General features: G+C 45.0%; 1 protein-coding gene across 1 annotated transcript; it reads left to right on the top strand.

The window, feature by feature from the left end:
* The first annotated feature begins 92,222 nt into the window (after positions 1-92,222).
* On the top strand, positions 92,223-258,477 carry NCALD (neurocalcin delta). The gene is made up of 4 exons (XM_068237739.1): positions 92,223-92,645; positions 227,680-228,076; positions 251,300-251,405; positions 252,129-258,477. The coding sequence occupies exons 2-4, from the start codon at positions 227,699-227,701 to the stop codon at positions 252,224-252,226; spliced, it is 582 nt and encodes a 193-aa protein (XP_068093840.1). The 5' UTR covers positions 92,223-92,645; positions 227,680-227,698; the 3' UTR covers positions 252,227-258,477.
* Positions 258,478-288,358: the final 29,881 nt, after the last annotated feature.

Here is a 288,358-nt window from a genome sequence, read left to right as displayed (position 1 = left end):
CCGTGTCACACGGCCCAGTACACCGCTGCCTTAGATCACAGCGCTGTACAGGGTTATCAGACAGCGGTTTCGCCGTCTAACAGTCTCCTAGTGGTGATCGCCGCTGGGAGACTGATGATGGAGCAGAGCTCTGTCATTCAAGCGGGGATGCACAAGCATCAACGTGTGCAATCCCCTGCAAACTCCATCCCCAGGACCGCACGCCGATTGGCGTTAGGCGGTCCTGGGGCTGGCGCCGCGTCCACTCCAATTGGCATGGAGCGGTCTTTAAGTGGTTAAAATTTACTATGTGTTTTGGAATGAAAGGAGTGCTATATTTAACCTGAGTTTGTCGATAATAATATATATATATATATATATATATATATATATATATATATATATATATATATATATACACACATATACATACACATATATATATATATATATATATATATATATATATACACACATATACATATATATACAGGATCTTCTCAAAAAATTAGCATATTGTGATAAAGTTCATTATTTTTTGTAATGTACTGATAAACATTAGACTTTCATATATTTTAGATTCAAATACACACAACTGAATTAGTTCAAGCCTTTTATTGTTTTAATATTGATAATTTTGGCATACAGCTCATGAAAACCCCAAATTCCTATCTCAAAAAATTAACATATTTCATCCGACAAATAAAAGAAAAGTGTTTTTAAAACAAAAAAAGTCAACCTTCAAATAATTATGTTCAGTTATGCACTCAATACTTGGTCGGGAATCCTTTTGCAGAAATGACTGCTTCAATGCGGCGTGGCATGGAGGCAATCAACCTGTGGCACTGCTCAGGTGTTATGGAGGCCCAGGATGCTTCGATAGTGGCCTTAAGCTCATTCAGAGTGTTGGGTCTTGCGTCTCTCAACTTTCTCTTCACAATATCCCACAGATTCTCTATGGGGTTCAGGTCAGGAGAGTTGGCAGGCCAATTGAGCACAGTAATACCATGGTCAGTAAACCATTTACCAGTGGTTTTGGCACTGTGAGCAGGTGCCAGGTCGTGCTGAAAAATGAAATCTTCATCTCCATTAAGCTTTTCAGCAGATGGAAGCATGAAGTGCTCCAAAATCTCCTAATAGCTAGCTGCATTGACCCTGCCCTTGATAAAACATAGTGGACCAACACCAGCAGCTGACATGGCACCCCAGACCATCACTGACTGTGGGTACTTGACACTGGACTTCAGGCATTTTGGCATTTCCCTCTCCCCAGTCTTCCTCCAGACTCTGGCCCCTTGATTTCCGAATGACATGTAAAAGTTGCTTTCATCCGAAAAAAGTAGTTTGGACCACTGAGCAACAGTCCAGTGCTGCTTCTCTGTAGCCCAGGTCAGGCGCTTCTGCCCCTGTTTTTGGTTCAAAAGTGGGTTCATGCTTCCATCTGCTGAAAAGCTTTATGGAGATGAAGATTTCATTTTTCAGCACGACCTGGCACCTGCTCACAGTGCCAAAACCACTGGTAAATGGTTTACTGACCATGGTATTACTGTGCTCAATTGGCCTGCCAACTCTCCTGACCTGAACCCCATAGAGAATCTGTGGGATATTGTGAAGAGAAAGTTGAGAGACGCAAGACTCAACACTCTGGATGAGCTTAAGGCCACTATCGAAGCATCCTGGGCCTCCATAACACCTGATCAGTGCCACAGGCTGAATGCCTCCATGCCACGCCGCATTGAAGAAGTCATTTCTGCAAAAGGATTCCTGACCAAGTATTGAGTGCATAACTGAACATAATTATTTGAAGGTTGACTTTTTTTGTTTTAAAAACACTTTTCTTTTATTGGTCGGATGAAATATGCTAATTTTTTGAGATAGGACTTTTGGGTTTTCATGAGCTGTATGCCAAAATTATCAATATTAAAACAATAAAAGGCTTGAACTACTTCAGTTGTGTGTATTTGAATCTAAAATATATGAAAGTCTAATGTTTATCAGTACATTACAAAAAATAATGAACTTTATCACAATATGCTAATTTTTTGAGAAGATCCTGTATATATATATATATATATATATATATATACTGAGCATGTGCGCAGCCAGGGCAGTTAGGACAGCGGCCGGGCAGCAGGGACACAGGGCTGGACCTGACAGTTTGCTTTCTGTGGTTCACAGGGAAATAACAGCTTTTTCCAACTGCCAAGCAAGCAGCTTCCTGTGTGCATATACTTCAGACAGTGGTGGGGAACGAGCAAGCGGGACGCGTATGTGCGCGCATTGCGCGCGGGAGGAGGGGGGATAGCGGCTGTTACCTAGCACCCGTTTCTTTAATGGGCGGGCCTTTTTACTGGTATATATATATAATACTCTGTTATGTGACAGTTATCAGCAAAGTAAGAAGCCGATGCACTGAGGTCAGTCAGTATCATGAACGGAAATGTGGAAAGACACTACTGATGAATAACCACAGAGACATTTATTCAAGGAGGGTAACAATGCTCTATGGGGCTGATTCATGAAGCTTCATTGCTATAGCAGTGTGAGCTACATGATAGCAGTGCAAGCTAAATACAGGGCTGCAAGCTACACGCGGCCGTGCAGTGTAGCGTGCCTTAATAGTTACACACCCTGTTTACATAGTAACGAGCGCTCCTGGGTGCTGTGAAGTATCGTGACCATGATACTCTAGTGAAGTATCCACACCCAGGAGTGCACGTTGCTGCAGCCCTGTATTTAGCTCACGCTGCTGTCATGTAGCTCACGCTGCTATAGCAGCACAGCTTTGTGAATCAGCCCCTAGAGTACATTTAGAGAGGAGATTTAAAGAGAAACCGTAACCAAGGATTGAACTTCATCCCAATCCGTAGCCGATACCCCCTTTCCCATGAGAAATCTATTCCTTTTCTCAAACGGATCATCAGGGGGCACCGTATGGCTGATATTGTGGTGAAACCCCTCCCACAGTGTGATGTCAGAAGAATGGTTCTAACAGTTTCCTATCTGTGGACCTTACTGCATTGTGGGAAATAGCTGTTTCCAACTGCCAAAAACGCATCTACTGACATCACCTGCCAGCAGTAAAAATGTCACCATGTCATAAATGTCAGAATGTAAATCAGGGAGAGGAAAGATTTTACAACGGGCAAACACTGACTACATCATTTATATATAATTATTGTAAAAATGAAGCACTTTTTTTATTACATTATTTTCACCGGAGTTCCTTTTTATGCCTTTATAAACGTCAATTTCTGGATACGAAATCCTGCTCTTTGGGTAGGGTGCTCACACACAGCACAATTTATCCAGCTTACTGAGTGGGTGGGGCAGAGACCCAGCTCACTGTGCAAAAGTTGCTAAGCTCAGACATGGGTTTCCTAAACAGTAAATACTGAAGAAGGAGCAAATTATCTGCTAGCCTTTCAGTCGGGCTGGTTTTACACCTGCTCCACCCCCATCACATCGCACTGCACAAAATGTCATTCATATGACCCTGCGGCCAAAGTGCGCCAACATGGTCGTATGCATAATGCTGCCCCCTCACCCTCACGCCACTCGCCACCCATTGCCCAATGACATACTCCCTGCTGGACAGGAAGTATGTCACTGGGATTCCCAGGTTTCCCTGTCATATTTCCATCACCAACATGTTTACATTTCCAGCATTGCCCATTGATATACATTACTTCCGCCACCGCTGCGTCGAAGATAACACGCTATTGCTAACACGCTTTTGACCTTGCGGCCTAATGGAAATGCTAGGGCTCTTCTTCAAAAGAGAGATTTATTTTACATTAGGATTTGCTGCCTAGTAGCAGTTCAAGAATCACTAACGCAAAAATTGTAAAATTTAAAATACATGTAATTGCATACAATTAAGAAGTATGTTTCTTTCAAAGTAAAATGAGCCATAAATTACTTTTCTCCTATTTTGCTGTCACTTAGGCTCAACACACACCATACAATCTTGGTTGTACAGATTTACCAAATCTATGTAGTATAAGGGCCAACAGATTGAAAATACCTTGAATGATTGATTGGATAAGCTCTTATACTACATGAAAGTGGTAAGATTGAACAACTAAGATTGTATGGTGTGTGTTGAGCCTTAGAGTAGGTAGAACTGACAGGTTTTGGACTAGCCCATCTCTTCATAGGGGATTCTCAGGGTTTTCTTTATTTTCAAAAGCACTTAGTGAATGGCAGTTGCACTGTTCAACTGTCCACAAAAAAGTGTGCAGCAAGCAGGGGGGCTGGCCAGCATTATTGTATAAATCCTTTTCATGGAATGTCTTTATAAATAATAAAAGCCTTGCTGAGAATCCCCTGTGAAGAGATGGACTAGTCCAAAACCTGTCGGTTTTGTCAGATTTCCATTACCCACTGTAAGTGACAGCAAGATAGGAGAAAATTAATTTATGGCTCATTTTACTCTGGAAGAAATGTACTTCTTATTTGTATGTGTTTATATGCATTTCATATTTTAAGATTTTCGCAATAGTGGTCCTTTAAGTTGGTATAATAAAACCCCTGTCTGATGTTGGTCTTTAGGAGTCGTGGATCATGTTAGCAAGCTAAACAGATACAGCCCTGTACAAAAGTCGTAAACCAGGGTGGACAGTTGTGAAAAAAGGAAATTTGGACGGGAAGAACTTGGTAGAACAAAAGAAACCATTCCGATAGCAACCTAATCACCAGCTATGTTTATCTAGCAAATAGCGATGGTTTATTTTCCGATTTTTATTCCTTCCCATGTTATCTCACCAAACAGGAAACAAAGGAGACTGATTAGTCTTCAATCGAGAGGGAATTTAGCAAGCTTCTAATTAATGCAAAGTCCATTCACTGAAAGCATTTCCTGGCTGTAAAATATGACTGAAACCGTCAGCATCAGATCTCACAGTCCGGCAGTCTTTAATTTTCCACTTTCTCATTAAAGATGAGTGAAAGTGACGGATGTTGGCACACTTGCATTTTCTGCAAAAAAATAAAATATAATAATGCTTCTCTACTGATTCCCACTATGCAAAGCACATAAAGGCCTAGTGCACACCAAAAACCGCTAGCAGATCCGCAAAATGCTAGCAGATTTTGAAACGCTTTTTCTTATTTTTCTGCAGCGTTTCAGCTAGCGTTTTGCGGTTTTGTGTAGCGGTTTTGGTGTAGTAGATTTTATGTATTGTTACAGTAAAGCTGTTACTGAACAGCTACTGTAACAAAAAACGCCTGGCAAACCGCTCTGAAGTGCCGTTTTTCAGAGCGGTTTGCGTTTTTCCTATACTTAACATTGAGGCAGAAACGCATCCGCAATCCAAAATCTGCAGCAGCCCGGGAGTATGCGTTTCTGCAAAACGCCTCCCGCTCTGGTGTGCACCAGCCCATTGAAATACATTACCCTAGCAGATTGGCACCCGCAAGCGGATCGCAAACTGCAGCCGAACCGCTCTGGTGTGCACTAGGCCAGAGAGGTGATCATTATCGTAACAGATCCAACAAAGGCCTAGTGCACACCAAAAACCGCAAGCAGATCCACAAAACGCTAGCGTTTTTAGCTGCGTTTTTTGTTCTTAATTTGAAGCGTTTTGCTAGCGTTTTGCGGTTTTGTGCTGCAGTTTTTGGTACAGCAGATTACAGATATTGTTACAGTAAAGCTGTTACTGTTACTAAACAGCTTCTGTAACAAAAACGCCTGGCAAACCGCTCTGATGTAGCATTTTTTAGAGCGGTTTGCGTTTTTCCTATACTTTACAATGAGGCAGAAACACCTCCGCAATCCAAAATCTGCAGCAGCCCGGGAGTATGCGTTTCTGCAACACGCCTCCCGCTCTGGTGTGCACCAGCCCATTGAAATACATTACCCTAGCGTTTCCACATCCGCAATCGGATCTGAAAACGCGACCGAACCGCTCTGGTGTGCACTAGGCCAAAGAGCCAATGCAGCGACTGGTCGAGTGCCCCTAAGCCAGGCACACACCATGGCAATTTCCCATCAGATAGATGGGTTGAATAGATAATTTCCGACAGGTCCGATCTGATTTCCGATCGTTTTTCTGATATATTTGCATCAAAGTAATCTGTTGGAAATGATCTATCGACCCATCTATCTGATGGGAAATTGTATGGTGTGTACCAGGCATAAGGTCCAGGGGCCCTGGTGTGGTTGCAATCTCTGTATCCCCAAAAAATGACCATTCTCTGCTGAAGTGGGACACAGCCTTAAAAACAGCTAAAGTTATAGTAATGGTGCCCATATATGGTACAATTTTTCATTTTTTTTTAAATCAGATAATTTTCTTTGTTTATTCCATTAGATCGAAAACATGAACACTCGATTTGCCAGAAACTCTGGCAAAATAGATCGAAAAAGGGATAATCGTTGGGGTTTCTTGATCGAAAAAAAAAAAGAATTCCTTTCATCTTCCATTCGATTTGATCGTTTTGGTTGAATAAATGGGAAAAGCAAACGTTTTTATTGTACCGTGTATGGACACTATTAGACAGCAGCTTGAAGCGACAAAGCAGAAACAATAGGAAAGACCTTGTAATGCGTTCCCGGCAGTTTATCTATCCATTCCTCACCCAACAAGCTATGCCTACTACCCCACCACAACTATTGGCATGGCATCCCCTTTGCTCCCTCCCCCCCCCCCCCCCCACCCCTCTACACAACCAACTGAGGCAGAACATCCACAAGGCCACTTAGGAAAGCCCGGAGAGAGACCAGGGGTTTGGTTGATGCCGGCCCCCACGAAATCTCACCAAAAAAGCTATGTAGCCAACAGGGGTGCTCTGCAATTGCTATCTTGCCTAGAGCCCCATTTCTCTTTATTCCATCTATGCCCCCCAAACAAATATTAAAATATTGCCAGATCCCTCACTGCAGGTTTTACCAGGCCCCTCCTCCACCCACACCCACACAAGTATTGCCATGTCCTCCCACAAGAAGTATTTCCCCATAACAAGTATATTCAGGTGTATTTGTAACAAGCAAGCCCAGGGTATCAGGTCCTCCGATTATCAAATATTTGTAGTCCCCCAACAACAAGTGTTTCCCCCCTTCTGCTTTCCCATACAGAGACCTGGGACAGCCTTTCTGAACAGCTGAACTTACCTAACATCACTTCTGCACTGCCTCTCCTCCTATCTGCAGCTTTTCTTGCATCTCCAAGCGCATCTCCTAGTGGGCGTCATGCGACATCACATGCTGGTGATGGAAGATATATATGGACAGGAGTAAAGCCATGGGTGGACACAGATGGGAATAGTGGGAGTGCAGAAATGATGTTATGTAATCATGCCTATCCCAAAATGCTTCCATATGCTGCTCTACATGGGAATAGAGAGGGATCCATGCCAAAAGTCCCACCAAAAATTATGGAGTTGACACAAAGTTGGGTTTTAACCCCTGAAGGGCAGAAATCACATTATGCACAGCTCTGGGTGTCAGTGGGCTGTGGAGTGTCTCACACAGAGAAAGGCAATAGTACTATCAGAATACAGTGAAATAATAATGCACTGGAGTGGTTCTGTGCCTGCAACTTAATGAGGCAACAGCAGTAGTGTGCACAGAGCTCTGGGTGTCAATGGGCTGTGGAGTGTCACACACAGGAGACCGATGTGATAGTCCTCAAAAGAGCTGTTCGGGTTGCTTTCACAGCAAGTGAGGAACAAGATCACAGGCCTAGCTAATGCTTTCCCTGCCTATCTGCAGCAAGTCTGACTCTGCTTTCACTAACAGTCAGCGGCCAGCAAAGAATTGATCCAATATGGCCACCACAACTGCTTTTTTAAGGGGAATGGGGGGTCCAGGATGGGGTGGTAGCTGATTGGCTGCCATGAGCTTGATTCACTAACCGGCGCTAAGTGTTAGCGCCGGTGTGAAAAGCCCTTTTTGGCCGCTAGTGTGCGCAAACCTACTTTGCGCGCAGCCCCGTGCACTGCGTGCGCACAGTGCGGGTGCGCCGATATTAGTGCGCGGTGCGCCGATAACATTGCACCCGCTGGCCCTTAAAAGTCGCACCCGGTGCGACGAAAATGGAGCATCGGGTGCCCCTGAAGTGGCGCATCATAGCGCTGCTTAACGGGCACCCAATGCGCCATGTTCGTCGCACCGGGTGTGAATTTTAAGGACCAGCAGCGCGCACTATTACCCACGCTGCACGTGCAGTGAGCGGGATTGTTGCAAATGTGTGGGCGCAAACCACCTAACGCCATGGTTTGCGCACACTAACACTTAGGGCACACTAACCGGCTTAGCGCCAGTTAGTGAATCAGGCCTATGTGTCTGCTGACTGTGAGGGAAGGGGTCAAAGTTTAGCTCAATGATAATGTATAGGGGTCGAATCGAACACGCCAAATGTTCGCTGTTCGCCGCAAATGCGAACAGCGGACGTTCGCACAATACTGCTCGCCGGCGAACAGTTCGGGCCATCTCTATATGGGAATGATATATGCAGCAAGTTAAAGAGGAACCATAACAACAACAAGTAGAATGCAATAAATTATTTAGGATACCCACTTTCCAATTAAATATTGTGGTTTCAGCATCAGAAACACTTCCCAAAGCTATAAATTGCTGTATATTGGTATATGCCCTTGCCCTCCCAGTGATGTCACAGCCTAGGCTGTTCATAATGCAGAATTCTCCCCCTCAGAGCATTCTGGGAGGCCAGAGATCTTTCCTACTGGCTTTAGGACTGTCAGTAAACAAACATTTCACAGAGATCACCTGCCAGTACTAAAGATGTCACTACCTGTGATAAATTTCAGAACGTATGTTTGGGCTGGTGCACACTAGTGTTGGGCGAACAGTGTTCGCCACTGTTCGGGTTCTGCAGAACATCACCCTGTTCGTATGATGTTCGAGTTCGGCCGAACACCTGATGGTGTTCGGCCAAACCGTTCGGCCATATCACCGAACTAAGAGCGCATGGCCGAACGTTCCCCGAACGTTCGGCTAGCGCTGTGATTGGCCGAACGGGTCACGTGGTTCGGACCCGAACGCGCTCTGATTGGCCGAACGGGTCACGTGGTTCGGGTAAATAAATACCCGATCCATGTCATTTCTCCGCCATTTGTCTGTGGGTTTAGCTTTGGGTAGGCAGGCAGGGTAGTTCGCGCTCCAGCCACGCTAGCCAGGGTCCCCCCCAGTCATTGTGTCGCTGCTGGGAACAGTAGTACACCGCTCACCCACACTATATAGCATTGTGTTTACTGCCACTCTGTGTCTCTGCTGGGAACAGTAGTACACCGCTCACCCGCCACTGTATAGCATTGTGCTCTGTGTCGCTGCTGGGAATAGTAGTACACCGCTCACCCACCACTGTATAGCATTGTGTGTACTGCCACTCTGTGTCTCTGCTGGGAACAGTAGTACACCGCTCACCCACCACTGTATAGCATTGTGCTCTGTGTCATTGCTGGGAATAGTAGTACACCGCTCACCCACCACTGTATAGCATTGTGTTTACTGCCACTCTATGTCTCTGCTGGGAAAAGTAGTACACCGCTCACCCACCACTGTATAGCATTGTGCTCTGTGTCGCTGCTGGGAACAGTAGTACACCGCTCACCCACCACTGTATAGCATTGTGCTCTGTGTCGCTGCTGGGAACAGTAGTACACCGCTCACCCACCACTGTATAGCATTGTGCTCTGTGTCGCTGCTGGGAACAGTAGTACACCGCTCACCCACCACTGTATAGCATTGTGCTCTGTGTCGCTGCTGGGAACAGTAGTACACTGCTCACCCACCACTGTATAGCATTGTGCTCTGTGTCGCTGCTGGGAACAGTAGTACACCGCTCACCCACCACTGTATAGCATTGTGCTCTGTGTCGCTGCTGGGAACAGTAGTACACCGCTCACCCACCACTGTATAGCATTGTGCTCTGTGTCGCTGCTGGGAACAGTAGTACACCGCTCACCCACCACTGTATAGCATTGTGCTCTGTGTCGCTGCTGGGAACAGTAGTACACCGCTCACCCACCACTGTATAGCATTGTGCTCTGTGTCGCTGCTGGGAACAATAGTACACCGCTCACCCACCACTGTATAGCATTGTGCTCTGTGTCGCTGCTGGGAACAGTAGTACACCGCTCACCAACCACTGTATAGCATTGTGCTCTGTGTCGCTGCTGGGAACAGTAGTACACCGCTCACCCACCACTGTATAGCATTGTGCTCTGTGTCGCTGCTGGGAACAGTAGTACACCGCTCACCCACCACTGTATAGCATTGTGCTCTGTGTCGCTGCTGGGAACAGTAGTACACCGCTCACCCACCACTGTATAGCATTGTGCTCTGTGTCGCTGCTGGGAACAGTAGTACACCGCTCACCCACCACTGTATAGCATTGTGCTCTGTGTCGCTGCTGGGAACAGGAGTACACCGCTCACCCACCACTGTATAGCATTTGTCACGGACGGTTGCGGGGCCGCAGGCGCGTCCTGGAACCGCCCGTGAAGAAAAAGCAATCGCACTCGATTCCCTGCATCGATTGCGCTTCAAAACGGTACAATCTGGGTTGAGTGTGTAGGGACAGCTGAAGTCCTTTTCTTAGCAAAGAGAGCACCATCCTAAAGGCTGGGTGGCTCTTTTGATATGCTAATGAGCCTGAGCCTAATCTGCCCCAGAGAGTCCCTGGCTTCAAGCTGTGCTGATGGCCCATCCATCAGGTATAAGGTGACAAGCATCATGGCAGAAGCAATCTAGTTGGGCTAAAAGCCAGACCCACTGGCTCATTCCCAGCAGGGGAGGCGACACCTCGCTGGCTGCTCCAAACTTCAAAGAGCCTTTGCCTGGGAATAACCTGAGTCTCATAGCAAATCCATAACTTCCCAGATCTGTCATATTTCTGGGGTTCCTGAGATGGCAGCTTCGCCAAACGTGGGGGAAGTGTAGCATGAGCCCCGGTGCTGGTTCTGAGGAAGTTTCAGAACATTCTGAGGTAAGGACTGCCAGTTAGGCAGTTTGAAAGTGCCTGATGATACCACAGGGGTCCCACCCCTCATGTCTGGTGTCAGGGCGCTGGGTAAATCGAGACAGACCTGAAAATGTTAATAAATCTGCCCTGACCTGTACGGTTCTGTGAGATAGAGCCCATATATGGGTAGATATGATTTCTAGCCCCAGTACAAGGGGAGGGCTCATCTCATCTTCTAAGGGGGTGTATGGCTCCCCGCCCTCACTCCCTCCTACTGAAGCAGGGGCATAAGAATGGCAGAGGACCCAAACTCAGTGTCCTCCACACTGAAACATCTTGAACTCATGAGATGCCAGCTTGAGGATATGCTGGCATTCACCTGGTCTGAACTCTGAACTCAAATTGAAACCCAGAACTCTGTTTTCCCACGAAAAGGACAACTTTCCAGGAACTAAGTATTTTTCTCCCTTCTTTTATTTTTTATACTGGCTATTACTGTCTTAATAATTGTGATAATTAATAATTGTCTGTATATATTAATTATTTATATTGCGTGAATAAACGACTTTCTCCAAGTCATTCACTGTCTGCTACCCTGCTTATCAGCACACACAGAACTGATCCCGGGTCTCTGAAGATACGCTACTGTTTGTTTGTTGTTGGCTAGACAGAATAACGTGTGTTTAACCGTTTTATTCGCAGGATTAGTCAGTCAGTTAGTGGGCTCCACGGTCCCATGATAACCGCGGTGGTGGCAGTTTACTCTGAACCAGTAGGTGAAGTTGTAATCACCCGTGTCTCACAGGCTCCCTTCTGAGTTGTCCGCGGCCAATTCTTAACGGTTCCTGCGCATTGACTGCGACCAGAGTTCCCACGATCCGTGCGCTGGCACCGTTTAGAAGGCTAAGTGCGGTCAGCCACTAGGGTTCCTGTGACAGTGTTAGGCAGCGTTTGGGACCTGTGTTGTGCTGAAAGTATCTGCGATAGCGCTAGCGCTATCGAGAAACGAACTAATTCGTTGGTGTAGCTGGAAGGCAATATATTTTTTATATATACAGAGAGACTGTGTAGCCAGTACCCCTCCCCAAAAGTTTTATTTTATTTGGCGTGGAAATGTCCGGGAACTACAAGAAAATGTGCCTGGCGGACCTGCAAAATCTTTGCCAAGAGAGAGGCATTGATGTCGGCCGCAAGAAACAAGGGGACCTGGTAACGGAATTGTTTCAATGGGATACCCAGCAACTGCAGGAGCTGGATGTGTCTGCTGAGGTAGACGCTGACCCATCTGACTCAAGGCAAGGGGAACCAGAGACTGAGACTCCTGACCGTACAGAGGTTGTGCATCCTGAGGGCCCTGCATCAACAGTTACGCAGGAGAATGTCAGTGTGGACCCCAATCCCAGAGTTTCTGAAAGTAGTCGCCTGGAACCGGCCCGTACTGGACTGTCCGTTTGTACTGATCCGCTAATGCAGCAGGCATTACAAAAGCTGATGGACACTGACCTGGACAAGTACCTGCAGTACATGCGTGAGGAGCGCCAAATGCGGGAGGAACGGGAGCGGCAAGCCGCTGCTGCTGCAGCCGCAGAGGCGCGGGAGAAACGACAGCATGAGCTAAACATGGCAAAAGTGCAACAGGCCAGCCGGAGTTCACCGCCCAGCCTCCCTGCTGAAGGAGCTGCACCACCCGTAAGTGCAAAATTTAAATTTGCTAATATTGAAAAAGACACAGACATTGACTTGTTTTTGCGGTCTTTTGAAAAAGCATGCCGTCAGTATCGTCTGTCCCAAGACCAGTGGGCCAGACATCTGACACCTTTGCTGCGCTACAAAGCGCTTGTAGAGTTGGGCCGAACGGTTCGCCGGCGAACCTGGTTCGCGCGAACCTAGGTGGTTCGCGTGCGGGTACCGCACGCGAACTTTATTGCGGAAAAGTTCGCCCCATTGCGGTTCGCCCCATAATGCACTGAGGGTCAACTTTGACCCTCTACATCACAGTCAGCAGGCCCAGTGTAGCCAATTAGGCTACACTAGCCCCTGGAGCCCCACCCCCCCTTATATAGGCAGGCAGCGGCGGCCGTGGCCACTCGTGTGCCTGCATTAGTTAGAGTAGGGCGAGCTACTGCAGTCTCTCATAGGGAAAGATTAGTTAGCCTTAGCTTGTCCCTGGCTGCATACCTGTTCATTGATCCTGCCACTGCATACCTGTTCATTGATCCTGCCACTGCATACCTGTTCATTGATCCTGCCACTGCATACCTGTTCATTGATCCTGCCACTGCATACCTGTTCAGTGATCCTGCCACTGCATACCTGTTCATTGATCCTGCCACTGCATACCTGTTCATTGATCCTGCCACTGCATACCTGTTCATTGATCCTGCCACTGCATACCTGTTCATTGATCCTGCCACTGCATACCTGTTCATTGATCCTGCCACTGCATACCTGTTCAGTGATCCTGCCACTGCATACCTGTTCATTGATCCTGCCACTGCATACCTGTTCTGTGAACCCACCACTGCATACCTGTTCTGTTCAGTGGACCCGCCACTGTATACCTGTTTAGTGAACCCGCCACTGCATACCTGTTCTGTTCAGTGGACCCGCCACTGTATACCTGTTCAGTGGACCCGCCACTGCATACCTGTTCTGTTCAGTGAACCCGCCACTGCATACCTGTTCTGTTCAGTGGAGTTTGGTGTGTCAGTGTGAAGCAGTACCTTAATTACACTCCCTGATTGATGTATACACATGCAAGATGTTTTAAAGCACTTTAGGCCTGTCATTTAGCATTCAATGTGATTTCTGCCCTTAAAACGCTGCTTTGCGTCAAATCCAGATTTTTCCCGGTGACTTTTGGCGTGTATCCCACTCCGCCATGCCCCCCTCCAGGTGTTAGACCCCTTGAAACATCTTTTCCATCACTTTTGTGGCCAGCATAATTTTTTTTTTTTTTCAAAGTTCGCATCCCCATTGAAGTCTATTGCGGTTCGCGAACTTTAACGCGAACCGAACCTTCCGCGAAAGTTCGCGAACCCGGTTCGCGAACCTAAAATCGGAGGTTCGGCCCAACTCTAAGCGCTTGATGCCTTCGCAGAATTGCCTGCGGAGATGTATAATGATTATGCTGCTATAAAAGACGCTATCATTACTAAGTACCAGCTGACGCCAGAAGCCTATCGGAAAAAGTTCAGGGCCTGGCAGAAAAAGTCTTCTGATTCGTACCGAGATGTGGTCAGCAGCTTGCTCACCACACTCCGCCAGTGGACGCTAGGCCTCACCAAAGGGTCTTATGGCGTCCTGGAGGACTTGATAGTCCTGGAACAATTTCTGAACATTTGCCCTGCTGATGTACGCCAGTTTGTGCTAGAACGCAGGCCGGCTTCAGCAACTGTCGCTGCAGACCTTGCTGAGACTTTTGCAACTACCCGGGTGGTTGATACCCGCAGAACTGTCCCATCCAGCTGGAGAGGAGGTCAGCCCAATACCTCAGCAGACCCTCCTGCCCCTGTGAGCCGTCCGCCCCAGAGGCCACCCAGCGCAGCTGCTGCACCCAGGCCTGCAGCGCCTGGAGAGGTCACCTGTCACTACTGCCGCCAGCCCGGACACATGAAATTCGACTGTCCAGGGCGGAGACAGACACCACCAGCACCTGGATCATCTGCATCACCTGTACCTCACCCACAGCAGAGGCAACCCGCCAGCGAACCACAGCCTGGATCATCAGATTTTGTCCTGTTTGCCCGCGGAAAGGAAATCCGCGACCGAACCGACCAGCAGCAACTTGTTAGAGTGAACGGCAAAGTTGTCACCGGATTTCGAGACACCGGAGCTGACATCACGTTAGTTCACTCACATCTTGTGCCAAAGGAGAGCATCAGCTCCAGCCGATCCCTTGCCCTTACTGGAGTAGAGGGCACCCTTTTTCACATAGCCCACGCGACAGTGAAGCTGGATTGGGGAGTGGGAGGAATCCAAGAAAGGGTTGTTGGGGTTATGAAGGATCTCCCAGTCCCTGTGTTGCTGGGGACTGATTTGGGCAAGCTTGTGTCCTACTATGAACCTGCCACGACCGCCTTGTCGCTCACGGGAGGAGACGGACTCTCCGCCCACCACCAGGTACTTTATACACTTGGGGGAGCACCAGGGGGAGGCGGGTTGAATGTGCCCAGTTCAAGGGTACCAGGTTCAATAGTGCCTGCTTCAAAGGCACCTGAGTTTGATGTACAGACTGTTTGTTGTGATGATGCTGTAACTGTACCTGAGTTTACTGTACAACCTGTCTGTAATGAAAAAATGTCTATACCTGTCAATGTCATTACTGCATGCAATGATGATTTGAGTAATGTCCGTCTGTGCCATTCTGACAGTGTACCTGTGCTAGCAGTACCGCGCAGCTGCACTGCTCAGAACCCGAGCTCAGAACAGGTGGAGGGGGTTCCGGCCTCCTCCCCCTCCTCTGACCACAGGGATGAGACCTTTCAGCCGCTGGCCTCGTGTGACATGAGCCAGTTGGCTGAAACTGACAGCGCCGTATTCTCAGCCGCACTACAAAGTGACCCAAGCCTGAAGGTGCTCAGGCAGCAAGCCGCTGAGCCCCTCGCAGACGGGGCCGCTTTCAAGGTGTACTGGGAAGGTGGGAGACTGTACAGTGAGTCTGTACAGCCCCCTACAGGTAGATCCCACGCGAATACCAAATGGCTTGTGGTCCCGAGTGCGTTCAGGGGACATGTGCTGAAATCCGCACATGGTAATCCTCTGACAGGGCACTCAGGGGTCCGCAAGACACTTGCCGGTATTCGGAAACAGTTTTATTGGCCCCGGATGAACAGGGATGTAGCAAACTACTGCAGAGCATGTGCCGTCTGTCAGGAGCTGGGAAGGTCCAGGGATCCCCGCGGGGTTCCCTTAGGTCCACAGCCACTTAGCAGGGGAACCCCGCGTGGGCTGGCTGTTGACCTAACCAACCCACTGCCCGTTGTCAGCAGTCCCGGCAGACACCACGTCCGACTGCAGTGGCGCAAACGCCCTGTCCAGAACGGTCCATGTCGGGTCAACCCTGAGGGTAGCAGACCGCGCCCGGTCCAGGGGAACCGAGCCACAGGCTCCAATAGGTTTTCCCGCCGCACCGGCAACCCGAGACCCGTCAGCCAGGTTGGCCGACACGCAGCGGGCAGCCGACCCCAGAACGCCAACGGGGAACTAGATCAGATCTCGCAGATTAGCGGCAACGACACACATCTTGCTGATGAATGTCTATCTGCCTTCTCCCCAGGGAGGGCTGTCACGGACGGTTGCGGGGCCGCAGGCGCGTCCTGGAACCGCCCGTGAAGAAAAAGCAATCGCACTCGATTCCCTGCATCGATTGCGCTTCAAAACGGTACAATCTGGGTTGAGTGTGTAGGGACAGCTGAAGTCCTTTTCTTAGCAAAGAGAGCACCATCCTAAAGGCTGGGTGGCTCTTTTGATATGCTAATGAGCCTGAGCCTAATCTGCCCCAGAGAGTCCCTGGCTTCAAGCTGTGCTGATGGCCCATCCATCAGGTATAAGGTGACAAGCATCATGGCAGAAGCAATCTAGTTGGGCTAAAAGCCAGACCCACTGGCTCATTCCCAGCAGGGGAGGCGACACCTCGCTGGCTGCTCCAAACTTCAAAGAGCCTTTGCCTGGGAATAACCTGAGTCTCATAGCAAATCCATAACTTCCCAGATCTGTCATATTTCTGGGGTTCCTGAGATGGCAGCTTCGCCAAACGTGGGGGAAGTGTAGCATGAGCCCCGGTGCTGGTTCTGAGGAAGTTTCAGAACATTCTGAGGTAAGGACTGCCAGTTAGGCAGTTTGAAAGTGCCTGATGATACCACAGGGGTCCCACCCCTCATGTCTGGTGTCAGGGCGCTGGGTAAATCGAGACAGACCTGAAAATGTTAATAAATCTGACCCTGACCTGTACGGTTCTGTGAGATAGAGCCCATATATGGGTAGATATGATTTCTAGCCCCAGTACAAGGGGAGGGCTCATCTCATCTTCTAAGGGGGTGTATGGCTCCCCGCCCTCACTCCCTCCTACTGAAGCAGGGGCATAAGAATGGCAGAGGACCCAAACTCAGTGTCCTCCACACTGAAACATCTTGAACTCATGAGATGCCAGCTTGAGGATATGCTGGCATCCACCTGGTCTGAACTCTGAACTCAAATTGAAACCCAGAACTCTGTTTTCCCACGAAAAGGACAACTTTCCAGGAACTAAGTATTTTTCTCCCTTCTTTTATTTTTTATACTGGCTATTACTGTCTTAATAATTGTGATAATTAATAATTGTCTGTATATATTAATTATTTATATTGCGTGAATAAACGACTTTCTCCAAGTCATTCACTGTCTGCTACCCTGCTTATCAGCACACACAGAACTGATCCCGGGTCTCTGAAGATACGCTACTGTTTGTTTGTTGTTGGCTAGACAGAATAACGTGTGTTTAACCGTTTTATTCGCAGGATTAGTCAGTCAGTTAGTGGGCTCCACGGTCCCATGATAACCGCGGTGGTGGCAGTTTACTCTGAACCAGTAGGTGAAGTTGTAATCACCCGTGTCTCACAGGCTCCCTTCTGAGTTGTCCGCGGCCAATTCTTAACGGTTCCTGCGCATTGACTGCGACCAGAGTTCGCACGATCCGTGCGCTGGCACCGTTTAGAAGGCTAAGTGCGGTCAGCCACTAGGGTTCCTGTGACAGCATTGTGCTCTGTGTCGCTGCTGGGAACAGTAGTACACCGCTCACCCACCACTGTATAGCATTGTGCTCTGTGTCGCTGCTGGGAATAGTAGTACACCGCTCACTCACCACTGTATAGCATTGTGTTTACTGCCACTCTGTGTCTCTGCTGGGAACAGTAGTACACCGCTCACCCACCACTGTATAGCATTGTGCTCTGTGTCGCTGCTGGGAATAGTAGTACACCACTCACCCACCACTGTATAGCATTGTGTTTACTGCCACTCTGTGTCTCTGCTGGGAACAGTAGTACACCGCTCACCCACCACTGTATAGCATTGTGCTCTGTGTCGCTGCTGGGAACAGTAGTACACCGCTCACCCACCACTGTATAGCATTGTGCTCTGTGTCGCTGCTGGGAACAGTAGTACACCGCTCACCCACCACTGTATAGCATTGTGCTCTGTGTCGCTGCTGGGAACAGTAGTACACCGCTCACCCACCACTGTATAGCATTGTGCTCTGTGTCGCTGCTGGGAACAGTAGTACACCGCTCACCCACCACTGTATAGCATTGTGCTCTGTGTGCTGCTGGGAACAGTAGTACACCGCTCACTCACCACTGTATAGCATTGTGCTCTGTGTCGCTGCTGGGAACAGTAGTACACCGCTTACCCACCACTGTATAGCATTGTGCTCTGTGTCGCTGCTGGGAACAGTAGTACACCGCTCACCCACACTATATAGCATTGTGTTTACTGCCACCGCCCTCCTCCTGTTCCATCACGTGTGCTGCTGCTGGGTTAGCGTTACCGGTCCCTTTTCCTGGAACCTCTCATCTGTATTACATTTATGACTGCATGCCGACAAAAAGCAAATTGCTATCCGCACGCTTCTTGTCCGCATGCAAGGCCTGGGTTGTTGTGTCTCAAAGCGTGGCCTTCTCCTCCTGCGCCGCCCTCCTCCTGTTCCATCACGTGTGCTGCTGCTGGGTTAGCGTTACCGGTCCCTTTTCCTGGAACCTCTCATCTGTATTACATTTATGACTGCATGCTGACAAAAAGCAAATTGCTATCCGCACGCTTCTTGTCCTCATGCAAGGCCTGGGTTGTTGTGTCTCAAAGAGTGGCCTTCTCCTCCTGCGCCGCCCTCCTCCTGTTCCATCACGTGTGCTGCTGCTGGGTTAGCGTTACCGGTCCCTTTTCCTGGAACCTCTCATCTGTATTACATTTATGACTGCATGCCGACAAAAAGCAAATTGCTATCCGCACGCTTCTTGTCCGCATGCAAGGCCTGGGTTGTTGTGTCTCAAAGCAAGGCCTTCTCCTCCTGCGCCGCCCTCCTCCTGTTCCATCACGTGTGCTGCTGCTGGGTTAGCGTTACCGGTCCCTTTTCCTGGAACCTCTCATCTGTATTACATTTATGACTGCATGCCGACAAAAAGCAAATTGCTATCCGCACGCTTCTTGTCCGCATGCAAGGCCTGGGTTGTTGTTGGGTCTCAAAGCGTGGCCTTCTCCTCCTGCACCGCCCTCCTCCTGTTCCATCACGTGTGCTGCTGCTGGGTTAGCGTTACCGGTCCCTTTTCCTGGAACCTCTCATCTGTATTACATTTACTGCATGCCGACAAAAAGCATGTTACCTGTGCAAAGAAAACAGACATTTCCCGCATTTAAAAGACAGTTTTCCCTTTGAAACTTTAAAATCGATTTTCTCAAAAACTATAAGCTCTTTTTGCTATTTTTTTCCCTCTTGTACCCACTCCCAAGGTGCACATACCCTGTAAATTTGGGGTATGTAGCTTGTAAGGAGGCTTTACAAAGCACGAAAGTTCGGGTCCCCATTGACTTCCATTATGTTAGGAGTTCGGCTCGAACACCCGAACATCGCGGCCATGTTCGGCTTGTTCGGCCCGAACCCGAACATCTAGATGTTCGCCCAACACTAGTGCACATCAGAGCGGTTTGAGAGTGTTTTTTAAAACACTTGAAGGAGGAAAACCACTTGGCTAATGAAAGTGAATGGGATGGGTCACACCAGAGCGGTTCATTTTTTGCACAAGCGCAAACTTGGGGGCTGCAGCATTTTTTAGATTTCTGAGGCGTTTCTGCCTCAATGTTGGAGTATAGGAAAGTGGAAAACCGTTCTGAAAAATGCTAGATCACAGAGGTTTTCCAGGCGTTTTTGTTACAGAAGCTGTTCAGTAACAGCTTTACTGTAACAATATTTGAAATGTGCTACACAAAAACACTCCAAAAAACGCTTTAGCAAACATGCCTTGAATCGCTCTGAAATCTGCTTCAGGGCCCATTCACACTTGCTGATCGCAAAGCGCTAGCAATTTTGCTAGCATTTTGCTATGCCGTTTTTTTGGCGATTAACACCAAAAAAAAAAAAATCACCATTCACACCTGGCGATTTTTTAGCAATCGCGTTTTGCGCTTCTATAGCACTAAAACGCGATTGCCGGGAAATCACCTGAATATGCGTTTAGCGGTTTTTGGCGATTTGCAGGGATTAGCGCAAATCGCCCAAATGAGAATGGGCCCATAGACTTTTATTACCCTAGCGCTTTGAAAAGCGCTAGCGTTTCAGTGTTTTCCCAAAATCGCCAGCAAAACGCTCAAGTGTGAATGGGCCCTCAAAAACCTCTAGCGTTGCAGATCTGCAAGAGGGTTTTGGTGTGCACTGGGCCTCAGGGAGAGGAAAGGTTTTACAATGGGTAGACAATGACTAAATAATTTATAAATGAATATTGTAAAAAAAAAAAAAAAAATAAGCAATTGTATTTATTTTGTTATTATGTATTTATTATGTTATTTTGACTATAGTTTCTATTTAAGCATTGTATGAAAAAAGGAGCCGGGAAAAAAGGGCGCAGAGGATTACCAGTAGTAGAATATCGCGATAATTAGCTATATTCTACTGCTGGATTCCGATAGTAAAATATTGCTAATGTTTACCGATATTTTACTATGGTTAAACCTAACCATACTCTCACACAGAACCCTCCTCTACTGATGCCTTCCCTAAACCTTAACACCCCCTCTGCCGCAAAGCCGCAATAGGTGGCAAAGAAGGTAGATTTCGGCGGCCGGAGGCGCCGATTAGCGGCAGGCCAGGTAAATAGGAGTGCCCACTATGCAATTTGCATTTCTGCAAGCTCTAGTGCTCGCGATGCTATTGGGCGTCGAAATGACCTTGTCTGCCGCTAATCGGGCGTCAAAATTTACCTTCTTTGCCGCTAATAGTGGCCATTATAAAAGCAGCGGTTTGTGGCAAAGATGGTAAATTTTGGTGCCTTGAGACGCCTGATGGCGAGTCCCGCCATGCACCCAAATTTCAGTCCTTTGCTGCAAATTCTAGCTTTTATAATAGGGGCCTATGGCAGTGCCATTTTTACTCGATTTGATAACTAGGGTCTAAACTGACTCCCTTGTTTTTAAACTGAACCTAGGCACGAAAATACTTGAATTTCTTTGGAGTATAACGGGTATATTTCGCCATTCGGGAATGAAACAGGAACACAAGTGAAAGGGCACTTTTAGTTGCATAACTGACACGGTACTGTTTATTTCACCTTAACCTCGGGGAAGTGACTGTGTGATTCCAGCAACAGCAAGCAATAAACACTCTGGGAGATCAGCACTACAAACATTGCTGTACATAAACTGTGAGCGTCCTTGTGTGACTTCCCAAGCACAGGTCTCCCCAGTACATTTTGCGGATGCATTATGCATTGTACTTGCAGCTGACATTATTTCTACGGATGCAGCATAGCTTTCCGGAGATGTCAGAGGGCGCTGGAGCGGAATGTAGAATGCAAAATTGGGCAGCAACTGCATTAACCATGAATAATGTAGCGGCAGAGAGGGAGCCCTCCTAATGTGTTATAATGAACTTCTTTTTATAATTCTGCTTCATTTAGGGTTAACAATTACAGAAACTGTATTTAAAGTGATATTCCAATAAAAAAAGGCAATCCCTTATTTTAAATCCATTTATTACAAGGTATTTTGCAAACGATAACGTATACCTTGATTTTATTTGCAGTGATAGCCACATTCGAAGCTCAACCTTCCCTGTTACAAATGAGTATTGCATGTGTCTGTTTGCTGATTAGTGCGGCTGATATACCTCCACCGCTGCTATGCTTCCTGTAGTGTGCAGCTAATTACTAATGGGAAAAAAACAAGGAACACCAAGAGCCACAATAGTGTAATATCTACTGGTAAATGGTTACTAGATAGAGTAAATATTAAAACTCACAAACCAGGGTTACCATTAGGCAACCACTGTAAAGGCAGGTGGGGAGATTTTCCTGACCCCCTCAGGAATAAGAAGTCGCTCTCTGTAGATAAGAAAAAGGGGGTTCAACCCTCCACCCAGGGTGGACTCAATATTATGCAGGAGAACAGAGGCGCCAAAAGGCTAAAAATGCATATTTGGAGTTCATAAATATATCATACCTCCCAACTTTTTGAGATGAGAAAAAGGAACACTTAAGCCATGCCCCTGCCACACCCCTGGTCACGCCCCACCACGCATTTAGTCATGCATACCATAAAAATTTCATAAGAAAAATATGTTGTTTTATAATTCAAACCACACTGGTCCTTTCTATCCTGGTTCATTTTCCTTCATAGTAACATTTTAAAATTCGTAATATATCAATTTAAAGGATGGGAATAAAGTTTAGAGTCAATCAAACGCATTTTTAGTAAAGAAATATATATATTTACATAGAAAGAGGGACAAAGTCCTGAAAGAGGGACAAATGAGGAGGAAAGAGGGACAGAGGGACAGGGCTCCCAAAGAGGGACTGTCCCTCCGAGAAAGGGACAGTTGGGAGCTATGAATATTGACTGTCTTTACTACAGTCGTTGTGTGTCCACTTGGAGGAGGCAGGTCCACCACTACCTCCTCTATTTACCAAGAATTGAACCAAAGCGGTTGATACCCTGAACGTATAGATTATCTTTCCTTATCTGTCTTAAAGGGACCCTGAGCAGGGGCTGTGGGTATGCATACACTCACCGGCCCCTTTGGTAAGCTCTCCTCCTTCCCTGTCTCCTCGATATAAATTAAATTGGATGAGCGACTCTGTGTGTGTAGGCTTACAGGCATCATGCGCATCTGGGGGGGTCATTAGAGGAAGAAGAAGCTTGCGCATGCGCAGAGAGGAACCGCAGTCTTCCTGTTCTGGGTCACAGCATGACTTTCTATCAGAGTCGCCAATCCAATTTAATTTATAGCAGGCAGACCAGGAGGAGGAGAGCTCACCAAAGGGGCCGGTGAGTGTATCCTCATTACCAAATAGACGTGGGTATGCTTACATGTGGGCATGTCGCACTGTGCATGCACCGACTTGCCCCGACGGACCAAACTTACAGGGCTTCTACCGGCAGAAGGAGGAGGTGGAGGAGGACAGCGTGGGAGTGATTGCTGCGGAGGTGGCTGGAGGAAGCCCCAGGTATATATAAAACGTTTATCTTTAAAGGGAACCAGAGGCACCAGAAAAAAGAATTTATACATACCTGGGGCTTCCTCCAGCCCCATACGCACGGATCACTCCCACGCCGCCGTCCTCCGCTTCCTGTATCCGGCGGTCCTGGGTCCCGTAGTTTCGGCCAGTCGGCCAGTCTGCGGCAGCACGTGGCCAATCGTCCGCATCACAGGGGCTCCCGGCATACCCTTACGCGTGCGGCTGCATAGTGCGCAGCCGCAAGCGTACGGGTATGGAGGGAGCCCCTGTGCATGCGGATAATTGTCCGTGTCCGCCAGAAGTGATCCAGGAAGCGGAGGATGGCGGCGTGGGAGCGATGCAGGCTTATGGGGCTGGAAGAAGCTCCAGGTATGTATGAAATCTTATTTCTTTTTTTAACGCTGGCGTCTCTGGTTCCCTTTAATAATCCCAGGTTTCCTTTAAGGGCTTCGCCTTTGATATTGGAAAACCAGGGTTTGAATCCTGGCTAGAGTCAGTACCTATTCAGTAAGGAGTCCTTGGGCAAGACTTCCTAACACTGCAGGATGGCCCCTTGATTGCGCCCTTAGTGCAGCTCTTGAGCACTTTGAGTCCAAAAGATGAAAAGTTCTATACAAATGTTAGGATTATACAAATGTTAGGATTATTACATTTCAAGCGCTCATGCTTGTGATTGAAAACTTCTCAGGCACTTGTATTGCCCTGAAGAAGCGGTCCAACACCCGTGAAATGCATTGTCTATTGTGCATTAATAAATATACCTTTTCCATTAACCAATGGTTTGTCCTTCTGTGAAGGTAAGATATTACACTTCTCACCTATACAATTATATCACTAATGGCCTTCCCTACCATCAACACACTACATTACAAACCTACCTATGGGGAGGTAGTTTTATATATATATATATATATATATATATATATATATATATATATATATATATAACTGATAAGGAGAGAAAAATTGTGGGTTAATAAGTAAAGTGACAACATTCATGAAATATGTTCTGTGATTTGGCCCCATACAGAGGCAGGGGAACGTTGTGTTCACTTTAAAGAGAATCTGTATTGTTAAAATCGCACAAAAGTAAACATACCAGTGTGTTAGGGGACATCTCCTATTACCCTCTGTCACAATTTCACCGCTCCCCGCCGCATTTAAAGTAGTCAAAAACAGTTTTAAAAAGTTTGTTTATAAACAAACAAAATGGCCACCAAAACAGGAAGTAGGTTGATGTACAGCATGTCCACACATAGAAAATACATCCATACACAAGCAGGCTGTATACAGCCTTACTTCTGAATCTCAAGAGATCACTTGTGTGTGTTTACCTTCTGTCCCCAGCTTCTCTCATGCACTGAACATTACAGGCTTCCTGCAGACAGCTCTACCTATGTGGTTAATTCCTCAGTATGTGACAGACCAGCTCCTTTCACAGCCTCCAGAGGAGGATTTTTATCCAGCTCTCTTCTATCACTGATAAGATAGCAGAGAAGCTGCTGGCTTATGTAAATAAAACACACACTGGAGTGTGCATAGAGGAACAGTTCAACACTGAAGAACTTGGCAGCCTTCCAGACACAGGTCGACAAGTCTGACAGGGGAAAGATACATTGATTTATTACAGAGATGGTTATAGTAGAAAGAGCTACAGTAAGCCAGAACACATAAGAATAGGTTTAGGAACTTGTAGGATGGTAGAAAAAACGTTGTAATTTTTGTTACAGAGTCACTTTTAGAGTTGGGCCGAACCTCCGATTTTAGGTTCGCGAACCGGGTTCGCGAACTTTCGCGGAAGGTTCGGTTCGCGTTAAAGTTCGCGAACCGCAATAGACTTCAATGGGGATGCGAACTTTGAAAAAAAAAAAAAATTATGCTGGCCACAAAAGTGATGGAAAAGATGTTTCAAGGGGTCTAACACCTGGAGGGGGGCATGGCGGAGTGGGATACACGCCAAAAGTCACCGGGAAAAATCTGGATTTGACGCAAAGCAGCGTTTTAAGGGCAGAAATCACATTGAATGCTAAATGACAGGCCTAAAGTGCTTTAAAACATCTTGCATGTGTATACATCAATCAGGGAGTGTAATTAAGGTACTGCTTCACACTGACACACCAAACTCCACTGAACAGAACAGGTATGCAGTGGCGGGTTCACTGAACAGAACAGGTATGCAGTGGCGGGTCCACTGAACAGGTATACAGTGGCGGGTCCACTGAACAGAACAGGTATGCAGTGGCGGGTTCACTAAACAGGTATACAGTGGCGGGTCCACTGAACAGAACAGGTATGCAGTGGTGGGTTCACAGAACAGGTATGCAGTGGCAGGATCAATGAACAGGTATGCAGTGGCAGGATCACTGAACAGGTATGCAGTGGCAGGATCAATGAACAGGTATGCAGTGGCAGGATCAATGAACAGGTATGCAGTGGCAGGATCAATGAACAGGTATGCAGTGGCAGGATCAATGAACAGGTATGCAGCCAGGGACAAGCTAAGGCTAACTAATCTTTCCCTATGAGAGACTGCAGTAGCTCGCCCTACTCTAACTAATGCAGGCACACGAGTGGCCACGGCCGCCGCTGCCTGCCTATATAAGGGGGGGTGGGGCTCCAGGGGCTAGTGTAGCCTAATTGGCTACACTGGGCCTGCTGACTGTGATGTAGAGGGTCAAAGTTGACCCTCAGTGCATTATGGGGCGAACCGCAATGGGGCGAACTTTTCCGCAATAAAGTTCGCGTGCGGTACCCGCACGCGAACCACCTAGGTTCGCGCGAACCAGGTTCGCCGGCGAACCGTTCGGCCCAACTCTAGTCACTTTAAGAATAAACCATAACAGACAGCTCCTCTCCTGACTTGTATATAACTCACAGATTAAATTCCAGCATGGAAAGTATGTTATTAAAAAGAGGAAACAGACAAAAGGTTCCTCCTGGAAATATGAAATTAGCAGCACAATGCGCTCTATAAATATGCAGCTGTCTGCGGCTCACGGCTCAGTCAGAGTTATAAATCTGCATTAAGTGAGAAAGCACACTCAATGCATATTTATGTGAGATGGCAATAAATTATTTTCACGGTATACATGGCTAAATTTGGAGGAGGGGATCAAAGTTTTGAGTCAGCGCCAGACTCTGCAAGCTGATTGATGTTCTTTTATACTTTTTGAGAATGCCAGACTCAATCGCTTGCTGGGCTCTTGACGAGACACGGAACAGCTTGACCTGAAATAATACCCTGGACCTGTGGTATTTAGATATTTAGATACAGAGGCACCAAAATAGAATAAAATATGCTATAAACAGTTTAAAAAGGGAGGTAATGGTGGACTTACCTACCCAAACAGAAGTCTAGATTTAGCATAAATCACACTTTAATCAAAAAGCTCCAAAACAGGCAACGCGTTTCGCAGGTGTCAACACACTTCTTCAGGCAATAAAAGGAGCAACTTTGCTAATCTTTTAGCCCCCAAAAAGTGCCTTCCAGTAGCTCTAGTATGCGTACCTCCCAATTTTTTTAGATAAGAAAGCAGGACACTTTAAGACATGCCCCTGCCACACCTGTAACCACACCCCTCATCATGCATATCACAACCCCTCATCATGCATATCACAACCCCTCATCATGCATATCACAAGAGATCCAGAAGAAAAAGATGTTATTTTATCATTCAAACCACACTGGTCCTTTCTATGATCATTTGTTTTCCTTTATTTTAACGTTTGAAAATAAGAAATATATCAATTTAAATTATGGGAATTAAGTTTATAGTCAGTTAAGCACATTTTTCAGTAGAAAAATACATACATTTACACAGATCTGTACCTCAGTCTTGAAAGAGGGACAAAAGAGGAAGAAAGAGGGACAGAGGGATTTAGTTCCCAAAGAGGGACTGTCCCTACGAAAAAGGTGCAGTTGGGGGCTATGGGTATGAGTAAATGTACAGGAAAGCCCCTGGGCTAAAGAATACATACTTTAGTGGAGTAACTAACATTGGGCATTTTATGGTTATTGTTTTTTTCAACAGTATTTATTTTGATAAATGTTGTAATATACACTGTATGTATAAGCAAGTTATAATACAGCAGGGAATAAACCCCCACATCCCAATTTAACATAACGTATAAGTTTATTATAATATAAACAGGGCCGGTTCTACACTTTTTGCTGTAAGGATCTTGTGAGGATGCCCTTCCCCCCCAATTGGAATGATCACACAGCACCCGAGAATCTGCACCGCACGTTATAGCTGCAGTGAGCCCCCCAAAAACCCCCTCAGTATGGGTAGGTAGCCAGTTATAGGTGCCTCCAGTAGGTAGGTAGGTAAGTACAGTTGCCCTCAGTATAGGTTAGCCAGGTACAGTGGCCCACAGTATAGGTTGGCCAGCCACTCTGTCTACTTCCTGTTTCTGCCTGGTGCTGCCCCCAGACTTCTGCCGCCTGAGAAACTCACCTCACTTGGCATCATTGGTGGACCGGGCCTGAATATAAACTTATAAGCAAATCTGCCCCCTCCCCCCCCCCCCCCCCCAAAAAAGAAAAAGGAACGCCCTGGGTTAGGAACATAGATATTGACAAAAAGAACACAGAGAGCCAAATAGTGTAGTATGTTGAGGCGCAAAAAGGGGGGTTATGTGAAGACAGGTGAAATATACTCACAAACATGGGTTACCAATTAGGTAACCACTCTATAGGCAGGTGGGGAGATTAGACCTGACCCCACTCAGGTTAAGAAGTCGCTCTCTGTAGATTGAAAAGAAATGGGTCATATTCCTCCACCTAGGGTGGACTTAGCAATATACTGAAGGTTGGAACAGCGGCACCAATGCAGGATAAAATTAGTTAAAACCATTCAAAAGAGGAGGTGTAACGATCGAAGATGTTACCTCTGCGGCCACACCATCCCGGGTGTCGCTTCCCGACTCAGGGGGGACAGGAATCTCTCTTGCACAGCAGCTTAAATCCACACGCCTGCGCATGGAGCAAAAGGACCTTTATTGGCGGAGGAGACAGATCAGCTGACATTGTGGTCAGCTGACTTCCACCTGTCAATCTACCTTGCAGGCTGGCTCAGCCCCTCGGGCGGGGCTGCTTAAATCTGCTTTCAGTATTTAAACCAGGAATTGTTACTCTGTCCTTGTCTGTTGTCGTGAATGCTTGTGTGTCAGCACTCAGACCTTTAGATTAGGATTGCTATTGCTCTGTTATCTGTCAGATTAGTCCCAGGGGGTTGAGACCAAGGACCTCACCCCCAAGCTCAAGATTGTTGTCTCATTGCTCTGTTATACTTTAGACAGACTAGTCCCAGGGGGTTGAAACCAGGGACCTCACCCCCAAGCTTAGGATATTGCTACTCTGTTATTGCTATTTGCTTAGACTAGTTCCCGGGTGTTGACGCTACGGATTTCACACCCAGACTAGGTTATTGCTTCTGTATTGATCTCCTGTGTATGACTGTTAGCTATTACTCTGACCCTGATCCTGTCTTCTGTTCCTGTACTTTCGCCTATCTACCTACCTGTTGCTGAATCTCTGCTTGATTACTGACTATTCTCTTGCGTCACAATTCTGTACTGATACTTACCTCTCTGTTGCCGAACCCTGCCTGTCTGACCAATCTACTCGCCAGTGGGCCCTCGCCACTGGTGAGGTGTTAACTGCGCCAGCTCCGCTGGTTAAGCAGCTCTGCTAGGATATAGGTAGTCCTAATTACCTGCTCATTAGGTACCTGTTGTTTTAGTATTACTGTATCTCGTAGGCTGCAGTTTAGTATGACTCACCCGCACCTCGGGTGTTCATTTGCCTGCAGTGTAGTCTGAATCACCCGCTCCTCGAGAGATTCAGTTTCTTCAGTATTATTCCCCAGCTTGCTGGAGGTTGTACGTTAGTACACACGCAGTGTACTGTTTATACCTCACCAGCCCCTCTGGTGAGGTCTCTTTAAAGCATTATAGTGACGGTTACACCAATCACTACACACTCTGCTCTCAGTCTTGCTATACTGGCATTATTGGTGATTCTGCGGATCACACATAATCGGGTATAGCGTCTGCATCATTGGTGATTCCGCAGATCACCAATAATCAGACATCTGAGGCAGAGCTGGGACAAGGTCCTCCAGCACCCAAGGCTGAGACAGCAAAGTGCGCCCCTCCATCCCTCCCACCCCAGCTGTTACACACTGATTGCTATTAGACTAAGAGGCGCCACAGGGCCCACAACCTCCGCAACACCTTAATATCTAGTTATCTGGCTTGCAGTCACTGCCATGTAGCCCCTTTTCTTATTTCTTACTGCTTCAAACACAATTAGGATTGACAGCTGAATGAATTTTGCGCCCCCTCCTACACTGCGCCCTGAGGCTGGAGCCTCTCCAGCCTATGCCTCGGCCCGGCCCTGATCTGAGGTGTGGCACTCAATCGTCACAGGAGGTATGGTGGACTTACCTCTTCAAAGTAGACACAGATTCTGTTGATTAATAGTGAACAATAATTGTATTCAATTACAATGCAATGCGTTTTGCAGGTTCATTCCTGCTTCATTGGGCAATATTTTGAGCAAAAACTAGTACAGGTCAATGTGAGAGCCAAGCGCCTCTGTCAGTAATTGAGAGCCAACCATGTTCAGTAATTGAATTATTCATTCATACATACATACATTCCTCACACTGACCTCAGGCTTCTAATCTAGTTCACTCATACAATCCCTACACTTTCACTGGTATACAGACTCACAATCCTCTATGAAGGCACGCCCCTTCGCGCTCCTGTGGCCGAAGTTCTGCGCCTGTGCAGTACTACGGCCAGGAGTGCAGTGGGGGAGCGCGCACGGCCATACTGCGCCTGTGCGCCGAATTACCGGGCCTGATTGCGGAGGATCCTGGTGGTGGCGGACAACGGCGAGGAACGGATCAGCGCAAAGGGGGCTAGAGGAAGCCCCAGGTATGTATAAAACTTCTTTTACCCTTTGTCTCAGGTACACTTTAACTTATCTGTGTTGGTAATTTTTGTAAACAATAAATATAAAGCTATAATTAACAAATTTGTAATCCAACAATAATGCAAAACAATGAACCCGATCCACGAGGGTACTGATAAAGCCTGTGTTAGATGGTTGGGGCCATCATACTGTGTTGGATTGTGACGTCGCGCGTGTGCCCTTACTGGAAAACTACATGGGGCACGTGTGTATGGACATCAGAATGCTCCCGGAGCAGCAGAGGGACAAGCGCAGGCTGCAGTCAGGTAATGTGCACTGGGCACCGGGGGATATTTTTCATTGGGGGGACAGTGCTGGGGGTTTGTTCGTGTTCGTCGATCATCGTGAAATTGCACGCCGTTCCAGCCGCGCACACGATCGAGCAAGTCGGCCCAACATCTTGCAGCATGCATGATTGACAATGTGACCAATTTTCGACCTGAAATTGGTCGCATTGTCGGTCGAGCATGCACTTGGCGGCACCGTTTTTCATCCGATTCAATTATAATAATCAAATCGGATGGTCGATCAGCCACCAAGTCGCCTGATGTATGGCCACCTTAAGTCTTGTGGATCTTAGCAATAAGCGTATCCTTATAACGCAGCAAAAATTTCCATGTTTCTGCGGTCCCCCCAGTTGTATGGGGGCATTGGGAAGCCTCCCTGTGGCGCTCTTGGATAGTGCTATTGCAGCATGAACTAATTCCCGCAGGGCAACAGCTTTGCGGCATTGGTTTTTGACCCTGCATAAGTTGGCATGCGAAAGCGAATGTATATTTGCATGAGCATTGCCTCATGAATAGCCAATTAGGCCAAATTTGCTTAGCCAGTTATGTCAGGTGTTCACTTGGTGTTTAATGCACACATTCAATTCTCTGTGTAAAGATTTCCATGTACCTGCTATAAGGGAATTAACAGAGGTGACCCACCCATTTATTCAGAAATTATGTAAGTGAGGGTAAAGGCTTATTAAAAAGTCCAGCCTATTGCAAAGTGAAAAATAAAAAATAGAAGATAAATGAAAAAATGATTCACACACGTTAAGTAATTTGTTCATGTTCATTGATCCCCAGTAAGCCTGTCAGTCATCATCTTTACTACTGGCAGACATGAAAGAAACCAGACAGCACCAACTGCCATTTCTTTAAACGCACCTACTAACAATGTGATAGGCTGCAGGTTTGTGTGGGGGAGGTGCACTCTTCTCTAGCATCCATTTTGTAACGGGCTAAGTTAACAGTATATAACAATAACAATAATATTTCAATAGCACTTTTCTCCCATAGGACTCAAAGCGCTTAGGCTCTCTCAGATTCAGTAGTTGGTAGTAGGCTGAAGTATTCACACAACAAAAATTATATTTCTGCAAACGCCAAACTGAACAGGTGGGTTTTCAGTCAATATATACACAGAGGGAGATACGGCTTGCTTTGCAGTTGGAAGCAGATGTTATTTCCCACAATGCAACAAGGTTCACGGACAGGAGACTGTCAAGGCCATGGCTCTGACATCACACTGTGGGAGGGGTTTCCCCACAATATCAGCCATACAGAACACCCCTGATGATCTATTCGAGAAAAAGTAAAGATCTCTCGAGGGAAAGGGGTTATCAGCTACTGATTGGAATGAAGTTCAATCCTGGATTAAAGTTCCTTTTTAGTATAGTCATGTGGAAATAACTGGAAAAAAATGTATGCAATGATACAGATGTTGTAAATAAACTATTCTTTATTGATGAGCTGCTATTAAGCTTCGGAAATGACAGCCGTTGACACAAGCTACATTCCGGCCTTCAATTAAACTGAGCGCTGCCAGTTAAAAAGTTTCCACGTCAGCCGCTACGTGAACTGTTTGTTTATTTTGTACATTAAGCTGAAGCTTGAATCATTAACCTTGAGGAAATGGAAATGAAAACAGAGGAGAGATTAGGGAAGTGTAGAACAGCACCTCGGCATCCCTTCCTCGCAGGAATGTGCGATACGGCATTAGCAGCAGTGCGTCGTGCAGCTGGATTGGAGCAGCCAGCCACGGGGAATGCCATCTTAATGACTTGTTGTCATGACCACAGCTACTTGCTCAGCGCAGAAAAAAAAATGCTCTTGGGGAGAAAATTATTTCCTAATTAAACCTTTAAATATGCAGCATTTCTCCAGCGTTCGGCGACCTAGAAAGCTCTGGAGAACATCACTTTCAGATATTCAGGTCACCGGGGAGCTGGAGTAACATTCCAGCTAACACAAAACTGTATTATTGCATTCATCACTGTTTCTAGGCATAATTCAGGTTTGACTGATGTAAATCCGGGTTAAGGCTATTACTGGTGTACGGCGCTATTAAATGTATATTCAAACCTGTAAGTGATCATCTTTTCAAGGAATGAGAATCAGTCAGGAAATACCAGTCATATTACTGCCTTGCACCAGCTGATAAAGGTCAGATTTCTGCAGAAATCTGATCAGATATTAATTGAAATGTAACACTCAATGTACTTCAGAGCTATGTGGACATCGATCACACGCCACCCTTGCCCACTGCTCCTCACATCAATTAATAAAGGAACAGCCAGTGCTTACACATTAGCCCAGTTGACAAACAGATTCAGCTGATCTGACCAGCAATGCTCATTCTCCTCTCCCTAACACTAACCTCCTTTCTCCTCTGCCTATTGCCTAACACTAACCTCCACCTTTCCTCTGCCTCACACTAACCTACCCTTTCCAATGTAAAGGTGGCTTCTACTCAGAACACCATGACCATTAGTACAAATAACTTAGAAGTTATTTATTAAAAAAGCATTCTGACCACACTGTAAAAGAGGTTTATATTAGGAAGGCATTTTTAACTCTTTAAAAGATAATAAAGTTCTTAACTTAGGGAGCTCTCTACCGATAGAGGGATCTAGGGGGCTGTAGGGATCTGGAAAAAGGAGGCACATTCACCACGAAATAGAAACAGGGGTTCTAACTTGATATATGTAAGTACGTGTAAGTGGCATAATTCATTATATAGGGCACCCTGATCACCCATGCAAGTAGGGGCACACTGACCAGCAGTGAGGAAGAATCTGTTATTTTGTAGGAACGGCATCTTTGTGTTAAGGGCCCCATTCATTTCTTGTTATGACCCAACAGATATGTTATGTGACTACTTTGAATCCTGTGCCCTGACATCTTCTGCAACTTTGGTTTGCGTAGACCACCTCCATCTTCTGGTTTTAGAGGAATTAATGTGGTGATGTAGTTCAATTGCATTTGCTTTGTGTTATAATTTGACATTAGCACACTTGACATTTGTTTAAAGAAGCTTTCATAACAAGAGGGGAATATGTGGTGTTCATACTTCTGGCCTGTAGATGGCACTGTTCTATGTGTATTGCTGAATAACATTATCTGGACTGTTGTGGGTTGTTGGTTCCTGTTATGCTCTGGCTAGGAAGACGAGGCGAAGACACTGCTTATGTAGAGGGTTGGTGAATAAATTTCAATTATACTGCCTCTGTGACTACTGAACACAACAACATCATAACAGGGAAAGACACTAACTCAAACCCAGAAGGAAGAAGGCAGAGGAGGCAGCAAGTTCTGCATTAGAATACAAATATATCCAGTACTGCTCTTATTCAGCGATGGCAAACCACAGTTTTACTGAGAATTAAAGCAAACCTGAAGCGAAAAAAAACATATGATATAATGAATTGTGTGTTTAGTGTGGATAATGAATAGAACATTAGTAGCAAAAAAAGAAAAAAAGAAAAAAGGGTATCATTTTTTATTTTATTTTAAGTTGTATAGCTTTAATCTTTTTTATAACATTGCATCATTCTGTCACAGTTGTAGTTTTAAAACCACACTCTGTTTTTTAAACCTTATCTCAAGCTGGCTCACTGTTTCTTTCGCTGTTTGAAGGGAACCATAACTGTAATTAAAAAAAAAGGGTTTAACTTACCTGAGGCTTCTACCAGCCCCCTGCAGCCACCCTGTGCCTGCGCTGTCACAAAGCGTCCCTCCAGTCCCCCGCAGTGATCCTCCTCTGGGCTACTGCACATGCCGTGTGTCCTCAATCACACTCCTATCAACGGGACCGTTCTGCACATGTGCAGTAGAGATTTTTTTTGTACTGTGCATGTGCAGAACACTCCCGTCCATGGGAGTACGATTACGAGGCGCTCGGACCAGGGCCGCGCATCAGAATGAAAGTAAGGCGCTGCGATCGGTTTGGCATGGACACAGGGTGGCTACAGGAGGCTGGTAAAAGCCCCATGTAAGTTAACCTCCTTGCCGGTCTAAAAAATCCGGCAAGGAGGCAGCGCCGCACATTTTTTTAATTTTTTTTTTTTTAAATCATGTAGCGAGCCAAGGGCTCGCTACATGATAGCCGCTAAGCAGCGACATCCCCCCACCCACTCCGATCGCCTTCGGCGATCAGAGTATGCAGGAAATCCCGTTGAGAACGGGATTTCCTGCAGGGCTTCCCCGGTCGCCATGGCGACGGGGCGGGATGACGTCACCGACGTCATGGACGTCGGGACGTCATAGGGAATCCCGATCCGCCCCTCAACGCTGCCTGGCACTGATTGGCCAGGCAGCGCAGGGCTCTGGGGCGGGGGGGAGCGACTCGGCGCGGCGGATTGCGGCGGATCGGCGGCGAGCGGTGGCGATCGGAAGTTACAAGCAGCTAGCAAAGTGCTAGCTGCTTGTAACAAAAAAAAAATTATGCAAATCGGCCCAGCGGGGCCTGAGATATCCTCCTGCGCAGGTTACCCCGAGCTGAGCTCGGGATAACCGGCAAGGAGGTTAAACTCTTTTTTTTCTATTACAGTTAAGGTTCACTTTAAGTGCTTTAGAAAACAGTATTTGGCCCAGTATAGATATCAACTGAAGTTTTTTAAGTCTTCCTGTACTGGAAAACAATATGAGACTCTTTTCTTTGCTACTAATGTTCTTGTTCTTCGCTGTACTACACATTCAATTTATTATGTCACAAGTTTATTTTCGAGTCACATTTGCTTGATATTATTTGTTTTATTATAAATATGATATTCTTATTTTCAATTTTAAAAAGGGAGCCTTCAGCTTAAATCACATGACATTTTTCCCTTCTGCAATGCACGCAATTGCTTTGTCGCTGTTCTAGACTTGTTAGTTCGCCTGAGCAGCTAAATTGGTTGTTCTGTACACCCACTAGCCTTTATTGCAATAATCACACAGAGCTGATGTATTCCATTTGATACACTGCGGCTCTCACTTTCCCGGATACCTAGTATGTTCCTGAGGAGGAGAGGAGCGATCTAACCCAGAGCATCTGCTGCGTATATTATTATCATGCTAAAGACTGCAATTATAATGGATGTCACAGTCCATTTTTAAACTGAAAAAGTTTAGCAGAGTGCACATAGTGGGGAAGTGCGTACAGACGTATTAAAATGAAAGCAGACACGTAACAATAGCCCCCACAATGATGGGCGGGGGAGGCCTGGGGGCTATTGGTTCCCCCTTCTCCTCTCTGCCCCCTTGCAGAGTGCAGCGGAGTGATGTAAATAATATATTAACCTGCTCTTGTCATGTCAGGTCTCCCCTTGGCAGCAACTAGGTTTATACCAGGGTTAGGGAACCGATGGCTCGGGAAACAGATGTGGCTCTTTTGATGGCTACATCTGGCTCACATACAAATCAGTAGAGGTTGATTCACTAAGCTACACTGCTAAAGCAGCGCAGCTTAGTGTGGCACCGCAAGTAGCATTTTCAAAGTAGGCACGCTACTGCTGTAGCATGCACTACTAACTTACTCATGCTACCACAACACTAACAGCTGCTGCAATTGTCCCACTCTGGATCCTGTCAGGTCCAGTGACTTTTTAGGATGAGATTCCCGCACCTTTATTAGCCCAATAGGCTGCCTGTCACTTGACAGGCAGCCTATTGGTCCAAAGTGTGGGCATCTCATCCTACAAAGTGAATCAACGCCCAAGTCAGCTAGCTAATTGTACAAGCTGTTAGTCTGTATTTCTCCTGTCTGGCTCTCAGGGAAATTGCTGATGTTGCTGAAACCCAAGAGAAGCTGAGTCTAACACTTCCGCTGCCTGGAGGATCAACTGTATACACATCACCATGGCAACAGGGACGTGAGCCCTCTGCTTCACATACACACTGTCCAAGTTTGAAACACATTGTATCGCTCTCACGGAATTACATTTTAAAATATATGCCGTTTATGGATCTCTCAGACAAAAAGTTTCCTGACCCCTGGTCTATACTCTATATACTACCCGATAACATGCATCAGGAGCTGGGCATACAAGCAGAGCAAGTCACACCGGGAAGAAGAGGAGACCGGTCAGGATGAGGGCAGGTAAATATATTCACACAGCTCCACTGCGCTCTGCAAGAGGGAAGGGAGGAGGAGCAGGCCCCTATAACCCAGGTGGAGAAGGGGGCTGTTTGCTGCAGGGTCTCCACGGTGATAGTGTTTGGTGGAGGGTCTGGAGAGGCAGAGTTCCGTCCTTGACTTGAAGGAAGAAAACTCCTTTACTTTGACCTTGTAATACAGTGGTATTTAAAAATGTGTGAACCCTTTAAAAGTTTCTATATTTTCACATGACTGTGACCAAAAAATCATCTGATTTCCAACAACTCTTAAAAGTAGAGAAGACAAGCTAGTTAAATAAAAGAAAATGAAATGAGCAGAAGAGAAAATCCCACCCGCTGCCTCTCTTCTCTGCCACAAGGCACCAGGGATAGCTGTCCACTACAGCCAGGGAAATGTAAGTAGCAGAAATCCACTGCTGCACCCAGTAACCCTCCAGTCCCACCCACATGGCACCCTGTAACCTCCCCTATCTTCACCCATATAGCACCTAGTAAGTTGTAACTCCCTCCATTGCCCCACTGACATAGCACCTAGCACCTAGTACTTTACCCCTACCCACACGACCCCATACCTTCCATAGACTGCACCCACAAGGCATTCAGAACACTCATAGCCTGTACTCACATACCCAACACCCACATTGCACCCGATACCCAATAACCATCACCCAGCACCACATAACACCCAGCACTAGAGATGGCCCGAACGGTTCGCATTCGAATGTGAACACGCAAACTTCGGTGGTTCGCGATCGAACGCTAACTATATGCGAGTTTGACCCGCCCCCTATACTACATCATTAGGTTCAACTTTGACCCTCTACATCACAGTCAGCAGACACAGGGTAGCCAATCAGGCTACACTCCCTCCTGGAGCCCCCTCTCCCTTATAAAAGGCAGGCAGCGTCAGCCTTTTCACTCACTTGTGTGGTGTAAGGATCTGCTCTGTTGGCCTGCGCAAGCAGGCAGTTTTTTTGTCATTTCCAGGGCTGCATTCTGCAGGTCTCTGGAAAAGAGACCTTTTGTCAGCTTGCAGCTTGATGCAGTGGTAATTTGCATCCACTTGTTTTGCAAATTGACTTCTCTACTTCTCTGGAAGGGCTTCAGTATAAATGTCACTTCCTCCCAGAAGTCTTTGCTCGTCATAGTTTCTGCTTAGTCAGCAGGGCCGGCCCGCTCATGAGGCGGGGTGAAACTTTTGCCTCAGGCGGCAAATTTCCAGGGGCGGCATCCGCCCGTCCGTGCGGGGAGCCGGCCGCCGAGCTGGAGGGGTAGCTGGCAGGACGGGGGTATTGGGCCTAGCGGCGGGGAGGGGGGGTCGGACCCCCCCCCTCCCTCGCCTGGGTCCCCCGTCCTCCGCTCTCCTCCAGCCTTACATAGAAGCAGCCGCTATCTGTAAGAGGCACGGGCGGGGAGGACTCACCTCTTCCTCGATCCAGCGTGCGCTCCACTGACGTCACTTCCTGCAACGCTGCAGGAAGTGATGTCAGTGGAGCGCACGCTGGGAAGAGGTGAGTCCTCCCCGCCCGTGCGTCTTACAAAAAGCGGCTGCTTCTTCTATGTAAGGCTGGAGGGGAGCGCAGTTCGGGGGACCCAGGCAAGGGAGGGGGGGTATGACCCCCTCCCCGCCGCTAGGCCCAATACCCCCCGTCCTGCCAGCTACCCCTCCAGCTCGGCGGCCCCCCAGAGCGCCCCCCAGAGCGGTGGCGTCGGAAAAAAAATTTTTTGCCTCAGGCGGCAAAAAGTCTAGGGCCGGCCCTGTTAGTCAGACTGTATTGAGCCCAGCCTTTTGTGATCGGTTTGCAAGGTTTTTTGTTAGCTTATTCAGGAGTTGGTTTCTCAACTCCTGTCAGCTTGAACTCATCTTGCTATTTCATCTCTGCTGTTAGTTAGGGTGGTACGCTTTGTCGCTGTTGCGCTTAACGCACGTCGACCGTGCCTTGAATGGGTTTTGTCTCTGTTGCGCATAGCTAGTACGTTTGTTATTTTCACATTGTATTTGATGTGTTCTGTTTTCTTGTTCTCGTCTTAGTGCTGTGGTTGCATTAAGGCGATTCTCTGTCTATTGATGAAGTGAGCGTTCACTGCGGTTGTGTATCGCTACTTCGTCTCATGCTCTGTGAGCGCTCAGCTCTTCCGTCTGTCTGAAGTCTGCGAAGTGAGCGTGCCCTGCGCTTGTGTATCGCTACTTCGTCTCATGCTCTGTGAGCGCTCAGCTCTTCCGTCTGTCTGAAGTCTGCGAAGTGAGCGTGCACTGCGGATGTGCATCGCTACTTCGACCTCTGTACTTCTCTCTTCTTGTCTCACGTTTGGGATGAACGCCGTTGCATGGCTTGCAACTAGATTGGCAGACATTCCTTCAGTCTGTCTTAGTCTTGTCTGAAGTTTGCGAAGTGAGTCGTGCATCGCTACTTCGATTCCTGTTACCTCGGTCTCTGATCTTGTGTTGTGGATGGATGCCGTTGCATCGCTTGCAACTAGATTGGCAGACATCCATTCATTCTATGACTGTCCAGTCTGTTTCTATGCATTCGGCTCTAGTCTATCCTGTCTCAGTGCTGTGTTCACACTTGTGCATTATTTTTGTATTGTGCAGTCGCAGACTAGTGTCTCTGGATCGCACAGAGGAATCTCTCCTCTGTGCTCCACAGCGCCTTCTGCTGGCTGCTTTGTTTCCACCATTACTGGACCTCTTTTTTTTTGAACGTTTGTAGGAGATCTTCTCTGTGTCAGCGCACCTGCTGTGCGTTGACCGAGGAGATTATTCCACACTCGTTCCATGTGGCTGCAGTTAGAGAAGGGAGAGAACCTGCGGTAGACATAGGGAAAGCTTAGTTAGGCTCTTGTTAGGCTTGTTAGCTTGCTCTTGGCTGATACTTACTGCTAAAAAGCACCCCTCGACAGCTCTTTTGAGAGCTAATGTTGTTCTTGTGATACACACTTGTGTTGCATATACAGCCCTGTCAGTCAGTCCCCTTGGCCCCTTGGTAATTCCTACTGTGCCACTGCCAGGCCCAGCATATTCAGTTATTACCTGTGCTTGTGACAGCTGCACATTTGTAATACCAATCACTGCATACCTACCTGTTCAGTGCACCTACCTACGTGAGCGCACGCAGTGTTATATACCACCAGTCACTGCACCTGTTCACGGTACGTGTGTGTGTGACAGCTGCACATTTGTAATACCAATCACTGCCTACCTACCTGTTCAGTGCACCTACCTACGTGAGCGCACACTGGTCTTGATTCACTAACCGGCGCTAAGTGTTAGCGCCGGATTAAAAAAGAGAAACCTCCACGCACTAGATCCACGCTTTTGTATGCAGGTAAGCGAAGGGGGGGACTGGCGGCGCCTAATGCACGCCTGTATCATGCAGCTGCAGTGTTAACTCGGGTGGTAGACTGGTCTAGACATAAGGGTAATAAACAATGGGTGGAGATGGAGCAAGAGCTGGTGGCGTACCCTATTCAGTATACACCCTGGATTGGGAAATGTGCTAAGATAACCCACCCGGCAGGTACCCTGATAAACCAAACCTTGACTTTATTTGGTAAGTATAGGGAGCGGGGGGATATGTCTCCATGGCCAACCCCCATGATACCATTATTGGGGAACCCGGGGTTAATTGGTAGTATTACGAGCGAGGGATTCCCACGTTGGAAAAGCTGCGGGGAACTAAGAGCATTAAACTTGATCGAGGAGGGGAATTGGATTACCCTGCATCAGATTAGGGAAAAGGTGGGTAATCCTGGGTTGGATGAGTGGGGCCTTATTCGTTTTCGTCATTTCTTGGGGGCGGTGGGAAGCAAGAGAGAGCTCTCAAGGAAATTGACTGCATTTGAAGGATTGTGTAGAGGACAGGGGGCGATTAGGGGTACTCTTTCACGTATATATAATATTTTAAACGATGAAGTAGATCCAGCGGGATATATTAGGGCCAAGTGGGAGGGGGACCTGGGTAACACATTTACTGATGAGCAGTGGGGGAAAATCCTGCTGTTTGTTCATAAATCCTCAGTGGCATCCAAAACACAAGAGTCTAACTATAAGTTCTTTACGAGATGGTACTGGACCACAGACAGGTTAAACAAGGCCTTTCCGAACGCTTCACCCATGTGTTGGAGATGTAATAAAGAGCGAGGCACGATCCTACATGTGTTTTGGGGATGTGAGGGATTGGTAAAATTTTGGACAGATGTGAAATGCTATATACAGAAGATCTTGGGGTTTACTCCCCCAGATGACCCTGCATTCTTCTTGCTGCATGTAAATACGTGGAGCATCAAGAAATATAAAAATTCACTCTTGAGGCACCTCCTGAATGCCCTTAAGATCTTGATAACTAGGAGGTGGAAACAGGTTATCCCTCCACAGTGGCGTAGCTAAGGAGCTGTGGGCCCCGGTGCAAGTTTTACATGGGGCCCCCCCAAGCACCCTATACATAACAATTGATTTGGCGCACCAAAACCTGCCAAAGACAACCACAGAGTCAGAGTTGCAAGAAGGCGATAGGGAACAGTGTTTTAAGGATTACTACTATTCAAAGCATCTATAAAAGTGATTATTACCAGCACAGGACCAACACAGAGCTAATACTGTGATGAAGGGTGGACCCTTCGGGGCCCCTCTGGCCCAAGGGCCCCGATGCGGTCGCTACCTCTGCACCCCCTATTGCTACGCCCCTGTCCCTCCATCAATAGGGGATTGGATTAGAGAGATAGATGATATCATGAATATGGAAGATCTTATGCATATGGTGCAGAATAGATCGGATGTCTACTACAGTACATGGGCTAAATAGCTGAGGTTTAGATCCTCTGAGGAGTATGCACGGGCCCGAGATTTATAGGGTCACAGAGTGTTTGAGGGACAAGTGAGATTGATCCATTTGTCGATGGTGGCCCAGGCCTGGGATGTCCCGAGACAGTGGCATGAGGTTTCCCCCCTTTTTGGTGTGTGTGTGTGCGTGCGTGCGTGTGTGTGGTTTCTTTTATTTCATTTTTTAATTTATTTATTTTTTAATTTTTTTTTAATTTGTTTTATTTTTTTTTTGTTTGTTTTGTTTGCGTGTTTGTATGGATGGTTTGAAAGTTTAGATTGATGGGTTGGGGATCCTGACTCTCTCCCCTTAGTAACCTTGGTAAAAGGGGGAGGGACTCGGGAGACTAGTTCTGGGGGATGGAGTTTAATTTAATAGGTTACGCCTGAATAGTGGTTATGTGGACACGCCCCCTGAAGATGGAGGAATGGAGTATGTGTGGGGAGGGATTTTTTTTCCCTTTATTTCTTAGTATGGTATTTTTGCAAAATGGATTTAGGATGTGTTCGATATTATATTGAGTACATTATTTATTGTATTTGTATATTTGCTTGAAGGAAAATTTTTCTATAAATAAAGATTATTTAAAAAAAAAAAAAAAAGAGTTTTCCGGCGCTAAGCCGGTTAGTGTGCCTTATCTGAGGTTAGTGTGCCTTATCTGAGTTAGTGTGCCTTATCTGAACCTATGGCCCCTTAAGTAGCTTTGTGCACACTAAATAGCTTTGTGCACACTAAAAGATGCACAAAGCTACATCACACACTGCAGATAAGGCACACTAACCTCAGATAAGGCACACTAACTCAGATAAGGCGCACTAACTTCAGATAAGGCACACTAACCTCAGATAAGGTTAGCTCTGTAGTTTGTGCCCACTAAGTGATAAGGCACACTAACCAGCTTAGCGCCGGTTAGTGAATCAAGCCCACAGTGTTATATACCACCAGTCACTGCACCTGTTCACGGTACCTGTGTGTGTGTGTGTGACAGCTGCACATTTGTAATACCAGTGACTGCACCTGTTCACTGCACCTGTGTGACCACACGCTGTTTTACATACCAGTCTGTGCATACCTGTTAACTACACCTGTGTAACCGCACATTGTTGTACCAGCAGTCACTGCAACCTGTTCACTACACCTGTGTAAGCGCACATTGTTGTACCAGCAGTCACTGCAACCTGTTCACTGCACCTGTGTAACCGCACATTGTTGTACCAGCAGTCACTGCAACCTGTTCACTGCACCTGTGTAACCGCACATTGTTGTACCAGCAGTCACTGCAACCTTTTCACTGCACCTGTGTAACCATACATTGTATTAGTCAAGTCAGTGCATACCTTTCTCTTCATCCCCCCCCCAATATGGACAAAACAAGAGGCAGAGTCAGAGGCAGGCCACCTGGCAGGTCTGTTCGAGGTCACGCTGTTGTGATTTCATGCGGCCTTCGCCCAAAGTACAGTGTCCAAAAAGAAGGCATGTGCCATCAACCCCCAATATTGTCAGGACGTAGTTGACTATTTAACACAGAATACCTCATCTTCCTCAGCTTGCGCACGGAAGCGTGACATATCTTCCTCCTCCTGCTCTGATTCTGGCACCCCACTTAACACTCTGTCGGAAGCCATGACCAAAGTGCCATCATTCCAGGGCTCAGCGGTGTGGAACTTTTTTTGTGTGTCTGCCTCAGATGAGAGCAATGTCATCTGTACTCTCTGCCACCGAAAATTGAGCCGTGGAAAGACCAAGACCCGCATAGGGACAATTGCCTTACGAAGGCACATGATTACAAAGCACAAATTGCAATGGGATGACAACCTGAGGAAAAGCAGCACACAAAAGCAAAGCCACACAAAGCAGTGGAAGATACCAGGCCGCAATTATTTCTCAAAAACGTGTTACCTAAACTGTACAGTGATGTTGAAAGGCAAGTGGTGACATCTCTGGCACACAGCGTTGGGTCAAGGGTCCATCTGACCACAGATGCCTGGTCTGCAAAGCACGGTCAGGCCTGCCTGAAGACTAAGTCAGTCCCCACACACAGCATCTCTGCCTGCACGCCATGTGACTGCCTGCCCCAAGACTAAGTCGCTCCCCACACAGCATCTCTGCCCGCAGGCCGCTTGACTGCCTTCTCCGCCACCACCAACAGGGTCCAGGACTCCAGGCAGATTCCGGAATTTTTTTGCTAGCAGCAGCCGTTATAATCATTTTTCTGGTGCGTGTACATGCCTGCCAAATTTTTCTGGCTGCACTGCAGCTGCAACAACAAAACAAAAGGCATGTACATGTATCAATTCCCCTACGTGATCGCTACCTTGCTGCGGTGAAGGGGCTTGCGTATCCCAATGAAGCAATGACCGCCGGCTATATGAGTGTCTCGGGGGGGGGGGGGGGCACACCCAAAATAATAAGGTCGTAGCTTCATTGTGAACAGACCAAATTAGATCAGCTAGACAGTTACTGTTGTTCTGTCATTGAGCTATCTCAGCCCGGCGACCATATGGGCTTTAAAACCGCTATCGCCTGCACTCTCGCCATGGTGCGCACCAGTCCAGCACGGCAGTCACTACACAAACAGATGTTTGCGGTGCGTTACACAGTGAGTTTGGTCTGTCAGTGTGAAGTAGTACACTAATTACACTACCTGATTGATGTATACAAATGCAAGATGTTTTAAAGCACTTTAGGCCTCCAATTTAGCATGCAATGTGATTTCTGCCCTTAAAACGCTGCTGTGCGTCAAATCCCGATTTTTCCCGGGACTTTTGGCATGTATCCCACTCCGCCATGCAAAAACTCAGGTGTTAGACCCCTTGAAACAACTTTTCCATCACTTTTGTGGCCAGCATAAATGTTTGTAGTTTTCAAAGTTCGCCTCCCCATTGAAGTCTATTGCGGTTTGCGAAAGTTTGCGTGAACCAAACGTTTGCAGAAGTTCGCGTTCGAGGTTCGCGAACCAAAAATCGGAGGTTTGAGCCATCTCTACCCAGCACCCACTTAGGCCACACCCAGCACCCATGTGGCACCAAGTACCCCCTTAGCCTTCATATAGAACCAGCACCCAGTCAGGTGCATTGTCTGGGATGCCAATTGGGGTGAGGAAAGTTCTTACAATAAGCAAACACCTAATTTAAAAAGTAATATTGTAAAGTATTAGCAATTTTAATAATTTAGCTACATTCAGTAAAGCTCCTCTTAAAGTAAACCAAGCAGTATTTTCAGCCCCCAGGGCATCTCAATAGCATAGATGCATGCTAACAATGTGGCTCATTAGTAAAAAAAAAAATCAATTTGTAGTAGCAATGAGCAGATACAAGCATTCATCAGCCAGAGTTAGGAAACTGTACTTCAAACAGTTTAGAGAAGTCACACTTGATTACATTCACACCTTCCCCTGGATAAATAAGGGCAGAGAAAAGGGGGGGAGGGTTGTAGCTCCTACTGCTATTAGAAACCAGGAGAAACTGCAGAAAAAAAGCTGATTGGATCCCTTTAAACCATCATTTGGTTAAGAACATACTGTATACACAAAGTAAAGTAAAAAAAAAAATATACATCTCAGTAGAGCAACCCTGATGTGCTGAGGAGAAAAATGTATTAATACAGATAGTTAAATAGAGGCATCTAATTATGTAAGCAGCGAAATGAGGACCCTTATATAAATGTTACGCAATGAAGACTGCATCTTTGTAGGAACAGCCAGCATAGTTCGTATCATTAGACTGTGGAGTACATTAAAATTAAAATGACAGAGAATCAAAACAGCACATATTGCAACATGTGCCATAGGTGTGAAAACCTCAATAATGCTGAGCTAAAAATAAACAATTGATTTTTATGCAATATAATAAATTGCATTTATAAAGATTTTGTTCTCGCTCTCAGTATACAGTGTGTGTGTGTGTGTGTTAGTGTGTGTATATATATGTGTGTGTGTGTGTGTGTATATATGTGTGTGTGTGTGTGTGTGTGTATATATGTGTGTGTGTGTATATATGTGTGTGTGGTGTGTGTGTGTGTGTGTGTATATATGTGTGTGTGTGTGTGCGTGTGTGTCTGTGTGTGTGTATATATGTGTCTGTGTGTGTGTGTATATGTGTGTGTCTGTGTGTGTGTGTATATATGTGTGTGTGTGTGTGTGTGTGTGTCTGTGTATATATGTGTGTGTGTGTGTGTGTGTGTGTGTCTGTGTGTGTATATATGTGTCTGTGTGTGTGTGTATATGTGTGTGTCTGTGTGTGTGTGTATATGTGTGTGTGTGTGTGTGTGTGTGTATATATGTGTGTGTGTGTGTGTGTGTGTATGTGTGGTGTGTGTGTGTGTGCATATATGTGTGTGTGTGTGTGTGTCTGTGTGTATATATGTGTGCGTGTGTGTGTGTGTGGTGTTTGTGTCTGTGCGTGTGTGTATATATATATGTGTGTGTGTGTGTGTGTGTGTGCGTGTGTGTGTATGTGTGGTGTGTGTGTGGTGTGTGTGTGTGTGTGTGTGTGTGTGTGTGTGCGTGTTAAACACAATGATTTTGTTTATTTTTTTCTTAGTCTCTGCTATATATAGTGAAGTTAGTGTTTATGTATGAGTATCTATGATTATAGTTCTTAGTAAGTATGTGCATATGTCTTAACCAGAGACAACTGCAGGGGGCCCAGGGCTAAGCCTAAGAGGGGCCGCTGCTCTCATATCCGTCCCAAGGTTACCCTCCTATACTGCCCTGGGATGCCCTGCCCAGAGAAGCAAAGACCCTGCCCTACTGATTGAGGCATAACTAGAATTGACTGTCCCCCCAGCAATTGGTTCTGATCCAGTTCTATATCACAGCTGAAGAAGAAGCTTAACTACTTGTCGACCGCTCCACGCCATTGGCCGGCACGGCAGTCCCAGGACCGATCAGCACCAATTGGCGTGAAGTCCTGGGGCGGGGTTTTGCAGGAGATTGCGCGTGCCTATGCGATGACTGTTAGACGGCGAAACCAAGGAGGAGCGCTAGGAATAATAATAAAAAAAAAAAAAAATAGACACATTTATTATAAAAAAACCCACACAAATAAAACAAACAAAAAAAATACACAAACATGCCAGCAGGGACGGTGGCGTAGCTAAGGAGCTATGGGCCCTGGTGCGAGTTTCACATTGGGCCCCCCAAGCACTCTACACATAACAAATGATATGGTGCGTCAAAACTTGCAGAGGACAGCCACTATGTCAGAAGTGCAAGGCGGGGGTGGGGAACAGTTTGTTAATGATTACTACTATTCAAAGCACCTCTAGAAGTGATTATTACAAGCACAGGACCAATAAGGAGCTAAAATTATGGTTGAGGGAGGGCCCTATGGGGCCCCTCTGGCCCGAAGCGGTTGCAACCTCTGCAACCCCTATTGCTACGCCACTTGGCAGGGATCAGAGCCCACCAACAGTGCTTGCTGAAAAGAGGGGGAGAATCACTTGTGTGCTGAGTTGTATGGCCCTGCAGTGAGCCCTTAAAGCTGCAGTGTCCCGAATTGTAAAAAATAGCCTGGTCACTAGGGGGGTGTAAGCCTACAGTCCTTAAAGGGATACTGTAAGGGGGTTCCGGGGAAAATGAGTTGAAGTTACCCAGGGCTTCTAATGGTCCCCCACAGACATCCTATGCCCGCGCAGCCACTCACCGATGCTCCGGCCCCGCCTCTGGTTCACTTCTGGAATTTCAGACTTTAAAGTCTGAAAACCACTGCGTCTGCGTTGCCGTGTCCTCACTCCCGCTGATGGCACCAGGAGCGTAGTGCGCAGGGCCAGTATGGTCTGTGCCTGCACCGTGCGCTCTTGGTGACATCAGGGGAAGCGAGGACACGGCAATGCAGGCGCAGTGGTTTTCAGACTTTAAAGTCTGAAATTCCAGAAGTCAACCGGAGGCGGAGCCAGAGCATCGGTGAGTGGCTGCGCCAACACAGGATGTCTGCGGGGGACCATTAGATTCCCCAGGTAACTTCAACTCATTTTCCCCGTAACCCCCTACAGTATTCCTTTAAGTGGTTAAAGAGTACACGAGCCAAAGCTCGGGTACAAAATAAGATACGGTACTTACATAAAGAGGGTAAAGCCTCAGGATCCTATTGAGACCTCTATTGATGCTTCTCTCGTTGCTTGCTGAGCGCCCTCCTGGAAGATTAGCTCCGTGCTGCTGCGCATGCATGGGCAGGCTCGCACGGGTTTGGCATGGCCACGCTGCAGGAAGAGGAGCTGTGCAGCCCCGATGTGGAGGGGGGCCGCGATCAGCAAGGGGGGCATTGGACCACCAAGGGAAGCCTCAATAGGATCCTGAGGCTGCCCTCTCTTTAAGTTATTATCTTATTTTGAACCCAAGTTTTGGCTCAGGATCAATTTAGGCCGGTTTTATACTGAATATTGCCGGTAGCCGGGCAACCACCGCCAAAAACTGCCTTCCGGTATTCCCGCATTAGTAATCCTCGTCTGGGAGCTGGCCATGCGGGAAGCGACACTCACTTCCTGTGGCTGAAGTGATTACGTGCACGGAAATGTATTGCTAAATATGCTTCTGTGCATGCGTAAAACTTGCTACGGTCTTTTCAAAACACGCGCGTTTCCAAAGACTTACATGATTTTTTGGTCCGCCGCAGGACGCCACACGGTAATGTAGTTACGCAGTCGGGTTGGGTATGCAGCGAAAACGTCACTTCCATCACATCGCGCCTCACTGCGTCAGTATGAAAGGCCCCATAGACTAACATTTCTCTACCGGTAGGCTGTGGTAAAATGTCGCACCACGCCAGGGTGAAAGGGCCCTTAAAGTTTTGAAAGCTTGCAATAAAACTATGTACAGTTATTAAAGGTATTTCCTGAATCAACATTTGTCAGTTTCATGTTCACAGATTGGGCATAGTACTGTCTGTATACACATGCATATAAGCCGACCCGCGTATAAGCTGAGGTACCCACTTTTCCATCAGAAACCAGGAAAAAGTTGTTGACTCATGTATAAGCATCCTCCCCAGTATAACTCCCTCCACAGTAGCCAGATGTGCCCCCAGAACATTTCAGCCCCCCTCCCCATAGCCAAATGCAACCCAAGGATGATACAGCTGTGTCTCAAGACGCCACTAGATGTCATAGATATGAGACACAGTGATTGCCACACAGGAAGAATCCCCAATCATTGCACTGCTGATATGTTGCTTGCACACTCCCCTCCACAAACCAGGGGACACAGTCTTGAGCAGCGCACTCTAAACACCATGTTGCAGGGGATGGGGACCACAGACAAGGCAAGGAGCCAGCTGGAAATAGCAGGATCACTAATGCATGATCCTTATGCTCCTCTGTCAGTAACAAAATCTTCTCCACCATCTGTTCTGTTCCACTGACTCGCATATAAGCCAAGGGGGTAACTTTTCAGCACATTTTTCGTGGGGTTTTTTAGGCTTATACGCGAGTATATAAGGTAAGTACAATTTGGTTGATAAAGGGTGTTTCATTAAAGTTTTTTTTCACATTGTAACAGTTTCCTTTTCTTGTTTGTTTTTATGTTTGGTTTGAATCAAAACTTATTAGACTCACTTTCTTAAACACAGAAGTTTGCCTTCCTTCAATACCAAACTGGAGCATTTGTAGTTTGTTACCTACCATATAATTCCTACTTTGCCTGCACTAACCTGTTCTGCCTCAGCTGAGGCTCAATATATTTACATTGCCATACTGTTGTTAGCCATACTGAGCAAGAGTTTGGTTGCACTTAAAGGGACACTTAAGTCAAACAAAAAAAAAGAGTTTTACTCACCTAGGGCTTCCAATAGCCCCCTGCAGCTGTCCGGTGCCCTCGCCGTCTCCCTCCGATCCTCCTGGCCCCGCCGGCAGCCACTTCCTGTTTCGGTGACAGGAGCTGACAGGCTGGGGACGCGAGTGATTCTTCGCGTTCCCAGACACATTAGCACCCTCTATGCTGCTATATGGTATATGATATATGCTATAGCAGCATAGATGGCGCTATTGTGGCCAGGAACGCAAAGAATCACTCGCGTCCTCAGCCTGTCAGCTCCTGTCACCGAAACAGGAAGTGGCTGCCGGCGGGGCCAGGAGGATCGGAGGGAGACGGCGAGGGCACCGGACAGCTGCAGGGGGCTATTGGAAGCCCTAGGTGAGTAAAACTCATTTTTTTTGTTTGACTTAAGTGTCCCTTTAAAGAGAACCAGAGGTGGGTTCTAAGAACCCTAATAGCAGACAGAGGCTGGCTATGCATATAATTACCAGCCTCTGTTGCTATATATCATCCCTCCACGGTCCCCCTGCGCTCTGCTCTGCCCCCATAAAAGACAGCCGCGCTGTGGACACGCAGCGTGTCACAAGCCGACTGTTTACAATTGCCTATCAATCTCCGCCGCTCCCCTGCCTCCTCCATAGCTCCGGTCCCCTACCGCGTCCCTTCCCTCCCTGCTGATTGGAGGGAAGGGACACGGGCAGGGCCAGGAGTTATGGAGGAGGCGGGGGAGCGGCAGAGATTGATAGGCAATTGTAAACAGTCGGCTGGTGACATGCTGCGTGTCAACAGCGCGGCTGTGATTTATGGGGGGCAGAGCAGAGCGCAGGGGGACCGTGGAGGGACGATATATAGCAACAGAGGCTGGTGATTATATGCACAGGCAGCCTCTGTCTGCTATTAGGATTCTTAAAACCCACCTCTGGTTCTCTTTAAACTACATTGGATTTAAACATACATCTGCTCACAGGCTTCCTTGTTGTCTGTTACAGAGTACCCAGCAATCTCATGGTGAACCAGAACAAGGAATCAAACAAACCTCTTACTAAAATGTTACCGTATGCAAAACAAATGTTTGCCTTCTTAAAACAGAAGGTATTTGCAATAATTCAGCATGGAGTGAGCATTTGATGTCTCCCACGATGCATCACTGCTGAATATGCAAATCATCCTTTGTTGTCTGTTGAAAGTGAACTCGCCACTGTAACAATCATCTGATGTCTATGGGGAGCTCCAGACTAAATTACATTGTTTTCTGCTACCTTCACCTAGCTATTGATTCAGCTCATGTGTCCTACTATTCAATAACATTCAATAATAACCCATTACTGCTCCGAAGGGTTGTGTTGCCAGAGGCTGACAACGGACCTCTTTATGTCGGTCTCTATTAGACTTCAGAGATATCCTTTGTGGATATGTCACTGCTAGTACACGTCTCAGAGATACATGGCATTGGAAGACTATCTGTCAGAGCCAGTCACAACTCAGCCAGGAACTCAGTATTTCAGCTAACTGGCATATCATTCATAGCTCTTTACGGAACATAGTGATCTCTGCTAATTGTGTGCCTTTTGTATGACAATACAATACATACAATGATAGCGTTACTGGATGAAGCAAGGATTAATGCATTATAGAGAGAGGGCTTATTATTAAAAAGTAGAACACAGAATAATTATAGCAATAATGATTACCACTATGAGCACCATTTTTTCCTGCAGTTTCTCATAGCTATAGCAACTGCCATGCCCCACCCACCTTCTCTCTGCCCTTATATATCCAGGGGAAAGTGTGAAGATAGCATCTGTGATTTCTCTGAACTCTTTGAAAGGCCACCTTGCTAATGAAAGTTTTTATTTGCTCTCTGCCAAAGTGTGCAATGAAATAATTACTTCAGTCCTTATCTGCCTTAAATTTCTGTGGTCTGGCAGGCCATGCATTCCACATACATAGGGTAATAAAAGCCTCTACTAATTTTTTTTTTTAATTAAGGAGGCACATTGTTAGCATGCATTTTTAATGTGCTATTGAGAAGCCCTTGGTGCTAAAAATGATGCTCTGTTTCCTTTAAAACACATAGGGCTTGATGCACTTAAAGCTGGTAATTTTACCAGTACTTACACCAACAGAGTACCATGCATTGTGCAATCAGTGTAACACGCCTTACTGTAGCAATGCTTGCATTACCCATGTATCGCGGGTCGCACTGAATGTGCAATGCATAGTACTCTGCTGGCGTACGTACTAGTAAAATTGCCTTCCGTATCTTCATACAGCAATATTAGTGCATCAAGCCCATATAAGGGTGGAAGGAGGCCCTTTGGTGGGCGTGGTTTCAGGGTGGTCCGACTCCTGACTACTGTATCCACTAATGCTATGCCATTTGTTGCCACTTTAATGATAGCAAAGTGATTCTTTACCTTAGTTAACATTACATCTTGATATTTGTGAGCCAACCCTGGAGATGTTTGCACAGTGAGTCCTACCCTGGCATGAGGAAGATTTACTGTCATTGCTTTTCTCTGTTTACATGTAATGACCTTAGACGCAGTTGGCAGAAGTGTGTAACACCCTTTAGCCTTTCCTTCCACTTTTCCTTTACTGAAAACTCTGCATGCGATGGCGAGTTGCATCGTCTTTGACTTTTTGGGGGTGAAACTTGTTTGGAACCCCTACAAGGGATATCACTGTGTTCTTGCCTAAGTTCATTGTTGCTTATCTATACAAAACATTTTTTTTGAAGCTAATAATAGCAAAGTGGCGATGGGGCCCCGCATCAAAACTTTGATTTTGCTGTTCACACCCTTCCCTTGCCTCCCCCTAGTAACCCTCACTGCCTGGGTGCCCATCTTGCAGGGTCATAAAACAATTGTAGACATCATAATCTTCACCCCCATAACAAGTGTAGCCACAAAAACATCTGATCTGAAGGATGAACCCCTTTATCAGAGGGAGTGAAGTAGTATTTGGGGCCCCCTGGAGTCGCAGGGGCTGATCCGCTGTAGTGCTCCCTCTGTAGAATAGTGCCGATCATTTTCAGCTGATCAGCACTTTAAAGTGAACCTGAGCTCAGAACTTACTGCTCTAAAAGATAAGCAACAGCATAATAACCTTTAGGCCTCTTGCATACTGGCGCACTGTGTCACACCGATGTACAAATCTAGTGTAAAACCCACCTTAGAGAAAACCATTTCCTTGTTACAGCTTATAAAACTCCTACTGAGATGTGGGAGTGCTGGAGTGTAGTCACTTCCTGGTTTGCTGGTGGCACAGAAAGGGTTAACCTTCTGTGTTTACATCTTAGATCACAACTCGCTGGCATCTCAAATTACACTGGCTCATTACTTGCTGAGAAGGGCGAATTAAACAGGCTGTTCTCTATAAACACACACAGGGTGGACACAGGGCAGATTTCTCTGTGTTCTCCTTCTACCCTGTGCAAGAATTCAGGTCCACTTTAATTAAAGTCTAGTGATACAGAGTGCCATAACATTGAAGAAATAACATCACTTCTCTTGCTTTATTAACATACCACACAATGGGCTTGATTCACTAACTAAAGCGTGCTAACAGAGTTAGCACGCCTAAAAGCTTTGCACGTGCAAACTAGGGTGCTCAGTAGTTTGCACGGGCAAAGCTGTTACTGATCGCATGCTATTTGGTGCGCACGAAATGTCGCACCGGCGTGCGCAAAACGTCGCACCGTCCGCATGCAAAGTACGCTTATCAGGCTATTTTGCACGCGGACAGTGTGACGTTTCGCGCACACCGCTAAACGTTGCGCATGCAAACTTTTGCACGCATTTTAGTGCATGCAAAGGCACTTTGCATGAGCTAAGGGGCTTTTCACTGGCGTGCTAACACTTAGCACGCTTTAGTGCATTAAGCCCAATGTCCTTAAACCTCTTATATTCAGGAAGGATTAGCGCTCTCAATTTGCATTTCTAGAATTCAAGATTAATTTCCTGCTTAGGACGCTATCAGCATGGAGTGTCCTCCCATGGTTTCCTCCCCAACCCAAAAACATACCAGTACGCTAATTTGCTCCTCTCTGAACATTGGATGTAGACTTTGATAGTGATATTAATTTGTGAGCTCCTTTAAAGGACAGTTAGTTTAATTAATGATTTAGTATACTCTGTAGCACTGCACAGATAAATACACTACCTGCCCCCCTCCCCCCCCTCCCCAAAAAAAACCAAACAAAAACAAACCAAAAGTGTCACGCTCTAATATTTTGTTGGACCACCTTTAGCTATGATTACGGCATGTATTCACTGCAGCATCATTTCGGTAAGCTTCTGCAGTGTCACATTTATTTCTATCCACAGTTGCATTCGTTTTTTGCCAAGATTTTGCAGAGATAATGGGGGAGTCAGACTGCTACACAAATTCTTCTCCACCAAATCCCAAGATTGTCATCTGGGATAAGGTCTGGACTCTGTAGGGGCCAGTCCATTTGTGAAAACAAATAAATTCTAATGCTTCCTGAAGCACTATTTCACAATTTGAGCCTGATGAATCGTGACATTATCTTGGAATATGTCCGTGCCATCAGGTAAGAAGAAATCCTCTGATAAAATATCTTGGTTGTTCGGTGTGTTTAGGTAGTCAGCTGACATCATTCTTTAGGCACATAACGTTGCTGAACCTAGACCTAACCAACTGTAGCAGCATCCCCCCCCCCCCCCCCTAGCCTATTTGCTTTGTTATAAGACCACTGTCACGAAAAAATGTAAAACTTAAAATACATGTTAACACAAATAAGAAGTGCCTTTCTTCCAGAGTATACTGCGCCATAAATTACTTTTCTCCTATGTTGCCGTCACTTACAGTAGGTAATAGAAATCTGACAGGACCGACAGGTTTTGGGCTAGGTCATGGGGTATTCTCAGCATTGCTTTTATTTTTTATGAAGACAGCCCCTGCAAAAGATTTATACAAAGATGCTGGCCAGCCTCCCTGCACACTGTACACGTTTTTGGCAACTGCCCTTCACTAAATACTTTTGTAATTAAAGAAAACTCTGAGAAACCCCCCCCCCCCCCCCCAGTGGAGATGGAGTAATCCAAAACCTGTTGGTTCTGTCAGATTCCTGGTCTACTGCCTACTGTAAGTGACAGCAATATAGGAGAAAAGTAATTTATGGCTTATTTTACTGTGGAAGAAAAGTACTTCTACATGTTTTTAAAATTTTATGATTTTCAAGATAGTGGTCTTTTAAATCCAGGTGATGACCTTTTCTTGGACAGATAGTGTATGTTACGGACATGCATGTGATATGGACAAATAAGAGCAATACTGTATGGATGGATCAAAACATAGTTGTATAGCAGATCTTGTCCTAGATTCACAACAGGTTAGGAAATTTTACGTACGCACATAACATGCATAAATTGTACCTGCATTTATGTAAGGCAAGCAGTGTAGTGTGAATGGCCTAAATAGGGCAACTCGTGTTTAACTAACACCACGCATCATGTTGTGTACACATCATGCATTGCGCTATTTAGCCAACACATGATGCATTCCTTGTGTAAACCTTGGTGCCGGCATGGACAGATTGCTAAATGATGATCGTCGAACAAGCTCAAACACAGTTCCCATTCACCGACCTAAGCGCCTGTGATCAATGATCACCGGCATCAATGAGATACCGGTGGTCATTGAGTAAAGTGAAAGTAAAACATACACTCATTACTTCCTCTGTGTACACACAGTACACGGGAGGAATAAACGAGGGGGGGCATCTAGTGGCCAAATAGTAAATTACACCCTAATACATTAAATTCACCAAAAATACATAAATCCTCATTAAATGTAACCCTTTACCTCCCCCACTCTCCCATAGTTACCAAAATAAAACATTTGTATATAAAAAAACTGACATTAAAAAATACATAAATAGTTACCTTAGGGGCTCAACTTTTTTAATATGTAGGTCATGAGGGTATATTACTTTTATTTTTGCAAGTAAGGGCTTGTTGTAATTAGTGATGGACGCAAAACTGAAAAAATACAAATATTGTCTCCATACATTGTGCTAGGGACATCATTTAAAGGTTGTAATAACCGGGACAAATGGGCAAATAAAATGTGTGGCTTTTACCCAGAGTAGCACACTTTAATTTAAAACTATAATGGCCAAATATTAAGAAATAATATTTTTTTTTATTATTATTTCGGTTAAAATGCATTTGGAATAAAATAATTCTTAGCAAAATGTACCACCCAAAGAAAGCCTAATTAGTGGCAAAAAAAAAATCAAGATATAGATGATTTTGTTGTGATAAGTAGTGATTACGTTATTGGTAAATGCAAGGGAGGAGCACTGAAAGGATACAATTGCTCTGGTCCATAAGGGGAAAACTACCTTACAAGCTAAAATGTCCTCAGAGAGGAGCTTGCCTGAAAACATGCCTTAAACATAACGAAACATGGGGGTTGATCTACTAATTTACGTTATTGCTGTGTGCAGAGGGCACACAGCAATAATGTAATTTAGGCTAAGTGCACAACGCACTATAATGCTATTTACATCATATAAGCAACAAAAGTGTTCAACTCACATTATGCTACTTGCGGAAACACCAGTAATATTGCCGAGCACCATCGGAGCCAATTTTACCATAGGATAGTGAATCAGCCCCATGTATGCTATATAAATGCATAAAAATAATAAACACCCTCCAGTATTGATGTTTGCCATTCTTCTCGTATGGAAAGCCTCTCCATTTGCCTCTTTTTTATACAGTTTAGAGATGTCACCACTGACAGCTCCTCCATCCTCTCTCATTTACAGGGTGGGATTGTAGTGAAAGCTCTGTAACTGCTGCTGAGATTCCGAGGAGAACTGAGATAGCGAGGAATGGAGCGTCTCCATGACCCGGGCGCCACAAATTATTCTGGAAGAGTATGACTATATTGTCATTAGCATGTCATTAGCGTTTGAATAGGCGCCTCAATTCAGCCTGAATAGAATTTCATTTGCTTCTGAATACCATTTGGTCTTAAAGTGTTAGTGTACTTCTACTTAAAGTGACTCTCCGCTTTTACCGAAAATTGCTGCAAACATATTTTAATACTTCACATATTTTACTGCTTTGTAATTCAGTGTTATTAGTCTGTATGTATAAACGGCGCTACAGAAACAAAATAAATAAAAGTTCACTAAAGTCCACTTTCCCTTTAACAATTGGTGTCCTTGCGTGTCTGCGCTTCTTGCTGAGTGTAGCTGCACCCTTCTAGAAATGTCCAATATTGTAGAAAGCGCTCCACTTTACTTGATATAAAAATACTGGGGTGTCCCTATAGGGACTGCACTCACCCGTCCAATTTGACCACTGCGAGACTGGTCAAAATAAGCAGTAATGCCTTTCCCGTTCAGGCTCCTCCGCTGCTTGGCGCACACCACTGTAGGTAGAAGATCCGTCCTGGGTAGTTCCTCTTCGGGCTAATTGCCTTTCATTTACCTCATAGAGAATAAAGGCATCCCATAGCGTAACTCCGTAAAAACTGATAATAAGTTTATTCAAGCTTAAAATACTCACAAGAGTAGGTGAGGTTAACAGCCTTTAGAGTGTATAACGGGCTCTCCCCCGTGCCTCCCGGGTAAGGCCGACTTGGCGCCCCTGATGAGTCACTCGGAGTGACGAAACGCGTAGGGTGGAGCCGTAGGACAAACCAGGACAACTAGAAAGTGTGCAATATCACATGAGCGGCCAGCCAGATAGCGGAATAGCGGTGCCACCAAGTCGGCCTTACCCGGGAGGCACGGGGGAGAGCCCGTTATACACTCTAAAGGCTGTTAACCTCACCTACTCTTGTGAGTATTTTAAGCTTGAATAAACTTATTATCAGTTTTTACGGAGTTACGCTATGGGATGCCTTTATTCTCTATGAGGTAAATGAAAGGCAATTAGCCCGAAGAGGAACTACCCAGGACGGATCTTCTACCTACAGTGGTGTGCGCCAAGCAGCGGAGGAGCCTGAACGGGAAAGGCATTACTGCTTATTTTGACCAGTCTCGCAGTGGTCAAATTGGACGGGTGAGTGCAGTCCCTATAGGGACACCCCAGTATTTTTATATCAAGTAAAGTGGAGCGCTTTCTACAATATTGGACAATTCAGTGTTATTGAAAAGTATCTTTCCGTTTCAATTTTCAGCTAGCTATACATTTCCAAAACTTAAAGGGACCCTGAGCAGTCATTAAAAATGAAATTGTGACTTACCTGGGGCTTCCTCCAGCCCACCGTAGGCCGCAAGGTCCCCTGGCGTCCTCCAGGCTCCTCTCCCGGTCCAGCTGGTGTCTCCGTTATTGTATGACTTCGACCTGAAGTCATCAGGGCTGCTTCCTGCTTTGCCTATATGTGTCATCATGCCGACTGGCGTTGCATCATCACGCCAGTCGGCATGAGAGTCCTGCGCATGCGCGGTTCTCTTATATTGATATTTAATATTTTAAACAAGATTTAACCCTGTTCAAAGAAGCACAACTTATTTATATTAAACAATAAAGATGCTTTCAGAATTTGAAGTGACACTGAAGGGAAAAAATGTTTATGATACAATAAGTTGTATGTGTAGTACAGATAATTAAAAGAAGATTAGAAGCAAAGAAAAGAGTCTTATATTCAGGGGCGTTCCAAGGATCCTGAGAGATCCAGGGCACTTTTGGGCACACCACCCAAAAATGGGTGTGGCCACACACCAAAATGTGAGTGTGGTCATGGATGGAGCCAAATTTACCTGAACTTAACAGCAGTCTAAGTAGGCCTGGAGCTCTAGCTTCTGATTCCTTTTCAGACACTAAGGGCTGAAGCCCAGAAAATATCTGCAGAATCTGGAGACCAAGTGACTGGAAATGAGTACTGCCGCCTGTCTCTGCCTGGGGGGCATATGGGGCACTCCTGAAAAGATCCAGGGCATGTGCCACTGATCTTTGGGGCTAGCAACGCCCCTGCTCATATTCTTATTTTCAGTTCTATAGCTTTATTGTATAACACTGCATCTTTCTTTAATATTTGCAGTTTACAAATTACACTCCGGCCCATATGCAATTAACTTTTTCTTCCGAGTTTTTTCCTAGGAGATAATTTTTTATCTACAATTTACAATAACTTTTCAGGAGTTTGCAACTGAAAAAGTAACACAAAGTAGGTGGAAAAGTACTATCAATCTATGCAAAGCATTTTCTTACTTGCTGGTGATTTAAAAGGCATTTTATTGGCAAGTTTAAAAATATCACTTAGGAGAAAACTCTGGAGAAAAAGTGAATTGCATATGGGCCTCTGTATTTTAAAATATGGAGCAGAGCAGAGCTAATGACCCTTTAAACTTACCTGTAGTAAAACCGTAAACAAACAAGAAACAGTGAGAGACAGTTTGAGATAAGCCTAGATTGTAAGCCTTTGGCAGGGCCCTCTTCCCTTGTGTATCATACTTGACTGTGTGCCCTTTACCCAGAATTTGGAACTGGTAATTTTTTACCACTACCATTCCAGTTTATGATCTGGCATTGTACTATTATCTGCATTGTGTTGTGTATCTTATTGCTATTACCTGTATTGTTGTATCTATGGTCCGTTACCTGTATTGTTCTGTCAACCCTGTTATCATTGTCTGTAAGCCTATTTATTGTACAGCGCTGCGTAATATGTTGGCGCTATATAAATCTAATAAATAATAATAATAATAATAATAATAATAATAAAGTGCTTCTGAAAACAGCACTGTACCGCTTGGTTGGAGAGCTCAGAGAACCTTTTTTGCATAGATAACAACTGAAGTTTCTTAACTCTTCCTGTACTGGAAACAATATGAGACTCATATCTGATCTGTGCTACTAATGCCCAGTGCCAGATTTGTACTTTTTACCACCCTAGGCCTGTCACCAGCCACCCCCTTCGGTATAGGTAGCAAGATTACCCCTCCCCCTTCCTTCCAGTATTGGTAGCCAGATAGCCCCTCCCCCTTCTCTATAGTATAGGTAGCCTGATGACCCTCCAGTATAGGTAGGTAGCCAGATGACTCCCTTAATCCCTCCTTTCCCCACCCCCCTTCAGTACAGGTAGCCAGCTCACCTTCACACTGCAGCAGCCATCAGTTATCACTAATTTCTCCACTTGTCTACAGTGCAGGAGCTTCCTCTTCCTTCCTGTCTCCAATGCTGCCAAGTCCATAGCCACTGGACACAATGCAAATGTGCACAGAGAGCAAGATGGCTGCTGCACAGGCAGCTGGCAGCAGAGTACCTCGGTCAGGCACTCGCCTGATCTCCTTGCATTGCAGCATTTGCAAGCTTGCAAATTCTGCACCAGTTTAGTCTGCTGCTTTGGTGCCCTTGCTCCTGTGGTGCCCGAGGCCATGGCCTAGGTGGCCTTGGCCTAAATTCGGTCCTATTTCTTAGCTTACACATACAAATCATGATCTTATAAGTTTGTTTTCACTTCAGATTAACTTTAACAACTTTAATTTCTGGTTCAAACCTCTACATGAATTTGTAAACATCAATAAAAGCAATATCAAAATGTTCAGCCCATTTCTCAGAGTCCCAGATGATGAATTTATACAATATTTTCCCATATAAGCTTGCTAAGCGACTGGCCAGATGCTCTCCCTTTTTTTCCCTTCCAATTACTGTGGTTCCTGAACAGTGGAGAAAGGAACATATATCTACCGCCCAGTGGACTCCAAATGTAATCTTACAGTTTCTTCTTCCAGATGGCCCGTGGATTACTGGATTAGAGGTCTTTATGAATGACATAAGGAGCTGTAGCTCGAGCTAAGCTCCGAGATTGGGATGGGAATTCAACAATATAACCATTTATGCTCTGCTAAGGGAAACTGCTCGGTTATGGCTTTGGACTCCTGAAAAATAATTGAGTCTTTTCAGCACAGCAGTAAAGTAAAACCGACAACTTTACAACTATTTGTGCTGGAAACTGTAAGCACGTAAAATCGGGTGTTGAAGTTGATTATACGTCTTTACAGGCATTATGATCTGATTAATCCACTGCTGTCTATATTTCCACGGGTGATCAAGTTGGATATTCATGGCAGTAAAATGTGGCTTTTGATATGTTGCCTGTATTATACTTAGGAAAGTTAGAAGACGTCGCTAGTTCAATGGCAGCTCACAAAGTTATGAGATATGTTTGAAACGAAGTCACAGCTAAATAGCACCATTTTGGACATAAGCTCTTTCTCTGATGTGACTCTACAATTGTCCACAGTGGACAGTGGCTTAAAGCGGTATTGTCACCATAAAAATCAAATTTCAACAGCAACTGGTCTGAGTGTATTAAGTGATAAAGATGCCAATCCTGCATTCAAAACTTGCAAAACTTTTTTTGCTGTTATGATTTGGAGTTATCACATACTTTAGGAGCACTGGCCTTTTAGTAGTCAGTGCCAAACAGTTGCATGCTGGGGATTCTTTTTATCTATAATATATTCCTCCTCTTCCATTTATTTCCCTGCCTAGCCTATCTGAAACACGATCCCCTGCTCACTTGTGTTTACAAGCAAGGCTGAGGTGACTAAGCGATTGGAGGAAAAAAAAAAGACAGTTCCTAGTATACACCTCAGTGGGAGTGTCCGAAGACTCTGGGAAGAGGGCAGCTAATGAATACACAATGAGCAAGAGAAGGGAGGGGGAAACAAGAGTCAGGAAGGATATGATGTCAGTGTTAGCTTAGCAAGATGGCCACTGCCTAGAATAGGATTTTCTGCTTTTCCTTTATAAAATGCATATGAATCATTACGTGGATAGCACAGTACATCTGCTATGTAAGTAGAACTAGTATTTATCTACTTATATATGTGTTTTTTCTTTCTAGGTTAGCATGGGTGTCGCTTCTTCTTTAAAATCCAAGCAGATACTGGCAGCATAATTATTATAAATTTATACAAACCTACCACCCCACTGTGGGAGGGGTCTCACCACAATATCAGCCATACAGACGTCCCTGATGATCTATTTGAGAGAAGTTAAAGACTCCTCCTGGGAAAGGGGGTATCAGCTACTGATTGGGATGGAGTTCAATCCTTGGTTACAGTTCCTCTTTAAACTCTGTCCCATCACTCTGTTGCTGGCGGAGAGCCCAAACTGATGGCGGTCACCTGCCACTTTCTTGTAGTGTCGGTACAGGATCCTCAGCTACCATAGTGTAATTCCTTAGATGAGAGACAGAAAGGCCAGCTGCTATTAGTCAGTAGTCACATGCAGTGGATGCATTCCTTCTCAGTCATGTCCCGTTAATTGCTAAAACCTTGAAGACAGAGCAGCATTACAGTTCTGCTTTGCTGTATGAAAACTCATTTCAAATAATGATACTAGAAGTCATACATAACTTAAAGGGGATCTGAAGTGAAAATAATATAATGACTTGTATGTGTACCCCAGCTAAGAAATAGAACATTAGTAGCAATGAAAAGAGTCTCATATTGTTTCCAGTACTGGAACATGTAAGAAACTTCAGTTATTATCTATGCAAAAGAGCTGCTCTGATCTCTCTGACCCACTTGGGTCAAAGAAAGTGCTGTTTTCTGAAGCACTGTACATCAAAGATACAGTGAATGACAGCTTCAGATAAGGTTTTACTGCAGGGAAGTTCAAAGGGTCACTATCTCTGCTCTGTTTCATAGTTTAAAATACAAAGTGTAGATTGTAAACTGCAAATATTTCAGAATAATGCAATGATAGAGATATATATCTATATCTATATACAGTGGCTTGCAAAAGTATTCGGCCCCCTTGAAGTTTTCCACATTTTGTCACATTACTGCCACAAACATGAATCAATTTTATTGGAATTCCACATGCAAGACCAATACAAAGTGGTGTACATGTGAGAAGTGGAACAAAAATCATACATGATTCCAAACATTTTTTACAAATAAATAACTGCAAAGTGGGGTGTGCGTAATTATTCGGCCCCCTGAGTCAATACTTTGTAGAACCACCTTTTGCTGCAATTACAGCTGACAGTCTTTTAGGGTATGTCTCTACCAGCTTTGCACATCTAGAGACTGAAATCCTTGCCCATTCTTCTTTGCAAAACAGCTCCAGCTCAGTCAGATTAGATGGACAGCGTTTGTGAACAGCAGTTGTCAGATCTTGCCACAGATTCTCTATTGGATTTAGATCTGGACTTTGACTGGGCCATTCTAACACATGGATATGTTTTGCTTTTAAACCATTCCATTGTTATCCTGGCTTTAAGTTTAGGGCCGTTGTCCTGCTGGAAGGTGAACCTCCGCCCCAGTCTCAAGTCTTTTGCAGACTCCGAGAGGTTTTCTTCCAAGATTGCACTGTATTTGGCTCCACCCATCTTCCCATCAACTCTGACCAGCTTCCCTGTCCCTGCTGAAGAGATGCAACCCTGAGCATGATGCTGCCACCACCATATTTGACAGTGGGGATGGTGTGTTCAGATTGATGTTCAGTGTTAGTTTACCGTCACACATAGCGTTTTGCATTTTGTCCAAAAAGTTCCATTTGGTCTCATCTGACCAGAGCACCTTCTTCCACATGTTTGCTGTGTCCCCCACATGGCTTGTGGCAAACTGCAAATGGGACTTCTTATGCTTTTTTGTTAACAATGCCTTTCTTCTTGCCACTCTTCCATAAAGGCCAACTTTGTACAGTGCATGACTAATAGTTGTCCTATGGACACATTCCTCCACCAGAGCTGTAGACTTCTGCAGTTCGTCCAGAGTCACTATGGGCCTCTTGACTGCATTTCTGATCAGCGCTCTCCTTGTTCGGCCTGTGAGTTTAGGTGGATGGCCTTGTCTTGGTAGGTGTACAGTTGTGCCATACTCCTTCCATTTCTGAATGATCGCTTGAACAGCGCTCCGTGGGATGTTCAAGGCTTTGGAAATGTTTTTGCAGCCTAAGCCTGCTTTAAATGTCTCAATAGCTTTATCCCTGACCTGTCTTGTGTGTTCTTTGGACTTCATGGTGTTGTTGCTCCCAATATGCTCTTAGACAACCTCTGAGGCCGTCACAGAGCAGCTGTATTTGTACTGACACTAGATTACACACAGGTGCACTCTATTTAGTCATTAGCACTCATCATGCAATGTCTATAGGCAACTGACTGCACTCAGACCAAAGGGGACTGAATAATTACGCACACACCACTTTGCAGTTATTTATTTGTAAAAGGTTTTTGGAATCATGTATGATTTCCGTTCCACTTCTCACGTGTACGCCACTTTGTATTGGTCTTTCACTTGGATTACAATAAAATTGATGCATGTTTGTGGCAGTAATGTGACAAAATGTGGAAAACTTCAAGGGGGCCGAATACTTTTGCAAACCACTGTATATCTATCTATCTATCTACAACAACAACAAAAAGATATATAAAACTAAAAATAAAAATATGAGACTCTTTTCTTTGCTACTAATGTTCTAGTAATTATCCGTACCACACATACAATTCATTATATTATGTTTTTTTTTTCGATTCATTGTCACTTTAAAGAAAAACTCTGTCATTGGATTGAGAGCTGAATGAGAGCTGTAGTTTATAGTATTTTATTGCTCTGTAAAAGTTATTCATTGTAAAAGTTTTCGATATTTTTCAGTGTCTCTCTCCAACCCGCTTTCCGATTACTCTTTAGCTGCTTAAAGTACACCTGAATTGAGAGGGATATGGGGGCTGCTATATTTATTTCCTTTTAAACAATACCAGTTACCTGGCAGTCCTGTTGATCTCTTTGGCTGCAGTAGTGTCTGGATTACACACCTGAAACAAGCACATGGCCATTTTAGTCGGGCTTCAGTCAGAAACACCTGATCTGCATGCTTGTTCGGGGTCTATGGCCAGGAGTATTAATTAGAGAGGGAAGATCAGCAGAACAGACAGGCAATCTGCATTATTTAAAAGGAAATAAATATGTCAGCCTCCGTATTCCTTTCAGGTCAGGTGTTGTCATAGTTCTCACCATTGAATACCTGCTGGTGGCAACATTTTGGACTTTGCATGAACTTCCGCTGTCCACCAGCAGGTGTCTCTACTCTTGGTTGTAATTCTTCTTCAGTTCTTGCAGATGGAACTGTGGGGACATTATGAAGAGTCACATGACCGTTTTGCACTATTTAATACTACTTTTAGCAGAAGAACATTACTAGATCACTGTGTGCTGGTATCCTTGTGATTCTGGTCATCCTGTCTTGTTCCTTGAACCCTGATCCCTGCCGTAGTATCTGATTCCTTAATATCTGACCTCCTGCCTAGCTGACTAATCTCATTGCCTCGTAATCTCATTGTTTGGCTCGTACACATGTCTGATCAAAGGCTGATCGCTCCGGCGGATCGCTCAGAAACAGCCTTATCAGTCCACCGACAGACTGTACACACGCTGTACTGTCTGCTGAAAAACCGCCTAGTGGGAGGTGACGATGGACCCGTCGTTGCCTTTGATCAGACGTGTGTACGAGCCTTAACTGTGTACTCTGATATTTGATCTTGGCTTGTCTGACTGTTCTCCTGTGTGTCGATTTTGCTATTACTTTCCTGCACATATCGGGCTTGATTCACTAAACGGTGATAACTCAAATATCACACCTTATCAAAGATAACACACGTTATCAAAGTTAACACACCTTATCAGAGTAGCATAGCGAGCGCTACGAACCCGCAGGGGCTCAGGGTAGGACGAGTGTCATTGCCAATTAGCAGGCATAAGTTCGTAGCACTCCCTATGCTACTCTAATAACGTGTGATAACTTTGATGACGTGTGATAACTTTGATAAGGTGTGATATTTGAGTTGTCACGGTTTAGTGAATCAAGCCTATCGTGTGATCTGTGTTCCTGTGAGTTGCCATTGTATATATTGTATGATTCATGTCCTTGCATAATTGTTGATTTAGTTAGATAGTTAGAGTGGTTCTGTGTGTAGTGTGGGGTAGTGTGTGTCACAAATTGTTTGATTGCACGTGTATTGTAGTTGTATATGTGGTAATGCTACACCCTTATAAATAAACACGGTGCAGACCTCAGTATTTCCTGTGAACTTTTGTTCCTGTTTTGTCTTTTTTTTTTATACGTTTTATTAATAAAAATAGCAATGACAGTTTGTCGATAATTTCTGTATTTTTTGGGACTATAAGACTCACTTTTTCTCCCCCAAAAGTGGGGGAAAACAGTCTCTACATCTTATAGTCCAAATGCAGAGAGTTCCTGACTTGTGAACATCTACCGATACGAACCTCCAACACGCCGCAATGTCAGGGACTCCCTGTACTGTGCCCATGCAGAGGAGGACACAGGGGGATAAACGGAGGGCACAAGGGGGCACAAAGGTGCATAGAGGAGGACATCAAAGGGTATAGAGGAGGACACAAGGAGGACAGAGGTGGACACATAGGAGACACAAGGGGGACAGAGGAGGACACAGGGAGACAAGAGGTACAAGGGGGCAAGAGGTACAAAGGGGGCATAATTCACAAGATGCCCCTTCACCATTTTTTTCCCCTGGTTTTTGTCCTCTAAACCTAGGTGCGTCTTATGGCCAGGAACGTCTTATAGTCCGAAAAATACTGTATACACATCTATCTGAAAGTATTACAGAATCGTATCTAATAAAGTAGTCCAAGCTAACTAGATCACATTCTGTAACGATTGGCGTCAGCACGCAGAGAGAATCTGATTATTGGTGATCTGCAGTATCACCAAGAATGCAGATATATACCTGATTATTGATGATCTGCAGAATCACCGGTAATCAGATATATTGCTAACCTCTGGACACATATAGGTATGTGAGTGTTTGGTGTAACAGTAATACTTTGAGTAATGCACCTGCTGAGCAGGCGATATAGACAGTAAGGAGACACTGCTCTGGGAGCACAGGAACCTTCCAGCAGCCTGAGGCTCTCCAAGGGGAGGAGTCAGGCTGGAGACAGGAAGGGCCAGAGAGTGAGTGACACCTGAAGGTGGATGTCACTAACTGATCTGGAGACTATCTCTTAAGAGGAGAGATAGCTCTCGAGGTCGGGCACGCCTGGTCGGTAACACACTGACAGATAAAGTACAAAGACGGAAGGCTGATTCGGTATCCTAAGGTAAGCAGGGTCTGGCAACGGAATATCAGATATGCGAGGTACCGAATCAGAAGCCAGAGAAGTAGTCAGAAAAGCTATAAGTCATAACATATATCAAACAATGTCTATTCTGGGTGCGAGGTCCTTGGTCTCAGCACCCCGGAACTAGTCTGAAGTATACACAGATGGTAATACAATTCCCTAGACTGGGTGCGAGGTCCGTGGTCTCAGCACCCTGAGACTAGCTTGAAGTATAACACAGATGATAACACAGTTCCCTAAGCTGGGTGTGAGGTCCTTGGTCTCTACACCCTGGAACTAGCTTGAAGTATAACACAGATGATAACACAGTTCCCTAAGCTGGGTGTGAGGTCCTTGGTCTCTACACCCTGGAACTATCTAAAGCATAAACCGAATACAATTCAAATAATCTGGCTAAGTGTGGTCCACCTGGTTCAAACACACTGAAGGATCTGACTAGGTCTGAGTGCTTCCACGTAGTGATCGCAACGGAAGACAACTTGCAAGTGACCAGCAGGAACTATATATGGAGTAGTGCTCTCCAGCACCACCCCTAATTGCTCAACCAATAGTATCCTACTCTGGAGTCAGCTGATCGGCGTGGTCAGCTGACTCTTCCTGCTTAGTATAAGAGTTCTGCCTCTCAGCGAGCGCGCGTGTATTCCTAAGCCTATGTGCACTAACAGACTCAGCCACACCAGACACACGCTGCCGCGTGCAAACCGCCGCGCTGGACGCGGAACCAGCCGCCTTACTGTTGTTGCATGCGGCGGCTTTTTCGCGTTCTGCCCTGCTACCAGACACACGCTTCCGCGTGCAAACCGCGGCACTGGACGCGGAATCAGCCGCCTGCTCAGTAGCACATACGGCGGCTTTTCCGCAATCTCTCACACATTCTGAATCAAAAAGAAAAAATACAGCATATATTAAATACAAATTCATTATACAAAAGAATGAAATAGATTATCATATGCAATTTAGACACTAAGGGCCTGATTCACAAAGCGGTGCAAACACTTTGCACGCCTGTGAAAAGCCCTTTATCACGCCTAAACTTAGTTTAGGCGTGATCTGAAGGAATTCGCGCGAACTCCCGCACGCAAAGTTTTGTGTGCGCAGCACACCGCGCTACGCGCGCAGCGCACCGTGCTTCGCGTGAAGCGCCCATTAAACCCTATGGGACTTTGCGCGCGGGAGCTTCGCGCGAATTATAGCACAAAGCGGTGATAACTTTGCTAGTGCAAAGGTTATCACGCCTAAAGTCTTTTAGGCGTGATAACTGAGTTATCACCACTTTGTGAATCAGGCCCTAACTGTCATTATCCAATGATTGCAAAGAGGAGAAAGAAAAAAATTAACCGTTAACCCCCCAAAAAACCCATATCATCTATATAGCACATCTGCTGGACCACTCCAAAACAGGGCCAAGAAGAAGAGATCCACTATCCATATAAAACATTTAGAGTATACCACAAAATTAGTGAGGGCAAGTAATTAAACACTTATAAAGACACAGTTGTATCTTTGACGTCTAACCAACCCTGCCAAATTCTGGTATGCTTAGTGGGATAATTGCGATGAATACTATATAATAATTTGCAAGTGTCTCTGCATCCCATGTCCCTGTGTCAGTGCTTTTGTGCTACTGCACATGTGCCGCACTGACAGCTGTTGGGACAGGACGCGAGGACTTGTCAGGGGGCCGGGCGCGCGTGTGTGCGCTGACATGTGGTGACAGACCTAGAGCCCATTTTTAAATGGGCTTAGGTCGCCTAGTATACAATAATTGTTCAAAACCCACAGCTTCGTTAAAGGACTTATGAGCCCAAAAACTTTAAAAAAGTGAAGTACCTTAATCACGTTAAAATGCACGGAGGACGTCATCGCTACCTTCGTGCAGTTCCGCCGGGTCCCCGCAGTGTAATAGCCCCCTGTGCCGCTCCCGACTTCAGACGGGGTCGGGCTCTCCTTCCTCTCCTAATATGGCCGCCGGAGCTGGCCGCGGCTGCGCAGTCCGCATACACGTGAGTTCGGCTGCGCAGCTCTAGGGCCTCCCCCCATGATCCACGCTACTGTGTGTAGATCGGGGGGAGGCCCTAGAGTTGCGCAGCCGCACTCACGTTTATGCGGACTGCGCAGCCGCGGCCAGCTCCGGCGGCCATATTAGGAGAGGAAGGAGAGCCCGACCCCGTCTGTGAAGTCGGGAGCGGCACGGGGGGCTATTACACTGCGGGGACCCGGCGGAACTGCACGGAGGGCACGGATGGCGTCCTCCGTGCATTTAAACGTGATTAAGGTACTTCACTTTTTTTAAGTTTTTGGACTCGTAAGTCCTTTAACTAAATTGAGCCACATGGCAAATCCTGTTTTGTATTGATCCTTACAGGTGTGCTTTAAAGCAAACTTGAAGTAAAAATAAACATAAACAAATGGTCCAAATGACAGGATGGCAGAGGCAAGAGGATTATTATTATCACACCATCGAAATTATGTAATTTAAATATCCTTTTATTATAACAATATAAAAGAGGTTACAAAACATGATCATTTTAAAAGAATGTACAAATAATACTCCATCACAAATGTTGTAACGTGATACTGCAAAATGATATAGGATTGTACAATGCATACAAAAATGTAAGTGGTACTGTACTACTACTGTATGTAGCACAATGCACTGTAGATATAACAATGGTTATATAGTGATGTACAAACAAGTATTGCATGTAGTTTTTGCCACCTAGAGGATAAATTACCCTTTATAAGTACAAACATGAAATTAGAACTCTTGGAGCGCACAAAATTAAAATAAACTGATAGAATTAAACAAATATAGCACTGCGTAATATGTTGGCATTTTATAAATACAATAAATAAGTACAAATAAAAAAATATAGCCTTAAAAATAGGCACTTTCCTGAAATCTCATAGTCTTATTTCATAATTAAAGGTTAAAATCTGCTTTTTAAAGTTTTGACTGTCTCAGGTTAGATGGCAGTTTTTTAAATGTTATTCAGCTCCCATACAGAGAAATCTTGACCTATTGGTTACTATTTGTGGCTTCTGATGAAGCGGGGGATCCCGTGAAACGGGGGTCAGGCTGTAACCCTCACACGGCTAATTGTATGTGCTGACACCGGTGTCAATAAAAGCGCCGTCAGGTAGATTGGTGCCCTATCTACGCTACTCTTTGGATTTGAATCTTGACCTACTGAATTTGTTATTTCCGCCTTGCCATGCATGGTTTTACAGCCTCTAATTACTAATCTGTGGGAGATAAGCTACAGTCGGAGGGACTGCAATTCAAATGTTATTGAATTGAGAAAGTGTCATTTAGCGCTCCGGATTCGTATCCCTCCAGAGATGAAAAAATGCATGATTCCAAGTAGGAGAAACAAGGGGAGGAAAGACTCATCACTCTGTGCTTGATGGCAATATTATACAGCAGTCAGTGCCTACTCACCACACCACAATGCAGGCTCAGTGAAGAAAATATGGAAAAATAGGAGGCGCCCTTGTAATAGGTTATATCTTTGAGTTGCATAAATTTGTATCAAATGATTCTTGCCTACCTTATGTAAGGAGACTTCCACTTTTGTAAGGATATAAATATTTCATTCTAAGTAAGCACTTCAGACACCACGTTTCGCAGCTCAAACTGCTTCCTCAGGTCAATTAGGGTGCTATAATCAGATATGCAGAGCCTGGGTGCCAAGACTCAGTGAAGGTTCAGATGTGCTGACATGGAGTAGCAGAGGAAATCTCTAAAGGCACACATACAGTATAACATACAGAAGTCCAGGCACCAACCAAACAAAAGACTTTATTTTATCCAATATGCAATATAATGACAGCGCACAAGGATAACATAAGCTATTATGCAGGAAAATGGCAGTATTCTTCCACCAAGTAACTCCACAGCAGATTCCAGGTCCACATCCAAGAAGGCAACCTTCAGACTATTTTGAAGCAAGATACCACCACCTCACCCTCAACTACACTTACAGCTGACTACACCTATCCAGCAGCGTGCTCCATGTCCTCTGTCCATCTTCTCTGTCCATCTCCAGCCACTCCAAACAGAAGATTCTGCCTCTCTACACACTCATACCCCCCAACTTTTTGAGTTGAAATGGACCTAAACTCAGAATGTCCTCTCTGCTCTAAAAGATACACAACAGTATAATAACCTTTAACTACTAGCTGACCGCGTCACGCCGTTTGGACCGCCTAACGCTGATCGGCGTAAAGTCCTGGGGCTCTGTTTTGCAGGAGATCGCGCTCAGGCTGTGCGCGCATCTACTGCTTGGTGGGCGGAGCGGAGAATGTAAGACGCCATGTATTTACCCATACAGCACCCATACAGCACTGCGATCGACAGCAGCGCTGTACTGGGGACAGCCGTGTGACACGGCTGTCCCCCTGTGTCCCACAGGAGCGATCCGCAGTCAATCACTGTGATAGGCTGGCCAGGGGAGGGAGGGAGGGTAACAAAAAAATACATATACTGTATTTCTAAAAAAAAATACAATAAATATTTATTAAAAAAAACAAACAAACCTGGAGGTGATCAGACCTGGAGGAAAGGGGAGGAGGGGGGGAATCTCTTGTGTGCTGTGTTGTGCGGCCCTGCAGCTTGGCCTTAACGTTGCAGCGGCCTATTTTACAAAAAAAGGCCTGGTCTTTAGGGGGATTTAACACTGCGGTCCTCAAGTGCTTAAACAAAGAACGTTTCTTTGTTACAGCTGATACAAATCCTAAAATAAATCTCCACTGTTTCTACTTCCTGATTCATGGAAGCAGACATATTGTTTACAGCCTGTGCTTTCAAATGGGCTTATCTGCCATAGGCACTCATGTGACACAGGGGAAGATCAAATTACAACTAGTGATTAGACACAAATGAGGGGGAATTACAGGCTACATTCTCTAAATAAATACAGGGTGCATTTCTCTCTGTTTTCCTTTTGTCCAGTGCAGGAGTTCAGATGCACTTTAAGAAAGGACATTTTAAGACACGCCCCTGCTGCACCTCTAGCCATGCCTAGCCACACCCCTAGTCCTGCATATCACTAAGAATTCAAAAGCAAGAGATTTTTTTTATCATTCAAACCATGCTAGCCCTATCTATCATCATTAGTTTTATTTCATAACATTTAAAAGTAAGAAATATACTAATTTAAAGGATGAGAATTAACGGCTGATAACGGCTGAACGCGCCAGGAACTCACTGCTTTTGAACTACAAGACTTTTTTCCCCCACTTTTGGGCGAGAAAAAGTGTGTCATATAGTACAAAAAATACAGTATCTATCGAGCTGTCTATCTGCCCAAAAAACTGATGGTGTATTCCCAGCATTAGAGATTTTTCCTACCATAATAACACAAGAAAAAGTATGTTTTTCAAGAAAATCTAGACCAGCTTATCTCAATCAATAAATCAAATAAATACTGCTGGTAGGAGGACATTCTGACGATAGTTCCTGTGAAAACACATCATTCATTCATTGCATTAAATATCAAGGAATATCCGCCCTTGACCACCACTTAGAGTCTTGGACTGATTCAGTAATTTCATACTCAGAGTGTTACAAATAGGAGAAAATCTACCACCCATTACAGACTAATGACACCACAATGCAAACACAGAGTATATTGATGATAACTGTGATCTACGCCATGTGGGCTTTCAGGCGCCTCGCTCCGAGGATGTGGCTGAGGATGTGAGTTTGAATAGATAACCTGAGTGCTTTAATTACTTCTTGGTAGCCATAACAACCTGGACATCATTTCCAATCCAACGTACTGACATCGTAGACACAGCTTGCATTCATTATTGATTGGTGGGGTGGGAAAGCATTGAGAATGTCAGAAAAGTAAAATGAAGCGCATATAGATGACACGAGGCCCCAGGGTAAAATCTGAACAGGGGTGTTCTTTAAAACATATCTAAGACTTTCGCCCTTAGGCTGTCACTATTAAGGCAGCACTATAGCTACGATATTCGCTGATTGATTTTTTTTTTTTAACATTAAAGGGCACCTGTAGCATGTTCAACAACAAATTTGCTTTGTCCCACAATTTGCAGTAATGCAGAACTGGAAATTAAATAGTAATTTAACACACCTGATCGCCCATGAATTAGCTAACAGTCTGAAACCTCGCCTCCCTTGGCAAAATCGGCATGGTGGTTTTGCCTGGAGCCTTGCTGAACTAATACCAGCCCTGTAGCCCACAGCTATGTTGGACTAATAGGTGGGGTTTCAGATACTTAGGCGATTTACAGGTGAGAGTGTGAGTTAAATGACTTTTTAGTTGCCTTTTCTGCATTAATGTGAAACGAGGAACACAACGAAATTATATGTTCAGCACGCTACTGGTGCACTTAAAAGAGCACAATACATGCTTCAAGGAACTCCAACTGGTCAGAGTTATCTTAGCCAAGAAGCTAGCATGTGTACAGGTGTCCCGCAAGGTCTCTAAAGCCGCATCTACACGCGTAGATGCGGCGGCGATGCTCCTTATCAATAAGGATAAGATCCGACAGGACGGATCTCCGCACCGCCGATTCCCTGCTCGCTCCCCGCGAGGGGACAATGGCAGGGAATCGAGCGGAAGATAAGCGGCGCCGGCGGGGACGAGCGGGGAATCGAATCCGGCGCACACGCGGCGAGCGGGGACGCGGTGGGAATGCGCGGGGATGCAGAAGAGGCAATCCGGCGGCTAATCGAGCCGCCGGATCGCCGCCTCATCTACCCATGTAGATGAGGCTTTAAAGTTTCAGAACGCCTGATCTTCTAACAACAGCGAAGGCCGAGAGCATTGTTCCCCTTATCCTGTCAGTCGGAAGCCTCCCATCTCCATGGACACAGTACCCAGGCCTTGTCTCTACGCCCTGCCAGCCAGGTAACCACCAAAACAGGGCGTAGATTTCAATCACTTTGATCCTTAAAGAGGAACTCCAGTGAAAATAAGGTAATAAAAACAGTGCTTTATTTTTACAATAATTATGTATAAATGATTTAGTCAGTGTTTGCTCATTGTAAAATCTTTAGTCTCCCCGATTTACATTCTGACATTTATTACATGGTGAAATTTTTACTGTGGGCAGGTTATGTAGCTGCTGCTAGCTGTTTTGGCTGTTAGAGACAGCTGTAAACAGCTATTTCCTGTCTGTGAACCTTGTTACATTGTGGCAAACTGTCATAAGTACCACGGTCCTCAGAGCTTCTTGTGGGAGGGGTTTCACCACAATATCAGTCATACAGCGCCCCCTGATGGTCTGTTTGTGAAAAGCAATAGATTTCTCATGTAAAAGGGGGCATCAGCTACTGATTGGGATAAAGTTAAATTATTGGTTGGAGTTTCTCTTTAAGTAGTTAAACTTTGTCCAAATGTTTCTGGGTGAAACTGGGCTTTCATACACTAAGGCGCCAGCAAAGAACTCCCACCTCCTTGCGCAGTGCCACACTACAACAAACACATGCTGGGAGTATAATATCATTCATACTCCAGCCCTGGTTTATTTCAATGCCTCCTATGAGTTACCTCTCCACTTCTGAGCACAGTGATGACATGACCAGCTGGGAATTCCACCACACGAGAGCCAAGCGCAGCTCTTGCGTATGAAACCCTTCTGCCGAAAGTCTCAGCCTATTCGTATGGGGCTGACCCCGGAAAGCAGCTTAGATGACAGGACTGAGGCTAAGAGGTTATACCCACAAACACATACTACCCCTTAGAAAAAAGCGAGAGCGGAATGCCTTGGCCAAGCTTCCAGCAAAACTATGCAGCTATTTCAACTATTGATTTCAAAACAAGGTTTTAAGTGACACGTGCAAACAGGTTATATTTCACTTCTTTCAGCAAAGAAATAAACCCGTCTCATTGCTCATGATAATCTAATACAACCCTTTTCACTCGTAGATGGTAAAACTGAAGACCCCCGAGAACATGTGGCCACTGACATCTGTGCTTACAGCTGCTGCATGCAGTCACACTCATTGTCAAAGTCAAAATGGGCACCCTTCATATACAAATTTTAGGTGTACCACCATAATTTTTTGTACCATTATTATTATGCATTTTTATGGTTCTGACATTTTTTGAGAGGCGGCTCACTCCCCTCTCCAAGTGCCTCACTCCCTCCTTCCCTATGCAGAGTCCTGATGAGATTGTAAATGAGAGGTTACTCACCCTGCTCTCGGCATTCCAGTGACCAGATCTCCTTCCAGTCCGGGGTGCCTCTAGCTACTTAATACTGAGGGTAGCTCTAGCTACTTAATACTGAATGTACTTCTGGCTACCTAATACTTGGGGGCAACTCTAGCTACGTAATATTGAGGGTACGTCTGGCTACCTAATACTAAGGGGCACCTGTAGCTACCTACAACGGGCAAGGGAAGTAATGGAGTAGTGAAAGCTGGGCCAGCCGGAACGCTTGCAGTGCGGTTCAGCAGGGTTTGTAGGTTCATGAAGGGCAAAATGTAGGGTGTCAGGACATCTGTGGCTATAGGCTTCTGTGATGTAAATGGCCTGGGAACATTCCCTGTGACCACAGGGGACTCCACATCTGTGGGTGTGGGCTGGATGGGGGCCCAAACTACTGACCCTTTCTCCTTCAATACAGAGTTCCAGCCTCTAGAACACATTATTGTGGCCATAACTGGTTATGGATGGAGGGCCACACTTGTTACATGACCCCTGACAGATGTCCACCAGATTGTTGGGGTCACCAAAGATGAAGGGAGAAAGGGATGTGAATATTGGGAAGCTCTGTCAAAGTCTTCCCATGATTTGTAATTATGCCCCTGTCCCTGACTGTCTGACTAAAGAGCTTGCAGTCCACTACCACAGTCGTAAGTCGAATGTCCCTACTAGTCTAAAGCCAACTTTGGGCCAAGCATAAAATGACCTGTGGCCCTGACATATGAAGGTTGAAGATCAGTGAAGTACGTGTGTGATTCAGAACACTTCCCTAGATTTTTTATTTTTTAAAGTAGCTGCTATTAGGTGGCCTATATTACCAATACACACGTGTGTCACAGGGCTGAGGAGTCGGAGTCGAGCAATTTTTGTGTATGTGGAGTTGTAGGTTTCATAAATTGAGGAGACGGAGTTGGAGTCGGATGATTTTTGTACCCACTCCATAGCCCTGCAAGGGCTGTGGAATTGGAGTCGAGGAGTGGGAGCAATTTTTGTGTACCTGGGGCCATATGCAATTCACTTTTTCACCTGAGTTTTCTCCTATGAGTAAACATTTCATTTTTGATTTAAAACAATATTTTACCACTTTGCAATGGAAAAAGTATCAAAAGGTAGGGAAAAAGTACTGTCAAGACTATTTTGAGCATTTTCTTGCTTGCTGATGGTTTAAAAGTCATTTTATCAACAAGTTTCAAAATATTACCTAGGAGAAAACACAGGTGAAAAATGGAATTGCATATGGGCCCTGGAGGCATCACAGCTCTGGCTATAAGGTTAAGGAAACAAAAGCAAAAGCTGTAATTAAAATGTACATATTGTAGTTGGAAATTCTCTTATAATATATCTGGGTAGTGCTCAATTTTTTTCAAAAACATTCCTGGTGTACAGTAGGTGTACGTATGTTCACAACCATTATTTCACCTATGTTTTAGCATTCCTCACTATGATCTCTCATGACAAAAGGTGAGAGTTGTGATTTTTGGAGACACACTTTTTAAAAGAATTCAGTCCAGATATGCTGAATGACTTGGGTTGTCCAATACTCTCCAAGCTTTGCAAACAAGGCCAAAAGGCTTCTCTTCATGTGGGATAGATTAAAGAATACAGTATATATTTTAGACTGCTATGGCTGTGATACAGCAGATAAAGGGCCAACAGCTGACCACATATGATACAATGATGATCCTAATGGAAGATAGGCAAATGTGGGGTGTATTTATAAAAGAAGAGTTTCCCTACTTTTCTCTTCACTTCTGTTTTTTTTTATTCATTTTAAAAATTGATGAGTAATTTTTCCATATATTTTTTGTTTGTTTTCTAGTTGACGAGCTTTGACAAGAGTTGCCAACTGCCAAGCATAATTTCTGTATTTCTCCTAATATGACAAGAATCCTGTGTGAAGAGGTTTGACTGTTTAGATGTGGAAAGGGACCTTCCTGTTTTTGTTGTGAACAAACTGTTAACACTAGTGGCGAAATTAATTAATCAATAAAGAGGAGTGTGGAATACAATAAAAAATAAAAATGTGAAGTCCCCTTAGAGTTTCCAAAAACCCTTCTTCAGGAATGCAGTCTTGTGATTGGCAGGAAAATGGACCAGGGAGCATGTCACCCCATTTACCAGCACGCCAGCCACCCAGCTCACTTGGCTTTCAGCAATAATGGGTGTCACCTTAGGGGGGCAGCGTAGTAAGCACTTTTTCCAAATGTCGGGGCTAGGTTCACAGTTGGACATTGTGTTGTAAAGTTGCAACGCAACACAACAAAAAAGTGGTAATGCAGATGAACGCTGTGTTACCGTCTCATACTGTAGGTTGTCATGATCGGTGTCAGCACGCAGAGAGAATCTGATTATTGGCGATCTGCAGTATCACCAAGAATGCAGACGTATACCCGATTATTGATGATCTGCAGTATCATCGATAATCCGATATATTGCTAACCTCTGGACACCAGCAAAAGAACACAATATAGACAGTAATATATCTGATAGTGTGGAAATGTCCACCACACGGCAATTCCTCAGAGGTGTGGTTACCTCTGAAATGGGAACCCTGTGAGTGAGATCCTCTAACCAGGCAGAGTGAGGATCTCAACCCCCAGCAGTAATCGTCTGCTTGGGGCAGGCGTCTCGGAGAGGCAAGCCTCAGAGATAACCCTCCAGTGGGAGACGTTCCACTGAAGGGAGAAAAGTCAGACAGGCAAGGGTTCGGCAACAGAGATGACGGCAGCAGTACAGGAGCGAAAGGCAGAAGAGTAATCGGTAAACAGGCAGAGGTCGGCAACAAGGATCAGATAGGCAAAGGTATAGGATCAGCAAGAGATAGAGTAGTCAGGGATAGCAAGAGTCAAAACACAGATCAATATACAACAATATTCCTAAGCTAAGGTGTGAAATACTTACTATCAACACCAGGGAACTGCACTAAGGTCTGAGCGCTAACACTGAATGTATTCCCGACAGCAGACAGTGAGCAAATGACATCTGTGGGCTTAAATGCAGAAGCCCTGTTCCACCAGCCCGCCCAGGGGGCTGGAACCAAGGTCAGCCTGTGATTGGTTGGCTGAGGTCAGCTGATCACCGGATCAGCTGACCCGTCTACGGAGAAGGTAAATGTCCTGCCGCCTTGCGCGCGTGCGCATGACCCTCTGCCTCTGCCCATCAGTGAGGCCAGGTCCCCGGTCAGCGCACGCTCGCGCACGGAAGTCCACTAGCTGGATTGCGGGGCCCGCCGCCATATCGTCAGGCGCGGCGGCGTCTGCCCTGCTCTGTGCCGGCGGCTCCGTCTGCGAGTCGGAAGCCGCCGGCTGGAAAGCGGAGGCCGCCACCATGCTGCCCTGCGCGGCGGCGGCCCCGCTATTCCTTACATAGGTACAGTGAGGCATACAAGCAATGAAAAGTATGCTTCCCTGTACCTTTTAACATGTGCGTTTGGAGGTAATGCACTACAGCAGTGTGTTACCATAATGCTAGGTGAGTATGTAACTTTATACCCCCACAGGTCACAGGTATGCTGTAAAGCAAACCTGAAGCAATTTTTTAAAGAGAACCCGAGGTGGGGTTCTAAGAATGATATCCATACACAGAGGCTGGGTCTGCCTATACAGCCCAGCCTCTGTTGCTATGTAGTGTCCCCCCAGGCCCCCCTGCAGTCTGCTATCCCCCCATAAATCACAGCCGCGCTGTCCACACGCAGTGTCGCAGCAGGCTGCGTTTACCTATGTAGTGTCAATCTCGCCGCTCCCCCGCCTCCTGCATAGCTCCGGTCCCCGCCCACATCCCTTCCCTCCCCGCTGATTGGATATGCAGGAGGTAGGGGGAGCGGCGAGAGTGACACTACATAGGTAAACACAGCCTGTTGTGTGTCGACAGCGCGGCTGTAATTTATGGGGGCATAGCAGAGCGCAGGGGAGACCTGGGGGACACTACATAGCAACAGTGGCTGAGAAGTATAAGCAGACCCAGCCTCTGTGTGTGGATATCATTCTTAGAACCCCACCTCGGGTTCTCTTTAAAAAAAAACTAAAACTTAAGGAGGGGGAATGCTCTGGGTCCTATTGAGCCTTCCCATTCCTCTCACGGTCCCCTCATTCTAGCGTTCTCCCTCGTTGCCCGAGTGCTCCTGAAGATGTAAAACTTTATATTGCGCATGCACGAGTGCCCGAGGGAGTGCACTCACACATGCACAGTACAGAGCCGCCCGTTTTCTTCATCGGTCTAAGACTTCTAACGGGAGGGACAGCACTGGAATGAGGGGACCAGGGGAGGAACGGGAAGGCTATATAGGACCCAGAGCCTTCCCTCTCTTTAGATAGGTATCTGTTCTTTTATTTCAAAATCGCTTCAGGCTCCCTTTAATGTAGTTAAAATGTTTTAAAATGAAACCTAATCAATTATGCAATATTGTTGATAATTCAGTTACGCACTACTTGCCAGTTTAATTATACACTATATTACAACATACCTCTTAGTTTTACTCTGATTTAAAATAGTAACAAAATACCAGCATCATTGTTTATGCTTAGAAATGAATTATCATTAGTCTCAGTGCGTGCTGAAGAGCAGATAAAATCTGCAGAGGGGTGATAAGTGGTGGCGAAAAACATAAGTGAAACATGGTGAAAACCAGAAGCAGCATGGAACAATCCGGAAACTCAAATTTCAAGAAGGAACCAGCACATGCTACAGCTATCTTAGCAGATTAGCAGCATACACAAGTGAATGCTGGAGGTGGCATTAAAGGGGCTAAAATTAGTGATGTAAGTATGATGCATTAATGATCAGGGCTTAGATGTAAGACATTTTAAGCACACTTAAATATAAGTACACTGCACTGTAAGCTCAGTACAGATATGTACAGACTGTTGCCCTGTCTGGTCATTGTAACATTCAGATATCTATACAGCCCAACCCACATACCATCACTCACCCTGCCTGGGGGAGGAAAAGTGATCCTCCTGCTGAGATTTTGAGTTAATACGGCTTTCATGTTTCCAAAGCTGAAAGAAAACTAAACTTTCAGTGAAAGAGTAAAATATAAGTGTCAGGGGCGTAACTAAGCCCCATCGGGCCCCCCTGCAGAATTTCTGAGCGGGCCACAACCCCCCCCCCCCCCGGGGCCCGCTCGGAGCCGTTTTGTGAGGGGGTGGAGGGGACGCAGCGTGAGGAGAAAGCCATGGCCACATTCGGCGGGGAGGGGGGACATTCCCCCCCCCTCCCTCACCTCGGGGCTCTCCCCTCTGTGCTCCCCTCCACTTTAAATGAGAGTCCGGGCAGCAGACAGATACATACCTTCCGTGCACTCCAGCATGCGTTCCTCTCTCTAGTCTGACGCGACTTCCTGTTACACATGCTGTGTCCCCTCCAACCCCCACAAAACGTCCCCGAGCGGGCCCGGGCCCCCCTGCGGGAGCAGGGGCTGCAGGTCCTAATGTTACGCCAGTGATAAGTGTTACACTACCCCCCTTTTGTAATTTAATCTGATTAAAGAGGAAAGAACAGGGGGAAAAGGGGAAAGAAATAAAGCATTGCAAAGTGAAAAGAAAAAATAGACGAGAGATCAAGAAATGATTGATATTCGCCATGTAATTTGTTCATGCTGTTTTATCCACAATCAGGCTGCACGTCATCATCTTTACTACTGGCAGACAAGAAAAAAACTAGAGAGCACCAACTGCCATTATCTATAACCACACCCACTAACAATGCTATAGGCTAAAAGATTGATTTTTTTTATAGCTATACATATGCAGTGAGGGAAATACTGGTTGACTGGCAGTTGGAAACCACTGTTATTTCCCACAACGCAACAAGGATCACAGACAAGGAACTGTCAAGACCATGGTCCTGACATCACACTGTGGGAGGGGTTTCACTACAATATCAGCCATACAAACACCCCTGATGATCTATTTGTGAAAATGTAAAGATTGTTCGTGGGAATGGGGGTATCAGCTACTGATTGGGATGAAGTTCAATTCGTGATTACAGTTTCTCTTTAAAAATAGCCTGTTCTGCGGCGAGTTATGATTTTCCACACATGGCAGGTGATTTGAAACATGCTTAGTTGCAACCATGACAGCAGTGCACTGTTTAGTGATCTGCACACCTAAAACTTTTTACATGCTCCAAGCAGGTCGCCTGCTCACGCAACCAGTTACCACTTCCTGTTCAGGTGTTCGATCAGCTCAGCTAATTCACACATTGGGGATGCATCACAAAGCTTTTTCACCTGTTTTCATCTTATCTAGGTTACATTTTTAAGCTCCGAAAGATAAAAAAAAAAAATTAAGGTAAGAAAAGTAATATTGAAATGAAATTAATCAGGAACAACTTATTTTGATTATTTTGCTTGTACAGTATATGTGCTGAAAGGTTTTTATCATAGGTGAAATATAAGTCAATAGGGTTTGTGGTTTTAAATTTCTTTTTTGCAGCTTCCAGAATGCGGGTGATAGGTGAGTGGTTAGGGAGGGGACTATTGTGGGACCAGTGCCTGCACGGGGCAACCCTGCTAGCGACGTAATCGACAATTACGTCCGACCAAAGCCTCCCACCTGAATGCTGCTGAATTTATGCAATTCCTACTACATTTGATACGGCAGACAAAGGGTGTATATGTGTGGATCAATTTGGTCAAACACATTTGTACCCTCCTGTCTGACGGGAGTCCCTCTGTTGTGCGCTGTGCATTCCAACAGAACACACGGCTGCTGTCCGTGAATGAGTATGGCCGCACTGTCCAGGCGCAGAGCACACTGCATGGAGCGGAAAAAGCTGTTCAGCCGATCGGCTCCGAGCTACTGAGCAGCCACAAGGAGTCCTGCAACCAGTACAGTGCGGCTGCACTTCTATCCGCTCAACAAAGCCCTCGTCAAATGGGTTCCGGGGATCCCAGTGCTTCATCGGTGGAGGAAAGGGGGACGGGGGCGCCACTGGATTATCCAGAGGCATCCCTCTACTGAAGTAAGTACACATTGTGGGCAATTGTTTTCCATTTAGGTACACTTTAACTTTTGAGGCCTCTTTTACACTAGCAGGGTAAACCTGCGTTGCGGTACCCTATTTTGCGCTAGGGGCCACAAAAGCAATGAAAGTCTAGGCAGACTTCCACACTTCTTGACGACCCTTGCGGTGAACCAACGGCATAAAATACATTTCCAAGACTGTTTTAATTCCCACGAAAATGTAGTAATCTTGTGACAATCCATTACATATTTGTGAAGTTACACAGTCACATTCTTGCATAATAACGCATCATACTTACCATTATGTACAAAATTATTTTTCAATAGTTTGGACATTTACGGTTTTGCCTCATGATGGCGAACTGCGCTGCATCATTACTTCATCACTAGTCAGTAATATATTGTACGGAGTGCAGCAGTGCCAGGAGGTCATCCTATGAAGAAATGTAGATAAACTTAGGTGACAAGACAAGTCACAGAACATTTATAGCATGCTTTTCTCCTGGTGGACTCAAATTGCCAGAGCTGCAGCCACTATGACACGCTCTAAAAGCAGTAGCAGTGTTAGGGAGACCTGATGAAGGCGAGGATTCGCCGAAACGCGTTGTGACGCTGCCAGCACGCACCAAGTCCCCAGGGTCAGCCGCCTCCTGTCCTTTCCAACTGGACCACGATCTCCGCAGGCCACGGAGTACGTAGAAGGCGGCCCCCCTCCCAGGGATTCAGGAACAGGGCTTTGCCCTCATTTGATATGCTTATTTGCATCTGCTGTCTAGTAAGTGCAATTGTTTTATGCGCAATTTTATTCAAATGAATCAGTTTTACACTATGGAGCGCTCCTCCGCTTTTCCATTTTGCAGTGTTAGGGAGTCTTGCCCAAGGTCTCCTGAATAGGTGCAAGCGTTATCCATAACACAGATGTGGAAAGACTAGCGCATGTAACAAGACAGCTGAGCTGTTGAGAAACACGCCAGAAGTAAGTTCATGAAAAAGCTGGCTGTCTGCTTTGAAAACATTCAGCCATTGCATCATGGTCTGCTGCATGTGCAGAAAGAGGTTCTGAAAGCCAACTCGAACAAAAGGTGTATTGTTTCACTGGATGTGCCTTCCCTCACACTGCCAATGTTTTATCAGCCATGCATCAACAGGAAATAGAACTGCGTTACGTTTCAAGGAGACTAGGGGAATCCTCCATCTAGAAGCCAACCAAATCCGGGTGACTCTGCTTTATATCAAAGGCTACAGCCACATTAAACGTAATACATTGCTATTGACTACTGCAATTCCAACTTTTTAATTTGCACATGCTTGTTATTGGAAAAGTATAGCCTTTTCTTGGACAGTTTTCAGTTGTAAAGATGTGATTTTTTTCCCCAAGTGTACCTGAGACTGGAGGACAAGTTGCATTTTACTTACCTGTCAGCAGGTGAGTATGCCACTGTGCTGCCTGTGGGCAGCAAGGTGGCGTAGTGGTTAGCACTCTTGCCTTGTAGCGCTCTGTCCCCGCCTCCCCGGTTAGAATCCCAGCCAGGTCAACAACTGCAAGGAGTTTGTATGTTCTCCTCGTGTCTGTGTGGGGTTCCTATTGGAACTCCAATTTCCTCCAACATCCCAAAAACATACAGATAAGTTAATTGGCTTCCCTCTAAATTGGACCTAGATTATGATACATACACTACACTACACGATATAGACATATGACTATGGTAGGGATTAGATTGTGAGACTCTCTGAGGATAGTTAAGTGACAATATACTCAGTACAGCACTGCAGAAGATGATGGCACTATATAAATACTAAATAATAATAATAACAACAACCTGGTACTTCTTCCAATGCCCATAGCCTTACAGGACCCTTGGTTTCCTCACTACACTGTGCTGCTGTGCCTCTCCAAAAGTTCGCCAACTGGACCAGGTGCAGTGCGGGCTACTGCGGGCACAGGAGTGTGATCGAGAAGGCCGCACATGATGTGCAGTAGCCCACGACGAGAAGGAGGGGCGGAGTGGATCGGGAGGAAACTGAGGGAGCTGTAAGGCTATGGGAGGCTGGAAGGAGCCAGGTAAGTAAAATACAACTTTTCCCCCATTTCAGGTTTACTTTAACTTCTGTACCTCCCAAATATAACCTGTTTGTAAGTAGGGGACTGCTTGTATATAAAAAAGTGGCAAACTGTTCTCACTTATCTACTTTCCAAAGCTTGATCCCATTTCTGTAATCTACAATTGTAAAAGAAGTAGCGGACCGAACCTTGGGGAGACAAGTCTCATTTGCTAGCATCACAGACTTTTGAAGTGTTGTGTTCTCTGGATTTGATTGCATATACGTTTTCATATGCCTCTGAAGAAGCAGCTTCTATCTGCGAAACATGTCAGGTAATCTGTGAACTCTGCATATGGAGCTACATGTCCATGTTCATGTTGTATGAAACAGAAGAAATCTGTGATAAAATGAATGTGATGCATTTTTTACAGGGCTGTGGAGTCGGAGTTGGAGTCGAGGAGTCGGGGCAATTTTGGGCACCCGGAGTCGGAGTTGGAGTTTCAGAAACTGAGGAGTCGGAGTCAGATGATTTTTGTACAAAATCCACAGCCCTGTTAAGTATTAGACTAAGGAGTCGGAGTCGAGGAGTCAGAGTCTGAGCAATTTTGGGTACCCGGATTCGGAGTTGGAGTCATGGTTTCAGAAACTGAGGAGTCGGAGTTGGAGTCGGAAGATGTTTGTACCGACTCCACAGCCCTGATTATTTATACTTAATACGACTTTACATCTGCTGCATTTATACTCCTATATGGGATTGGGAATTGTTTAGCATTGTATAAATATATATATGAGGGGGAGGAGCTTATTGTAACATGGTCTGTGTTTTATGCAGGGCCGGTTCTAGACATTTTTCTGCCTGAGGCAAACCTGTGAAGATGCCCCTCCCAGTGCTGCTGCTGCCTGCAAGAATGGACAGGCAGCAGACAGTGCATGCACGGGCAGCCAGGACAAAAGAGTCACTCACCATCACACTGGCGGGGGCAGCGGTTCACCACCCATGACCATCCTGGCGGGTGGTGGCGGGCCGCGGCTCATCATCACTGCAGTCGGACGGTAATAGGCAGGGCTGGACAGGCAATGTGTCGCCCGCCGTCATAATGTGGGGAAGGGAGGCCCAAAGAAGCCGGCAGCCAGGGTGGTGCGCAGGGGCTAGGGGGTGTCAGTCTGGCCGATGATGTCCAGGCGGGTGGCGGTAAAGCGGGAGGCGGCAGAGGCCAGGCGCACTCACTTCCTCCTTCATAAATCATCAATTGATGGACACGATTAACAACTGGAGTTATATCCAGAAGAGGGGACTTCCATTTGGAAGCAAGGTATGAAAGGGCAACATTAGATAAGTGCTGAAATAAACGATGGGTAGGACGTCTCACTGAACTAGGCTTGTTACCCAAGAACAGTACTGAAGAATCTAAAGGTAGTGATTTCCATTGACCTGGGAAATCAGACCAGTTACCCCAGTCTAGAAACTTGAAACAACAGGACAACTCCACCACGTGAGCGAAAAGCTGATATTTATTTTTTGACAGACCTCAGCTTAGTAGATTAATTGCAGAAAAGTGAATAGGTCGATTAAATAAAAGTTGTTTAGATGAATCTTTAACAAGCTTAGTCTGCTTTTCTTTTTTTCATAAATTCGGAAAAACTTTATTGAGCTGACATTTCTTATCTTTTATTAACATTCCTGTATGGGGCTTGTCAGAACATTCTCCCTGCGGCAAATGTTCACCTTTTATTTTCTTCTCAAGCACTTTTCATTACTCCTTAGCGGAAATTGTCCTGTCTCAAAAGTCTAGGCTCTCTTTCCCCAAAGCTGAAAGCTCTTTGTCTCATTGTTTGGCAGGATAATGTTCTCCATAATCTGCACACGGGGCTCTGCTTGTTTCAATGCTCGGCCTCTCCGAAGGAATTTTGGAACAAACACAGGAAAACAAAGAACTTGCGAAAATGTTCCTTCGTTTTCAATGAAATTTCTGGAACGCTTACTGGCTACCTCTTGCCGCAGCAGCAATCCGCGGGGAAATCTCCACTGAGGACAATTACATAAGACGCTGATTATGTATTAACGTAACTTTTATAATGGATGATGGCTTTTATTCGTGTCTATTTTTGGAATGCATGGTTATTCCTTTTTATGTGTCGGGTCTAGTAGGAAACTTCATGTGAAGATGTAATGGAAAGTCTGCCAGCTTTGGCTCCAGCCTCCACCATGGCATAAAACTCAGTGGGGCATACCGTTACAGGGAAATTCCACTTGTGTCAGGACATTTTTTTTAATTTTAGAAAATGCCAAAAACGTGCCGGGTAGCTGCCCAAGTCATTCGGGGCCAGCAGCCTCAGGCCGCCCATGAGGTGGGGTGAGGCAGGTTCTTCAGGCGGCACTCTTGGGGGGGTGGACTGCCGAGCTGGAGGGAGTAGTAGCCAGGAAGGGGGGCAGTGGGAACAGTGTCAGGGAGGAAGGTCTGACCCTCCACCTCCCTCACCTGGGTCCCCCTTTCCGCTCTCTCCCACTATAGCTAATTGCGCAGCTGGCACACACGTCAGGCAGTGGGCAGGGGAGCATTTAGTCACCTCTTCCTTCCACGTTCCAGCGTGCATACCACCGTGCATACCACCGCTTGTCACTTCCTGCAATGCTGCCTTCTTGAGCGACATTGCAGGAAGTGACGAGAGGCAGTGCGCACGCTAGAACATGGAAGGAAGAGGTGAGTAATTGCTCCCCTGCCCGCTGCCTGATGTGTGTGCCTGCTGCACAATTAGCTGGAGGGGGAGAGTGGACTGTGGGACCCAGGTGAAGAAGGGGTCCGACCCCCCCTCCCCGCCGCTGTGCCCGCTGCCCCCCTTCCTGGCTGCTGCCCCCTCCAGGCTACCTGTGGACAATTATACTACTGGGAGGAGGGGGGGGCGGCATCCTCACAAGTTTGCCGCAGGTGGCAAAAAAGTCTAGAGCCGACAATGGGGGCCAGATTCCCTAAAGTTATTGTGGGCAGGGAGAGCATGACAATTTTACTGTTATTAGCAGAAGGGGAGCACTGGGAGTTAACCCAGTAGCGTCACGCCTGTCACCATGGTAATGCTCATTACCATAGCAACGCACATGCTAACCCGGTAATGTATTAATGGCTGGTGCTGCTCCTGCGCCTGTAATGGTAAAATTGCCAAGCACTCCCCGCGCACTGCAACTTTACCAGAATTATGTTCATCGGGCCCTTAATATTTTACTTGATTGGGTGTCTATAAACATGGGGCCGCCAGCAAAACTTTGCTGGGTCCCCCTAATGACACATCCCATTACTCCTGCACTCTTGGTGACCCCCATCTTCAGGGATCATATAACCCCCATTCATAACAAGTGTGGCCATCATGGTCCTCCATCCAGTGATCAGCCAAGAAGTATTTGTCAGAAATGTCTCTGAAATGTCTTCTGCACCTTCTACATGTACTCTTACCAAGGACTAGTTTTGATTGCTATTTAACAGCTACTCTGCAGCTATATCCTAAGTTTAGTTAAAATGCATCTCTGGTGTACATAAAAAATAAAACAGAAGTATGCTAATGCTTAACCACTCTACGACCGCCTAAAGCAGGATGGGGGCCGCAGAGTGGCTCTCTTGTTCCTCAGTCACACCAGGAGTGACCTTGCGAAAGCCAAGATTTGCAGGCAACGAGCACTTGCTCGAGCGTGCATTCCCTGCAGTAAACAGAGCGGGCCACTGCGATCAGCCTGCCAGCCGCAATCGGAGCAGGCAGGCTGAAATTAACAAAAAAACGGTGCATGAGCAGCACTGTACAGAGGACATACCTGTCACTTAACTGTCCCTACCAACGGCTCACAATCTAATCCCTAGCTGATGCCTATGGATGTGTAGTGTAAAGATTGCGGACTAGGGCCAATGTAAGGAGGGGAATAAAATAAATCATATATATATATATATATATATATATATATATATATATATATATATATATAATGTATCTTTTTTAATTAATAATAATTAAAAAAAATTAAATTGCAACAGCAATCAGAGACCACCAAAAGAAAGTTCTATTAGTGAAAAGGAGGCAAAATTAATTTGGGTGTTACGTTGTATGAGTGATCAGTAAAGTGAAGTGCTCAATTGCAAAAATGGCCTGGTCACTAGGCTCTGGAGCTCAAGTGGTTAAAAGTTAGACTGTCCCAAAACATTGTCTGTTTAACCTTCTTGTCGGTTATCCCGAGCTCAGCTCAGGGTAACCTGCGCAGAAGGATTTCTCCGGCCCTGCTGGACCGATTGTCAAAATGGTTTTTTTTCCTGCACGCAGCTAGCACTTTGCTAGCTGCGTGCATATTCCGATTGCTGTCGCTTGCCGCCGATTCGCCACTACCCGCCGCGCCGCCCCCCCCAGACCCCTTGCGCAGCCTGGCCAATCAGTGCCAGGTAGCGCTGAGGGGTGGATCAGGATTCCCTCTGACGTCATCCCGTCCGGTCGCCATGGCGACCGGGGAAGCCCAACAGGGATTTCCTGCTTACTCTGATCGCCAAAGGCGATCGGAGTGGGTAGGGGGATGCCGCTTGTCAGTAGCTATCATGTAGCGAGCCCTGGGCTCGCTACATGATTTAAAAAAATGTTTTTTTAAAAAAGTGCTGCACTGCCCCCTTGCCGCCAGAATTAGAACGGCAAGGGGGTTAATCACTCCAGTGCCCAGCGGCCAGCTACAGCGGCCGCTGGAAGTGAAACTGAGCCTCGGTGGGGGACCGGAGGATCGTTGAAGACCAGCATGGGCACAGGGCAGCTGCAGGGGGCTGGCAGAAGCCCTTAGGTAAAAGAAACAACTTTTTTTAAAGATGCTTCAGGTTTCCTTTAAGGATCAGAGACTGCTGGTACAAAAACAGGGCTTACCGAAATCACGTCGCACATTATTGTCACTCTCACCGTTCGCACCGCTCACCCATCACTGAAGCCCACTTGCTCTGCCGTTGCTATGACAGCAGAGCTCTGTGAGCTAGTCAGGAGCCGATTTCATTGGCTCCAGACCCTGTGATCACTGTGAGCCAATGCAAGTAGTGCATTACGCTACTTGCTCAACACATGTAACCTTAGTAAAGTTCGCGTTACCAATATACTGCAGGTTGAACAGATTGCACAAAACGTTGTACTCTGACGGTAGTATCTGTAAAATTGCCTTGTGCTGTCTGTGCACTGCGATATTACCAGCTTTTAGGGCCTCAGGGCAAATGTCAAAAGCAGTGACGTGACACTATGAGCTATGGACGTTACAGCAGTGTCCAGCTGTCAGAGTTTCCTTTAAGTAGACTGCCTGAGTGCGGGATGTCACCTTTTGCATGTGCACATGTGCTTTTTCACACAACAGGCCCATGCACCTGCCCCTAAGAGCCAAACACCAACACATCAAACATAGCTCCCAACTGTCCCTGTTTGGGAGCCCTGTCCCTCTTTCCTCATCATTTGTCCCTCTTTTAGGACTTTGTCCCTCTTTCTATGTAAATATATATATTTCTCTACTAAAATGTGTTTGATTGACTCAAAACTTTATTTCCATCCTTTAAATGTATATATTATTAATTTTAAAATGTGAATATGAAGGAAAATGAACCAGGATATAAAGGACCAGTGTGGTTTGTATTATAAAACAATTATACATATTTTTCTTATGAAATCTTTATGGTATGCGTGATTAGGGGTGCGATGGGGGCGTGATCAATGGGTGTAATAGGGGCGTGGCTTAAGTGTCCCTCTTTCTCATCTCAAAAAGTTGGGAGGTATGCATCAAATACAGCATCTGTTACCAATACAGTACATGAGCCAAAACACTCTGAAGCGAGTCTAAATTCTATCTAAATTTTTAACATGCAGTCATGTTAGGAACTATAACCCCTGCTAAACCGCCGCAATCCCGCAGCAAACGAGGGGTTTATGCCCCCCAAATCCCCCCTGCAAAAGCCACAACTTTCTTGGTCGTGGATTTTGCTGCTCATGGAGGCAGAGCTTTCAGCTGCAGCTCTGCCTCCATGCGCGTCAATTGCCGCACGGATCTCCGCCTCTCCCCGCCCCTCTCTGTGAAGTAAGATTGAGAGGGGCGGGGAGAGGCGGCGATCAGGGGGGATTGACATGCTAAGAGGCAGAGCGATAGCCATAAGCTCTGCCTCAAGCAGGAAGCACTCTACTGAGTTAGTAGAGGGGATTTGGGGGGTATAAACCCCTCGTTTTGCCGAAGGATAGTGGCGGTTTAGCAGGGGTTATAGTGCTTAACATGACTGCATGTTAAAAAAGTGGTGAATTTAGACTTGCTTCAGAGTCTGTTTAAGAAAACAATGCCCTGCAATGTGCACATAGGAACCCACATGTACCCCCGACACTGCTAAATATGTACTGTATGACACGGGGTGTGTGTAGGGGGTTCTGTAGCAGAATACAGCGTTATTATTCCCATTATTATTATCTAGTATTTATATAACGCTGTACAGAGTATATTGTCTTGTCATTTAACTGTCCCTGAGACAGGCTCACAATCTAATCCCTACCATAGTCCTATGTCTATGTATCTAGGCCCAATTTCGGGGGAAGCCAATTACATGATCTATATATACAGTTTAGATGACTAAAGAAAACCTGAGAGCATGAATAAGAAAGATTTGATACATACCTGGGGCTTCCTCCAGCCCCATGAGCACTGATACGTCCCTCGCTGTCCTCCCGGGTGGCTTTGTTCGGCCACATTCAGCCCCGTTCATCTGGCTCGGTCACACCAGTCGGGCTCTTCTGCGTATGCGCGGCCATCTTCATAACGAGCCCGAGTGTTCCCAAAATTGGACGGCTCCGTAGTACGCATGTGCAAGCACGCTCTCTCGGGCAGTTGCGTATGTACAGTACGGAGCTGCCCCTCTCAGGGAGCACCCAGGCCGGAGATTTAAATGGGGGAGGCAGCACTGGAATGAGGGGATCGTGAGGAAACGGGAAGGTTCAATAGGACCTGTTTAAAATAGGTGCCCACAGTATAGGTTAGCCAGGTCTGGTTGCCCCCAGTATAGTTAGCCAGCTATAGGTCCCCCCAGCACAGGTAGCCAGGCATAGTTGCCACCAGTATAGGTTAGATAGGTAGGTGATCCCAGTATAGGTTAGCTAGGTAGGTGCCTCCAGTATAGGGTAGCCTGTATAGTTGCCACCAGTATAGGTTAGATAGGTAGGTGCCTCCAATATAGGTAGTCAGTATAGTTGCCCCCAGTATAGGTTAGATAGGTAGGTGCCCCCAGTATAAGTTAGATAGGTAGGTGCCCAGAGTATAGGTTAGACAGGTAGGTGCCCCCAGTATAGGTTAGATAGGTAGGTGCCCCGAGTATAGGATAGATAGGTAGGTGCCCCCAGTATAGGATAGATAGGTAGGTGCCCCGAGTATAGGTTAGCTAGGTAGGTGCCCCGAGTATAGGTTAGCTAGGTAGGTGCCCAGAGTATATTTTAGCTAGGTCACAGGCTGCTCAATAGGACTTACTGTGCATGCACAGCACTGTATGTCCAGGTCAAAGGGCGCCAACCAGGATATACAGAACGGGAGGCACAGCGAGCAAACCATAGAAGACGATGGGCCACACAGGGGCAAACCCAGGATTTTCAATGGGGAATTCCTGAAAGGTCTCCCTCAGCCACGTACAATACAGTATAATAATATGGAAGGACATCAAGCTGGGTACACAGAATGCAATATCCCGTCCGGCCGACCAACAACTGGATTAATCAGGAGCAGTTTGGATACAGATAATAATGAGGACAGCCAACATTGCTAATGAAGGGGAAAGTAAAGCATTCAAACAGTAGGGCACAGGGCTGTGCTCATACCTGACTTAAGTTCCCAAGAGCTGTGCAGAACTCTGTACACACACTGCTGCTCCATGCTCTGTACACACACTACTGCACCATCCTCTGTACACACTGCTGCTCTTTGCTCTGTACACACACTGCTGCTCCATGCTCTGTACACATGCTGCTGCATCATCCTCTGTACACACGCTGCTGCTCCATGCTCTGTACACACACTGCTGCTCCATGCTCTGTACACACTGCTGCTCTTTGCTCTGTACACACACTGCTGCTCCATGGTCTGTGCACACGCTGCTGCTCCCTGCTCTGTACACACCCTGCTGCTCTATGCACTGTACACACGCTGCTGCTCCATCCAAAGTCAACTGTAGCAGGGAAAGAAAGGGGGCGGTGCTGTAAGCTGCAGGATACCTGCAGATATTCTGGTGTCTAAACTTGTGCCTGTCCCCAGACACTGCACTGGCCCTGGCCCGAGGGGGGATTCTGGGCAGCTGTAATCCCCCCCTGCGTTTGCCTATGCCACGGGAGGTGCGGTATGCCTATGCGAACCTCCACACACACACACACACACACACACACACACACACACACACACACACACACACACACACAGGGTGTCATTTTTAAATTTTAGTTAGAGCTAAGGTATCCTTAAGCACAGTTCAGGTGTGATTTAATAAAACAGCAGGGAAATATTTGCAGAAAAGGTTACAGATAATAAATGGGGTACTTGTGTTACCAATACCAAGGAGTACTTGGTAAGCAAATGTTTTACAAAAGGGTTCATACCAAAATAATATTGAGAACCACTGCTATACACACGTGACTGGCATTTATTATGCGTACCATTACAGGTTGAATGCCTCTCCCACTGACACTTGAGAGATTCCCGCCTTGCTGTGAATAGCAGCAGCCCTTCATGCAGGTCCCACACAGGCTCGTCCATGGGTGATTCTCTGCAGCATGCTCAGCTCTCCTCCTCCCCGATCCCCCAAACACGCCGCAGGACCCCCCATCCTTCTCTGTCATGCAAATGAGGCATTCTACAAGCCCCTCCCTCTCCTCCTCCCTCAGATCTCGGCATTCCAGCGTTTCCTGAAGAGAGGAGGCTGCGAGGCTCACAAATATTTGGGATTGTTAGAAAGTGAGGGGCAACAGGCGAGAGGCAGACCCCCCTCCCATCTGCCAAGCAGGAGGGGCGTCTGGGGCAGCCTCTAATGATTCTAATAGGCACACAGTATGACTGATGACCCTATTGAAATGGTTTTACAGCAGCCCCGGAGTTGCTACGACAACCAGTGCTCTCTTGGCTTTCATGTGGCCATGTGACAGCGAAGTTGACGTCAAGTAGAGGCAGAGCCTGTGGATTAAGCCACACACAGCCCAGAGGCTTGTGAATGTGCTGCATGGTGGAGCGCCCATCTCTCTCCTCTGCTGTCTACTGCTGCTGCTGCTTCTCACGGTCCGCAAAGAGCATGGACTACTAACTCCTCTCCCATTCAGCATCGTATCAGGTAAGCAGCTCCCCCCTTCTGCCCCTGGACCCCCCTCTTCTCTCCCTGGGGATCCCTGGCTTAACTCCTGATCCATATTCAAGCAAAGCAGAGCAAAGTTTGCAGTGTGGTCACATGGAAGCTCATCAGTGATCTCTGTGCAGCACACTGACGCATTGTAGCTCATCAGTGATCTGTGTGCAGCGCACTGACACATTGTAGTGAATCAGGATCTGTGTGCAGCATACTGTCAAATTGTAGTGCATCAGGACTGTGTGCAGCACATTAAAAAAATTGTAGCGCAGCAGTGATCTCTGTGCAGCTCACTGACACATGGTAGCGCAGCAGTGATCTCTGTGCAGCTCACTGACACATGGTAGCGCAGCAGTGATCTCTGTGCAACTCACTGACACATGGTAGCGCAGCAGTGATCTCTGTGCAACTCACTGACACATGGTAGCGCAGCAGTGATCTCTGTGCAGCTCACTGACACATGGTAGCGCAGCAGTGATCTCTGCAGCTCACTGACACATGGTAGGGCAGCAGTGATCTCTGTGCAGCTCACTGACACATGGTAGCGCAGCAGTGATCTCTGTGCAGCTCACTGACACATGGTAGCGCAGCAGTGATCTCTGTGCAGCTCACTGACACATGGTAGCGCAGCAGTGATCTCTGTGCAGCTCACTGACACATGGTAGCGCAGCAGTGATCTCTGTGCAGCTCACTGACACATGGTAGCGCAGCAGTGATCTCTGTGCAGCTCACTGACACATGGTAGCGCAGCAGTGATCTCTGTGCAGCTCACTGACACATGGTAGCGCAGCAGTGATCTCTGTGCAGCTCACTGACACATGGTAGCGCAGCAGTGATCTCTGTGCAGCTCACTGACACATGGTAGCGCAGCAGTGATCTCTGTGCAGCTCACTGACACATGGTAGCGCAGCAGTGATCTCTGTGCAGCTCACTGACACATGGTAGCGCAGCAGTGATCTCTGTGCAGCTCACTGACACATGGTAGCGCAGCAGTGATCTCTGTGCAGCTCACTGACACATGGTAGCGCAGCAGTGATCTCTGTGCAGCTCACTGACACATGGTAGCGCAGCAGTGATCTCTGTGCAGCTCACTGACACATGGTAGCGCAGCAGTGATCTCTGTGCAGCTCACTGACACATGGTAGCGCAGCAGTGATCTCTGTGCAGCTCACTGACACATGGTAGCGCAGCAGTGATCTCTGTGCAGCTCACTGACACATGGTAGCGCAGCAGTGATCTCTGTGCAGCTCACTGACACATGGTAGCGCAGCAGTGATCTCTGTGCAGCTCACTGACACATGGTAGCGCAGCAGTGATCTCTGTGCAGCTCACTGACACATGGTAGCGCAGCAGTGATCTCTGTGCAGCTCACTGACACATGGTAGCGCAGCAGTGATCTCTGTGCAGCTCACTGACACATGGTAGCGCAGCAGTGATCTCTGTGCAGCTCACTGACACATGGTAGCGCAGCAGTGATCTCTGTGCAGCTCACTGACACATGGTAGCGCAGCAGTGATCTCTGTGCAGCACACTGACACATGGTAGCGCAGCAGTGATCTCTGTGCAGCACACTGACACATTGTAGCGCAGCAGTGAAGCTCACCGACACATGGTAGCGCAGCAGTGATCTCTGTGCAGCTCACCGACACATGGTAGCGCATTAGTATTCTCTATGCAGCACACTGACACATTGGGCTCTATTCACAAAACCATGTGCGGTAACTCTTTTTTGGGTGAAAAATTACCTCCAGTTATAATTCACTAAAAATAGTGAAAAAAGTGAGTATTCACTAAAAATGTACCAAGTGTGATAAATGTTTGATAAAAGTGCGGTAAAACAGGTGATAAAACAGGTGATAAAACAGGTGATAAAACTGTCAGTAATAGGTACGGAAATAAAGCTTTTTTGACCACTGTAGGGCAGCCCATATACTTGCCACCCATTACACAGAGATGACCCAGGAAAGCCTGTCACGTTTAAAGTGGGACCTCAACTCTTGCACAGGACAGAAGGAAAACATATATAAATGCACCCTGTATGTATATAATTTAGCCTGTCCTTCCCCCTCATCTGTGAATAATCACAACTGTAATTTGACCTCTCAGCTTTGCCAGCTGGCTGCCTCAGCAGAGTAGCTAATGTGTAAACACAGGATGTTAACCCCATGTCTGCTTCCATGAAAGCAGGAAGTACATACACTGGAGATTGTTTGCTGGATTTGTATCAGCTGTAACAAAGAAATGTTTTTCTTTAAAGGTAATTATGCTGTTGCTTATCTTTTAGAGCAGAGAAGAATTTCCTCCTCGGCATCTATTAAATCATCTAAAAGACTGTACGAGGTCGGAAAGTGCGCCTTGAGATTAGACACACTCGTCTTTTCTGCCTTCTATGTAAAACTGACATAAACTCGAGCAAACAAAGCTCAATAGGCTCCATCCTGAAGGCCAAAAGCAGAGAAGTGATAATTATCACCTACCATTTGTAGGTGATAAAAACATCCTTAATTAACACCAACTTTTCAATTGAGAATCTCAAATTGGAGATAAATTTGAGGTAATTACCACACTTTTACCTCACTTTTACCGCATGAGGTAAAAAAAAATTGTGAATTTGAAAATGGAGATATTTTGGTCGGTGTTTATCACTACCTAATTTAACTCATGCGGTAACTCATTGAGAATAGAGCCCATTGTAGCGCAGCAGTGAAGCTCACTGACACATTGTAGCGCAGCAGTGAAGCTCACTGACACATTGTAGCGCATCAGTGAAGCTCACTGACACATTGTAGCGCATCAATGAAGCTCACTGACACATTGTAGCGCATCAATGAAGCTCACTGACACATTGTAGCGCATCAATGAAGCTCACTGACACATTGTAGCGCATCAGAGATCTCTGTAACTCACTAACACATTGTAGCGCAGCAGTGATCTCTGTGCAGCGCACTGACACATTGTAGCACATTACCCAAGGCTAAAGGAAGTGACTGAATTGCTTTTTCTTTTGCATATTGTTTCCTTTTTGTCCTCCTAGTATAAGCTGTTTGGAGGTGCAGCTATGGTTCTGTCAGATTATCTGGCCGCCTGTTGATTTTTTGCACAGAGTAACGAGGCGATGGATCTCGCCCCGTGGTTAACACTTTCTTCCCTCAGGTCCGGTGACCCATGCCTAACCTTTCTATGCTGCCTCCCGCCCCATGCCTAACCCTAACCTCACCCTTCTCCTGTGCTTAACACTGACGGCAACCCTTTCCTATCCTGTTACGCCCTCAACTCTCAAATCCCTACCACCTTTCTATACAATCATTTCTTGTCTGTAGTTTAGGGCTTGCCATACATGTATTGATATTCGCGGCTGATTTGATGGAAGCTGTTGCCCCAACATGCACAACTGTTGATCAGTGTTGGACAGTTTATCAATCAAAAGGGTGAACAAGCATTTTGGAGTATCTTTGTCAAAGGTTGGAGAGTAATCAACAGCTGCATAACATTGTACTGCATCAATCCGTACAATGATCATTCGTTTCTTGACTGGATTTCTCCTGAAGATCAAGTAAACACTAAAATCCATCACTATTCTCCGATTGGTTTTCAATCACGGAGTAGTCAAATGCTTTCTATATTGGGCCGATATTGACTCATGTATGGCAATAAGCAAGCACCTATACTACCGTCAACCCCCAGCTCTGCACCTAACCCTAATTCCTCACTCTCCACTGCCTTAAAGTGCCTATTTACAGTGGGATTTTTAGTGAATGGCCATATTTTGGATCCGATCATTCAGATCGAATTGTATGGCAACAAAGTAGCTCATTGGCCTCATCAATCCTAAACAATCGTATTAAGCCTGGTACACACTTTCAATTATGATTGGCCAATTGCTGACTAATAGCACATCCATGTAGTATGAGAGTTTACATACACAATCTGCTCATATTATTCAATATTTGTTGACCCTCCTACTCCGTGGAGTTGATGATAAAATTGGTCAGTGATTGGCCAATCTTAATTGAAAGTGTGTACCAGGGTTTAGTCATTGTTTTGGTTGATCAGCTTGGTGGATTTTTTTTTTATATACGACCATAATTAGATTCAAAGTTGTGAATAATTTGGATCTGTTCATATTGTGGACCTAATAATAAAGGACTTTCCATTGGATCTGAATGACTTGATCGAAAATAATAATCGGTCGCTGAAAATGGCACCGTTAACTGGCACTTTAAGATTTTGTGAAACCTTTTTCTACCTGTTACTCTGCCCATGCACAAGATCCCTAAAAACGATTCGTTGGAGGGCTGAGAAATATTGATCTAACTGAATTGCATTTTGAAATATTCACACGATTGTTGTATATGCCTTTGCGATCATTATAACATTGACAATTAGAGAAGATTGCATTTGATTGTATTTCTGTGTGGTCAGTGGCACACTGCCCTATCTCATAGTCTGTCATTAACCCTACCGCAGTACTTTCACCTAATTTTAACCGATAAACCTAACTGAACCCTTACAACCCCTCAGCTTGACATACCTGTCACCCTAGCAACCCATAATGATGGTTAGGTATTAGATCGCCTTATATACGGTAGATGGATATTTGTATGTTAGCTGTTTGTTTTTTACGATTTTTATTCTGGCTAATTTTTTGCAAGGTTAGCTGTCTGTATTGAGAGTTTTCTTTTATCTTGCCTCATTTCTTTTTACTGTCATTGCTATTAAACAAAGGCATTGCGTAAGAAAATATAGCAATTAAGTTGATCCAATCAGTAGTCGTCTTAAGCCTTGTACACACTTACAATTATGATTGGTCATGGTCAATCACTGACCAATTTTACCACCTCCATGTAGTATGAGTGTTGACAGATATGCTGCAGATTTTGGATTGCGGATGCGTTTCTGCCTCAATGTTAAGTATAGGAAAAACGCATACCGCTCTGAAAAACGGCACTTCAGAGCGGTTTTCCAGGCGTTTTTTGTTACAGTAGCTGTTCAGTAACAGCTTTACTGTAACAATACATGAAATCTACTACACCAAAAATGCTTCACAAAAACGCAAAATGCTAGCTGAAACGCTACAGGAAAAATAAGAAAAAGCGTTTCAAAATCTGCTAGCATTTTGCGGATCTGCTAGCGGTTTTTGGTGTGCACCAGGCCTTACAGAGTACTATGAGCAGCTTGTGTGCAGAAAGTCTGTACCAGGCTGAACTGTTGAGCAGAAAGCCGGTTGCTGCTGTTATTGCACTTTAGTACGCTATCTCTTGTCTCGCTGCATGGGATAGATGCACGTCCATGGATTGGGTTAGCCTAAAGCCTTGTACACTTTTTTTCAATAATGATTGACCAATATCAACATCTTCATGTAGTAGGAGGGTCAATAGATATTGAATACTATGTGCAGATTGTGTAGGGAAACCCTCATACTACATGAAGGTTGTAAAATGGGTCATGATTGACCAGTCATAATTGAAGGTGTGTAATAGGCCTTAAGGTGGCCATACATCAGGCGACTTGGCGGCAGATCGACCATCTGAGTAGATTATTATAATCGGAATTGGATGAAAATTGGGCATGCTCTTGACGGCACCAATCGACAATGTAACCAATTTCGGGCTGAAATTGATCGCATTAATCGGTCGGACTTGCTGCAAGATGATTGGGCCGACTTGCTTGAACATGTGTGGGGTGGTGACAGCGAGCGATATCAGGACGAGTGACGAACATGACAAGACCCCTGACGCTGTCCCGCCCCTAATGTGTAATGGACCCCCCTGGTACCCAGTGCACTATACATTTCCTGTCCGTGGCGGCCGCTTGTCCTCCGCTGGCCCCGGGCGCACTCCTCGCTCCATACACGCACCCAACATGGTTGCTGGAGTAACGAGGCATAGGCCTAAATGATAAATCGAATTTAAACCAAGATCACGATTTCCGCAATGACATCATTTCCGCATGAAGGATGCTTGAAGAAGCAGCTTCAAACTTCCCCCAAGTCCCGGCACGTGCGGTCTGCACATCGGCAGTGTTGGACATACCTTCCGACACGAGTCCAGCGCTGTCTGTCCTCTATTACCATCTGCCGACTCTTGTGCATGGCATACTTCCTGGTTCCTGTATGTCACATGATATACAGGAAGTATGCCGTGCATTCTAGCCTGCAGGAGGTGAAGTGGCTAGACAAGCATCACTGGACTTGTGATGGAAGGTATGTCCAGCACTGCAACAGCTTGGGGGACAGAGGGGGCTCAGAGAGAGGCACAAAGAGACACAAAGGGGGAACAGAGAGAGACTCAGAAGGGGTGCAGAGGAAGACCCGGAGGGGACAAAGAGAGACACAAAGGGGGCACAGAGAGAGAGAGACCCAGAGGGGGCACAAAGAGACAGGGGGACAGAGAGGCACAGAGGGGAAACAAAGCTTGATTTGAAGGAAATCATGAATTGAATCAAAATCGCGATTAAAATTTTTTTCCTAAAATCGTTCAGGCCTAACGGGGCGCATTTGTCACATCACACACACACACCTGTGTTTACGCTAGCAGCCACATGGGGGCGCGTGTATGGAGCATGGAGTGCGGCGGGGCCAGCGGAGGACAAGCGTAGGCCACCGACAGGTAATATATAGAGCACAGGGCACCAGGGGGGACGTCATTACACATTGGGGGTTGCAGTCCACAAGCCCGATTCTGGATCAGTTTCTGCATGATATTGATCAGGAATCAGCCTGCAGTGTATGGACAGCCGACAGATCGCTTTCTAATCAGATTTGATCAGACAGAGATTTGTCTTTTGGTTGCATCTGCCCATCATCGCCTGAGGTTTAGGCACCTTTAGTGTGTCGGAATTGTACTTCTTTCATATGTGCTAGATCTGCGTAAGCATGGTGTTTGGAGATCTGTATATCTGCTGCTACGATTGCAGATTTCCCCCTCAGTAAAATGCAGACTTGAGTTAGACTTGTGAAAAATGAAACAAAGTGAAAGTATTACAGGGTGCAATGTGGGCGGAATGTGATAGAGATATGATGCAATCTGGCGACGGAAATGTGTGCTTATTCTGGGCTGCAGCTGCATAGCTTATGTACTGTGCTTCAGCTGTTGCATGTCTTATGGGGGATAATGCTTACAGAGTGCTGTATTAAAGGGCATCGCCACCTTTTCTGTAAAAAAAATAAATTATATTTTATGGTGGAACAGTGAGATAATAAACTTTTTGATTGGCATTCTGTGTCTATTTTGTTGCCATGTGCCTGTACAGTCTCTTGAAGAGTCTGCTACACCCAGTGACAATTGGTCACGTTTTTGCTTCTTAACAAGGGGGCGTGTCTGTGGTTGCTTGACATTTCCTACTAATGTGTGTGTGTGGAATAAACACGAAGCACATTAATACAATGGGTGGTTTACAAAACTAGGAGGACTGTTGACTTTGTGTCAGGAAAAGTGCGCATCCACCTTTTTTAAGGTTCCACTCACATGGTTAAAATGTATCTGAGGTGACATGATGAGATAAACATGTGTTTTGTATACAGTGCAAAACCTTAATAACAAGGTGTGTGTGACTGTGTGTGTGTGTGTGACTGTGTGTGTGTCTGTGTGTGTGTTTTTCTCTTCTGCCTGAAAGGGTCAATTTTTAGGCATGGAAGTGGCAGCTTCTGTCTTGTCAGTAGCTTGGTGGGGAATATAGTAAACATCACTGATAAGCAAATTACAGCCATAAAAGTTTTTTTTTCTGGCAGAACACAACTTCTGAGAGCAGGGGAGGGATAGAAAAGGTCAATAGTTCATGTATTTTCACTTAGGGACACTTAATAGGCTGTCACTGAGCAGAGATAACAAAACGGTCAATCTACTTTGTAAATGTTTAAATATAACATAAAACCATGAGATATCTAAAGAAGTGTGTTTTAGGAGTAGGAGGATAAATTCAATGATGAATCTAATCAGTTTATTTTCACCTCAGGTTCACTTTTTAAAGAGGGTTTCTCACTGGAGATTCCTCCTGCATAGGTCTGCATTGTTTGGCTGGTGGCTCTGTGTGCCTTGTGGCAGCCAGGGCTGTGGAGTCAGTCAGAGCCATTTTGGGTACCTGGAGTCAGAGTTAGTAGTTTCATAAATTGAGCAGTCTGAGTTGGAGTCGGAGGATTTTTGTACCGACTCCACAGCCCTGGTGGCAGCCACAACTGTGTTTGGGTGTGACTGCTGCCATTGATTGTCTTTCAGTATGTCTTCCACCGCCTGTATGAATGGGAAAACCCGGTGTGAAAGATATGTATGTGCTGCCAGAACAAGCCACTTGAAAAATTGAATTCCAGTTAGCTGCTTGTTATTATGATCTCCTGCCTGCAATGATTTCTCAGTGAGACATAGCAGTCATGCAGTCAGATGAGGAAAAATTGCGTGCATGAAATAGTTACATAGTTACATAGTTACATAGTTATTTTGGTTGAAAAAAGATATACGTCCATCGAGTTCAACCAGTATATAGTACAACACCAGCCTGCTCCCTCACCTATCCCTGTTGATTCCAGAGGAAGGCAAAGTCCGACAGCTTTCGGAGGGGCACAGCAGCTGAATGCAGCAGATTGGGAAGGACTTGGAAGGACTACCGGTGTGTGTGTGTGTGTGTGGGGGGGGGGGGGGGGGGACCTGAAAGACTACTACTGGGTCACTTAAGGGAGTACTGTAGGGGGAGAAACGGTTGAACTTACCCGGGGCTTCTAATGGTCCCCCGCAGACATCCTGTGCCCACACAGCCACTCACAGATGCTCCGGCCCCGCCTCCGGTTCACTTCTGGAATTTCCGACTTTATTTAGAGTCGGAAATCCACTGCGCCTGCACGGCCACGCCCTCACTGATGTCATGTGTATTGTGCAGGCCCAGTACAGTCTGCGCCTGGGCAGTACGCTCCTGGTGACGTCAGCGTGAGCGAGGACACAGCCGTGCAGGTAGAATGGTTTTCTGACTTTAAAGTTGGAAATTCCAGAAGTGAACCGGAGGCGGGGCCGGAGCATCGGGAGTGGCTGTGCGGGCACAGGATGTCTACGGGGGACCATTAGAAGCCCTGGGTAAGTTCAACTCTTTTTTTTACCCCTACCACTAGGCCTGAAAGATAAATCGAATTTGAATCGAAATCGCGATCACCAAGATCACAATTTCAGAATCTTCAAAGCGGCGAATATCGCGATCACGTCATTTACACATGTGGAAGTTTGAAGAAGCGCCTTCAAACTTTCCCAAAGTCCCAGTGCGTGCGGCCCACAGCGTTGGACATACCTTCCATCCTCTATCGCGCTCTGCCGCCTCTTGTGCTTGGCAAAACGTTGGGTTCCTGTATGTCGCATGATATACAGGAAGTATGCCGTGCATTAGAGCCTGCAGGAGGCAAGGTGGATAGACGTGCATCGCTGGACTCGTGCTTGAAGCTATGTCCAGAACTGATGCAACTTGGGGGACAGAGGAGGCACAGAGAGAGACAGAGGGCGCACAAAGCAGAGTTGCCAACTCAACCCTTTAATTACTGACACATATGAATTATACAGGTTTTGTGGCTAGGTAGATGCAGTTAAGGCACTGAGTATGTGCAAATAACCGCAGAACCTGTATAACTTAGATGTGTCAGTAATTAAAGGGATGAGTTGGCAACACTGGCACAAAGAGGGACACAAGAGACACAGAGGGGGCACAGAGAGAAACAGAGTGGGCACAGAGACACAAAGGAGGCAAGAGAGAGACCCAGAGGAGGCATGAAGAGTCAAAGGGGGCACAAGAAAAGACAGGGGGACAGAGGGTGAACAAACAGGCACAAAGGGGGGAACAAAGATTGATTTGAAGGAAATCGTGAATCGAAATCGTAATTTTGGACAGAAATCGTTCCATTCAATTTTTTCCTAAAATCGTTCAGGCCTACCTACCACCCTACAGGACTCCTTTAAGCTTCCCTTTTAGTTTGAGTTAGGCCTGAACGATTTTAGGAAAAAATTTGAATTGAGCGATTTCTGTCCAAAATTGAGATTTCGATTCACGATTTTCTTCAAATCAAGCTTTGTGCCCCGTCTGTGCCTGTTTTTTGCCCCTCTGTCCCCCTGTCTCTCTTCCAACACGAGTCCATCTAACCACTTCGCCTCCTGCAGGCTCTAATGCACGGAATACTTCCTGTATGTCATGTGACATACAGGAACCCGGAGCTTTGACAAGCACAAGAGCTGGAGGACGGACAGCGTTGGACTCGTGCGGAAGGTATGTCCAATGCTGCGCCCGCAAGCGCCGGGACTTTGGGTAAGTTTGAAGCCGCTTCTTCTAACTTCCCCATGTGGAAATGACGTGATCACGATAATCGCCGCTTTGACGATTCCGAAATTGTGATCTTGGTGATCACAATTTCGGTTTAAATTCGATTTATCTTTCAGGCCTAGTTTGAGTACACTAACCCATTAAATGCAGATATATAAAGTAGTGTGAAGGGCGCTCGTGCGCAGCTATGATCAGTGCAGCCTGAGTGGGTGGAGCAGAAGCTTCCTCAGCTGCTGCTAGTTACTGGGTTCAGTGAACCTTATTAGAAACGCTTTTGTGGTGATGACTGGTGTTTCCATACACAGGGCAAAGCAGGTGAACGGTACCTGTGGAGAACATCTAATCACCTGTGTTCCAACACTCTCTACAGGACTTCTAATGGAGCCCATAGCTTGGCTTGTCTGTAGCAGCATTATGCAGGGCAGGGAGTGAATCTCAAAAACAAAAGGATGTAGATAATTGGCAGTACTGTACCACATTAGTTATTATTGTGTATTTAGATTCTGCTGACATCCTCTTCTGCGCTTTATAAAGTGTGTATATATAGTCATGTCTCTGTAACTGCCCCTGACTGGAGCTTGCAATTTAATCTCTGCCAAAATCATAGTCCAGGGCCATCATTAAAGGGAATCTGAAGTGAAAATAAACTTGTGAGATAACGAATTGTATGTGTAGTACAGCCTAGAAATAGAACATTAGTAGCAATGATAAGAGTGTCATATTGTCTCCAGTACAGGAAGAGTTAAAGGGGCACTACAGCGAAAAAACTGTAAAATTGAAAATATGTGCAAACATATACAAATAAGTACATTTTTTTTTTTCCATAGTAAAATGAGCGATAAATTACTTTTCAGTTACTCTTTAATGCCCATAAGGTTGCCTGCAGATCCCCTTGTGCGCAGCAGGCCTTAGCTGATGGGGATTATTATTGTTTTTTATGGTGTAGTTGTAATGAAAACAAGGACTGATTCCAGGGACAGATCTCCATTGCCAGGGATGTTTGGCAGCTATGCTGATCCACAGAGCGGCGGTGAAGCCTGCCAGTCTCCTAGAAAGATGTGATTTATGGATATTTTTACCCCTATAACTTCCTCTGTGCACACGCACTAAGCATACACATTGTTTATCTTTGCATCGCGGTGCCGCGGCCGGACTGCGCGGACGTAGGAAGTGTAAAATTAGAATACATCCGTTGGGAAGGAATTCAGGGTGAAACTTGGAGTGCCCTGTGAGCTAATACATTTTTAAGCTGTTTGGATTGTTTACAGTTATTGTAAGGGACTTCTGCTTTTTAAGGAACCTTTCACCCCGGTGTCTGCTCAGCCTGTCGGAGCCGGATCATTAGCGTCCCCTGTGTCACGCAAACGCAACTGATCACAGTAATAAGCTCACATGGCTCTATTGTGTGCCTCTGCTGGGAGAGCTCATTGATTGGCCTGTGTGTGATGCCTCCTATCGCAACGGGTACTGAGGGCACTGCGGAGCACTGATTAGCATGGAAAGAAATCATTATAGTATTGTAATGATGCCTAATAACTATTTCCCAGAATGCTTTAACGTGGCCACACATCTAGCGACTTGGCAGCCGATGGAACATCCAATTAGATAATTATCGAATTGGATAAAAATTGGTGCCGCCAAGTGCATGCACGATTGACCTGCTTGGCCCAAAATTGGTTGCATTGTCAGTCGGACATGCAGTAAGATGTCAGGCCGTGGTTGTCGATCGGGTGCACAGCGGTAATGTGAGCAATATTGGAAAGAGCGACAGACATGACAAAACCGCTGGCGCTGTTCCTCCAGTGTATAAATGTATATGCGCATTTATACATTACCTGTCCTGTGTCGCGTTGCTCGTCTGTCTTCCGAATCTACCGATGTTCTATTAGCAAAGTTCACGTTGCCGGTGCATAGCAAGCAGCGCGTGTGACATGCGCGCCACGCCGGTGGCGTGTATATCGCTATTGGTAGAGTGGCGGATTCCAAAGACAGATGGACACTAGACAGGTAATGTAAAAATGTACACTAGGGAGGCAGCGAGGATTTCGTGCTGAAATTAATCAGGAATCGGTCGCAGTGTTTGGATGGCCGACAGATCTTTCTCTAATAAGATTTGATCAGAGAGAGATTTGTCTCTTGGTCCAATCTGCCCATCATCACCTAAAGCCTCATCTACACGCGTAGATGAGGCTCTGATCCGGCTGCTCGATTAGCCGCTCGATCGCCTCTTCCGCATCCCCACGCGTCCCCCGGATTCGAGTCCCCGCCGGCGCCGCTTATCTTCCGCTTGATTCCCTGCCATTGTCCCCTCGCGGGGAACGAGCAGGGAATCGGCGGTAGCAAGATCCGACCTGTCGGATCTTATCAATCGAGCCGCATCAGCCGCTCGATTGATAAGGAACATCGGAGCCTCATCTACGCGTGTAGATGAGGCTTAATGTATGGCCACCTCTAAAGATTCTGTAGCCATGGGCCATATGCAATTCCTTTTTTCACCTGAGTTTGGGAGTTTGGGTGTTATTGCTCACTTCAGAAAACACACAGCAAGCAGACATTAGGCCATGATGCTGCTTGCCAGCTGTAAGGATGTTGTCACCTGTGATACATTTAAGAATGATGATCTGGGAAAGGAAAGATTTTACAATGGGCGAACACTGACTAAATCATTTCTAAAGTAATATAAGTAATGTTATTCATTAAGTGACATTACATCCAGTAAAGTTCCTCTTTAACCACTTCTGGACCGCGCTGATCGAAATCTACGCCCTGTTTTGCACCTGTTATCTCTGACAGGGCGTAGTTTTCAATTCTCCCAGTTGCACACTCTTGCTGATCGCCCCGCTCTCTTTTATAGGGACGGCAGAGCAAGCGGGCTACAGCGATGGGACATCAGTGTGAAAGGTGGTAGAGGCGGATCAGTGCGGCTTGACGTCGGTAAGCGCCATTTTTTTAAACCAGCAGTCTCTGGTCCTTTAACCTCCTTGCCGGTTATCCCGAGCTCAGCTCGGGGTAACTTGCGCAGGAGGATTTCTCAGGCCCCGCTGGGCCGATTTGCATAATTTTTTTTTTTCTTCACACGCAGCTAGCACTTTGCTAGCTGCGTGTAGTACGCGATCGTCGCCGCCGATTCGCCGCTACCCGCCGCGCCGAGCCGCCCCCCCCCCCGCCCCAGACCCCTGCGCAGCCTGGCCAATCAGTGCCAGGCAGCGCTAAGGGGAGGATCGGGGTTCCCTCTGACGTCACGACGTCTGTGACGTCATCCCGCCCGGTCGCCATGGCGACCGGGGAAGCCCTGCAGGAAATCCCGTTCTCAACGGGATTCCCTGCATACTCTGATCGCCGAAGGCGATCGGAGTGGGTGGGGGGATGCCGCCGCTTAGCGGCTATCATGTAGCGAGCCCTGGGCTCGCTACATGATTTAGAAAAAAAAAAAATTAAAAAAAAGTGCGGCGCTGCCTCCTTGCCGGATTTTTTAGACCGGCAAGGAGGTTAAAGAAAACCAGAGCTGTTCTAAATAAAACGTTTTATACATACCTGGTGCTTCCTCCAGCCCCATCCGCACGGATCGCTCCCACGCCGCAGTCCTCAGTCTTCTCGCAGCTCAGATACCAGGTCCCTGCACTTCCGTCAGTCGGAGCCAGTCTGACGTAAGTGAAGTGCGCTGTTTGCGTATCTCTTCAGCAGCAGCTGTTGGAGAGATATGTAGAGGGCGCACTTCTACTGCGCAGACTGGCCCGACTGAAGGAAATGACGGGACCCGGTATCGAAGCTGCGAGAAGACTGAGGACGGCGGCGTGGGAGCGATCCGTGCGGATGGAGCTGAAGGAAGCCCCAGGTATGTATAAAACGTTTTCTTTAAGGGGCCAGAGACGCTGGTACGGAAGGGGTTAAAAGACAACTAGCGAGAGGTATGTGGAGGCTGCCATGTTTATTTCCTTTTAAAGAGAATCTGTATTGTTAAAATCGCACAAAAGTAAACATACCAGTGCGTTAGGGGACATCTCCTATTACCCTCTGTCACAATTTCGCCGCTCCTCGCCGCATTAAAAGTGGTTAAAAACAGTTTTAAAAAGTTTGTTTATAAACAAACAAAATGGCCACCAAAACAGGAAGTAGGTTGATGTACAGTATGTCCACACATAGAAAATACATTCATACACAAGCGGGCTGTATACACCCTTCCTTTTGAATCTCAAGAGATCATTTGTGTTTCTTTTCCCCCTGCAGCTATCTTCCACTGAAGTGTCAGGCTGTTTCTTCCTGCAGAGTGCAGACAGCTCTGCCTGTATCTAATTCCTCAGTATGTGAAAGCCCAGCCAGCTCAGAGGAGGATTTATCCAGCTTGTAAAAGATAAGAGAGAAGCTGTCCTAATCTAAATAATACACAGGCAGTGTGCAGAGAGGGGCTTGGAGGGGGGAGATGCATCACAGAACCACAACACTGAAGAACTTGGCAGCCTTCCAGACACAGTCTGACAAGAGAGAGATAAGTTGATTTATTACAGAGTTGGTGATAGTAGAACATGCTGCAGTAAGCCAGAACACATTAGAATAGCTTTTGGAACTTGTAGGATGATAAAAAACAGGATGCAATTTTTGTTACAGAGTCTCCTTTAAGCAATACCAGTTGCCTGGCTGCTCTGCTGATCCTCTGCCTCTAATACATTTATCCATAGCTCCTGAACAAGCATGCAGCAGATCAGGTGTTTCTGACATTGTCAGAGCTGAGATTAGCTGCATGCTTGTTTCTGGTGTGATTCAGACACTTCTGAATCTAAATAGATCTGCAGGACTGCCAGGCAACTGGTATTGTTTAAAAGGGAATAAATATGGTAGCCTCCATATACTTCTCACTACAGTTGTCCTTTTTAAGGCCAATACAGGTAATTTTGTTGGAGGTGGTGGTTACAATGTACCTGTGTGCTATTTAGGGTGTAGATAAACCCACACAGACTCCAGGAAGAAAATATAAACTCCATGCAGATAGTGTCCTGGCCCATATTTGAACCAGGGGCCCAGTTCTACAAAGCGAGGGTGCTGTCCACTGTTCTACCATTCTTCTCTGTATTTGTTATCCATATGGCCAGGCTGAAGTCTCACATTTATTCTATCCTTATTTTTTGATCCTTGAAGTTTGAGTGCTCATGTTTTCTGCCTAACTCTAGTTTTAAAAACACACGATTGGTTCGCACGATGGCCAGGGGCCCCGGACCTCTCTCACTGGCCGGGGCCCCAAGGCCAATGCGCGATACCTGGAGGGGAGTGCAGGTGGGCCTGGACCTCTCACACCCAGGCTCTGGACCTCTCACATTCAGAAAACCCACCAGCACTGCCTCCATACTGAATGCTAAATTCGACACACACAAGCAATAGAACACAGCAATACATGCATGCAGCTACATTTGAGTCGTCAGCAGGTGCTCGTCAGCCAATCAGGATGCACTGTCATACACCCTTTACCTGCCATACCACATCTAGCAGCCATTAGCATTCAGGTGGGAGGCTTCAGTTGGACGCAAATCGCAAGATTGCGTCGCTAGCAGGACCGCCCCGTGCAGGCATCCCTCCCACAGGGGTCCCTCCCTAACCGCTCACCTGTCCGCCATGTCCTAGAGCCTACCACCTGAATGCTAATGGCTGCTAGATGTGGTATGGCAGGTAAAGGGTGTATGACAGTGCATCCTGATTGGCTGACGAGCACCTGCTGACGACTCAAATGTAGCTGCATGCATGTATTGCTGTGTTCTATTGCTTGTGTGTGTCGAATTTAACTCTAGTTTTAACCATGTAACCTTTTGCAACATCGGTATGTTGTTATCAGAGGTCTGGCCACAATAGGTGTGCCCATACACACCGTACCACATCCCCTGCACGTGAACCACATCTGACAGCAGACTCCTCTGTAAGGGCTCATTTCCACTATCGCGAATTCGCATGCGTTTTTCGCATGCAAATTCGCATAGCAATACAAGTGAATGGGACTGTTTCCACTTGTCAGGATTCCTTTGCGTTTTTCTGTGCAGAAAAAATTCGCATGGCAGAGCCATCAGAATTCGCATACCGCATACCGCTATGCGAATTGCATACAATGTATTTAATAGGAAATTCGCATGAGGTTTGGGTATGCGAATTTTCATGCGAATTCGCATAGAAACAATGGAAAAGCACACCAGCAGTGCCATGGTTAAATTCGCGTACATCGTCCATGCGAATTCGCGTACGAATTTGCATGAAAATTCGCGATTCGCACCGCACAAGTGGAAATGCAGCCTTAAGAAAATTTGCTAACTATCACTCTAAGTAGAATCACATGATCAGCTGTTAACAGAATTTGATCTCAGAAAGCATAACAGAATTTTATCCCAGAAAGCAGACATTGGGAGCTTCTGCGTGCAAGCTACACTGACAGAAAGCTGTGTGCTCAGAAAAATAGCAGTGCGATGCTTATAGATTAAACTGGATATTACATCATTATACAGTATGGTTATTTACAGTACTGTGATGAGATTTGGGAGTGTGATTTTTCACACAGGCGACATTACTTTGATACAAAGGCATGTGGGATAATTATAAAGGCAGTGAGATGGGAGAGCAGACAGGTTTACAATGGCATGTTGTGCCAGACTGTAATTCTGCTTTTACAAAAAGGGTGATTGGTCCAGGGATTTAAAGATTTGTGGTCTATCTTTCTTACGTGGCATTAGCTCTGCTCCTGGCTCTGCGGGGGTTAACGGAGTGCAATCAGCTGAGATAAATTTTTCCTGGCCAGTTTCCCCCTTTCCTTTTCTGAGATAAGCCGCCACTTGGTCCATTTCGGTCTCTTCCCGCTCAGCTAGGAATGCACATCGTCCACAAATCTGAGCATATGTCTTCCTAAAAAAGATCAGTCTATAAGCAGATTAACTTAGTTTTCATTCAGGCCATCAGAAGTCCGCTGATAACTGAGATATCGGACTTGGATGTGTTTAAAGAAAGCAGAAAATCTACACAAGCACTTCCTAAATTATTATTAATAATAATAATATTATTTTTTATAAAGCGCCAACATATTCCATGGCTTTGTACAAAGTAAGAAACAAACATTGGGTACATAATGATACAGACCATAGTGTACACCAATATACAAAATACAGAATCTGTACAAAATACAGAATTGGTAATTACAGTGAAATCCCACCTGTTCAGTTTGGCATTTGCAGAAATATAACTTTTGTTGTGTGAATACTTCATCCTACTACCAGCTACTGAATCTGAGAGAGCCTAAGCGCTTTGAGTCCTATGGGAGAAAAGCACTATAGATATGTTATTGTATTGTACAGTGCCAAAATTAATATGAATAAATGTGTAACAAATTCCAAGACATGGGGATGATCAATGATGAGATGCAAATACTTTTGAGTTTATGCAAATTTATGTACATTTTTTTTGTAAATATATGCAGCTTGAAATTGGACCAATCAGTTTAAACCTGGGTGAGACTTGATTGGTCCTTTTTTTTTCAAGCTGCATATATTTTCATAAACATTTGCATAAACTCTGAAGTATTTGCATATCATTAGAAGACACAAAAGGGTGAAAGAGCCCCGTCCTTGCAAGCTTTTATTATTATTATTGATTTATAAAGAGTCAACATATTCCATGGCTCTGTACAAAGTAAGAAACGAGCATGGGGTACATAATAATACAGACAATGGTGTACACCAATATAAAAAGACACATAATTAGTGACAAAATATACTAAAATGATGCAATTTACAGAATACAAAATACAGAATTGGTAATGACAGTGATAAAAGTAACATGATAAATAAAATGTATAATAATTTTCAAGACACAAAAGTGGGAGAGAGCCCTGCCCTTGCGAGCTTACAATCTAAAGGGAAATGGTGGGAAATACATAAGCATTGGACTGCAAAACCCAAAAACTTAGCAGAAAACCGTACTTGTGCACAAATGTACAGCTATCTATTTTCCCCCAAAGTGCATTTAAAGAGTGACTGTAACCCACCACTTAGGATGTGCAGACCCAGAGGCCTGGCCACGTCACCCTGGTGCACCTCCAATCCTCAATCTTCATGTTATCCCCTGTTAGGTGGTGGTGTGGCCTCTCATCATAGGGGATGTGAAAAGGTAGGGCATGGGTTTGTGTATGGCACACAGGTTTGCGATCTGCAGTCTTATGGAGCCGCTGAGCTGGAGGGGTTGGGGGGGGGGGGGGGGGGGGGGGGGGGGATGGTGACCTGTCAATATGGGGAAAGCGAAAAGGTAGTGAATGGGTATGTGTATGGTATACAAGTTTGTGGCTGGGAAAGATAGTGGGTGGGTTTGTGTGTGGTATGTAATGCGGGTTTGGGACATGGCCTCCTCTAAAATCTTATAGAGCTGTTTGGCTGAATTTCCACTACAAACGAGTGTTAGTTTTAATGCCGTGAATTAACACTTGCAAAAAACGCATGCATTTAAAATCTGTGGTCCGTTTCACAACTTTTAACTTTTTTTTATCAAATGCACTTAAAAAGCTGCATGCAGAAACTGGAGGGCTAATGGAAATACAGCCTTGGAGTAAATGTAATGCTGTACATACTACTGATAAAGTCAAGTGCTCATATCACCGCAAAAGATAGCTGATTCATTGGGATGAGTTTACGAATTTGGAACGGTGTTGCAAATGCTTTGGTCTGTGGCATATAACCAGAACCTTACATATGCGGGCCGTTGCAGGGGGGGTGAACTCACCGTTGCCTCTGCCTGTTGTGCTCCATGTCGCATCCCATCTCTCCAATACTTCCCCCTTCTGGCTGTTTAAGAGAAAGTAATAAGGCTGCTTTCACAGTGGAACGTTACAGGCGCTCTGTTACAGCAGCCAGTAACACAGCCCAACTCACAGCAATTAAAAATCAATGGGCTGTTCACAGTGCCCACGTTGCATAGGCGTTTAACGCTGCACGTTAAATGAAAGTGCAGCATGCTGTGCGTTATACTCCTATGTGGCTGCGTTAGACTGCTTGCACATGCTCAGAAATGTATGTCAGGAGAGGAGGAGGGGAGAGTCGCTATTGTGTCTAGCCACATGGCTAATTAATATTCACTGCACTGTAGTGTTGTCCAGATCATGAACGTTTCGGATCTTTTTTGTGAGTCGAATCATCCGGATCATCACAATGAAGGATTCAGTTCACAGTGGATGTCTGGAAGAAAAAGGAACTGCAGCTTCTGTGCACAAGCACAATCTTCCTGCTGCATCTCTCCCTCCCCCATTAGCACCCTCAATGTGCCCTCATTCTCCTGCACCTCTCACTCTGCTGCACCCCTGCTTCCCTAGTAAAATGATTCAAAGATTCGGTTCAAAGATCCGGATCTTTTCAATGATCCGATTCGAATCATCCGAATCATTGAAAAGATCCAGACTTCCCAGTATAGAATGTAAACTGTGCACCAAGAGCCGCATAACGCGGCTCAATCTGACGTCCAACTTCAACACCACCAGGCGTTGCGTTAGGGGCACGTTATGCGATCTTTACGTCCCCTAAAATGCAACGTCTTGGTGTGAAAGAGGCCTAAGAGAAATGGAACGTGATGTGGAGCACAGCGACAAGGGTGAGCTAACCCCCCTGCAGCAATCTTCATACAGAAAGGTCCTGGTTCTGTGCCAAAATGTTCGGAACGCTGTTCCAAATTTGAAAGCTCATCCCTATTCCCTACTAACACGCCCGCCCTTACCGAGAGTCTGTTGTTAAAAATCTTGCCTGCCTTCCTTGTCCTTACTGATGTGGTTTCCTTCCTTTCTCCTGTGATCACAATTGCATTTATGATTTTCTACATCACATTTCAGATTAGTAACGTAATAAGTGAAGGTTAAAAATAGAGCAGAGGTATAATGGAAATGTCAGTAAATTCACACGGACAGCGGTGGTTAGCTTAGATTAGCAGTCTCACCTTCCTGACCACGCAGCATTTGTACATAGTTGTGCAAAGCGGTTGTCAGGCATGGAAATGCAGACAGCACCTTCACCAAACCCCATACACCAAACTTAAAGCGGACCTGAACTCAGAGCTTCCTCTCTACTCCAAAAGATGAGCAACAGCGTAATAACCTTTTAAAGAAAAACATTTATTTGTTACAGCTGATATAAATCTGCAGTGTTTATACTTCCTGCTTTCATGGAAGCAGACATAGGATTAACCTCCTGTGTTTACAAATTAGATGCTCTGCCAGGGCAGCCAAGATTCCTGAGCTGAGAGATCAAAATACAATTGTGATTAGTCACAGATGAGGGGGAATTAGGCTAAACTCTCTTAATACACACAGGGTGCATTTCGCTGTTTTTCTTCTGTCCTGTGCTCTGAGGCCTCTTTCACAGTACGACGTTAAAGTCGCACATTAGAAAATGTTCCAACGCAGACTAACGCACAGCAATACTAAGTCTGTGCGACATTCCCAGTGCACACGTTGCGTTTGTGTGTAACGTGTAGTGTTATTAGAAAGTGCTGCATGCTGTGCACTTCTTGAGGTATTTCCTGCTCAAGTTAGTAATTGACCTTACTAGTCGGTAATTCTAATTTCCTGTGCGGTAATAGGTTTTGTGAATTGGCTTTTGGCAAGGTGGTCTGTAAAATCAGCTGTTTTCTGCATTACCGAATGCAGTAATGCTTAGGGAATTGAGGTCAATGGGCTTGATTCACTAAACCGTGATAACTCCTATCACGGCCGCGCTCGCGGTTTTTGAGTGCAAATATTCGCAATGGCGTGCAAAACCTAGTGCGGCCGTGATATGAGTTATCACGGTTTTGTGGATCAAGCCCAATATGCGCTGTTTTGTACTGAATTGAGCTGCACATAGGGAGGTCTATGCAGATAAGGTGTGTGTTGTCCATATTACATGTGCTGTTGGTGTTTGTGTGCCAGTGGGTCAGACCTTTATGTGCCGTGTTGTACTGACGTGAACCATAGATACTGTAGATGGATGGATGGATGTTGATTCACTAGCATAATAGCGAGAGTAACCTCCTGTTACTCGTGCTATTTAATCAGTCTGCATGCTACTCATGCCACTTGCCGCATGCTCCTCATACTCTTGTCACTTGACATCACTTGATAGGCAGCGTATTGGGCCAATCAAAGTGGGCGGATCATGTCCTTTTTTTTTTAAGAGACTGGAGCATAGCAGCATAGCATGACTGATTAAAGAGACTCTGTACTGTCTGATTTGTACAATAAAAAACATACCAATCGAGTCACTGTGATCTCCTGGATCCCTCTTTGCCGTTTCTGGCGCTCCCTGCTGCGATCCTGGCTTTTAATCACCAGTTTTAGGCAGTGTTTACAAACAAAAAAACATGGCCGCTAACCAGGAAGTGTGTGTGTGTGTGTGTGTGTGTGTGTGTGTGTGTGTGTGTATATATGTGTATATTATGTGTATATATGTGTATATATATATATATATATATATATATGTATATATGTATATATGTATATATGTATATATGTATATATGTATATATATATGTATATATATATATATATATATATGTATGTATATATATATATATATATATATATATGTATGTATATATATATATGTATGTATGTATGTATATATATATATATATATATATATATATATATATATATATATATATATATATATATATATATATATATATATATATATATATATATATATATATATATATATATAATGTTGCAGAATACTATAAGTTTTTATAACATAGTGAATTTTCTGCACTCCAGTCAGGGATTCTCATAGTTTCTCAGCATGGGCAGCTCCCTTCCCCCTCAGACAAGCTGAAATTGAGAGCAGAGACCTGTCTGTGACTAATAAACAAAGCGCGCACACACACACACAGCCTGCAGCGTGCATAACTTCTCCCTATCACAACAGAGGCAGGACATTCCTCTCTGGGTCGATAAAGCTTGACAAAGAAAAGATTAGACATATTACAGAGACAGTGCAACTAGAAAAGGCTGCAATAACCCAGACCACATTAGAACAGGTATAGGATAAAAGAAATAAGGCTGAAAATTTTGTTACGGAGTCTCTTTAAATAGCGCGAGTAACAGTAGGTTACTTGCGCTATCAACTCCTAGATAGATAGAACAAGCCCTTATCACTCACCTCCTCAGACAAGCATATAATCTGACCTAGTTACTCTCTTCACTCATCCACATCTGTTTCTTCTGTGCGGTCTGACTTGCTGCCTTACCTAGTTCTTCTACCCCCTCACCTTCTAGAACTTAAGCTCTCAAGGGCTGGGCCTCTCTCTGTATCATCTCTTGTTTTTGCTTTATATGTTTTGCTGCAACTTCTTCCATCCGTCACTGACACTTTTTTATGTATTCGTATTGCCCACGCCAGCCCCTTACTCTGTACAGCATGTCAAGAGATAATGGCACCATATAAAACAATAACATAAACACTCTCCTTTGAAGGGGATTGTGAAGGTTTCTGAAGGGCTTGAGGCTCTGTGGGCTCCACATCAAGACTGCATCGATCGGCAGGTCCTGCGGTGTTCTACTGAGAAGGTTGGGGGTGGCTGTTTTTCCTATTCACATAATGATATAACTACATGGGATGCACGGGATCAATAGAACATATCTTTCAGGCAGAGTTCAGTAGTGCTTGATTTATGATGGGACTTTGGTTGCTATATTTCTTTTTTTAGTTCCTCAGACACCAATGCTTGATCAAAGCTAGTGAAAGGTGTGAAATATGGTCTTTACAATTCTGACAGGAAGTTGTTTAGTGTTCGATAGGATATGTGGGGTTCTTGTTCCTGTCCTGCACACCTATGGCTCTGCTTACAATAGTTCCTGCAAAATTGGAACAATCCTCCTGCAAATAGTGCCAGGGTGTGCCAAACTACTTCTCAGTGCTATGGCTACGTTGCTGTGTGTGGGGTCTTATGTGTACATGTGTGTATGTGTTTGACCTCCCTATTGCCTCCTATGCACCTTGACTTCTGAATGTTACTGACCGCAAGGTGGATGTATACTTTTTGTGCCTCTAGGCCAAGTATGTTGTGGAGCCGTTTCATGTGCAAGCAGCGGCCCCTCTTATTCCATGTGTATCTTGCATTTATAGAAGCCCTTCATGAACAGCTCTATTGGACATCAGTTTCCCTTTTCCCATTTTCAGCCTCCTATTTCCTATGTAGCAACTCCTCTTTTGTGTTCAGGCGCCCCCCTGGGCTGCTGCCGCACAAGGCTTGGGCCTTTGTGGCCTTTCTAGAAATCCAGCCTTGACTGACCATCCCTGTTTGTCACCTGCCCCAAGCTCTGCTACATTTCTCGATCATCCAGGCCTATAGCCTGCCATGACCTCAGCTCCAAGTATGTCTTGCCTGTCTGCCCTGGCCTCAGCTACATCTCTGACTATGCACCTATCTACTCCTATCTTACTGTATAGATGTATTGTGGCTACCAGTAGAATGAACCTGGGATTTGCAACCCTGAAGTTACTGAGCAACAATGAGTCCAGGGACCATGTGGGGTTCTGGTATATCGTACCTTGTGTAGTGCTGTGTCTGGCCTTGTGGCTTGTGGGCAGGAGACTAGCTATGTGACCTTGTGCCCTTGAGACTGACAGTGTTACTAACCTCATACCTTTGAGAATGGCAGTGTGGTTGACCTCATGCCACAGTCTTGGCAGTGTGGATGACCTGGTGCACCCAAGAATGACAGTGTGGCTGACCTCCTGTCCATGAAAGGAGCAGTGTGACTGACCTCATGCCAGTATATTGGCAGTGTGTTTGACTTAGGTGAGACTAGCCGTGTGACTGACCTCATAGCTCCCAACTGTCCCTTTTTGGAGGAACAGTCCCTCTTTGGAAACCAAATCCCTCTGTCCCTCTTTCTTCCTCATTGGTCACGCTTTCAGGATTGATGTAAGATCTACATAAATATATATATTTTTCTACTAAAAAAATGTGTTGACTCAACTTTATTTCCATACTTTAAATTCATATTTCTTAATTTCAAATGTTAACGTGAAGAAAAACAACTGATGATAGAAAGGACCAGTGAGGATTGAAATTCTAAATGACATCCTTTTTTGCTTATACATTTTTTAGCGGTATCGGGGGCTAGGGGTGTGGTGGGGCGTGATTAGGGGTGTGACAGGGGTGTGTCTTAAAGTGTCCCTCTTCTAAAGCTCAAAAAGTTGGGAGGTATGCTGACTTCCTTCCCCTGAGACAATGTGACTGACCTTTTGCCACTGAGATTAGCAGTGTGACTAACCTCGTGGCCCTGAGGCTAGCAGCATGGTTAACCTCGTGTCCCTAATGGCCCACACTCACGGGCTACTTTTGTAGATTGTCGCTAGCACACGGGAGCGTGTGCGCGACAGCTCGTCGCCAGGTCCCTCCGCATACACACTGCGGAAGAGGGATTAGTGATGCGACGGAAGCTGTCGCCGACGTTCCTCCCTCCTCCCCCCCCCCCCCCCCCCCCTCCCCCGCCGGAAACTCAGTTCTCTGGTTATAAGGTTGCTGTCGCTAGTCCGCATACACACGCAGACTAGCGACAGTTGCGGCGGCAATTGCCTGGCGACAGGAGCGACTGTTTGGGGCGCGCACCCCATACTCACGGGCGACCTGTCGCCGCAACACGCGCGCCACGTGGTTGCGGCGACAATTGTAGCCCGTGAGTATGGGCCATTAGTCTAGTAGTATGACTGACCTGGTGCCCCTAAGATTAGCAGTGTGACTAACCTCGTGGCTCTGAGGCCGGCAGCGTGGTTGACCTGGTGCCCCTAAGTCTAGTAGTATGACTGACCTGGTGCCCCTAAGTCTAGTAGTATGACTGACCTGGTGCCCCTAAGACAACAGACTGGCTTTGTAGCCGGGCACTTTGTGAAGGTCTGAGGCAAACGGAAGGATGAAATGTTTCTTTGGGGAAAGCACAATGAGAAAGTTGTTGTGTAAGAGCCGTTGTAATATTTATAGTCCTGTCATTGATACTTCCTTGTTATTTGGAGCTGGGCTTTCCTCTAGTGTTTCTCCAACTTCAAAATAGATCCCCTCCTGTTTTGTAAACTTGAATGAACCTGCTAGTGAGACAGAACAACCAACCCATACTTGCTTAGCAGTCCCAGCCAGGTTAGGGGGAGTTAAAGCGGATCTGAACTCAGAACTTCCTCTCTGCTCTAAAAGATGCGCAACAGCATAATAACCTTTAAAGAAACAACATTTCTTTGTTACAGCTGATATATCCTGCAATAAATCTGCAATGTGTACTTCCTGCTTTAATAGAAGCAGGCATATTGTTAACATCCTGCGTTTACCAATTAGCTTCTCTGGCGTGCCAGTCAGCTGACACAGCTGAGGGATCAAATTACAACATGTGATTAGTCATAGATGAGGGGGAATTAGACAGGCTAAACTATCTAAATACATACAGTGTGCATTTCTCTGTTTTCCTTCTGTCCTGTGCAAGAGTTCAGGTGCACTTGAAGGCATTTACTGTAGAGCAGACAATAGCAAGCCATGATCAGGGCATTTATCTTTCTGACTAGTGATCGCTGTATAAAGTGTTATACTTGGCGCAGCTTAGCGAGCTGGTATTTCCAGTGTGGGGCAGGAAATCTCCTGCTGCATAAGCATACAATAGTGCTACCAGACTGCCAGTCCCAAATCCTCCTGACATTTGTCTCTAGAAGATGAAGATTGCAGGAACAGACCATGGAATCATTGTCTGAACAATGAGCCGGCAGACAATTTACTAATGTCAGTACAGTGCTTAAAGTGAACCTGAACTCTTGCACAGGCCACAAGGAAAGCACAGAGAAAGAAATCCACCCTGTTTGTGTTTAGAGAGAAGAGCCTGTCTAATCCCCCCCCCCCCCCTCATCTGCAAATAATCCCTAGTGTAGTTTGCAGGGCTGTGGAGTTGGAGTCGGGGCAATTTTGGGCACCCGGAGTCGGAGTTGGAGTCGTGGTTTCATAAACTGAGGAGTTGGAGTCAGAAGATTTTTGTCCCGACTCCACAGCCTGGTAGTTTGAGCTCTCAGCTGTGTCAGCTCAGAATTTTGGCACACAGCTTATATGTAAACACAGTAGGTTAACCCTTGCGCTGCTCCCATGAAAGCAGGAAGTAGACACACTGCAGATTTATAGCAGGAATTCAGTAAGCTGTAACAAAAAAATGTTTTTTCTTTACAGTTTATTATGCTGTTGCTTATCTTTTAGAGCAGAGAGGAAGTTCTGAGTTCAGGTCCGCTTTACAGCAAGCCCAAACTATGCTTCCTTTCACATGATCGCTCTCTGCCATGCTAGGTATATTCACTGTAAATGACAATTGCCATATGAACTACCTGGCCAAAGCTGCAGAATTTTCTGCCTTGCGGGGGCTGCTCCGAAACAGACTGCATGCATGTTAGGCTAATGTGGCTCTGTAAAATGTATTCGCTATAGGTTTACTATACACCAGCCGATCTGGATGTGCAGCCTTGATTTTCAGGGGCATAAAGAGATTATTTGCATAATTGGGATGCATCATGGGAAACCACAGCTGCTGAATTATTGCAAATGCCTTCAGTTTTAAAGAGAGTCTGAAGCGAGAATAAATCGCGCTTCAGACCTCATAAATAGCAGGGGCATGTGTGCCCCTGCTAAACTGCCGCTATCCCGCGGCTTAACGGGGGTCCCTGATCCCCCAAATCCTCTCAGGGGAGCGCTTCCTGGTTGGGGTAGGGAAACCGCCGCAGCCCTGCCCCACGCGCGTCTGTCAGCGCGTATCTCCGCCTCTCCCCCGCCCCTCTCTGTCTTCCTTCACTGAGAGGGGCGGGGGAGAGGCGGCGATGCGCCGCTGATAGACGCGACTGGAGGCAGGGCTGCAGCCGTTAGCCCTGCCTCCAGGAGCGACCAAGTCTGCGACCAAGTGTTGCAGTGGGAGGTTTGGGGGTGAAGGTACCCTCGTTTAGCGGCGGTTTAGCAGGGGCACACGTGCCCCTGCTAACTTTGAGCTCTGAAGCGAGATTTATTCTCGCTTCAGAGTCTCTTTAAAGTCAATGGGAACCGCTAGTTTACAAGAGAAACCGGATACTTACCTAAGGAGAGGGAAGGCTCTGGGTCCTAATGAGCCTTCCCTCTCCTCTCCCAGTGCCCGCAGTGCTGCGCTGTCCCCGGGAGCAGTATCTGACCAAATTGGTCAAATACTCCTCCTTCCGCCAGGCGAAGGTGACTTCAGAAAGTTTTTCTGGAGCGCCCTCTCTAGCGCACTTGCGTGTGAGCAGTATGGAGCCGCCTATCTCCGGGAGGACTCGGCTCCTGAAGACTTCTGAAGTCCCCTGTGGTGGGGGATTTAAACTGGGGAGCCAGCGCTGCACCAAGGGCACCAGGAGATGAGAGGGAAGGCTTTTCAACCTGTGGTACGCATATCACTGGTGGTACTTTGCTGTGTACACTCCGGGTTTTCCTGCCACTTTATTGCCTGCCTGCCTGCCTGCCACTTGTCCTGCTTCCACAAAGTTCACCTCCCCCTCGCTCGCTCCTGGCTATGCTGTCCTGCAGCCTACTTCAGACCTCGGTTCAGCAGTCAAGAGAGAGCCAGACGAACAATGCACACTGACAGCGTGTATACAGGAAGTGACATCCTGGCTCACTTCCTGTATTTGAAGTATACGTGCTGTCGCTGTGCACCATTCACCTGGCTGTCTCTTCACTGCGGCCAGGTTACCAATGATCTGAAGTATGCTGCGGGGCAGCACAGCGAAGAGTGAACTTTGGTGAGTCACTGTCCCGCTCTCTGGTGGTTGGGGGAGGCTCCCTATATTGAAGCAGGAGGGGGAAAGGAGGAACTTGAAAGGCTGCCTGTATTGGCAATCTACCTACAGATTGCCAATTATGGCAATGGAAACAGCCGAGCCTGAATGGGCCAATACTGTGCAGGCATGACGGTGGTACCGAACTACTATGCAGGCACACTGGTGGTACTTGAACATTTTTCAGGTGATAAAAGTGGTACAATTAAAAAAAAAAAAAAAAAAAAAAAGTTGAAAAGCTCTGCTCTATAGGACCCAGAGCCTTCCTCTCCTTAGGTAAGTATCTGGTATCTCTTTTTTTAAACTAGTGGTTCCCATTGACTTTGAGGCCTAGTGCACACCGAGCGGTTTTTGGAGCGATCCGCCGGCCGCATCTGCCTGTAAAAACGCTTGGCTAATGTATTGCAATGGGATGGTGCACACCGGCGGTTTGAGGTTTTTGCCAAGCCGCAAACGCGCCTCCTGCTGCTTGTTTGTGGTTTTTGGAAGCATTTCGTCCTCAATGTAAAGTATAGGAAAAACGTAAACCGCTCTGAAAAACGCTACTTCAGAGCAGTTTGCCAGGCGTTTTTGTTACAGAAGCTGTTCAGTAACAGCTTTTCCTGTAACAATATGTGTAATCTGCTACACAAAAACGCAACCAAAACCGCTAGGTGTGTTTAGAAAACCTCTCTAAACATACCTAGAATCCCTCTGAAATCAGCTCCCAAACCGCTAGCATATTGCGGATCTGCTAGCGGTTTTGGTGTGCACTGGGCCTAAGAAAGCAAAATTACATTTAGCTTTGTTTTTGAATAGAAATCTTTTTGGTCTCTTAGACCCTTATACTTCCCCAGTGGTTTTGGGTCACCATGAACTGCTTGGATTTTCCGGAGTTATGAGGGTGTTCCAGAATAGAATGATATGACTGTGTTTCAATAAATGTTGATTAATTTTTTTCCAAGAATAAATGTTTAATTTTTTTTGTTGGAAAAATAAGGCAAACCTTGAAATTTGCCATAACACATCTTTTGGAGTAAAAATTAATATACGACCCTGTCATATTTTCGGGGAAACACTGTATATTGGCCAACTACCTGGCATCGCGTCCCATTCTTTCAGTGGCTGTGCGTTCCTGATGTCAGAGGTACGCGGCGGTGATAATATAAACTCAACTGTGTACATTCTAGAATGTAAAGCCTGGTACACACCTTCAATTTTGATTGGCTAATCGCTGACCAATTTCACCACCTCCATGTAGTATGAGAGTTTACCTTCACAATCTGTTCTTAGTATTTAAAATCTGTTGACCCTCATATTACATGGAAGGGGTACAATTGGCCAATCAAAATGTAAGGTGTATACCAGGCTTTAGAATCCACAAAAACAACCATCTAGCACCTGCTTGTGTTTATCTCATGTGAGTGTGATACCTCTTTTCAATCTTCAGGGTGGCATGAAAAAGTAACCGGGTGGGGTGCAAGGGAAGAATGCAGGGCTTACAGCATAGGAGGAGGGGAGCTGATGACAGCCGGGTGTTCACCAAAATTAGCCGGGTGGAGCACCCAGCTAAAAGAGCCTAGAGAGAACACTGAATTACGTTATGATCATTGATGATGACAATAAAAGCATCAATCATTATGGAGGAAGAAAGGGAATTCTATTGCATTCAGTATTAGTACTGAGAGGCATTAGTCTTCCTGTGTCTAATATGAAACCTGGCCTCACCTGTTACTGTGTAAATTAGTGGTTTCCCAGCCTGTACGGCAGCTCAGGTGAGGTGTTGCCTCTGCTCAGCTGTTTACACTGCTTAACACTGTGACAATATTATGGTTTCTGCTTTTAGCACACAGGGCTGTGTGTCACAAACACTGCAGGTGTCTTGTCAATGTGTAGAATGGCCGGGGTGGAAAGGGGGGGGGGGGTGTGGATGGAGAATCACTTGTGTACATTGTTATAGGCTACTAATGTGGTACTTGTGTAAACATCTAAAGGCTGAGCATACCTGTTGGTTTATGGTGAGGGGAGCAGTGACTTAAAGAGGACCTGTAACAAGGATTGAAATTAATTTCAGTCAGTAGCTGATACCCCCTTTCCCATGAAAAATCTTTACCTTTTCTCGAATAGATCATCAGGGGGCTCTGTATGGCTGATATTGTGGCTAAACCCCTCCCACAGTGTGATGTCAAGACCCAGGTTCTGACAGTTTTCTGTCTGTGAGCCTTGTTGCATTGTGGGAAAAAACAGCTATTTCCAACTGCCAAGCAACCAGTATATTCCTCTGCACATATGTATTTCTATAAAAAACAACCTTTTAGCCTATCGAATTGTTAGTGGGTGTGGTTATAGATAATGGCAGTTGGTGTCTAGTTTTTTTTTTCTTAAGTCTGTCAGTAGTAAAGATGATTACATGCAGGCTGATTGTGGATCAAACAATATGAATAAATTACATGGCGGACATCAATCATTTCTTGATCTCACTTGTATTTTTTACTTCTCACTTTGCAATGTATTGATTAATGTTTTTCCCCTTTTTGCTAAAGGAATCTTTAACAATACAATAACATTTGTAGAGCGCTTTTCTTCCATAGGACACAAAGCGCACAAATACATCTCAGAGCAGTACAGGGTTGCAGGCTGGACGGTGTTACAGTGGAAATAGTCAGGTGTTCATAAATGCCAGACTAAACAAGTGGCTTTTCCGTTTGGACTTAATGCTTCCAGGGATGGAGCTGTCCTGATTGGGTATAGCAGGGCGTTCCAAAGTGTAGGGGCAGTATGACAGAAAGCTCTTTCTACAAAGATTTTGAGGTGGACTCTGGGGGTGACCAAGTTATTAGTTCCTCTTGATCTAACATTGCAGGAGGTGTGATGCAGTTGCAACAAGTCTTTCAGGTGTCCAGGGCTCAGATAGTGCAAGGATTTGAATGTCAATAATAGGCCTGAACGATTTTAGGAAAAAATTGAATTGAGCGATTTCTGTCTGAAATTGCGATTTCAATTCACAATTTACTTCAACTCAAGCTTTGTTCCCCCTTTGCCTGTTTGTTCCCTCTCTGTCCCCCTGTCTCTCTTTGTGCCCCCTTTGCCTCTTTATGCCTCCTCTGGGACTCTCTCTTGCCCCCTTTGTGTCTCTGTGCCCGCTCTGTTTCTCTCTGTGCCCTCTCTCTCTCTTTGTGCCCCCTTCGTGTCTCCTGTGTCTCTCTCTGTGCCCACTCTGTGTCTCTCTGCCTCCTCTGTCCCCCAAGCTGCATCAGTTCTGGACATAGCTTCAAGCATGAGTCCAGCGATGGCCATCTATTCACTTTACCTCCTGCAGGCTCTAATGCACGGAATACTTCCTGTATGTCATGTGACATACAGGAACCCGGAGTTTTGCCAAGCACAAGAGCTGGCAGACGGTGATGGAGGACGGACAGCATTGGACTTGTGCGGAAAGTATGTCCAACGCTGTGGTCCGCACGCACCGGGACTTTGGGGAAGTTTGAAGCCATTCTTTAAACTTCCCCATGTGGAAATGACAGGATTGCGATAATTGTCGCTTTGACGATTCCAAAATTGTGATCTTGGTGATCGCGATTTCGATTTATCTTTCAGGCCTAGTCAATAAGCAAATTTTAAACAGAATTCTCTATTTTATCAGTAGCCAGTGGAGTGAGCACAGGGTTGGTGTTATGTGGCAATGGTGGGGTTGGCTAGTTAACAGCCTTGCGGCGGCATTGTGTACTAATTGCAGGTGGTGCAGATCTTAGTTTGGAAGGCCTATATAGAGAACATTGCAATAATCCAGCCGTGATGTGATGAAGGCATGAACTAGGGTTGTAAGATCTGCTGGAGGTATATGAGGTGCTTAAAGGGGAACTGAAGAGAGAGGTATATGGAGGCTGCCATGTTTCCTTTTAAGCAATACCAGTTGCCTGGCAGCCCTGCTGATCCTCTGCCTCTAATACTATTAGCCACAGCCCCTGAACAAGCATATGCAGATCAGGTGTTTCAGACTTTAAAGTCAGATCTGACAAGACAAGCTGCATACTTGTTTCTGGTGTTATTCAGATACTACTGCAGAGAAATAGACCAGCAGGGCTGCCAGGCAACTGGTATTGATTAAAAGGAAATAAATATGGCAGCCTCCGTATACCTCTTACTTCAGTTCCCCTTTAATCCTTGCAATATTCCTTAGGTGAGAGAAGGAATGTTTAACAGCTGAGATTTGATTCCTGAACTATGGGTAAAAGAGAAAACTGCAATCGCCCAAGAAAAGCCTGTCTGATCGTAATTTCCCTGAGAAGGCTTGGTCAAGGGATGTGTTTGTGATCAGTGAAGGAGTGTAATATAGTTACACAGGGATTTCCCAGTTTGAGCAGGAATAATTGGTTGGGGCAATTATCAGCTGATACCTGTGGGTACCCTAAAACTGGTCATACACTGGTCAGTGTGGCCAACAGATTGATTATCTGATTGATTGAATCCCTCCACACACAGTACACAGAAAATCTGTGCGCCTTGTCTGTCTCCCCATGTATGTCCCCTCTCCCTGGGCTGTGCAGAGTATAGGCAGCAGAGCTTACACTCATCTGTCTGCCAGCATGTGTCTTCTCTCCACCGGTGGGTGCTTCTCTCTGTGTCTAATGGCCCATACGCATGGGCTACAATTGTCCATGGTCGCCCGTGAGTATGCGGCGTTGCACGGGCGCGCACCCCGAACTGTCGCCTGTCGTTGATGTCGCCAGGCGATTGAACTGCTCAATCGCCTGGCGACAGTCTCCGCCACAACTGTCGCTAGTCCGCGTGGGTACGCGGACTAGCGACAGCAACATACATAAAGGAATGCGGAGCTTCCGGCGGGGGGAGAAGGAACTTCGGCGACAGCTTCCGTCGCACCGCTGGTCCCTCTTCCGCGTGTGTACGTAGAAGAACCTGGCGAGGAGCTGTCGCCGGCCTGTTGCGCACACGCTCACGTATGCTGGTGACAGGCCAAAAGGTTGCCCGTGAGTATGGGCCATTACTCTAAGGCCTCTAGTGTTTGACCTCTAGCGTTTGTGACATGACTCAGGAAGTGAGGAGACTGGGAGGAGCACCTAGCAGTGGAGAGAATAAAAGCGCCTGTGGAAAGATAAGAGCAAGCGTCGCTGCATACACCGCACGTCGCTCATCGCAAAATTAAACGCCGCCAGCGACGTGCTGCTGACCCACCACCGATTGAGGCAAATCTTCCATTCAGCGTGATTGACCAAATTGATCAGTTTCAGATGAAAGTTGAAAGACCTGAAATCATTTGTGGTACTGATTTCTAGCAGATTGGATGGTTTGTAAAAAATAATACCTTTTAATGGCTAACTAATAGAATTAAATGATGCAAGCTTTCTGGGATCTAGTCCCCTTCTTCAGGCATATTTCCAGATGTAAGCTGAAGTAAAACACTGATGCAGATAAATGGTAAACACGAAGATGACAGTTGTGCTGGTTACTGTTTATCCGTTAGGTGTCAGATGATCAGCAGGCTGGAGCCAGTGAGTTAGTGCAACCATACATGAAATCCAGCAGGTTTCTGAAGATCATGAAGCCAAATCAATCATGATACATAAGGTGTCATGAATCCTGTTCCACAATTTAAACCTTCTGTTAATGTCTTGAACATTTTCATAAATTTGTACTCAGAAATTTTTCTTGATTGATCATTTTTGAAGTTACCCTTGAGAACAAGTACTTTTAGATCTTGCATGCTGTGTCCTGGTTCACAGAAGTGTTGGCCCACTGGTGTGTCCATTTTACCTTCATTGATTTTAAAGCAGTGATGGTTCATTCTTGTGCGCAGTTTTTGTCCTGTTTCTCCTATATAGATTCCTCTTGAGGGGCATTTCATGCAGCGTATCATGTATACAACATTGGATGACTCGCAGGAAAATTGGTCTGATATTTGATGATATTTCTGTGAGTTTGGTATTTGTATTTGGCTTTTGCTTAAGATATAAGGGCAGGTCTCACACCTTGTGTTATTGCAGGGTAATGTGCCTGGAGTCTCTGGTGTAGATAATGCACTTCTGATAATCATTTGTCTCAAATTGGGAGGTTGTCTGAAAGCAAGCAGTGGTAAATCAGGAAAAACATCCTTCAGGCGTTTGTCTTTATGGAGTATCGGTTGTAGGGCTTTCGATATCTTCCTCAGTGTCTTTAATTTTGGGTTGTAGGTTACCACAATTGGGATTCTGTCATTGGCTAACACGGTACTGAAACTTTTTTGCTACTAGCAGATTGGATGAAATGAGTTGTCTATTAGCAGTATTAAAGCAAAAGTGAAGCAAAAAATTACTTCTGATATAACGGATAACAAATAGAACATTAGTAGCAAGGATCAGAGTCTCATATTTTTATTTTCATTTATAGTTTTTTTTTTTTTTTTTTTTTTTTTTTTTATAACATTGCATCATACTGTCACAGTTGCAGTTTTAAAACCACACTCTGTATTTTAAGCTATAAAACAGAGCAGAGCTAATGACCCTTTAAACCTTCCTGCAGTAAAACCTTATCTCAAGCTGTCTCTCATGCTAGGTACACACCATACAATTTTGTGTTAGATAGATGCTTCGATAATTTCCGACATGTTTTCGATCATTTCTCTGATTGATTTCTCAAAGAAGTGAATGGAAATAGATAAGAAAAGATAACAGGATTGAATCGGAAATCAATCAGAAAACCGAATTGGAAAACCGATCAGATGGAAAATCGACAGCAACAACGCATCTTGTGTACCCAGCACCACTGTTTCTTGGCTGTTTAAGAGCTTCAGAAAACAGGACTGTATTCAACCCAGTGGTAGCTTTATTGCATAGATAGTGTTTTTTTTTTTAACTCTTCTTGTACAGGAAATCAGCATGACACTTTTTTTTTTCTTTGCTACTAATGTTTTATTTCTTGGCTGTACTCGGGGCCGGTCCGCCCATGAGGTGGGGTGAAACATTTGCCTCAGGCGGCACTTCTGTGGGGACGGCACCCGCCTGTCTGTGAGTGCGGGGGGCCAGCCGCCGAGCTTGAGGGGTAGCGGGCATGAGGGGGGTATTGGGCCTTGCGGCGGACTCCCTCGCCTGGGTCCCCTGATCTGCGCTCCCCCTCCAGCTTTAAAAAGTTAAGTTGCAGCCGCTACTAAGTAAGAGGCTCACCTTCCGCGTTCCAGCGCGCGTTGCACTACGTCACTTCCTGCAATGCCGCCCACTGTATTGTAAGTGGACGGCATTGCAGGAAGTGACGACAGTGGACCGCACGCTGGAACGCGGAAGGTGAGTTATCCCCGCCCAGTTATCCCCGCCCAAGCTGGAGGGGAAGCGCAGATCGGGGGACCCAGGCGAGGGTCGCCCCCCCCCCCCCCTTACCGCCGCTAAGCCCAAAACCCCTTCCTGCCCGCTACCCCTCCAGCTCGGCGGCCCCCCGCACCCACGGGGAGGGGGCTGGTGCAAAAAGTCTAGGGCCGGCCCTGGTTGTACTACATACCCAATTCATTATCTCATAAGTTTATTTTCACATCCAGTTTGCTTTAAAGCTAGCCAGATTAAAATTATGCTAGATAAGGTATATGATCAGTAATTTTCCCATATTCATCGTTCACCTGTTCTTCCACTTTGCATTATTGGATATTAGGCAAGATTATTGGATATTAGTCACGATTTCCACAGAAATCTTGTCTAATATGGATCTCTCAGTGGCTAGCTTTGTACGACCCAATGCAGTACAAAGCTGTGCAGATCACACATAGTGCTCCAGTCCTCAGCTTCTCCTTCGGTCTAGTTCTGGATATTAGATAGGTAACAAAACGCCAGCATACTGAAGAGAAATGTGTTAGATGCTATTTATCAGTCAGGTGTTTGGAGTCCAGCAGCCGCAAGTCAGTAAGTTCCAGTTAATTATGTTGAAGATGCTATGAAGCCTTCTGCATCCTTTAAACTTTTTATCAGTGTGTTAAAAGTGTTCTTGAACTTGGATTCAGAAAGTTTTTTACTTGTTGCTTCAATCTAATTAAGCACAAGAACTTTCCTATCTGGCCCGCTGTGCTCTTGTTCACAGAAGTGCTGCCCCACTGGGGTGTTGCTGGGATTCCCATTGATTTTGAAACTGTGAAGGTTAATTTGTCTGCATCACTGTCTTGTTCCTCCTGCATAGAATCCTCTGGAGAGGCACTTTGTGCAGAGTATCATAGAGTATCCTGTACCCAGCACTACAGGAATCAAAGCTAAATGTAAAATATGTATATATAATCAGTATCACACCTCTTACATTTTTTGTAAATATTGTATCATGTTTTCATGGGACAACACTGGAGATATGACACTTTCATACAATGTAAAGTAGTCAGTATACAGCTTGTATAAGGCCTCCTTCATATCATACGTGCTTCCGTGTGCATTTGGAAGCACGTATGATGTGGTGAAACGCAAGGACAGCAGAAGGGTATAGACAGCCCTTCTGCCGTTCACATCTACAGCGCTGCGCAGCAGTACGATGCGCTATTTATTTATTTATTGTATTTATAAAGCACCAACATATTACCCAGCGCTGGACATTAGTTTAGGTTACAGACAATATTTAGGGGTGGCATACAGCAATATGACTACATGAATACAAGAAAGACCAGATCACACAGCACAGTATGAGTACAAAGTAATGCTTAGTCAGTCACTGGAGGGGAGCATGGAGATTAGGCAAGTTAGGTTCACTCAAATGCATAGCATGGGAGCACAGTAATGGAGGTGCATGATCAGGTAGGACACAAAAGAGGACGACCCTGCCCAAAGGCTTACAATCTAGAGGGAGAGGTAGGGAAACGAGAGGTAGGGGACCAGAATTCAGCTGTGGGTTTAGAGCACTTGTGAGGGGTAGTAGGCCAGAGTGAAAAGGTGAGTTTTGAGGGCTTTCTTGAAGATGTTGAAGGAGGGGGCTGCCCTAATGGGTGGAGGTAGGGAGTTCCATAATGTTGGAGCAGCTCTTGAGAAGTCCTGGAGGCGTGCATGGGACTGGGTGATGCGGGGGGCGGTTAGGCGAAGTTCATTGGAAGAGCGGAGTGAGCGGCTAGGTATGTACCTCTGAGTAAGATCAGAAATGTAGGTTGTACAGGTTTTGTGGACAGATTTGTAGGTCAGACACAGTATCTTGAATCTGATTCAGGACTGGATAGGAAGCCAGTGGAGGGATTCAAGGAGGGGATCCGCCGTGGTGGAGCGATGGGAGCAGTGGATAATTCTGGCTGCTGCATTCATGATGGACTGCAGTGGGGCTGTTCGGGTCATAGGGAGACCAGACAGCAGGGCATTGCAGTAGTCAAGGCGGGAAATTTATGAGTGCATGGATGAGGAGTTTGGTGGTGGCAGAGGTCAGGGAAGGGTGAATCTTACAGATGTTACGAAGGTGGAGGTTGCAGGACTTTGTAAGGTTTTGGATGTGGGGAGTGAAGGAGAGTGCGGAGTCCAGGGTGACACCCAGACAGCGGGCTTGAGAGGTAGCGCTATGATGCGCTTGCGTACTGCTGCCTGCATTTTGCCCGCAAGCGCAGAGCTGATCCCATCGCTGTCAATGGATGGGATCAGCAGCGCAGATGGCGTGCGATTGTACATGTTGCATTCCGATCGCACGGCGATCTGCGTTGAAGAGATGTGAATGAGGCCTAAGGTTCCCTGCACACTGCATGCGATTCCGATTTTTCATCGGTTTTTACATCCGATTCTGATTTTTTTTTTGTTTTTGTTTTTTAATCATTACCGCATGCTGCGTTTTTCCTCCGTTTTTCTGGTTTTTGCATTCAGGGAAAATCGGAAACGGAATCGCAAAACGGATTTGCAGTGTGCAGGGAGTCTAACAGTGTATATTGGCTGTTCCATCAAACACACAGCCATTAATGTCTAAACTGCTGGCAACAAAAGTGAGTACACTTCTAGGGCCCCATACACACATCAGACTATAGTCTTTTGAAAATGAAAGATCACAGACCAATCTTACCACCCTTCATGTAGTATGAGAGCCATACCTACACAGTCTATTCTATGGAGCTGAACTCCACATCAGAAAAAAATCTTTGTAAGATGCTGCAAACACAGATGCTGTACAGACACAAAAGATCAGTATCTGCAAAAGATCTGTTCCTGCCAAAAATCCATTCCTGCAAATTGCAATGATAGTCTATGAGATCTGCAGATCATCATACACACATGATTTAACTGACATTTATCTGCAGATCAGATCCACCAGGATGGATTTTCAGATCTGCGGATGATTGCTTGATCTGCAGATGAATGTCAGTTAAATCATGTGTGTATGATGATCTGCAGATCTCATTGACTATCATTGCAATTTGCAGGAATGGATTTTTGGCAGGAACAGATCTTTTGCAGATACTGATCTTTTGTGTCTGTACAGCATCTGTGTGTGCAGCATCTTGCAAAGATTTTTTTCTGATGTGGAGTTCAGCTCCATAGAATAGACTGTGTAGAGTATGGCTCTCATACTACATGAAGGGTGGTAAGATTGGTCTGTGATCTTTCATTTTCAAAAGACTATGGTCTGATGTGTGTATGAGCCTTAAAGTGGACCCAAATTAAAAATACAAGATTTAAGAAATAAAATCTATTTTCTAAATTATAATAATAAATAGCAGCCTTTTTCAGCTGCATGATGACAAATATAAAATATTTTACATTTATTGGAGGAACCCCTCCCTTCCTTTCAAATTGCCGGGATTTTTCCGGCAAACTGGTGGAGTAGATGGTGTCTGGCAATGGAGGAATTGCTAATGGCTGCCCCCAGTATAATCCTAGCTATGAAAAGAGAAGGGTGAAAAGCATGCACTGAAATGATCATAGGTTTGAAGGAGTGTTTATTTATCTTTGTATGTGTCAGAGTGGTGCAACTAAATATTTTTAATTAAAAAAATGTTTGGTTTGGGTCCGCTTTAAAGAGAATCTGTATTGTTAAAATCGCTCAAAAGTAAACATACCAGTGCGTTAGGGGACATCTCCTATTACCCTCTGTCACAATTTCGCCGCTCCTCGCCGCATTAAAAGTGGTTAAAAACCGTTTTAAAAAGTTTGTTTGTAAACAAACAAAATGGCCACCAAAACAGGAAGTAGGTTGATGTACAGTATGTCCACACATAGAAAATACATCCATACACAAGCAGGCTGTATACAGCATTCCTTTTGAATCTCAAGAGATCATTTGTGTGTTTCTTTCCCCCATGCACTGAAGTGTCAGGCTGCTCTTTTCTTCTTGCAAACAGCTTTGCCCTTGTTTGTAATTCCTCAGTATGTGAAAGCCCAGCCAGCTCAGAGGAAGATTTATCCAGCTGATTAGAGCAGCTTCTCTCTTCTCTCTTATCTAAATAACCCACAGGCAGTGTGCATAGAGGGGCCAGAAAGGGTGAGTTCATAGCAGAACCACAACACTGAAGAACTTGGCAGCCTTCCAGACACAGGCCGACAAGTCTGACAGGGGAAAGATACATTGATTTATTACAGAGACTGTGATAGTTGAACGTGCTGCAGTAAGCCAGAACACATTAGAATAGCTTTTGGAACATGTAGGATGATAAAAAACAGGATGCAATTTTTGTTACGGAGTCTCTTTAAGTGAAGAATGCCAAATTCTGCCCAGTTACATTTTGTCCTGTTACTCATGGAGATCAGGCGTGTTAGATTAGGTGTCATCGCTCTCACATTCTCATACTGGTCACTGGAAGTTGAACATGGCACCTCATGAAGATTGCCAACACCCTAAGGCCTTGTTCACACTGCGTTCTGATCCCGTGTTCGACCGCGTTGGGCGCTTCTTCTTTTACGCGCTTTTTTTCCCCGAATCCCGGCAATTACTTGCGCTGCCTTTTTTTTGTTTGTTTTTGTAAAAGCGCTTTTCTAAGCGCTCTTGCAGAGTGATTGCGTTTTTTCACTTCCTGACGTCAGTCTTAAAAACGAGAACGCAGTCGCTGCACAGAGCGATAAGCGATATCTAATGCAGTTACTGCTGCACACCCGATCTAGCACTTATAACCAGAGATTTTCCAGCATGTCCAATCGATCCTTTTGACCGATTTTTCAGCTTGATATTGATCGAAACACCGATTAGGCAGACAAGTCGCGGCACCGATTTTCCTCCAAATCAGAACAACATTTTCTGATTTGGACTGCAAAACTGCCTGATGTATGGATGCCTTTAATGTAGGAAAAAAGCAAAAGATGCATTTTTTTTTCTTTCCAGACGTATCCTGAGTTGATTGTTGGTTTCGCCCTCAATGATCAGATACGCTTCTGCTTATCAGTAACCTTCTCTTGCTATAGATAGATTGAAGAGCTCATCCAATTAGTTTCAGCTCTTTCCTGTGTCCTCTTTAAGCAGAACTCCGGCTATAATGAGCTCTATTCCTATTCTGTGTAATGATTGCAGCCGTCCTGATTTCATGATCAGTTAAACTCTTACAGATGAATGGCACGGAGGCTGCTTCTTTCTTCTGCTTTTCTCACGTCGGCTTTTGGTGTCCCCCCTCAGCGCAGAGTGACACTGTCACAGGAAAGTGACAGAGCCGCAGGATTCTATTCTCCCAGGGATGCAGTCGGGTGTTAGATGTAAAAATAGGATGCCGAATGTGTGTGTGTTTATGATTAGCAAGCCTATTAGGAATGTAGGTTACCAGGAGTGGTTTTGGTGCTTTTTCTTTGTTCCCCGGGAGCTCGGCAGAGATTCACAGCTTTCTGCACATAATGGGCATATTAAAGAACCACTATGATAAAAAAAAAACATAACCTATAAAATACAAGGAGCTCCATAGCCCCCAAACATCATGGCAAAGCGAAGAAGTGTGACTGGAGCCCAGTCCACATAGAAATCGAAAAAGAGTGTCTGGCCCAGAATGCTTTGCTTATTTCTGAGCTTGTGTTAGCGATGGTCAAGTAGATGAAAATAACTTTGAGTTTATGCAGCTTGAAAATGAACCAATCTAATCCGGCTGAGGTTTAATTTGATTGGTTCATTTTCAAGCTGCATAAAAATTAGTATAAATTTGCATTAACTTGGGAGTTATTTGCATCTACTTGACCATCACTAGCTTGTGGTACTTTCAACCAGGGCTGTGGAGTCGGTACAAAAATCATCCAACTCAGACTCCAAGTACCCAAAATTACTCAGACTCCTCGACTCCGACTCCACAGCCCTGCCATCAACTTTGCAAAAAAAAGGCCCTCTACAGTGGCATCCAGACAAATGTGTCACTTTGCAGGTGTACAGGTTGCCCGGCAACAAGCTCCTTGTGAACCAGAACTGACACATCATTGCATTCCTATTGGTTCTCTAGATGTATTTCAGCTTTCAGGGACAAAAAAGTGATTTTCATATTCAGCAGTGATGCATTGTGGGCGACTTCATATACTCTCTCCAGGCTAAATATAATCGCAAATAACTTATTTTTTAAGAAGGCAAATTTCTGTTTTGCATAGCATTTTAGTAAGAGGGCTTTTTGTTCCTTTTTTTTTTAGCCCCTTACACACTCCTAGGAGTTCTGGGTCACCATGAGCTAGCTGGGTAGTCTGTAACTTTGGGCATTTCAAGTCCTACTCTATAGAGCCACATTAATCCATGCCATGCACTGATGAGGATCAACCAATCCAAAACAGTCTGTATGCATGTTGGATTATTGTGGCTCTGTACAATTAACAAGCTGACACATCATTGCATTCCAGCGGTTCTGGAGGTGTGTTTAGCTTTCAGGGACAACAATGGATGATTTGCTTATTCAGCAGTGATGCATTGTGGGAGACATCAAATGCTCACCCCAACCTGAATAATTGCAAATACCTTCTGTTTTTTAAGAAGGCAAATATCTGTTTTGCAGGTATGTGAACCACACAGATCTCCCATCACCTCTGGCCACAGTGCTATTTTGACGTGGGAGGTGCTCCTCCTTAAAAGGAGTCACACAATATTTTTTTTTTTTTTGTGTCATTTTGTATGAGCTTTAATACTTTTTCCTATTAAAGCATTTTATTTATTTACATTAGTATTTATATAGCACTGACATATTACGAAGCGCTGTACAGAGTATATTCTCTTGTCACTAACTGTCCCTCAGAGGGGCTCACAATGTATTGCATGCATCATAGTCTAGGGCCAATGTATGGGAAGCCAATTTATCTGTATGTTTTTGGATGTGGGAGGAAACCAGAGTGCCCAGAGTAAACCGACGCAGAAACGGGGAGAACATACAAACTGCTTGCAGATGTCGACCTGGCTGGGATTCAAACCGGGGGCCCAGTGCTGCATGGCGAGAGCGCTAACCACCACGCCACCGTGCTGCCCTATTTTACTACATCAAGCTATACATTTCATTTTGATAGTTAAAGCTCTAGTTCACCCTCCCCTTTTTTAGAATTTACAGAAATGCAGCTATAATAACATACATTTTAAATCCTATGGCAAAAGAGTTTCATTTTTACAGCATAACAATGAAACGCTGCTGATGTCAGTGGTGTCCAGGTCCACACTAGGAAGTGCTTGCAGCTTCCTCTTCCTCCTGTTCAGACTAATACCGGCCATATAGTGAGAGGTAGATCAGGTCATTCATTGTCTTCCTTACATAGATCATTTTCCTGTTCTACCATTTTCCATTATTAAATCGGACCTGAACTCAGAACTTCCTCTCTGCTCTCAAAGATATGCAACAGCATAATAACCTTTGAATAAAAACATTTCTTTGTTACAGTTGATACAAATTCTACTTCCTGCTTTCATGGAAGCAGGCATATTGTTAACATCCTGTGCTTTCAAATGAGCTTATCTGCCGTGGCAGTCAGCTGACACAGTGAAGAGATCGATTTACAACTTGTGATTAGTTACAGACAAGGCAGAATCAGACAGGCTAATCTCTCTAAATACATACATGATGCGTTTCCCGTGTGTTTTCCTTCTGTCCTGTGCAAGACTTCAGGTCCACTTTAAATATTAGACAAGATTTCACTGCAAACCTTGTGTAATATAATTTGCACTACCACCACTTACTTTGTGCTGCACAATGGGCTCGATTCCCAAACAGTGATAACCCAGTTAAAGACTTTAGGCGTGATAACCATTTTATCATGCCTAAACTCAGTTTAGGCGTAATAAGTTTAGATAAGTTTAGATCGCAAAGTCCCGCGCGCAAAGCAGCGCCATTAAACTGTATGCGACGTTTTGCGCACCAGACTTTGCTAGCGCAAAACTTTTGATCAGCTGTGCACTGCGGTGCTAACCCAGTTGGTGCTATACTTATCACGCCTAAACTTATCATGCCTAAACTGAGTTTAGGCGTGATAAGGGGCATTTCACCAGCGTGCTAACACTTTGCACCGCTTTGTGAATCGGGCCCATTGATTTTAAAGTACCACTACTGCAAAATCATTTTAAATTTAAAATGCGTGTACACATACTTATAGGACGTACATTTCTCCCAGAGTGCAATGCACTCTAAATTACTTTTCTCCTATATTTCAGTCAGTTACAGTAAAATCTTGACAGACCTGACAGATTTTGTACTAGTATATCTCCCCATGGAAGTTTATTAATATCGCCTTTATTCTGCATTGTAAAGCAGGGGTAGGGAACCTATGGCTCAGGAGCCAGAGGTGGCTCTTTTGATGGCTAAATCTGGCTTATAGTTAGGGGTTGATTCACTAAGCTACACTGCTCAAGAAGTGCAGCTTAGTGTTGCAGCGCAAGTAACATTTTCAATGTAGCCATGTTACTGCTGTAGCATGCACTACTAACTTACTTGCGCTCCCCAGCCAAAACAAACAGCTGCTCCAATTGTCCCACTCTAGAGCCTGTCAGGTCCAGTGACTTTTTAGAACAAGATCCCCTAACTTTGATTGGCCCAATAGGCTGCCTGTGCCTATCGGGCCAAAGTGCGGGGATCTCGTCCTACAAAGTGAATCAACTCCCAAGTCAGCTAGCCAATTGTACAAGCTGTTAGTCGATATTTCTCCTGTCTTGCTCTTGGGGAAATCGCTGATGTTGATTTAAACCCAAGAGAAGCTGAAGACGTGTCTGACACGTCCGCTGCTCGGCGTATCAACTGTGTACACATCATAATGGCAACAGGGACGCGAGCCCTCTGCGGCGCATACGAACTGGCCCAGATTGAAGCATATTGTATGGCTCTCCCAGAATTACATTTTAAAATATGTGGCGTTTATGGCTCTCTCAGCCAAAAAGATTCCTGACCCTCTCTGTATGGGATGTATACAAAGATGGTGGCCTGAGGTAATTTACCTCACATAAAATGTTTAACAAACAAGTCTTAAGGTGCCTATGCATCAGGTGACTTTGGCAGCCAATTGACCAACCAATTTGATTATTATCAAATTAGTTGACAATCAGTTCCACCAAGTGCAGGCCCGATCGACTATACGACCAATTTCGGGCCGAAATTGGACGCGTTATTCAATCACGCCTGGTGCAAGATGTCAGGCCGAAGTTGGTTGCTCAGTTGTACGGCTGATTTCGGAACGAGTGACGAAACCCCCGCCCGCTGTAATGTATAAATGTACCCCCCCATGTGTGCATTATACATTACCTGTCCTGTGTCAGCCTCCGCGTGGTGCCGGTAACCTCCGGGCGGCCTCCGTACACGCCACTTGCTCATAGCGTCCACCATCAGCGAGCGCATAGTGTCTGACGTGCAGACGCTATGCGCCAGTGGCGTGTATGGAGAGCTGCCCAGAGGTTATGGACAATGCATTGAAGGCTGACACAGGACAGGTAATGTATAAATGCACTCAGTGGGGGGCACATTTATACATTAGGAGGGCAGCAGCGTGACGGGCACAGCCAATTCCGTTAAGATTTGAAATCGGACAGGAATTGTCCTGCAGTATATGGGCAGCTTCGATGAACAGACAAATTTATCTCCAATTCGATTAGAGATAAATTTGTCTCTTTGTGGAATCTGCCCATAATCTCCTGTTGTATGGGCAACTTTATGGAATTGAGCCCAATGTTTGCCATTGATCCCAGCAATGTGAAGCTGAGCTTTGGGAACTGTGTGTTTCTCAACAAAAGCGTAATGTCCCTTTTACAGTGGGCTTATACAATTATGCCTCCTATTAATATTATTAGATATACATCTACTCAAGTAAAAGCGTTTTGCTGCTGTGTGGAAGGTCGGTGAAAGTGAGATACTACTTGCACTGTGTTAGATAATGCAGCCTAATTAATTCCACATCAAAGTTCCCAGCAGAGGCAGCGGCCATTGTTCAGCACAGGGCTTTCATGCTATTGAATGCTGCAGTCAGTAGAGATAGAAACATCACAGGGAATGTGGCTGCAGACCTCAGGGGCTCCCTGTGAATAGTGGAGGGTAATTGCTCTGATACAGTGCAGGCCATTGCTGGGCTAATTGTGTATTCCTAATATCTTGCTGCCAAGGGGAACGTCTTACCTATTCTGTGTGATGTATACATCAGGGCCCTTTCCCTGTGAAACGCAAAATCGCTTACAGCCTGCAGTGTGATTCTTCCAATGATTCTTCCAAATTAGGTGGACCTGAACTCTAGCACAGGACAGAAGGAAAACCTAGAGAAGTGCACCCTGTATGTATATAGAGAGTTTAGCCTCTCTAATTCTCCTCATCTGTGTCTAATCGCAACTTGTAATTTGATCTCTCCCCTGTGTCACCTGACTGCCACGGCTGCTAAGGCAGATAAGCTCATTTGAAAGCACAGGATGTTAACGATACGTCTGCTTCCATGAAAGCAGAAAGTAGACACACTGCAGATTTACTGTAGAATTTGTATCAGCTGTAACAAAGAAATGGTTTTCTTTTAACGGTTAATATGCTGTTGCTTATCTTCTAGAGCAGAGAGGAAGTTCTGAATTCAGGACCATTTTAACACACGTTTTTTTTTTCAATGCGAAAAGTTAAATTGCATAGCACTGTGTTTGGTATGAAGTTGTTTGGATTTTTTTGCATTCCCATTGACTTTTTTAGCCAGTTGCAATTGCACAAAAATGTCAGCATGTAATGCTTTTGGGGAGGAATTGAACAGCACATCCCAATTTTTTTTATTTTTACTTGCTGTCGACAAAACGCCTGTGTTCCTGAAAATCTGATGGGATTGCGCACAGTGGAAATGGTCCCTTGGGAGTTGTTCAGACATATGGGAGTATATTCAGTAAACTGCAGTAATCAGGATAGCGTGCCTTAAGTCTTATGCAGGACAAGTCGAGCATACGCCAATGTGGTAATTCATACACACGTTTAGTAGAGATGAATGCAAACAATGATAATATCGTGCGTAATGCATATGTAGTTTGTGTGTTACAGGTGCAAGCACACTTACCTGAGACATGGGTTACCGTATATACTTGTGTATAAGCCGAGGTAACCCCCTTTTCCCCCAGAAACCAGGAAAAAGCGATTGACTCGCATATAAGCTCCCTATCCAGTATAGTCTCCTCCACAGTAGCCTGATGTGCCCCCAGTACAAGTCAGCCCCTCTCTCCATAGCCAGATGTGCCCCAAGGATGATACATCTGTGTCTCAAGACGCCACTAGATGGCATCATAGATATTAGACACAGCGATTGCCACACAGGAAGAATCCCTGATCGTTGCACCGCTGACACGTTGCTTGCACGCTCCACTCCACAAGCCAGGGGACACAGGTAGTCTTGAGCAGTGCACTCTGCACACCATGTTGCATGGCATGGGGGGCACTGACACTGCAGGGAGTCAGCTAGCAAGAACAGGCTCACTAGTGCTAGATCCTTACTCATCGGCCAGTAACAAAACCTGCTCAACCATCCGGTCTGCTCCACTGACCCACATATAAGCCGAGGGGGTAACTTTTCAGCACATTTCTTGTGCTGAAAAATTAGGCTTATACACAAGGTATATAAGTTAATGTCAAAAGCTTTGTTCTCCTCACTCACCCCACCAGCCGCGTAACGCTCCTTGTGTGCTGCTACGTTGGCCCTTCTCCCCACTGCATAGTAACAGAGTGTGTTGCTTGCTTGGAGGCTAGCGGTGCTTCTGTACAGAGTCGGCCTGATTCCTCCCGGCCAACTTGCCTCGTATGTGTGTGAGAAGCTACTTCCTGTGAACTGCAGGTGCCACTCCCTCATGTAGACACATGATCTGTAATTCAGGTATGTATTATGGCATCTGTTGCTCCTCCTGCTTTGATTGTTACATGATCAATTTTGATAGACCTGCCCACTAGCTACTCTTAGGGGGAGGAGGAAATTTCTGCAGTGGAGTTTGGGAAACATGTTGGCGCTGGTGAAATAGATTTTGTGTCCACCATTCTGCAACAACATACTGTAATACACAGTATATATAAATATTAATATTAACTTGTCATCCTGATTGTTTTTGCAATTTGCCTTGATCAGTATTTTAGGTTTAGTACTCTGCTACACCCAGTAATAGTAATAAACTTTACAAGTACAGTCTACTTGTTGGGAAGATCCCTTTATGTAATAGCCTAGCCTATGTAATGACAATGACACAAAGGCTTGTGGATGACGATGGGAATGTGGAAACTCCCTTTTTTATAACCGTGTCATTTCTGCATTGTCGTCTGGAGAATTTACCTCCTTATTTCCCTTTTTATTGTCATGACAAAGAGCTTGGAGGGAAAGCCGTCACACTCCTGGCTGTCAGCGTTCTTCACGGTGCCTACGGCAACATGTAAATATGTGAATTTTCCAGAACAAAAAATAAAAAAACTTTCCACTTGCACTAAAGGGGTGACGACGCACGTCAAATGCAAATGTAGCGACATTCTGTGAGCTGCTGATAGTTTGCATGTTGTTTGCACAGGAATGTACATCTAATAGAGAGATTAATGTCATATTTGTAAGCTACTACAGGTAAATAAAATGCTGCTTTTAGGAAGTGTTTGGGAATTAACAGTGTTCTCCCCAGGCTCTTTTAGCCGGGTGCTGCACCCGGCTAGTTTTGGTGAGCATCCGGCTGTCATCGGCTCACCTCCTCCTATGCTGTAAGGAGAGTTGTGCACAGAAGCACTGGCCCTGCATTCTCTCATCTCGCCCTACCCGGCTACTTTTTCATGCCACCCGGCTACTATTTCATACCACCCGGCTGGAAAAAAATTCTGGGGAGAACACTGGATTAACATGAGCGGGCATTTGTAATGATTTATTGTTTTTGTTTTTCTTTTATTTAAAGAGACTCCGTAACAAAAATTGCATCCTGTTTTTTATCATCCTACAAGTTCCAAAAGCTATTCTAATGTGTTCTGGCTTACTGCAGCACTTTGTACTATCACAGTCTCTGTAATACATCAACTTGTCTCTCTCTTGTCAGACTTGTCAGACTTGTCAGCCTGTGTCTGGAAGGCTGCCAAGTTCTTCAGTGTTGTGGTTCTGCTATGAACTCCCCCTTCCAGGCCAATCTATGCACACTGCCTGTGTGTTATTTAGATTAGAGCAGCTTCTCTCTTATCTTTTACAAGCTGGAAAAATCGTCCTCTGAGCTGGCTGGGCTTTCACATAGTGAGGAATTACAGACAAGGGCAAAGCTGTTTGCAGGAAGAAAAGAGCAGCCTGACACTTCAGTGCATGAGAGATGCAGGGGGAAAGAAACACACAAATGATCTCTTGAGATTCAAAAGGAAGGCTGTATACAGCCTGCTTGTGTATGGATGTATTTTCTATGTGTGGACATACTGTACATCAACCTACTTCCTGTTTTGGTGGCCATTTTGTTTGTTTATAAACAAACTTTTTAAAACTGTTTTAACCACTTTTAATGCGGTGGGGAGCAGCGAAATTGTGACAGAGGGTAATTGGAGATGTCCCCTAACGCACTGGTATGTTTACTTTTGTGTGATTTTTAACAATACAGATTCTCTTTAAAGCACTAGGATTAGCCATACTATGCCAGGGAATAAAACACATATATAAGTAGATAAATACTTGATCTACTTACATAACACATGTATTGTACTGGCCATGCTTTGATTTCAGTGAATTTTATATAGTAAATGAAGAGAATTCTGTTCCTGGTGGGAACCATGTCTTTTGCCCACAGTTTGAGGCTAAATACTGATGTTGTTTCTTCCCTTAACTTTTTTTTTTTTTTTACTTTTTTTCCTCTAATCGCTGAGTCACCTCAGCCTTGCTTGTAAACACAACTGAGCAGAGGATCATGTTTCAGCTAGGCAGCTGGGCAGGGAAATAAAGGGAAGAGGAATATATTATAGATAAAAAGAACCCTCAGCATGCAACTGAATGGCAATGGCTATTAAAGGGCCAGTGCTCCTGTGTGATGACTCCAAACCATAACAGCAGAAAAAGTTTTGAAAGTAGGCTTAGCATCTTTATCACTTAATACACTCAGAGCAGTTGCAGTTGAAATTTGATTTTTATGGTGACATTCCCGCTTAACACACCTGGATCCACTGGGATATGTGCGGGTTCAGGATGGTATTTTTTTTCCCACCCAAACGAATTATGTAATTATGTAGTTTTAGTAACATAAAAAATAAAAACATTTTTAAAGGATACCTGATGCAAAGAAACTTAGAAAAAACAGGAGAGTTCTCCTCTCTAGCCTATCATAATGTAAAGCCCCCCGGGACCCTCTTACAGGTCACCAGAGTCAGGCTTTACTGAGCAGGCGCTGGCCGGGCTATACGTATCCTACAACACGTTGCCGAGAGCGCTCTGAGGATGCTTGTGATGTCATGCACATGATGTAGTGATGTCATACACAGAGCGCTCCCAACCACGGGCACGCACTGTAGGATGCGTGCAGCCCGGCCAGCGCCTGCACAGGAAAGCCCGACTCCGGTACTTCCCCCGTCTCTGCGCATCTGATATCCTTGAAAAAGCGTGTCCTTGATCTTGCGGCTCCACTAATCAGAATCAGAATTTATTTCGCCAAGTACAACGTGAGTTGTACCCGGCATTGATTTTGGCACATACAGGGTCGGTGATGGTACAGTAACATTTAGCATACAGTAGGTACAATAGCTATACAGTAGATACATACAGTTTCTGCCGATACATACAGTAGATCCCTTGTAGAAAGGTGGACCCAGGAGAAAGGACACACTATATATGGTTTTTGGAGGAAGCGGTTGGTGCGGACCACCTCTGCTGAGAATCTAACGTGTTTACAGCAGCCACCGATCCCTGTAAGTGAACCAGTGAGTGATCTGCCTGTCAGATTGTCACGGCCAAATTCTGGCTAAGTGCATTGATGTCCTACTGACCCCAGCTGCTCCATGCCTCTCCATAGTGTGCCATACTCTGCCTTCCTCCCCCTACATGGCAACCAAATGCACTGCTAGCCTACAGACCAGCGACGTATATGTACACGGTCCGTCACTAACTGTTTCCCATACTTTATAAGCCCCACACCTCACCCTACCCATATGTTGTCCAGGTACAAATGTTTTTTTTTTTTTTTTTTATAGATCTTTTGTAGGCTGTCAATAGCAGATCTTGTTTAGGTCTTTGCAGAAGCTCCTTGATAAGTCGATGTCCAATAACAAACCTGAAACTCTGTGATCAGTTCAAAGCAGTGGCGGCGCCAGGGGGGTGCTCAAGCACCCCCTAAATTTGTCCAAGCACCTCCTGGCGTGAACTGACTTCAGGCGTCTAAGAGACGCTGAGTCAGTTCACAGCGGCAGCCCGGAGCAGCAGGCAGGGCTACGGTAAGATGGCCGCCCGAAGCCCTGCTCTGCAGGCTTGGAGTCTGCAGTGCAGGGCTTCGGGCGGCCATTTTCCCGTAGCCCTGCTCGCCGGGTAATTCAGGCTGCTGCAGGAAGGGAGAGGATCGTGGGAGCTGAGCTGCGCGCCACAAGGAGGTCGGGAGAGGAGGAGGTCGGAACAGGAGGTCTTCTGACTAGGTGAGTAAATGGGGTTTTCTTTTTCAGGTGGTGCTGCTGATTGTGGTCAGAACTGCTGAGCATTGTGCATATTGGGGTCAGATCTGCTGAGTATTGTGCATATTGGGGTCAGATCTGCTGAGGATTTGGGTCATAGCTGACATATTGTGGTCATATCTGATAAGGATTGTGCATATTGGGGTCATATCTGATAACGGTTGTGCATATTGGGGTCATATCTGATAACGGTTGTGCATATTGGGGTCATATCTGATAACGGTTGTGCATATTGGGGTCATTGAACGTGTTTTTTGTTCAAATCTGCTCACATTACGTGTATTTTCTTGAGAAAACCTGCACAATTATGTGAATTTTCTGGGGAAAGGGTCACCAAAACTTGGGCCCTCTGTCTTTGCGTTGCACTTTTTAAAGGGAACCCGAGGTAAGAATAATATGGAGGCTGCCATATTTATCTCCTTTTAAGTAATACCAGCTGCCTGGCTGCCGTGTTGGTCCTCTGCCTCTAATTCTTTCAACCATAGACCCTGAACAAGCATGCAGCAGGTCAGGGGTTTCTGACAATATTGTCAGAACTGACAAGATTAGCTGCATGCTTGTTTCTGGTGTAATTCAGTTCACTACTGCAGCCAATAGATCAGCAGGGCTGCCAGGCAACTAGAATTGTTTAAAAGGAAATAAATATGGCAGCCACCATATCACTCTCACCCTGGGTTCACTCTAAATTACAGTTAGCCCCGCCCTCATCCGGTCATGACCACGCCGGTTGTAGCCACACCCATTTTTTTGCAGCGTCGTCAGCTCCCCCGGAAATTGGTCCAGCACCTGCATAGGACCCCCTAAAAAAAATTCCTGGAGCCACCACTGGTTCAAAGGGGTCGTTATTGGCAGATTGCTTCAGCTATTGTTCTAGCCGCTCACTCAGCTTCCGCATGCCGTTACTCCTGTGCTGCTCTGTCAGCCCTCTGTCACCCATGCATAGCACCAGGACATGTCACTAGGCTGTAGGCCTATCACTGCATCTGTACAGCCTCGAACCTCGGGTCACGAACCTCACCAGGCGACCTGCTTCATACGTGTACCGCGGCCCTAAGAAGTGGATGCTGTGCAACCTCCCTCTTGTATCCGAGGTTGCACAGCAGTAGAGTCATCTGACTAGATATTGTAGTAGAAGACCCGGTGAGACCTTCCTGAGGGCCAAGGTTGTATAAGCTCTGCTGGAAAGCGAGCAGCTATAACTTTTTGACCATGGCACAGTTGCAGTGTTCTCCAGTTGGCATTGGCACTGCAGTGTGTCAGAGTAGATGAAGATACTTCAGTGAGTAAATCCTTGCCTTGCTGGCTGAACACTGAAGTAGTCTCCTTGTGCTGCTAGTTATGCGACTTCTCTCCCTGCCAACATACACAGAGGATCTGTCAGGGCTTGGAGTGGCTGACCTCAGAAACATTCTAAGGAAGAGACGGATATCTTGAGAGCGGATTCAGTTTCCGCCAGGATAACCGCTACAGGGCCGTGCCGATGCTCAACCAGCCGAGGATAAGGAAGAGACATGATCATACATTCCGGATGCCAGTTTTTGCTGGGAGTTAAAGCGGATAAGTACTGTAAAGCTGCCTACAGACATCGGAGGGCAGTTGTAGAGGCCAACAGGTTCTGACCACCCTCAGAAGATCCTGAACACTAGCAGCTTGACTAACAACTTTAAGCTTGACTGAGATTTCCAGCTTATGCTGCAAGGAGGGCACATCTGAGTCAAGCGCAGATAGTACCAGCTTATAACAAGGGATTAAAGTGGCATAACACTCAGAATTCCCTCTTCCAGTAGATTAGCCACACCATTAGGACTTCTTCTAAGATCAAACTCCTATATTAACAAAAAGTGTCTGAAAGAGTTAATAGGTGTACATTAATTTTGCCTTGGAAACTTTATTAATTAAAGAGCCACTAAACCAACTTCTCTCCCCAGGATACAGGGAGTTTGCTTTTTGATATCTGTGCAGAAAATAAGGCTTATTTATAGCAGGGAGCTTCTGTGTGCAAGCTACACTGATAGAAAGCCATTTAGTCAGGAAAGTGATGGGAGGTTTGTGATTTTTACACAAAAGAAATTACCTCTGGCCAAAGCCAAGTAGAGTAACTGTGGGGCATTACAGATTTGGAGGGCAGGGACATAAATTCAGGTATGCAAATTACACTTCCTCTCTATTTTGACTTAGTGTTTCTCTCACTGATAGCTAATTACAAGCCATAGAACTCTTGTCTGGTAGAGAACAACATTTTGAGTGAATACAATAGATAAAAAAAAAAAAAAAAAAAGTCAGTTTGTAGATTGTGGCTCTGGAACACTAAATCACTGCATTATTTAGCTGAGAAATAAAAACATTAAACTATTTTTTTTTTTAGCTTAAAATTTGTTTTTCTTCTCAGTTTATTGTCTGCTTTAATAAATATGCAACCTGGAAATGAGCGTTAAAGATGACATCACTTTCTCACAATGCACCTAACAACTTAGGTTCCCTTTCTCAGTCAGAACCTGATGGAAGCAGTAGGGCTCCTTTTTCTACTAAGGAATCCCAATCATTCGAGATAAAATAGGTTTTTTGTTATGTATTTTGATGTGTCAGCTTGAACGCTGGATGACTACAGTATCTCTCCTCCCACTTTTTCCCTGCCTGAGTTTTATGTGGTCCACTGACACTACTACCACTATTTTCACTGACTAGTAATGAATGTAGTGCTCCTCTTGTCTGATGTTTGGCCCTTGTATAAGGAATGCATAGTAAGCAGGTGAGTGAATGATGAACACTGGCCTTAATGAAGAAAAGCAGAAGCATGCAAGGCCTGGATGTTTTTCAGGTCATACTCATTTTAGAAAACCACATCAAACCTAATAGAGCATTTCCTGTAACTGTATCTGGTGCTCAGCTCAAAGTGTGGTGCTTGCAGCTGCAGTCTTAGCATTGGCTTTTCTGTGCTCCCGGCCACATCTCTATGTACTGTTACAGGTACCACTGACAGCATTAAAATAATACTAAAACAAATGATTTACTGCTCAGTGAAAGGATAAGGGGTTTTTTATTGTTTCAAAAAAAAGCAAGCAATCGCGACAGCCACATGCAAAGGTCTATCAGAAATACTAAAAACACAAGGCCTAAAGCTAAAAACACAGGGCCTAAAGCTAAAGTGCCAAGTTGCATAAGAAAGCTAGCATGCTGCTCAGCATTAGATGCTAAGCCGACATCACATACACCACTACTAGCACGCAGCCACCACATTCACTCTCACGAGGCCATGAAGCTTAGGCAGGCAGAAACTTCAATGTTGCGTAAGCTCCTACTGTGCAGTGATCTTCAACCAATCAGCAAAACTGTAATTGCCCGTATAGCCTTTATCTTTATCACAGAGCAGGAAGAAAATGTAATCAAGAGAGATCTTACCAAGTCCATGGGATGGTAAACTCTGTGGGTACCCACTCCTGGCATCAGCAACAACGGCAATATTCCAGCTCTATGTACAGGCAAACAGAGGTGCCAAAATGATAAAAGTCGATAAAAAGTTTAAAAGTTGGGGGATTTCCCTCCTCCAAGTAGACACATCAAACTGGCTATGAAGGGAGCATAAAACTCATGTAGGTCTAGTACAAAGAAAAGCGTCTGTGTGCTACATGAGTTTTATGCTCCGTTCATAGTCTTAAGGTTGTGGGATATGCCTGCGAAGCGCGTTGCACTTTCTGGAGTGTGTGAATAAATATTTGGTTGTCTATTTGGAGGAGGGAAATCCACCTCGGCCTCCCTCGACTTATAAACTTTTTATGTACTTTTATCCTTTTGGTGCCTCTGTTTGCCTGTACATGTTCTAAGTCCATCCTTGGAGGGGTGGTGCTCCCCTTATTTCTGATCTACAGAGAGCGACTTCTTAATCCTGAGTGGAGACAGGTCTGATCTCCCCACCTGCCTACACAGTGGTTGCCTGGAAGGTAACCCTTGTTTGTGAGTATTAATATCATATACTTTGTGGCACACCCATATTACCAGTACATACTACACTATATTGGGCTCCCTGTGTCTCTTTCAATATTCCAGCTCTAGGTCAGCACTGCTTCAGCAATGGATCAGCATGTCTTGCCTGAACGCCAGCCTGGAGAGGCAGTGTGGTGTGGCACTCAGGCCCATCTACGCGTTTCCTGTCCTGATTGGACAATTCATCAGGGTGTGGTTAGCTCATTTCGTGTATTGTTGCCAACAACGCTATATCCAGGCTGGTAGCACCACTGTGTGTACTAAGTGGAAGCAAGCCTGTAGCCAAAACCTTTTAGTAAGGTAAATGCATGTACACATTAACTACCCTGTTACTTTCATCTCAAAAACATTTGCAGAATTCATCCCTTCCTGTTACAGGAGGCAACTAAAATGTGTGTACATGCTTCAATTATATCATACCTTGACTACTGTAATCCCTTACTCTGTGATCTACCAAAAAGCAGACCGGCACCTCTCCAGTCCCTACTGAACTCTGCTGCACCGTCTCATCCACCTCTCCCTCCGCTCCTCTGAGGCAGCCCCTCTCTGCCAATCTCTCCATTGGTTACCAACTACTCAAAGGATCCAATTTAAACTCCTCACACTATCACACAAAGTTCCACACGAGTTGTCACCTATATTTCCTCATTAATCTCCAGGCACCATCCCTCCCAAAACCTTTGTCCTTCCAGGAGACCCTCTTGTCCTCTAGGTTGGTCATCTCGTCTCACTCTCGCATCCAGGACTTCTCACGAGCATCAACTTTCCTTTGGAACTCACTCCCAAAGCCTGTCCATTATGTGTAGACCTTCAAACGTACTCTCAAAAAACAACTTTTTAGACAAGCCTATAATTTGGCAGGAATGATTCTTTTTCTTGCTTTAGGCTTTAAAAGCACATGAGAAAAATTCTACCGCTTTTAGAACCTAAAATCAGGAAAGAGTCATACCGCCAGTGAGGTTAAAGGGAACTTGAACTGAGAGGGATATGGTGGCTGCCATATTTATTTCCTTTTCAACAATACCAGTTGCCTGGCAGTCCTGCTGATCATCCCGGCATCAGTACTGTCTGATTCACACACCTGAAACGAGCATGCAGCTAATCCTGCCAGCTTTTTGTCAGAGCATCTGATCTGCATGCTTGTTCAGGGTCTATGGCCAAAAGTATTAGAGGCAGAGGATCAGCAGGATAGCCAGGCAATTTGTATTGTTTAACCACTTGCCGACCGCGCACTCATACCGCGCGTCGGCAAAGTGGCAGCTGCAGGACCAGCGACGCAGTTCTGCGTCGCCGGCTGCAGGCTAATTAATTAGGAAGCAGCCGCTCGCGCGAGCGGCTGCTTCCTGTCAATTCACGGCGGGGGGCTCCGTGAATAGCCTGCGGGCCGCCGATCGCGGCTCGCAGGCTAAATGTAAACACAAAAAATCTAGATAAAGTCGGCGCTGAAGGGGTTCACAAGACCTGACTAAGCTGCACGTTCCTAAGAGGGGATCCCAAAACCCTCAAAATGGGTTAGAAATAATTTAAGTTTGAAGGAACACGCGCTAAAAAACAATTGATACTTTTATTCAAAATCTAAAAATACATGATACGACCATAAATCCAACATCCATCCAGTCCACACACACCAATCTCCCCACAATCTCACCCAGAACCAGTTTTTATCAGACCCAAATATAAAAATAAAATAAATCGTAGAGCTGTGTAATCAATTGATTGATCAATCCTATATGGATATCAAAAAAAAGTTCTCTTTTTTTCTTTCAATTTTAGGCAGTGCAAGCATCCATTCAGACAGCCGTCCAAGAAATGGAGCGGTGTTTCCAGTCCTCACGAAAAACTTTTAGCTTAGCCAGAGTCTCTGTAACTGTAAATGCTCAATCCAAATAGACTTGGTTTCTCTTTGCGGATATCAATACACAAGGCATGCGATCGATCAAGTTCTGTTTGAAATATATCTGCACAATACGGGCAGGCTTTGCAACAAAATACCTTTTATGTAGCACGCTCGCTCTCTCTTCAGCTAATTTCCGTTAGCCTTCTCCTGAAGAAGGCTAACGGAAATTAGCTGAAACGCGTAGAGGTCATCCTTTAGGACTATATCCCGTTTTTTAAGCGTTTAGGAACTCAGCTGGCCGCGATAGCGCTTAGCGGCCATCTGAACAAAGCAAAGTTCCTATACCTTTTAGGTGACGTCACCACAAGTAACCGCTTCTAGCGGATTGGAAGAGAGAGCGAGCGTCACGCTGAACCTATCAGTAGGAAGTGACGTATGCGACCAACCAACGCCAGGAGCTGAACGGGGAAGAAGCTCTGAAGCACCCGGCGGCGTATACAACCCGTAAGACCGGGAGAGGAGAGTGCTACATAAAGGTATTTTGTTTAAAGCCTGCCCGTATTGTGTGGATATATATTTCAAACAGAACTTGATCGATCGCATGCCTTGTGTATTGATATCCGCAAAGAGAAACCAAGTCTATTTGGATTGAGCATTTACAGTTACAGAGACTCTGGCTAAGCTAAAAGTTTTTCGTGAGGACTGGAAACACCGCTCCATTTCTTGGACGGCTGTCTGAATTGATGCTTGCACTGCCTAAAATTGAAAGAAAAAAAGAGAACTTTTTTTTGATATCCTTATAGGACTGATCAATCAATTGATTACACAGCTCTGCGATTTATTTTATTTTTATATTTGGGTCTGATAGAAACTGGTTCTGGGTGAGATTGTGGGGAGATTGGTGTGTGTGGACTGGATGGATGTTGGATTTATGGTCGTATCATGTATTTTTAGATTTTGAATAAAAGTATCAATTGTTTTTTATCGCGTGTTCCTTCAAACTTAAATTAAATGTAAACACAAGCGGAAATTATCCGTTTTGTTTACATTGTACGGCGCTGATCGGTGATCCCCGGCCAATCAGCGGCCGGGGATCGCTTCCATGTGACGGGACGTCCTGTCACAGGCTGCACAGGACGGATAGCGTCCTGTGCAGCCCCGATCACCAGGGGGCCAGGTAGGAGAGGGGGAAGCAGAATTTCGCCGCGGAGGGGGGCTTTGAGGTGCCCCTCCCCCCCCCCCCCCCCCCCCGCCAGCCACACGCAGGCAGGAGAGATCGGACCCCCCCAGCACATCATCCCCCTAGTGGGGAAAAAAGGGGGGTGATCTGATCTCTCTGCCTGGTGTTTGATCTGTGCTGGGGGCTGTAGAGCCCACCCAGCACAGATCACAGAATTCAATGCTGGTCCTTAAAGGGAGGTAAAGGGTGGGTCCTCAAGTGGTTAAAAATTAAATGAAAATGCCAGCCTCAATATCCCTCTTCCTTCAGGTTCCATTTAAACTGACTGAATATACTTTGGACAGATACTTTAGGTAATCTCTCGTGTAACATAAAGGTGGTAATGAAACAATCTTGATTGTCTTAGTGGGCACCTTTAGAGCATCATTTCTTGTGAGGTGGATAAGACTTAAGCCCAGAGCCTCATGTGTGGAGAGTATTGGTGCTTGCTTTCCATAGCAACCAGTCCTATTCCTTGTTTCATTTGCAAATCAGCACTGCACAGTGACAGTTGGAAGCAGTACAAAGGATTAGGCGAATCAACAACGATTCTCACATAAACCGAGGGACACAAATACAGGATACAGAGCCAAAGATTTCTTGTTCCCTCATGAGAAAATGTAAACATGATTTAGAAAATCCACAGACCACAAATAATAAACACAGACAATATCTCCTCCTGCATTTTAAGATCATTTGGACGCTGGTTTAATTGATAAACGTTACACTACCCATGAATCACAAGTGTTCAAGGCCAGATTTATAATTTCTCTGCCTGCAGGCCTTCCTTTTTACTGCTCCTATTGCATGTGTGGCAGTCCCCCACCCATACCGTGTGAAGCCCCCTTTTCCATGTACAGCAGCCCCTTTATTTCACATACAGCTCCATTGGGCAGCAGTTTTCCATGTGTTGCACACCTCTTCTACAATATGCAGCAGCCCCTCCTCCCCCCATGTCTACCTGCCCCTTTGGACAGGAGCCACTTTAGGCCTAAGCCTGTGTGGCCTCTCCAGAAATCCCCTCATGTAAGTATTGTTGTAATTGGCCACATTGCTTGCAGATCTCTTACTATGTATGGGTAACCTAGCAACATTAAAATAATAATGTCTGGAAACGTAAACAGAATTTGTATTCAAAAGTACGTAATAGTTTATTTTTTTCTTTACAATATTCATAAATAATTTACTCAGTTTGCCCCTTGTAGAATCTTTTCTTTCCCTGATTTACTTTTCACAGATGGCAAAATCTTTGGTACTTGCAGATGATTGCTGTGGAATGTTTACGGAGAAAGAAAGATCTCTAGTCTCCCAGAATGCTCGGGAAGGAGGAGAATTCCACGTAATAGCCTAGGCTACTCCTCAGTGGGAGGGTGGGGCCTACATACCAATATACAGCAATGTAAAACTATAGGAAGTGTTTCTGATGCTGAAACCAGGATAATAGATAAAAGTAGGTATCCTGAATCATATACAGCATACTACTACATGTGGTTACAGTTCCTCTTTAACAATGCGGTTTTCTCCTGGTTTTTCCTCTTCAGTATCACACAATGGAGCCATCTGTGTGACTGACTGTGCTTTTATCTGTATGTAAGTCTATGATGGCCAAGCATAATACTGTAACTATGTAGCCTGTAATCCCTTTACCAAAATACAAGTGATGGAGAGGAATGCCTGGGAGGAGTGACTGCAAAGATAAGAGACACAAGAGGAAAACTTTCAGGTTTCGGTTGAGTTTTCTCCTTTTTTATGTCATGTCAAAAAGTATTAAAGAGGAACTTTAACTAAAGATTGAACTTCATCCCAATCCGTAGCTGATGCCCCCTTTTACATGAGAAATCTCTACCTTTTCTCAAACTGATCATCAGGGGGCGCTGTATGGCTAATATTGTGGTGAAACCCCTCCCACAGTGTGATGTCATGACCATGTTCCTGACAGTTTGCTGTCTGTGAACCTCATTGCATAGTGGGAAATAATGTGGGTTTTTTTTCCAACTGCCAAGCAAGCAGTATCTCCCTCTGTACATAGAACTCTCAGTAACGAACATTCCGTACAGATCACCTGGCAGAACTAAATATGTCACCACCAGGGATAACACGTTGGACTGTAAGTCAGTGAGTGGAAAGATTTTACAATGGCCAAACACTGACTAAATAATTTATAAATGAATATTGTTTGCTATAAGCAATTTTATTCATTGTTCTTTTCACTACAGGTCCTCTTTAATGCTGGGCTTACACGGCTCCATTTTGCCGCTCGATTCTCCCGCTTGATCGATTCCCCGCTCGATTATCTTGTCTACCGCTTGTTTTTCTTCTCTTTTTGCATTGTCTACAATGCAGAATCGAGTGTTGAAACGATCAGGCTGGAGATCGGACATGTTGGAAATGATCTATCGAGCCATCTAAATGGCTCAGAATCGAGCCGTGTATTCCCAGCATAAGAGTCATTTTCCTCTGAAAATCGTCATTGCAAAAGCACTTTGATGGGATAGCAATTTCTCCAAATTTTAGCGCTTGGTTTTCTATGGGGTTCCATGATAGTAGCAAAAAAGTTTCTCTACCGTGTTAGCCAAACAAATTATATAGCTAGAAAAAAAACGTTTTGTAAAATTAATACCTTTTTTTAATGGCTAACTGATAAAGTTAAAAAACCTTTGACTTTATCAGTTAGTCATTAAAGGTATTACTTTTACAAAACTTTGTTTTTTTTTCTACCAGCACTATGGCGTTTTATGCAATTTTTCTATGATTTCTATTTTTTTTAATATATGATTGTGTTTGCGTTTCCTTAGAAAAATAAAAAAAAATTCAAACATTGAAATTTTTTTGTGTGCGCCTGTTGACTTTAATCTAAAGACAATCGAAGAAAAAAATGCACCCGGGAAATTGTTACCTTTTTAAGGTTGTAATGAGTTTTCTGCAGCAAAATATCTATCTGAAATTTTGATCACATGACCAGAAGCCATAGAACACATTGACTGAATGTCAGGCTCAGTGGGTGGGACTGCTGATGTCTCAGATTGCATTATCCCCACTAGCAGCAAGGTGGAAGGCATAGACTGAATCTCTCTGCAGCCTGTAGTAGTTACTTGTGCCTGTTAAAAGTGCCTCATCATTACTGGCTGATGTTTGATTCTCCACTACTGAGGCAACAATCTAACTTTTGCATTTGTTTTTCCCTCAAAAGTTTGCTTTAAAAGCAAATGTCCCCAGCTGGAGTTTTTTGCGGCGGACACTCAGCCCCATTCACCTGTATTAAATGGGCACTCACCGCACAGAGGTTAGGAGGCAATGCCTATTACCGTGCATGTGTCTGCTGTCTGATAACCCTTAGGATCGGTTCACAGTAGACCCTGTGTTAGACTGATTACCAGATCGGATGACGGTGCTTTCCTATGGGGTTTTGGGAAACCGTGCTTTCCTATGGGTTATTGGTAGTCCGTTGCAATACTGCAACAGACATTCCCAAGCTGCTTAATCTCAATGGACAGCAGATGCTGAGTGAGATATAGTTGATACATGGCATGTTCCTGTCCCTCAAAGTGAGAACACCTCAGGGGCTCAAGGATAGTTTACTGCAGTGGCTGGATAGTGTACTGGTTAAGGGCTCTGCCTCTGACACGGGAGACCTGGGTTTGAATCTCTGTTTGACCTGAGTTTTGAATCTTGGGTTTGAATCTCGGCTCTGCCTGTTCAGTAAGACATCACCTATTCAGTGAGGAGACCTTGGGCAATAATCCCTAACACTGCTACTGCCCATAGAGCGCCCCCTAGTAGCTGCAGCTCTGGCGCTTTGAGTCTTCCAAGAGAAAAGTGTGATATAAATGTTCTGTGTTAGTGGAGCTCCAGCACAAGTATCGCATAATTGTTTAGCCCTGTGGAGTCGGAGTCGGGGCAATTTTGGGTACCTGGTTTCATAAACTGAGGAGTCCAGAGTCAGATGATTTTTATACCAAATCAACAGCTCTGCTAAATATTAGACTAAGGAGTTGAGGAGTCGGAGTCTGAGCCAGTTTGGGTACCTGGAGTCGGTGGTTTCATAAACTGAGTAAGAGTTGGAGTCCGATGATTTTTGTACCGACTCCACAGCCCTGGATTTGGTTAGCATTGGGGTTGGCACACTGTGCTGCAGCTTGGTCTGTCGTAGTCTGAACCTAGCCTTGTAGTGATGAATGGGAGTGGACACATGTAGTGCATGTTAAGTAAGTTTTCATGTTCTCCATTGCAGACTTGTGCAGAATCCTGCATCTGCCGGCTTCTCATTCCCCTCCCAATATTATTGCCTTAGGAAACACATAATGCACTTATAGATGTGTTTTACAAATCTTGGGCCACAATATGTTTCTTTACATACTGCTGTGACTGGATTGATGCAGCAGTGGATGTTCTAGGAACATTCAGGACAAACATGAGGTTGTCGACCTGTAGTAACACAGAAGGGTTAAGCATGCAGTTTATGGTATGATCCTGAATGGTAAGAGGTACTGGCACTTGTATGCAGTAGGGATATCCCTAGACTTAGTCTTACCGCTGCTAAGTCCTGTGTGTGTGTCGCGTGAGCTGGAATTACCATGGATAGTGTAGTCACTCATGTGGCTCCCTGAGGGGGGGATTAGTCAATCGCAGTCTGGCTTCCGTCCTTGTCATATTGTAGGGCACAGGCGGATTTGGTTCAAGAAATCCTACAGCTTTGTTGCAAGTCGCTTTTTTCTTACACGGTTTCCATTTATCTCTGTCAAGGAACTCTCCTCTTCCTTCTTGGAGAGATTCACACAAGCAGGTTTTCAAAATATATCAACCAGATCCAATAAAATCGTGTAAACCGGATTTGAAAGACTTCTATTTGTTAGTTTCAGGATTCAGTGCCTGGGAGGCATTATTGGATCTTGCTGTCACAGGGAAGGTTCCTCTTTGCCTCGGGTGATGTGATGGGTTCTGTAGGCTCAGGCTGGACTTGCACTGTGTGAGTTGTATAACACACGCATTATGGTGAATGTGAACCGCAGTGAAGACTGGACATAGACTTTAATCCAGGCCCCTTTCACGCTAGCGCGTTGTATTGGCCAATTTGGCAGCAGGTCAACGCTACGCTTATGTAAGTCTATGGGCATTTCCTACCTAGTGCGATGCATTCAGCCGGAAGGGCACGATTCAACACGAGAGCAACAGCCTGTTGTGGGGCAACTTGCGTGGCGATGTGTGGCGAACTGGAAGACATGTAAGTCTATGGCGATGCAGTTTTAAAAAAGAATCTTTGCATTACGGCGCACGTGCGTGGAAGCATTTTTTTTTCAAAACACTTCAACGTTATTCAAATCTCGGCCACAGGAAGAGACCACTGGAGAGCATCACTTCCTGCCTGGCCTGCAGCCAAAATGGAGATTACCACGCACTGCTGCAGTAATCTCCAAAGGCTTTTTTGGTGTTGCGGTGCGATCAGCCAATCACAACGCAGGTTATCGGTGTGAAGCCGGCCTCAGAGTCTGCGTGCAGCAAGTTAGTCAAATGTGATCAGATACAACACAGAAGTGTCACCAGCCCCATAGAATTGTATGGGGAGTCGACATGCATCTACAACGCAACGGACGTAGTGGGAAAGGGCCCTTAACCACCCTGGCGTTCTGATTAAATCGCCAGGGTGGCTGCGGGAGGGTTTTTTTTAAATTAAAAAAAAACTATTTCATGCAGCCAACTGAAAGTTGGCTGCATGAAAGCCCACTAGAGGGCGCTCCGGAGGCGATCTTCCGATCGCCTCCGGCGCCCAGAATAAACAAGGAAGGCCGCAATGAGCGGCCTTCCTTGTTTTGCTTAAATCGTCGCCATAGCGACGAGCGGAGTGACGTCATCGACGTCAGCCGACGTCCTGACGTCAGCCGCCTCCGATCCAGCCCTTAGCGCTGGCCGGAACTTTTTGTTCCGGCTACGCTGGGCTCAGGCGGCTGGGGGGACCCTCTTTCGCCGCTGCTCGCGGCGGATCGCCGCAGAGCGGCGGCGATCAGGCAGCACACGCGGCTGGCAAAGTGCCGGCTGCGTGTGCTGCACTTTATTTGACGAAAATCGGCCCAGCAGGGCCTGAGCGGCAGCCTCTGGCGGTGTTGGACGAGCTGAGCTCGTCCAGACCGCTCAGCAGGTTAAAGCAGTATAAAACCCTGACATAATATTCAATAAAAACATATTCCTACTTTTTATATGCCATACGGTTATCATATTTGCATTTGTGCATAAGTAGTATTATTCATTTAGAAATTACAAGTTCCCAAATGTACAGTTTTTTTGCTTTGAGAGCTGACTTTGCATTTAATTCAGAACTGGTTTTATTCATTATGTATTGAAGGTAGAAATGCTTTGAGTGTCTGTCTGTGTCCAGGCGCTTCTGCACAGTCAGAGAATGTGTCACATTCCTCACTTGATACAATTAAGTAAACACAAGATAACATTATCTAACCTTCGGATGCGTCCAGATTGCTCTGCACTGAACATTCAAGTCCTGTGTGTAACCCTTTGAATGCTGTTCTAGTAAAAAAAAAATCCTGGTTGTTTATAATATACTGTAAATATTTTTTGGAGCAAAGAAGAAATGCTGGGTTTCATTCCGCTTTAAGCAGGTAAACGTCACATTGAAATTGCGTTAATTTGTGAATTTTCAAATGCGTTTTTTTTCTGCCTGCATGGGCCTGTGTGCGAGTCACATGTGATGAAAGTATATGGAAATATAAATACTGATCCAATGTAAAAATGTCACACTATAAATCTATAAAGCTACAGCCAAAGTCCAGTTCTCAGCAAAAACTATTCAAAATACTATCCAATACTTCCAAAGCAGGTGTATATACGCCATCACCACACCGAAAAATGGAAACTCTCACCAGATCCTATAGACCCACATTATAACCTTATCTGTTCTGAGCCCTGTATAGACCTTATAATGTAGTTCTATAGCATACAAGTCAAACTCTGGCCCGCGGGCCAAACCTGGCCCTCAGAGCCATTAAATTTGGCCCTCAAGTGGTTTCCCCCACGTTGCATTATGTTTGGCCCACTCTAGACCACCAGGGAAGCTATATTGGAGGTGAAGCCCTAGAACACCAGGGAAGCAATATGGGGGAGGTAGGGGGAATGCTCGAAACACTAATGAACTGTGTAGGGGAGGGTGGGGGCCTCTAGACACCAGGGAACTGTATAGGGGTTGGAGGGGGGCCATAAGACACCTGGGACTTTTTCTAATGGAGGATGGTGGCCAGTAGAGGTTGAGGTTGGCCCGCAACTTGGTTCCAGTGTACAATTTTGTCCCACTTTGTCTGTTTGATCTGGGAAGAGTTTGCATTCACTATGCAAAAATGTACATGCAACTTTGAAGTTTATTGCATAAAATTTCATGTAAATTAACTTCATTGGTATACATGAAAAACTGAATACATAAAACATGCCCATCCTCTCCACAAAATGCAAAGATGAAACATTGCAGTGATAAGTATGAAGCTGCCTAAATAAACCCACTTGTGTATGTCTTTTTACCATTTTACAAAAGTGATTCCTTTTATAGGACATGCATGTTTCGTGAATTACTGCCTGGTGCAAATATGCCGTTCACATGCACTGGGCTGTTGTACCCAATGTGGTCATTGACGGTCATGAGCACTTCAGCTCCACTTTTCACCAATCAAAACGTCTTGCAGGGAACATGGGTGTTTGTGGGGTGTGTCTCTAAACCTACAGGGACATGGTTGCTTCAGATAAGTTATAGGAACAACACCCTCTTTATCATTTCTTTAAGGCTTAGTTTAGATACCCTTTGGAGCATGCAGACAGTTTCCCAGCCTCCTCTACATCTGCTCCCTTCCCTCTTGCAAAAATTAAATCACACATTTTTTTTTTCATTTGTTAAAATTATAAAATGGAATACAAAATAGAGGTTTGAGATGTAAATGAGGATCAGTCTAGAAACAGTATAAATGGGTGGCGTCACTCACAGGTGTTTCTTCCAGCGAGAGTACTATTGTTTGCATATTAATTTACTAGAACAGTGGTGAGCTGGCATAGAAAGGAACAGAACATGAGAAATAAAAATAGAATTCTCTTTGCTCAAGTTTAACTATCATTTTGACTTGAGTTCCAAGAGCCAGATTGACACTGCCCAGCGACACAGGTCATTTGGGTGTCGTGTAATTGGGCGCTACCGTAGACCACAATTTTTAATTGGAGCTATAGCGGCGAGTAGTGTATAATTTGGGTGCCAGACATAGGTAAAACTAATGAGCAGGAGGTGACTGTTGGTGTTAGGCATAGGGTAGGGTGAGGGTTTGTGTTTTGAGTAGGTCGGGAAAGGGTTAGTGTTATGCATTGGATAGGGGTAGAGTTAGTGTTTTGAGTAGGAAGGGGAAGGGTTAGAGTTAGGCATAGGGTGGGGAGGGTTTGTGTTTTGAGTAGGTCAGATAAGGGTTAGTGTTATGCATTGGGTAGAGGTAGAGTTAGTGTTTTGAGTAGGTTGGGGGAGGGTTAGTGTTAGGCACAGGGTCGGGGAAGGGTTAGTGTTAGGAGTAGGTGGCGGTGTAGAGTGAGAGTTGGGTTAGGTAAACTGTTAGTATAATATCGGTAGTATTGCATGTAATCTGCTAGCTGTTTCACCCAGTGCCCAAACTTCCAGGCACCCTTTTTAAATGTATGCCTGCCCAGACCCTGCAAGGGCAGATAAACTATCAAAGCAATGGTTAGATTTTTGTGTGGGGGAGGGGAAAAGGAGTCCCCATGTGAAGTAAGAAATCAAACAAGTGGTTTGGAAGTTGGTTGTATCAAAGGATGCAGAGAGTGCAGGCATGGCGAAATTAAAGAGTCAGGCCCTGTTTACAGTGGTCAATTGGGTTGCAGAATAATTCTGTATGTCAACTCACTGCCCATACAATTCTATGGGCCTGTTCACAGTAACGTATCGCGTTTAACTCCCTGCATGCAGGCTTTGTATTCAAGTCTATGGCCAGTCTCCGTTGCAGCTCAGTCATTATAACGTGAGCGTTATGCAACTGACCTCTGTGAACCCAGCCTAAAGAAAGAATAAATGGTATAGATTTCAGTCCAGTTTTTTGTGACCCAAGAGCATGATTACACAATCTTATCAAAGGTCACAAAACTGTGTAAGAATGTCCTGAGTCATTTCAAATGAGTATTTTGGATTTATATAGCGTCAGTTGCGACACCGAGTGTATATTTTGGGCGCCGGACATAGCTGAAGGAAAGAGGAGGGGATGATTAGTGTTAGGCGTCAGTTATGGGGAGAGTTAGAGTTAGGAGTTGGTAGGAGTAGGTTTTGGGTGGGAAGGAGGATGTGTAGTGATAGAGGTAGGTTAGGTAAAGCATTCATAGATTATCAGCAGTATCAGTATGTGAAATCCACAATAACGGGGCAATGAAGACCTCTCGTGACCACCACTGGTACGTGATCAGACTACAAGGTGTATCGTGGACTTCTAGGATGCTACATAGACCCTGATGGTGCAGATTACAGACAGCGAGGTGAGATTAGATAGACTCCCCGCAGGGAACGCACTGGGGTATGAATGATCTATTACACAGGAAATGAAATGGCGGCATATGACCTTTTCGGTTTATTAACACAGCTGTGCCTGTAGTCCGGATTTAACACTTTACAGTTTTTGGCACTTTGAATCTCCGTGACAACTAGGCCTGTGCAGAGCAGCAGGGAGGGGGTGCACCTGTTATAGGAAGTGGTATTTCTAAGATGGAGGTCTTTGGGTGATGGACATTGCACTCTCTGACCTCTGGATCATAGATTTTTTTTCCAGAGTGCTCCTATAACAGCGACAAACTTGGCTTCCCCTGACTTAGCTGTTAATTGATATTTACATTAAAAGCTTTGGAAGTGGGTACAGTCTGCTGGATACTGTGAGGAATGTGACAGGCAGGAAGGCCACAGACCCGCTTCTCTGTTCCGGCCAGCCTTGTTTGTCTCTACTTATAACAGACAATAGGAATTGATTTCTCTCTAGCTGGATCGCTCTGCTCTGTCAGGATTAGGGAAGTGGAGGAAGATTGTCCAAGATTCATTTCGCTGTATGATTGGGGGTTGCCATGGCGACTGTTGCAGGGATTCTGAACATTCTCGCTTCCAAAGCAGCGATGGGGTTAAACTGCCAGAGATTAAAGTCTCCTCGAGACGATGCAGAAGTAATGCAAGCTTGCTGGAGATTTTCTCTTGTTCCTCAAGCACAGTTTCATTCCATAACAATAAACGTGACCTTTGTTTAAAGTTCCAGGTGAACATTCAAAAACAAAATCGACGATTGTGTGTGTGTGTGTGATCAGACAAAACGTTAAAATCATCTACTTAATATTGTGCCACTGAAACAGCTCTGGCCCATTGAAGCACAGCTTCCACAAGACCTGCGATATTTGGCCCACAAGCATTAGCAGCAAGTCCTGTGAGTAGCAAAATGGGGCATATGTGGATCAGACGTGTTTATTATTTCAGAAGGCTCCACTGATGAACAATGCAGGTTGGATTAGACCAGAGCACAGTCTTTGCTCCCAACATGCATTGCACTGAACCTTGGTGGCCCAAGACCCTGTCGTTTGGTCACTTTTCTTTTCCTCCCTTGGATCACTTTTCTTTTCCTCTCTTGGATCACTTTTGGTGGGTATTTACCACTGTGTACTGAGTACACCTTACAAGTCCTGCCATTTTGCTGATGCACTTGTCTAGCCATCACAGTTTCACAGTTTGGCTTGTTTCAGAGTAGCTGTGATCCTAAGGACCCATTTCCATTTGATATATGCTGGCACTTGTGTAGATGGGAGTATGCCTTCACCCTTGCTGCGAATGGACCTCCGGAACATGTTATAGTGGCCCCGCTCCTAGCTATGTACAAATGTGGCCATACTCTGCATGAGTGGCTCTTTGCTACTGCACATGGGCAATGCTCGTGCATGAGAGAGTCATGGGCAGTGGTGGTAGGGGAAAGGAGGACATTGGGAATCTCTGGAACATGGCTGCGATCTTCCAGAGAGTCTTCAAGCAGTGGAATTAGGGGTGAGAACACTGGAAGGTTTTGGAGCATGGCTGCGAGTTTAGTGCCGATAGGGGCAAGGAGGACACTATGAGGGACATTTATCAAGAGTGTCTGAGACAAAATATTGGTAGGTTTTAAGAAATCCATGAACTGTCTCAGATATCTTAAGAAATAACTAGATAGTGCAGTTTCCTTCTAAAACTGTTGTGAAATAGAATTTGGGAAGGTCTCTCAGACAGTGCAGTGTGTGTGCGAGGAATTGCCATTTCTGAGGTAACCAATAATGCCAGCACTGAACAGCACAGAACAGCTTCACAGGACACCTGGCAGCAGGGGGAGGAGTGCCTCACAAATAATGTCTAGCCTGTACTGCTGCACTATCTGTAGAACTGCTATTAAGCTCTTCTTAATCTGCAGAAGTTTAGGAATGGATTTGCACTTTTCTTAACTGTAGTGGAGTTCAATTCACACTAACAAACGGTCACTATTAAGTAGGATTGAAGAATATTCTTATTATCGTGCAGAACTGTTCCCCTACTGGTTAGAACTGTTTAAGAAGAAAAAAACTGTTGGTAATGCTTTGATAAATCTGACCCTGTGAGTCTGGTGCATGGCTACAATCTTCCATAGAGACCTTAGCAGTGGCGTTGGGGGAGAGGAGGACACTGGAAGTTTCTGGAGCATGCCTACGAGCTTCCAGAGGGTCCTTAACAGTGGCATTAGGGACAAGGACACTAGGAATCTCTGGAGCATGGCTGCGAGCTTCCAGAGGGTCCTTAGCAGTAGGAGCAGGAGCAAGCGTCCATCTGGAGCATGGCTACGATCTTCCAGAGAGTCCTTAGTAGTGGAATTAGGGGCGAGGAGGACACCGGGAGTCTCTGAAGGATTCAGATGCTTCCCTCAAAGGCAAGACTCCCTAACGCAGGGTGGCCGTTTTTTTTTTTTTTTTTTTTTTTTTTTTTCCTTTTCGGTGCACCCTTAGTGGCTGCAGCTTTCAAGCTCTTTGAGTCCGACAGGAGAAAAACGCTCTGCAAATGTTAGCATTGTTATTATTACACAGGGCCGGCGCTACCATTAAGGCAAAGGAGGCAGCTGCACCAGGGCCCCAGAGCTTGTAGGGGCCCCCAGTGGCTACAAGAGGAAAAAAACATTTTTCAAATCGGCCTTATAGTTTTTGAGAAAATCGATTTTAAAGTTTCAAAGGAAAAAAAATACACATTTAAAAACCTGCCGACTTTAATGGTTAATAGCAAATCCACCTTAAATGCTAGAAACCCTAAATGTGCAGGATATGTTAAGGAGATCATTAGGAATAAGAGGAAAAAACTATTTTTCAAAAAGACCTTATAGTTTTTGAGAAAATCTATTTTAAAGTTTAGAAGGAAAAAAGTATACTTTTAAATGCGGTAAATGTCACTTTTAGTAGCAAAGCTAACGGTAGTGTAATTTTACATGCATCAAAAGAAAGAGCAATACATTTCCTGATGGGGTTTCCAGGGGGTCTATACGCAGCCGCAGCGCTTTGGCCAGGGATCGCTATACAGCCGCAATATGGCTGTATGAAGATCCCTGGCATTTTTTCCTATTTTCCCAATTTTTTTTTTTATGTTTAGAGTGTGGGAATTAAAAAAAAAAATTATGTGGGGTCCCCCTCCTGAAACTTTTTAACCCCTTGTCTCCCATGCAGGCTGGGATAGCCAGAATGTGGAGCTCCGACCGATTGGGACTTCACACCCTGACTATACCAGCTGAAACAAAGGTCCCCTAATTCCGATTTTTGTTCCGGGGTATATGTTGGGGGGGGGGGGGGGGGGCCCAGGTTTATTTTGCCCTGGGGCCCCATTGCTGCTTAAACCGGCCCTGTTATTACATGTACGGTATAGACTGTTTGCAGATAGATTACAGAAGGCCACATCTCAGGACCCCTCTGTAAGAATTGCAGTCTCTTTGCTACACTGTTGGCGCATCTGTCTTATTTCTCATCGGCTGAAAATATTCCTGTGCACATAATTGGAGGCAGAAAAGATGGCTCATTAGATTGCTTCCATATGTCCAACCACTCTCTTGTGTCTCCAGCTAACTTTAGACTAAGGAACCATCATTTTTCAGCTTTCAGATGTGAAAGTTTAATTACAGTTCATGTCCATACAGAACGTCTCTCGAAGAAGATAAGACTGTCCTTGTCCAGGTTGTGGCGCGTCGGGGACTGAGCTGTACACATCGGTGTCAGGAAATCATTACGATGTGACAGCTGGCTGAAATTATTGGAAAGGAACACTGGGGCTTAAGTTGGCAGAAGACAGGTGGACACATTCTAATAACCTCGGATGCTTGTACCCAGCAGTCGTTAAATGACAAAGGCATGAGTGATCACCACCCGTCAGCCAATCTATCATCTTGATAAGTATTGGTAAATCTCATTAGTGGTTGTATCCTTGAAGCAAGAGAGGAGGCGATTTTAGCTTTTTAATAGATTTCAAGAGACGGAATTGTCATTAACACGAGCTAATGATTGCGGTGTCCACCTTGCCCCTCAATCAAGCTTAGGAAAAAAGCTAATTAACCTTTTTGAAAAGACAAAAGGCCGTAAACTTTGCTTGCTGCAAAATGAGTTAAGTAAAAAGTTTTGATGATGTATATTTACATTTAAAGGATACATCTAAGGAGAATAGAAAACAAAAATTCACTTACCTGGGGCTTTTTCCAGCCCCTGGCAGCAGTCCTGTGCCCTCGCCGCAGCTCCAGTGGCTCCCGGTCTCCTCCACTGCAGATGCCGACCCCATCAGTTCGGCTTCCATGTCGGCTTCTTCTGCACTCCGTGCGGCGCACATGGTCGCGCTGACATCATCAGGACTGTACTGCACAGGACAGCTGCCAGGGGCTGGAGGAAGCCCCAGGTAAGTGGATTTTTGTTATTTATTCTTCTTGGATGTATCTTTTAAGGCAGAGTTCCCCAACTCTATCCTCAAGACCCACCACCAGTACCAGTACATGTTTTGCAGAAAACCACAAACATCCACAGGTGAGGTAATCAGAATCTCAGCAGAGCTGATTAACTGCCTCTTTGGATTTCCACAAAACATGCACTGTTGGTGGGCCTTGAGGCCCGGGTTTAGGAACACTGTTTTAAGGTGCCCATACATCTAGTGAAGATGGGTAGTTCGACCAAGAGACACATTTCTCTCTGATCGAATCTGATTAGAGAGAGATCTGTTTGCTGCCCGTACACCGCAGGCCTATTCCTGATCAATTTCAGCATGTAATCTCTTGAGCATCGGCCAAGCCTGTCTCATCCACTGCCCCCGGCACTGCCCCCCTAGTGTATAAATGTGCCCCCCATGTGTGCATTTATACATTACTTATCCTGTGTCGCCCACCTCGCAATGTCCATCCATCTTCGGAATCCCACTGCTCTATTACCGCTATCCCTGCCGCTGGCATTAAGCTTGTGTGTAACGTCACACCATGTGCTATACGCTGGTGGCGTGTATAGCGCTAATGGAGCAGCGGGATTTCAAAAATGGATGGGCATTGCGGGGTAAAGTATAGTTGTTTTGTTGTGTTCATTGCTCCTCCCGATATCGCTCGCCGATACCGCTGTTCACCCAATCCATCATGATGGTCCAACATTTTGCAGCATGTCCAATCGATACTTGCAACCGCATTGTTGATCGACCATGCTCTTTTCATCCGATTCAATAACAACATCCTAAAGCAAAGGCATCTTCCATGTTCCCTGTAGCTAGATATGGTCAATAGAAGTGGTGTAAGGCTTTGTTCACATCTGAAATCAAAATCACTGACGGCTGCGTTTTGCCATTTTGAGAGTGATTTCCCTCCCAGTGCTTACCTGCGCGCTACGATTTTGCGTAAAGCACTTTTCAAAGCGCTTTTGCAGAACGATTTCTTTTTTCACTTTCTGATGCAAGTCAGGAAGTGAACTCTTTGATCTGGAAAAGCATAAATACAATGGGCCTGATTCACAAAGCGGTGCTAACAGTTAGCACGCTGGTGAAAAGCCCTTTATCATGCCTAAACTCAGTTTAGGTGTGATAAGTTTAGGCATGATAAGTTTAGGCGTGATAACTATAGCACCAACTGGGTTAGCACCGCAGTGCACGGCTGATCAAAAGTTTTGCACTAGCAAAGTCTGGTGCACTTCGCATAGAATTTAATGGCGCTGCTTTGTGTGCGGGACTTTGCGCGCGATCTAAACTTATCTAAACTTATCACGCCTAAACTGGCTTTTTACCAGCGTGGTGCAATGGTTATCATGCCTAAAGTCTCTAACTGGGTTAACACCGCTTTGTGAATCGAGCCCAATGTATTTATTCTTAAAAGCGCGAACGCAGTCGCTGCAAAATCGACCTTGTGAGCGTTTTGCGTTTTTCCTATACCTTCCATTGCAGCAAAATTGCCCAAAAAATCATGCAGACAGCGCTTTGGTCAGCAGAAAGCTGATGAAATGCGCATATATGAACAGTCCCATAAGCATTGATTGCACAAGCGCTTTTAAAGAGAATCTGTATTGTTAAAATCGCACAAAAGTAAACATACCAGTGCGTTAGGGGACACTTCCTATTACCCTCTGTCACAATTTCGCTGCTCCCCGCCGCATTAAAAGTGGTTAAAAACAGTTTTAAAAAGTTTGTTTATAAACAAACAAAATGGCCACCAAAACAGGAAGTAGGTTGATGTACAGTATGTCCACACATAGAAAATACATCCATACACAAGCAGGCTGTATACACCCTTCCTTTTGAATCTCAAGAGATCATTTGTGTGTTTCTTTCCCCCTGCAGCTATCTTCCACTGAAGTGTAAGGCTGTTTCTTCCTGCAGAGTGCAGACAGCTCTGCCTGTATGTAATTCCTCAGTATGTGAAAGCCCAGCCAGCTCAGAGGAGGATTTATCCAGCTTGTAAAAGATAAGAGAGAAGAGAGAAGCTGTCCTAATCTAAATAATACACAGGCAGTGTGCAGAGAGGGGCCTGGAGGGGGGAGATGCATCACAGAACCACAACACTGAAGAACTTGGCAGCCTTCCAGACACAGGCTGACAAGTCTGACAAGAGAGAGATAAGTTGATTTATTACAGAGATGGTGATAGTAGAACATGCTGCAGTAAGCCAGAACACATTAGAATAGCTTTTGGAAGTTGTAGGATGATAAAAAACAGGATGCAATTTTTGTTACGGAGTCTCTTTAAGGTGATTTAAAAAATGGCGAAAACGCCCTAGGTGTAAACAAGGCCTAACCGTCGTTTTAGCTATAGGTGTTCTGTGTTTTCACAGCCCTTCGCCACAGACGTGTAAAGGCATTTTAGTAGAAAACTATTTTAGTTCAAAAATGTCTATATGTGTTTTTGCTTCTCAATATTGTTTCTCAATATTCCGTTGCCACTGACCTCTAGAAGGCATTTAGTACTAACGTTTGGGCTCAGTGCCAACTTTTTTTTTTTTTTTTTACTTTACTTGGTCTATGCAAATAATTCTGAGAGTATACAGACCCATGCAAATGTTACTGCAAATCTGTGCAGCCTGAAAATGGACCAGTGAAATGCTTTCACTGAAAGATCTGATTAGTCCATTTTACTATAGGTTTTAATACTAATTAGCATAATTCTCTATCATCATAATTAGCAAAATTCTCAATCATCTCAAATTTATTTGCACTTTAATGTCATCCCTAATCTTTAAGTGGACTTTGGTACATGTAGCATGGAGCAACACATTTCAAGCATAGGAGCAGGGATGAGCTCCGGATCAAATTCAGATGAAATCCTAATGAGTTTCATTCAGATTTCATCCTCGTGTGTGTGTGTGTGTGTGTGTGTGTGTGTGTGTGTGTGTGTGTGTGTGTGTGTGTGTGTGTGTGTGTGTGTGTGTGTGTGTGTGTGTGCAGGGCTGTGGAGTCGGGCAATTTTGGGTGCCTGGAGTCGGAGTCGGGAAAAAATGCACCGACTCCGACTCCTAATGAATTTGTAACTGTAATTAAAATAGAAAATATGATAAAATGTTCTATTTCTCAGATAATAGTCATTAAAAATAATGTGTATATATATATACAGTATATATACAGTAATAGCTATGCTTAGTCCACAAAAATGAAATAAACCAATCAAAATTAGTTACTTGTGCTGCTTCAATAAAGCAGTCCCCGTATTTTTAAGGTCAGATATACATATCTGATTGTGACTGTATATATGATTTGTACACAGGAATCTCTTATATATACTAAATAACATCTATGCTGTAAGAATAAAGCCTGATGTGTAGCTGTGTCACTAATAGAGATGGTCAACGAGATGGAAATAATTCTGCATTGATGCTGATTTATGCAAATGTATGCACTCCCTTTGCTGATGAAATCAAATAATTTGATATGTTATTAAAATTTGGTTTGGTGACTACAAATTAAAGGGTAACTGAGACGGATGAAAAGTAAAGTTTTATACATACCTGGGGCTTCCTCCAGCCCCCTTCAGGCTAATCAGTGCCTCGCTGTCCTCCACCACCCGGATCTTCTGCTATGAGTCCTGGTAATTCAGCCAGTCAGCGCTGTCCGGCCGCATGCCGCTCCCACAGCCAGGAACATTCTGCACCTGCGCAATAGTGCTGCACAGGTGTAGTATGCTCCTGGCGGCGGAGTGTGTGCATGCGCACTACGCCTGACTGGCTCAAGTACCTGGACTCATAGCAGAAGATCCAGGTGGTGGAGGAGGACAACGAGGGACTGATTATCCTGAAGGCGGCTGGAGGAAGCCCCAGGTATGTATAAAACTTTAATTTCATCTGTCTCAGGTTTACTTTGTTACACAGTAGTACTATACTCTACATATGCACTCCCCACAGAGCTACAGGGAATCCACTGAGAATGCTGTGCACATTGAACACAGAGGTGTTGTCTGTTTACAATCTCCTCATTCCCCTGCAGAGTACCTGCACATCATTCTTACATGTACCCACACTTACATTGCCTAGGGCCTGATAGATGTTCTTTGTTCCGGTTTGTACCTTTTACAAGTACTCTTACCAAGGACTAGTTTTAGTCTAAAGGGAATAAATATAGTAGTCTACATATCCTTCTCACTTCAGTTGTCTTGTAAAATTCCTAAGCGTTGGCAGTTAAGAGACAAATTTCATGTTACATACTTTTAATCAACAAAATTGTAATATGCAAATTAGAGGAGTCGGAGTCGGTGGAATCCTAAACTGAGGAGTCGGAGTCAGTGGATTTTTGGACCGACTCCACAGCCCTGTGTGTGTGTGTGTGTGGGGGGGGGGGGGGGGTAAAAACCCCTTCTTTAACCCGTCCCACGCTGCATTCCAAGCCGCGTCACGTGACTTCTACGCTTCCTCCTTCAAGGAGGAAGTGTTTGTAGTCACGTGACCGCAGCTTGGAACGCAGGTAAATCTGACAGAAAATCTTACAGAAAATTGTATGGCGTGTACTTGGCATTAGAGGCAGAATTATCGGTATATAATGTACTCATGTTGTGTCTTCTTTCTTAACAAGTTTTTGGTGGCAGCCAGAACAGACCATATGATCAGCACACTGAATATGAGCTGGCCTTTCTCTGAGTGGAAAGCAGGAGATGTTATCATTTGCTACAAGATAACATGTGATACAGATATAAATCTGGAAGGACTGTGTGTTACCAGCTGAGGTCATTAACAAGTTCACACTGTGCAGTGAGAGGGATTTACTGACATTCCTGGGCCAAAAGTTCTGTGGCGTTCCAGCTTTCTAGAGCAGCCTTTCCCGACCTTTGTACCCTGGAGGAACCCTAAAAATAACTTTTGGATCTCAAGGTACCCGGCAAAATTTTTTTTTTTTTTTTTATCTCAAGGAACCCCTGCATTTATTTTGCAAGAGGCATGGTCTTAAAAAGTAGTTGAGGCTGTTTTATTTTATTACCTCCTATTACACTGCCACTCATTTTACTGTCTCCTTATCCTAATACTTTTGATGTGCTCATTATTATTCTGACCCCCTATTTAGTGCTTATTTTTACAGGCATCCAAGAGAAATCGCCGCTGGGAGACTTGGGGGCAAGATACAGCCGGTATGGCTTATCCTGCTGCTGCACAAGTTCCAGCGGCGTTAATTACTGTTCCCCCTCCAGGTCCGCGTGGATAGTGGGGAATAATGTAATTCCCCATGTGGTACACTGAGAAGATAGAGGTGACACAGAGAGGGGGTATAGAAGGGGTGCAGGGGACAGAGATGGCACAGTGTTTAAGAATAAACCTACAGTCTCTATCCCGTTTGTTAACTCTGACATCCTCATTCTTGGTATAATGACCTCATTGCCTTCTATGTGACACCATCACATTTCTAGAAACTGCAGTCTTGTTACTGTTTGGTGTGTGTCTTGGGGGTCAGTGTCTAGAAGAGATTAGCTTAAAATTCAACTTTTTCCTTTTTCTCTACAAAAACAAAGGAAACAAAGTTAGTGGGGGTTGAACGGGAATTTTGCACAGAGCTAGTCATATTCAGAAATAATTGACAGCTTGGAAGAAAATCATTAGGTTTCCAGATTTACTTAGCCCTGTGCTGAGGTCTGTGTAAGCCCCACTAATTCCAGTTCATGTAGTGGGCGGGGCAGGGTACGCTCGCTAGTAAAATCGAATACACATTGGTGTATGTGATCCCTGCTGCCTAGGTGACACACTGTGCCCGTATAACTGTGGGGGTTACACTGGTGACTGCTCACAGCATTCCGTGCTATTTATAGCGTAAGCGAAGACACGAGGGGGGTTTCCAGTTTTATTTAAAGAATGCATTTGTGTCACAGGACCAGGGCAGGTGGAATGCAAAAAGAACTCAAGACACTCTGTAATTGCACTTCTATGATGAAAGGGATGGGGTTCTTTACAGTATAGTAGATTTTACGCCTTTTTGCTGCCATATAATGCAGCGTTGGAAACCCTACATGTGTCCGGAGATATGTGGCGCCTGAGCATGGCTGCGCTCTGATGTGACTCCATGTGGTGGCTACCTCTCCTGTGAGCAGCTGACAGGCAGCGAATTCAGGTGAAGGAGGCCTTATTCTGTTTTTGAGCTGCTGGTCGCCGACAGTGCGTACACACAAAAAAAAGAAGACAAACACTTATATAGCGCTTTTCTCCTGGCGGACTCAAAGCGCCAGAGCTGCAGCCACTAGGACACGCTCTATAGGCAGTAGCAGTGTTAGGGAGACTTGCCTAAGGTCTCCTGCTGAATAGGTGCTGGCTTACTGATCAGGCAGAGCCGAGAATCGAACCCTGGTCTCCTGTGTCAGAGGCAGAACCCTTAACCATTACACTTTCCAGCCACACGCACTACAGTCTGCTGAAAGTCCGCCCAGCGGGAGGGTCCAACGGACCCGTCATTGGCTTCTGTAGTATGTGTGTACGCACCTTTAAACTTCACACATTCCATTCCACAAGTCTTATCAGGTAGACCTATAGTTCAATTAGTCATGCAAACACTTTCACCCTCTCCTCCCAGAAAATTCTCACCTTCTCAAGTTTACTGTGCAGAGAAAACCTTGCTACCACTATGACCCACTGTTGTAAAATTACAACATAGAACTAACCAGCTCTAAATCTCCCAATATCAGTCTATTTGATGATGTCATTAAATCTGCATGATCTACACATATTAGAAAAAAATATTTCAAGCTTTTTATTTACTTCAGTCTTGCTGTATCCCGTCCAATACAACAAGATGATGTACTGCAAAGCAGGTCACAGGGTTGTATGACTTCATGGCCAAATAAACAGACCTATTTATACATTCAACCATCCAATAGTGTTGCAGAGCTAAACAATAGGACCTATTAGTAATGTACATGAGGTTTTAAAAATAAGATACTGGGGGAGGGTTTATTTTTGTAGCTTTAAATGTGATGTTGTAATATTACAACACTGGGGCCCATGTGCAATTCACCTTTTCACCTGAGTGATAATTTTAAACTTGTCAATAAAATGCTTTTTAAGCTACCAGAAAGCAAGAAAATACTCAAAATTATTTTGATAGTACTTTTTCACCAACTGTTTGGTACTTTTTTAGTTGAAAAGTGATGGAAAGTTATTTTAAACAGAAGATGAAAATTATCTCCTAGGAGAAAACTCAGGTGAAGAAGTGAATTGCATATGGGCCTGGGTCTCTGCGTGTTAAAGGGGGGGGGAGGCATGTATGGGAAGCAGTCCTCAAGCCCACCTCTCGTCCCGTTCTCCCCTGCCCCCTCCTTTTTCATGGGTGTAACTAAAGGGTAACAGCCCCTGTAGAATGGCCCAGAGCTGTAAGGGGGCTCCAACTACTACTTTACTACCTTCGATAAAGTGGTCCATCCAGATCGGGTGTTTTTTTTTGAAGCTACACATGTTATGGGAGTGAAGATGTGATGGCCAGACTTGTTTTATGACCCTCGCAAGATGGGACCCCAGGCTGTGAGGGTCACCAGGGGTAGGCAAGGGAAAAGGTGCATACATTAAGGGCCCCAACAAAGTTCTGCTAATTACGCAACTGCTTCTTTGTCACCTAAATGCTCCCCTGCAGCATCTCCATAGTCGGTGAGTCTGGATCCTCTCCTGGGATGAGATGATCCAGTAATCCAGATCTTTCTGGAGTATGGGCGTATTTATTAAATGTGTAGACAGCGCACCAGCTCAGAGGGTGGATAGTGTGCATAGGGAAACTTGCACAAGTCACGCAAGTTGGTCACATGATCAAACTGATCACATGCTTCGCCATGAGTTCCACCACACAAGAGCAACTCTTCTGATGTACTGACCTCTCTGGACTTCCTCACTGCTCTCCTCACCTCCACGCTGCTTCCCTATGGCCACAATACTGCTTGTGTACGTGAGCCAGCAGTGTGAGGTGTAACTATACAAGCTTGTATTATGCGCTGTTATCTTGTCACACTGGATGTTGAAATAGCTTTTTGTCTCGCTGTACTGTGTTCAGCCTTCTCCATGCTTCGTGCTTCGCTGCGCAAAGACAACCCCCAGCACTTAAGGGATTGAATGAAGGCCAATTATTCATTTATAGAGACGTTTAACAGGTGAAATCGCTTTGGAGCGCAAGTGCTGGAATGAATTTAATTAAAGGAAAACTCCTGACAAATTTTATAAAATACCCTTCAGTGCTTTTAGGGCTAAATGGCATGAGCACTTTTACTTTTTTCTTTTAACCTGTTGAGCGATTTAACCCATTAGCAGCTTCAATTTAATTATCTCGTTTGACCTCAGTCGGCAGAACTCATTGTGCTCTAAATTCTTGGAATGCTTTGAGCTCTCTCTGCTAGCAGAAAATATAGAAACTGAAAGCAGACATCCTCTGTTATTGTCTCACACTGCCCCCTAGTGACAAGTGTCCATAAATACTCATTACAGCAGTACTAATTAGAAGTAGGGAAATGTAACAAACAAGAATAAAAAAAAGTGCTAAAATAAATTGGCTCGAAGCACTTGCAAGCCTCTAAATTGGCTGATAAAGGGTTAAAGTGCATCGCAATCATCACAGTAATAAGGTGGATTGGCGGCAATACTATTCAGCTCTTACACTATTCAGAATTCAGCATCGTCCTCTTCCTCGTCTCAGGCTGGCCCTGGACATTCTCTGGGACAGTGCAAACCTTGCCCCTCCGCTCCTTTATCAGGTCCGCTACATGGGCACACACGCTATACAGAACGTGCCATTGCTTCCTATGCGAAATCGCGGCAAAAAATGCATGCGATTTCCCTATTAAATACATTGCCTGCGATTCACCTGCATTCCACACGCAATCGAATTCTGAGGGCTCTGCCGTGCAGAAAAATCCTGCACAGAAAACCGCTCAGAAAAACTGACAAGTGGAAACAGGCCCATCCACGTGTATTGGCTATGCGAATCCGCATGCGAATTCGCAATAGTGGAAACGGGCCCTAAAACTGCAATGTTAGGGGCACGTTATGTGACCTTAACGTCCCCTAAAACGCAAAGTCTTGGTGTGAAAGTAGCCTAAATGTACTCATCTTACAAGTAGAAAAAAAGGTTATTTTCTCCAGCACAGTGGATTTTATTACCTGTTACGTCTTTGCACAGTCACATTTTGTGGCTATTCAGGTTTCATAGAGCCGTAGAGGTGTTTAAAAGAACTTCTCTGAGGCCCTGTTCACAGTGGTCAGTTGCTTTGCAGAATAATTCTGGATGTCAGCTCAATGCCCATACTATTCTATGGGGCTGTTCACAGTGCTGCATTGTAACTGATCACATTATTCTAACTTGCTGCATGTGTCCTGTACCAATTTTCGGCTTTCATTGACTTATAGCCGACATTTGCATTATGCCTATGGGGGCCCCAAAATCATCCATTAGCTGCAGGGCGCCCAAATTTCATGATTTAGCAAAACCTGCTCGCTTGCCTAATTACCTGTTCTCACTATGAGCAGGTGATTCCTGCTAATTGCCAAAACGCAAGCACTTTTTAAAGCGCTAGCGCAATTATAACTATATGGCCGTGATCTCACTGCCGCGATTGCCGCTGATCGCAGGCGTTCTATGAATAGCGGCAATTGGGAAATGTGTTGCCTGCAGCATTTTGCTGCAATTCTTGAGCAATCGCAGTACAGTGCTTAAAACGAGCGCTGATTGCGATCGTCGGGCATCGTCGGGCATCGCGGGAGTGTTTCAGCACTAATCACTTACGCAAAATCACTTACGCAAAATGGTAGCATTAAGCGCTACCGTTTTGTGCTTTTAAGTGTAAATGGGCCCTAAAGGTGGCCATACACTTATAGATTTGCAGCAGATTCGACCATCAGATAGATTTCTGTCAGATGCCTGTCAAGTCGAATCTGACAGGAATCTGATGTGTGCCACACACCTGGAACAGATTTCCAATAGATTTCAGAATTAAATCTATTGGTTATCGATCTAAATGCATTATGGGACCATTAGATTGTAAGCCTTTGGCAGGGCCCTCTCCCCTTGTGTATCATACTTGACGGTGTGCACTTTACCCAGAATTATGGAACTTGTATTTTTACCACTAGCACTCCAGTGTATGATCTGGCATTGTATTACTGTATGCATTGTGTTGTGTATCCTATTGCTTGTTACCTGTGCTGTTGTATCTATTGTCTATTACCTGTATTGTGCTGTCACCTCTGTTATCATTGTCTGTAATCCTATTTATTCTACAGCGCTGCGTAATATGTTCGCGCTGTATAAATCCAATAAATAATAATAATAATTAGATCCAATGCAACTCTATGGGCCATTGATCTGTTGCCAGCAGCAGATCGATCTAGATTTTCCATCCTGTCAGATAAAACCGCAAATCGATCGATAGATTTGATAGAATTGATTTCTGATCGATCGATGGCTGAAATCGACCAGTGTATGGGTCCCTTGAGGCCCCATTTCATCTTAATTATTTTCTGCTGGTGGCATAGTATGCGCTTTGAGTCCTATGGGAGAAAAGCGCTTTACAAATGTTATTGTATTGTATAGGAAAAACAGATACTTCTGTGTTGTGGCCCTGCTGTTTGTGAAGTTGAAAGTAGGTAGAAGTGCCATATCTTATCTGCTAATGATAAACAAACACCTGCACAACACACTGCCAGACCTCAGGAGGAGAGGAGATGCTCCGCAGCACACTGCCAGACCTCAGGAGGAGAGGAGATGCTCCGCAGCACACTGCCAGACCTCAGGAGGAGAGGAGATGCTCCGCAGCACACTGCCAGACCTCAGGAGGAGAGGAGATGCTCCGCAGCACACTGCCAGACCTCAGGAGGAGAGGAGATGCTCCGCAGCACACTGCCAGACCTCAGGAGGAGCGGAGATGCTCGGCACATACAGACCTTACTAGACATTTACAGATCCATAGTCCCTCCTGGCTGTGTGCTGTGCCTGGGTTTGTTTATTCATCATTAGCAGATAACATGCTTGGCTTCCTCCCACTTCAACTTCACAAACCACAAGGCGAGAACACAGATATTATCAGCACAGTTCATAAAAAAATGTAATGGTATTTTAAATTATAATGGCTTTTCTTCGTATTACAATTCCCAGATTTACAAAATAAGGCATTAAAGCTCCATTGAAGGGACGTAAACTTGATATGTGTATGTATACTCTCCATCCCGCAGATCACAGTTCACCGCGGAGTGCTGTACAGACGTGTGCTGTTGCTGCAAAGCGGGAAAGTAGGAGGATGGACGGCACAGGATGTTGATGATCTGTTTTGTGCAAGAGTTCAGGCCCACTTACAGCCCCAAACTGTACAAGACAAATTTTATGAGGGGGATATGTGTCTATCAACAATATATAAAAGAAAACTTCTGGACAGTATGTCTTTTTCACTGGCCAATTGCGTTTCCCAATGCAGCTTGCTTCCTCTCCTCTCCTTTCAGTTGCCGTGTCTCTCGTTTCAGCTGGTGGGTAGGTCAAGTGTGATCATGTGATACTGAAACTAGGAAGAGCCATAGATTGCAGATAGATTTCCCAGCATCCCTGCATTATCATGGAAACTTAGGCCTAGTTTAAATTATAAATCGCTAGCCCAATTTCAAGTGCTAAGCGCTTTTGTGAGCGCTTTTGAAAGTGATTTTCCCTTCGCTTTCGTAGTGATTTACGCTTTGGTAAGCACTTTTTCTATGCTTGTCTTTTCTTCCTGACACATTGTATTTATTCTTGAAAGCACTGGGCTTTCTCTTTTCAAAGATTTCTCTTTTCAAAGCATTTTTCAAGCGCTTTGCGATATCCCTATACTTTGTATTGAAGTGCACACGCTCAGGAAATGGTGCAGGTGCTGCATTTGAGATTAGAAAGAAAGCTCATCGCTCATGTGAGAACACTCCCACAGAGCAACATAGCAGAAGCACTTTTAAAGCGTTTTTAAAAATTGCCAGCGCTTAAAAAAAAAAAAAGTGAAAACGCTCTTAGTATGAACAAGCCCTAAATGTTTACACGAGGAGGCAGAACTTGCAGTTCACACAAAGTAAAAAACTCGAGGTTGCTAAATCTTAAAGGGGAACTGAAGAGAGAGGTATATGGAGGCTGTCATGTTTATTTCTTTTTAATCAATACCAGTTGCCTGGCAGCCCTGCTGGTCTATTTCTCTGCAGTAGTATCTGAATAACACCAGAAACAAGCATGCAGCTAGTCTTGTCAGATCTGACTTTAACCACTTCACCACTGAGGGGTTTTACCTCCTGACCACCAGAGCAATTTTCACCTTTCAGCGCTCCTTCCATTCATTCGTCTATAACTTTATTATTACTTATCGCAATGAAATGAACTATATCTTGTTTTTTCCGCCACCAATTAGGCTTTCTTTAGGTGGGACATTATGCCAAGAATTATTTTATTCTAAATGTGTTTTAATGGGGAAAATAGGAAAAAATGTGGGAAAAAATTATTATTTTCAGTTTTCGGCCATTATAGTTTTTAAATAATGCTTGCTACTGTAATTAAAACCCATGAAATTTATTTGCCCATTATTCCCGATTATAAAACCGTTTAAATTATGTCCCTATCACAATGTTTGGCCCCAATATTTTATTTGGAAATAAAGGTGCATTTTTTTCAGTTTTGCGTCCATCCCTAATTACAAGCCCGTAGTTTATAAAGTAACAGTGTTATACCCTCTTGACATAAATATTTAAAAAGTTCAGTCCCTAAGGTAACTATTTATGTTTTTTTTTTTATTGTATATATTTATTTTTTTTCAAAATTTTAAAATTTATTTGTATGTGTAAAATGCATTAGGGTGTAGTTTACTATTTGGACACAAGATGGCCACAGTGAGTATGTTTACATGCGACCTGTAAGCGACCGGAAGGACGCTTACAGGAAGCAGTAGGAGGCTGGGAGACTCACAATGATCGCGCTGTTTCTGAAAGAAGCAGCAGATCATTGCGGGGGCTTAGATCAACGAACGGGAATGGATTTTCCCGTTCATTGATCTCCGGGCAAGCGGGCGGCGGCATGCACGAGCGGCGGTAGCGCGGACAGCGGCGGGAGCGCGGAAGGTACGGATTTCTCCGTCCCTGGGTTTTTTAGGAGGGAAAAAAGGGGCAGAGAAATTCGTACCGCCGGGGGTAAAGTGGTTAAAGTCTGAAACACCTGATCTGCTGCATGCTTGTTCAGGGGCTATGGCTAATAGTATTACAGGCAGAGGATCAGCAGGGCTGCCAGGCGACTGGCATTGCTTAAAGGGGAACTGAAGTAAGAGGTATACGGAGGCTGCCATATTTATTTCCTTTTAATCAATACCAGTTGCCTGGCAACCCTGCTGGTCTATTTATCTGCAGTAGTATCTGAATAACACCAGAAACAAGCATGCAGCTAGTCTTGTCAGATCTGACTTTTAAGTCTGAAACACCTGATCTGCTGCATGCTTGTTCAGGGGCTATGGCTAATAGTATTAGAGGCAAAGGATCAGCAGGGCTGCCAGGCAACTGGTATTGCTTAAAAGGAAATAAACATGGCAGCCTCCATGTCCTCTCTCTTCAGTTCCCCTTTAAAAGGAAATAAACATGACAGCCTCCATATACCTCTCTCTTCAGTTCCCCTTTAAAGCAAATCTGAAGGGAAAAAGAGTTAGATACTCGCCTAGACAGAGGGAAATCCTGTATTGCCTTCCCGGTCCTCTCTCTGTCCCCTCGTTCCACCACTGCCCCCCATTCAAAATTTGCACCAGGCTGTGTCTTTGGCCCTCCTCAGGAAGGCTTCGGAAATACTTGTACCCCAAAAGACTGACGCATCGGCACTGCACATGTGCAGACTCGTGTGCACAGTACAGATCCACTTGTCTTTGGAAGTACTCGAGGATGCAAGTACTTCTGAAGGCTACCTGAGGAGGGCCGAAGCGGTATTCGATCAAGCCAATCACAGGACTTCACTAGGGCCCATCGAAGGAATGAGGAGACAGAGAGAGACGCCCAGAAAGGCTCTATAGGTTCCAAAGCCTTCCTAGTCCTCTCTACGTCTCCTCGTTCTGCCGCTGTCCCCCATTCAGAGGCCCCCCCCATCTGTTTTTGTGACTTGGCAGCGCTTGCAGCTTTGGATAAGCCACCCTCGGTCTTCTAATCACATACGTCCAAAAACGGCAACGGGAAATTTGGGCGCAATGTAAAGCAGAAGAACTGCTCACCCTGCTCCTGCAAAAGTCACGGCAGCATTACTATATCCCCTCCAGGCCGCTATGGGCTCAAGGGAAAGATGTAATTCAGTTGTCAGCTGTAGCTGGCGGCCCACTTGCGCTGTTTGTCTAGTAATTTGGCCCCCCATCCTTTTGCCGACGACCAAATTATCCTCTGAGCGCAGCTATAGCCATAATTCACATTACAGCCTATGGTGGCGCCCCAATGTCTTGCGCCCTTTTTGCCTGACTCGCTCCCATCTCCCTGTCTCTACAGCAAGAACGCTCAACCACGTCTTCCGGCTTCTGAAGCCATCGGAGTAAGGAATGCCTCCAGGGTGAATAAGCCAAGTTTGCTGCATTCACCATCTTTCAGTTTCTATAAATACAGAATATATCTGAATGTTCATCTTGAGATTGTGAACACAATAAGAGGGCTGTTACATAGAAATGATCACATTCACATAGATAGCTGGGGGAAAAAAATGCAGTGTTTGTTTAATGCCGATGATGCTACAACAGTATTGACAGATCATGCAGAAGTTCCTGTTCATAGGGCGATAATGTTCCATGCCATGCTCTAGATGACGGGCGCATCACTGCAGACGAGCGATCACAAAGCACAGAGCCGCTGCACTGACAGAATCAGTTCATATTGCAATGCATAGTTAATGCACCGCTGGATGGCAGATCTACCAGCGCATCCACTGACCTCATTTCCACAAGCCGTAGGTGGACCGTTTAGAAAAGTTCAACTTCACAGCATTGTGTTATTCAGCAATCGTACATCGCTACTCTGACTTCACCGCAGCTTTTTGGCAACGTGGAATTAAAGCACAACCCCGCAAAGTGTCACTGATTTGGGCACTGAGTAAGAATATCATTAGTAGTTTATGCCTGTTATAGAGGAGCTTTTTGGCCTTCTAGAACAGGCGATCATCAACTGACAGTTGTTTTGGGACCTTGCAGGGGCATCCATCAAAAAAAGGCACATGGGAATTTGGACGCCAGGTAATCAGGATTGTAAAACATTGGTATGTAATACTGATATTCTACTTTTACAGGGTAAAATATCGGTATTCAATACAGATACTTTACTATGGCTAAACCTAAGCCTACTCTCACACAGAACTCTTAACCCCCCCCCCCCCCCCCGATGCTTAACCCTAAACCCCTTTCTCCCCCTTCCTAACTGTGCAGGGGGGGGTGGGTGTTAGGGTTAGGTGTCAATCACCCTGATGCCGAACCCCCCATGCACCCCCCCCCCCCCCCTGCACAAACACCCTAACTGATGCCTAATCTTTATCCAACTTCTCCCGTTAACCCCACTGCAAGTAAAAAAAAAAAACATAATTTCTCAGGCTCCACCATAGGCGCATATTGATATATCAGTATTGAGGCTTATTTGCCCATCAATCCCGATATTTCAAAAGGTGCCTATGGCGGCGCCGAAACTTCCGGTGCTAGCTGGTGGCGAAAATTGTCTGCTCGCTTGTTCACTTGCAGGATCCCCTTTGTCAAGGTGTCAAGACACAAGATTTTCTTCATAGGGGACAAGGGGACCCTGCAAAAATGCTGGAAATGATTGTCGGTTGACTCTGGAATGTAGTGTGCAGATCCTCCTCATTACCTTGGACCTCAGTAAATCGGGCCCCTTTCTTCATTGTGCTGGACGAACATGGAAGTCCTCAGTCTGAACGTTGAGCACGCTGGTATGCAAGGACGGCTGTAATGTTATGCACAACGTTATTTGCTCTTACGTCTGAACAGAGGGGTAGAATGAAGACAAATCCCATCGAGGCTCTCAGTCCGTGTCTGATCTATGGAGTGACATTGCCTTGTCATTTTCCTCCTCTACACTTTGAAGGCTATACAAAGCCCCTATCAAAGCCTTACTGGGGTGATGACAGAGAAGTGGGGAAAATGGCAGGAGCAGATGGGTAGTGACATTACGGGCTCTGGAAAATGACATCAGCAGAGGACTCTGCAGTCTTCTGGTAGCAGGCTGGCCTGTGATAGAATAACAGACCACACATAGCAGTCAGTCCTCACATAGTGAGAAATGCCATCAAATTAAGAGGGTGTTGTAAGAACTATACGGTTCCCTGCAAGTCAGTGCTTTTCAGAGATCCTTTGCTAAGTCCTCCTGTAGTTAACACATCGGATACCAGCAGGTCAGATTGCCGGAGGACTAAAAAGTAAGCCGGATTTCAGTTTTTTTTATGTTAACATGGTTATGTAGGTTTAGGGAACACGTGTCTGTCAAATTCAGCCTCTCGAGCCTCAATATACTTTGAAGTGAACCAAGCGCTATTTGTAGCACCCAGAGCATCTCAATAGCACATTAAAAAATGCTTGCCAACAATGTGGCTCATTATTAAAAGAAACCTTTAATTTTACCTCTTCTTTTTACATTTAAAAGTTTAGCAGAGGCCTTTATTGCCCTACTTCCGAGGCCTGCCTGACCACAGAAATTTCTGCCAGATAAGGACTGATGTAATTTATTTTATTTCACACATTAGCAGAGAGCAAATAAAAGCTTTCATCAGCAGGGGGGGTTGAGCGGTAGGACACTGTGCGTCAAAGATTTTAGAGAAGTCACAGCTTCACACCTTCCCCTGAGAAATAATGGGCAGCTAGAAGAGGATGGGGGGACATGGCAGCTCCTATAGCTATTAGAAACCAGGACAAACTGCAGATAAAAGTGGTGTTTGGTTCTCTTTTAATCCAGAGGCAGGAAAGGGAAACCATAAGACTGCAAATGGGGATCTCCTCCTCTCCCGCCTCTTCAATGATTTTCTCCAGTACAGTTTTAGAATTCACTCCCCTGACTGCTGTTTTAATCCACTTATTTTGGTGTTCCTGGGAGGAGAGGAGGTGAAGCTCGGCTCTCGTCATAAGGTTACCTTAAAACCTGCAGAGACTTCTGTTTGCCATCTTATAGCTCAGTGATCAAGGGACTGAAATGAGCCTCCTGCAGCTAAATATACTGACCTATAAGCAATTAATTTTGAGGGTCCTTTTACATTTGTGCAGAGCGATTTGGAACAATCACACGGCACCAAATTCGAAAAGTCACACCACGTGTTATAGCCGCAGTGCCACCCAAGAAGAAAATCCATGTAGCGTCCGCTGCACTTCCGAGGTTACTGCTGAAGTTTGCACGGTAACGCATTGCAGCTACAGCATTACCCGGAACACTTCCATTTCATCGCAGGCAATGTCATGTTCCATTGCCTGTAATGGCCATTGTGTAGAGCTGCAGTAGGAAAGAGAACCGCGATGCAGTGCAGTAAATGTAAAATTATCCTTAAAGAGGAACTTTAGAGAAAAGGGGAAAAAAGATAAATCCATACAATGCAAAGTAAGAAGTTAAAAACAGAAGAGAGATCAAGAAAGGATTGATATTTGCCATGTAATTAGTTCATATTGTTTGAACCACAATGAGCCTGTCTCATTGTGGATCAAACTTTACTGCTGGCAGACAAGAAAAAATAGACCGCACCAACTGCCATTATTCATAACCACACCCCCTAACAATGCGATAGGCTAAAAGGTTGTTTTTTATATAGATATTAGGTGACCTAAGCCCGTATAAAAACGGGCTCTAGGTCTGTCGCCGCCGCCACCGCAGCATTACAGCCCGCATGCGCCTGCCATGTGCGCGCACACGCCAGCCCATCCCATCCCCTGGCCCGTCCTGTCCCAATGACTGTCAGTGCAGGACATGCGCAGTAGCGCAAAAGCACTGACACAGGGACATGGGACGCAGAGACACCTGGATAATATTACATAGGATACATATGCACAGAGGGAAATACTGGTTGCTGGCAGTTGGAAACTGCTCTTTTTTCCCACAATGCAACAAGTTTCACAGACATGAAACGTTCAGGACCTAGGTCCTGACATCACACTGTGGGAGGGGTTTCACCACAATATCAGCCATACAGGCTCCCTTGATGATCTGTTCGAGAAAAGGTAAAGATTTCTTGTGGGAAAGTGGATATAAGCTAATGATTAGGATGAAGTTAAATTCATTTCCTCATTAAGAGTTTTCTCGTAGTAGATAATTTGTCATCTTCTCTTTATATTGCCTTTTAAGCTCTTTGCAATTGAAAAAAGTATCAAAACGCAGGTGAAAAAGTAACATCAAAATTATTTTGAGTATTTTCTTTTTTGTTGGGGGTTTAACCTCCCTCCTTCCTTCTGCTGGATTTCTGTGCAAAAAGTGGTTCAATAAATTTTCATGAGATATTTGACTGTAACTTGAGTCGAGCCAAAATGCATCAAGCAATGGTCTAGTATACATTTTGGGCATCGTAAAAGTTTCAAACACAAAATTATGTAAAAAAATAAATTTACTTTAATTTTTATTTTCTGCCAGGCCACAATTTCCCCACGCAGTTTTTCTCATGCAGTTTTTTATTTTAAAATTTGCGCTCGTGTGTGAATTATCACATGCAAATATCCAGAGTAAATTTTAAAGCGAAAGACACTTTTAAAAAAAAAAAAACCCTGCCTTAGAACTGCTGGATGGTTTCAGCTATTTTTCCCTGGATGAGTCAGGCTCATCAATACTATCAGGGAGTTTAAAATGTAATGTTAATCGTTGTGCAAGCATGATCAGTTTTTAGTTTGGGCCCGCTTTAAAAGATACCCGAAGTGACCTGTGACATGATGAGATAGACATGGGTATGTACAGTGCCTAGCACACAAATCACTAAGCTGAGTTCCTTTTTTTCTTTCTCTGCCTTAGAGTTAAATATCAGGTATGTAAGTGGCTGACTCAGTCCTGACCCTCACTGATAAGAAATTCCCCTTTTTATCTCTTTCTTGCTCTCAGAAGCAATTTCGTTAGTTGCTTTTTTTTAAACGATCGTCGTTTGAAATGATCAGGGAACGATCGTTTCAAACGACTATAGTCGCATGTGTGTACGCACCTTGAGTCAGGACGGAGTCAGCCACTTACATACCTGATATTTAACTCTTTCAGACAAAGAAAGAATAAAAGGAACTCAGCATAGTTATGTGTGCTAGGCATTGTACATACACATGTCTATCTCATCATGTCACTTTGGGTATCCTCTAAGAGAAAGCATAACACAGGTATTGTATGCAATAGTATTGGGATAATGATTTTGTGACCTAAAAAAAAAATCATGTAATAATAAGCTATTAAATTTCAGTCTGGCCGCATGAAATGCTGTATAGCCACATTACTTGGTGTGAATTTACGCTTTAAGAATGGCCTGTAAGCTGCGTGATTAATGAGTCATTTCAGAAGCCTCGCAGCTTGAATTTCACAATAACCATTCTCGTCCCGGCATCACGCTGAAACGCACGGCTACAATGCGGGCTGGAAAGAGTGTGCGCTTAGCCGGGATCATTTAAATGCTTAATGCAATTTTATAATTGTAGCAGCCTCTGGGCCAGCTTTATGCAATATTGAACTGGCGAAATGACATTACTGTGTTATGAGGTTGATGAGCAGATTGGATTATAGTTGCACTTGCGTACAAATTGGTCAAGGCTTGACAGTAAAACACAGGAACGCCTGGAGTGGAGCCGAGTGATTATAAGGAAAGGATGGGGCGCTTGTGCGTCTCGTACGACAGACATGCTTCTCATTAATTCTGTTCGTTTCAGTCTAAATGTGTCAAATTGGACTGTTACAAGCAAAGCTGCTGTGTTCATTGCTACTCCTGATTACAGCACACTGGCCCTAATCTACTGAGATTGGAGAAGATATGAGTGAGTGGCCCAGCAAACATGAATTGGATTGACTATCAGATTTAAAAAGGGTACTGTAACCAAGGATTAAACTTCATCTCAACCAGTAGCCGATATCGCCTTATCTATGAGAAATCTTTACCTCTTCTCAGACAGATCATCAGGAGGCTCTGTGTGGCTGATATTGTGTTGAAACTCCTCCCACAGTGCGATGTCTGCACCTAGCTACTGACATCACACTGTGGGAGCCTTGTTGCATTGTGGGAAATAACAGCTGTTTCCAACTGCCAAAAAAAAGCTGCATCTCCTTCCACAGACATCACCTGCCAGCAGTAAAAATGTCGCCATGTGATAAATCACAGAATGTAAATTAGGGAGAGGAATGATTTTACAATGGTTATTACTGACTAAATCATTTACAAATAATTATTGTAAAAATTGAGCACTTTTTTTCATTACATTATTTTCACTGCAGTTCCTCTTTAATGTTGCAATTTTTTTCATTTTGTTGGATAAATATTTTTGTTGACACTGTAACCATACACATATTACAACATTTGGTCGTATAAAGGCGTTACAACCAGTTCCATGCCATTTTGAAAAATAAACTGCTTAATAGTTGAGCTTAATAGTTAAAAGTTGAAATGAATTATATTGCTATTTTTTTAGTTGTCAGGAAACCTGCCACATCCTATATTGTTAAGCCACTGTTAGTAGTGACCAGTAATCGCCCAATTCTTTTTACGAATCCACTGTAACAACCAGAAGTGTCCAGTGGATGCATATATGTTGGATTTTAAATTTAAAGGATAAGCATAGTTATTTCTATGTATCTGTCTTCAAAGACCTGAACCTAATGGACTTTATTGAAAAAAATAAAAACCGCTTCTGATCTTCCAGCCACTAGAGGGAACTTTTCTGTTCATTAAGTTACTGTCTCTCATTCAAAATAATGGAAACCCAGTCTGTGCAACAGCAGATGAGCTCCCTTAGTGGCCACCTTAAAGTTGTCCTTATGTACAAAATATACAGTAATATCTTTGATATTAGACATTTTGTTGTTACATTTTACAGTGTTGTATAAACTGTTGTAAGTACCTTATATACTTGCGTATAAGCCTAATTTTGTATTGAGTAGTAGCGAAAAAGAGGGAAAACTTTACTTGTGTATAACGGCTCTAAAAGACAAATAACCTAACAAATTAACGCCAATAGCAGTAAACACTACTTCTGATGAAGAAAGTATCCGACTGTAAAAAAAAAAAAAAAAAAAAATTATATATATATATTGAGTAGTAGCGAAAAAGAGGGAAAACTTTACTTGTGTATAACGGCTCTAAAAGACAAATAACCTAACAAATTAACGCCAATAGCAGTAAACACTACTTCTGATGAAGAAAGTATCCGACTGTAAAAAAAAAAAAAAAAAAAAAAAAATTATATATATATATATATATATATATATATATATATATATATATATATATATATATATATATATATATATATATATATATATATATATATATATATATATATATATATATATATATATATATATATATATGTGTATATATATAATTTTTTTTTATTTTTTTATTTTTTTTTTTTTACAGTCGGATACTTTCTTCATCAGAAGTAGTGTTTACTGCTATTGGCGTTAATTTGTTAGGTTATTTGTCTTTTAGAGCCGTTATACACAAGTAAAGTTTTCCCTCTTTTTCGCTACTACTCAATACAAAATTAGGCTTATACGCAAGTATATAAGGTACTTACAACAGTTTATACAACACTGTAAAATGTAACAACAAAATGTCTAATATCAAAGATATTACTGTATATTTTGTACATAAGGACAACTTTAAGGTGGCCACTAATGATACAATTTGCTGAATGATCGTATACGAACGATTCTTTGTATGATCGAACGTAAATGATCGTTTGGGACCACTAATAGGCAAAAAAATCTCCTAACCATTCAAATCAAATTAATGAAATTGATCCAAACTTTGGTTTGATCCCATCCATCTGATTGGATTGGTTAGATTTATGTCCATTAGTGGCCCCAAGTGATCATTTATGATCGTTCATACAAAAAATAATTCGTAATTGATCGTTCAGCAAATTAGTGTCCACCTTTATGTGTATGAAACGTTGTAACTCCGAGTGGTTTGTTAGTTGGGGACTGCCTATCCTCAGAAACCAGTTATAATATCAGCTGCCCACATGTGGGGTCCTCACAAAGTATTTTCCCTTTGCCCAAAATGTAGAACATTCCATTACCTGCGAACATGCTTAGAAGCAGAACACAGTGTTTCTGGCTGCCCAATGGAATCTCCCTTCAGAGATTCTCTTTGATGTCACCGTTTCTCGTTCCCAGACAGCAGCTGTTTTGTACTTCACAAAGAAATCCCTTCTTTGTCTGCAGGGTATTTGTTGAAAAGGGTCCGTCTCCAAATGTTTAATGGGCAAAAAAAAGATCTTTCATAGCGTATTTATGGCTCCCTATTGCAGTCCTGTGTGCTACACAAACAATCTTACACAGCAAAAAGAGTGACCCAAAACGCTTCTCACCCGGCTACCTCTGTAACTCTCGAGTTATTGCCGACACCCGAATTACAGTTCCAAGCATATCTGATTGGCAATTGATTTTGTGCAGTTTATCACTAAAAAAGTATGATCAGACAAGTTGGACAATCTGTGTGATGAGCAGGGCCGAGCAGTGGGAGACAGAGCAGGAACATCCACCAGGAATCCGCTCCTATGCACAGTTGTGCTCAGTCCCCGGGAATCTTCAAAAGAAAAACCTGCAGACCATCCAAACTTACACCTTTAGGCTGTTTTCACAGTAAGACGTTACAGGCGCATGTTAGAGCATCTGTAACGCAGCCCAACTCACAGTAATGAAAGATCAATGGGCTGTTCACAGTGCCCACGTTGCGTTACATTGTAACGCTGCACGTCAAGTGAAAGTACTGCATGCAGTACGTTGTACACGGCTAAGCCGCGTTAGACTGTTTGCACATGCTCAGTAATGTTGTAGGAGGAGGGGAGAGTCCGCTATTGGTGCAAGCCACATGGCTAATTAATATTCACCGCACTGTGTGATGTGCAGTGCTTACTTCCTGGAGCGGCCGCTTTGTGCGGCGATTGGATGGCGGGACCACGTGATGCCTCATGCGTCAAAAAGTACGCATCACGGATGCATCAAGAGCCGCATAAGCGGTTTTAGATTTCGCACAAGCAATTTTTAAAATCGCAGGTGCTAAAAAAAATGCGCAAAACGCCCTAGGTGTGAACAAGCCCTTAGGGCTTTGTTCATATCATATATAGCCAGTGCTATCACAAGTGCTGAGCGATTTATTGAGTTTTCTTCTGCGCTTTTCTCATCGCTTTGTGCTTAGAAAAGCGCTTTTCTACGCACTTTTGGAAAGCGATTTGTTTTTCACTTACTGACGTCAGTCAGACGATGTATTTATTCATGAGAGTGCTGGGGAAATCGCTATACAAGAGTTTTGCGATTTCCCTGTACCTTCCATTGAGCCAAAACACCCAGAAAATGGTACAGGCAGCGCTTTGGTGAGCGGAACAGAATCGAACCGCTCAGATGTGAGCACTCTCATAGGGAATCATTGCACAAGCGCTTTTAGGGCAATTTCTGAAATTGCCAGCGCTTAAAAAAATCCCCAAAACGCCCTAGGTGTGAACCATCCCTAAATGGACAAAGAAACATTTAGTGTAGCCTCCTGTAGCTTCCAATATCAAGAAATGGACACCCTTTTGGCATAAACACATTCGCTTCTAGATGCAGTGCACAATGAGGGAGCAAGGCCTGCCACCTCCTAACTCAGGCACTCCCCTCAATCGCCCCTTCTAGTGCAGCTTTGCAGCAGCTTCACTGGTATATGCTTCACTCAATGTTACTACCAGGGCTTCACTTTAAGACCTTTCTAGGGAACTCAAACAAGAAACATGTGCAAAAGGTGGATCAGCGCAACACCAGGCCGCCTCCGAATGGCCTCCATCAGAGATGCGCTGAGCCCCCCCAGGAACTACAAACGCACCTTGAACCCAAACAGAAGCTCTGCATATACACCAAAAGCATGGCTGTTAAGTGGGAGCAGCTGACCAAAAACGAATTACATTAGTACATAGCAAGGAAATGAGCAGCGCTACTTAAAAACAGACTAGTGCCTACCTGCAAAAGAGTGCAAGCCCCACTTGTGGGGTCGAATACACACCGAGCATACACATGACCTGTCTACCACTAGAGGAGGATGTTGGTTTCCATTAACAGCTTGCATGCAACCTATTAAGTACTCGTCCCTCCCACTGCGAAGAAGTCAATCCTCCATGGGAGGGGCCTAACACTAACTAAATCCTAACCTATGTATATGCATAGCCTGGGTGCATTTTATTTGATTAGCCGCACCCAGGCTATGCATATACATAGGTTAGGATTTAGTTAGTGTTAGGCCCCTCCCATGGAGGATTGACTTCTTCGCAGTGGGAGGGACGAGTACTTAATAGGTTGCATGCAAGCTGTTAATGGAAACCAACATCCTCCTCTAGTGGTAGACAGGTCATGTGTATGCTCGGTGTGTATTCGACCCCACAAGTGGGGCTTGCACTCTTTTGCAGGTAGGCACTAGTCTGTTTTTAAGTAGCGCTGCTCATTTCCTTGCTATGTACTAAAGAAACAACATGTGCAAAACCACAAATTGAATTAAAAGGTTAAAATAATGCCCGTACATGAAACAAAAAATTCAATCAGAATTGAATATCACCTGGGTCGGGTGGATTGCATCATCCCGCATCACCTTCCCTCGTGTTTGGCTTGGTGTGTATGATCTTGGCTCAGGCATCCTAGGCAGGTGCTTGGGGCCTAGTGGGTGCCAAGAGGCCTGCCAGCCGCCTTCTTTGACCGCTTTCCACGTCAGCTTACCAAAAAAAAAACACATGGGGGCCCCAAACCTACTACCTTGCCTAGGGCCCCGTTACGTCTTAACCACTTCACTCCAAAGTGGTTTTTACCCTAAAGGGGCCCATACACCTAACGATTTTCCTGCCGATATACGGCCGATTCGGCTGTGAAATCGCCACACACGCCGCTGACAGAGCGATCGATTTCCGTCCGAAATCAATTGTTCCCGTCGATTCCGGACGATCCGTCCGTTCGGAAGATTTTTCTCGATCGCCGGCAGGTCGGGAGTGCGTCGATAGTGGCGTTCGAATGCCCGACGACCGACGCAATACAGCGGGTATACATTACCTGTCCCGGCCGGCGCGAATCCCCGCTGTCACTGCTGTCTTCTCCACTCTGGTCTGGTCCCCGGCATGCTTCACTTCTTCCTGCCCGGCAGGAAGTTTAAACAGTAGAGGGCGCTCTACTGTTTAAACTTCCTGCCGGGCAGGAAGCAGTGAAGCATGCTGGAGACCAGACCAGAGCGGAGAAGACAGTAGTGACAGCGGGACTCGCGCGGCGGAGCAGGTAATGGGGGGAGGGGGAGCGGTAGCGGCAGCACCATCACCACCACCACAGATTGTGAACGGTTTCAGGCTGAAATCGATTCACAATCTGTTTGCAGTAAAGGTGGCCATACTATCCCTCTCTGATCAGATTCGATCAGAGAGAGATCTATCTGTTGGTCGAATCTGATGGCAAATCAACCAGTGTATGGCTACCTTTACGGACAAGAGAGATTTTCACCTTTCACTGCTCATCCCTTTCATTTGCCAATAGCTTAATCACTACTAATCACAATGAAATAATCTATATCTTGTTTTTTTCACCAATTGGGCTTTTTGGGGTTGATATTTGTTTTTAGTAATTACTTTATTTTCTATGCATTTTTAAAGGGAAAAACAAGGAAAAAATGAAAAAATACACTATTTCTCCGATTTCATCCTCTATAATTTTAATATAAACGCTGCTACTGTACATAAAACCCACACATTTTATCTGCCTATTTGTCCTGGTTATCACAAGATTTGAATTATGTCCCTAGTGCAAAGTATGGTGACAATATAGTATTTGGAAATAAAGGTGTATCTTTTTTCTATGGTGTTCTTTGCACTGTTTGACTTATAAAAACGTCCTGGAGCCGTTAAGAGGCTCTAGCAGTCTGGTTGACATTAAATGGTTAAAGCAAACCTGAAGCGGAAAAAAAAACCTATATAATATCATGTATGTGTAGTAGGGATAAGGAATAGCACATTTAGAAGCAAAGAAAAGAGTCTAGTATTTTTATTTTCATTTATATACCTTTTTTGTTTTTAATGAGGTTTCATCATTCTGTCATATTTGCAGTTTACAAGCCACACTCTGTATTTTGAACTATAAAATAGAGCAGAGCTAATGACCCTTTGAACATTCTTGCAGTAAAACCTTATCTCAAGTTGTCACTGTTTCTTTGATGTATAAATGCTTCAGAAAACAGGACTGTCTTTGGCCCAAGATGGGTCCGAGAGCTCAGAGAAGCATAGATAACGGGAGTTTCTTAAAGAGACTCTGAAGTGAGTCAAAATCCATGTTTTTAACCCTCATAAACTCCTCATTTTGCTGCGGGGATGCGGCGGTTTATCACTAGCTATAGTGCTTTACATTAATAAAGGTAAATAAAAACATGGATTTTGACTTGCTTCAGTGTCTCTTTAACTCTTCCTGTACTGGAAACAATATGAGACTCTTTTGCTACTAATGTTCTATTTCTTAGCTGTACTACGCATACAATCCATTATCTCATAAGTTTATTTTCCCTTCAGGTTTGTTTTAATCCACTTCTGGTGGGAGATCAATAGCTCATAGCGTTGGACTGTATCGAGCACTACAAGGCTTGCGGTTCAATAAATGCCCCATACATGTATGCTGGAATCTAATGAAATTGAATTTGACAACTAGGGTAGGAATCAATCACTATCCAATCAAATTCTAATCGTATAGGGACCAATCAGCTTGGTGTATCGGGCAATAATTGACCCCTATATGGTTCGCTTTACAACAGGTCCTCGGCGTTCAGCTTTGATTGCTGTCTTTCTCCTCGCTATATGGGTCTGTATGGATGGATGCAATTAGCTGAAAATCTGCATTTTTGAAGGAGGCAGGGTCTATACTGCAGACTGAGGATTACCCTGATACAGACGTGTGACAGCTGTGCTGTGCATATTGTGGTTTCTGACAAGAACACTCGGGGCTTGATTCACTAAGATAAATAGCATGTCTTATCAGAATTAACACACCTTATCAGAGTAGCATAGCAAGCTCTACGAACTTATGGCTGCTTATTGGCAATGTCGAGAGCTCTATTCATCCTGCCCTGAGCCCCTGCGGGTCCAATGACTTTTAAAGGATATTATCCCTGCACTTTGATTGGCCCAATAGGCTGCCTGTCACTTGACAGGAAACTTGACAGGCAGCCTATTGGGCCAATCAAAGTGCGGAGATAATGTCCTTTTAAAGTGATTGGACCAGCAGGGGGTCAGGGCAGGATAAGTGGAGCTCCCGTCATTGCCAATTAGAAGGCATAAGTTCATAACGCTCGCTATGCTACTCTGATAAGGCGTGTTAACTCTGATAAGGCATGTTGTTTGTCTTACTGAATCAAGCCCTCGGAGTGGTAATCAGCGGAGAAGAATAACTGAGTTCTATGATCATCCCGTCTAATAAAAACTGCCAGGCTGAGATCACAGGTCTCTCGGGAGTCCATCGTTCCATTTTACATGACTGAACTAAGTGCAGAAAATGCGATTACCTTATACTGAGCATCGCTGCCAGTCGCTGCTTCTCCTTCTGCCGAAGTGTATATGCTATATATATAGGATATTGGCAGAGGTCTGCTCCTCCGCCGCTGCCGACACCGGCCATCCGGTTCCCTGCATGCTAGAAACACCGGTATAGCAATTTCAGGCACCCAAGAGCTACACCTGTTTGAATACCGTACTACTATTGATCTGAGGAAGCCACCTGTAGCGGCGAAACACGTTGTCTAGTGTTGCAATAAAGTCCTTTCTATTTTTGAGGTTTGAAGGGAGTCCCTATTGAAGGTAGGACCCGATGATACCTCTTGATTTCACGTTGGGCACCTCCTATCTACTGCATCACAGGCTAGAAATGGTTTGCAATAGACTAATGGGAATCGTCCCTCCCCAGGGAGGAGTCTCATTGGTTTACTCAGTAGTGGCCCATTGTTCAGGGAGGATTTCAATTGGTCTTTTGCAAACCATTTGTACCCCAATGGTTCTGATGAGGCCCTGGGATCAGTAAAAGGGCGTTTCTGGTGCAGAGACCCAGATGGATGGTGTTGGCTATGGCAGAGAAACATAGTGTTAGGTACTAAGTAGGTGGCGACGCAAAAACGGAGTGGTAAATCGAATGAAAATCTGTTGCCGGATGTAACAAACTTATCGGATTAAATTGAAACTGGATTAGTTTTTTATAGGATCAGTTTTCCATCCAGTAAAATGTGAACCCAGCCTAAATAGCATGTAGTGGGTGTCCACTTACTGGGCAGACCACATATTGGCTTCAATTCACCAGATGTTTCAGAACGGTCTACCGATCGTAAACATCAGAGTGCGGTAAATTAAATTTGATATTTTTTGCCAATGTTTTCTGGTGAATTCCAAACGGTTGGACGGTGGTCAAATTATTTGCGATGTTTGTGCGATTGAAATGCGGTGTTTGATCGGTATTGGTATAAATGGAATTCACTAAGGAAAAAAGGGGGTGTGACCATTCTTTATGTTACAGGTAGCTGGCGGTATGTGATTGATCACACAGCTGCAGGACTAGATGGAGCCCTTTGAGCTGAGTTTATTAGGGCTGGCAAGTATTTTAAGGAGAAGGAGGCGCTGGAGGAGGGTGTAGCCAGTTACTCCTTGAATTTATAGAGAAGGATCAATACTTGATGATTTCCCAGCAATGATCATCAAATTTAGTTTCTTTTTCTTTTTCTTTTTTTTTCTTTTTTTGTTTTTGTTTGTTTAATTGGCATTTAAATACTGTATGTAAGGACAGTTATCCGCCCTTTGGAGTTCTCCTTTATGCTAAACCTGTCCCTGTCTGCCACCTCACTTCCACCACCGCACGTCACACAGACACGCCCCACCATGGTACCTGGTGGACGGCCCGCGGCCAGGCAAAATTAATTGTTATAGGGTATTTGTTTGGGGGCCCCTATGGACTCTTAAACAGAAAAGGATCATGTGCAATGGGGCTCTAGGCAAGTACCCAGCCTTGATGGCCACCTGGCTTTTTTACAAAAAAAAAAAAAATTTGGTAGGGGCTAGTGTTAACCAGGCCCCTAGTCCCTCTTCAGGTCCTAGGCAACTGCCTAGGTTTGCCAGCTTTGCTCTGGGGTCAGAGGGCAATTGCTTTAATTATAGCACCAGCCCTGTTGGGGCGATATGGCCCACCTAATGTCACACAACTGTGCCAGCCCATTAACCCATTCTTGATTACCTGACGAGGAATAAATAATTAAAGGTTGTTTAGAATTTTGAATTGCCAGACTTGTTGATTAGACTTTTTTGATTAGAAATGGCCAATGAGATGCAAATAATCCCAGTTTGCATGCAAATTGTATGCCACTTAAAATGTACCTAGTCAAAATAAGCAGCAAGATTTGATTGGCCCAGTTACAAACTGTGTGGAATGTGCGTGAAATTAGCGCGCAAGACAGAACTGTTTGCATCTCATTGATCTTCTATGCTTTGTTTATTAAAGATTTCAGTTGTTGGAAAGAAAAAAAAAAACTTTATCGCTTGTCCAGTTCCATTACACAAGCGCGCCATTACCTCAGCACTGCTGGAGAGGCTGCCCATCAGACTGTGCACTGAGAAGGGCATTGTGCCGCCTGTCAGTCCAGGCAGAAAGCTGAGCTCTCCCTGTGGCAGCTGATGCCATTGTTTGTGTAATGTGGAAATCTTGCTGGATTTCCTGAGGAAGATTTCCTATTGCAGCGAATGACTCACCCTGCTTGAATATTTATACAGCCGAAAACAGTACAAAGCAGGAGCTGCTCTCTCTCCAGGCCTGATGGATGAAAGTTACAAAAAATACATTCATTTGCCTGGATGTAGCCGATGTGAAAAATAGATTGTTCCTAAAGGAGTATGCAAAGCTAAAGCTGGCCACACACATATAGAGTTCCAACCGAGGTTCAAAAACTATCGATTCTTTTCTGAAAAGCATCAATTCAGAAGGAATCGATTCCTACCAAACACTGCAATATCAATTTACAATAGATTCCAGCAGGGAATCTATTGGAAATCGATCGATCTGCAGATAGAGTTGCACTGTTAAATGCAGCGCAAAGCTATAGGCCAGTGATCTGCAAACTTGGCCTTCCAGCTGTTAAGGAACTACAAGTGCCACAATGCATTGCAGGAGTCTGACAGCCAAAGTCATGATTCATAAAGGCAAATGCATTGTGGGACTTGTAGTTCTTTAACAGCTGTAGAGCCAAGTTTGCAGATCACTACTATAGGCCATCGATCTGCCAGTGTTCTTGCCCCGCCCCCCGATTGTTTTATATTTTCAATCCGAACAGACTGGCGACAGACTGAGTGGCGCTTTTAAGCGCTGCTCTAGCTCTATGAAGACTTTCCAGAATTCACATCCGTCTGTATTACAAAATTGTTTTGGAAGTTTGCCCACATCAAGAAGTAAAATTCCATGGCTCCTCTTCCCACTCCTCCAGTTTATAGGGAGGGATTATGCTGGTGGGTAGGTTGGGAGTTGCATCGCAGTAGCGGGTGGCAACAGGGAGAGGTTACTGCAGTAGATCACATGCAGAGTAGGTGCTCTGGTGTGACCTATGGCAGCTAAAAATCTTGTCTAGAAACTTTCATCATGTGACCAAACGCAGCAGAGTACAGGTAGTCTGCTTCATGTTCTGTAGGTGGAGCTGTTGCTGCCTTAAAGAGGATCTGTACTAAGAAAAAACACCCTAGGGGGGTACTTGCTGTCACAGGTGCCCTCGTGGCTGACCGCACTTAGCCTTCTAAACGGTGCCAGCGCACAGATCGTGCAAACTCTGGTCGCAGTCAATGCGCAGGAACCGTTAAGAATTAGCCGCAGACAACTCAGAAGGGAGCCTGTGAGACACGGGTGATTACAACGTCACCTACTGGTTCAGAGTAAACTGCCACCACCGCGGTTACTATGGGACCGTGGGGCCCACTAACTGACTGACTAATCCTGCGAATAAAACGGTTAAACACACGATATTCTGTCTAGCTAACAACAAACAAACAGTAGCGTATCTTCAGAGACCCGGGATCATTTCTGTGTGTGCTGATAAGCAGGGTAGCGGAAAGTGAATGACTTGGAGAAAGTCGTTTATTCACGCAATATAAATAATTAATATATACAGACAATTATGAAAATCAACAATTATGAAAACAGTAATAGCCAGTATGAAAAATAAAAGAAGGGAGAAAATTACTTAGTTCCTGGAAAGATGTCCTTATTGTGGGAAGAATCATAAAGTCCTTGGTTTCAAAGTCCAGAGTTCAGACCAGGTGGATACCAGCATATCCTCAAGCTGGCATCTGATGAGTGCAAGATGGTTCAGTGTGGAGGACACAGCCCGCCTGCTGGCTCTGTGCTTTTGATGAAGCTGGTTTGGGGGTGTGGCAATGCCAGCCCCCTCTGAGCTACCAGCAAATGACAGTTCATTCCCTCTGAGAGATTTTAGAGCTAAACTTATGAATTGCTGTAACTCCTGAACCATACACGTTACATTTAGGGGGGTAACAGCTTCATACTTGGAGGAAAATACAGATTAATATGATACCTGACATGGCTAGTGCATCAGATCAGGGTCCTGAGTAGATTCATACCTGGGTGGTAGGGGCCCCGGGCCCCTCTCGACTGGTATCAAGAGATCCAGCATGACCCTACGGATCCAATGATACCGCTCTCATAACCACCCTATTTATTGTATTCTGTAAATGGGCAAAAGATTATATTGTACATTCATTTCTTCCTGCTAAGGCCGGAGTCAGCCTGACTGGAGTCCAGCTGTGTCTGCTTCTTGGCTATGAAAGGCCCTGTTGGCTCCTTCAATTAACATCTGAATGTGAAATCTGCTTAGACAACTGAGTTTACACCTCTGGCTTGATCAGCAGTCACAGGGCCAGTCTTCCTGCCAGCTGCTTGTCACCTTATACCTGATGGATGGGCCATCAGCACAGCTTGAAGCCAGGGACTCTCTGGGCCCAGGCTCATTAGCATATCAAAAGGGCCAACCAGCATTTGGAATGGTGCTCTCTTTGCTAAGAAAAGGACTGCAGACCTCCTACACAATAAATCCAGATTGTACCGATTTGAAGCGCAATCGACGCAGGAATCGAGTGCGATCGTTCTTTTCTTCACGGGCGATTCCAGGACGCGCCTGCGTCCCCGCAATCGTCCGTGACAGCCCCCCCCCCTTGTCCGTGGCTTAGCCACTCATCCGCAAGATGTGTGGCGGCGCCGCTAACCTGGCTGACGGGCCTCGAGTTGCCGGTACGGCGGGAAAACCTATTGGAGCCTGTGGCTCGGTTCCCCTGGACCGGTCGCGGTCGGCTACCCTCAGGGTTGACCCAACATGGACCGTTCTGGACAGGGCGTTTGCGCCACTGCAGTCGGACGTGGTGTCTGCCGGGACTGCGGACAACGGGCAGTGGGTTGGTTAGGTCAACAGCCAGCCCACGCAGGGTTCCCCTGCTGAGTGGCTGTGGACCTAAGGGAACCCCGCGGGAATCCCTGGACCTGCCCAGCTCCTGACAGACGGCACATGCCCTGCAGTAGTTTGCTACATCCCTGTTCATCCGGGGCCAATAAAACTGGTTCCGAATACCGGCGAGTGTCTTGCGGACCCCTGAGTGCCCTGTCAGAGGATTACCATGTGCGGATTTCAGCACATGTCCCCTGAACGCACTCGGGACCACAAGCCATTTGGTATTCGCGTGGGATCTACCTGTAGGGGGCTGTGCAGACTCACTGTACAGTCTCCCACCTTCCCAGTACACCTTGAAAGCGGCCCCGTCTGCGAGGGGCTCAGCGGCTTGCTGCATGAGCACCTCCAGGCTTGGGTCACTTTGTAGTGCGGCTGAGAATACGGCGCTGTCAGTTTCAGCCAACTGGCTCATGTCACACGAGGCCAGCGGCTGAAAGGTCTCATCCCTGCGGTCAGAGGAGGGGGAGGAGGCCGGAACCCCCTCCACCTGTTCTGAGCTCGGGTTCTGAGCAGTGCAGCTGCGCGGTATTGCTAGCACAGGTACACTGTCAGAATGGCACAGACGGACATTACTCGGATCATCATTGCATGCAGTAATGACATTGACAGGTATAGACATTTTTTCATTACAGACAGGTTGTACAGGAGACTCAGGTACAGTTACAGCATCATCACAACAGACAGTCTGTACCTCAAACTCAGGGGCCTTTGAAGCAGGCACTATTGAACCTGGTACCCTTGAACTGGGCACATTCAACCCACCTCCCCCTGGTGCTCCCCCAAGTGTATAAAGTACCTGGTGGTGGGTGGAGAGTCCGTCTCCTTCCGTGAGCGACAAGGCGGTCGTGGCAGGTTCATAGTAGGACACAAGCTTGCCCAAATCAGTCCCTAGCAACACAGGGACTGGGAGATCCTTCATAACCCCAACAGCCCTTTCGTGGACCCCTCCCACTCCCCAATCCAGCTTCACTCTGGCGTGGGCTATGTGGAAAAGGGTGCCCTCTACTCCAGTAAGGGCAAGGGATCGGCTGGAGCTGATGCTCTCCTTTGGCACAAGATGTGAGTGAACTAACGTGATGTCTGCTCCGGTGTCTCGAAATCCGGTGACAACTTTGCCGTTCACTCTAACAAGTTGCTGCTGGTCGGTTCGGTCGCGGATTTCCTGTCCGCGTGCAAACGGGACAAAATCCGATGATCCAGGCTGTGGTTCGCTGGCGGGTTGCCTCTGCTGTGGGTGAGGTGCAGGTGATGCAGATGATCCAGGTGCTGGTGGTGTCTGTCTCCGCTCCGGACAGTCGAATTTCATGTGTCCGGGCTGGCGGCAGTAGTGACAGGTGACCTCTCCAGGCGCTGCGGGCCTGGGTGCAGCAGCTGCGCTGGGTGGCCTCTGTGGCGGATGGCTCACAGGGGCAGGAGGGTCTGCCGAGGTATTGGGCTGACCTCCTCTCCAGCTGGATGGGACAGTTCTGCGTGTATCAGCCACCCGGGTAGTTGCAAAAGTCTCAGCAAGGTCTGCAGCGACAGTTGCTGAAGTCAGCTTGCGTTCTAACACAAATTGTCGTACATCAGCAGGGCAAATGTTCAGAAATTGCTCGAGGACTATCAAGTCCTCCAGGACGCCATAAGACCCTTTGGTGAGGCCTAGTGTCCACTGGCGGAGTGTGGTGAGCAAGCTGCTGGCCACATCTCGGTACGAATCAGAAGACTTTTTCTGCCAGGCCCTGAACTTCTTCCGATAGGCTTCTGGCGTCAGCTGGTACTTAGTAATGATAGCGTCTTTTATAGCAGCATAATCATTATCCTTCTCCGCAGGCAATTCTGCGAAGGCATCAAGCGCTTTGTAGCGCAGCAAAGGTGTCAGATGTCTGGCCCACTGGTCTTGGGACAGACGATACTGACGGCATGCTTTCTCAAAAGACCGCAAAAACAAGTCAATGTCAGTGTCTTTTTCGATAATAGCAAATTTAAATTTTGCACTTACTGGAGCGGCAGTCCCTTCAGCAGGGAGGCTGGGCGTTGAACTCCGGCTGGCTTGCTGCACTTTCGCCATGTTCAGCTCATGCTGTCGTCTCTCCCGCGCCTCTGCAGATTGGCGTTCCTCTCGCTTTTGCTCCGCCATGTACTGCAGGTACTTGTCCACATCAGTTTCCATCAGCTTTTGCAATGCCTGCTGCATTACTGGATCAACATAACTGGACAGTCCAGTACTGGCCGGTTCCAGGCGAGTACTTTCAGGGGTTCTGGGGTCGGGGATCACACTGACAGCCTCCTGCGTATCTGTTGCCGCATTGCCCGCGGGTTGCTCAACCTCGGTACGCACAGGATCTTCAGTCTCTGGTTCCCCTCGACTTGCGTTAGATGAGCCGGTGTCCTCCACAGTGGACACCTCCAGCGTCCGCAGATTCTGGCTATCCCATCGGTACAAGTCCGTTATCAGGTCCTGCTGTTTCTTGCCGCGGATGTCCATGCCTCTCGCCTCGCACAGACTCTGCAGGTCGGATAGGACCATGACCTTGTAATTCCCGGACATTTCCATGCCAAATAAAAGAAAACTTAGGGGAGGGGTACTGGTTACACAGTCTCTCTGTATATATGAAAAATATATTGCACTCAGTCACTACCAACGAATTAGTTCGTTTCTCGATAGGGCTAATTCGATAGCCCTACCTGAGATACTATCAGCACACACAGATCCCAAACGCTGCCGACCACTGTCACAGGTGCCCTCGTGGCTGACCGCACTTAGCCTTCTAAACGGTGCCAGCGCACAGATCGTGCAAACTCTGGTCGCAGTCAATGCGCAGGAACCGTTAAGAATTAGCCGCAGACAACTCAGAAGGGAGCCTGTGAGACACGGGTGATTACAACGTCACCTACTGGTTCAGAGTAAACTGCCACCACCGCGGTTACTATGGGACCGTGGGGCCCACTAACTGACTGACTAATCCTGCGAATAAAACGGTTAAACACACGATATTCTGTCTAGCTAACAACAAACAAACAGTAGCGTATCTTCAGAGACCCGGGATCATTTCTGTGTGTGCTGATAAGCAGGGTAGCGGAAAGTGAATGACTTGGAGAAAGTCGTTTATTCACGCAATATAAATAATTAATATATACAGACAATTATGAAAATCAACAATTATGAAAACAGTAATAGCCAGTATGAAAAATAAAAGAAGGGAGAAAATTACTTAGTTCCTGGAAAGATGTCCTTATTGTGGGAAGAATCATAAAGTCCTTGGTTTCAAAGTCCAGAGTTCAGACCAGGTGGATACCAGCATATCCTCAAGCTGGCATCTGATGAGTGCAAGATGGTTCAGTGTGGAGGACACAGCCCGCCTGCTGGCTCTGTGCTTTTGATGAAGCTGGTTTGGGGGTGTGGCAATGCCAGCCCCCTCTGAGCTACCAGCAAATGACAGTTCATTCCCTCTGAGAGATTTTAGAGCTAAACTTATGAATTGCTGTAACTCCTGAACCATACACGTTACATTTAGGGGGGTAACAGCTTCATACTTGGAGGAAAATACAGATTAATATGATACCTGACATGGCTAGTGCATCAGATCAGGGTCCTGAGTAGATTCATACCTGGGTGGTAGGGGCCCCGGGCCCCTCTCGACTGGTATCAAGAGATCCAGCATGACCCTACGGATCCAATGATACCGCTCTCATAACCACCCTATTTATTGTATTCTGTAAATGGGCAAAAGATTATATTGTACATTCATTTCTTCCTGCTAAGGCCGGAGTCAGCCTGACTGGAGTCCAGCTGTGTCTGCTTCTTGGCTATGAAAGGCCCTGTTGGCTCCTTCAATTAACATCTGAATGTGAAATCTGCTTAGACAACTGAGTTTACACCTCTGGCTTGATCAGCAGTCACAGGGCCAGTCTTCCTGCCAGCTGCTTGTCACCTTATACCTGATGGATGGGCCATCAGCACAGCTTGAAGCCAGGGACTCTCTGGGCCCAGGCTCATTAGCATATCAAAAGGGCCAACCAGCCTTTGGAATGGTGCCTTCTTTGCTAAGAAAAGGACTGCAGACCTCCTACACAATAAATCCAGATTGTACCGATTTGAAGCGCAATCGACGCAGGAATCGAGTGCGATCGTTCTTTTCTTCACGGGCGATTCCAGGACGCGCCTGCGTCCCCGCAATCGTCCGTGACACTTGCCTTGGGAGGGGGAGGCCTCTGAATCCTATCGAGTCTCCTCCTGTCCTCCTCCGTCCCACGGCGGCAACGATAGAGCTCCCCAAATAGCAGGGATGTAAATATTTACCTTCCCTGCTCCAGTGCAGGCACAGTAGCAGCTCTCGGCTCGGAAATAGGCGGAAATAGCCAACCTCTCTTGGGTCCGCTCTACTGCACAGGCGCAAGTCTCCGGCTATTTCAGTCTATTTCCGAGCGGAGAGCCGCAACAGCGCCCCCGCTAGAACAGGGGAAGGTAAATATTGCAGTCTGACAAATTGTCGACTGTGCTTTCCGTGGGCCAGAGCGAGACCGCCGTGGGATGGAGGACGACGTGGGAAGCCTCGATAGGCTCCAGAAGCTTCCCCCTCCCGAGGTGAGTACCCCCCAGGGGTGTTTGTTCTTAGTACAGAGACTCTTTAATTGCATCATCCTGCTGTCTGAGCCTGTAAGGGGTTGGGGCACAGACTGAATCTCTAGGAGAAGTTAGTAGCCGGTAGCAGTAGCAGTCTGTGAAGCAGGAAGTGTCTGGGCTTTAAAACTCTGACATCAGCTGGCCAAGCATCTTCTTTACAGGCACAATCAAGCCCTGCTTATGAGCGCCTTCGCAGATCTAGGAAAACATTTGTGTCGAAGGAGGACTTTATTAAATATATTTTTAGACTGGGTGAGTAACTTCCAAACCCCACAATTTGGACGGCGGTGTAATGTAACAGCGCAGCCTGCCAAAATCCTGCTTTTATTTTCAGCTTGTCTCAGCGACAGAGTCTGGGAGGGATTGCCAGCGTACCCTCTGTCAGCTGAACAGCAGGAGGATGGCTGGCTTGTGCCCGGTATTTATATACCGAAAGCCGATATGGGATGGGAATACGCCCTTAAACGCCGAATGCTAATGTCACTTGACGCGGCTTGTAAACACTTTGTCCCTGTTAAATGATAAATGGTATCCTGTTGTAAATTGAAAAGAATACGCTGCTTCCTTGAACGCTCATTGGGAAATTCTTATGGTACGTTACATAATTTTTGTTTTACTCATTTTTTACTTCTTCAAATATTACATGATGATGTTCAGTATTATTTTTAAACGATCTGGAATTAAGATCATTTTACAAATAATGCAATGAGTGTGGCAGACATAATATCACTAGGGGCCTATTTATAAAGAAGGGATAGATCAGTGCTTCAAGGGAACCTTGACTAACAAAACAAAAAGTTTCACTTACCTGGTGCAGGAAGCTTTTGCGGCCGTTAACCCTTACATTTTTACGAGTTAAAATGCGTAAATAACTTAAGCGTTGCACCTGTAATGCGTAAAAATGTACGTGTTAATGTCCGCTATGGCTTCCTGCAACAGTGGGAATGCGTGCAAAGGTACGCATGGTGGCCCGCCGACTCCGAGTCAGCAAACCGAAACTAGCTGGCGGCGGGGGACCGGAGGAGCCATGAGTGACTGCGAGGGCACAGGATAGCTGCAGGAGGCTGGTAGATGCCCTAGGTAAGTGAAACTACATTTTTTTGAGTTAAGGTTCCCTTTAAAGAACCACTATGGTGAAACATTTAAAATACATGCAACACATGCAAATAAGAATGTATGTTTCTTCTAGAGTAAAATGAGCTATAAATTACTTCTCTCCTATGTTCCTGTCACTTACAGTAGTTAGCAGGGGTATTCGTAGTATTTCATTTATTCTTTACAACAGCACTCCCTGGAAAGGATCTATACAAAAATGTAGGCCGCCCCTTACCTGTTTACATACTATTCTGGCAATTGGAATGAGCATCTGCTGTTTTAAGTGCTTTCGAAAATAAAGAAAACCTTGAGAATACCCCAGGAAGAGATGGGCTAGTCCAAAACCTTTCAGTTCTGTCATATTTCTACTACCTACTGTAAGTGACAGCAACATAGGAGAAAAGTAATTTAAAGTAAATTTTTCTCTGGGAGAAATGAACCTTTTATTTGTGTTTTTCATGGAATTTTTTTTTTAATTTTTCACAATAGTGGTCCTTATGGCCTGGAACCCACTGAAATCAGCAAACGCAAAACGCAACCGCTAGCGTTTTGTCTGAGCGGTTTGCAAGCGGATTCATGCGCGTTTTTGGTCGTGTTTTGCAACATTGTATTTTTTTGCCCAGCGGGTGCGTAGCGTTTTGCGTTTTTATCCTGATTGGTCCTGTGAATTATTTTTAATTTTGTTACAGTGTGCTGAACCGCAAAACGCTAGCAAAACCGCTCAGTTTAGGTTTCTGCTAGCGTTTTAATACTTTACATTGAAGTGCTAACGCTCCCAAAATACTGCAGGTCCTGCGTTAGCGTTTCTGGGAAACGAAAACGCTCCTGTGGAAGTTGCCCCATCCATTAACATTAGCCCAGCGTTTTGGCAAACGGCTAGCGTATCGCAGTGCTGCCAAAACGCTGCCAAAAGCGCTCCTGTGGGTTCCAGCCCTGAAAGATTGAACTTTAAGTTGAACTTTATTCCAATCAGTAGCTGATACCCCCTTTACCATGAGAAATCTTTACCTTTACTCGAATAGATTATCAGGCTGTATGGCTGATATTGTGGTGAAACCCCTCCCACAGTGTGATGTCATGACCAAAGTCCTGACAGTTTGCTGTCTGTGAGCCTTATTGCCTTGTGGGAAATAATGACTTTTTTTTCCAACTGCCAAGCAAGCAGTATCTCTCTTTCTGGGCATAGAACTCTCAGTAATGAACATTCCGTACAGATCACCTGCAGAACTAAAGATGTCACCACCAGTGACACATTTCAGAATGCAAATTAGGGAGAGGAAAGATTTTACAATGGCAAACACTGACTAAGTAGTCTATCAATGAATACTATAAACCATAATCAATTTTATTCTTTATTTTCACTACAGTGTTCTTCTTTAAGTTTAACTTCAAAGCATCGCAAAGTGCAGCATTTATTTGTTCAAGTATTTATATAGCACCAACATATTATGCAGCGCTGTACAGAGTATATTTTCTTGTAACTAACTGTCCCTTAGTGGGGCTCACAATCTAGTCCCTATCATAATCATATGTCAATATATGTATCGTGTAGTGTATGTATTGTAGGCTAGGGCCAATTTAGGGGTAAGCCAATTAACTTATCTGTGTGTTTTTTGGGATGTGGGAGGAAACCGGAGTGCCGCAGTCACGGGGAGAACATACAAACTCCTTGCAGATGTTGACCTGGCTGGGATTTGAACTGGGGACCCAGCGTTGCAAGGCGAGAGCACTGACCACTACGCCACCGTGCTGCCCATTGTTCTGTTTATAAGAAGCTTGCATAGTTTTGCAGTGTTTAACACAACTAGGAAGAACGGCAAAGGTCTGCTTCTGGCTGCCAGCAACCCATTGGCTTGAATGGGTCACATGGCATTAAAAACATAACTTGACCTGATTGACCAATAATAGAATGTGAGAATACCCCGCCCTTTCATTAAGAGGCTTCCTCCATTGGTGGCAGGTGATTGGCTGAGGATCATCTTCTGAGTGGGAGGTCACTGCCCATCACAACCTCCTCTGTGGTCCCATAAACTTGCCTTTGAGCTGGTGAAGCTATTCTTGTGGAGAGATGTGGTGTGCCTCATCAATTGCATTATTATAAATAGAATTCCCTCCTCTTGTATACCAGATTTCGAACATGCTTCACTCCTCTTCCGGAATGCCCTTCCACAACACCTCTGTCACTCTCCAACCTTTGAAATCTTTAAACGCTCCCCCAAAACCCACTTTTTCCGACAAGCATACTCTCTACCTTAGGCCATTCCCCCTTTGACCTACGGCCAATTTGCACTCCTACTAGATATCCTAAGAACACACTGCCTCGAAGTATGAATATTGTAAATGGTGTGTGTGGAAGACAGTGGAAATAATACCTGGTCTCTCAGAATAGTAAACAGCCTAGGCTGTGACATCACTGGGAGGGTGGCGCTACATACCAATATACAGCAATACAGTACATAGCTATAGGAAGGGTTTCTGATGGTGAAACCAGGATAATTAACCTAGAAGTGGGTATTCTGAATAATAATTACATTCTACCAGGGCTGTGAAGTGTACAAAAATCAACAAACTCCTCAGTTTATTAAACCTCTGACCCCTATGATGCCTCTTTAATGTTGCTAATTAAGCCACAACCTTATGCAAGTGCTGTACTACTGCCATCTACAGCTGTCTACAAACACTGCACTGAGAGTAAATAAACTAGGCCTAAAGCCTCTTGGGTTTGCAAATAACTAAGCACTTCAGTAGCTGAATACTTAGGAAGGACCACTTAGAACCACTATCGCAAAAATCGTAAAATGTAAAATACATGTAAATTGAAATAACTACATTTCTTCAAGGCCATAATTTACTTTTCTCCTATCTTGCTGTCACTTATAGTAGGTAGTAGAAATCTTACGGAACTGATAGGTTTTGGAGTAGCACATCTTCTCATAGGGGGGTTCTCCAGGTTTTCTTTATTTTCAAAAGCACTTAGCGAATGGTGCTTGCTACGTCTTACTGCCAAAAAGTTGTGAAGTCACCGTGCAGGCTGGCCAGCATCTTTGTATAAATTTGAGTGACCAGATTTTTGTGGGTCCAACCTGGGAGGGGGGGGGGGGGTGCGGGGAGGGGGACGTCGCGCGCGCCGCGCCAAAAAGTGGGGAGGACTGAGGAGCGCACAGCGATGAAGACCGGGGGGGAGCTGCGGCGCGCCGTGGCGAACAATGGGCGTGACCATGACATTGTATGGGCGGAGCTAACGTAATGATGTAACAGCGAGGCATAAGAAAGCAGTGTTTACGTCATGATGTGGACAAACGAGACTTTGCATCATGGGTGTGCAGAAACTGTGTGATGCTAATAGTATACCGTAACTACAAAGCAGCAAACCATAGCCATCTATGACCATTAAATAATAAATGCAGTAACAGTTACCCCGGACACCAGAAAAAAAAAGCAATGGACAACATGTCAGCACAAAATAAACGCAATGTGGGCAACATGTCAGTATAAAATAAATGCAATGCGGGCAACATGTCAGTACAAAATAAACGCAATGCGGGCAAACATGTCAGTACAAAATAAACGCAATGCGGGCAACATGTCAGTACAAAATAAACGCAATGCGGGCAAACATTTCACCAGAAAATTAATGCAATGCGGGCAAACCTTTCACCAGAAAATTACTGCAATGCGGGCAAACATTTCCCCAGAAAATTACTGCAATGCGGCCAAACATTTCACCAGAAAAGAAACGCAATGCGGCCAAACATTGCACCAGAAAAGAAACGCAATGCGGGCAAACATTTCACCAGAAAAGAAACGCAATGCGGGCAAACATTTCACCAGAAAAGAAACGCAATGCGGGCAAGCATTTCACCAGTAAAGAAACGCAATGCGGGCAAACATTTCACCAGAAAAGAAACGCAATGCGGGCAAACATTTCACTAGAAAGTAAACGCAATGCGGGCAACCATTTCCCCAGAAAAGAAACGCAATGCGGGCAAACATTTCACCTGGAAAAGAAAGCATTTACTCACCTGGCAGAAATCTCCGGCCTCTGCTCCCGGGACCACCTTCCTCCTGCTCATCTCCCGCTCCTACAGGGCTACGGCAAGATGGCGCCCGAAGCCCTGTACTGGAGACACAAATAGTCTCCAGTACAGGGCTTCGGCAACCATCTTGCCATAGCCCTGCTCACCTGCCGGTGTCGGAACAGACACCGGAAGAAGGAGGCTGGAGAGGGGCTGCGGGCAATGAACTGGCACGGCGTCTACAGACGCCGCTGCCAGTTCATGAGGATAGAGTGGCCAGAGTCCTGAGGCCGGGACGTCCCGCTGCTGAAAGCGGGACGTTTCCCGGGACCTCATGCACCCTGGGATAGCGGACCCCGAATCCGGGACGCGTCCCGGGCAATCCGGGACATCTGGTCACTCTCTATATAAATCCTTTTCAGTGAATGTCTTTATAAAGAATAAGAGCCTTGCTGAGAATCCCACATGGCTCAAAAGCCTAGCCTGTTCTTTCAGATTTCTACTACCTACTGTAAGTGACAGCAGTATAGGAGTAAAGTAGATGGTAGAAAGTGGTAGATACATAGGACTATAGTAGGATTAGATTCTGAGCTCCTCTGAGGACAGTCAGTAGAATGACTATAGACTCTGTAAAGTGCTGCAGAAGATGTCAGTGTTATATAAATATAGTAATTTGGTAGGACATTAGACTTTGACAGAATTAGATTGTGAGCTCCTCTGGGGACAGGACAGTCAGTGACATGACTATGTACTCTGTAAAGTGCTGCAGAAGATGTCAGTGATCTATAAATACATCATAATAATAATAATAATAATAATAATATGGTAGGACGTTAGGCTATGACTATGGTAGGATTAGATTGTGAGCTCCTCTGAGGGCAGTCAGTGACATGACTATGTATGCTGTAAAGTGCTGCAGAGGATGTCAGTGCTATATAAATACATAATAATATTATGGTAGGACATTACACTATGACCATGGAAGGGGTTAGATTGTGAGCTCCTCATAACATAGCCTATGTAAAGTACTGCAGAAGATGCCAGCATTATATAAAAGCATAACCATAATAACATGCCCAGATCCTGAATATTATTAGCATGCGCTCACTGATGGGTAAATAAAATATGGGTTCCCAGTGTGTAAACTTGCCACCTCCTTCTTCGCAGCTCTCTGCGCCGGCTCCATCTGTCACACCTCCCGGTAATACACTGCCTGTTACAGCAATAGTGATGAATTGTACCATGCTTGTGCCTGACAGCTCGGCTTGCCTCAGGATTCTCTGACTTCTCCTTATAAAGTGGCTGGGCAGCCTGTTCTTCCCAGTCTGTCTGCTCTTTCTTTTACCATAGGGGGAATAACATTGGCTAGGCTGTAAATAGTTTAATGCCATTTGTTTATAGAGATCACTTCCTGTGACCAGAGCATGCCTATAATGTAAACAAATCAATGATTTGCTTTTCTTGTTATACATGTTAACATAGCAAGCTTGTCTCTAGATGCCAAATTCCATGCTAAACCAATCCACCAAGGCACCCAGCCTTATGCCTGGTACAGACCATGCAATTTCCCGGCAGATAGACGGATTGAATAGATTATTTTTGAAATGTCCGAAATGACTTCCAATCGTTTTTCTGATCTATTTTACGATCTAATCAATAGGTCCGATCTGATTTCCAATCGTTTTTTCTCATCTATTTTGTTAACCTGCCTGGCGTTCTGATTTTTTTTTTTTTTTTGTTTTGCACATATTTTTTTTCTTTTTCATGTAGCTAGCCTAGCCATAGCTACATGATTCCCCCCTCCCTGCGCCATCCCTCCCACCCCTCCAATCGCCGCCGATGCAATGGCCCGTCCGGAAATCTCGTTCTGAACGGGATTTCCTGGAGGGCTTCCTCGTCGCCATGGCTACGCACGTCGTGACGTCACAGGGAGACCCGATCCACCCCTCAGCGCTGCCTGGCACTGATTGGCCAGGCAGCACACGGGGTCTCGCCTGGGGGGGCTCTGCATTGCGGCGGCGGCGATCGGGTAAGGCACACAGCAAGCAAAGTGCTTGCTGCGTGTTTAAAAAAAAAATATTCAAATCGGCCCAGTGGGGCCTGAGCGGTTACCTCCGGCGTCTCTGGACGAGCCTAGCTCGTCCAGAACGCTAGGGAGGTTAATTGGTTTGACCCTTCGATTTTGTAAATAATTCCAGTCGTCCATCTGATGGGAAATTGCTTGGTATGTACTAGGGATTAAGGTGATCTTATACTTTAAAGGAATACTGTAGGGGGGTCGTGGGAAAATGAGTTGAACTTACCCGGGGCTTCTAATGGTCCCCCGCAGACGTCCTGTGCCCGCGCAGCCACTCACCGGTGCTCTGGCCTGCCTCCGGTTCACTTCTGGAATTCCAGACTTTAAAGTCTGAAAACCACTGCGCCTGCATTGCCGTGTCCTCGCTCCCGCTGATGTCACCGGGAGAGTACTGCGCAGACCCAGTATGGTCTGTGCCTGAGCAATACACTAATGGTGATATCAGTGGGAGCGAGGACATGGTAACGCAGGTGCAATGGTTTTCAGACTTATAGTCTGAAATTCCAGAAGTAAACCGGAAGCGGGGACGGAGCATCGGTGAGTGGCTGCGCGGGCACAGGAGGTCTGCGGGGGGGCATTAAAGGCCCGGGTAAGTTAAACTCATTTTCCCCCGACACCCCCCCCCCCCCTCCCCTACAGTACTTTAAATGGTAGCGATAATTTAATTTTCACGCTCTTTAGTTTCCCACATTGGTATGTGCCTTGAAGGCTGACACACCTGTCTGATGGATCGTTTTGATTATGCAGCTGCCGCCGATCCCCGTATACAGCTGGTAAAGTCTTCGACAATCGTGTCAAAGACAGAGAGACAGGAAGAGGTTGAGCTCCTTTCTCTGCCCCACCCTTTTGCTCCCTATCTCCGCCTTCTCTCTTCTCCATGCTGGTCCCTTCATGTGCACTCCTGTGTGTGGCAAAAGTGCATGGGAGGATGCCTTGTCCTCTCCTATAACATACTGCAGGGAATAGATTATATGACAGGTAATGGGAAGGGTATAACCTGGACTGTCCTATACTCTCTCCCCTGCAGTGTGTTATAGGGGAGGGTGTGGCATGGACTGCTACTTGCCCTCATTTTTGCAAAACTGTAAGGGAAGGGGAGAGACCCAGCCTGCCACTTACCTTTTTTTGCCCCAGTATCCTGTGAGAGGGGGCATAGCCTGGACCACCAGGAGGGTGAGGGGACAAAGGTTCAATAGAATAACAATTACTGTAGTTCCACTTTAAAGTGTCCATAGGCATGATTCCCTGCTCAGCCAATTCATTGTGGTGGATTGCTAGAGAGGAGGCCAGCAGTTTAGGAAAAAGGTATTTACGGTGCATCATTTTACGCTGGGACAAATGTACACACATCTTACATATATGTGACAGGCTTTTCATCATAATGGGCCTTTAAAGCTATTTTTGGAACTGTTAAACAAGCCATCTGTTTCTACCAGTTCTCTTCTGTGTCTCATTCGCACAGCACGACTCAGTCAGCTGGTTGGAAGAAAAAAGCTTCAGAATATTTCATACTTCTCAGCTTAACATTTGAAGCAGAAAATTAATTTAAAACTTGTAAAGGGAACCTGAAGTGTAGAAGACACATGCTGAAGCAGAAGGGAGCCTCTGGATACCATAACTTTCCTGATCCTCGGTCTGTCCCGTTGTTCCTGTGCCTAGTTAAAGTTCTTCGACCTACAAGGTCAGATGGCTTTTTGATAGTTCTTGTGCAGCCTTCAGGAACTACTTGTGACCCTCAGCAGTTCCAAATAGAGGCCTGCATCGAGTCTGGTACACGCGGGTTACCCGAAATGTGGCAGTGTTTGTGGATGCTTACCTCAATGCTAGGAAGTCTCTGGATATCCCCTTCAAGCCCACTATTGTTGTCCAGGACCCTCTTCTACTGACTGTGTATGAGCGCATTCCGTCTAGGCATACAAGAGTTAGGTTCACGCTCGCACAGTAGAACAAATTATTCATATTCGTGGAGAAAGAAAGCTGTGCACAAGTGGCTTTGCTCTACTGGACATATCTGACCCTTACTCATGCTTGTTTAGTCGGGATGCGCTCATACACGGCAGGAGCATGCCCACAAGAAACACACTCTCGTCAAATATCTTCAGAGGTACCCAGCACTGGAATGGTGGGCTATAGGAGGACCAGGAGAGTCTCTGGACTGTTCATAGGCTTCCCACTGCTTAGGCAAGTATCATTTTTTTTTTTTAACTTTTATTTCACTTCAGGTAGCCTATAAGTTTGAAGCGTGATTTCACTTCAGTGTCTAATCCAGTACAATGTGATGAAATAATCTTTCAAAATAAAATTGATGTTTCAATAATTAGAACTGTTGTCAAAAATAACATCATACGTGGAAGATCCATGTAGGTGAGCAGTTTGCTTGTCACAGACTCACAGCCAGCCAGTGTGCCATTGTGTTGAGCTGCAGCATGTCATGTGAGAACGGTAACGAGTAAATTGTGAAGTGTTGTGCGATCATCCAAATTGGGGGTTGGGGGCGCATCCTCACAAGTTTACCTCAGGCAGTAAAAAGTCTAGAACCAGCCCTGGCTGGATGAGCTGGCTTTCCCGTGAATGTCTCCATGTTCATCCTCTGTGCTCTCTGCTCACCTGTCTGGGAGGTGGTGTGAGGAATGTGCTGAGCTGTGAGGCTGGTTAGCTCCTGAATTGCTGCGAATGATAGGAGACACCTGCTGGGATGTTATCCGAGAGGCGTCGCAGGAAATCAGATTGTCAGCATATGTTTTGGGAAGATTATTCCACGGCTTAAAGTGAGCTCGTCATAAACCTTCTCTGATGGCCATGAAACAGATAAGCGTTTCCGGCCACAGGCCAATTCATACACGGCGCAACATTGTCACTGATCAGGTCGCTGCCTAGACAGAAAGTCATCATTTTGAATCAAATGTATCTGTTTGTTAGAATTACACATTTTATACTTGGGGTATGTGTATAATACTCTAAGAAGCAGCCTGGTACTGCCTGGAGGAGAACTTTGTGTATAAAAGAATAAGCCAGATATAATTAATTTACTCCCCAGGGAAGAGGGGGAAGTATCCCTCCTGTGTGAGTCAGTCTACAGTGTGCGGGCAGCACAGTGGCGTGCTGCAAGGAGTTTGTATGTTCTCCCCGTGTCTGCGTGGGGTTCCTCTGGGCACTCCGGTTTCCTCCCACATTCCAAAAACATAGAGATATGTAGTTATTTGGCTTTCCCCTAAATTAGCCCTAGACTTCGATACATACATATGACTATGGTAGGGACTAGATTGAGCCCCTTTAAGAGACAGCTAAGTAACAAAACAATATATTCTCTGTACAATGCTGCGTAACATGACGGCGCTATATAAATACGAAATAATCTCAAATCAAAGCAACAGCTGTTTATTGAAGTTAAAGAAAACCTGAACTGAAAATTAAAAGTCAAAATAAGCATACACAAGTCATACTTTCCATTTAGTCTACTCCTCAGTGTCTTTCTCCTCTCCCGCGTCGTGTTTGTTCACTGTGATCAAGGGAATTTTCTTTCCTCCATTTTGAAAATGGCCATTACCCATAACAGCTTTCTGGTCGGCACACAGTTAAACTGTAACATCGCCCACTTGAGCCATAGGGAAACATGGACATTACCCGGTACATCCGTTTTCCTCTCAGCTATAACTGACAGCAACTGATATTTTACTGACAGCAACTGATATATTTCAGATCTGACAAAATATTGTGAGAACTGGAAGGGATTATTGTCAGAAGAAAATGGTGAGCTTCTGAGAGGAACTGATGGCAAGGTAACTATGTAATGTTCATTTGAAGTTACCTCATGTGTTTATTTCAAATATTTTTACTCAGTACAGGTTCTCTTTAAGAAGGTAATGGGTGTTTACTATGAGCCGGCAATCTGATACTGCATGTGGTAAATATGAATTATAGATCTGTTAAGAAAATATGAAGGAAAAAAATAAAAATTTTACAATGACTTCAGTTAACCCTCAGCACTATTCCTCTTACTGGGTTAATGCAGATAGGAAACGATGGGATTTAAGTGACCCGATACCCCCTCCCCCTCCCCTTCACATGCTTGTAGTTCAGAAAACATTGTCTTTCCATGACCCTAACGCAGAGTTTACTGTCCAGCAGTGCTTGGAGACAGATAATCTTCATGGACGTCACACGGATGTCAGTGACATTAGAGATACAGACCTTCTTCTTTCCTTCACAAGTGATATATAAACGACATACTTTTTTCTTTACAATAATGCGCTGTGGGAAAGACATCTGAATTGTCACAAATGTTGGCTAGTTAAAGCGGACCTGAACTCAGAATTTCCTCTCTGCTCTAAATGATACGCAGCAGCATAATAACCTTTACAGAAAAACATTTCTTTGTTACAGCTGATCGAAATCCTGCAATAAATCTCTAGTATTTCTACTTTCTGCTTTCATTTAAGCAGCCGTAGAGTTAACATCCTGTGCTTTCAAATGAGCTTATCTGCTGTAGCAGTCATGTGACACAAGGGATAGATCAAATTACAACTTGTGATAAGACACAAATGCGGGGAAATTAGCCTAAACTCACTAAATACATACAGGGTGCATTTCTCAATGTTTTCCTTCTGTCCTGTGCAAGAGTTCAGGTCCACTTTAAGGTTGTTTTGCCTGAATTAAACATTTCTAGATTTGTCAAGGCCTTGCATGCTGGTCATGCATGGCACCATAACCTAATCTGTATTACACATTATCACTTAATCACCCAGATCTTCAATTAAAAGACAAGACACTGAACATTTATGTCACACTTTTCTCCTGCTGGACTCAAAGAATTAGAGCTATGAACGCACTCCACGGGCACCAGGATCATTAGGGAGCCTTGCCCAAAGTCTGATTACTGTTTGGTTTGCAGCAGGATTTGATCCTGGTCAAAGGCTTAAATGCTACATCAAAAGCAGCCGCCTTACCAGTAACCTATCCAGCTGAGCTAAAAGATAAGTATGCTTCGATTATGGTGGAATCTTAAGGGGCCCATACACCTAACTATTTTCCTGCCGATATACAGCAGATTCGATCACTGTGATCGTTCTGTCAGAGTTTGTGCAACGATTTCACAGCAGATTCGATCGATTGTTCCCGTCGATCCGTCTGTGCGGAAGATTTTGCTCGATCGGCGGCGAGTCGGGAGTGCGTCGATAGCGGCGGTCGAATGCCGACGACCGATGCTAGCTGCAATACATTACCTGTTCCGCTGGCGCGTGTCCCCGCTCTCCCCGCTGTCTTCTCCGCGTTGGGCTCAGAGTCCGGCTGGCTTCACTGAACTTCCTGTCCTGGCAGGAAGTTTAAACAGTAGAGCGCCCTTTGTTCCCCGGACAGGAAGTTCAGTGAAGCCAGCCGGACTCGGAGCCCAGTGCGGAGAAGAAGACAGCAGAGACCGGGGGACTTGCGCCGGCGAAGCAGGTAATGTATAGCTGGGGGGGCCGCAGCAGCTTCACAGATGGTGAATCGATTTCATGCTGAAATTGATTCACAATCTGTTTGCAGTAAAGGAAGCCATACGATCCCTGTCTGATCAGATTCAATCAGAGAGGGATCTATCTGTTGGTCGAATCTAATGGCAAATCGACCAGTGTATGGCTGCCTTTATCACATCTCTCAGCTGTAGGTGGTAAAAGTGCATAATAGTGTGGTGCTCCCAGGGACCACCCCAAGAGGGCAGTGTTGCGAGAGAAGAGGATGGCTGTATTGAGCTGAATGAGAAGTCCTGTAATGTGATTTTGCCTCAGAATGTGTCGTTAACAGAGGATCATCATGATAACCTGGAAAAAGGGCATTTTCACAAAAAAATTATCAGTGACCATTTTTAACCACTTTACCCCCGCGCGTACGGATTTCTCCGCCCCTTTTTCCATCCTTTCACCCCCAGGGACGGAGAAATCCGTACTTTGCGCACTCCCGCCGCTGTCCGCGTTCCCGCTCGTAAACACGCCGCCCGCCGCTAGTAAACACGCCGCCGCCCGCTCGCCCAGAGATCAACGAACGGGAAAATCCATTCCCGTTCGTTGATCTAAGCCCCGCAATGACCTGCTGCCGCTCGGCTGAGCAGCGCGATCATTGTGAAAAAATAACAAAGTCCCAGCCTCTTTCTACTTCCTGCAAGAGTCCGGAAGGACGCTTGCAGGTAGCATGAAACAAATTGGTAATGTTGCCATCTTGTGGCCAAATAGTAAAACTACACCCTAACCATTTTCTACACACAAATAAACTTGTTTTACACAAAAAATTAACTCCTTACCTCCCACACTCCCCAATTTATTTTTTTTTGTAATTAAAAAAAAAATAAAAAATTTACAATAAAAAAAAAACCATAAATAGTTACCTTAGGGACTGAACTTTTTAAATATTTATGTCAAGAGGGTATAACACTGTTACTTTATAAACTATGGGCTTGTAATTAGGGATGGACGCAAAACTGAAAAAAATGCACCTTTATTTCCAACTAAAATATTGGCGGCAAACATTGTGATAGGGACATAATTTAAACGGTTTTATAACCGGGATAAATAGGCATATACATTTAATGGGTTTAAATTACAGTAGCATGCATTATTTAAAAACTATAAAGGGCGAAAACTGAAAAATAATAAATTTTTTCCTATTTTCCCATTAAAACACATTTAGAATAAAATTATTCTTGGCATAATGTCCCACCTAAAGAAAGCCTAATTGGTGGCGAAAAAAACAAGATATAGTTCATTTCATTGCGATAAGTAATGATAAAATTATAGACGAATGAATGGAAGGAGCGCTGAAAGGTGAAAATTGCTCTGGTGGTCAAGGGGTAAAACCCCTCAGTTGGGAAGTGGTTAAATAGCCTGTCTTTAACATGACCTATACATGCTTTGTTTAGGTTTATAGATTAGGTTCACAGGTTGCCATTAATTGTCAATTTTAATAATGAAAAATGTATGTTTACCTGGCTGAATACACAATAAACTATTTTAGGCATGTTTTACAGTAATTGTAGATTTTTATTTTTTTTCATAAAAGATTTATAAATCTACAAACGCACTGATGAAATCTGTCACCCAAACAATCACATGATCCACTTAAAGGATACATCTGAGGAAATTTAAAAAAAAAACGATCTACCTACCTGGGGCTTCCTCCAGCGCCTGGCAGCCGATCTGTCCCTCACTGCAGCTCCAATGGCCCGGGATCCCTCTATTGGAGATGCCGACCTCACCAGAACGGGATCTTCTGCAGCTGAGCAAGCGTATGGCGTGGAGTGTTCAGCGCAAGCGCAGTACTCTGGTGCCTGCGCAGAACACTCCAGGCCAGGTGATCGTGTGGCTGCACGTTTGCACAGGGGCAGAACATCCCAACCTGGCGAGGTCGGCATCTCCAAGGAAAATATTGAACCATTCAAAGCAAAAACAATGACCCTTTGAGCTTTCCTGCAGTAAAACCTCATCTCAAGCTCTCTCTGTTTCTTGGCTGTAACAGCGTAACTGTTGGGCATAAAATAAAAAATCAATTCTTTATTTTTATTTGGTAAACGAGTAATAAGGATGCTAACTGTAATAAATATGTGTTGGTTGCTATGGGCAACACTACACCTTTGTTCGGCACCCTATTACTGAAAGTGATAACTTGACACTCATCACAACAACAGCACCGGAGATAGAACTGCTTAAGCTGGCCATACACTGGCCCGATTTACAGCCGTTTCGACAGCAGATTCGATCACTGGGATCTAATCTGCTGCCAATCGTTGGCGCTACACGCCGAATTTCGATCCATTCCGTCCGATCGCGCCGTGCGGAAAATAACCGTCGATCGCCCGCGGGTAAAGAGCGCATCGCTAGCGGCGTTCGAGTGCCCGACGACCGACGCAATAGAGCCGCATACATTACCTGCTCCGCCGGCGCGACTGCCCCCGCTCGTCTCCGCTCTGGTCTCCGGCATGCCTTCACTTCTGCCCGGCAGGAAGTTTAAACAGTAGAGGGCGCTCTACTGTTTAAACTTCCTGCCGGGCAGGAAGAAGTAAAGCATGCTGGGGCCGGAGACCAGAGCGGAGACGGAGAAGAAGAGCGGAGAGAGACCCGGGAGTCGTGCCGGCGGAGCAGGTAATGTATGCGGGGGGGGGGGGGGGGCGCGGCGGCAGCGGCAGCAGCACCACCACCACAACAGATTGTGATCGGTTTCAGGCTGAAATGGGTTCACAATCTGTTTGCAGTAAAGGTAGCCATGCGATCCCTCTCTGATCAGATTCGATCAGATGGGGATCTGTCTGTTGGTCGAATCTGATGGCAAATCGACCAGTGTATGGCCACCTTTAGACGTCTTCACAGGTTCAGGAGTTTATTCAGAAAACAGATATACAGATGGGATCAGCAGCAATCTTATATCTTTATTACATGTTACCTCAGCAAAGCAATCGGTCTTTAGAATCTTATGCATTCCATGCAGACTTGGGCCATCCCTGGTGAATGGTCAGGCTTTATCTTATAATCCTATGATACGTTGCACTTAGCGTATATACAGCATACAGATATTGTAAGTAATGTAAGTTACAAGGAGTAAAGTAGAAAGTCAGCAGTCAGAAGTGAGAAGTGGTTCTCTGGAGCCTGTTGGCTGTTTCAATACCAGCCTATAAAGAGTAAAATGTGACATCTGAGCAGGGACGGTCTAGTCCTCACCGAATGCAATTGGCTGATATTAGCATGTGATGGATGACCCTATCTGCGCCTGCCCAGATGGGAAAAGCCAAATATGGTGTTTGCTCTCCTATTACCCAGAAATTAGGTAATATGTACCTAAAATTGTTTAATGTACTTGTGAGTTTCCATAACAATGGCTCATGTTTATCCCACTGCAGCCTAGAGGCCTGAACATCTCGGCCTGAGAAGCACTCCGGCCTTGTGTGAGACCCAGGACAATGTTCTACTGAAAATCAGAACTGGGTTTATTTCGCTGTATGAGCCTTAAAGAGACCCTCTGCCGAGCAAGTCTTTTTACTAAACCTAGTTAGGTAAAGCAACTGAGGCTTACGAATTCAAGCATATCATACTTAAATTCTAACACTAACCAGGTAATCCAAAAGTTAAAAATCACTCTTACTTTTCTTCTCTATAAAAGATCATTCCCCAGTTTCCCTGGCTCTTATTTGGTACATCTGCCGCACAAAGGAAGTTCAAAGAAAGGTCATGCTGGGTTTTCTTTTTTTCTTCTCTACTTTCCCCTCAGATATAACTAATGCAGCCTGATTGGCTGAAGCCTCTTTCCCTCCTGTTTTCCCCTTCCACACCTCTGTTCCTCTCTGATTGGCCAATATTTCTCATGCTGAGACAATGCACTTTCTAGAAAAGCAGCTTCTGAAATCAAATTCTGATCCACACAAATAACAATGACAATGCACTCTCTCTACTGCAGAGCTGGGTGGGAGTGTCTGAAGACATGAAGGAGGGCGGGCAATGCATACACAGACAGAGTAAGGGAGGAAATTATGTCAGGATTGACTTCATGATAGACAGAGTCAAAATGGAAAATCCTAAGAAGGATTTTCTCTTTTATTACTATAGAAGAATCAATCAAATCAAAATGTGGACAGTGCAATACATATGTTAACCACTTGAGGACCCAGCCTCTACCCCCCCCCCCCCCTCCTTAAGGACCAGCGCTGATTACTGAGATCTGTGCTGGGTGGGCTCTACAGCCCCCAGCACAGATCAAACATTAGGCAGAGCGACCAGATCGCCCCCCTTTTTTCCCCACTAGGGGGATGATGTGCTGGGGGGGTCTGATTGCTCCTGCGTGTGGCTGGTGGGGGGGGGGGCACCTCAAAGCCCCCTCCACCGCAGGATTCTCCCTCTTCTCCCTCAATGCCCCAGAGATCGGAGGCTGCACAGGAACGGATCTGTCCTGTGCAGCCTCTAACAGGCTCCTGTCTGTCATGTGACAGCGATCCACGGCCGCTGATTGGCCGGGGATCGCTGATCCGGTACAACGCTGCTACTGTTAGCAGCGTTGTACAAATGTAAACAAAGCTGATTATTTACGCTTGTGTTTACATTTAGCCTGAGAGCCGCGATCGGCGGCCCGCAGGCTATTCACGGAGCCCCCCCGCTGTGAATTGACAGGAAGCAGCCGCTCGCACGACCGGCTGTTTCCTGATTAATGAGCCTGCAGCCGGCGACGCAGATGTGCGTCGCTGGTCCTGCAGCTACCACTTTGCCGACGCGCGTTATGAGTGCGCGGTCGGCAAGTGGTTAATGTAAGTAGAGCAAGTATTTATCTAATTATATGTGGGGATTTTTTCTGAGATAGTAAGTGCTTTAGAAAACAGGACTGTATTCCACCCAGTGGGGGTCTAAGCTCTTTTGCATAGATTACACTGAAGTTTTTTAACTCTTCCTGTACTGGAAACAATTTGAGATTAATATCTGTGCTACTGATGTTTTTTTTCTGTACTACACATACAATTCTTTATATCCTAAGTTTATTTTGGTTTCAGGCTTGCTCTAATGACTTTTACTATGAGAAAATGACCATGTGTGGTGCTGACATAATGGGGTTATTTCACAAAACTTATTTCAGGAATGATCACTTTATATTTATTTTTCACCATACCTATAACAAATCCTGTTACAGAAGTAGAACCACTAGGATCTGTTTGTTATGGGCCACAGGGAACCTAAAGCCCCCACTACCCTACACTGAATAAGCACTGCAAAAACCAGCATTGCCTTCTGAGATCCCGGAGACTATTGTGCTGCTTAAAGGGAAACTGACACGAAAATAAACGTATGATATAATGATGTGTATGTGTAGCACAGCTGAGAAATAAAACATAAGTAGCAAAGATAAGTCTTGTTTTGTTTTCAGTGCAGGAACAGTTAAGAAACTTTACTTGTTATCTATACAAAATAGACACATTTAGTCCGCTGCAGTGCTGTTTTCTGAGACACTTCTACATCCAAGAAACAGTGAAAGACAACTTCAGATAAGGTTTTACTGCAGGGAAGTTCAAAGGGTCATTAGTTCTGCTCTGTTTCGTAGTTTAAAATGCAGAGTGTAGTGTGTAAACTGCAAATATTAGAAAATGATGCAGTGTTCTATAAAAAAAAGTTATATAACTGAAAATAAAAATATAAGCCTCTTTTCTTTGCTACCATTTAAAGCGGAATATAACCCGGCATTTCAACTTTGCTCTAAAACATTATTTACAGTATATTATATGCAACCAGCATTTTTTTTTTACTAGACCAGCATTGGAAGGGTTACACAGGGCTTTAAAGTTCCTGGAGATTTCTGCAGACGCATCCGAAGCTGAAATAGATACATTTTGTTTACATAAATGTATCTACCATATTTTTCGGAATATAAGACGCACTTTTTCTTCCCCAAAACTGGGGGGAAAAAGTGGGTACGTCTTATATTCTAAAGGTGCGGTATTTTGGCCCCCATGATATACTTACCGGATCCTGCCGCCGCGATCCTCTTCTCCTGCGGTATTCCAAGGGTCCCAGCTGTCATCCGAGGGTCCCAGCCGCCATCCAGGTTCATGCTTGTTTAGTATTCCAGCCGCTGGCTCCTCTTCGCTGCAGTTCCCGTAGGCAGACTGCAGCCTTTCTGTGTAGCCGCTCTGCCGATCCGCCGACATCCTCCATAGTTACGGCGTCCTCTTCCTGGTTACAGTTGCCCTCTACTCTGTGACGAGCGGCGCACGTGTAACGCATGACGTCAGGCGCACATGTACCGCTCATCACACAGTAGGGGGCACTGTAACCAGGAAGAAGACGCCGTAACTATGGAGGATGTTGGCGGATCGGCAGCGTGGGTACACAGCTAAGCTGCAGTGGAGGATGCATGGAGGATGTCTGCGCATCAGCAACAAGATTGATGCCCAGAAGAAGTCGCTTCTGCTGCAAATTGCGACGTCATCTGGTGCGGGTGGTGCTCGGTCTCTCCTCCTTTCCCTCATTCGGTAAGAGCCTTCACTTTAATCACGGCAGCCTGGGGTTGCTCTTTTGCTCACACAGTTTATTCCTTTGATGTGGGTAACGTTCGTTTTCCGATTTCCTCCTTTCTCACGCTGTGAGGTCTGTTCATTTCACACTCAGCAGCCTTGGGCTGCTTTCTTCATTGCACAGTGTCACTATTGTTGGTTTGGATTGCCATTACTTTACGGTTTCTCTTCTATGCACTTTATTTTTGGTACCTTTGCTCTAAATTGCACATTAGCACGCTTTGCACTTTTGGTTTTTCCATTTTCCTGCACTTATCAACTGAATATTTATTGTTATTTATTTTGCACTGGCTCTTTGTGCATTATTGTTCAGGTATATGTCAGGATGAGACGCCACTGCACCATAGACACACCTAGGTTTATGGCAGTTTATTTTTTAATTTTCCAGATTTTTGCCCTCTAAAACTAGGTGCGTCTTATATGCCGGAGCGTCTTATATTCCGAAAAATACGGTAAATGTTGAATGTGACTCATCTCTCTGACTGAGAAGGAGCTTGGAGGACAGCCAAAGAGTGTGTAACATTTATCAATAGATACATCTAACTAAATAGAATGTATCTATCTGAACTTCTGCATATCTCTCCACAGAACTTTAAACCTCTGTTTAACCTTTCCAATGCTGGTCTAGTAAAAAAAAAAATGCTTTTTGCATATAATATGCTGTAAATAATATTTTAGAGCAAAGTTGAAATGCAGGGTTATATTCCGCTTTAAGGACCAGCCTATTTTCCTTAGATCTGTGCTGCGTGGGCTCTCCAGCCCACAGCACAGATCGTAGTTGCAACAGGGCGACCAGACTGGCCCCCCCCCCTTTTTTTCCCCACTAGGGGATGTCCCGCTGGGGGGGGGTCGCATCACCGCCAGCTATCTCTGCCTTTCGGGGGGGGGGGGCTCCTCAAAGCCCCCCTCCGTAGCGTTTTTCGCCCTCGCTCCCTTTCCCTCCCTCCCCTCCTTGCTGTGGGCGGCACAGGACGGCGATCCGTCCTGTGCTGCCTAGGATAGGCTTCAGCCTATGAGACTGCGGTGATCCCCGGCCAATCAGAGGCCGGGGATCGCCGATCTGCTTTACGGCGCTGCTGCGCAGCAGCGCCATATGATGTAAACAGCGGGGATTTCTTCCCCGCATGTTTACATGTCGCCTGCGAGCCGCGATCGGAGGCTCGCAGGCTGTTCACGGAGACACCCTCTGTGAACTGACATGGAACGGCCGCACGAACTTCGAGCGGCCGTTTCCATGCAAAACCACTTGTGACCTGCCGCCACCTATCGGCGTTAGGCGGTCGTTAAGTGGTTAATGTTCTATTAATAATCAGTACTACACATACAGTTCACTATATAATAAGATTTTTTTCCCTTCAGTGTCACTTTAATGTGAGTCGCGGATTTGTGTCCCAGGATATCTCATCCATTTTGCTTATCTCCCTAAGTCCAGTGGAATTTTCATCTATGGTTCTTCAGCTGCCTGTTGCTATGCTAATGGGGATGTCTGCCAATTAGGACTTTGCATTGCTGTATATATATGATCCTTTTATATGATAATTTGGTGACTCTGTTTGCCTAGCATGCTTCAGGGGAACACGAGGAGAGATTTACATGAACAATACCATGCAAAATTCCGTGGGTGAGGATTCTCTTCATCTACAGAACAGTGTTGCTTATTATAAACCAGCTATCAGCAAGCAATTCCTTTCATCTCAGAAATGTGTGGTTTTACAGGAACACCTATGCAAATGAAATTCACCTGATTCTTAGTACTTAAAGAGAATCTGAACTCTAAAATTCTTACAATAAAAAGCATACCATTCTCTTCATTGTGTTCTCCTGGGCCCATCTGTGCTTTTTCTGCCACTCCCTGCTGCAATCCTGGCTTGCAATTAACAGTTTTAGGCAGTGTTTACAAACAAGACATGGCTTCTAACCAGAGTATGATAGGCTGAGAATAGCTTACTGTGTGACTCATGTAGAGCTTGGAGAGGGTGTGTAAAGCTTCTGCCAATGACGAGCAGTGCTGCACATTCCACACATTCCAGTCTGAGCCCGACAGAGCCGACAGAGGAAAGAAGATAAGATTTCTTACAGAGACAGTGCAACTAGTTCTAGAAAAGGCTGCAGTAAGACAGACCACATTAGAACAGGCATAGGATAGAAGAAATAAGGCTCAAAATTTTGTGAGTCTCTTTAAAGAACTGTAACCAAGGATTGAATTTCATCCCAATCAGTAGCTGATACCCCCTTTCCCATGAGAAATCTTTACCTTTTCTCAAGTAGATCGTCGCGGGGGTCTGTATGTCTGACAATGTGGTGGTGAAACCCCTCCAACAATGTGATCTCAGGACCTAGGCCCTGACTGTTTCCTGTCTGCGAGCCTTGTTGCATTGCTGTAAATAACAGCTGTTTCCACCTGCCATCTCTGTACATTTGCATATCTATAAAAAAATTAAAACCTTTAGCATATCGCATTGTTAGGGGGCCTACATGCCAATATACAGCAATAGATATAGGAAGTGTCTGTATTATCTACGGTATATATTTACCTTATTGTAAAAGTGGGTATCTATCTATATATATATATATATATATATATATATATATATATATATATATATATATATATATATATATATATATATATATATATATATATATATATATACGCAAAAAAAGTGGGATCAGCGCATCACCAGGCCGCCTCTGAATGGCCTCAGCTCAGAGATGCGCTGAGCCCCCCCAGAAACTGCAAACGCACCTTGAACCCAAACAGAGGCTCTGCATATACACCAAAGGAAAACTATTAAGTGGGAGCAGCTGACCAGAAATAAATCAATCAAACATAGCAAAGAAATGAACAGCGCTACTTAAAAACAGATGAGTGCTTACCTGCAAAAAAGTGCACACCCCACTCATGGGATTCAAATACACAATGAGCATACACATGACCTGTCTACCACTTGGAGGATGTTAGTTTCACTAACAATTTGCAATTTGTTAGGTACTTGTCCCTCCCACTGTCGAAGAAGTCTTTCCTCCATTATATATATATATATATATATATATATATATATATATATATATATATATATATATATATATATATATATATATATATATATATATATATATATATATATATATATATATATATAATAGAGTAAGTGCTTCAACCTTAAAGCAAGAAGAAGAAGTAGCGCCCTGCCCCTAAGCAAGAAGAAGGGGCTGGTTCAAGCAAGAACAAGAAGTAGCGCCCTGCCCCCGGGGCCGGTCCAAGCAAAAAGAAGGGGCTGGTCCAAGCAAGAAGAAGTAGTGTCATATCAAACCAAGGGCAAAGAGGGATAATTTGCATATTCAGTAGCAGTGCATTGTGGGTAACCACAAATGTTCACTTATAGCTGAATTATTGCAGATTTGCTTCTGTTTTAAGAAGGAAAATTACACCAAGCTTTGCTTTTTTTAGTAGGAGGGCTTTTTGGTCTCTTTTATCCTCCTATACATTCTTAGTAGAACTTTGGGTCACCCTGAGCTGCTTGGTTACTCTGTTGTACTGGTCCAAGCCCTATCTCATATAGCCATATCAATCCTTGCCATGTACAGATGAGGACCAAAAGTCTGAAATAGGCTGTCACATGTGGGTTTGATATGGCTGTGTAAAATTTAAAGCTATAGGCTTGCTATACACCAGTGGTTCTGGATGCTTGCTTGGTTTACTAAGGGTGAAAAGGGGTAATTTGCATATTTAGTAGCAGTGCATTGTGGGTAACCACAAATGTTCACTTATAGCTAAATTATTGCATATTTCCTTCTGTTTTAGGAAGGCAAATTACACCAAGCTTTGCTTTTTTTAGTAGGAGGTCTTTTTGGTCTCTTTTATCCTCCTATACATTCTGAGCGGTTTGGATCACCCTGAGCTGCTTGGTTACTCTGTTGTACTGGTCCAAGCCCTATCTCATACAGCTGTGTCAATCCCTGCTATGTACTGATGAGGACCAAAAGTCTGAAACAGGCTGTCACATGTGGGTTTGATATGACTGTGTAAAATTTAAAGCTATATGCTTGCTATACACCAGCGGCTCTGGATGCTTGCTTGGCTTACCAAGGGGGAAAAGGGGTAATTTGCATATTTAGTAGCAGTGCATTGTGCCCAATACCCCCTTCCTGCCCTCTACCCTCTTATGCAGCGTATGCTACGCCGCGGGTCAGCTAGTTCTGATTAATTTACTATGTTCTACTATATGTCACTACAGTGCCTCTTTAAGTTGCCCGCATTGAAAAGTTACTATTGTTCATCATGAAAAATATTACAGCAGCCAGGGGCATTGCTAGTCCCAAAGATCAGTGGCACGTGCCCTGGATCTATTCTGGGGTGACCTGGATGTCCCCCTGGCAGAGTCAGCTGTGGTGCCTCAATGGCGGGCATGCTGGGAGCTGTGGTTCTTCTATGGGGGCATGCTGTGGTGCCTCAGTGGGGAGAACGTGGAAAGGGGTCCACTAGAAAGTCAGGGAATGGTATGGGGGAACTGCCAGATAACCTGGCGGCAAGCCAGACTAGCCAACAGCACAGAAGCCAGGTAACTCTGCCTATTTATGTTTTAGTGACACTGCCTATTTATGTGATAAGCTGCATTTTTGTTTATTGTATTAATGGAGAGGGAGCTTCATTCAACATTTTGCTGGGCAGGCCTACTTAGACCGCTGTCAAGTTCATGTAAATTTGGCTTCACCCATGACCACACCCACATTCTGGTGTGTCGCCACACCCATTTTCTGATTGGAGTGCCCGGGATCTCTTATGATCCTAACATGCCCCTGACAGCAGCTCTGCACTGGGTTTCAGGTTTTAGTCAGCCTTTACAGTAATGACAAGAGATTTCTGGCTTACAGGACAAACTTTACTTTAAAAGCAAACTGCCTTTTCTTTCTGTGGGTTTCACTCTATTTATGACAGGTTTTTTTTCTTCCTGTACGTTGGCAGTTTTCACTGTACAACACTTATTATCACAGTCAGTTCAGGGGCCAGGTGTGAGGGAAAATGGAATGTTTGGACAGAATGTATTAAATATTCAGCGAGGCAGAGGAGGTGAGAATTTCATGAACATAACACTCAATGCCTCAGAAGAGTTATTAACTCGCTTTTGTATACATTTCAATGATCTATTACTTTTCACTTTCACTGTTTTATTTGTAACATAAAGTTCACGTTATGTATATAAAAAGTATATACAGTAGTATGAAAAGAGAAATGTTTCTTTGTTAAAGGGAACCCGAGGTGAGAGTGATATGGAGGCTGCCATATTTATTTCCTTTTACACAATACTAGTTGCCTGACTGTCTTGCTGTTCTATTTGGCTGCAGTAGTGTCTGAATCACACCAGAAACAAGCATGCAGCTAATGTTGTCAGTTATGTCAGAAACACCTGATCTGCTGTATGCTTGTCCAGGGTCTATGGCTGAAAGTATTATAGGCAGAGGATCAGCAGGACAGCCGGGCAACCAGTATTGCTTAAAAGAAAATAAATATGGCAGCCTCCATATCCCTCTCACCTCTCTCACTTCACACTCGGCCTCAGAAGAAGCTTGCTGGTTTACCCCGCAAATCGGTCGTAAGGCAATGCACCCTCCGGTGCCCACAGCTGCCTCCCCATCACTCATCCACAGCAATCACAGCACTGGATATACAAGTACACCTTTTTCATCAGCACTATTTGTTTTTAACTGCATTTTATAACCTCCGTGTTGCTTCACTGTACAAGCTGTATTTTTACTGGTTGCTGAAGTAAAACTATAGTGCCAGACTTTCATTGCCCTCTGTGTTTTGCATATGGTCTTGTCTTCTACAGTCTGGAGCACATAGTTTGGGTGATTGCATTGGTTGTTGTATCTGGGCTGCATTTTGGACTTTATGCAACACAGCAATCAGAGTGCCTACCTACCCTCTGCTGTTCCATCGATTTTAACTTACCTGAGGCTTCTTTCAATTTTTGTAGAGGAACTACACTTATTTAAAAGGTTAAAGCGGAATATAACCCATCATTACAACTTTGCTCTAAAACGTTATTTACAGCATATTATATGCAACCAGCATTTTTTTTTTTACTAGACCAGCACTGGAAGGGTTACACACAGAGCTTCAAAGTTCTGTGGAGAGAAATGCAGAAGCATCCGAAGTTTAGATAGATACATTTAAGTAAACACAATGTAACAAGTGAGGAATGTGACTCACTCTGACTGTGCAGGAGCTGGAGGACAGCCAGAGAGTGTGTAACATTCACCACTTGTTACATTGTGTTTACTTAAATGTATCTATCTAAACTTCGGATGCGTCTGCATTTCTCTCCACGGAACTTTAAAGCTCTGTGTGTAACCTTTCCAATGCTGGTCTAGTAAAAAAAAATGCTGGTTGTTTATAATATGCTGTAAATAATGTTTTACAGCAAAGTTGAAATGCTGGGTTATATTCCGCTTTAAACCTGAATGAATGAAAATGTATATGGCAAGTTTTTTTAATGTTCTTTAGTCTTGCTGTGTATTTATTGACTTTTGGGTTATCCCTTTGTATATAGAGCATATTAGTGTGCACATCGTCAAAGAATATCATTTTTAATGGCCTCTTTCTTGTCTCTTGCTCCATAGTTGAACGTCACCAGCAATCATGGGGAAACAGAACAGTAAGCTGCGTCCTGAGGTCATGCAGGACTTGTTGGAAAGCACGGACTTTACAGAGCACGAGATCCAGGAGTGGTACAAAGGCTTCTTGAGAGACTGTCCAAGTGGACACTTAACCATGGAGGAGTTTAAGAAAATTTACGGGAATTTTTTTCCTTACGGGGACGCTTCTAAATTTGCAGAACATGTATTCCGTACGTTTGATGCGAACGGCGATGGGACAATTGACTTTAGAGAATTTATCATAGCTTTGAGTGTGACGTCCCGGGGGAAGCTGGAGCAGAAGCTCAAATGGGCCTTCAGCATGTATGACCTAGATGGCAATGGCTACATCAGCAAAGCAGAAATGCTGGAAATTGTACAGGTGGGTTCCTCTGCTCTCATTGTCACATTTTTCTGTTCAATGGTATTGGTGACACTTGCTGAGCTTGTACATCCTTGCTTTTGTACACCAAAACTATCTTCACTGATATCCAAGGATCATTTGAGTAATTTGATTGCAACTGGACAGTGTTTTCTTTTCTTTTATAGAATGTATGCGAAGAGGGAGAGGAAATTGGGACTACAGGTATCCCAATAAATGCTAATATCCAACTGTATTCAAAAGTATCAAAACGTATTTATTGGACAAAAAATGTGTGTACTTAAAAAAAAATTGAATTTAAAAAAAACAACACATAAGACGGCCATCCCGCCATACTATCCCGCCACACTTTCACACTATCACACCCTCACAACCTATAACATTGTTGGTACTGGCCAGTCACTGCTAATAGGAAAACAGAGCACAGTTTGTACTGATTCTTCACACTGACACAGTGCAGTAAAGCAGAGTTCCCCAACCCTGTCCTCAAGGCCCACCAACAGAACATGATTTGCAAGAAACCACAAACATGCACAGGTGGGGTAATTAATGTCTCAGCAGAGCGGAGTGACTATCTCTGTGGATTTCCACAAAGCATGCACTGTTGGTGGGCCTTGAGGACAGTGGGATTCCCACAATGAACAGCTGATAAGTTAAGGCAAGAAACCAGCAAGTAGCCAAACAAAAATATATAGTTCCAGCAATCAACACTTCCAAGCAAGTGGCAGCAATAGAAAGTGTAGAGTTCCACCAAAAAAAGCCAGCAGGTAGCCAGACAGCAGCACAATTGCGGCAGGCAATGCTTATAAGAAATTGGCAGCAGTAAAGCATGTAGAGTTCCACATAAACAGATAATCACAGATGGAGATCTCACCATATTGCAGTCCTTCTGGATTTGATGATCCTGGTATTCAAGTACAGGTGGTATGTCCAGCAGCATGTATACAGGAACCATGCCTCAGGAGTGTGAATCCATGATGGCAGCTGAGGTGGTATGGCCCCGAAAGGGGGCTGATTCGCAAACACCTTGTGGCAGTTTTCTGTTCTAGAAGGTGTTTCATCAACATACTTAAAAAAAGGGCACTAGGGAAATTTGGGCGCTGGAATAGCCACTAGTAGAATAGTGATAAAATGACAGATCTTCTACCGTTGGGTAGTGTTAATTCCGATAAATTTTACTGATATTTTACCCAATAAAATGCACAAACTGTGGCTACTAATAGCGTCTCCGGCACCAAAATTTTCCCTCATGGCCGCAATTATTATGGGTGCCTATGGGGTGCCCAAACTTGCACGATGCCGGATTCCATCACTTTCCCATTCCCTCCTCTTAAATAGGAGCTGTCAGCCATACTATGTCAAAAAAAAAAAAAAATACAACACAAACTTGCTTTACTTAACATATGTATTGCACTGGTCACATTTTGATTTTAGTGATTTTTCTACAGTGAAGATAAAATCCTGCTTAGCATTTCCCATATTACCTGTAGGTATTTTGAAGCCCTTACTCTCCTCTGTCTGATTTGCCCGCCCTTCACTATAGAAAGTGCATTGTCTCAGCATGAGAAATATTGGCCAAACAGAGAGGAACAGAGGTGTGGGAGGGAAAGAGGCTTCAGCCAATCAGGCTGCATTAGAGAAGTAAAAAAGGACAACCCAGCATGCCCTGCAACTTCCTTTGTGTGTACCAAATAAGAGTCAGGTAAACTGGGGAATGATCATTTATCAATTAACAAGAAAAGTAATAGCGATTTTAACTTTTGGATTGCCTGGTTAGCATCCCTATTACTTGTTTACCAGATAAAAATAAAATGTAACTGTCGGGCATAAAATCAAAAATCAATTATTTAAGGAGAGTGAATGGGGTGATTCGGAGAAGGGAATGGGAGTGTGATAGGAGCGAACATTGCCACTAGCCTGCCTCCTCCTGTCTGAAAATCTGACTTCCGCCAAAAGTCATATTTATCAAGGAGTGATTACGGGGACTAGAAGGGAACAATGAGATGAATGGACAATCCCCAGAGGTATATTGATCTAGCATGAACATACCTCTGTGCTTATCTTGGGTAGCTTTGACTCTGGTCAGGTGTGCTTCATTATATTAAAATAGCATGTTTTGCACAATACAGTTTGTCTGGTTATCACTTTCTGTAACTAACTGAGCCTTTCCGGTTTTCTTTGTATCTTAAGCTAGATCACTAAACACACATGGCACCTGTGTTCCAAAATCTATAGTTTAAAAGCTAAAACACTTTATTGTTCTCTGGCAGGAAATCGATAGTGGCAGCCATAATGTATTTCAGGAGTGAGGTGACACAGAACCTTAAACAGGAAGCACAGAGACAGCAGGAGCCCAAATGGTGTAGTATGGCTCTGGAAAGGGGAAATTAATAGAGTAGTACTCGCAAAAGTAAGTTGCAGTAAGGGCAACCAACCAAACCTTTAGGTGGAGACTATAAACCCCTTCTCCACTCGGGTGTTCCAGACATTCCTGGTGTGAGTGAGTTTAAATATTTGTCGCGAACTGTTTGCTGAACTGTTCGCAGCAAACAGGCCATGGGGAATGACCTCGGGGTCATTTCCACATTCGTCATATTGCGCATAACTGCGCAAACGCTTTTGCGGCAGCCACGCGTCCTTGATTGCGTGTCTGCAGCCGGGAACATTCTGTGCATGCGCACAATGTCACACAGAGCACTCCCGGCTGCAGGCGCGCGATCAAGGACGTGCAGCCACCGGGAAAGTGTCTGTGCAGTAATGCGTAGTATGATGAATGCGGAAATTAACCCGAGGTCATTCCCCATGGCCTGTTCGCTGCGAACAGTTCGGGCCATCTCTAAACGTAAATACATGGTGTCTGTTGCAGGCTATGTAGCCTGGGACCAAAGTCCCTCCAAGGGGGTAAAAAGCGCCCGAAAATGAATAAAACTTAAAGGACACTGTTGCGAAAATATTAAAATTTACAATACATGTAAACACCTACAAATAAGAAGTATGTTTCTTTCAGAGTAAAATGAGCCATAAATTAATTTTCTCCTATGTTGCTGTCACTTACAGTAAGTAGTAGAAATCTGACATTACCGACAGGTTTTGGGCTAGTCCATCTGTCCATAGGGGATTCTCACCATGGCCTTTATTCTTTATAAAGACACTCCCCTCCCGCCATTCTTTCAAAACTACATGCAGTGCACATACAAGACAAGCAATGGCACTCTCCAGCGCCGATCTCTATGGCAACGGTGGTATCATGTGACCTGCCGTAAGTGCGTATCACACTGCCGTTGCTATGGAGATCGCCGCTAGAAAGTGTGGTTGGGTGAGTTAAACACCCAATCTTTCACCGTGTGCTCATTTTCCGAAGGGAGACAGACTCTCGAGCTACGGGCCACATTCTAGAGGAATGCAGCCCGATCCAAGAATAGTTTGCCCACCCCTGTACTAGGTTAATACAAAGAAAAGCTTATTTGGCACACTTTGCCTATGAAGGCAGCATACGTAAAGATAACCAGGCATTACACAAATGATGTACGGTACTTTGCATAACTTGCATTATAATGCAAAACTTAGGATGCTTGTACATAGATGTTGCATGTATAATACGAGTAACGCCATTGACACCTTATTTGACACATTCATGGATGCAGGTGACAGTAATGAATGGGTCATTATGTGTATATCTCATTTGCCTTGCGTCTGTCTGAGTGGTAGATTCCTCAGTGTTTTGTATACTTTAAAACCACATGGTGTAATCTGTCATTTCCCTTTTACTGGGGCTCTGAACACCATTTGCAAACCACACAGAAAGCTATTGGTGGAGAGCATCTGTTGCCTCACTTTCCAGTGACCTTTTCTCCCCTCTGTCACCTATTTTAATACTTTATGACCGGTCTGTTCTCCAGTTTGCGATAGCCCGAGATGAAGTGTTTATCACTGTGGCTGTACAGAAGGAGAGATATGACTACGGACAGCCACAGGGGGCCCGGGCTGTGGGAGGCCTCAATGTCTTACCTTCCCTCACACCCTTTGATATAAATCTACCCTTTCACTGCAGGTTTTGTCATGACTTGTTATGAGTAGGTGGAGTCATGGTGACTGTACTGCTATGAGTAGATGGAGGCATGGTGACTGTAATGCAATGGGTGGGTGGAGTCATGGTTACGGTACTGTTATGGGTGGATGGTGGCATGGTGACTGCACTGCAATGGGTGGGTGAAATCATTGTGACTGCACTGTTATGAGTAGGTGGAGTCATATTGACAGTACTGTTATGGGTGGGTGGAGTCATGGTGACTGCACTGCAATGGGTGGGTGGAGTTATGGTGACGGCACTGTCATGGGTGGGTGGAGTCATGGTAATTGTACTGTTATGGCTGGGTGGAGTCAGTGATGGTACCGTTATGGGGGGCAGTCACTCTTATTTGAACCCCAGCAGGTGGGCTCTTGGTTGTAGAGGTCACCACGGGGGATGGGGGGGATGAACATAAGTGGGGGCCACATCAGTTTACTGGAGCGCAGCATGATTTGTTGTTATGCCTCTTTTCACAAGGTCACTTCCTGAACCGGAAACTTACAAACCTTTTGAAAGCACATTCTATGGTCCAAGATGACCCAGAAACGAATCACAAAATGTTGGCACCTATTAGCAAACCTTTAACCACTTGAATACTGAGGGGTTTTTCCCCTTTAGGATCAGAGCAATTTTCACTTTTCAGCGCTCCTCCCTTTCTTTCGCCAATAAACTCTTGGCATACATATGAAAAATGTTCAGACCCTAAGTTAACTGTTTTATGTATTTTTTTTTTAAATTGTCAAATTTTGGGTACAATGGGCAAGTGTGGAAGTGAATGAGTTAATTTTAAATGTAATCCTGTGTCTTTTTATTAAAATAAAAATACGTATGTACTGTAGGTGTAATTTTACTATTTGGCCACAAGATGTCCTTGCGCATTATTTTCTGTTGCGTACTATAAGTACACTTATCTGGAAGTAATGCATTGACATGTTACTCCTTCATGCCGGCGGTCATTGACACGGGGACTTTGATCAATGAATGGGAACTGTGTTCCCATTCAATTTATCTCCATGCTAACCCGCAGCGACGTGAAAGAGCGCAGAAGACTATGGGGAGCGCGCACAACAGCAATGCGGCAGGAGCCGTATATCTACGCCCCTGGAGCAGGAACAGCCCTCCCCTGGAGTGTAGATCTACTTCCTTAATTCCACTAAGTGGTTAAAGGGACTCTGAGCACCTCTCATGGGCATGCCTTTAAGCCTGACAACTTCCAACAAAGTCATGCTATGACCCCTCTGGAGGAGCCCCTAGCAATGGCCATGCGTGTCACTTCCTCTTCCTGCTTCATTCAGTGATGCCCTTCTCTAACAGAGAAGACATGGTTGACCAGGAAGTTATAACATACTCAAGATGGCAGCCGCGATTCTTAAATTGAAATCGAACGAAACTATTTGGTGTAGAACGGCGATTCAGGCATCAAATGAAAGAGGAGAGCACAAGCTACAGAACGGTATACATCTTTAAGTACTTTGCTGTACTGGTCGGAGTCTCTAGGCATACCCATGAGAGGTGCTCGGAGTCCCTCTAAAGTGGTGGCCTACTTTAACTTGAGTTATAAGTAATACGGGTTAAAATAGCTTAAAATGGAGACCTGATCCATGATGCAAATTACTTGCATTATTTAATTTTGGCTTCTGCTTAAAGCAAACCTGAAATGAGAGATATATGAACGCTGCCATATTTATTTCCTTTTAAAGCATACACATTGCCTCGCTGTCCTGCTGATCATCTTCCTCTAATATGTTTAGTCAATAGTCCCTGAACAAGTATGCAGATCAGGTATTGAAAAGTCGGGTGTCTTGGCACCTTGAAAACAGAAGAACAGAGACAACGGGAGCCCAAGTAGTGCAATATGTAGCTACAAATGAAGTGTTATTGTAGATGTAGGGGAGTATTACCCACAAAGGAGGGCTGCACAGAGGGCCAACCAACCACTCTACTAAAGAGTACCTCAATTATAAATGACAGTTTGCTTTAAACCTAATAAGTTGCCAAGATATAGAAACTCACACATGGTAAAGTGTGATTTTCTCATCCCCAGGTTCCGTATTCCACATATGTTCTTGAAATTCTTGCCCTCAGTGTGAAATTGGGCCGTGTGCCTTTTTTTTTCCAAACCATAGGTGCAAAGGATGCTGGGGGGTTGATGTCCTAACTCCACCCCTCATGTCCATGTGATCTAATCTAGGCTGACAAGACAGACATCTGAAATAAGAATTATAGCAAACAGACATGATACGACAGACTGCAGCAGTTTTTCTGTCTCTTCTCTCTCCTACAAACTGTGAAAAGAGAAGTCATTTGATCTCCGTGCAGAGTATAGCGCGCAGTGGGCGTCTTTACTCACTTCCTGGGGGATGCAGATGTCGGTAGCCGTTTTCCTTCCTGTCCTCCGAGGCTCTGAATCACTCTGGTGAGATTGCTGTCAGTGATCTCACTACAGAGTTACAGCGCCACCTGGAGGACGGAGGTAGAATTGCAGCCTTGGAGCCCAGGGAGGTGAGTGAGAGCAGGGGCTGAGACTCTGGCGGCATGATTTTTTTTCCTTATTTTAGGGTCTGAAATGTTTTAAAAAGACCCTAAAATCTGGAAATAATCATACCGCCAGGGAGGTTAAGCAGGTGGAGATGCTTGACCCAACTCCACTAAGGGTGTCCGACTGGACTAGATGTGGTCGCTCTCTAGAGGAAAAAATGATCAATAGCCCTTGGTCGTATAGACCACATGAGGCTAAGACGATGCCCCTCCAGAACACAAGGGATGGTTGGGGAGGGGGATTTGCACAGCAAAGGAGAAGAGGCAGTATAATACTAGTATATAATACAGTATATACTACTAATAGTAGTATAATACTAAGTTAAAAACACTAAAATAGAAAAGGGGAGGTGGCTTACCTCAAAAATTATTGAAGCACAGGCAATGCGTTTTGCGGGTCTAAGCCCGCTTCCTCAGGACAGTACAATGCTGAAGGGATAAAAAAAGCCAGGGTATTGAGTGCCTCTGAGATGTGGCCACAGCATAAAAATATACAGTGGGTTGCAAAAGTATTCGGCCCCCTTAAAAAGTGGTGTACACATGAGAAGTGGAACGAAAATCATACATGATTCCAAACATTTTTTACAAATAAATAACTGCAAAGTGGTGTGTGCATAATTATTGGGCCCCCTTTGATCTGAGTGCAGTCAGTTGCCTCTAGACATTGCCTGATGAGTGCTAATGACTAAATAGAATGCATCTGTGTGTAATCTATTGTCAGTACAAATACAGCTGCTCTGTGAGGGCCTCAGAGGTTGTCTAAGAGAACATTGGGAGCAACAACATCGTGAAGTCCAAAGAACACACAAGAAAGGTCAGGGATCAAGTTATTGAGAAATTTAAAGCAGGCTTAGGCTACAAAAACATTTCCAAAGCCTTGAACATCCCACGGAGCACTGTTCAAGCGATCATTCATAAATGGAAGGAGCATGGCACAACTGTAAACCTACCAAGACAAGGCCATCCACCTAAACTCACAGGCCGAACAAGGAGAGCACTGATCAGAAATGCAATTAAGAGGCCCATGGTGACTCTGGATGAGCTGCAGAGATCTACAGCTCAGGTGGGAGACTCTGTCCATAGGACAACTATTAGTCATGCACTGTACAAAGTTGGCCTTTATGGAAGAGTGGCAAGAAGAAAGACATTGTTAACAGAAAGCATAAGAAGTCCAGTTTGCAGTTTGCCACAAGCCATATGGGGGACACAGCAACCATGTGGAAGAAGGTGCTCTGGTCAGATGAGACCAAAATGGAACTTTTTGGCCAAAATGCAAAACGCTATGTGTGGTGGAAAACTAACACTGCACATCACTCTGAACACACCACCCCCACTGTCAAATATGGTGGCGGCAGCATCATGCTCGGGGGGTGCATCTCTTTAGCAGGGACAGGGAAGCTGGTAAGAGTTGATGGGAAGATGGATGGAGCCAAATACAGGGCAAACTTGGAAGAAAACCTCTTGGAGACTGCAAAAGACTTGAGACTGGGGCAGAGGTTCACCTTCCAGCAGGACAATGACCCTAAACAGAAAGCCAGGGCAACAATGGAATGGTTTAAAACAAAACATATCTATGTGTTAGAATGGCCTAGTCAAAGTCCAGATCTAAATCCAATCGAGAATCTGTGGCAAGATCTGAAAACTTCTGTTCACAAACGCTGTCCATCTAATCTGACTGAGCTGAAGCTGTTTTGCAAAGAAGAATGGGCAAGGATTTCAGTCTCTAGATGTGCAAAGCTGGTAGAGACATACCCTAAAAGACTGGCAGCTGCAATTGCAGCAAAAGGTGGTTCTAAAAAGTATTGACTCAGGGGGCTGAATAATTACACACACCCCACTTTGCAGTTATTTATTTGTAAAAAATGTTTGGAATCATGTATGATTTTTGTTCCACTTCTCACATGCACACCACTTTGTATTGGTCTTTCACGTGGAATTCCAATAAAATTGATGCATGTTTGTGGCAGTAATGTGACAAAATGTGGAAAACTTCAAGGGGGCCGAATACTTTTGCAAGCCACTGTACATACCTGGGGCTTCCTCCAGCCCCCTCCGGCCTGATCACTCCCATGCAGTCCTCTTCGAACTTCCTGTTCGCTAGCAATTGGTCTCCGGTCCGGGGCCATCTGCTCGCCAGGAGCGCTATCCAACTGCGCAGTACTACTGCGCAGGTTCAGAACACTTCCGGCGACCGGAGTGAGACGGGGGAGTGCACCTGGCTGGACTGCACCTACGCCGACTGGAGGATTAGTAGAGGACTGTGTGGGAGCAGTCAGGCCAGAGGGGGCTGGAGGAAGCCCCAGGTATGTATATTTTATGCTGTGGCCCCATCTCGGGTACAGGAAAGCATCCGAGCCCCTTATAAATGCAAGTATAGAATGTGCCATGTTATGAGAAGCCAGATCAGTCCTGTCATCTAAGCTGTCCCTAGAGACATGTAAAGTATCTCTCTGCTGTCTCTTCTCCCTGAGAGGGAGGTCAGAAGCTGCTGTAAAATCACTCCTGGCTGAATCGCTGATTTCTCTGCCTTCACAGAAGGGGAAGAGGTTACAGAACAAGCAGATGAGATTAGGGCTTCTGCCATTCTCTGAAGTGCCGGTGATTACAGGGAATTGCACAGGGAGAAGAGGCAGAAGAGCTTCATACTTCATACATCTCTAGGGACAGCTTAGGTACCAGGAGATGCCTTAAAGCAGCCATACACTGCATTGTGCATGGAGGACATCTGGAGTCGGACCCTGCTCATAACTACGTTCCTTAAAGGATACCCCAAGTGACAAGTGACATGATGAGATAAACATGGATATGTACAGTGCCTAGCACACAAATAACTATGCTGTGTCCCTTTTTTTCTTTCTCAGCCTGAAAGAGTTAAATATCAGGTATGTAAGTGGCTGATTCAGTCCTGACGCAGACAGGAAGTGCCTACAATGTGACCGTCACTGATAACAAATTCCAACTATAAAACACTTTCCTAGCAGAAATTGGCTTCTGAGAGCAGAAAAGAGCTAAAAAAGGTCAATAGCTCATAGATTTTAGCTCTGGCATACTTCAATTAATGTGTGTTTGAGCAAAAACTATAAAACAGTTAAAACTTAAAAAGTAGATTCATACATAAAATAAAACTGGAATATCTTACAAAGTCATTTTCAGGAGAAAGAAGATAGATACAATCGTAGTTTATTTTCGCTTTGGGTGTCCTTTAAATGGGCCAAAAAAAAATAAAATAATTAAAGGGGTCCTAAATTCAGAACTTCCTCCCTGCTCTAAAGGTGCGTACACACGCACTATTGTAACAAACGACGGGTCCATCAGACACTCCCGCGGCGCGGTCGTTCTGCCGACAGTAGTACCTGAGTACAGGCTGTCGGCAGACTGATAAGTCTAAGACTGTTTTATCAGTCTGTCGACAGCCTGTACTCACGTACTACTGAACGTCCGCGCCACGGGAGGGTCCGACGGACCCGTCGTTTGTTATAATACTGCATGTGTACGCATCGTAAAAGATCAGCAACAGCATAATAACCTTTAAAGGAAAACATTTCTTTTTTACAGCTGATACAAATCCTGCAATAAATCTGCACTGTTTCTACTTACTGCTTTAATGGAAGCTGACATAGGGTTAACATCCTGTGCTTACAAATTACCTGTTCTGCCCTAGCAGATGAGATTCCTGAGCTGACAGAGCTGAGAGATCAAATTGCAGTTATGATTAGTCACAGGTGAGGGGGAATTAGACAGGCTGAACTCTCTAAATACATACAGGGTGAATTTCAACATGTTTTCCTTCTGTCCTGTACAAGAGGACCATCTGCTGCAGAGACATGACAAAAGACAAGACAAATCTACTACAAACTCTCACAACAGATAGTTAGCTGAGTACCACCAATCAGATAAATACTGTGTGTGCCCACCATGGCAAGGCACAGACCGCCAATCTAGGTTCATTATCCCTCCTCCACCATGAAATGGGACACACCTATCACTACACTAAGTTCCTATCAGGGCCTGTGTGTGCCATCCTTCACTTTGACAGGAGGAGAGGTATCAATCCCTACTGAGCCATTGTTTGTAGTCCCGGACTCCACAGTCTTAAAAGTCCACCCCTTCCGCCCTCAATTTTTCCATGGTGTAAACCAAATCAACCTTGGAGAACCACTCTTTCATCATTGTGACTCTGGGAAACTTTCAGCAGCGAGAGATCAGACTTAGCAGCATTGAGGAGGTGCATCAGCAGGGAGCTTGTATATGACTTAGAGAGTCTGAAGCGAGAATAAATCTCGCTTCAGACCTCATAGTTAGCAGGGGCATGTGTGCCCCTGCTAAAACGCCGCTATCCCGCGGCTTAACGGGGGTCCCTTCACCCCCAAATCCCGTCCGTACAGCGGGGGAGCGCTTCCGCATTGGAGCAGGGCTAACCGCCGCAGCCCTGCCCCACGCGCGTCTGTCAGACGCGTATCTCCGCCTCTCCCCCGCCCCTCTCAGTCTTCCTTCACTGAGAGGGGCGGGGAGATGCGGCGATGCGCGTCTGATAGACGCGCTGAGAGGCAGGGCTGCAGCCGTTAGCCCTGCCTCCAGGAAGACAAGATTTACGACCAAGGTTTGCGGGGGTGGGTTTGGGGGTGAAGGGACCCCTGTTTAGCCGCAGGATAGCTGCGTTTTAGCAGGGGCACACATGCCCCTGCTAACTATAAACTCTGAAGCGAGATTTATTCTCGCTTCAGAGTCTCTTTAAAGAGAACCCGAGGTGGGTTTGAAGAATATTATCTGCATACAGAGGCTGGATCTGCCTATACAGCCCAGCCTCTGTTGCTATCCCAAACCCCCTTAAGGTCCCCCTGCATTCTGCAATCCCTTATAAATCACAGCCACGCTGCTGACAAACAGCTTGTCAGAGCTGGCTGTGTTTATCTCTATAGTGTCAGTCTGCTGCTCTCCCTGCCTCCTGCAGAACTCCAGTTCCCGCCTGCATCCCTTCCCTCCCTGCTGATTGGAGGGAAGGGACGGGGGCAGGGACCGGAGCTATGCAGGAGGCGGGGGAGCAGCTGAGACTGACACTACAGATGTAAACACAGCCTTACAACACTGCTGTGATTTATGAGGGATTGCAGAGTGCAGGGGGACCTTAGTGGGGTTTGGGATAGCAACAGAGGCTGGGCTGTATAGCAGGGATGGTCGTAGTCAGCCAACTTCGCTACGCTGGAACTACGCGTAGTTTTACGCATTTACGCTTCGCCAAACTACGGCTTCGAAATCAAATATTCGCTTCGTAGGCATTTCGTAGAATACGCGTTAAAATACGCAATTACGCGTAGTGCGAAGCGTAGTGTATGCGGATGCTTATGCCTGTATGCAGAAAATTTAACGCATGAATTCCTCTTTAGATGCTTATCCCGGGAACTCTTCTATGCGTACATTCCCCTTTCCAATGCGTAAATTTGTAAGCATACAATCGTACGCGGAAAAATAGACACGAATAATGCATACGTAGTTCACTACGCAATACACATGTTAACTACGCATAGTAAGCTACGTGTAGCGGTACTTCGCTACGCGTAAATTCGTAAGCTTAGTTCTGCAACTTCACCTACGAACTACGATGCGTAGATGCAAACTACGATGCGTAAATTCGCACTGGCGTAGTTTCTGCTCATCCCTGCTGTATAGGCAGATCCAGCCTCTGTATGCAGATAACATTATTTAAACACACCTTGGGTTCTCTTTAAGCAACATATCGTTATAGTGCAAAAGAAACCTCATTTTGTCATATAAAATGGAGACCGAGAGCCCAATATAGTGTAGTATGTTAAGGAAAATGGATGAAAAATTAAATCGTAAGTATTATACTTTACAAACCTGGGTTGCCCCTAGGCAACCACTGTATAGGCAGGTGGGGAGATTAGGCCTGACCCCACTCGGCTAAGATGTCACTCTCGGTAGAAGGAAGAAAGGAGGGTTTGTCACCCTTCCACCAAGGGTGGTCGACTTGACGTATGGAAGTACAGAGGCGCCAATAGGATAAAATACGATAAAAGGCATAAAAATTTTTAGGTGGTGGACCAGCTACACTAAAACAGACAAAAAGCTGTTGAGTAAAGAGACAACAATTTATTCACATACTCCTAAACTTTTGTTTAGGCCTTTTATCGTATGTTATCCTATTGGCGCCTCTGTACTTCCATACCTCATTTTGTCAAACCGCACACTAGTGGAAGATCCCATGCATTTTTCACTCCCCTGTGCACCTGCAGGACTTCTGAAGAGCTACCCCCACCCTGTAGAACTCCATCCGTACCCCCCTTAGACATGCCCTCTTCCTTCAACACCCTCAAGCAAGCCCTCAAGACATACCACTTTAAAATGGTCCGAACCCCCCCACCCCCACAAACACACACGCTGCCCCTTAAATCTCTTAGCTGAGCACCTACCTAGTGTGTCCCTAACCCCCCCCCCCCCCTCCCCCAGTGTGTCCTTGATGTTGCAACCCCACCAATGACACCCTTCCCATGGACTAACTTGGACTTGAATTGCTGTAAAATCGCATGATTGCGAATCTGTCAGCACATTATAAATCAATAATAATGATCATGTATCTTATACCCTGTTTGCGTGTATCTTTATGATATGTTGTATGTTAGATAACTGTAACCTTCTACTACTTCGACACCCTTTTGTAAACACTGTATGTATCCCTATTTGTTGTCCCGCATTGCGTAATATGTTGGCGCTTTAAAATAATAATAATAATAATCCACGATTTGTAGTTCTACCCCTGGCTGAACTGCTTGATTGACAGTTGTGGAAAGAAGGGAGGCAGGTTCATGCCTGTCGGTGGGTGTCAAAGACAATAGAATAAGCATGGGCATGGTGGAATAGTGGCTACTGGCTAGCATTCTCGCCTTGCAGCACTGGGTCCCCTGTTCAAATCCCAGCCAGGTCACTATCTGCACAGAATTTGTATGTTCTCCCCGTGTCTGTGTGGGTTTCCTCCGGGCACTCTGGTTTCTTTCCACGTCCCAAAAAGATACAGATAAGTTATTTGGCTTCCCCTAAACTGGCCTTAGAGTAGTAGAAATCTCACATTACCGACAGATTTTGGATTAGCCCATCTTCTCATGGGGGGTTCTCATGGTTTTCTTTATTTTTAAAAGCACTTAGTGAATGCCAGTTGCTCCATCCAACTGCCCAAAAAAGTGTGCAGCGAACAGGGAGGCTGGCCAGCATCTTGTATAAATCTTTTTAAGAGAGTGTCTTTATAAAGAATAAAAGCCATGCTGAGAATCCCCCATGAAGAGATGGACTAACCCAAAACCTGTTGGTAATGTCAGATTTCTACTACCTACTGTAAGTGACAGCAACATAGTAGAAATTTTAAGATTTCTTTAACCTCCTTGGCGGTTAAATTTTTTCGCCAAGGAGGCTGCATTACACATTTTTTGTAAAAAAAAAAAAATTTCTGTTTCATGTAGCTACCCGAGTGGTAGCTACATGAAACACCACTAGAGGGCGCATGTGTCCCTCTACTCCGATCGCCGCCGGCAACAACAGCAAGCAGGAGATCGTGTATAGAACGCGATCTCCTGTTTGGCTTCTCCTGTTGCCATGGCGACGATCGGAATGACGTCATGGACGTCAGCCGACGTCCTGGCGTCAGGCGCACTCGATCCAGCCCTTTGCGCTGCCCGGGAGTGATTGGTCCGGGCAGCGCAGGGCTCTGGCAGGGGGGGCCCTCTTCTGCCGCTGCGTGCGGCCAATCGCCGGGCGGCGGCGCCAATCAAGCTGTACGCGTGGCTAGCAAACTGCTAGCTGCGCGTACAGCACTTTACCAAATTTAAATCGCCCCACCAGGGGCTGAGATATCCTCCGAGGCGGCTTACCCAAAGCTCAGTTCGGGGTTACCGCTAAGGAGGTTAAGGGCCTGAGCCCACTGACGCAGTTGTGTCCGCTTTTCAGTTAAACATCAGTGTAGAGATGCTGAAAAGCAGACAGAAGTGGACACAACTGCGTCAGTGGGCTTAGGCCCTAAAAACAAAAAAGTAATGACTGAGGAATGACGCTAGCTGCTGTATTTAAATCCAGCAGCCCTGGCAGACAGGGACATGTGTTAGTTTTTATAAACAGAGGAGCAGCTTTGTGTGAGTCCCCCACAGAATGAATGAGAGAGCTATTTATAGAGATCAGAGAGAGAGACTGAGATTTAAACAAACGTATTTCCTGTAAGGCTGGCCTTGCTTGTCTTCCACTTGCTTCATCTTCAGTCATAGCTGAGCAATACCCCCAGCACATCCCTGGAACACTGCGCATATCTGTGCCACAGCTCAGCCAACACAGTGTCTTGTTAGAATTAAAATAAACTTGTCACAAGAGAAATATGGGGGCCATCATCTCTGATGTCATTTCTAAATATGCAAGTGGTCTGCCCATAACAGTGGGCCTCTGGAGGTAAGATCCCTGAGTCTCTGATCTGCAGCAATTACACAAGCCACAAAAAGTCAAGGCTCTTAATTTGCATAATTGTTCTCATTTAATGACTTAAAGAGAATCTGTATTGTTAAAATCGCACAAAAGTAAACATACCAGTGCGTTAGGGGACATCTCCTATTACCCTCTGACACAATTTCGCCGCTCCTCGCCGCATTAAAAGTGGTTAAAACAGTTTTAAAAAGTTTGTTTATAAACAAACAAAATGGCCACCAAAACAGGAAGTAGGTTGATGTACAGTATGTCCACACATAGAAAATACATCCATACACAAGCAGGCTATATACAGCCTTCCTTTTTAATCTCAAGAGATCATTTGTGTGTTTCTTTCCCCCTGTTCTCATGCACTGAAGTTTCAGGCTGTCATTTCTTCCTGCAAACAGCTTTGCCCTTGTCTGTAATTCTTCAGTATGTGAAAGCCCAGCCAGCTCAGAGGACATTTATCCAGCTTGTAAAAGATAAGAGAGAAGAGAGAAGCTGCTCTAATCCTAAATAACACACAGGCAGTGTGCATAGAGGGGCCTGGAAGGGGGAGTTCATAGCAGAACCACAACACTGAAGAACTTGGCAGCCTTCCAGACACAGTCCGACAAGTCTGACAGGGGAAACATACATTGATTTATTACAGAGACAGTGATAGTATAAAGTGCTGCAATAAGCCAGAACACATTAGAATAGCTTTTGGAACTTGTAGGATGATAAAAAACAGGATGCAATTTTTGTTACGGAGTCTCTTTAAACAGGAACTCCAGTGAAAATAATGTGATAAAAAAAAAGTTCTTCGTTTTTACAATAATTATGTATAAATGATTTAGTCAGTGTTTGCCCATTGTAAAATCTTTTAAATCCCTGATTTACATTCTGACATTTATTACATGGTGACATTTTTACTGTTGGCAGGTGATGTAGCTGCTGCATGCTTTTTTGGCAGTTGGAAACCGCTTTAAACAGCTGTTTCCCACAATTCAACAAGGTTCACAGACAGAAAACTGCCAGGAATTCCATGGTCCTCAGAGTTTCTTGTGGGAGGGGGCGTGGAGAGGGGGCGTGCATAACAGATCAACAACACTGAAGAGTTGGCAGCGTTCCAGACACAGGGCGACAAATCCGACAGGCAGTGGCGGCGACAGGGGGGTGCTTGGGGGTGCTCGAGCACCCCCTAGAATTGTCCAAGCACCCCCAAAGCACCCCCTGGTGTGAACTGACTTAAGGCGTCTAAAAGACGCCGAGTCAGTTCACAGCGGCAGCCTGGAGCAGCAGGCAGGGCTACAGTAAGATGGCCGCCCGAAGCCCTGCTCTGCAGACTTAGAGTCTGCAGTGCATGGCTTCGGGTGGCCATTTTCCCGTAGCCCTGCTCGCCGGGTGCTGCAGGCAGCAAGTCATGTGGAGGAAGAGGATTGTGGGAGCTGCGCGCCACAATGAGGTCGGGAGAGGAGGAGGTCGGAACAGGAGGTCTTCTGACTAGGTGAGTAAATGGGTTTTTCTTTTATTTTTCAGGTGGTGCTGCTGATTGTGGTCAGATCTGCTGTGCATTGTGCATATTGGGGTCAGATCTGCTGTGCATTGTGCATATTGGGGTCATATCTGATAAGGATTGTGCATATTGGGGTCATATCTGATAAGGATTGTGCATATTGGGGTCATATCTGATAAGGATTGTGCATATTGGGGTCATATCTGATAACGATTGTGCATATTGGGGTCATATCTGATAAGGATTGTGCATATTGGGGTCATATCTGATAACGATTGTGCATATTGGGGTCATATCTGATAACGATTGTGCATATTGGGGTTATTGAACGTGTTTTTTGTTCAAATCTGCTCACTATGTGTATTTTCTTGAGAAAACTTGCACAATTATGTGAATTTTCTGGGGAAGGGGTCACCAAAATTAGGGCCCTCTGTCTTTGCGTTGCACTTTTAAAGGGAACCCGAGGTGAGAATAATATTGAGGCTGCCATATTTCTCCTTTTAAGCAATACCAGCTGCCTGGCTGCCGTGTTGGTCCTCTGCCTCTAATTCTTTCAACCATAGACCCTGAACAAGCATGCAGCAGGTCAGGGGTTTCTGTCAATATTGTCAGAACTGACAAGATTAGCTGCATGCTCGTTTCTGGTGTAATTCAGTTCACTACTGCAGCCAAATAGATCAGCAGGGCTGCCAGGTAACTAGAATTGTTTAAAAGGAAATAAATATGGCAGCCACCATATCGCTCTCACCCTGGGTTCACTTTAAATTACAGTTAGCCCCGCCTTTATCTGGTCATGACCACGCCCATTTTTTCGTGCGTCACTGGTTCTGACCACGCCCATTTTTTGCCGGTCGTCAGCTCCCCCGGAAACTGGTCCAGCACCTGCTTAGCACCCCCTAAAAAAAAAAAAAATTCCTGGAGCCACCACTGCCGACAGGGGAAAGATAAGTTGATTTATTACAGAGACGGTGATAGTAGAAAGTGCTGCAGTAAGCCAGAGCACATTAGAATAGGTTTAGACATTTTTGTTACAGAGTCTCTTTAAAGAGCTTGTTCTACTAAACTAAGAAAAAGCAGTGATGCTTGCCTATAGGCCAAGAGACAGAAAATGACCGTTTTGCGTAACAGAGTCTCAGCCGAGGCACCATCTGTACGGAGTTTGGATATTCTACCTGTGTCTGTGCGAGTTTCCTCCTGGTACTCTGGTTTACTACAACAGCCTTAAAACATACAGATAAGTTGATTGGCTGTCTTCTACATTGGACATAGAACTATGGTAGGGATTAGGTTGTGAGCTCCTGTGAGGGACAGTTAGTGACATGACTGTATATACTCTGTAAAGCGCTGCAGAAGATGCCAGCACTATATAGAAATACTAAATAACAATGAAAAAATATCCATGGAAAAAAAGTGCTTACATTTTAGCGATCTGTATCTTTTTCATTTAGGACAGCCCCTTATCCACTCTGTATCCCCCATACTGCACCAGTTTCCCCTACATCAGGTTGAATCAGTGTTGCCAACTGTCAGTAAATTAACTGATAGTCAGTAAAAAGTAAACAAATCTGGGCTGCCAGTAAAATCATTGAGAACTTTGTGGTGGCAGTAAAAAAACAAACCCCTCTCCCTTCCCCAGTAGATTACAGCACTTACTGCTTATCAGTTCCTGTGTTACTCTGGAATGTACACTGCTGTCTCTAAGGGCTGGTTCACACGGGCGTCTGCTGAGCTTTTGCTTGGCGTCGCGTTCAAACGCCAGCGTTTAAAAGCTAGCTTTTGAAGGCTTTTGGGAAGCGTTCAAGGCTAGCAGTTCTGGTCTCTGCTATAGTTTCCTGGCGTTTACCGCCTCTGAAAGCAACATGTTGCTTTCGAGACTAGACGCAACGCCGGGATCTACCGCCAGGCTTTCATGAAAGCCTGCAAAAGCCAGCTCTAAACGCTCCCATTCACTTGCATGGGATGGCAGTAGATCCCAAAAAACGCTGCGTCTGAAACGCTGCGTTAAACGCCACAAAAACGCCCGTCTGAACCAGCCCTAAAGGTGGCCAGACATCAGTAGACTTGGAAGCCTATCGAATATCAGATTAGATTATAATCAGATCTGATGAAAATCGGTGTGCAAAAAGCATATCTGATCGACCGGGTCGAAATTGGGCACATGTATCGAATGGACCGGCTGACATGCTTGATCGGGTGTGCAGTGGTAAGGGCTTTCAATAATAACGAATGCAATAAAAACTAAGGCCGCGTTCCCCAAATGTAGTTGTACACCCCCACCAGTGCCTGTGTGTTATTACTTTACCTGTCCGGTATCCACCGCTGTATCTGCACTCTTCTTCCTCATTCGCACCCCACACTTTGCCGGTGGCGGTGTATTGCATGTGGGGCGTCAGTAAAACAAAAATGTTCTGTCAGTACATTTTTTTTTTTGAGCTTTGTTAGTAAAAAAAAAATTCTGCTATGACTGTCCAGTGTATAGAGCTACCTTTGCAGCACCTCGATCATATATGCCAGTGATGACTAACCTTGGCACTCCAGCTGTGACAAAACTACAAATCCCATCATGCCTCTGCCTCCCCGAGCTATGCTTACAGCTGTCACAGTATTGCAATGCCTCATGGGACTTGTAGTTCCACCACAGCTGGAGTGCCAAGGTTAGCCATCACTGATATATGCTATGACTGTCTCATGTATAATGCTATGTTGCAGTACCTTGATCATGGGTGCTATGACTGTCCCATGTATAGTGCTATCTATTGCCAGAGTGGAAGCCTAATTCAAGTCCTGCATGACAAGCTGAATTATCGCAAATACCTTGTTTTAAGAAGGCAAATCACACTAAGCATTGCTTTTTAGTAGGAAGGCTTTTTGGTCTCTTTTAGTCACCTATACTTTCCTAGTGGTTTTTGGTTACCCCGAGCTGCTTGGTTACTCTGTTGGACAACACAGAAACTCCATAGACTGACTGTCAAAATGAATGCCTATTGAGATGGACTACATCCATTCTCACTGGTGTTTTTTAATTAATAAACAGACAGACATGGTAGGGGAAAATGGGGAGCAAGAGGAAATTCATGCCCATTTCCCCCTCTTCCCCAAGTTTGCACATTATTGTGGTATAGAAGGAAAGTATATTTGACACGTTGTCTAATATACTTTCCTTCATTTCTTTAATGTTGTTTTAAGAAAAAGTATACCAGACACTTTTACAGCAGACATCAAAGGTGACCGAACATAAGTGGATGGACTCAACAAACAAACACAGAACATGTATATTGCGCTTTTCTCTTGGCGGACTCAAAGCGCCAGAGCTGCAGCCACTAGGACCGCTCTATAGGCAGTAACAGTGTTAGGGAGACTTGCCCAAGGTCTCCTACTGAATAAGTGCTGGCTTACTGAACAGGCAGAGCCGAGTTTCGAACCCAGGTCTCCTGTGTCAGAGGCAGAGCCCTGACACAGAACTGTGTAGTATGAACCCATCCTTGCTCATGTTAAGTTTTAGGAAGCAAGAAGTTATGATAGAAGATACAGCAGAAAGTCAATAGGGAACTTGTCATAGGAAGGAACTAAGATCTGAGAGGTATAGTTTTGTGTTGTCTGCATGTACGGAAAATGGTATTGAAAACCAAACAATGTTATTAATTTGCTGAGACCATTATAAGTGGAGAAAAGAAGAGGACTAAGGACAAAGCCCTAAGGTACCACCAATTGTAGCAGGCGTGTGAATAGTGGGCGTGGTTTGAAGAAGAGAAAAAGACCTTCCAGAGAGTTAGGAAGGATATTCAAGTATACCGGACGATGAGTGTCAGAGGAACAGAGTGGTCAAAAGTATCAAACACAGGTGACAGATCAAAAAGGAAGAATATGGACAAATGACCTTTTGGATATAAATTTAAGGAGATCATTAGCAATATCTTGGTAAGGGCCGTTACCTTGAAGTGTTTGGAGTGGAAGCCAGACTGGAGTTGATCGAGAGGGGAGTTTGAAAAAAAAATGAATTAGTTAACCACTTCACCACTGAGGGGTTTTACCCCCTGAGCACAAGAGCAATTTTCACCTTTCAGCGCTCCTTCCATTCATTCCCCTATAACTTGATCATTACTTATCGCAATGAAATGAACTATATCTTGTTTTTTCCGCCACCAATTAGGCTTTCTTTAGGTGGGACATTATGCCAAGAATTATTTTTTTCTAAATGTGTTTTAATGGGAAAATAGGAAAAATGTGGGGAAAAAAATTATTTTTCAGTTTTCGGCCATTATAGTTTTTAAATAATGCATGCTACTGTAATTAAAACCCATGAAATGTATTTGCCCTTTTGTCCCGGTTATAAAACCATTTAAATTATGTCCCTATCACAATGTTTGGCGCCAATATTTTATTTGGAAATAAAGGTGCGTTTTTTTCATTTTTGCGTCCATCCCTAATTACAAGCCCATAGTTTATAAAGTAACAGTGTTATACCCTCTTGACATAAATATTTAAAAAGTTCAGTCCCTAAGGTAACTATTTATGTATTTTTTTAATTGTAAATTTTTTTAAAAAAAAATTTTAATTACAAAAAAAAAAAAAAATGGGGAGTGTGGGAGGTAATGAGTTAATTTTATGTGTAAAAGTCATTTATTTGTATGTGAAAAATGTGTAGGGTGTAGTTTACTATTTGGCCACAAGATGGCCACAGTAACTTTTTGTTTTAATGCGACCTCCAAGCTTCCTTCCGGAAGCTTGGAGGAAGAATAAGGAGGCTGGACACGTGAGTTTTTTCTCACAATGATCGCGCTGCCCATAGGAGAGCAGCGGATCATTGCGGGGCTTAGATCAACGAACGGGATGGATTTTCCCATTCATTGATCTCTGGGCGAGCGGGCGGCGGCGTGTTTACCAGCGGCGGGCGGCGTGTTTACGAGCGGGAGCGCGGGCAGCGTCAGGAACGCGGAAAGTACGTATTTCTCCGTCCCTGGTTGTTAAAGGATGGAAAAAGGGGCGGAGAAATACGTACGCGCGGGGGTAAAGTGGTTAAATCTGCATGGACATATCGTTCCAGCAGTTTGGGTGTGGAGGGGAGAAGTGAAGCAGGGTGGAGGCTGAAGAGGAGGGCGGCTATCTAGAGAATTGAAGTAGTAGTCTTAAGACAGCCTTTTTGAGGAGGGAGGGGGACGGTGAGAAGATGCCTGTAGAATGGAAAAGCTTAAAAAATAAGAAAAAGATGTTCGTACAGGGATATAGTATGGGGAGGAAAGAGGTTGCAGGGATTAGAAGCAAAAACATGGGTAGGTGGTTTGATTTGGAGATAACTAGGTGAGACTTTGTTCACAGGGTGGAGTGAGGGCTTATAGCAGTGAAGCAGAGGGGTACAGACAGAATTTGAGGGTGTATACCACATGTGTCGATCTCCAGGCCTGGAGGGCCAGATCCATGCCAGTGTTTAGGATGGACTGAGAAAGAAAGGAATGTCTTCTACCTGATGGACCACACCTATCCTGATTCAGACCCATCAATTCATTTGAGCTGTATCAAAAATGTATGAGGATCTCGGCCCTCGTAGGACCGGGTTGACATACCTGGTGTATACAGTACAGGTATAACAATGAAAGTGTACATTAGGTAACACCTTGTGATCCACTGTACATCCCACCCCTCTCTCCAGCACATGTGTGCAGTGGCGTAACTACATTTCATGGGACCACCAGTGAAGCTTTAATGGGGGCCCCCCAATATTCACACCCCTTCTCTTGACTCCCCTTAGTGTCCCTCATGACCTTGGGGCCCATCTCACAAGGGTCATAAAACAAGTGCGGCCATCATGATCTTCTCACCCATAACAAGTGTAGCCACAAATACACCTGATCTGAAGTATAGTCCGCTGTATCGGAGGAAGGGAAGGTTAGTAGTTTGAGCCCTCCACAGCTCTGCCCCCCCCCCCCTTCCCCTGCAATCGCAGGTGCTGCTCCCCTCAAGTTATGCCCCTGCATGTGTATGAAGTGTAATATCTAAACCAGTGGCGTAGCTAAGGACCTGTGGGCCCCGATGCAAGTTTTACATGGGGCCCCCCCAAGCACTCTATACATAACAATGGATATGGCGCACCAAAACCTGCCAATGACAACCACAGTGTCTGAGGTGCAAGAAAAGGATGGGGAACAGTGTGTTATTGATTACCACTATTCAATGTATCTATAGAAATGATTATTATGAGCTCAGGACCAATAGAAAGCTAATACTGCAGTTGAGGGAGGGCCCTTCGGGGCCCCTCTGGCCCAAGGGCCCCGATGCGGTCGCTACCGCTGCAACCCCTATTGCTACGCCCCTGATCTAAACTTTTTTGCATACTTTATAGTTATGTTGCCATAGTTATTTGAATAACCTTTTTATTTTATATGTATCACTTGTGCAATTTCCCCTGTGATCTTCAGTCATCTCAAGACAGTTGTGAATTCTGTTTGTCCACTATGTGGTGGTTTCATGTCCTGGGACGCAAAGTGATCCGTATAAATATAGGATATAAATATAGGATCGAGGTCTCGTGCTGGTTGCTGGGGTCTATGCTATGTAAATATATAAACTGGTTATATATAACTTACAAGGTCCCTTGATGAGTTCTGAATTGCCTGTGAATAACGCATGGAATGTCCACAGGCCTAATGTATGTCTTATCATGCAGGCAATCTACAAGATGGTCTCCTCAGTAATGAAAATGCCAGAAGATGAGTCAACGCCCGAGAAGAGGACGGAAAAAATATTTCGACAAATGGACACCAATCGAGATGGTATATAGTGATCCTCTCTTACCCTTCTCTTTTACTTCTGACTCCATTTTGAATAATACGTTGGCTTTTAACTTATTTTAACTTCTTTCACTTTTGCAGGCAAATCAAGTACTTTTTGCTATAAATACAGGTATATCTAAAATACATTTCTGTCAGGTTTCTTCCTTAGACAACTTTCTCTACCTTCTACTGGTACTAAAAGAGATGACCTCTTTGTTGTCAGCACTGCAGCTACTGTTCTCTGCTAAGTGTATAATTAAACTCTTCCTACACCCTTCCCGGTGAATTTATTTTAAGAAATTAGTTCTCACATCACAATGTTATGCCAGCAATAAACCATTTGTCATTGCTTAACTCTTCTATCAAGACAGAGAAGAGAGACAGGGAAGGGCTAACTTGTTGTTTTACTCCTTAAGCAGAAACAAGAAGTTAAATCTTTGATCAGCTGTAGAGCTGCAGTGCTGGCCACAAATGGTTTCACTCCCAGCAAGGGGAGGAGTTAGAATAGCTGCCTGACCAATAAAAATGCATTGTTGTCTCAACATGAAATGGAGCAACAGGACTGAGCTACCCAAAAAAGAAAAGTAGAGACCTAAAGTACAATGTGCATGCTTAGCTAATTTATGCATATGTATTTATAAAGTGTGAGGCTAAAGTGATGCTTCAGTTGAACATTTGAGATGTCTCTATTTCAAAATTAATCCGCCTTCCTCTTCTGTACAGGAAAACTGTCACTGGAGGAATTTATCAGAGGGGCAAAGAGTGACCCATCGATCGTCCGCCTCCTCCAATGCGACCCAAGCAGTGCCGGACAATTCTGAACTTTTTCTCTCGGTTTCTTTTTTTGGATAAACCCATAATTTTATTTGATTTTTTTTTTTGCCAAAAATAATTTGTTGTGGTGTTAACCTGTCACAGCCAAACATACCTACTTCCTCCTGTGGTATCTTACTGTCTAAATGGCAAGTATTGTCAAGTGTGGCGGGTGGATAGTTACCGTTTTACAATGCCTGGGTTTCCATTTTACGTGGGACGACAGCAGAGACCTCACTCACACTTGAAGAGAAATTGTTATTTTTATTTTTTCAAAGCTGATCAACCATTTTGATTTGGCTGTGGTAAAAACTATTGTTTTATTACTTTCTAGTTGCTTTAGTCGGTTTTGTTGGTGAAAAAATGTGATGGACAGCATGGATGGGTTGGAGGGGATTTCCACCAGCATAAATCTCTGGAACAATCGCTCACCTGTCCTGCAGGATTACATCGTTCTGTGGCAGAAGAACCTCCTCAGTTTCCTCTCATAGGAAGCTAACAGTTAACTACAGCTGCTGCCAATATGATACGTGACACACTTGCTATGAGTATCCTATTCTTCCTTTCCAATCCATGCATGCCTACTATGACTGTGTAGGAGCCGTGCTGTGATTGGCTACTTCTCAGCATGGACCTCATGCAGACACTACCTAACCCAAGCAATGTGTACTGTATCCATGGCAATGGTGGCAAGAAAATCCATCTTCATTGTGTTACTCTAATAGTTCAGAAGATCGTAGGAGACTCTTTTACAATGAGTGAGATGTTACTACGGAGGTCTGTGATGGTAGAAATCCCCTTTCAAGACTGGGAAGATTCACAGTGTGGTCATGCTTTTGAGTTGCACCACTGTTGTGTAGATCTTGTTTTTTTATTATTCTTTTTAATCTAGATAAGTATTATTGAACTGGGCCTGTTACAATCTCCACAGTGGGGCATGGAGCCATTTTGTGTCATGGTCCATTAGTCAACCAATGAGCGTTCTACAAACTGGTGGCAAGAGATCGGATATGTACTGTATCTGTGAGGTGACAACGCCTCTTGGGTACTGTTGGAAATAGTTTTAAGCTTAAAGTAAACCAGAGATGATTAAATAAAAAATTATACATACCTGTGGCTTCCTCCAACCCCTTTCAGACTGACTGGTCCCGTGCTGCCCTCCTGCGCTGCCTGGACCCTCTGCAATTTGGCCCGGTAATATCACTATATATAAAAGCTGAGAGATTTTGGACTAGTCCATCTCCTCATGGGGGATTCCCAGTATTAAAAAAAAAAAAAAACCTTGTTGGAAAGGATGTATACAAAGCTGTCAACTAGCTTCCATACTTATTTGCACGCAGTTGGACTGAGCACATTCAGTTCAGTAAGTGCTTTTGAGAAGATGGACTAGTCCAAAACGTGACCGATCTGTTAAATGTTCACTACTTACTGTAAGTGACAGTAACATAGGAAAAAAGTAATTTATAGTTAATATTACCCTCTTAAAATTTTTAATATGCATATATTTTAAATTTTAAAATTTTTCACAATGATTAGGCCCCGATTCACACTGGCATTAAGTGGCAAACGGATCCGTGAAACCGGTTCTGATTACCGGTTGTTTGGATCTGTTTTCACTCTGTTGTGGTTCAGCTGCTTCCGTTCCGTTTCCCCATATCACCCCCAGACCCCCATCACCAAAGTGGATTTTGCTGGCTAAAACGGTCCATTTCTTCACTAGTGTGAAGAAATGTTCTGCTCTTTCATTGCCCCGATGCAGGGCTTCAGATTTCTTTTTTTAGATTCGCTGGGCTGAGCGGTCCAGGAAAATTGCTGCAGAACCAAATTTGCAGTCTGTTTAGCGGATCATGTGGAACGGATCCGTTCTATCAGACCAATGTGAACAGATCCATAGGTTGACATTGGATCCGCATCTGTTAGGATCTGCGAACGGACCGTTTTTCTGCAGTAGGAACTGGGCCACATCTTGTGCTAAAAACAAATCTGATGACGCGCTGTGTTGCTATGCGGGGGGACAACGGAAAGATGACGAGTGACACATGCTTGACATCACGCGGTAGGCGGGGGATCGGCGTCACTGATGGTGAGTAGATCCGCCCAGCGGATTGCTTTGGGGTTCGGTGTCGCTGGCTGCCATACACACACCTAATTATTGGCTGAGTTATCAGGTCAGGCATGTGTAAGGGCCTTAAAGAGACACTGAAGCGAAAAAAAAATTATGATATTATGATTTGTATGTGTAGTACAGCTAAGAAATTAAACATTAAGATCAGATACATCAGTCTAATTGTTTCCAGTACAGGAAGAGTTGAGAAACTCCAGTTGTTATCTCTATGCAAAAAAGCTATTAAGCTCTCAGACCAAGTTGGTCGTGGAGAGGGCTGTTATCTGACTTTTATTATCTCAACTGTAATTTAAATGTTTACTTTTCCTCTGCCAGAGGAGATGTCATTACTTCACAGACTGCTCTGAAAGACTCATTTTGAATGCTGAGTGTTGTGTAATCTGCACATATTATAGAATCATGCAATGTTAGAAAAAACACTATATACCTGAAAATAAAAGTATGAGAATATTTTCTTTGCTGCTAATCTTCTAGTAATTATTCATAGTACACAACCAATTCATTATATCATATTTTTTTTTCGCTTCAGTGTCTCTTTAAGAATCACAGTGGTTAATTATGTATTGCTATAATTATATGGGTTTTCGTCAAGTGCTTCTGGCTCTCTATCACACCTTGTAGACACACCCTGTATACCATCTGACTTCCCTCAAATTGGACCTAGAGTGTGGTAAGGATAGTGGATTGTAAGCCTCTTTTTCAGGACAGTAAGCGAGTTAATCTACAAAAAGTGATATGGGAAGGGTGTTATCACTATGTAATTGTGTTAAATAAAAATACCAACTTTTAGAAAGTCATATTTCCAAAGGCAGCCGAAAAAGGTGCAGGTGTGCTGTGCATAGACTGGCCATTCACAAATATCTCAAAATCATTTATTGTATGTTACTTTATAAGCATTTTCTGCAACCAAACTTTCACAGACCAGAAAAAAAGGAAAATGATCAATAAAGCTGTCTTAGGTAAACATTGCATGTCAAAATGATCAGTAGTTCCAGCGATGCAGATGGCCGAAGAGGAACATTATTTTGAAGCAGAACTACTTTTTGTCAAGAAACAAGCACTGCAAGTAGCCACCCACTCCATTTAGGATATAAACAGTTACCCTCTCTATAGATCAGCCTTTTTCAACCTTTTTACCCTTGAGGAACCCTGCAATTAACTTTTGGATCTTAAAGAGAAACTCCGACCAAGAATTGAACTTTATCCCAATCAGTAGCTGGTACCCCCTTTTACATGAGAAATCTATTCCTTTTCACAAACAGACCATCAGGGGGCGCTGTATGGCTGATATTGTGGTGAAACCCCTCCCACAAGAAGCTCTGAGTACCGAGGTACTTCTGGCAGTTTTCTGTCTGTGAGCCCTGTTACATTTTGGGAAATGGCTGTTTACAGCTGTTTCCAACTGCCAAAACAGCAAGCAGCAGCTACATCACCTGCCAGCAGTAAAAATGTCACCATGTAATAAATGTCAGAATGTAAATCAGGGATTTAAAAGATTTTACAACGGGCAAACACTGACTAAATCATTTATACATAATAATTATTGTAAAAATGAAGCACTTTTTTTTATTACATTATTTTCACTGGAGTTCCTCCTTAAGGAACCCCTGAAGACACTTTTTTTTTATCCCGAGGAACCCCTGCATTTATTTTGCAGGAGGCGTGGTCTTTAAAATTAGGTGTGGCTGTTTATTTCACTACCCCTATTACACGGCCCCTCATTATACTGTCTCCTTATCCTAGTGCTTTTTATTAATGTGGTCATTATTATTCTGACCTCTAATTTAGTGCTTATTTTTACAGTCCTCCCTATTATAATATGCCCTATTATACTTTCCCCACAATGGGGGAAAACGCTAGGGAACCCCTGGAGTTCTAGGGAACTCTGGTTGAGAAAGCCTGCTATAGATCCTTTAATGGGTTGAGGGGCTTGATTGCCTTATATACAGAAGCTCAGGAGCACACATTGCCTTCCCTTTCACAGAGACTTTGGCAACCTGCATCTCTGGAGCTAATGATCTTTTGAGGCTGCTCCCCTTTTCCTCCTATACATTTTTCATCCTATGCCCAGTTCCTATAGGTTTTGCTTTGAAGAACGTATAGCCTGAAGGCTCTTGACTATTTGTCCAGGACTAAAATGGCTTCCATCGCTGATCTAAAGTGACAGGTCCACTTTAAACAATCTCATACCTTCCAGCTGTTCCAAAATTTTAGGAAAATGTGAGTAATTTTTACCCAACTAAGGGTAGATTGGGCCCAATTTAGGCAGAAGGGGCTTTATGTTCCGTTATTCTATTTGACAGACGTTGGAGGTATCTTAATATACTGTACAGAAATTGCAATAAGCAAAAAAGAAAAACCTTTGCAAGCGTTGCCAAAAACCATGCATGGATATTTACTAACATCGGTGCATATTGCTGCAGTTTTGTGAGTCATTTCATGCACCCCCCCATCCCCCCCTTCCTAGTTGCATTGCTATGCCAAGTTTGGATGTGAGTGTGTTATTGTTCAGTAAATGAATTATCGCATCTTGTTCATTCTCATTTATTTAAATGAAATGCCTCGTTAATAAACGGAATGCCGCACGTGACATCACACTCATTCGTTTTTCAAGGGAGATAATCACTAAAAAGGTCATTTGGAGACGTAAATCTGTATGTTTTTCTTCCACAAATGGGTTTCTTTAAGATTTGGTGTTACTGATGAAATGTATTGACACCTGGTTCAGCCAATGACACAGTAGCCTTCTGCAGGCCTATTCCTTCTATTTATAGTAACCAGTCACATTCTAGATTTCATGTTCCCACATTGGAATTGGATGATGAAACCGACATCTGACTGGTCGTAGTGGAGAGCCAGATCAGTACTTTGATTTATGCATGATGATGCGTAGTCATAGCAACTAATCATGTTTGCTTAGAACCATACCATTTAGTTGAGATCGCATTTAAAAGCATTTAGTTTCTGCTAGAACAGCAGTTTATTTGCATTTGAACAGTGTTTGATCGCTGCCAGCCACCAAATTCAGTACAATCCGCAAAGAAATTCAAATTCAGGATAATAGGTCAGGCTGTGTTTTGAAAAACACAAGGCAAAGCTTTGTCAAAAGCAACAACAAACACAAGTTTACACTATTCCAGAAGACCCTATTCAGAGCTCAAACACTGTTTAACATCTGTCTATAGTCCATCAGAAGAAGCAACATAAAAACCTCCATGTACACAAGCCTGTAATCAGTTTGTCAGTGATGGACAGCATACACATTTTAGTAGAATGTACACGATGAGGTCCAGTGTATTGTGAAAGTTTACGAGTTAAAACGTCATCCCATGATGTGAGAATTTCATCTTTTTGGTGAAGACGTAGTGTTGTTTTACCTCATAGCAGACTTCTGTATCTATCCACTGGTCCAAGCTGCCTCCTGCATTTGCAGTTTATGGAAAATGTGCACAGTTACATTCTGCAGTTCTACGTGTGGGCAGAGATGGAGAAGGTAGATTAGCTACTAATGAGGAAATCTCAGCCATTCCACTGAGAAAAGGAACGTTCTTGGTGGAAAACGAAGAGTGGAGGTGGCAGCAGTAGGATTCATGATGTTGTTCATGTTCTCCCATATCTGTATAGTTGTCATCAAGATCTCATCTTTGACAACAGATACATGGTTTCAGAGAAAACTGTCCATGGAATGTGCATGCTTGTAGGACTTTGGTAAAGTCTCTGGATGGTAAGTGTTTCAGGGGTAGACACGAGTGTAAATGTTTCTGCGAGGTTTGGAAAGTGCCATAATAACAAAAAAAGAAGCTACACTACCTCAAAAGGCAGTTAGTAATTTACCAGAAAGTAGTGGAAAATAGAAGCTCTGTTGCCATCTCAGCATCCTTTTTACCCAACTCCTGAAGTAAGAACTTTCTTTGTAGACCATGGGAAAACACAACTGTAAATAAAACCTGTTCCCAAACATACACAGAAGTTGCCCAACTACCTAAAAATGCTAGACAGTTGGGCCAGTTTAAAGGGGCACTATGGCGAAGAATTGTAAAATTTAAAATCTGTGCAAAAAGACAAATTAAGTAAAAAAATTTTCCCAGAGTAAAATGTGCTATAAATTACTTTTTCTCCTATATTGCGGTCACTTACAGTAGGTAGTAGAAATCTGGCAGAAGCTAAAAGTTTTGGACTAGTCCATCTCTTCATAGGGGATTCTCAGCAAGGCTTTTATACTTTATAAGGATATCCCCTAAAAAGGATTTAAACGAGGATGCTGGCTAGCTTCCCTGCACGCTACATAGTTTTTTGGCAGTTGGACAGAGCAACTGCCATTCACTAAGTGCTTTTGAAAATCAATAAATCCCTGAGAATCCCCTATGAAGAGATGGACTAGTCCAAAACCTGTCACTTCTGTCAGATTTCCACTACCTACTGTAAGTGACAGCAACCTAGGAGAAAAGTAATACATGGCTCATTTTATTCTGGAAAAAAAGTATTTATTTTTATATGCTTGCACATATTTAAAATTGTATAATTTTTCGCCATAGTGCGCCTTTAAGGTTAAGTTAAAGGGATACTGTAGGGGGGTCGGGGGAAAATGAGCTGAACATACCCGGGGCTTCTAATGGTCCCCCACTGACATCCTGTGCCCGCGCAGCCACTCACCGATGCTCCGGCCCCGCCTCCAGTTCACTTCTGGAATTTCTGACTTTAAAGTCAGAAAACCACTGCGCCTGCGTTGCCGTGTCCTCGCTCCCGCTGATGTCACCAGGAGTGTACTGCGCAGACACAGACCATACTGGGCCTGCGCTGTGCGCTCTTGATGACATCAGCGGGATCGAGGACTCGGCAAAGCAGGCGCAGTGGTTTTCTGACTTTAAAGTCACACATTCCAGAAGTGAACTGGAGGCGGGGCCAGAGCATCAGTGAGTGACTGCGCAGGCACAGGATGTCTGTGGGGGACCATTAGAAGCCCCGGGTAAGTTCAACTCATTTTCCCCCGACCCCCCTATAGTATTCCTTTAAGGCATTCACTAACAGTCCAATTTTTAATGAATCTGATACTGTAAATGTGATTAGATTGGAAGAAAAGTAACTCCACTGATGTTCCCAAATGACTACGAATGATTCTAAAAGCGATCATTCTGCAATTTTGTCAACTGGAATTTAGTTTTTACAATCAGCTGTGATGGGTATGAAGTGCAGTTTGGTTCATTGATGGTGAAATAATTGATGTATTATAACATGTTATCTCCAATTGCATTCCTCAAAATATTCTCCACTAAAAATTGGACTGTTAGTGGCCACCTTTAGAGTCATCTGATTAAGAAAAGTGTTATTTAGGTAAGAATGAGACATAAGCTAGTATTCGGAAACCGTATAAGGGTTTGAGGTTTTTGTATAGGCATAGGAGCAATCCCCAAAAAAATGTGGAAAAGGTGGACCACGCAAGTAGACATAGAAGGTAATGTACCCATACCATAGCAATGAAAGAAGGTACCCCCGGTTTTAGAATCAATTTAGTTCCAGTTTAAGCTTGTCCATCTAAATTATACTCTGAACGTCTTTATAGGCGTAATTCACTTTACGGCCTATGGTGGTACCCAAATTCTGGGTGCCATGTGGGGCTCAAATTACTTGTCTCAAACTCTAGGGTTATCCATTAGCAGAAGGAATTAGTTAAGGTCCATACCCTCTAAGCGATTATTGCAAACAATTTTTCACAGCGAACACTTTTTTTCGCGATTTGCTGCAACATTATTTCACACAAATATGCGCAACCCCTGGCAATCATTTGTTTTTGAACGACCGACATGTCCTATTAAGTCGTGGAGGTTCCGATCCTCACTGACTTTCGCAGGGTTTGCTGCATTCGTGTAAACCATGTTAATGTAGCGAATCATTTAAGGGGTACAGGATTTGTTTATGTTTAGGAGAAAGCTGAACAACAGTGGGGAGAAGATGGACCACCTGAGTAGACGGAGAAGGCATTAGATATGTGACCACTAAAGCAAAAGTGCACCCATATTTGGCATCAGCGGGGGTGTAGCAATAGTGGGTGCAGAGGTTGCAACCGCATCGGGCCCTAAGGGCCATCCTTCATCTACAGTTTTAGCTCTCTATTGGTCCTGCGCTCATAATAATCACTTCTATAGATACTTTGAATAGTGGTAATCATTAACAAAGTGATTCCCATTCCCTTCTTGCACCACTGACACTGTAGTTGCCATTGGCAGGTTTTGGTGCGCCATATCAATTGTTATGTATAGAGTGCTTGGGGAGCCCTAATGTAAAACTTGCATTGGGGCCCACAGCTCCTTAGCTACGCCACTGGACATCAGTTTATTTCTGATTTAAGGTAGCCCCTGATCTACCCCAAAGTATTAAGAGAAATTATGTCTTTTGATATTTGGTTCTGAAATGAATGGGCACCCATTTCATATGCAGACACCCCCCTCCCCTTCCCCCCCCCCCCCCCCCCCCATCCAAGTGCTGCTTTTCAAGTGTCTACCAAAGAGAGAAGCAGCTTTGGACCAAGAATCTTATATAACGTCATCACTAAAGGAGCAGTCGTTCCCATGATCATGTACTGGCACGAGATCACACAAACGTCAATCAGCATCGTGCGGCGATAATGACCATCACGGCGTATCAGATCTTTAAGATCCCTCACGACTCCCGTGCAAAGTAACATGATCGCTTGAAGTCTTTACGCCCGTCGTGCACACCGGCAAGCAGCTGGATTTGGGAGCACTTGTGATCTATCTTCCTTCGTCGCAAGGTGAATATTTAACTAAGGGACCCTGCATAAGTTAAGAGTGGGCTCAGGGCTGCAGCAAAGGTTAAATTGTTCCCTGATTTGTTCTTGTTAACTATCACCAACATTTCCAAGTACACCATAATATTAAACAAACCCATTTGTGGCTCTTTCTCCTACAACCTTGCACTCACTGCAACCAGAACAGTTACCTCGTACCTTTGTGCTCTATACTGTGTAGTACCGGCCTATAGTCCCTTCTAGTTGCCCCCTCCCCCCGAGTAGTGTTCCTCACCTTGTACAGCTGTAACTTTTTAGTGTATTTGAAGAAATGTAAGCGTCTTGTGAATTTGGGTCAAATAATTACTAAAAGAAATGATTACGGTTTTATGTTTATTCTCCATAAGAAATTAACAGTTTTTAGTCCATTTGGAGCATGATCTGTGGCAAGAAATCATTCACTTTCTGTTAAATGTTAATGACAAACAATAAAGCTTTAACAAAAACGGTAATAAGCGGACAGAAGATCTGCTGAATTCTTCCAGGAAGAGACATCACCTGCGTCATCTCGCGTTTTCTTTTTCCCCGATCACTGTAATGGATCTGTCACTGTCAAAAAAAACTATTCGACTGCAGTTTTAATGCATGACATATCATTTTCCAAACTGTGAATATTTCTGGTATGCAAAAACAATGTGGTTTGAAGTTTACATAAATGATGTTACTTTAGATGTTTTTTTTCTTAAGTAAAAAAATTAAATAAAGTGTCCACTGAGTTATTTTTTTTAAAGAGGAACTGTCACCAGGGATTGAACTTCATCCCAATCAGTAGCTTTTCTCAAATAGATCATCAGGGATGTCTGTATGTCTGATATTGAGGTGAAACTCCTCCCACAGTGGGATGTCAGGATTGCGCAAAGCATTCCCGTCCGGCGATCCAGGGCACGCTGCAGGGCTGCCTGCACAGTACTGATTGACCTCGCCAACCTGGAAGTAGCCCTGAGGTCACTACACAGGGAGTGTTCGCCATCACTGTCCGTGAACATGTCCGTTTGTCCAGTGCATAAACAGTCAATTTTTTTGTTTAGTGGGAAAGGGGCCTAATATTATACAGAGTACTGTTGCTAAAGGTGGCACACCATACAATAAAACAATCCAATTTTACAGCAATTCGATAAAAATGATTGGTTGTCCTGAAAAATCGAAAGCTTTTTTTTTTTTTTTTTTTTTTCATTTGTTGGAGAAATCTGATCAAATTTCACGTTTTTATTCGGTAAAAAATCAGGAGTGTTGGATTTTTTTTTTACCAATTTTTATGAAAATGTAATGGTTTGTGGTAGTCAGTTACTCTGTATATAGACCCAAGCAATTTTTTTCTGAGTTTTCAATCATTTCTTTTATAATTGGGGAAGTGAAGAATCCACAGTACCATATCGGTAATGTATAGTTCTTTTATTGTATTTTAAAAATACAAAGAGCTAGCCATAGCCGCAACAGACGCTGTTTCGGACAGAGGTCCTTTCTCAAGCTGCGTTAGAGAGCCTAATACAGCTTGAGAAAGGACCTCTGTCCGAAACAGCATCTGTCGCTGCTATGAAGCAATATAGCAATTGTACTTTTAAATACAATTAAAGAGCTATACATTACCAATGGGTGCTGTGGATGCTTCACTTCCTGGATTTCATCTGACTCTGCGTGGCTACTGATTCCTTCCACTTTAGCACACGTCTATCCCCGTATGGGTGCTTGTCTACCTGGATCTTTCATAATTGGGGAACATTTTAACATATGTGTGTGGTACATTGGTCAGATTTTTGAACTGTTACAATCGGTCAGAAAAAATCATTGCAATTCTTGAATTGGAAAGATAATTAAGAAATTGTAGGGCATGTGGCCACCTTTAGGCTGGTATTATGGCTAAAGGCCCATACACACGGTGGATTTTTGCGAACGACGGGTCGTTTGAATGTCCCGTCGTTCAGTCATCCGCACACCAAATTGGGGCGTGTGTACAGAGTGTCGTTCGGGTGATAAGCCTGCTTTTGAGCTCAAAAGCAGTCTTATCACCCGAACCACAGTCTGTACACACGCCCGATTTGGCGTGCGGACAACTGAACGACGGGACGTTCAAACGACCCGTCGTTCGCAATATCCGCCGTGTGTATGGGCCTTAAGGCTGAAAGAAGATTAATTTGATCTTACTTTAATTTTAGTGTAGATTTTAAGTTGGCTCCAGACTGAAATGAAAAGGCAATTTTTAGTAACAGTAAATTGAAAAAATACTCGAGCACCACTGATCTCTATTTTCATGTTACCTTTTAATTTAATTTTTTTTGTGGAATTTTCTTTTAAAGAAAATCTTCGCAACAGCTGCAACATCACCACATCATAATTACTTGATTGGTTAAAATACATAACATTTATATATAGTAAAAACATTCAAATGTGATGCAGGGCCCTGTCACAACTTTATTTATGCTCTTCTTATTATCCATGCCAAAGGTGGGGGCTCGTCCGGGATCCTTGATTTGACAAGAGTGAATATGGGTGCTGCAGCCTCCTTTGGATGTAGATTTACATTTTGACAAACTAACTGTTTAGCATCCGCAAATATAATTAAGTCACACCAAAAAAAAAAAAAAAAAATCATTCATCGAACCATTAATGAAACTTCCAGCCTCTGACACACATCTCCAAACACTTGCTGGGAGAGCTTTTTTTTCTTGGCACAAATTCTCTTAATTAGTAGATTATAAGGAAGCTAGTGCTGAAATCAGAAGTATGGCATGTGACGACTGCAAAGGATTCTGGAATCTAAAGTCCTACCTGTTAAGGACAATGAATATGTCAGATTAGGTATCTAATACTTAAACTAAACATTTATTTTTTTTCTTTTTGTCATAACAAAAAGTATTTTAAACATGCAGCTAATATATACTACTGTTATTAATGATGATAATAATAAAAACAATACAAATAATTCCATCATTATTTTTGGCATACTTGTTATGATCAATATGTATACATTAATTATTGATTTAATTGATTTGGTTATTGATTACATTATGGAAAATATTAGTTATTTTGTTTTTGTTGTTTTTTCTTTTTCATAAGTTTGCTACCAAATTGTTATTTTAATATGTTTATAAAGGCTTTAAAGGACAGCTGAAGTGAGAGTGATATGGAAACTGTCATTATAAGCAATACCAGTTGCCTGGCTTTCGTGCTGATCCTCTGCCTCTAATACTTTTAGCCATTCACCCTGAACAAGCATGCAGCAGATCAGGTGTTTCTTACATTGTCAGATCTGACAAGATAAGCTTGCATGCTTGTTTCTGGTGTTATTCATACACTACTACAGCCAAATAGATCAGCAGGGCTGCCAGGTGTAAGGAAACGCGGAAAAGCCGCCGTCTCTCAAGGTGAGGCGGCTGTTTCCGCATCCAGCATGGCGTCACAACGCGGAAAAACCGCCGCATGCCGCTTAGGCAGAGCGGCGGAATCCGCATTGGGAACGGCGGAATCCGCATTGGGAATGGCGGAATCCACATTGAGAACGGCGGAATCCGCATTGGAGGCGGCCCCCGCAAGCGGTTCACAAAATACATTGCTAGACATTACTGGTGTGGCTGGGACTGATAGTCCACCAAGGCTCAGAGTGACGCGCGCGCGCACAGAGGCTGAGTTTAAATAACAGCCAGAAGTGAGTCAGCTGACCAGGCGGGTCAGCTGACATTTTCCACAACTCTCATTGGTCCAGCAATTAGGGAGGTCCTGGAAAGGTCCTTGTGTATATATACTGCTGGCTGTTCACTTGCTCTTTGTCTGGCGTTGCGATCACATATGTGGGAGCACCCAGATCCGTAGTCAGATCCGCAAGTGTGCCGGGACCAGCTGGAGCTGTAATCCTACACTTAGCTAGATTCTGTTGATAGCTAAAGTACTAGTTTGATCGTGATTATCTGTTATGACTTTTGCCTGCCTTGACTACCCTTCTGAACTCTGATCTTGTACCTCGATATTTCTGACACTCTGTTGCCGACCCCCGGCTCGTTTCTAGACTCCGCCTCAGCCTCCTGATTCTGTACCTCGATATTTCTGATACCCCGTTGCCGAAACCTGCCTGTACTTAGACTCCGCCTTTGTCTCCTGATCTTGTACTTTATCTGTCCGTGTGTGTACTACCTGGCTTGTCCGACCTCACCGTTAGAGGCGGTTCCTCGCTCTGTTAGCGACCCTTCCTCCTGAGGGTCACTTCCAGACATCCTTCCTACTGTTAGTCTGACTCCTCCCGTCTCGGAGAGCTCAGGTCTGCGGAAGGAATCTGTGCAGTACTCCTTGCTGCACTGAGGCCTAGTCCTCAAAGTGTTACTGTTACACCAAACACTACACTCTACTCAGGTGAACAGAGGTTAGCTAGTATATCGGATTATCGGTGAGACTGCAGATCACTTATAATCTGGTATATATCTGTATTCCCAGTGATACTGCAGATCACCGGTAATCAGATACTCTCTGTGCTCACCGATCGTTACACCAGGCAACTGGTATTGCTTAAAAGAAAATAAATCTTCCATATTCTTCTCACTTTTCCCTTTAAATACTGCATTTTGCTCTCTTCCTGCCTGTGTGATCATACTGGTCATGTGACATGGAGAGTGCCGTTTGGTTGTTTCTTTTACTGCTTTGATCAGCTCAAGTGCTGAGCACCGTATGGAAGCAGAATTTTGGATCACAATTACCAGCCATGCTCCGTTTACATACGAGGCTTGGTACTAAAATGGTAAAAACACATGAATAAGAGTATTTACAGTAAGGCATAAGTGTCATTTCATACAGAAAGGCCTGTTCCTGAAGGGTTAAAACTCAAGCTTTTTACCTCATTTTGCTGCTAATTGATGAGGTTGCAGAGAACCTTGTCTCCTTTATCTGCTAATTTGTCCTGCAGCTGGCAATTAAATCAGTCAGCTTCAGTGAGGTGTAATGCCTGGTACGCACAATGAGATTTTCTGGCAGATTTACTGCCAGATCGATTATTTCCAACATATCTGAACTGATTTCTGATCGATTTCCCATAGAAGTGAATGGAAAATTGATCGGAAATCAGATCGGACATGTTGGAAATAATCAATCTGGCAGAAAATCTCTACAGGCTTAAAATATGCATTCAAATGACATCAGAGCAGTCTTATAGTGTTTCACAGGGCTGTGGAGTCGGAGTCGTGGAGTTGGGCAATTTCGGGTGCCTGGAGTCGGAGTCGGGAAAAAATGCACCGACTCCGACTCCTAATGAATTTGTAACTGTAATTAAAATAGAAAATATGATAAAATGTTCTATTTCTCAGATAATAGTCATTAAAAATAATGTATATATACAGTATATATACAGTAATAGCTGTGCTTAGTCCACAAAAATGAAATAAACCAATCAAAATTAGTAACTTGTGCTGCTTCAATAAAGCAGTCCCCGTATTTTTAAGGTCAGATATACATATCTGATCGTGACTGTATGTATATATGATGTGTACACAGGAATCTCTTATATATACTAAATAACATCTATGCTGTAAGAATAAAGCCTGATGTGTAGCTGTGTCACTAATACAGATGGTCAATGAGATGGAAATAATTCTGCATTGATGCTGATTTATGCAAATGTATGCACTCCCTTTGCTGATGAAATGAAATAATTTGATATGTTGTTAACATTTGGTTTAGTGACTGCAAATTAAAGGGTACCTGAGACGGATTAAAAGTAAAGCTTTATACATACCTGGGTCTTCCTCCAGCCTAGTGTTGGACGAACACCTAGATGTTCGGGTTCGCCGAACATCGCCGCGATGTTCGGGTGTTCGCGCCGAACTCCGAACATAATGGAAGTCAATGGGGACCCGAACTTTCGTGCTTTGTAAAGCTTCCTTACATGCTACATACCCCAAATTTGCAGGGTATGTGCACCTTGGGAGTGGGTACAAGAGGAAAAAAAATATTTAAAAAAGAGCTTATAGTTTTTGAGAAAATTGATTGTAAAGTTTCAAAGGAAAAACTGTCTTTTAAATGTGGAAAATGTCATGTTTCTTTGCACAGGTAACATGCTTTTTGTCGCCATGCAGTCATAAATGTAATACAGAGAAGAGGTTCCAGGAAAAGGGACCGGTAACGCTAACCCAGCACAAGCAGAAGCACACGTGATGGAACAGGAGGAGGCGCAGGAGGAGAAGGCCACGCTTTTTGAGACACAACATCCCAGGCCTTGCATGAGGACAAATAGCGTGCGGATATAGCAATGCTTTTTGCCGCCATGCAGTCATAAATGTAATAAAGATGAGAGGTTCAATAAACAGGGACCGGCAACGCTAACCCAGCAGCAGCAGCACACGTGATGGAACAGGAGGAGGCGCAGGAGGAGAAGGCCACGCTTTTTGAGACACAACATCCCAGGCCTTGCATGAGGACAAATAGCGTGCGGATATAGCAATGCTTTTTGCCGCCATGCAGTCATAAATGTAATAAAGATGAGAGGTTCAATAAACAGGGACTGGAAACGCTAACCCAGCAGCAGCACACGTGATGGAACAGGAGGAGGCGCAGGAGGAGAAGGCCACGCTTTTTGAGACACAACATCCCAGGCCTTGCATGAGGACAAATAGCGTGTGGATATAGCAATGCTTTTTGCCGCCATGCAGTCATAAATGTAATAAAGATGAGAGGTTCAATAAACAGGGACCGGCAACGCTAACCCATCACAGATGGTCATTGTTCATGTTACTTGGTTGGGGTCCAGGAGTGTTGCATAGTCGTTTCCAATCCAGGATTGATTCATTTTAATTTGAGTCAGATGGTCTGCATTTTCTGTGGAGAGGCGGATACGTAGATCTGTGATGATGCCTCCTGCAGCACTGAAACAGCGTTCCGACATAACGCTGGCTGCCGGGCAAGCCAGCACCTCTATTGCGTACATTGCCAGTTCGTGCCAGGTGTCTAGCTTCGATACCCAATAGTTGAAGGGTGCAGATGGATTGTTCAACACAGCTACGCCATCTGACATGTAGTTCTTGACCATCTTCTCCAGGCGATCGGTGTTGGAGGTGGATCTGCACGCTTGCTGTTCAGTGGGCTGCTGCTGCATGGGTGTCAGAAAATTTTCCCACTCCAAGGACACTGCCGATACCATTCCCTTTTGGGCACTAGCTGCGGCTTGTGTTGTTTGCTGCCCTCCTGGTCGTCCTGGGTTTGCGGAAGTCAGTCTGTCGGCGTACAACTGGCTAGAGGAGGGGGAGGATGTCAATCTCCTTTCTAAAGTCTCCACAAGGGCCTGCTGGTATTCTTCCATTTTGACCTGTCTGACTCTTTCTTCAAGCAGTTTTGGAACATTGTGTTTGTACCGTGGATCCAGAAGGGTATAAACCCAGTAATTGGTGTTGTCCAGAATGCGCACAATGCGTGGGTCGCGTTCAATGCAGTCTAGCATGAATTGAGCCATGTGTGCCAGAGTCCTGCCAGAATCCTCATCATCCTCTTATGAGCGTTGTGATAGTTGTTGTGATGCATCATAGTCGTCACCTTCTTCCTGGTCTGCTTCTGCTGACCATTCGCGCTGAATTGTGGAAGTCTAACGTGCACCGCTCTGGCCCTCGTCAGTGGTGGCAGGAAATTCCTGCTCCAACTCCAGCTGTTCCTCCTCCTCTTCTTCGTCATAGCTGCTGGGGCCAGCGTTTCCTGAGGTGGATGGCCTGATGTTGGTACCATCACGCTGATCGTTTTCTCCTTCAGATTCCCCCAGTTGCATCATGACAGCTGTTTCCTTGATTTTCAACATTGACCTCTTCAGTAAACACAGCAGTGGTATGGTAACGCTGACTGAAGAGTTGTCACTGCTCACAAGCAATGTGGATTGCTCAAAATGTGGATCCACAGAAGCTTGGCAGCTGTCCGGATGAGCCTCGGTACTGCGCCGTCATGTACTGGACCACTGCACTCTTCTGCTCGCAAAAGCGGGCTAGCATGTGCAGCGTAGAATTCCAGCGCGTAGGGACATCACACAGCAAGCGATGGTGGGGGAGATTGAAGCGCTCCTGCATCTTGGCGAGTGCCCCCGAAGCAGTACTGGAATTTCTACAATGTTTGGCCACTCGTCGCACCTTCAACAGAAGATCGGCCACGCCTGGATATGTCCTCAGGAACCGCTGAACTACTAGGTTCATCACGTGCGCCAGGCAAGGGATGTGTGTCAGCTTAGCCAACCTTAAAGCACGAATGAGATTACTCCCATTATCACACACAACCATGCCCGGTTTCAGGTCCAGCGGTGCCAGCCACAAATCCGTCTGTTACTTTATTCCCCTCCAAATTTCCTCCCCTGTGTGCTGCTTATCCCCAAGGCAGATCAGCTTCAGCAACGCTTGCTGACGCATGCCAACAGCTGTGCTGCACTGCTTCCACGATCCTACTGCTGCTGGGTTAGCGTTTCCGGATGAGGTACAGCTTTGAGATGCGTTGGAGGAGAAGGAGTCAGAGAGGTAGGTGCTGCTGTTGTTATCCAGTGGGAAGGATGGCAGTGCAGCTGTTTGCGGCGTGGGCAACACCCGCGCCGTAGCAGGTGAGGAATCGCTGCCAGGCTCCACAAGGTTCACACAGTGTGCGGTAAGGGAGATGTATCGACCCTGGCCGAACGCACTCGTCCAGGTGTCAGTGGTGAGGTGAACCTTGCAGGCAACGGCATTCTTCAAGCTTCGGGTTATTTTGCTGACCACGTGTTCATGCAACTCAGGCACTGCAGAGCGCGCAAAGTGGTAGCGGCTGGGAACCACGTAACGTGGGATGGCCACTGACATCATGCCCTTGAAGCTGTTTGTCTCCACCACTCGATATGGCAGCATTTCGCAGGCCAGAAGCTTGGCTATGCTGGCTGTTACTGCCACGGCCCGGGGGTCATTTGCTGGCAATTTCCTCTTGCGCTCAAACCTCTCCGAGACAGACAACTGAACCGTAGGGCTGCACACTGAAGGGCTGTTAGTTGTTGTGTTTGATGAACACTGGGAGACCTCAAGAGCACTACTCCGGAAAGTGACAGTGTCAGCGTCGTCTGATGTTTGTGAATGTTGTGAACCACGCAATGGCTGGGCTACTGCTGCTGCTGAGGCGGGTCTGGTGGTGAGTCTGGTGACCCCAAGGGAGGCAGTGTTGCTGGTACCCTGTCCTGCCGCGTTTGCCCACAGAGTGGGATGTTTGGATAGCATGTGGCGGCTCATGCTGGTGGTGGAGAGGTTGTTAATACTTTTCCCCCTGCTCAGGCGGGTCTTGCACACCTTGCAAATCGCCATAGTACCATCCTCAGTGCAGTCTTCAAAGAAAGCCCAGACTTTGGAGCACCTGCCTTGCTGGCGATTTCTGTTTGCGCCTCTTTTGCCTCTCACTTGAACTTCCACGCTTGTGGTGCCTGAAATTGCGCGCCGCCTACCTTGTGGCACAAGGCGAACTCGTGCAGCAGTGGGTTCTTCAACAGACTCATCTGTGCTGCTGCTACGACGGCGATGTTCTCGTTCACAAACAAAATCTGGGTCTATGTCCACATTGTCCATACCCTCCTCTTCCATCTCCTCAAACTCGTCATATGTCATTGTGGGGGGCCGCCGCCGCCGTGGAGTAGAGCTCCCCAGAACAACCTCTGCGCAGCTCACTCCAACGTCGTCTTCCAGATCTTAACATGAGTGTTGACATGTGATGGATTAAATTTCGCTCATTGAAGAAGCTGGTGTGCTGACCAACCTTTTACTTCTGTGAGATTGTTCTGGATGTTGCTTAGCATCTCAGGTCATGCACCCGAAACTACTATCGGGATAAGTGTGCCTCTCCACACCCTCTCTACCTGTCTTCCAGATCTTGTCGGCCGACCTCCTGCAATTGCAACCCCTCCTGCCCAACTTGCTCTGGGATTTGGGTTTCAAAGTCCTCGGACTCGCCTTGTATTTCAGTGCGCGGTGCATTTCCCACAGTTAATGGTTGTGAATCCGGGCACAACATTTCTGGCTGTTCCTCCATTGACCTTTCAAAGGTGGAAGTTTGTTGGGCTGGGAATAGCTCCTGCGAATACCCCATTGTGTCCTGAGGTAATTCATCGGACTGGTTATCTGGCAGTTGTGTGCGTGGTGTTGCTGCCGGTTGTGTCAGCTTTGTGCCCACTGGCTCCTTGTAACTGGCTGAGGACTTGGACCTTGTGCGTGATGTGCTGGTGCTGCTTAACCCACTGCTGGACGCTTGAGAGGTCATCCAAGTAATTATCTGGTCCTGTTCTTTTGGATTTGTGAGGGATGTTGTCCTGGACAACATGGGCGGTATTGAGTGGGTTTTCTTGGGTGCTCCCCTGTGGCCTGTAGGTGAACCGTCAGGGGAAACACCTCTTCCCTTGCCCCTTCCTCTTTCACCGGATTTCTTCCTCATTTCACTTATCCTTAAAGTACACGCTGACTGGCAGCAGTACAGAAATGCTATACAGTGGTGGGTGAGCGGTGTACCACTATTCCCAGCAGCAACACAGAGCACAATGCTATACAGTGGTGGGTGAGCGGTGTACCACTATTCCCAGCAGCGACACAGAGCACAATGCTATACAGTGGCGGGTGAGCGGTGTACTACTGTTCCCAGCAGACACAGAGTGGCAGTAAACACACTGCTATATAGTGTGGCTGAGCGAGGTACACAGAGTGGCAGTAAACACAATGCTATATAGTGTGGCTGAGCGAGCGATGTACTACTGTTCCCAGCAGACAAAAAGTGGCAGTAAACACAATGCTATATAGTGCTGGGTGAGCGAGGTACACAGAGTGGCAGTAAACACAATGCTATATAGTGTGGCTGAGCGAGCGGTGTACTACTGTTCCCAGCAGACAAAAAGTGGCAGTAAACACAATGCTATATAGTGTGGCTGAGTGAGCAGTGTACTACTGTTCCCAGCAGACACAGAGTGGCAGTAAACACAATGCTATATAGTGTGGCTGAGCGAGGTACACAGAGTGGCAGTAAACACAATGCTATATAGTGTGGCTGAGCGAGCGGTGTACTACTATTCCCAGCAGCGACACAATGACCGGGGGACCCTGGCTAGCGTGGCTGGAGCGCGAACTACCCTGCCTGCCTACCCAAAGCTAAACCCACAGACAAATGGCGGAGATATGACGTGGTTCGGGTATTTATTTACCCGAACCACGTGACAGTTCGGCCAATCAGAGCGCGTTCGGGTCCGAACCACGTGACCCGTTCGGCCAATCACAGCGCTAGCCGAACGTTCGGGTAACGTTCGGCCATGCGCTCTTAGTTCGGCCATATGGCCAAACAGTTTGGCCTGGTGTTCGGCCAAACTCGAACATCACCCGAACAGGGTGATGTTCCGCAGAACCCGAACAGTGGCGAACACTGTTCGCCCAACACTACTCCAGCCCCCTTCAGGCTAATCAGTCCCTCGCTGTCCTCCACCACCCGGATCTTCTGCTACGAGTCCTGGTAATTCAGCCAGTCAGCGCTGTCCAGCCGCATGCCGCTCCCACAGCCAGGAACATTCTGCACCTGCGCAATAGTGCTGCACAGGTGTAGTATGCACCTGGCGGTGTAGTGTGTGCATGCGCACTACGCCCGACTGGCTCAAGTACCTGGACCCATAGCAGAAGATTCAGGTGGTGGAGGAGGACAACGAGGCGACGGATTATCCTGAAGGTGGCTGGAGGAAGCCCCAGGTATGTATAAAACTTTAATTTCATCGGTCTCAGGTTTACTTTGTTACATAGTAGTACTATACTCTACATATGCACTCCCCACAGAGCTGCAGGGAATCCACTGAGAATGCTGTGCACATTGAACACAGAAGTGTTGTCTGTTTACAATCTCCTTATTCCCCTGCAGAGTACCTGCACATCATTCTTACATGTACCCACACTTACATTGCCTAGGGCCTGCTAGATGTTCTTTGTTCCGGTTTGTACCTTTTACAAGTACTCTTACCAAGGACTAGTTTTAGTCTAAAGGGAATAAATATAGTAGTCTACATATCCTTCTCACTTCAGTTGTCTTGTAAAATTCGTAAGCGTTGGCAGTTAAAGGGAACCTTAACGCGTTTGGCGTCATGCGTACACGCTTTACGGCTCTTTACGACGGGGAATGCAGAAGAAGAGGACGCTTTGCCGGAGGACGACTGGCGGTCGGCCGAAAACGAAACTTAGCGGCGGAGAGAGACCGGAGGGCACCGAAGGACCGGCGCGGGCACAGGACGGCTGCAGGAGGCTTGGGAAAGCCCCCAGGTGAGTGAATTTATTTTTCCCCGCCGGTTAAGGTTCCCTTTAAAAAAACGAATTTCACGTTGGCGCTTTGAGTCCGCAAGGAGAAAAGCGCAATATAAATGTTATTTGTCTTGTCTATTTGTCTTGTTACATACTTTTAATCAACAAAATTGTAATATGCAAATTAGAGGAGTTGGAGTCGGTGGAATCCTAAACTGAGGAGTCAGAGTCGGTGGATTTTTGGACCGACTCCACAGCCCTGGTGTTTTATATTCATTTTTTACTTTGTTTAATACACTAAGGCAAAAATGTAATTTTGAGTGTAATCCCACTTTAATGTTGGTACGCGTACAGCTAAACAGCAGGGAGAAATGGTTTACCTGTCTGTATTTAGGACAAGGATGACTCTGATTAGGGAAACCCATGTCAGAAGCGAATTTTTTTTTCTATTTTTTGGACTTTGAAATATTTTGGACTTTTGAAGCTAAGTAGTAAAGAGAAACTGAAGCGGAAAACAAATGATGATATAATGAATTGGTTGTGTAGTACAGATAATTGCTAGAACATTAGTAGCAAAGAAAATATTCTCATTCTTATTTTCAGTTATATAGTGTTTTTTTTTTATAACATTGCATCATTCTCTAATATTTTCAGTTTACACACTACTCAACATTCTAAATTATTTTATAGAGCAGGCTAGTGAACTTTTGAACTGTCCTTTGGAGAGAAAAAGAAAATACAGTGACAGACAGTTGAGATAACAAGCTGCGACTTTGAAAGTAGTGGCGCTCAATGGCTCTTTTGCATAGATAACTGGAGTTCCTTTGTATATTATATAAATATATAAAACAAAAATATATATATAAGTGCAAGAAGTGGTCTATAGATCACCCGGTCCACTAGTCAAGATATAGACTTTAATTCTTGGTATGTTGCTAAAGAGACTGAAATATACACTTCTGAACCATATAAATTGCCATAAACCGTACAAGTGAGTGATGGGGTAGGGAGTAGTCAGTACGGAGGTCACATATGGGTGATAGTAGGGAGTAGTCAGTACAGAGGTCACATATGGTGATGGTTGGGAGTAGTCAGTATGGAGATCACATATGGGTGATGGTAGGGAGTAGTTAGTATGGAGGTCACATATGGTGATGGTAGGGAGTAGTCAGGACAGAGGTCACATATGGGTGATGGGGAGTAGTCGATGTGGAGGTCACATATGGGTGGTGGTAGAGAGTAGTCAGTATGGAGGTCATATATGGGTGATGGTCGGGAGTAGTCAGTACGGATATCACATATGGGTGATGGTAGGGAGTAGTTAGTATGGAGGTCACATATGGTGATGGTAGGGAGTAGTTAGTATGGAGGTCACATATGGTGATGGTAGGGAGTAGTCAGGACGGAGGTCATATATGGGTGATGGTAGGGAGTAGTCAATATGGAGGTCACATATGGGTGGTGTAGGGGAGTAGTCAGTACGGAGGTCACATATGGGTGATTGAGGGGCATAGTCAGTATGGAGGTCACATATGCGTGATGGAGGGGAGTAGTCAGTACGGAGGTCACATATGGGTGATGGAGGGGAGTAGTCAGTACGGAGGTCACATATGGTGACGGTAGGGAGTAGTCAGTACGGAGGTCACATATAGTGATGGTAGGGTGTAGTCAATATGGAGGTCACATATGGGTGGTGGTGGGGAGTAGTCGGTGTGGAGGTCACATATGGGTGGTGGTGGAGAGTAGTCAGTACGGAGGTCACATGGGTGGTGGTGGGGAGTAGCCAGTATGGAGGACACATATGAGTGATGGTAGGGAGTAGTCAGTATGGAAGTCGACAGCTGTTTCATGCAGAGGAGTTTTATCAGGACAAGTGACCCCCAAGAAAAGCAAGTCTTATGTACCAAGGGAAGAGAGAGTTACACCCAATTTGAGTAGACCACCAAAAGCGGGCCTCATAAACCTCTGCCAATTCACACGCCAGCTTCCTATGACTCATGGAGGTTACCTAGTGTCACAGGAGCCCTAGTGGCTGACCGCACTTAGCCTTCTAAACGGTGCCAGCGCACAGATCGTGCGAACTCTGGTCGCAGTCAATGCGCAGGAACCGTTAATTAGCCGCAGACAACTCAGAAGGGAGCCTGTGAGACACGGGTGATTACAACTTCACCCACTGGTTCAGAGTAAACTGCCACCACCGCGGTTATCATGGGACCGTGGAGCCCACTAACTGACTAGTCCTGCGAATAAAACGGTTAAACACATGATATTCTGTCTAGCCAACAACAAACAAACGGTAGCGTATCTTCAGAGACCCGGGATCAGTTCTGTGTGTGCTGATAAGCAGGGTAGCGGAACAGTGAATGACTTGGAGGAAGTCTTTTATTCACACAATATAAATAATTAATATATACAGACAATTATTAAAATCACAATTATTAAGACGGTAATAGCCAGTATAAAAAATAAAAGAAGGGAGAAAAATACTTAGTTCCTGGAAAGATGTCCTTTTTGTGGGAAAATCATCAGTTCAAGCAAAACGGTTTCAAGTTCTTAGAGTTCTTTGTTTCAGAGTAAAGTTCAGCAAGATTTAAAATCCAAACAAAATGGAGGATGTCCTTTGTTTCAGCTCTGTCAAGATGGCCACCACTTGTTCCTCATAGTGGCCGTGTGTCATGAAGATGGTAAAGGGAGGAATTGATGCCCTCCTGCTGGCCAGGTGCTTTTGATGAAGCTGGTTTGGGGGTGTGGCAATGCCGGCCCCTCTGAGTCACCCACCAATGACAGTTCATTCCCTCTGAGAGATTTTAGGGCTAAACTTATGAAATGCTGTAACTCCTGAACCATACACGTTATATTTAGGGGAGTAACAGCTTCAGACTTGTTGGAAAATACAGATTAATATGACATCAGACACGGCTAAGCCAGCGGGTCAGGCTCCTGAAAAGATTCATATCTCGATAACCGGACGGTCTATCCCAAGGAATTTCATATCAGCACGATGGCCAGATTTTACCGGACAAGACGATATGAATTTTATAGCTGTGCGACATACGGTTTTCGTATGCCGACAGGAAATCATATCACCCATGCTTTCCTTATGGCCCATGCTCGGTGCCGGATCGGCTGGCTTTCTATGGCCCCCCTGTGGAGCCAGTTTCCTGGTCCTTTTCAAGGGGACATCTGCTGTAGGGGGAATGAGCTGGGCCCTGCAGGGAGTCCAGCCACGTGCGACATTCCGGAGGGGTGAGGCATTCATGAGGGGTGAGGGGACTGCTTTGGCTCACAGGGGAACAGATCTCTGGATTTAAAACAACACAAAAATGTCGTTTTTGGATCGCTTGCCTGACTGCACAGATCCGACAGGGAGCGATCAGGAAAGCGACTGTTAATTCTCTAGATTCACCTGCGTTTCTCACGGCTATTCCGTGACACCTAGGTAACCACATATATATAGGTAAATATATGTACTATATTGTTTGATCTAGAGGACAGTTGGACAAGAACCTAATGCCTTAAATAACTTCACAAAGACTCCCTCAAACCCCGTTCTGGACACCAGCTTTTAGTCTGCATGATCTAATGTTGTCAAAAGCCTTCTTGGCATTAAGTAGTAACATTTTATGTTCGTACATAATCTTGTAATAGGTTTTCTAATGTTTACCACTGTAGATGTGTTTTTAATGAAGTCTTAAGCTCAACACACACCCTACAATCTTGGTTTTACAGATTTACCAAATCTATGTAGTATAAGGGCCAACAAATTAACAATACCTTGAATGATTGATTGGATAAGCTCTTATACTACATGAAAGTGGTAAGATTGAACAACCAAGATTAGATTTGATTAGAGATAAATTTGTCTCTTGGTCGAATCTGCCCATAATCTTCTAATGTATGGTCACCTTTACAGATTAAAGGGGCCCATACACTCAGCCGATTTTCTGGCCGACCGATCGATCCCGATCGATCGATTGATCGTTTGCAAATCGGTTGGCCAATCGACCGATCGATGGCCGATTTTCGATCGATTTCGATGGATTTCCATCGAACTGGCAGGGTGGAAAATTTAGGTCGATCTGATGAGATTGCTTATCAGTTTGCATTGGCCTTAATGGAAATCTGATGGCAAAAAAATGCCATCAGATCGAATTTCAATAGATTTCAAACTGAAATCTATTGGAATTCTATCCTGGTAAAAAATGTTCTAAAAACGCATCAGATAGATCATCAGATGCATTTCTTATCTATTTGCTGCCAATCTGACGAGTGTATGGGCACCTTTAGTTTTCCAGCCTTGCCATGCACTATGGGAGCCAGTCTCACATTATTTTCAATTATATTTTCACCAATTGTGTCACCACTCCCTCCCTTTGGATTTTCAGCCTTTGGCAGGGATCTCCTTCCTTGTGTATCCTACCCGATCAGGCATCCTGCTGACAGAATAACATGAACTTGAATTACGACTTTGCCAGATCATGCACTGGAGTTGTGTGTCTTAAAGAGACTCCGTAACAAAAATTGCATCCTGTTTTTTATCATCCTACAAGTTCAAAAAGCTATTCTAATGTGTTCTGGCTTACTGCAGCACTTTATACTATCACTGTCTCTGTAATAAATCAATGTATCCTTCCCCTGTCAGACTTGTCGGCCTGTGTCTGGAAGGCTGCCAAGTTCTTCAGTGTTGTGGTTCTGCTATGAACTCCCCCTTCCAGGCCCCTCTATGCACACTGCCTGTGTGTTATTTAGGATTAGAGCAGCTTCTCTCTTCTCTCTTATCTTTTACAAGCTGGATAAATTGTCCTCTGAGCTGGCTGGGCTTTCACATACTGAAGAATTACAGACAAGGGCAAAGCTGTTTGCAGCAAGAAACAAGCAGCCTGAAACTTCAGTGCATGAGAACAGGGGGGAAGAAACACACAAATGATCTCTTTGTGGACATACTGTACATCAACCTACTTACTGTTTTGGTGGCCATTTTGTTTGTTTATAAACAAACTTTTTAAAACTGTTTTTAACCACTTTTAATGCGGCGAGGAGCGTCGAAATGGTGTCAGAGGGTAATAGGAGATGTCCCCTAACGCACTGGTATGTTTACTTTTGTGCGATTTTAACAATACAGATTCTCTTTAAGGTGGCCATACATTTATTGACTTGGCAGCTGATCGACCACGTTATTCAATATTTATTATCAAATCAGATAAAAATCAGTGCCGCCAAGAGCATGCCCTGATCGACCATGTGACCAATTTCGTGCTGAAATTGGTTGAATGTATCGATTGAACATGCTGCAAGTAGTGTTGGGCGAACACCTAGATGTTCGGGTTCGCGAACGTTCGCCGAACATCGCGCCGAACTCCAAACATAATGGAAGTCAATGGGGACCTGAACTTTCGTGCTTTGTAAAGTTTCCTTACATGCTACATACCCCAAATTTGCAGGGTATGTGCACCTTGGGAGTGGGTACAAGAGGAAAAAAAATATTTGAAAAAGAGCTTATAGTTTTTGAGAAAATTGATTGTAAAGTTTCAAAGGAAAAACTTTTTCTTTTAAATGTGGAAAATGTCATGTTTCTTTGCAGACACAGAGTGGCAGTAAACAGAATGCTATATAGTGTGGCTGAGCGAGGTACACAGAGTGGCAGTAAACAGAATGCTATATAGTGTGGCTGAGCGAGCGGTGTACTACTATTCCCAGCAGACACAGAACAGTAAACAGAATGCTATATAGTGTGGCTGAGCGAGGTACACAGAGTGGCAGTAAACACAATGCTATATAGTGTGGCTGAGCGAGCGGTGTACTACTATTCCCAGCAGACACAGAGTGGCAGTAAACAGAATGCTATATAGTGTGGCTGAGCGAGGTACACAGAGTGGCAGTAAACAGAATGCTATATAGTGTGGCTGAGCGAGCGGTGTACTACTATTCCCAGCAGACACAGAACAGTAAACAGAATGCTATATAGTGTGGCTGAGCGAGGTACACAGAGTGTCAGTAAACAGAATGCTATATAGTGTGGCTGAGCGAGCGGTGTACTACTATTCCCAGCAGACACAGAACAGTAAACAGAATGCTATATAGTGTGGCTGAGCGAGGTACACAGAGTGGCAGTAAACAGAATGCTATATAGTGTGGCTGAGCGAGCGGTGTACTACTATTCCCAGCAGCGACACAATGACTGGGGGGACCCTGGCTAGCGTGGCTGGAGCGCGAACTACCCTGCCTGCCTACCCAAAGCTAAACCCACAGACAAATGGCGGAGATATGACGTGGTTTGGGTATTTATTTACCCGAACCACGTGATAGTTCGGCCAAACAGAGCGCGTTCGGGTCCGAACCACGTGACCCGTTCGGCCAATCACAGCGCTAGCCGAACGCCATGCGCTCTTAGTTCGGCCATGTGGCCGAACGGTTTGGCCGAACACCATCAGGTGTTCGGCCGAACTCGAACATCACCCGAACAGGGTGATGTTCTGCAGAACCCGAACAGTGGTGAACACTGTTCGCCCAACACTAGCTGCAAGAAGTCTGACGTGTGTGTGACGTCAGCGCGTGTGTGACACCTGCGGTGTATGGGCAGCCGACAGATCTCTCTCTAATTAGATTCAATCACAGAGAGATTTATCTCTAGGTCAAATCGCTAGATGTATGGGCACCTTTACTGCTTATTACCTGTATTGTTTTGTCTGTCACCCTTATTATCTTTGTAATTTTATTTATTGTCCAGCGCTGCATAATATGTTGGCACTATATACAGTAAATCCAATAAATAATAATAGTGATATAGGATGGCAAGCCTCACCCACTACGGGATCTTTATCCCACTTGTGCAGTAGCCCTTTTTGTGGATTTCAGGTTCGTATGATCTTTCAGAATTTTATGGAACATGGTTTCCCAATTCCAATGATTAGCTGTTCATAAAACTCTGAGTACAATCCGTCCACCCCTGGGGCTCTGTGATCTGACAGGCTCTTTATTGTACTCTGTGTTTCCTGCATTTCTAACCTCCAGATTCTCCTCTATCCTTCTATTCTTTCCAACCAGCCAGATCCCGTTCGTTTATGGTAATTCATATATTATTTATTTCCTTAGGGTCAAATAAAGGCCACATGATGCCGTTAATGGAGACAAAAGAATTTATTGAAGCACTTTAGACAGCGTATTTTGCAGATGTGCAATCCCACTTCCTCGCGTCTTTTTGTGCCAATACTGCTGGCCGCCACTTGAATCTCTCCTTCGAACCGTGGCGAGAACAGCCAGCGTCTTCCCCTTTGTATTACATTCTTAGGGCCCATTCACACTGGGACGACTAGTGGCTGTTTACCACTAATCGCTGAATTGCCGGTACTAGTTCAATGTAAACTATATGGCAGTGATCTCCCTGCCGCGATTGCCGGCGATTAGCACTAAACGCAAATGCGTTACATTCAGCATTTTTTTTTAAATAATAGAGGAATCGCGATTGCAATGTATTTCAATCACGATCGCTAAAAAATTACAAAAATGTCCAGTAGAAAATATGCGATTATAGCATAAAAATCTCTGATTCATTTTGCAATTGTAAGTGGGAACAGGGCCTTAAAGCCCACCTGAACTAAGAGGAATATAGAGGCCGACATTTACAGTATTTCCTTTTACAATGCACAGTGCCTGGCTATCGTGCTGATCCTCTGCCTCCAGATTTGGAAGCCTGTGCTGTAGAGAGTTGCTAGTGTGAGGACAGTCAGTCAGCCCTGATACTGAATGCCTGCCAGGTCTAAAAACATATCTCTGATTGCAATATGGATGTTGGAGCTGCCTTCGCTATACTTGAAATCCTTTCCCATGTATTTCCTAGAAACCCATACCTCCCACCTTTTTGAAATAACAAAGCAGGACACCTTTAGGACATGCCCCTGCCACCCCCTTAGACACACCTCTGTCACACCCTTAGTCTCACGCCTGCCACACCCCTAGTCACGCATATTACAAAGAATTCATGAGCAAAGAATGTCGTTTTATAGCTCAATCCACACTGGTCCTGTCTGTCATCATTATTTTTCTATAATATTAATATTTGAAATTAAGAAATCTAAAAAGGTTGGGAATGAAGTTTAGAGTAAATTAAAAACATTTTCATATAATTACATAGATTTGTACATCGATCCTAAAATAGGAACTAATTGATCCCAAAGACGGGCTGTCCCGTCTCAGGAGCTATGGAGATGCCAAAATGTCTTCAAAACTGGGAGATTTGCCCTTCCTGCTGTCCACACACCAATCAGATTACTACTACTGGTAGAGATGGCCCGAACGGTTCCAGGCGAACTTTGGGTGGTTCGCCGGCGAAGGCGAACTTTCCCGGAAGTTCGATTCGCCCCATAATGCTCCATTAGGGTCAACTTTGACCCTCTACATCACAGTCAGCAGGCACATTGTAGCCAATCAGGCTACACTCAGACCTGGAGCCACTCTCCCCCTTATAAAAGGCAAGGTTCTCCTGCCGTTTTACTCACTCGTCTGCCTACAGTAATTGGTTAAGGGACAGCTGCTGACAGACTCTGCTAGGGGAAGCTTAGTTAGGCTCTTGTAGGCTTGTTAGCTTGCTCCTGGCTGATTGTTATTTCTTATATTGCAACTCCCTCCTCCTTTGGAGGAGGGTCTTGTCTTCCAGGGAATTGTAGGATTTCAAAAGCCAGCTTACATACATTGGCCGGGAATTGAAACCCAGGTCTAGTGCTTGGTAGGCAGCTCTCCTCACCACTATATCACCACCAACACTACATGCTGAAGCCAGCCTAGCATGTACCATTATGATATATCCAAGAGAAAAATAAGCTTGCTTAGGGATTTGTAGGATGTCAAAAGCCAACTCGCATACATTAGCCAGGAATCGAACCCAGGCCTACCGCGTGGTAGGCTGCTATCCTAACCATAATACCACCAACACAACACACTACAATGCTACATGCTGAAGTCAGCCTAGCATGTACCATTGTGATATACCCAAGAGAAAAATGAGCTCTCTCTCTCTCTCTCTCTAGGACTTGATGCCAATGAACTGAATTTTCAGCTTAAAGGGAACCAGAGGCCCCAGAAAAAAAGCTGTTATACATACCTGGGGCTTCCTCCAGCCCCATACGCATGGATCGCTCCCACGCCGCCATCCTCTGCTGCCTGGATCCGCCTGTACCGAGTCCCGTCATGGCCGCCAGTCGGCCGGCTGACGCGGCCCATAGTCCGCATCACACGGAGCTCCCTCCATGTATGTACGCGTGCGGCTGCCTACTGCGCAGCCGCATGCGTACGGGTATGGAGGGAGCCCCTGTGATGCGCGTCCGCCGGAAGTTAAGGAACCCGGTACCGCCGATCCAGGAAGCGGAGGATGACGGCGTGGGATCGATCCAGGCTTCTGGGGCTGGAAGAAGCCCCAGGTATGTATAAAAGCTGCTTCTTTTTTTTATTATGTTCCTCTCTGGTTCCCTTTAAAACTATCAACGGAAACCGGCAGAATTTCACAGGCCATTTCGGAATTCCGCCGGATTGAAAAAGCAATTCCATTCCGACCAAACGGAATGGAATGACCAATTTCCACCCAAAATTGCGGAAAATACAATTCCACGGAAAGCAGTGACCATCCCTACTAGAGATAGAGAGCGATGAATCTACATGGCTATCTGGGGTTCTCTTCGGACAACTGTTGAACACAAAAGGCAAGGCCATGCCTGGGTGGGCTTGAACCACCAGCCTTTCAGTTAACAGCCAGACGCGCTAACCAATTGTGTCACAGAGACTGTGTACCACAAAGACTGTGCACGCAGTTGCTGTTGAATGATTTTATGGGGATGTATGTGTGTCTTTTGGAGGGAGGAAGTAAGTCTGCTCCAAGAAGTTTCAGTATGTAGTGTTGGTGGTATAATGGTGTGGATAGCAGCCTACCAAGCGGTAGGCCTGGGTTCGATTCCTGGTCAATGTATGTGAGTTGGCTTTTGACATCCTACAAATCCCTAAGCAAGCTCATTTTTCTGTTGGATATATCATAATGGTACATGCTAGGCTGGCTTCAGCATGTAGCATTGTAGTGTGTTGTGTTGGTGGTATAATAGTTAGGATAGCAGCTTACCACGCGGTAGGCCTGGGTTCGATTCCTGGCCAATGTATGTGAATTCTGTCTCCTGCTGTCCCCCCTCAAAGCTAGCGACAATCTTATTTTCTCTAGCCTCCTTTTGCTCCTTCCAGCCATCAATCACCCAGCTCTCCCGCCTCCATCACCTTGCTCTTCCACCTCCGCCACCTCACTCCCCGCCTCTGCCACCCTCCTCCAATTAGTGCTAAGCCGTGACCCAGGAAGTACTTCCGGGTCGTGGCCATCTTGGATTTCTTCCACTGGTGATCGGACGTTACACCGGCTGCGTAGTATGGACGGGGCTACAGAGAGCGGCGTGGAGCATTGCAGATTCATCCGAATGGCGGATTTTATTTTACTTTTTTCATGACACCTTGGGTTCTCTTTAACCTTGTACAAAAATCGCCATCCCCATGTCTACAATTTCCGTTTGTTTTCTGAAATGAAACAGCAGCTGCCATCTTGGATCCATCGGCGACTGCTGTACTGCTTCCCGGATCAGCTCGCTCCACACACTGTAATAAGGGCCGTGCACGCGGCAATATAATGCATGTAAGAGTGAAGGTATTTAGAAGAGGAGGAAACCGGTAAGCCTGCACATTTGCAGAGCGGACACGCAGACTTCCGGTTCCCGGGTCACAGGGCTACTTTGTGCAGAGTCGTTGATCCAATGAAATTGAAACCGGACTACCCGGAAGAAGGAAATTTTAACAAAGGGGCCGGTGAGCCTAAGCTCAGCACCAAATATAGCTGGGTATGCTTAAATGTATACCCACAACCTCTGCTCAAGGTCCCTTAAAAGGCTCTACACGGGACCAGGGTTCAAATCTCGGCACTTCCTGTTCAGTAAGCCAACACCTATTCAGTAAGCAGTCCTCGGGCTAAACTCCCTAACGCTGCCTATAAAGCGCGCCCTAGCGGCTGCAGTTCTGGTGCTTTGAGACCGCCAGGAGAAAAGCGCGATATAAATGTTCTGTGTCTCGTCTTGATACTATATATGTACAGGAAATACATTCTCTACAAAACATTTCATAATTTACATCATTAAAACCATAAAAACAAAACTTTGCTTTGTAGTACAGAAGCTAATCTATAAATAAATAAATAAAATTGCAGTGCATTCCCATTAGGAGCAGAGGAGGAATGCAGATGATGAACTCTGCTTTCACTCTATAAGGAAATACCCTGTTTTCACAGCAAATAAACTTGGCACGGCCGCCCCTTCCTCTCCCATAGCATTTAAGGCTGAATGTCAGAGCGTTACCATCATAAATCACACAGTGACTTTATCCGAGCACTCACAGTTCACTGACAAAGGGCAATATAAATTTGGTGGAAAAAAATGAAATGGCAATCTTGCTAGGGGATGTAATTTTTTTTTTTTTAATAAATAAAAATAATCATCTTTAGCTCCCTTTTGCCTCTGTGAGAACCCCCCACCCATCTCCAGGGAGATCCTTTCTATTTTTGTTCATAGTCATTTTAAAAATATGGCAACAATAGCCCATAGTTCTCTGGAGAGGAGAGACTGTAGCGGCCTCTGGGGGTGAGATACAATACATCCAATAGGAGTTTAACCTCTTGACGACAAGCTAACGCCGATTGGCGTAAACTGGTCGTCTGCGGGTTACCATGGAAACGAGCGGCCTTTCCATGTCAGTTCACGGAGGGTGTCTCCGTGAACAGCCGGAGAGCCGCCGATCGCAGCTCTCCGGCAAAATGTAAACAGGCGGGGAAGAAATCCCCGCTGTTTACATCATACGGCGCTGCTGCGCAGCAGCGCCGTAAGGCAGATCGGCGATCCCCGGCCTCTGATTGGCCGGGGATCGCCGGCATATGATAGGCTGAAGCCTATCCTTCAATGCGCAGGACGGAACTCCGTCCTGCGCATTACGGAGAGAGGGAGGGAGGGAGGTAAGGAGCGTGAGGGCAGAAATGGCTGCGGAGGGGGGCTTTGAGAAGCCCCCCCCCGCAAAACGCAGATGGCCGGCGGCGATCAGACCCCCCCAGCAGGACATCCCCCTAGTGGGGAAAAAAGGGGGGTAGTCTGATCGCCCTGCTGGACTCCTGATCGGTGCTGCGGGCTGTAGAGCCCACGCAGCACCGATCAGTGTAAAATCCACTGGTCGGCAAGTGGTTAATCCAGCACTTTGTCATGTGGAATGACAGCATTTCATGGTGCTTATAGCGAACTTCTGCCTTCCGGGACCCCTGCACTGTACAAAGGCCACAAAGCTGCAGCCAGGCTGAGGATATGAAAATCGGTGGCGGCCTTTATACTTGTTTCTTCGCCTGTTAAACAGGAAATTTACCAAAAGATAGAAGTGTGTGTGTGTGTGGGGGGGGGGATACAAATGACTACATTACCACGCGTCTTCCATGTCAAGCCCCCCCCCCCCCCCCCTGGGCTACAGCCACCATAGGCCCTGGCCTTGGTGGCCTATCCAGAAATTTGGCGCCCTGCTAGCTTGAGTAGCCTTTTGTGCTGCACAGGATTTGCCCTCTCAGGGAAACAGCCAGTTCCTGGTGTGGATCTGTCTACTCACCTGTGGAGAACCTGCCTCAGGGTGAACAAGTGCAAATGAGAGAAATCTGGGACAAATATGTATACACCATGTATCCATTCCCACAAGCTCTCTATAATAAGATGTGATATGTCATGTGTTGTTTTTCATAAGTGTTTACCTAATTTTAAGATCTGCTAAGGACCCGACAATTTTGTTTTTATTCTGGCCATATACTGAAATGCTCTTTTTCTCCCATGAAATATCTATCTATCTATTTATAGACTATATATATATATATATATATATATATATATATATATATATATATATATATATATATATAAATATATATATATATATATATATGTATGTAATCAACTATATGCACAGGACAAAATGGGTGTCAGAGGGCAAGCCAGGGGTGGAGTACAAGGTCAAACTCCAGAAGGACAATGCAGTACATAATGAGTATCTAGATCACAGCAGAAGGTCAGAAGCCAAGAATCGATATAACCAGAATCCAGGCCAGGAGCTCGGAGAACCAGCACCAAGCAGAAGCTGAACAGTTCTTGAATGTCTATAAAGATATTAAAGTGAACCAGAGACGAAGCACCCTCATGTATTTCACCATATATATCAGTGGGAACATTAGAGAAAACACCTACCCTGCTCTCTGTTTCATCCTTCACTGCTCAGCTTGCTTGTTATCAGCCCTGATAAATCCCAGACTGAGCATTCAGTCTGGCTTTGCTCAGTAATCATTATAGCTGAGTCTATCTTCTCTGATGTCTTTTCAAGCCCAAGCCTGTCCCCTTCTGGCTCTGCTTTCCTGTTCTGTTTTTATTTGCGGCATCACAGAGAGCTGTGATGACATGGAAGGAGCTGCTAATGTAAGGGTATATTGAAAAACATTTTTTTTCATATATATTTGTTAGTCATTAGAGGTTTTTAGAAATGGTGATTTCATTTTGCACACAGCCCACTAAATAATATGCTTTTCTGATGAACTGTGTTTTGCATGGAGTTTTAGTAAAAAAAAAAAACCCACAAAAACGGAACACCGGAGCGGCGAACATACCAGGTATAGTATTTATTTTGTAAAATCTATTGGGGGATATGTTTATTTTGTGCCAAACCGTTCATTTTTGGTTTCCTTTAAGAAGACTTAAGTTCTTTCAAGTGTAACTGTCGGGCATAAAATCAAAAATCAATTCTTTATTTGTATCTGGTAAACAAGTAATAAGGATGCTAACCAGGCAATCCAAAAGTTAAAATCACTATTACTTTTCTTGTTGATAAATGATCATTCCCCAGTTTACCTGACTCTTATTTGGTGCACACAAAATTTGGTAAGCACAAAAGAAGTTGCAGGGCATGCTGGGTTGTCCTTTTTTGCTTCTCTACTTTCCCCATCAGACTTAACTAATGCAGCCTGATTGGCTGAAGCCTCTTTCCCTCCTATTTTCCCCTCCCACACCTCTGTTCCTCTCTGATTGGCCAATATTTCTCATGCTGAGACAATGCACTTTCTATAGTGGAGGACGAGCAATGCATACACAATCAGGCAGAGGAGAGTAAGGGAGGAAATGACATCAGGATTGGCTTCAAAATAGCTACAGTTAAAATGGAAAATGCTAAGAAGGATTTTCTCTTTTTTTTACTGTAGAAAAATCACTAAAATCAAAACATGGACAGTGCAATACATATGTAAGAACATATGTAGAGCAATTATGTGTCTACTTATATATGTATTTTTTGTTTTGTTTCTGAGATAGTATGGCTGACAGCTCCTCCTTAAAAGGGAATTGACAAGTGTTTCATGGATAGTACTCCAGTTCTACAAAGCCATCTGTTGGTGGACAGTGAAAGTGCAGGACAATCCTATCAGATAAGACCACCCTTCTGTGAGGCAGGGAGCGGAAGATTGTTTTAAAGTCTGCAGAGGGCCACCTGCTGTGGAAAAATAAAAGTCCAATACAGACATGACATAACCCAACAGGTGAAACAGGGAGTTGCATGATCCCAGACTGTTGCATTGCCTACTTTTGGCCACAGTTATACCTTTCCTGTAGTCAGGCTGCTTAGACTGCTTAGTCTGCATTGCGTATCCACCATATATTTCTCCACCCTTTTCCCCTTGCTTTTGCGCTTGCTTCCTTTCACATACATTCTATCATTCTCCAAGGCCAAAGCACTCTGTCTTGCTTGTGCTCCCTGCATCAGCTATTTTAATATGTGAATCCATTGACACCTGCACAGGCTATTATTTCACGCAGAGGTAGTCAGACAATCAGGCACTTCTAGTTTAACCACATAAGCCACATGTACTTTTAGTTCAGTCTCTCTGATGTGCGAGTGGAAAGGAGCAAGGATGTGGGATATAATGTGC

This window comes from Hyperolius riggenbachi, chromosome 5, assembly GCF_040937935.1.
Source record: "Hyperolius riggenbachi isolate aHypRig1 chromosome 5, aHypRig1.pri, whole genome shotgun sequence".
In the NCBI taxonomy this organism is placed as follows: Eukaryota; Metazoa; Chordata; class Amphibia; order Anura; family Hyperoliidae; genus Hyperolius; species Hyperolius riggenbachi.
Note: the sequence above shows the minus strand (reverse complement) of the source record. Positions and strands in the feature narration are given on the sequence as shown.

Coding starts and splice junctions, on each gene's coding strand:
- NCALD (XM_068237739.1), top strand. CDS start 227,699: ATGGGGAAACAGAACAGTAAGCTGCGTCCTGAGGTCATGCAGGACTTG. Junction 228,077..251,299: donor AAATGCTGGAAATTGTACAG/GTGGGTTCCTCT, acceptor CTTATCATGCAG/GCAATCTACAAGATGGTCTC. Junction 251,406..252,128: donor AATGGACACCAATCGAGATG/GTATATAGTGAT, acceptor TCTTCTGTACAG/GAAAACTGTCACTGGAGGAA.